The following is a 270,851-nucleotide window of genomic DNA, read 5'->3' as shown; positions in this document are numbered from 1 at the left end:
CCTTCTTCCAACGTTCTGGAAGGCAATGGAACCAATCACGGTAGAGTTTGCTGGGCTGTGAAGCGAAGAAGGTATCAAGTGCATTTTGCACCTCCACTAGGGGCTTGAACTGGCGTCCTCTAAGATAATTGTCCAAGGAACAGAACAGGTGATAATCGGACGGTGCACTGTTCGGGGAGTATGGCGGATGCAACAGTTTTTTGCCATCCAAGGCGTAGAATGATGTCTCGGTTCATCATTGCCAGTGAGGCATAGCGTTGTCTTGTAAGAGGAGGAAATCTTTGTCATTTAGAAGTGCTGGCTCCAGAGTTTTGAGTTTTTCTTGAACGCGGCTCAACTGCTGACAGTACACACATGCATTGATGCCCTGACCAGCTGGTAGCAGTTCTAGATGCACGATGCCACGAGTAGTCCACCAAACACACAGGACGACCTTCCTCTGGTACAGTGCTGGTTTTGGCTGTTTTGGAAACGGTTCATGGGATGCAACCAATGATTACGCCGCCATGAAGCTTCGGACAGGACCTACTTCTCACCACATGTCAACACTCTGTCCAGAAATGGCTCCTTCCTCAGACGAAACAGCAAAGAAACACAGATGTCTGCTCGCGTTGTCTTCTGGCCCGGAGTCAAATCATGCAGGACCCATCAACCCAACTTGTACTGCATCCCAAGTTGATGGAGGTGCTGCCGAATGGTTTCTCCACTCACTCTGAATTGTAGTCCCAGTTCCTGGCATGTTTCCTTAAGGCCTGGAATATCTTTCACCCCACTGCAGCGGTGTTCGACCCGTTTGAACTCGTACAGCATACACGCCCTTATGATGCTGTGTGGATGTATCATGTTCACTCTGTCCTTACGCAAGTTCCCGGTGTAACTGAACTGCTACAACCAGGTAGTATGTTGGGTATACTCACACCAACAACTGGCATTCGCTTTATCTCCATTCGCATTTAACTTACGGTGTGAGAGCCAATTGAACCTCTACAAAAAGCGACATAACTTTCTTGGTTACCTTTATAATATAGAGAGGTTTGCCCATAACTACCTTTTAACCCATAAATCAATGAAGCACAGAAACAAGTAAGCATCACTAAACCTGATTGGGCTCTCTCTTTTGTGCCATTAATTTCGCTCAAAGCATTAGATTCTCCGTATGTGAACCTGCAGTGTTTATTGTGTTTATTTTTACTTTAATCTTTACTTTAACGTTGAAAATGGTTACATGCCCAGCTTAGAAAGCACTGTTTATTACTTTCAGTAGGACTCGGCTGCTAACCTCGTTCAGGCTCACACTTACTGGGGATCGCATTATTCAATGAGGATTGAACTCACTACAGCCTCTTCTGAGCTCGCTCTCACTAATTTCTCTGGGAGTTTCTCACTCGGGCTCACTACACTCAGTGGAGCTCGAAGTTACTACTCCCAACTGAGCTCCAGCTCACTGCAATCAATGAGTCTCTTGGTCATTACTCTGAGTGGATCTTACACTCCTCACTTGTGCTCACGCTCAAATTGGTTTGGGTTTCCGGTCATTTACTTTGAATGAAGTTCGAAATGAAATGAAATGAAAACTTTGAGTTTTACGTCCCACGATTATGCCGGGTAGGCTAAAGGAGACGGTGATGATGAGAAATGAATAAAGTGAGAGGAAACGGGAGAACCCCGAGGAAACCCACGCTCACGGTGTTTGTCCACAAAGTTCATGTGGCAGGAGCAGAGTTTGAACCCGGGACCTCATGCACTAGAGGTGAACGCTCTACCACTGAGCCACCGCGGTCCCTGAATGAAGTTCGAGTCCGTCACATTCATTGCAGCTCGGACTCCTCAACCTGAGACGGATTAACCTACTCGGAATCACTGCCTTCAACTGGCGTTGGGATCACTATCATCAGTTGGAGTTGCTTTCACTTGAGCTCGCGCTTAATGATTTCGTTCGAGCTTGGAGTCATTATCTTCAATGGAGCTCAAACTCATTATTTTCAGTGGGATTGGGACTCACTCGGGATCGGGATTACTAACCTTAATTGGCTTCACGATCAGGGTCACATCAAATTGTTTGGTTAATAGTAAAGAAACAAAACGTAAGATGTTGCAATTTTTAACTTTATATTGTGATAAATTGGTTATAAGTTTGGTCAACAAACATGGCGAAGTAGGCGTAATAAAGCTGTGATGTGTGCTTTCATGATTTTGTAGTACACGCAGATCCTCTATTTTATAAAATCCTTGGTATGAACAATCGAAATTTAAATATTATAGAATACCTCTTTCCAGGGGCGTACACAGGGAGTGGATCTTGGGGGTCCGGACCCCCAAGAAATCCCAATTTTTTAAAAATGTAGTCTACTTTTAGGGGTAATTTTAGAAATGTTCATATAATTTAGCTTCAAATTGAATTTGGACCCTGACGAAACGCTTTAGACTCCTCCCGAAATAAATTCCTGCGTACGTCCCTGCCTCTTTCCTATATTTGCAATAGAGGTAGAATTGTCGAAAACGTAGAGACACGTACTACGTTACTTTTAATTCAGAGTTTAAATACCGAATTCCTCATATCAAACCTGAGAAAATCTTCGCACTTCGCAGTTTTTCAATATAGAGTCGAAATTCGGAATATTGTCTTCTTTTCATCATTTAACAGTGGACTTTTTGAAAAATGCTTAAAATATGTAATCAGTTATTGTTAATGGTAAAAATGGTGTGTTTGTGTGCATTATTTATTTGCGGGAAACATAAAATCATATTGGAAAAATTCATGGCTACGGACGGGGAATTTCTCTTTATGAGCTCCTAACACTGCCTGTCACAGTAAATAGCAAACATTTTAGTCCAGTTTCACTCGTGTAGGCGAAGAATGTAAATAAACTTTATGCGGTAGTAGTGAAAGTTTTTGAAAACTTGAGATGAGTTATTTAGTGAACTGATTAGACAGCAACAATAAAGTGATGAAGCTATCATAGCCTGGGTTCTGTCCGCCCCTCCCCCCATTTTTACCTTTTAGATCCGCCACTGAAGAAGAATATGCTCATCTCTAATATCAAGCTTTAAATTAATTGGAAATCCCTAGTAATAATACTATGTTCTCCTTTAAAAACAATTAAAATATTGATCTGTCAATAATGACCCTATCTTCGTCAGAAGCGTTATTTCCAGTATTTTCGCTGGGCAAATATTAAGGAGTGTCCTAGATACTCCTCCAAAATTTTGAAAGGCGATCATCAATGTACCCATGCCTTATGAAAGGAAATTGGCCTGATAGAATCATACAAGATTAGAATACCTCATCAGAAAGGGTAACATAGGTCAAAAATCTCAAAGTTTTCAGTTTTTGGCAATGTCTTATTCCTCCCAAATTTTAAGATGGAAGCCTCAAAATTTATACTCCTGAAAGGGAACTACACAAATCTTCAAACTGGTAGAGGTCCTACATGTAATTCTAGGTGTGAGTCAAGGTACCCATGATGATCCTATGAACCCCTGGATAGTTAGTTCTATGCACTCCTGGTCATGGGCTCTGATCAGCAATAGAGGAGCTACAAAAGTTCGGTCAAGTGTGACAATTACTATTACAGACCTTTTTTGTCAGAGTAAATGCTGCTTTCTCACTGAGCTCCCTCGTGGCTAAGCGGTTAGCGTACGCGCCTTTGGCGTGAGAGACCCGGGTTCGATTCACTTGGCGGAGGCTGGGTTCGAACCCGGGACCCCAAGCACCAGAGGTGAACTCTCTACCACTGAGCCACCGCGGCCCCAAGCAGATAGATTTGAGCCGCTGCGTTTATATATAAGAATATTTTTAAATCAAGGAATACTTATAGAAATATTAAATGTAATGCGGAGTGGATATTTAAATGGATCACTGCAACCTTTCACAACATAGGCTAAGGAGGAATGTTATCAGGACCACAAGATGCTTTTGGTTTCAACGCTAGTATAGAGTTTTCTATTTCTTCGAGTTTTATTTCATTTTAGTAAAAGTTCTTTAATATCTTACATTCGGTTAGGTGTGGACGGTTCCTGGAAACGGAAACCGCGTTTTCGGTTTGTTACTTAAATTGGTTTGGAAAGGTTAACCGAAACCGAACCGATTCGTCTCTAAACCGAACCGTTCCCAAACCGAACCGATCCGTCTCTAAACCGAACTGTTCTCAAACCGAACCGAACCGTCCAGACTGAACCGAAACCGAACCGAACAGTCATACAAATTGTTAAATTTCTGGTAGTTTTAGTACTCATAAAATGTATTACTGTAATATTTCCATTGTGCGACTCTTCACACTAGAACATAATTTAGTACTATTAAATTAAAGTAGTTCCCAATTACTTCGGTCGGTTATCATGTGTATATGGTCCTCATAATAAAATATCAGTAGATAAGAAACGATTCAATCTTTACTCAAAAATATTTATCTTTGTTTCCCTTGTATTATAATATAGCACCACGATATATTTTTTCATAGTACAGTAACATTTGCCATGATGAATATTTACAAGTTATATAGTATCACTTAACATTTATAATTTTGAATACTTATGGATATCTTGAGTTCTCTCGGATTTCAGGTAAGGGCAAAGTCGATTCACTGAACTATTGAATACAATTGTATACGATATTTATCTCAAGACTGAGACACTTCATCCTTTCTAATTCTAGTATTTATCTTCTACATCAAAATTCTTTCCACTATGACTTTTATTTCTATCTTCCCTTTCTTAATTAACTTTCCCACATAAGAACTTTTAGCCCCAGACATTTTTTTTACATAGATTCCATATTCATTGCACAGTACAGTAAAACCTATAAACTTGGCCACCTCTCTAAGTTGGCCATTTGCTTATCTTGTCCTGGTTCGTCTTGAACCTGCATTTTCCCATAAGACATTCGTTACTTATTACTCTGTAAGTTAGCCACCTGTCTATCTTGGAAGTTGGCCGCATTAAAGCAATATTTATCTTATGTTGATAACGATAAATTTACCTGCGTATCTTGGCCATGCAAATAGGTTATGTTATGATTATTATTTTTTTTAACTCTTTCGTATTCCCGTGTGAGAGCCAAATGTTCTGTATTTGTTACTGGAGACAGAGAAGCATAGATTCCCACGATTTGTTCTTGGAGGTCAATGGCCAGAATACTACCCTGACAAAGGGGTGTTAAAGGAAGATACAAATAAGAAAAAGCACGTATAGGAATCCAGGAAATGGTTGTACGTATTTGTTTACCCTGTCTGTTTTGGTAAAACTATTAGCTATATCGGCTTCTTTCATCAGTGGGGACCTTCAGTAATTCCGAAAATATTCTCAAGTTTAAAGCTAACCATTTCAATTGTCATTTATTGGCACGTGACTGCTTTTCGAAAGGTAGCGGAGGTTTTGAGATTTGAATTCCCTGAAGACTTTCTCAAAACGTCTTTCGCTCCAAGGGAAACACTTGTAGCTCATTATGAAGGGGTAGTTACTACAAAATTAGAATGTTCATATGTGCAAAAAAGAATAAAAGGCATACGTCTAGAATGAACCACAATGAATAAATTTGTTATTAATAACAGATCTGCTACTTTTCGAAAGGTATCTACAGAAAATATTTGTCACTGCCGAAAAAAAATCATATAAACTGCACTGAATTTATAACTTTGCTTTTCTTGTTCTCAATCTGAATAACTCAGTGTGCTACAATACCAATTTCAATAAACTGCGTACATGTGTTTCTATTTTATAGTTGTTTGTGTGATTGTGTTTTCCATCCGAATAATTCAGTGTACCAGACTAGTTTTCAGGAAGAAAAAGGTGCATATATTAAATATACTGTAGTATTCTTTCTAGTATTGTATATTGTTACGATTACTCAATATACATTATTTAAAAGTAGATGTCGTGGTATTGCTTATTAAAATTTTACAATCAAATAATACTAGAAATTCTATTCTAAAAATACACCAATGACACTTATTTTCTGTAAGTTGACCACCTGTCTAAGTTGGCCACTTTTCAATAGAGCGGATGGTGGCCAATATAGGATTCACTGTAATATACACAAATTATTCAGAAAACAAATATTAGGACTGTATAAATCTACGTCATATAATACAGTAGTTTATATCAAGGACATACAATAAACAATATAAAGCATTGTCGCTTAAAATTTTTGTTTAGGTTATAGGGGAAAAAAGATAACATTTAAAAACATGGATTTTTCAAAGAACAAAACTATAGTTTAAAAATAATAGTATACTTATACACTCCAGCAACTACCAATGGCTAATGAACTTTTGGGAAAGACTAGCATATGATCAGGGTGTCTACTGAGTTTCATTTTCAAAATTCCAGTAATTAATTTAGTATAACGATTAGCAAAATTCCTGTACCTAATACAATGAGTTTTTGAAAGTACTTTCGGAATAATCACACTCTTGATGATTTCAGGTTTGTAACTGTTTGACCATCAAAACAATATTTTATTTTTAATAAATTTTGTTAACCTTGATTCTTTTTAAAATACAATGAATTTTTAACAATTTTTAAAGGGCCTCCCAACTCCCCTCACAGCCCTTCACTCTACCCATTGCTTTAAATGTCTAATTACAAAACTTATACAACTTATGCTTTGGAAAAATTTACAATCTCAATGGATACAAAATTGTTTCTAAGACTACTAACATAATTACAAAAAGTATTGTTAACAAATTACCAGTTTTACGATTTTTCCAGTATGTGGATTAAAATTCCAGTGTATTTCCAGTATCAAAATTAAATTCCAGTAAAATTCAAGCATTTCCAGTATTTCCAAAATCGGTAGACACCCTGATGATACACAGTTTATGCGTTCTTCGGAACAAAGTCCTTGTTCATTGATAAGAAAATTAATTGATCCGTGTGCTGAGCGAGAGAGACATTCTATGGTCACTAACAACGTTAGATCCCATACTAAACACTCGTTCACTGGGAACACTTGTAGTTTCCGCCGAAAGGTATTTTCTTGCTAACTTTGCCATTTCTGGAAGCTCGTTACTATATCGGTGCCACCACTCTAATGGGTTTGATTCAAAATCACAACGTGGTAGTCTGTAGTATTGTTTTCCTCTGCTGCACTTACACATTTTCTATGAAGAAAAGCGGCAAAACCTTTTTTTAGCTATTTTTCCAGGTGGGCATGAATCTTCGGATGTTAGGACATCTACTGTAGTTGGTGTTGTTAACATTAATTCTTCCTGAACTAACGACTTTATTTTGATCTCATCCTCACTATTAAAAAAGAAACTTTTAAATCGAGGATCCAGGAAGCAGCACTTTTGAATCAAGTTCTTGGTTGGCTCTCGTAGATATCTCTGTTGAAGTGGACACATGATTTGCTTCTGTACTTCCTTTACTACATCTTCTACTGCTCTATCTAAAAGAGGGTAGTCATTTTAATAATATTCGCAGAAAACCTCTGTACTTATATTGAATGTTTGTATATGTTCGGTGCCATTTTCTTCTACGGTACCTTGGATTTCTTCAGAGCCTTGATTTTCTTCGGTACTTTTGTTTCCTTTGCTGTTTTCGTCTTCTTCGATGAACTGCATGTCTTCCTTCAGTTGACACAACAAAGGCCATATACCCGAGGCTGTGACGTGCTTTTCGGAAGACATTGCCTCACTCATTTCTCGCAATGGCTTCAAAGCTTCTGTTAACCTTTCAGCCAATTTGATATATCTCAAGTCTAAAATTAGATTTGTGTGCCTCTGACACGAGACAGCACACCCTTCTGCTCGTTGAATACCTCTACTCGTGGCAAACAAGACCACCACCGTGTTGGTGTAGTCGAAGGTAGTAGGCGTTTACTCACTCCCTGATTGTCCTGCTCTTTACGAATTTCTCGTCTAAGCTTCATGTTATAGTGGCTGACTGTTCTGATTTTATTTCGAGTACTAAAGAGATGTTTAACAGGCGAAAGTTCTAAAGCTTTTGAAGCGCCAATATTGATAGCATGTCCAAAGAAATTTATATGTGGCAACTTCATCTGTTCCACAGCTTTCAAAATATTCGCAGCGTTATTCGTCGTAATAGCTGCTATCATTTCACTCCTTATGCTACATTCGGTAAGGGACAATTCCAACGCTGTTTGCAAATTGTTAGCCGTGTGTTCCGTATCGAGACAACTGCACTGTAAACAAAATTTTTGAAAATGCCTCTGGTCATTTACATAATGCACGGTGAAAGCTAGGAAAGACTGTTGAGCTTGTGAAGTCCAGCAATCTGTTGTTAGACTTACGTACTGGGCGTCAGTTAATGCTTGCTTCACTGCGTCCTTTGTATAAGCATATAATGCAGGAATTTTTGTTTCAGCAAAATATTTTCTACCTGGTACTTCAAAGCTAGGTGCCAAGACAGACATGAAATGTTTAAAACCACGCTTCTCCACTGCTGCATACGGCTCCATATCCACTGCCAACCAGTACGCTATGGCCTGCTTAATCTTTTCGTTCATTCTCTGAGATGGAGAGATGAACGTTTCCAAAGTCAACTGCTGATTCTTGTTAGACTGTGACATAGAAATGAAACAAAATGGAATAGTTTAGCTCAATACCTACAACTCTGCATTCAATTATTAAATAGAGAAGAAAGACTAAATAGTAGAGTAAATGGAGGATAGTTGAGTTCACTCCATAAACAAAAAGCTGTTCTAGAGCCGGATTTACATTTGATGAGGCCCTAAGCTATTGAAAGTAATCGAGCCCTTTATGTGTCCAGCTATCCTTTGTCTATGATAAATTGTCTGCACTGCGATGTGGAGCTACATGTTACATGTAGCCATTCGACGAGTGGGCACCCTATATGCAAAAATGAGCAAACTAGTTATATTTTTTGGGAGCAGGTTAGCAGGAGGGACCTCATTACTTACATCATAGATGCCTACACAGCAAAAAATAACTGTTGATGAATGTAAGTTTTATAACTTTTTTGATCCTATAGTTTGGAAATGTACATCCACTTTTTCCTTAAGTTTTAGGGCCGTCAAGAGAGTGGGCCCTAAGCCATTGTTTGTTTAGCTGATACGTAAATCCGTCACTGGCAGTGGACTCGTATTTGTTTATTATATAGGCTGACTCAAATTAATCTGTAGATTGAGATATCTAAAGAATAATAGAGAAAGAAAAATCAAACCCTTTATCAAGGAAATGTGGATAGAGGGGGGGGGGAGCTTATCGTGCATAATGTAACAACAAGGATTATTAGTGTTCCCAAGCCAATATACACTGTATAGTTTTATTTTGGAAACGGTACTAGGTCCGCTTATTACATATTCTGAAACTGCATGTAAAAAGAAAGGCTATGAAAGAAAAAATCACATTCCTGCCAGCGTTACAAATGAAGAACGATATAGTAACCAAAACATCCGAAATTCCCGGGCTCCTATTATTACAACAGTAACAATGAAAGTAAAAGAGACGGGGAAAGCACAAGTAGAGAACCACTATGGTGACAAATTAGGAAAAAGTCCCAATATAAGCGTCATGCCATCATCATGCCGTTTACAGGAATTTGATACCTCAAGCCGTTCAGGAGATATAAAAATCATGTGGAGTTTGCAATACTGCCTAATAAAATTCACACATTATATGAAAAATGAAGAATATCGATTTAACTACTTGAAGTTAACATATATATTCACAATATTGACATTCAAATTTACATTTCTGGATATATTTTGCACTAAATACTTCGTACACATTTACTTACATAGGTAACATGAAAGTAAAATGTTAAAAGTGAGGTTACACTTGATAAATGGGTTTTGCTTTAGGCCTATTCGGCTAGTTTTACTTCCCCATCAACAGCTATGCTATATGAGACGTGAAACTACAATTTAACGTGGGATCCGAACCACTTGTTTCCCAGTTTTGAATTGAAGCCGGAACCCTTGATCAGAAGGCGAGGAGCTTATTTATTCATCCACCTGTGACACTTTTGATAAATAGGTGTTTTAGACAAATGAAAAGGAAAAACACTTAATTAAGGGTATCAGGCATCCCAACTTCGTCTTGACAGTCTTTTCATTTTAACCCTTTTCTGATTATCAAAAAATATACCGACAATGTCGCATATTCCCGTATGCAGAAGGATATTTTGTAAAAATTACCTGAGACATCTCTAATTAACCTAGGATCATGGTTTGCACATCATTCTCTTCAGAATAGAACTGCCTTTCACGTGGTACCATTCACATGTCTCCATCATGTATCTAAGGCGGGAAAATCCCGAAAAAAGGGATTTTTTGGTAAAAATATCCCTTTTTCAGCTTTTTGCCCCTCTGGATAACCCCTGTTTTAACGCAGAAATCTGAAAAAAAAATCTGGTAAATACTACTTGGTAGACTAAATGTTTGTGCAAAATTTCATTCTTCTACGTGAAAAAATAAGCCCGCCAAAAAATCATGAACATAGGCTTAATAAAAGAAAAAATATATTTTAGAATGATGAAGTCATCACCTCCTATGTCTTGACGCAGGAAGGTGTGAAACCGTAGGTAAGGTCTACTACAATGCCTCTGGACCTGAAAAAAAAACGGAAGAAAAAACTCAAATAGGAGAGTTATAACGCAATGTACCATGAAATACCCGTATGGTACAAATTGTACCATAAGTACCCCAAAGGGTTATCCCTTGAGGAATCCTGGCTTTTTGGGCTATTTTTTAGACTTTCGGTCAAGCAGCTACTGCATCGTCACTATTTATCCTAGGATCATGGTTCACACCTCATTCTCTTTAGAATGCAGCTGGCTTTCAAATGGTATCACTTGCATGCCCATACCATATACCAGGAGAGGGAAAATTGCTGTCGAAAGGAAAATTTTGTGGGATTTTTTTTGAAATTTTGGGCCCCTCAGGAGCAACCCTGTGTGAACGTAGAGACCTCAAAAAAATCTGATAAATAGTCCTTGGCGGACTACATGTGTGTACCAAATTTCAAGTTTCTATCTTGAATAGTAAGGGCGGGAGAAATTTCATCAAGAATCCCCACAATGCCCCAAATTACCGCAAAACACCAAGTTCTCAGGGAAAAAATTTCCTGAGACATCCCTAAATACCCTACGGTTATGTTTCGCCCATCATTCTCTTCAGAATAGAACTGCCTTTTAGACCGTATGACTCACGTGTCTCCATCATGTATGTAAGGCGGGAAAATCCAGAAGAAAGGGATTTTTTTGATCTAAAAATCCCTTTTTTAAACATTTGCCCCCCTGTTTTAACGCAGAACTAAAAAAAATCTGGTAAATACTACTGGGTGGACTCAATGTTTGTGCAAAATTTCAATCTTCAACGTGCAAAAATAAGCCCGCAAAAAAATATACCGACCATGTCCCATTTTTCCCTATACAGAAGTATATTTTGATCAAAAATTCCCTGAGACATCCCTAATTACCCTAGGATAATAATTCGACCGTCATTCTCTTCAGAATGAAACTGCCTTTCAGACGGTATGACTCACGTGTCTCCATCATGTGTGAGGCGGGAAAATCCTGAAAAACGGGATTTTTTGGGTAAAAATATCCCTTTTTCAACCCATTGCCCCTCTGGATCCCCCCTGTTTTAACGCAGAAATCGGAAAAAAATCTGGTAAATACTACTCGGTGGACTGAATGTTTGTGGAAAATTTCAATCTTCTACGTGAAAAAATAAGCCCGCCAAAAATAATGAACATAGGCTTCATAAGGGAAAATATATATTTCAAAATTATGACGTCATCACCTCCTATGTCTGGACGCAGAACGGTCTGAAACCATACCTAATGTCTTCTACAATGCCTCTGGACTTGAAAAAAAAAAACAAAAAACAAAAAAACGGACGAAAAAGCTCAAATAGAAGAGAAATAACGCAAGTACCATGAAAAACCCGCATGGTACAAATTGTACCATAGGATCCTCGCGACACTTTTGATAAATAGGTGTTTTAGACAAATGAAAAAGAAAAACACTTAATTAAGGGTATCAGGCATCCCAACTTCTTTGGGACAGTCTTTTCATTTTAACTCATTCCTGATTATATTTAGTCAGGACTCAGATGTCTATATATAAATAATATGGAATACTTTTCTATAGGACAAAAATTAAAAACAGTAGTTGATTTTTACTCGGGGTTGATAGCTAAAACGTACAGTAGTGCTTTCTCAACATCAGATACGAGCGAATTGATGTACGAATTTAGAGTTGACATGATTCTGTTTATTAGAAAAGCTTCCCTCCCTGTAAAGGTCAGCGACTTGCTTTCCCCTTCTGCAGTGGTAAGTGGGGGAGGTAAGAGAGTTTCCTATCAGATTGCCTGAAATTGACTTTACTGTTGGCCATGAAACGCTTGAAATTTCAAATCTTGTCTCGAATTTAGAAACATATTTCTTTTCTCACTCGAGACATTGCGCTTCTTCATGTCTGTGTCGATAGGGTATGCGAGTCAGGAATGGGATACCCGAGTTCATTTCTTGGCGGTGGCTCATGTTTCAGATCCAATGTTGGACTGGGACCACAGGGTCCTGGAGGGAAGAGCAGTTTAGGGGCCCCACGGTAGGAGTCGTGTACATCTCAAAATTAAGGCATCATCCATTTGCCAGAGTTCTGACCCGGTGTCCCAAAAACGTTTGCTGGAACGCTAAAATGTCCCATGTTTGATTTATGGAATACAAACTACAGAGTCAACAGTTGTTAATGAGGTGAGTCAACAAACAACAAACATGATAGCTCATTGTTTCTCCAACAAAGTCATTTAATTTCTACTATTTTCAGGTGACCGACAAACAATACAGACAATAACAATTTTAGTTCAACGAATTTAACGTTTAGTTGTACTATCAACATAACCTAAATATAGATTTTACGTTAAACAACCTTAAATATGTTGGGGGCCGCGGTGGCTCAGTGATAGAGCGTTAACCTCTGGTACTTGGGGTCTTAGGTTCGATCCCAGCCCCCGCCAAGTGAACTTTGTGGTGGACAAACACCGTGTGTGTGAGTTTTCTCGGGATTCTGCCGTTTCCTCCCACTTTATTCATTCCACCATTTCATTTATTATTCATCATCAGCGTCTCCTTTAGCCTAACCGGCATAACCGTGGGACGTAAAACTAAGATTTCAGTTCATTTTCTTTAAATATGTATTTGCATATGCAATATTCAAAATGTGTAATTATCCTAGCCATACTGGTAATATAAATTTTATTTGGAAGACCAATCGGAAAACGACCATTAGGAAGACCTAGGCGCAGATGGGAGGACAATATTAAGATGGATCTCGCCGAGATAGGAATACAAAGTAGAAAGTGGATCCAATTGGCTAAGGATAGAAGTCAGTGGAGAGCTTTTGTGAACGCAGCATTGAACCCCCGGGTTCCATAGGCCATAGAGTGAGTTAGTTAGTTACTGTAATGTAGAAATGGAACTCCATTCTGTCTGCTTTATTGTAAATTCAGGCTATAATGATCATCATAAGAACGAGAAATGACAGATGTGCGAAGTTTTCAAAATGCTATTTGTGTTGTACATTGCAGTAATATTCTGAAACGAGCCCGTAAGGTATTGGTAGCCTTCTGGATATAGTGAGATCTACAGTTATCTATGTGATGCCTCTGGGAATACTCAGTGACGTGCATCTGATGTAGGTCTGAATTTCGTGGTTCTTTTCGTTATGTTGTAGATACTTACATAAGGATTAATATATATATATAAATGAAGTTGAGGGTGGGGCCCCACCCATGATTGGGCCCTTCGGAGAATTCATGACTGAGAAGTCAAATTGTTTAAGAGTGTAAATTATTTACAATTATTTAAATAGCAGTGTCACTTTGTGTATCATCAATAGTACTCGCCCAATCGTCACAGCCATGACCCACCAGACTCGGTGACCCGAAGTAGCACGTTACGAAGACTGACTTGTGTCCCATTAGCAGGGACATACACAGGGGTGGGTCCTGGAGGTCCGGAACCCCCATCCCCGGAAATTTCGACTTTTATATAAATTTAGCCTAAATTCAGGGGTAATTTTAAAAATTTTAATATAAAATACCCTCATATTGAGTTTGAAACCGTTCCGAAATAAACTTCGGCGTACGCTACTGACCATTAGGACCCAGAAACCATTTCATTTTGTCATATACAAACTGTAGAAAAGCACACGTCAGATAATGCAATTCAGATGATTATGATTCTCCCTCCCTGTATTTGTCTGTGCTAAAACTCTCTCTCTTTCATTCTTCTGTGTTGTCTTCCCTCAGATCTACTGGTTATCGCGCGTGCCATTTGGTAAAAGTAGTCCAAGCCGAAGATTTTAGTTTTGCCCATGAAATAAAACAAACAAACAAAAGTGTTGTCTCGATCCGAGACGAATATCGAGACGAGAAGTAAATTTTTAAACTCGAGATGAGACCACAAATTTCATTACTCTTCTGCAGAACACTAGTTCATCCATCACTTAGATCTAAAACGTTATTTTAAATGTACAGTACATGATTTAAGAAAAGTAAATTGGTAAATTTCATTGTACGATCACAATGTAAAGTATTTCTCAAAGTTAAAAATATACATGCAACTAATTATATAATATAACCCAGTAAGTAATATTGTTTAAATGCTCTTACATAACACTCCCCGTCAACTTCTTGCGGTGCAGAAGGATTCTGATAACTTGCAATGAAGGATTCTGATAACTTGCACAGAAGGATTCAGATAACTTGCAATGAAGGATTCTGATAACTTGCAATGAAGGATTCTGATAACTTGTAATGAAGGATTCTGATAACTTGCAATGAAGGATTCTGATAACTTGCAATGAAAATAAGAGAAACAGTACGTTTATTTAAATTTACAAAACGAGACAAAAAATATTTTGAGACAAGCAGGAAATGCTTTTCAAGAATTGATACAACACAAGGAAGAAAACTTTGACTTTCACGTCTCACGAATATGCTGTTTAGGCTAAAGCAGACGATAAATCGCGGTGGCTCAGTGGTAGAGCTCAGTGCTTCACCTCTGGTGCATGTATTTCTTGGTTAGATCCGAGCTCACGCTAAGTGAGCTTTGTGGTGGACAAAGACCGAGTGCGTGGGTTTTCCCGGGGTTCTCCTGTATCCTCCCACTTTCTTTATTTCATCGTTTCATTCATTTCTAATTATCATATCGCCTTTAGCCTAGCCGGCAGAAACGTGGGATGTAAAACTGAAAGATTTCATTTCATTTCACTTAAAGCAAACGATGATTGGAGCAAGTGAATGACGATGGAAGAATTGGTGGAATGAGAAAGTGGGAGGAAACGGGAGAACCCCACGAAAACCCACGGACGCCATGTGGTCCATCACAAACATACTTGGCCGGATACCCAACCACGGACTTCACGCACTCGAAGCAAGCGCTCTACCACTTACTGCTTTCCAGTATGGGAATAGTAGCAAGTATAAAATTATATACACTGCACCGAATACTTCAGAAACAGTTCGTTGATTTAGAAGTCACATATCGGCAATCCAACACGTAAATGTTTGACTTCATGAAAAGGAAATCATTAGCCAAGAAGAGGACATCAATAACTTAGAAGAGGACATCATCAATAAGTTAAAATGTTGCAGTAAAACTGTAGAGTTGATATCATACCAAGTCAGTACGGGTAATCGATTCCTACAAGAGAGACCCCACACGTAATTGATGCGAACATTAAGTCGTCCGTGTCGTCACTCCAGATGATGACAAAACCCCGAATCACTAGAAAGTACATTTTTGGTTACATGGTTAGCGTGCGCGACTTTGCAGAGGGGGGTGGGGCACAGTTTCATTCACAGTGGGACTTCATCTAGTTAGGATCCAACGTGAAGCTATAAGTTAACGTCTCATATAAGCTTAACCTAAGTGCTGAAGTGATAGCTTGTCTAATATCGAATATTGTGTTCTGTTGGATAGAGTAGTGCAAACTAAATATTGTGAGCCTAAGTTATTATTTTTCACATCTTCTGTTTTAGAACTGCCCAATGGATATATTACCATTGTTTCTTTCAGATAATTTTGGTTGACATTGTAGGACGATAACACATATTTAGAGAGATTTAGAGTGGGAAGCAACAATATGATTTCCTCCTGTACATCTTATCACCGTTATCTACTACTGAATACTTGCAACACCAGAACAAAGGAAGTTAAACTTCCTTCTTCATGCAGTACTTTAAAATTCTATGTACATATTCCTCATGTACCGTAGACTGACGATAACATGGAGTTCTACGAATTGTGACCCATAAAAGAGGATACGGAGTGAGCATTTACATACTTCTACTGAAATAGGACATGCAGCGCCGTAATTTAGATTTTTTCTGGGTTGCAAGCATATTTGGGCTCGTAGAAAAAGTTGTTTCAATCTCCCGGAAAATTCGAAAATAAGCCCCTTCTTTCCATCTTACTCTTGCTCTTTGTCAGCCCCCCGGAGCCTGTGGACCCTCCGGCACGGCGAAGTTCTGCCGGGTCGTTAGTTACGACCCTGGCCCACTCGTACATGACAAATTAATTAAGGGGACAATATTGACAAATCTCAAAGCGATACGAAAAAATATTGTTTCTAGGGACCCTACTAGTAGACATTTTTTTATTGAAATGGGCCCACGACTCATTTTTGATTTATTTACCTTCTGTGTGCTGTTTTGTTTGTGTAATGTAGTGAATCTGTTTGATGCTTCATTTATAATTTCATGTTTTTATCGTATATGGAGTCAGAAAATTTTCTCTTAAAGTGGGACCCCCTCGAACCCCCACGGAAATCCTGTGGATGTCTTGGGAGCAAATTCGGATAATCCCGGGATGTCCCGTCGTCCGTTGCGGGCTTAGTCTCGTACATCTCGTGGACGTAGTTGTGCTATGTGGATATGTTATGTAATGGCTCTCATTGTTCAACTATGGGAAAGGAATTATTTGTTCATAATTATTTCATAGTGTGTACAGTAACGGGATTATATAAATTAAGAGGAATTTGTGAGATCTTTGATAAATGTGCAGAAAGAAATTTGTTATCTGTATTTCACTTTTGATCAGCTGTGAAAAATGAAAAATGTACGGTAATTGGTGTATTACGGTCTCTCACAAGTGCAAAGAAATATGGTAGCTTTAAAAGGAATTTGTTTAAAGTCAAAACTAGAAAATTAGGCCTATCTACCTACGAATTAATATTTGCAGCTATAGCTGTAGCCATAGAGAAATGAATAATCTAGGCATTCATTATTCTATGCGAAAGCTTAACATTTTAATTCATATGCCATTAAAATTTGTCTTTTACGTGCAAATAGTTGCATTACTGAAAGTCTAATTATCACAATTAAGCTACATAAACAATGTAGTATTTAGGCACAAATGTCTTTAGAGCATTATTAAAGAAACTATTTGGTTACTTTCCCTCTGCATGCTGAGAAAAACGTAAATATGTTTATTATTTGTGTAACATTTTTATATTCAACTTGTAAAATCACTAAATTGTATATTTACCAAGTAAATTATTACATCAGCTCACAAATATATTCACCGCAACAAAATATCAAGGATATCCTTTTTAAAATATTATTAGGTCATTTTACGAGAAACCGCCATGTTAAGCGCAAGTATACCAACGTAGTGTACACTCATGTCCAAAATTATTGTCGCATGTCTATAAATATGTTGTTGTAGGAATAAAATTTGATAACGAATGCACTCGGTTTTTGTCATGTGTATAATCGGCAAAGACATGTATGTGGCAAATTTCATGTCAAAAGAGCAGTAAATAAGAACAATAAAACAAAAATAAAACTTTATTGTACATTTAGCAACATTTTGTTTTACTCATTCTAATTTTCGTATTCATAATTCTTTTCTTATGAAATTTACCACAAATATACATTTCCCGATTATACACATAGTATCAGTATTAAAAGCATCCTGCAAAATCATTATCAAATTATATTCTTACAAGAAGACAGTTATAGATATGCAACAATCATTTTGGTCATGAGCAAGAGCGTCCATGTTGTAGTTTCCAAGGGGGGGGGGGGGCAAGTATAAGCGACGTTTCAAATATAGTTTCAAATTTTGCTGTAACTAATGTAAAAATTCTATTGGGTTTTCGATATTCTGAAGTATAATTTCTTCTATGGGGAGAGCACCCCACCTTGCCCCCTTGATGGGCGCCTTGGACATGAGCGTACATCCCCGCACACTACGCACTCACAGGCTTGTGAACTTGGACCTCTTGACGCACACTAGGTGACGTCAGTTCCGGAAATAAGCGTACTTCGATTGTGCAGTTGTATCTTTTGGACACGGCCAATCTGAGCCGTAGAGTACCCCCGTTTCCTCTCACTATATTATTTCATAAGTTCTTCCATCATCACTGTGCTTCTGACCCCCACCCATAAGGTAAGTCTTATAATGGATCTGATGCCCTTAAACTGTAGGCTACGTCTTATATAGTTTTGGTGTTTAATTAAAACAATAATAGTAATAGGTCTAATACTATAATATTATTGTAGAATTAATTCTAAAAGTAAGAACTATGATTTTTATAACTGAAACCATGGCATCAAGTTATTTCATTCGTATGAAATATACTGTCTTATACAGAGTCGTTTAGAAGTATGATTAGCGTCATACTAAAGGCCTGACTACTGCAGGGAGCATATGTTAGTCGAACTCTTTAGTAGGATAATCACGCGTCAGAACGACTCTGCATAAAGCCGATTATTTTTTGTAAGTATCTATCAGATGGGAAGAGCTTGAAGCGGATTCATTTTGTTCAACATTTCTTTGAACATATCAATTTTCTGTCCGTCACTTAAACTTTAGCATTGTTGTATGATGTACTTATTCATTTGCTTTCTCATTGTCATTAGTGTTTCTTAATAATTGTAATCAGCACGATGGGTCAGTGGTGCAGCGCTTACCTCTGGTATGAGAGGGGATCCCTGGTTCAATTCCACACCAAGTAAGCTTTTGGTAGAAAATATCGTTTCCTAGGTTGAGATCCATGATTAAATTCCACACCAAGTAAGTTTGTGGTAGACAATATCATTTCCTCGGTTGAGATCAATGATTAAATTCCACACCAAGTAAGTTTGTGGTAGACAATATTGTGTCCTAGGTTGAGATCCATGATTAAATTCCGCGTCAAGAAAGTTTGTGGTAGACAATATCGTGTCCTAGGTTGAGATCCATGATTAAATTCCGCATCAAGTAAATTTGTGGTAGACAATATGATGCAAACTTACTTGATGCGGAATTTAATCATGGATCTCAACCTAGGACACTATATTGTCTACCACAAATTTACTTGGTGTGGACTTCTATGACAATGTGGACTTCTAAAAAGCTATGACTTCAACACTTAGGTTATATGAGATATTAACTTATAGCTCCACGTTGGATCCTAACTAGATGAACTCCCACTGTGAATGGAACTGTGTTCCCCACTGCAAAGTCGCGCACGCTAACCATGTAATCAAAAATGTACTTTCTAGTGATTTAGGGTTTTGTCATCATCTAAAGTGACGACATGGATGACTTAATGTTCGCGTCAATTACGTGTGAGATCTCTCTTGTAGGAATCGATCACCCGTACTGACTTGGTATTATATCAATTCTACAGTTTTACTGCAACATTTTCACGTAGTAATGATTTCCTTTTCATGAAGTCGAACATTTACGTGTTGGATTGCTGATATGTGATTTCTAAATCAACGAACTGTGTCTGAAGTATTCGCTACAGTGTATATAATTTTATACTTGTTTTGCCTACTATTCCCATACTGAAAAGCAGTAAGTGGTAGAGCGCTTGCTTCGAGTGCGTGGAGTCCGTGGTTGGATCTCCGGCTAAGTATGTTTGTGATGGACCACATGGTGTCCGTGGATTTTCTCGGAGTATTCCTGTTTCCTCGCACTTTCTCATTCCACCAATTCTTCCATCGTCATTCACATCGTTTGCTTTAAGTGAAATGAAATGAAATCTTTCAGTTTTACGTCCCACGGTTATGCCGGCTAGGCTAAAGGAAATATGATAATGAGAAATGAATGAAATAAAGAAAGTGGGAGGATACAGGAGAACTCCGGAGAAACTCACGCACTCGGTCTTTGTCCACCACAAAGCTCACTTAGCGCGAGCTCGGATCTAACCAAGAACCCCATGCACCAGAGGTGAACACTCTACCACTGAGCCACCGCGCCCTGTCGTCTCCTTTAGTCTAAAGAACATAATTGTGGGACATTAAAGTCAAAGTTTTCTTCCTTGTGTTGTATCAATTCTTGAAAAGCATTTCCCGCTTTCTCAAAATATTTTTTCCCTCGTTTTGTAAGTTTAAATAAACCATTTATAAACGTACTGTCTCTCTTATTTTCATTACAAGTTATCAAAATCCTTCATTGCAAGTTATCAGAATCCTTCATTGCAAGTTATCAGAATCCTTCATTGCAAGTTATCAGAAACCTTCATTCCAAGTTATCAGAATCCTTCTGCACCTCAAGAAGTTGACGCGGTGCGTTATGTAAGAGCGTTTAAACAATATTACTTACTGGATTATATTATGTAATGAGTTGCACGTATATTTTTAACTTTGAGAAATACTTTAAATTGTGATCGTACAATGAAATTTCCCAATTCACTTTTCTTAAATCATGCACACTCATGTCCAAAATTATTGTCGCATGTCTATAAATATGTTGTTCTAGGAATATAATTTGATAACGAATTTGCCCAGTATTTCTTACAACATTAGTATGTGTATAGTCGGCAAAGACATGTATGTGGCAAATTTTATGTCAAAAGAGCAGTAAATAAGAACAATAAAACGAAAATAAAATTTGTTTGTCCATTTAGCAACATTTTATTTTTCTCATTATAATTTTTGTATTTATAATTCTTTTCCTATGAAATTTACCACAAATATACATTTCCAGATTATACACATACTATCAGTATTAAAAATACCCTGCAAATTCATTATCCATTGGTATATTACGGTCTCTCACAAGTGCAAAGAAATATGGTAGCTTTAAAAGGAATTTGTTTAAAGTCAAAACTAGAAAATTAGGCCTATCTACCTACGAAATAACATTTGCGGCTATAGCTGTAGCCATAGTGAAATGAATAATCTAAGCGTTTATTATTCTATGCGAAAGCTTAACATTTTAATTCATATGCCATTAAAATTTGTCATTTACGTGCAAATAGCTGCATTACTGATAGTCTAATTATAACAATTAAACTACATAAACCATGTAATATTTAAACACAAATATCTTTATAGCATTATTAAAGAAACTATTTGGTTGTTTTCCCTTTGCATTCTGAGAACAACGTAAATATGTTTATTATTTGTGTAACATTTTTATATTCCACTTGTAAAATCACTAATTTCTATATTTATCAAGTAAATTATTAGATCAGCCGACAAATATATTCACTACAACAATATATTAAGAATATACTTTTTTAAAATTTTATTAGGTCATTTTACGAGAAACCGCCATGTTAAGCGCACAAGTCTACTAACGAAGTGTGCACTCATGTCCAAAATTATTGTCGCATGTCTATAAATATGTTGTTGTAGGAATAAAATTTGATAACGAATTCACTTGGTATTTGTCACAATTTTAGTATGCGTATAATCGGCAAAGACATGTATGTGGTAGGGAAGGAAGGACTTTGTGTCAACAATAAAGCAGATATCGCTGCTATGGCGGACCCTGTGCGTAACACAATTCGTCAAGTTCTTTTCGTCTATGAAATACAGCTACCAGGAGAGGCTTTGCTGGTAAAATTTACCTAGATTTAAGGATCGTCTGACACTTCTACATCAGCTCAGGATAAAAGAAAATGCATGGAAGTTTAAGTTAAGCAACAGTCAAGTTGTAACATGGGTTGCCTTGAGCCTTAGTTCAAATCCGTGTGAGACGTGCTGAATTTTTGAAGTGACTAACATCGATATATTTAATTTTTCATCAAGTAAATTTGAGAAGCAAGAGAAAAATTTGCGTTGTAATGCGATTGCGAGGTTGGGAAGACACGATATTTAATCGACTGTGTTGCTTCAGTCATTAATGAGTAGTGCGTAGTTTGCAACACTTAACAGTAAAAAGGTACTTCTTTTGCGCAGTAATACTATATTGATGAATATGGATGTAGGAAAGAGCAAAAGGAGCATGAATATAAGAAACATTTCTGATTAATAGTGAGTAGTGAAGGCCAGAAATGAAACAGGGGTAATTGTAGGTAAGGTATATGAATATAAGAACCGGTAAATAGTCAGTCAGTCAGTCATTGTCGTGGCTGTTGTTTGAGTGGTGAAGTGGGTGAAGTGACGGGCTTGATCCCTTGCCTTCGATGTTTGTTGCGGCGTGGTTTGTTTTGAGTGTGGTAACTGTTCCTCGGGGCTACAACTGTCGCTGGCTCCGTGCTGGTCATCTAGGGTGTTCAGAGGCGAGGGAGGCATCCTGTACAAATGTCTTCTTGGTTCTTGGTGGCGATGTTCTCAACGTGTGGGTATGCAGAATTTCTGACCTGGCGCCAGAAGGAAGCTGATTGTTGTTATCTGACCTCATGCAGCGTCGCCAAGTTGAGATCTTCATGAAGTTGAACCACCCTGGTGTCCCACGAGTGTCTGGTGATGCTCTCGCAGTTTTGTTCTGAACTACTTGCAGCTGGCGGAGATGTGTGTGTGCTACGTGGCCCCAGGCTGGGCGGGCATAGAGCAGTACCGATCTGATGCACATCTTGTAGACGTGAAGCTTGGTTTCATGGGTGATTTGGGGGCTCAGGAAGAGCGGAAGGATGGCTCGGAAGCGTTGTTTTGCCTTCTTCGCTGCCATGGAGAGGTAGGGGATGAAGGAAAGTTTCTTGTCGAGGATGACTCCGAGTACTTTGCTTGGGGACTGAGTGGGGGGTTGGTTCCTTGAAGGGAGAGGTGGATGGGTCTCTCCTCCCTATTTTTTGTAAACTCCACCAGGGTGGTCTTGTTGGGTTTTATCTTGATGCGCCAATACCGTGTCCAGTTTTCCAACATATGTATGTGTCGCTGCAAATAGACTTCTGCATACCGGTGATTCAGATGGCTGGCAAACAGTGCGGTGTCATCGGCATATGTGACAGTTTTCGTGTTGGCGGTCTGAGGGATTCGCTGGTATATACGTTGTAGACAATGGGGGAGAGGCAAGAACCCTGCGGAACTCCCGCTTGAATACTTCTTGACGTGGTGGTATGGCCTGCATGGTGTACATGGAAACTCCTGTTTTGCAGATAATTGTGTAACAGTTTCACGAGGTATGTTGGGAAACTCGCTTGCATGAGTTTATGAATGAGACCTACGTGCCACACTTTGTCAAAGGAATTTTCTATGTCCAAGAAAAGGCCTAATGTGTATCCACGTTCGTTAAATCTGAAAGTGATGTCATCTACCAGTCGCACTAGTTGGACTGCCGTGCCGTGTCCTGGTCGAAAACCAAATTGATACGTCGGGAAGATGTCCTGCAGCCGCCGTTGGATGACCGTTTCAACAAGTTTGCTGAGGTGAGATAACAAACTGATAGGGCGGTTGTTTTTTAGTTCTGATCTGTTCCCCAGCGTCTTAGGGATGAGAATTACTCTTGCGTCCTTCCAGGCTGGAGAGAAGTGGCCTGTGTTGAAGATGGCGTTGATCAAACGGCAAAGGAGCACATTGACTTTCCTTGGTGCCTGTTTGAGCACTTGGGGTGGGATGCGATCCGGTCCAGGGGAACGGTGGGTCGGGAGATGCTTTAAAATTAGTTCCACTACTCTTGGGCGTACCAGTGCGGGGTGGTTCAGCAGTCGAAGGTGATTGGCAGTGTGGATGGAGTGCTGAGCTGGTTCCAGCGTCTCGGAGTCAGATTGTATATCATTCGGTTGAAAAGCACCTTCCAGGTAGTCCGCAAAGATGGTAGCTTGCTCTTCCGGTTTGTACACCAATCCTGGTGACCTCTGAGGGTTTGCGCATGTGGTTGGCCTGTTGGTCGGGCAAGTGTTCTGACTAGTCGCCAAAAGTCACGTGAAGGTTTGTCGATCTCCTATAGGGTGTTATTTCACTTCTGCATACGCCTGCGTAGCAGCCTCTTCTTTATTCTTGTGGAAAGGGAGTTTCATTCACGCTTGTATTCTGGGTGCCATGTTCGCTGCCAAAGTTTTTGTGCTGTTCGTTTGAGGTGGATGAGTGCCGATGCGCGGGCCTCTGCCGGGTCTGGTTGCTGCTGGTGAGATGGATTGTTGCTGGTCACATCCATCGAAGTGAAGATGTTGGAGGTTAAGGATGCTACTGCTGCGTTGATGTCTTTAGGGGTGCGTAAAGAGAGACGAGAGTCCACCAACGCTGCCAGAAGGTCCGTGTATTGCTGCCAGTTGGTCTGTCGCAGTGTAGCTAGTCGCCTTGCAGGAACATGTGTGCAGAGGGCCACTGTTAGCTTGATTGGGAGCTGAGTTCCGGAATGGTAATGGGGCCGTCCGTCAAGGCGATGTTTGCGCTAAGCACCATGTGCAAGATACGAGCTGTCCGCCATTTTGGGGAAAGTGCGTGAGTTCCGTGGGCGCGGAAGGCAGAAAGTCGACGCCACGGAGTGCCTGATAGGGAATGCGGCCATTTCGGTTGGAGGTTCTTGAATTCCAGTGTGGGTATTTGCTCGGTGTCCCAGCCTCCTGAGAAGAGTGAGGTCTGGCGGGTGAAGAGGCCCATTATGAGGTTTTAGGCGGAGATCAGCTGCAGTGGGCCGTCCGGGGAGTGGACCGTGACTCCTATTGTTTCAAGTGAGGTTAGTGCCGGCGTGGGGAGAGGGTCGTGGGCAATGTGCGACTTTATGAGAATGGCCATAAAGCCCATGGATCCTTGACGGTCTGAACGGTATGTTGTATAGTGCCTGACAGTAAATTGCTTGTCGGGCTTCAGGTGAGTTTCGCTGATGAGGGCCACGTCTATTCTTTCTCGGGTGAGGAAATCCTGTAGTTCCTCACAGTGGTCGGCTATGCCGGCAGCGTTCCAGCACGCCACTATCAGATTGCGGGTAATAGCAAATTTATTGCGTCCCATCATCCAAAAGTTCTGCGGCTACTTCCAGCACAGTAGTCATTTTGGTGATGGGATCTGTGGCTGCAACTATCTTTCTTAAACCTTTCTTCAGCTCCTCGATGATGGATGTGAGATTCAGTTCCTTGATGAGGTCTAGAAGTTCTTTGATAGAAGCTGCTAGCGAGGGTTCGCTGGCTGGATTGGTTTCTGCAGGTGGAGGCGTGGTCTGTTGGCTAGTACGGGAGTTCTTGGCCGCGGCATCAGTGGGTCGCACTGATTGAGTTTTTTTCGAATCTTAGCACTGTCACTGGTTGCACTATCACTAGTTTTACTGTCACTGTTCTTATGTGGTTGCTGCGGGCCTGTTTGGGATGGTTGGGAGGTGGTCTTGTTGGCGGGTGTGGACTTGGCTTTGGGGGCCATTGAAGGCCTGGAATCAGTTTGAGGTTTCTTGTTGGGTGCTGCAGCAGGTTGTTCTGTGCAGGTGTTGGACTCTTGTTGGTTGACTCCTCTTCTGCTCTTAGCCGTTTTGATATATTCACATCCTTGGTAGTTGGCAGGGTGATTGCCTCCGCAGTTGACACACGACGCTGGCTATTCACGGGGGCATTCCGTCGTATGGTGCTGGCCGCTGCATTTTACACACCGGGCGTCCGCTCGGCACGTCAGTTGGGAGTGACCGAGGCGCTGTCAGCGGAAGCACTGTAAGATGTCAGCGCCTTTGTAGAGCTCAACTTCCACCCTATAGCACAGGATATAGCGGAGGTCATAGATTATTTCCGCCTCCTTTGACTTAGTGAGATGCACTAGAAAGAGCGGGAAGCGAGGGCGCTGCCCTGTGCTGTCAGGTCTGCCTTGAAGCTGGGACACCGAGATGACCTGGAATTCTTGGTCCACTGGATCTTCGTAAATGTCCTTGGGTTCAGAGTCTATGGGAAGCTTGCGTATGACCACTTTCATTGGTCGAGATGCTTTTGGAAGTTCCGTGGAATAGGAGTAGCCTTGGGTGGAGCAAAAGGCGTCCAGTTTCACGAAGTCGCGCGGTGTAGTGCATTGAAACTTGACATAGTCGCGACGCTGCTCCAGTTTGGGAAGGGCAGATAGGGTCTTGACTATGGATTTCACGAAGGCAAACCTGTTGGTGATGTTATAGATGTAGATCGGGGGGATCTTCTTGGCTGCTGCTACCGGTGGGGGCGCTGTCGACGTGGAGGATGCATTTTCATCACTCTGGGCATTGATACTCAGGGAAGAAAACATGTTTCTAAACTGCATCAGGGAAGAGATGGGGCCCTCTGTTGGAGGTCGCGCCGTCTTTGTGGGATATTGAAATCCAGGGGAAGATCTGTGGACTGGTCTGTTGCGTCTTCCATGTCCACCACCACCACCAGGTCGTCGATGTTCAGTATCGAGAGGTCCACTGGGGAGCTGGAACTGCGGTTGCTAGTAGAAGAGGATTCTTCAGGGTGGACGCTATGGTAACTTTTTGTGCGGTGGGATCAACTGTAGCATACAGCTTCGTTTGTGGAGGCTCTCTTCTAGCACTTCTTGGCTACACTTATCTAGCTTGTTAGCGGGGAGGGGCACTCACTGGCGGGGGCCGGTGCCGAATGTTGTGTATCGCAGGCCCTTGAACTTCTTTTTAATTTCCTTTGTCTGGCCCGGGGGGTGCTTTCCTGCACATGTTAGGTGTCGTGGACATTATATGCACTGGTAGAATGTATATTGGTTCAGAATAAGACCGCGTAGTGACGGGTCTAAGTGATTCTTAAAGAGACCTGAACAGTACTGTATTGATATCGTCGGTAGTAATTTCTTGGTTTCTATTATTCTAGCACTGATAACGAGTGTATTAGACCTGCTCGGACAGGCAGAATGTGTCTTTTCCCCTTGCATTCCTGCGGCAATACAATCAGTCTTTATGCATAGGGAGATCACTATCTTTTGATGATCAAGCATCCATTTTGGTCTAACGCACCCTACCGGGTGCTCGTAGTGCACTATACACAGAAATACCGTGGAATCTGCTTGTACATGAGAGGGCAAGAGCTGGCTCAGCCAGTCAGGTGAAGGCGCTTTCGTTTTCGTCCGCGCTCGTTGATCACTACGTTTGAGCGTCAGTGAGTGGCGCGGGTGTGGGGAGTGCTTTGTCCCTTGTTGCATGCAGGATACGACATGCACATACGACCAACTGAATATTAACTATGCACTCCACTGCACTATCATAGCACTGTGTACTGAGCTAGAGTTAGCAAATGGTTCCAGTAATGTTTATGTTGGTAGGGAAAAGTTTATTTTTCCTTGCGGAAAACACGATTTTAAAGGAAATGAAAAAACGAACGACTTGGCTAGTTTACACTAACATCCGGGTATGGTAAATAGTAAGACAACGCAACAAACAGATTAATTTGGGTCTCTTCTAGGACCGCCATTTCAGGCAGTATAGCCTAAAATTGGCAAATTAAATACTTCCCTATATTTTCCCGTTTGTTTTACAATCTATAGATCGGTATAGTGAAACTGCACCCTATGTTCTATGGTACATTTTCACTTCGCTCTCGGATTCACCTTGAACGTTACTTCTTCAAGTGTATAGTATAGATTACCATTATGGAATGGATTGCTCATTGGACATCTATCTGGAACATTGACATTAGGAATCTGAGAAGAGAGATGTGAATGATTCAGTGAATTCAAATCCTTTATCAGTGATGCCAATTGAAGGGATATTTCTCTTGGCGCAGGGAAATTTTGGGTAAATTTTGGAGAAAAGGGAAAAAGGGAAATTGCTTGTAATCTCTCAATATTGCAGGGAAATTTGAACTTCTCTTCAATCATTTATAGATTGAATGTATTTACGTATCTGATTAATCTCATTAAAATTCAGTATAAATTCAACGTCGTATCTATTCCAAACATAATCCGTTGCACATATTTCATATAAATTCTCACAAGTTATCTTGTTGTGCATTCGTTAATATTTATCAACATTATACATCGATCAACATATTCAGTTAAATTCGAAACATTACAACAATGCTTATTTAAAATCTTTTATCAAAATTAATCTTCCCATTGTTGAATTAAATGCAATGCAATAAGATGAAATATTTCTCAATTAAATTATCACTCCAACTATTATAACAGTTTGGTTTCCCCAATCAGAAGATGTTTTTCCCAACCAGAAAGTTGATGGTGAAGAGGATTAATCGATGTAAGGGAAGAAAATCTGGGTGTCGTGAATGTAAATATGTACATATGGGCGAATACTGGGTCATTAGTGTGTGTGTGTTTGTGTAAGTTTACAAATTTTCTGGTAACTGTGCGCACAGAATTATAAATTCTTAAGAATTCCGCATCTTTAAACTTTGATTTAGTTTGTATAGTGCTTACGAACATTCCTCGTGTATAGCCAAAGACAGTAGCAGCTAGAGTTTTCTTTGTAACTGTTCGTATTCGTTTCAGTAAATATGGGAGTGCTGTTCTTAAGTAAGTACATACCAAATATATACTTAATATTTTCTTTGTACCTCAGGTTACATTATTATTAAAATCTATCATGATATCTAGGATAAAAATTAAATTTACATAATATTTATTTCATATTCTTTATGATTTATTTAGGTTGTCCGTCCTGACCGAGGTATTTATAGGGTTTTTCCTCAGTCACACCAGGCAAATGCAGAGATTGCACCTTTAACATAGGTCCTAGCCTACACTTTTCCATATTCTTCCCCCTCCTCTATCGGGACGCCTTAGATACCTAAACAACAAATCAAGTTCAAATTCTGCGTAAACTCAAAGGAAGGCTGTCAGGTATCTGCTTGTGTGTGGTTATAAGATTGGGATGAGAGGGTGGAAGCGAAAATGATTAAAAATACGTTTACTAAATACAGTACTTGAACGGTTTGGATGAAGGGAAATTTTGTGCGGAAAAGGGAAATTCTGAAGCTTGTGAAGGGAAAACGGCTCTGAAGGAATTGGCAACACTGTAGCTGTTCTTAACTATTACCAACAAGAAAAAGAAAGCGCAGTTGTATAGTTTTTAAAATTTATCATGATTTTATACTAGTACGTCTATACTTGTTTCCAATATTGTGTAGAAATACTTTGGCGGCGAATAACCTAGCACAATATATGACACTTGTTTTTCCAGACTATAATATAACGTTACCAGTGATAAATCTATACAAGGGCTATAATAGAACTGAAATAAATATATATTGAAGACGTCTACGTAACGTAGGCTATAAATTTCTTCGGTGGATGTAGAAAACAAATATCGTACGATTTTTTCATACGTTGTACACATTTAAAAAAAAAAAGCATTTAGAATATCAACCTGTGCCAGCTCATCAGCACAAATTATATACAGGTTGTAATGAACTAATATACCTTCAAACTGTAAGAAGTGATTCCTCACACAAAAATAAGAGAAAAAGCACCTATGGGCCTTTGCCAAAAGTGCATAGTTACAGAGCTAGGGATGTCCAAAATCGCCAAAAAGCCTAATTTCAAGAGGTCCTATTTCGAATTCCAGAGAGTGTGGGTGCTCGTTCTTACCAGAGTAAAGAAAGCCATGCATGCATAATCCAGAATTGCATATTTCGTGAATAGTCAATAGATGTAGAGGATATTCCGTACGGGGTGTAATTCTCAGATATGTTTTCAAGGGACCGCGCCAAGGTTGGACGACGACAAGCCTGGACACTTTTTGTGTCCAGGCTTGTCGTCAGCGACCCAAAATGAGATATGTCAAAGCATCTCGGGGTCGATCCCGACAAGCCTGGACACCTTCAGGAATGTGTCCAGGCTTGTCGTTGGCCAACCTTGTCGTCAGCGACCCAAAATGAGATGTGTCCAGGCTTGTCGGGATCGACCACGACAAGCTTGGACACCCCAGGAATGTGTCCAGGCTTGTCGTCAACGACCCAATTTGAAATGTCTGTTCCAACAAACTCTACCAGTTAAGGCGTTTCGAGTTCATACATACATGCCCTTCAATATAGAGTTGCATGGCTCGCATCTATATCGCTATTGGCTGATTCTCGCCAGTCAGCTACTGCCCTCTACTAGAGGATTTTCGAATTATTTTAAATTTATTTATCTTTTATTAAAAGAGATTACTATTATTTACAAAATTTTCGTTTTACTTAAATAATTATTAAATGGGATGTGTGCCCTTGTACATAAAATTTTCGCCGAACTGAGCTGGCGCCGATACGGTGTAGTCGAAACATAGCGGCCCCAAAGCCCGATGGCTTGAATAGGTTTGAACCCTCATGTCTGTGGTACTTCTTACGATTTTTATGAATATCACGGTGGTACAAAAATAACACTGCAGTATAATCTGAGAGAACAGTTGCCCTTGTACACCCGTACAAGTGAATAAACAGTTGTATTTGTCACATCTACGTGCTTTGAACGCATCAAATCGGCCCATTGGAATGTGTCCAGACTTGTCGTTGGCCAACCTTGTCGTCAGGGACCAAAATCGATCCCGACAAGCCTGGACACCTCAGGAATGTGTCCAGGCTTGTCGTTGGCCAACCTTGTCGTTAGCGACCCAAAATTAGATGTGTCCATGTTTGTCGGGATCGACCACGACAAGCTTGGACACCCCAGGAATGTGTCCAGGCTTGTCGTCGTCCAACCTTGTCGTCAACGACCCAAAATGAGATGTATCCAGGCTTGTGGGGATCGACCACGACAAGCTTGGACACCACAGGAATTCGTTCGAGTCTGGCGCAAGAGGATAAATTGAGAAGTGTCCAAGCTTGTCGTCGTCCAACCTTGTCGGGAGCGACCAAAATTAAGTATCCAGGCTTGTCGTCGTCCAACCTTGTCTGCGTCCCGTTTTCAATAGAGTTTTCAGGAATGCCCTTACTTCAAGAAGGGTCCAAAGAGGCAGGAGGTAAACCTTGACAACAATGGATATCCAATGCTTCGGAGGGAAGGCAGAAGTTTTAGGAACTGACAGTTGGATGTTTCTTTGTGTTCGGAATGTATTTCGTCACGGTATATTTCACGATTTCTTCACTTATAAGCGTGGAAGGAAACATCACACCATGCTTTTTCCCGATTACGGGAAACCATAGTGTTGACGATCCCGAACACCTTGGAAATCGCGCCAAAGGATTGTGTGTTCACTGCTATCAAGGCCTATCGTTTCCCTACTTTGGACCAATCATAAAGTCAGAGCATATCTCAAAATTCGGTTGATGGCTTGTCTGGGAATTTTACCCTGCAGGAAATAATCTGTACACCCGTTGAACATTAATGGTATATGAACTTTTGAATTGCGTATCCATGACTTCCTTTATGCTGATGAGGACCACCATCCATAGTCTCTCGAATTCGAAATAAAGAATCTTGAAATTTGGCTTTCTCAAGCTTTTCGACAAGCCTAGCTCTAAAACTATACACTTTTTTGCCATAATTCCATATGAACTTTTTCTCTTATTTTGATGTGAGGAATCACTTCTTAAAGTTCGTTGGTATAGTTCACTAACACCTTGTAGAAACCCCTCGCACAGAAGCCCAAACCAATGTATGCTAGGTTGGCACTAAAAGTCACGCATGTAAGCAACATTGCAACACCGAAGAAGGATACATTATAATGCAGCGTCAGTTAATAACTATCATTCTACTAACATTTACAATTCCCTCAATATACTTCCTCTAAATTGAGGTTCATTCCATCATAACGCCCACTTTGTAAAAATAAATAAGTTTCTATTACTAAAAATGCGTCTAAATAACAAGTTCTACCCACATTTTTTGTATCTTATACTATAACCCAACCACCACATTGGCCAATTCTTCTACTTTTTGTTGATTTTTTTTTTTTTTATATCAGCAGAGCTTATAATTTAACTCCTTACTTTTTTGATGAATTCCAAAATAATTACGTACAGATTGATTATGCTTGTGAAGTGACAAGTGATGATAACGGATTTTTATTCGGAAAACATACACGAATCTCTACTAGTTCGCGTAAGCAAGAACATTGTCTATTTTCATTTCAGAAAAAAAAAAACTTGTGCCTGGGCTTGAAAGCATATACTAGCCTGTGTTCAGCAAGTATTATTCCTATTCGGATTCAAGGTAAGACGAAGCTTGTGATGCCACTGGTTATTTGCAGAGAGAGTAATCGTGAAGTGATAGTTACAAAGTAGAATATTTTAGCGAAAAATTGCCAACATTCAGCCCTACATGGTACGTACGAACTAAAATTAATTAAAATCTTTATTAGATGTTTTTTGATGCGACTAGTCATTTTAACTGTAAAATTAGCATTTTTGTGAGGACATCTCGTAAAACAGAAGCGGTTAGTCTTATGTAGCGTAGATAGTCAAGATTCACAAAAGTCAAACATACTAAATAATTTTACCAAATGTTTAAAATTGGTAATTTTGCATGCGACTTCGACTGTGTTTCAATGAATGATTACACTTGAAAAAACAACTGCTTAAAATATTTTTAGTTTTGCATGTGCGCCTTTTTCTCAAGTATGCTTCAAGTGAATTAGAGCATAGAATATAGTGTAGAATAATTTAAAATAAGTCATGATTTCATTCTTCTTCTTTTTTTAAATCGTTTGAACACTTCGGAAAACAACCGGAGAGAGAGCTTAACGTAGGATTCATACCACGAAAGTTTCTAGGTAGAAATAAACCTGTGTGTCCTGGGGCGAATGCGGTTACACCGATCTTATCATCAAGAGGCAACTCGTCAAGTTTTTCGAGACCCTTTAATACATATTTCTCAAACCTTCATCTGTGTGGTAATGATTCAATGTTCTTTCTGCAATAACTAAATTTAAATCACGGTCTTTTCTAATATTCTTTCTACGTTGATATCTACATTACATGCTTCTTGCCTACAAAAAAAAAAAAAAAAAAAATGTAATTTAAGTATTACGATTACTAATTTAGTTGGTGACTGTCGTTAAGTTTTTCACGACCTTTGACATTCAAAGATTGGAAACCTTCATTCGCGAATCAAGAATATAGAATATAGCGTGCAGAGGATTACGCAGTGGAAGCGTATAACGAAAGAAGAAGAATTATATGCAAGAGAGTATGTGTTATCAAATACTACAAAGTTATCGGTGTCATCTAGAATTTTTTATTCGGGCTTGCTTTCGGTATTTAAATATAGTCTGTGTTATATACCTTTCTTAATAGAGATAGATATGAAAGAGATTAAGAAGAATAGGAACGGTTCAGTATGATACAATAGATTTAAACTAACTTTTAAAAGAATGCAAAATAAATTTAAAACAGCGAAATGAGTCGAATACTGCAGAGTGTTAACTCACGTGCATGTACATGGAAGCGAATTTTTTGTTTAAACATAAACTACCAGATACAAGCCATGTTTTCATAATGTACTGTACAAGCATAGCATGTGGAAATGAAATCAAACATTCGGGTATATTCCATCACAGTATATTCCAATTTTCTAACAATTCGAGTCAGTGCTTGAAATCGACTACAATACGTGCTTCAACGCAACAAGCAAAATAAAGTGTTAATTTGTATCCTTCCTACTTAAATCGTCCTTAGTATATAAGGAAGTATATAAGTTTCTTTTTATTTAACTTTCTTTCGTTAAATGTAATACTTTATAATGCTTAGTAATAGTTTTACCTCTTTTCAGAATTGCTTGTTTCTTTCGCACGCTGAATGGTGAAGGTAAACAATAAAAAAGGTTGCTGAGTGGAGTGTTGATTGTTTCAACATGGCTTCTATTAAAGTTGAAACGAAAATAGAAAATGAGTCTGTTGAGGAATGCAATTATGAATTGGAACAAAATCCACTTTCAGTATCTTCTATATCGTATTTGGGCTTTAAGGAAGAAGAAGCAAAAGGAACTAGTAGAAAAGAGAAGATTAATTTATCTGTGTTGAAAGATACTTCGGTGTCTAACTTGCAAGTCACTTTAGACGGTATTGTGCAGGGTAAAATTTCAGACTGGAAACTAAGTGCAAAACCAGTATGTTTAATCAAACGTTTGTCAATTCGTAAGTCATGTGTAAATGCTGGACGATCTGAAAATAACTTGAAGCCTAAATTAGGTAATTTTGCAAGCATTATGAAAGAGCTAGGAAATCACATGTCTCGCATTAAAGGAAAAGAGACCGAAGAAAACTTTCAGGAGAGTGACTGTGTAGAAAAAAGTAGCAAATCGGAGAAACTCAGGTACGTTTACCTGTATCCATTTCTTTAGAGTTATATTTCAATTATTTTTGAACGAAGTGCATATTCTTAAGCATTCTTGGTTTGTTTATTTGATTAGACTATTGGAGTTTCAGGTACTCTAAAAAGTGAAAAAACACAACTTTGTATTTGGCGTAAGACATCTTACTATGCACTTAAGAATGATTCATTACACCAGTTTCCAAATAATATAATGAAACTTTCTAGATTGTATAGTGAAATGGGAAAACTGACAAAGTTTGTCTAATCATCTCTATGATCTGATTATGAACTTTCGGTAGGGTAGTTGTTCCTTTACACAATGAGAATTAGATTCAGTTAGAATGCCAATACTTGATTCTGTGCGAATCCTTTATTCAACTTCGTCTACTAACGCCCTCAATGTTCCTAGGTAGTTTCTTGCTCATTTAATGCAGTCAAGGAGCTAAAGTGCCAAACACTGGCACTTTTTAGAGATGCATTACAACTGTTCCCAGGTGTGAGTTCTTCGATCTAATTTTTAAGGATGGTGTTTGCTGGTATGGGATGGCACTGGATAGTTGTTTTGTTCTAGGTCATGACGTTAGCTAATTGTCTTAACTATTACTTTACAATCACAACGCCTCTTAGGGGCTAAAACAAATTCAGATCGTGTTCGGAAACAACTTCCAACCTTCTTGTTGGTGATTCCTAGCACTAAAGTAAGACGAAAAAGTCTGGACTGGCTGCAGAAACACCTTCTCTCGGCACTGTAGAAATTCAAAAATTTATCGAGAAATGCATAAACCATCCATAATTGGAAAACAGGATACGGATCGACGTTGCATAAAAAGAGACAGTTACATTATTTTAGTTGTAGATATTATTAACGAGGAATTGAATATTCCGCTGCGTGGTGTAAGAAGAGCGTCCGAAAAATTAGGACATGTCGTGGTATACTGTATAAAATCAAAACCAAACCTTAAGTCAAAAAGATAATCCAATCCGTGAGACGTCATGTTGATCGCAAATCATGAATGAGAATGGATCTTCACACTATAGGAGGTCAACACCTAGATGGTGAGTCCTCTGAGATAAAATCACAGGACTTCGGAAACTGATTTCTTACACGAAGAAGTGAAGAAAATTACAGATGGGCTCACAAATGTGTCAGTTCGCAGCTTAGAAAAAGTAACTGAGAAATTGAGATTGAAAGAACAATAAGTCGGGAACAATCTGTCTCATCAAGGTCGGGTAGGAAGGTTACTTATTTTTTCCCTCTCACATTCCATGAATACCCAACATATAACCTAAAAGGGGAATGGATATTTATGAAGTCTCCTACAAATGTCACAACAGTTGATATTGTTTCTAATAAAAAAATTACTACTAATGTGATTAAATAGGGTAAAATTATTGAAGATAAGCATTAATGATACATCGATGAGAAGTATCAATGTAACAAGTATTACACTAGTGTGCATTTTTTTTTTTTTTTTTTTTTTTTGAGAAGGGACTGAAATTACGTGCTCGTGTACTAGTTTTTGATGCTGATTCTAAATGTGACTTTCGTTTTTCTTGTCACTTTAGAATTTTTTTTTTTTTTCACAGAAAGAGGAGGCATATTATTATAGTTTTAAATATTTAAGGATAAATATTTCCGAATTTCATTTATACCAGATCAGAGTTTATTCTAAATACATGTACACAATTGTATAAAAAATTCTATAAAATATCGGATTACTAGCAGTGCTAATCTAGAACTTTAAACAGACAGTGCTTCATTAATGTTCAGCCTTTATTCCATAGTTTCTACAATTTTAATTACCTAACCACACAAACGTAATTTCAGACGGTTTTTTTTTATAGAACAGTAACTAAAGGTTATGTATTTTATTTATTTATTTATTTATTTATTTCATTTTCCGCCGTAAGAACTTAGCGTTCATGGCTTCGTCAAGAGATACAGTTACTATTACAATTAATAATAATAATAATTACAAGAGAAACGCTACAATTAATAATACAGTTATTTAAAAAAATAATATATAATAATACAATATATATAATAATAATACAAAATACATACGTAACAATAAAGCTAAAAGTGTATTTTTAGAGAAAATATAAATTGTACCTTATTTTATATATTTCAAAATTCAAATAAATCGTAATATTTATATTACAAAGAAAGATCACACTGAAGATATTCATCTAAACCATAGAAAAGATGTTCAAGTAACAGTAACTTGAGCTGTCTTTTAAACTGCAAGCTTGGCATTCGTTTGATACGATCTGGTAATTTATTATAAAGTTTTATTCCTATGTGGTGTAACGAATTTTGAGTTCTTGTTAGACGGAAATTTTGTATATGAATATGATTGGTTGTTCTTGTGTTGTATTGGTGTAGGTCCGAATTGAGTTGAAAGTTTCTTTTATTCATATGTATGAATGATGTTGTTTCGAGAATGTATATACACGGCAATGGTAATATTTTAAGTTTCTGAAACAGTGGTCTACTTGGTGTATGAAACGGAACTGATAACATTATTCGTAACATTTTCTTCTGCATTGTAAATACTTTCTTTGCATAACAGGTATTACCCCAGAAAATGATTCCATATGATAGAATTGATTGGATCAATCCGAAATAAATTGTTTTCAATGTTTCTGTAGTTAGAATCTTACTAACTTTACGTATAAGATATATTTTCGCGCTTAGTTTTCTCAACAAATCATTCACGTGATCATCCCATGTTAACTTAGAGTCTAATTTTAACCCTAAAAATTTACAAGTGTCAGATATCCGCATGAGTTCCCCGTCTATACGTATTTGATGTATATTTAGAGAGTTCAGTTTTCCTTCATTGAAACTCATTATAGTTGTTTTCGCTGTATTTAAGTTAAGTTGGTTTGCTTTTATCCATTCTGCAATTTTATCTGTCGTGTTCTTAAATATGAATTCCTCGGAGCAAATGTTATTTGGAATTTCAACTAAAATGTTTGTATCATCCGCAAAAAGTACGCTTTTGTTTGGAAGTATATAATCGGGAAGATCGTTAATGTATATTAGGAAAAGTATAGAACCTAATATTGATCCTTGTGGAACTCCGTGCCTAATGTGTCTTACCTCTGACTTGGTTGGACCTATTTCTACATATTGCATGCGGTTAGTCAAATAGGATTGGAACCATAAATTAGCATGACCTCTAATGCCATAAGTACGCAATTTATTTAATAAAATTTTGTGATTAACAAGGTCAAAGGCTTTTGTGAGATCCAGAAAAATTCCATATATTTTATTTCTTCTCTCTCTCGCTTTATATATATCACTTAGAAAAGAAACTACAGCATTGTTAATAGATTTGCACTTCGTAAACCCGAATTGGCTCTTCGTGAAGATATTATTCTTTTCCAAAAAGGGCACCAATCTGTTATACATAACTTTTTCTAAAATTTTGGAGAAAATAGATAGAATAAAGATAGGACGATAATTTCCTGGGTCAGTAGTTGATCCTTTTTTGTGTATAGGTCTTATTTTTGCAAGTTTAAGATCTGGAAATGTTCCCGTTTGAAGGGAGGAATTACATATATCAGTCAACGGTATAAGAAAATATTCGGCTCACATTTTAAGCAAATAATAAGGAATGTCGTCGGGCCCAGAAGATCTTTTCGTCTTCATGTTTTTAATAATCGATCTTATTTCTAACTCTGTGGTAGGTATTAAGTATATAGAAACAGAATTACTAGATAATTTTATGTTGTTTGTCTTTTCAGACTCAGAATTTGAGTATGTTTTCGCAACGTTGGCAAAAAAGTCATTAAGTAGGTTTGCAATATGGTGTTTATTGGTTATTTCTTGGCCATGGTGTATTATTTTTTTAATTCCTATTTTTTGCGGTTTTGATGCGGTTGATTGTTCGTTTACTACTTGCCATAGTGTTTTGTTCTTGTTATCAGATTTAGATATCCTATTTGACGTGTGCATTTTCTTTGCTTCTTTTATTACTCCTCTAAGAATACTTCTATATTTATTAAAATATTCTTTTAGTTTCCTATTATTCGTCCTTTTCACAATTGTGTGTAGTTGTTTCTTTCTCATGCAGGAATTAATTATGCCTCGTGTTATCCAGTTGCATCTAGTTTTTTGAGAATATACCTTTATCTTCTTAAGTGGAAAGGCTATTTCGAAATAGTGCCTAACAGTATTAATGAACTGTCTGTATTTATTGTTTACGTCATTTTCTAGTAATGTGTCCGTCCAGTCTTCCTTGCTAAGAAGATATTGAAAGTACTTAACGTTCGTTTCATGAAAGTTCCTTGCCCAGTTACATTCTTTCCTATCAATTTTCCAATCTTGGGGTTGAAGTGTTATGTTTATTTGAACTGCATTATGGTCGGAGAGCGATGTGTTAAGATTATAAGTTTTAAAAGATGTAGTTTCATTATCTATTATAATTTGATCTATACAAGATTCTGAGTTTTCTGTAATGCGGGTTGGGGTGATTATAGTGTGTTGTAGGCCGAAGGATTGCAAAGTGTTTGATAATAATGTTAGGTGATTTGATGGTGTCAGGAAATCAATTTTTAGGTCGCCACATAATACGATTGGTTTACTTTCTTTCTTAACTAGAGTTAGCAGTTGTTCTAATTTTTCAATAAAACGGGGAAAGGAGCTGTCAGGTGTTCTATACATGACTATTATAATGAACCTATGTCCTGATTTTTCGATTTCTATTACCGCATGCTCAAATGTCTGTTCCTCATTTAGATACATGCTGTTGGTTTTCACTTTATACTTTAATATTTTTCTCACAAACATTAAAGCACCACCGCATCTACTGAAGGTCCGGCAAAATCCACCAACCGTGAGTACTACACAACGAAAGGTAAAGCAGGCAGGGTTCCATTATTTTTTTTCTTTCTTGATTTCCTTGTGGGTTCGTCAAGATATAGACTGTCCCTATTTAGCATTCAAAAGTAGTCCGCAGTCAGTTGCGTTCCACCTACCCTGATACCTTTTCTCCATCTACTTGATACCCGAAAGAAAATATTCATCTTGCTTCTGACTGTAATGTTGATGTCCGGAAAAAGAATAGGCATGTTGATGTAGGAAGTGAAATTTTACACTGGTGTTACAATTCAACCTCCTGAGGTTTTCGAAATTTCTGTCAACAATATCTCTATAATTTGAGTTTCTCTTATCTCCAATAATGTGTTAAGTAACAAGTCTTAAAGCTATGGAAGTATCTTTTTCTACTTCATTCATTCGTTCTTCAAAGTTTTCATCCTATATTAGTTTATTGATCTAAGGGCAAACAAAATCTCCATCTTTCGATTTTTGGAGGAAAATTTTCGAAAATGCTACATAAACATGGCCTATCTCTTGGCAAAACCTTTATAAACTAGTTCTTTAAGCTCAATTCGATGTGTCTTAGTGGAAACAGAACGCTTTCAGGGTCTAGAAGTGGTAAAAGTAGGATGTTTTCCACACACAAAAAAATCCGCTCTGCTCAAACCTCACAGCCTTTCCTTTTTCCTTGACTGTCCAAATCACATTAAAAGTAAAATATTTTCGTAAACGCAGCTGTGTCGTACAAAAATTCCTAGTCATCACACATACGTTTTAAGTTACCACATATAAATCGCTTGCATTGCTTATACGTAATTGTCATTTGATGAAAGTAAATTTATGATAAACGTGTTTTTCATATGAACTGAATAGGCAACAGCAGTGGACCCATGCACATTGCCGTTATGAAATAACATTTCTTTAAGACCCTTCTTTGACAATTCTATAAAAATTCTACACTGAATAGGATTATGGTTAATAAATTAATGTGGATTAAAACGTTTACGTCATTACTGTAAAGATTTGTTATTTGAGAATAAAGTAGCTTGTTCTTTATCTTGTGTGCGTTACCACTATAATTGGGCTCGTGGCTTAAAAAACTTATACCTTATGCCGGGAGCAGAGCAGTTGTGCAGATTTCTTAGGCAAACTGAAATCATATATTCGATCGTAAAATTCACATTGAAAAAACCGTTATGGGTTATAGTTGTATTCAGGCTGGTATTCAGAATCAGTATTGTTTCCGGCACATGTATCACGTTTACTGTCACCATCTTCCGAAACAGCTGGAGGAAGAAGAACAGGCAAGTCTTCATTATTCGAAAATAGCCTAACGAGTGAAGAATTGCTTCGGTACACAGTTGGGTTTTATTTTTGGAACTTTTATTATTTTTAACTAATTGAAGGTAACAGCCACAAAAGTGGTATTTAGGCTCCCTCTATAAGATAGGAATTGCAAATGGCATGCACGTTCGTTTTAATTGGTCCACAATCTTAATTTGTCAAAAATAATTACCAACTTTCTTATCGTGGCAACCAAGTTTCATTTTGAAACAAGGATGTATGCTGTTTTCAAGAAGTCTGTTACATTGTTGTTTGCTTCAGCACCATAATTTTAACAAATGTAAGGAGGTAGTTATTTTGTTAAAACACTTGCTTGCAAACGCTATGCACTCTGCAGTTTAGAGATAAAAAGATAACAGCAACACTGGTTGGATGCGTTTCATATAAACAAGATTTCCAAGATCACGTAACATCAATCAGTAGCAATAGTGCTGCCAGCGTAATTGCTCAGAGATCTCTTTGGAGAAATTTTTTCTTCCATAATAAGTAAGTTATTTAATGGTATAGCCATAACTTTTTCAAAGTTGAAATTGTAATACGCTTCGGCGCATTAGAGGAACAATAAGAACAGTTTTGATGTTAGCAACAAATCGTGAGTAAACGTCACGTATTAGTTCTGAAGAATTTGTTACTTTGTAGAGGGAACGGTGTTTCAGATGTAACGTCTGGTGCATTAATTTCCTGTTTAGGACCCGTGTGTTTAGAATTCGTGTGGGTGTTATTCGAGTTCCTCCGTTTCCTCCCACATTTACATTCTAGCAACCCTTATGTAGTAATTCACTTTCATCAGTCGTGTACCTTATTTTTAAATAATGGAAACAAGCATGTTGTAACGAAACTGATTAAAGGATAAGACAAATAAATTTGAATGTGCGATGTTTAAAATAATGAAATACGAATCTGAAAACCCGCAGAACAATCTTCGTTCGGATTAAATAAGTATCATTTCATGTATGTGTGTTTCGACGTAGTGGTAAAAGTATTGCGAAGTGCATTGTAGGATTCTCAAGTCATAAATTTTGGTCTGAAAAAGACGTTCGCGTATACCAAGAATCTGTTCCATCTCTCGAAGAATTAGTGGCTCTCATCACTGCGTGCTCTGATATTGCAGACGGCCCAATATATATTGAATAGAGTCCGGCGATTCTTAATTCCCTGGTAAGAACTCTGTTATGGTTCGTGAAGAATATTTACTCAAATTTCACATAGTCATACTTACTTTTATTTAGAGTATACTAGACTTCTTGCACTTATTTTATACTGATTGCTTTGAAAATAGATCATTATAGCAATATTGGACTATCATTGTTTGATTTCTTGGCTAATGCAAACGACACGTGCATTGTTTGGTCGTTTCCTACACATTGTTTCATCGGGTTTGTGTAATTGTACCTTTTTACGTGGTTTCATCTAGGCTATGCAGTATTTTTGCTTTTTGATGTAAAGTAATTCGGCATTGTAGCTCATAAAATAAAGTTTAGATACAGCAGTTTGCTTTACCATAATATTATTTGGGTTGGTGCGTTTGAAATGACTAATTACTCGGTGTGTAGATAAACTACCACACGTAAGGCAACGAATGGATGGACCGATGTTACACGTACGAATTCCCCTTCTGAAATGTTAAGAAAACTGGTTAAGGTGCAAAGTAACTCAGGAAACCGTTGGTTGTAGAGAAATATAAAGTAAAATTGTACCGTGGTTGCTGGTCTGTTTTTTTAGGAGCTAAAATTGGCATAATTTGCATATATGGTGTCGTAGTGAATGGTAATTGAACACCATGATGACTGACCAACAGTACGTTCCTCTTGAGCTCCTCAAGAACATGAAAGTAGTCTTGGGGAAGTTTGGCATATTGTATACCACTGCTTTTCAGCATCTTTTGTAAGCGAAAAGGTAACACAATTGGAAGCAGTTCCTTACCATCTGTGTCACATGAGCTACACCGATCAATAAAGATTGTGTTGAGAATGCACGGTTTTCTGAATGTACATAATGACTGGTCATTATTCCTGGTCATCAGGTCGTCATTTCGAATGACCAAAGCGATAGGCTAGAACAGTCAGAGCAGAGAGCAGAGCGTAAATAGTCAGAAAAGTGGCTGTTGGTTATGACTGTATCAGGGTTCGATCCTTGTACGTCCCTGATCGGGAAGACATATTACTGTATGTGGCTCGTGTCCTGCAGTTCCCCATGAGGGCTTAGGCATTTACAACAGTCCGGGATTCGATCCTCTAGGTTTTGGACGTTTCTTTTGGACTTCAATAACAATTCGGACTTTCTACCAAAGCCTACCATATAACCACTGGACAACACGGTTCAGAGTTCGGGTCAGAACATTCTGGGTAATTGACATAAAAGCTGATTCTAATCGTGTTCTCAATGCCAATACAATTTAATAATGCGAAAATTATTATGTTGCATAGGCATTAAATATTTATGATGGAAAGAAAAGTAAATTAAAATCTCTTAAACGATAAAATATAAATTTATACCATGATATGCGAAATTTTGCTTTCCACTTTAATTAAGAACACTGAAACTGCACAATCACATATTAGGCTACATTACATTTTGGAACTTTGATTTAAATAATTGAATATGATAATGCAATTTTATACTTGGCCCAATTATTCCTATTACAATCGCGGAAGACGCGGTAGTCGCGGGTTACCGGTTGAACTTCACTACATCGTTAGTTTCCGCAATTTCGCACTGTGACTCTTCACTCACTTTGATGCTGAAGAGATAATCTTTAGCGGTTCCAGAGGGATGTCCTCAAGGTTGGAGGGATGAATTTCTCTACTTTCCATTTTATCTTCTTTCAGGTGTTCTTGAAGTTTCTTCATTGTGCTGCTACTCCTTGTCGTCAAGACCGCTTTACAAGCAACAATTATGAACAAATACTTTAAGATTTCAATTTTTCTTTTTGAGGCAACATCTTCATTGTCGTCAGCGCACCATATATTTAGTATACATTCATATTGATTTTTAGATATTCCATGCAGTTGTCACACCAGAAACAATCGTCAGTCTGACTTGGCTATTCTCCCCGCCTCTCCGCGTTTCTACCCAACAGAGAAGCTTGCGATGCAAACTGTTAATGTCAGAGCTAAAAATAACTATGACAACGTATAGGCAGGAATTTTTGGAGACAAAGGTTGATCCCTGCACCTAATTTTAGCACCTTATTTGGAGAAACGAGAGAGTGTCCTAAGATTTGCGTCGCAGACGCGACACACACACACATATGCATATTCGTCTGTTCCTGAGAGAAAAATTCTTAACAGTGCTTTTAAATGAGGTTCACTTAAAAAGTTTAAATTTTCTTCATTAATATTCGATGAGCTGCACCATATGGTTACATGGTGATCAATGAAGAATACGTTTCCCAAAACCACCACTTCATTCCCAGAAGATATTGATGTTGCTGTGGACATTCCAGTGGCGAACTCACTGAGTCAAGCAATGGTGACTAATGTTATTCTTTTGAAGATTTCAAAAGTTTTCTTCTATTTAATGATAATTTTTGGGCCCTTTATTTTATATCCACTAATAGATTAGTGAAATTTAGGGTTAAACGTAATTGTTAATCCTTTTAAACCAACCTTTATACGGCTCTTTGTTTTCTAGTTATTGCCTTTTCAACATCATTCACTCTAATTTCCGTTGGCTCAAATTAAGAATTGGCGCGTTTGTGCACCACTAATGGCGGCCTATTAATTTTTTCTATAAGGAATCATTTCCTGCTTTTTTTTCTCCCAGCACTCATTTGTATATGCTGAATTCTACACGCATAGACTCATTTTCATCCAAGATTTGCATCCTGAATGATCTCATGAATGAGGACCATTTTCCTCACTTAAATAAATACTTTTTGGAAAACCCAAATATTCCGAATTTCTTTAACACCTTTCCACCCCATCTGCACCACACACAATTGTACAGTCCGCAGCAAAAGACCTGCAACATGAGCATGTAAGATTATTGTGAAACGACGAAGTATTTTGCTCCAAAATAAATGTGCAGGGGAGGACGGCGAGGTTTCTCCTGGCGTGATTTGTGCCACTTAGACGTTATGTTGATTCCGTGCGTTAGGCGTAATTTCACAATATACTTAAATGCTCATGTTGCAGGTTTTTTGGTGCAAACTGTATATTAAAGATATCTACAAACTAGAAAGAATGAATGTTAATTTTTATACTACTTCGATCCGGTATCCCGTTCTACAATTATGTCTCCTTTGCATTTTCCCAAGAATATTTTGATGGTCATTGAGCCAACAGCAAGCATTTGTGCATCAAAATTGGTCTATATGTTTTGTCTTAGTATAGTTTCATTAATTCCTCTGATAATTTTTTGATGCAGTTTACAAAGACACTATATAATGTTAAGCAGTACGATTTTTTTTTTTTTTATGAATGTTTACATTTTCGAAGTTTATATTTTGTTCGCACTCCAAGAGCAAGAAAAGACGTTTATCGTTAATATACAGTGAAAGTCGTTGGAACTAAAGCAAACACATGAATACATTCTTAGCAGAATTCAGCTTACCTTAGAAGCATAGAGTTGTTCATATATTTGTCTGCTTTAAATGTGTCCCGATTACTATTACCTAATTGATTGTACGTGCGAATGTTCATATTCTTGTGTGTGCAGAGTTCTGCTGACTTTATATATTCGAGTAAAACCCTGCTTCCTTCAATTACCTTGATCGAAATTCGGAAAAGCAATAATACAATATGTCTCCGTAAAATCATTAAACTTAAGGCAATCTTGCAAAACAAAAATAATAATAATAATTATAATAATAATAGTAAAATAAAATAAAAATAAATAAATAAGTAAATTTGTTTCGGAAATTTAACTGATTTGTTTGCATCCGTAATCCTGTTTCTTTCTGAAGCGTATTCGAAAATGAACATGCATCCTACGTGAGTTTTTCGTTACTGGTTTAGTTTCGCAGAAAATCGAATATTTTTCCTAGAAAAAGTACAGGTTGCATAAGAACATGTGTAATTTATCTAAAATTGCACTTTTAATACTTAAACTAATAAACAAAGAACGCTGAAGTTTTAGGTCATGGAAATACTGGAAGGTGCGTTGTTCCTCATACCCACCCTGGTACCACTTTTGGTAGAGTGTTGTGGATATTAATGGTGTATTGTCTTCCGACACTACATTGTTTCAGAAAAAAATGAATGCTTTTCACTATCTGATACCGTTTTCAATGTATGGCGATAAACGTTAAGACTAAACATGCATATTTTAACCCAATCCGGTTTGAATGGAGACTTAATTGAGATGGAACTTATGATACTGTCTCGGCAAGCAACATTTGAGGTGGTATATGCTTCTGAAAGTATCCGAACTGCCCGCAACGCGGTGCGATAATCAGTCGGCCGTGCGCGTGAGCGGCTCCAGGTAGGAGTCAAGACCATAATCTGGAAAACAAGGCCTCGCTCACTTACCTGCGAGCAATGGTTGAGGTGCTATCGTTCATGCTGCGTACACCGAAATAACGTCGCGTCAAGAATTTGTATATGACGGCCTTGGTGACAATGGAGTGCACTTCGGTAGAGCGCTACACTGTAAATTTGTGTATTAAAAAATGCTATGAAGACCTTGCCCTTGCTACGGGATACTTACAGCGAGGAAGTAATATCTTGCATGCAAGTTTACATTTGGCACACGGCGTTCAAGGAAAGACGAGAGGTGGTCCAGGACGTTCAACGCTCAGGGAGAACGTCCACATTAGAAACGGAGGAACACGTGGCCCGTGTGAAAGCTCTTTTAGACAGATATTCGCCTTTTAAGTCTCCAGGTGATTGCAGAGGAGGTGGAACTTGCGAAAACTCAAGTTTTTGAAATTGTTACTTAATTTTTGAACCTGCGAGAAACTGTGCAAAAATGGTTTCGAAACTTTCGACGAACAATCAAATGTAGTGTCGTATTCAAATTTCCCGCAAAATAGTGGACGGTGGCAAAACATCTCCAGAGCGATAATCGGGGATGAAACTTAGCTATTCCAGTACGACCCTGGTAGCAAAAGACAGCATTCGGAGTAGCACATCCCAACATATTCTCGTCAGAAAGTTCCAGAATGCCGAAATCAAGCTGAAGACAATGCTCGTTTTCTTCTTCGACGCGAAAGGGTCATTCGCAAATTTTGTACCTGCTAGGACCACCGTGAATGCAGTTTTTTTTACAAAACAAAGCTTCAGCGCGTCCGTTGTGACATCGCCGAGAGATGGGTGTCTCACAGTGCTGTTGGTAGGTGAGTTACTTGCTAAGGTACGAGTGGTCACTGTCTCGTTTCCCTACAGCCGAGACTTGACACCAGCAGAGTTCTTGTTTCCAATTGTAAAAAGAGTTTAAGCCGCTACGACCGCAGTATTAAAAATTGTGTCCGTTATGCAGTTCCAGGACTGTTAGGAAGAGTGAAAAATTCGCTGTACTTGTTGTATGGAGGGTCAAGTTGCATACATTGAAGAATAGTGACAACAGTTATAATTGTCATCAATAAATCGTTTGGAAATAAATAATTTCGGATACTTTCAGGACGGACCCTGTTTTATACGGTTTATTAAAAACCATGTGTTTTCTCGTAGTATTGAAAATGTAAATTAACATTTTCCAGCTGCAATGTTGATTCCCGTAAAACTCTGTAACATATAGCGATAAACAATCTTTGGAAATTGATTTAGCGTCTCTACGAAATATATTACCACGTGCAGCAATTTATGGAAGTCGATGAAGGTTAAAATTTATTAGTAACTCTGGTTCCAATGCTAATTTGCATAAAGCAGAAACGAAAAAAGATATGAAGTTCTTTTCTTGCAGTCCATTCAGCGTCCGATGTGTCCATCCATCCACTTTTTTTTTAAACCTCTGTTCAAATCTAAAGTGCCGATAATCAATCATTTCCGATTTCAACATTTATCGCTGTAGAAGAAGAACAGTAATAGTGACAAGTGATTTTCAACAGTTGACTGAGCGTTTGAAGTGAACATACCACCACAACAAACTACGCTCTTCCAAAATCGGAAGTAGTTGAAATTTACTACTATTTCCGTTTCAATATTTATTTCCATTGTTCAAAGAAAATTCGAAATGCGATTTTGTGACAGATTCAGCGTCCAAATGGTAAGTTTTCTATCATCTTTTACCTATCTGTTTAAACCAGAAGCGGTGAACATTAATTGTTTGGTTAATACAATTAACCGCATTACAAGCAGGAGTAAAAATGAGATGAACGCAGTGGACAATATATCCCCACTTCCAAAATACATATATGGCGTCCCCATAGATCTTTGACCATCGTAAGTTCCTTAGAAAATTACGATGGGCAAAGATAGGCATAGGAGATGGTGTGACATCATGCGCCACCTACCTTTTCAGATCCACTTTTACCCCTGATTACAAATTAAATGGAAGTAGATAACTATACACATTTTACCTCTGAAGTTATTTTTGTATTGCAGCAGAAAGTGATATACTGTAGATCAATTAGAAGTTCCGGCTTCAATATTATTTTCAATAGAGTAAAAACAATTAAGATAGCGTGTAATGGATTATTAATATGAAGTCAGCATTTGAAGAAGAGGGTATATCTTTGATCTTATTCTTCTATTCGAACCTATAGTTATAAATATACTACTTTAAGTCTGAATGTTGCATTGGCGTAGTTTGAGAGTTTACTATAGTTTCATGCAGTGAAATCAAAGTCGCTTACTGATGTTCAATATTAGTGTCTTCCATAATAGAAGCAATAAAGAATTGAGAAATTTCAATAAGCAATATTCAGTAATGGTAGGTCACTTATAACTATTAATTGCACCCCAAGCCGCGTGGCAGGGAACATTAAAATGATTCGAGTGAACTCAGCTGCGAAATTCAATTACTCCTTAACTTTCAGACTTTTGATTTGGTCGTCTGTTTTACTAATCGCTTATTTGACTGGCAGTCATTGTTTACTCGGCTGTTGTTTTAGCAGTTGATTATGTCCTTAAAGTGTGTAAATGACAGGCATATAAAGCCCTCCCGATGAGGATAGAACCATGAAGATATGAAAATATACCCCCTCCGATTTTTTCCAGGGAGCGAGGAGAAAGTCGTTACCCAGAATTTAATATAAGGACCTTCTTTCAAATATGTGATACAGTAACATCAAGTAACAATGCAGTATACACGCTTGTTGTCATCGCTTTTATTTGCTGACTTAAGTTGTAATTTTTAATTACCAATTTTAATTAATCTAGAATTATTACCACAGATTACAGAAGTTATGACCACTGACGACAACTTGAAACAAGCATCTGCGTCATATATTCATTCACTCCTATAAAAAAATATGAATATAAATGTTCTTGAACGACAGGATTATAATTTTATATCTATCTTGTCAGTGTTATGGGTGGTGAAGAAAAAATGCGTAAAGATCTAATAGCAGATCAAAGCTAATATGATCTGCTATAGAAGCAGATGAGACCATTTAATAATTTTGGACCTCTGTATACTGTAATTATTTATTGTTATTTTCTATATTTTTTGGAAAGACTATAGTGCTATTGCGCAGAAACAACATTGATACAATCCACAACATATAAAGTATAAGCAACCATCCAGAATATTTATTTATATCAATATGTTCTATTCGTGTAGGGAAAGCATAGGAAGGAGCAAATCTTCAAATGAGATGACTGATTTACCAACTTCCCTGTTAGTGAGTGTAAATGAAAACGCATGTTCAAGTGAAGAAAATTGTACGAACCTACCTCTCAGAAAGAATTTAGGATCATCTAAGGTAGCGAATGAATATCAAAATTCATTTTCCTCTGAGGTATGTAGGAAGTCTTCTACTAAATTGAGATCACAGATCCTCATCCACACAAAGGAAAAACCATATTCCTGTGTAAAATGTTCCTTGTCCTTTCGCTACAAATGTGATTTGAAAACACATAGTCGAGTTCATAGTAATGAAAGACCATATCTCTGTAAGGTATGCAGAAAATCATTTCGTCGTAATAGTCATTTAATAAATCACTTCTTAATTCATACAAATGAAAAACCATATTCTTGCAAACATTGCTTTCTATCCTTTCGCCAGTTAAGCAGTTTAAACAAACATATCCTAATTCATACAGGTGTCAAGCCGTATTCGTGTAATATATGTTGTTTATCCTTTCGTGAGAAGGGCACTTTGAATAAACACCTGCTAATACATACAGGTGAAAAACAATATTCTTGTGATGCATGTGGCAAAAGTTTCCGCCATAAGAGTACTATTAGGTTACATATATCAGTTCATACCACAGAAAATCGAGAGTATTCGTGCGAGAAATGTGGTAAGGCATTTCTCAGTAAGAACAGTTTGAGAAAACATATATATAACCATACAAAAGAAAAGACGATTTTTTGCAATCTGTGTGGCGGTTCTTTCCGTAACAAGAGTAATTTGAAAATGCACCTACTGTTTCACACTGGCGAAAGGCCCTATTCATGTGAGAACTGTGGATTAAAGTTTCATTTGAAGGCTTCATTAAAAAACCATATGTCGATTCATACTGGAGAAAAACCATTTGAATGTGGCCATTGCTACAAAACATTTCGTGAAAAGTATGCCCTTATGGAACACGTGTCTATTCATACTAGTGAAAAACGTTGGTCTTGTGAGATATGTAGTAAGAATTTTTCTCAGAAAACTGCGTTGAATGCACACAAGAAAATACATTGTAGTAAAGGGTCGTATACATGTGATTTATGTGGTAGTTCTTTTCGTTACAAAGGAAGTTTAAATGTACACATGCGAACTCATACCGGAGAAAAACCCTTTTCTTGTGACATATGTGGTTATGCTGCTCGTCGCAAGTATCACTTAAAAACTCATATGTTAATCCATACGAATGATAAACCTTATATATGTAATCAGTGTTGTACAATGTTTCGTTATATTGGAAATTTAAAAAACCACATGCGAACTCATACCGGAGAAAAACCCTATTCTTGTGACATATGTGGTATTTCTTTTCGTCGCAAACATCACTTAGAAGGTCATATGCTAATCCATACGAATGAAAAATCTTATAAATGTAAACAGTGTTGTACAACCTTTTGCCATAAAGCTGCCATGACTGAACACTTAAAAGTACATAGTAATAAATGAATGTATTATTGTGATGTACGAATTCATGTTGTATGTCACGACAGAGAACCGCAGTTTTTCATCGACGGGATTATAGATGAGCATATCATGTAGTAACCTTAATTTAATTTTTTAATATTTATTTTACTCTGAGACAAATACTACGAAAAAATATTATCTCACTCAGAAGTACATCTATATTCGCGACAGATCGCAAGAGTATAGCAGAACGTTTCTGCTAGGTAATGTTTTCTTTTGTTTCTAATTATTTTTATTCGGGTGATGAAGCGGAGATACCAGATATATTAAGTCCTTAAGGTTTAAGAGAAGAAGCAGAAATATAGGCTTATTGTGTTCGAGGTAGTCAGTTCAGTTTCAAAAATATATATTAAACTATTATATCATAAAACAATCCACAAATAATCAATACTTTGAATCACTATATTAGTTGATATGAAACTAGGAACTTTTGTTCATAGTATCTGTAACAATGATTATATGAATTTCTTTTTGAAAGGTCAACTAGCCACAAAGGACGCCTAACGATCTCCATCGAAGCCTAGCTTAGCATTTCATTGTTTCCTTGTTCGTCTATTAAAAGACTATGTTTATTTCACAAAATCAATTAGCTACAGCATGTCTTTTAGCGGAGAAAAGAACAAGAAATTCGAAAAGAGCGGACAAAAAATGATTATTGTCTCAATTTGCTAATTTCAGTCCTAGCAAATTATATTGTAGCACTAGTTCTCAAGCATTAAAATGTATCCAAATCAAATATATCCAATAAAAAACGAACATGTCCTCTTTTTTTGGGTTTTGCTTATTTCGGTGGGGTGGGTAATGATTCACGATAGGATTGCAATTAAAAATGAATGGAGCCATACAAAGATGCGAAAAAAATATTTCTCAGATTTAGCGTGTACAACGTTATAACACACTGGCGTCGTTAGCTTTTTAAATCGAGATCGAATGAATCAAAATCCTCTTTCCGACAAAAGTTATATATACAAAGTACAATAGTTTCTTAAAATATATTTGATTAAAATCTAAGGGGACGCGTCCCTCGGTCCCCGTTAACAACACTCATGAATAACATCAAAACCACACCGTTCGATTGCCAACATCGAAAACATTACCATTGTTTTGGAGATTTTAAAGCATGAATTTGTCCTGTTATCAGTGCGACAACAGCAACTATCTTTTTGCAGTGTCTTCATGGTTGTAGTATTATCAGTTCTAGCGTTTTGTTCTAGTTAGTGTCACAGTTTGAAATATATGAAGCGAACTGGAGTCTGAGCCAAGACTCATGTGTATTACATAGTAACATACACTCAAAAGGATGAACATAATATAGAAGTTGTAACTTCATGTCATTTCTCAAGTGTTGACGTCATATAGTGGCTACCGCGAGAACCCGCACAATTTTAGAATCATATGTTTATTCGGTAGAATATGGTTGGAATTTGTGCCAAAGAAATTACTCAGAATTAAAGCTTCAAGAAAACAGATTGTGAAAAATTATTTCAAACATATTGTAGTCATTCTGTTTTTGTACAATGACATATGTCGGTGATATCCTTTTGCATAATGACATATCAACGTAGTGTGATGGAAGCCCTTTACAGTCGTAGCAAAATTCGTTGCTCGAAAAAGCAAAAGAATCGAGATTTTAAAGGTAAATTATAAATAAAAAGAATTCTATAGATGACGCCTTATATCCACTTGACTCCTATTATTATAATGACGTATTTCTACTACTATAGCCTTATAACAGCTTAGAACAGTACTAGAGAAGATAATGTACTAATATAAATATATCGTTTCAAACTGGTTTTGGTTGGTGCAGTATTTTCCACTTCCATGTTTTAATATTGTAATATCTCTGTTATGTATGCTGTATAAAAAGATCATGTTTACTTTAGTTCAGATTACATTTATACTGTTATAGTCTATGTGTATTGATTATTTTGTTAAAATACACGTGTAGTATAGGAAATTTTATACTTAATGAATTTTTAGTGTCAGTACGAAACATGTAGATGTATCAGAATGTACTTTAAGGTTAATATACAATAACAATAAATATGATATTTTATTGACAGTTTAAACAAATAATTTCACTAACAACATGATAGCCGTTATAAGTTTATTACTTAATACATGTATTGAGTAATACTAGTATAAAGCATATTTTCTAATGACGTTTTAAAAGTTCCAAACTGATGGTCGTTAATATCTTATTGAACTATTAGTTCATTTTAACATTGCTTAGAGTACTGTTCAATGAAATGAAGGTTAAAATATTAGTAGCTTCTATTCCACCTTCTGATTATGTTAAAGAAAATGATGGAATCTACTTATTGTATTTGTTTCCACAGTACACACAACAAATCAAGTTCAAAAATAGCACTTGCATCGCTGATATTAAATTGCTCTAATCCAAATGTCCAGCAACCACAGTTCACTTTAATATCTTATGTAAATAAGGCGCTCAACATATGTGGACTGAATATAAAATCCGTGCTAAGTGCCGAAATGAAAATATTGGGTAAACACGTGAAATGCTACTTCAGAACTAACGGGACATATAGGCACGCGCATTTTCTGGGGAATATTTCAACTGCTTCCACAGTGAATACTAGATAGCTGGTGTTTCATTGAATAGTGTTACGCATATAGGCCACATTTTTACATTAAACCGAACTTTTTCATTTTGGGCACTTAGCACGGATTTTATATTCAATCTACATACGTGGTGCGAAAATATTCTGAACTTTCACGTCGCTCGCGTAGCTACTATGTTCCAAACACACAGAATTGGACAGACGAGTTCTATAATACAATCACAATATACTTGTCTTGACGATTAATATGAACAAATATATAAAGAAAAAATATGGATATAAATTTCTGTATACAAGTGCAGTAACTAACTCTGTAGCCTATGAAACCCGAAGATCCAATGTTGCGTTCCCGAAAGCTCTCCATTAACTTCTGTCATTAGCCAACTGGATCCAGTTTCTATTTTTATTCCTATTTCTGAAAGATCTACCCATTAGAGGTCATTGTCCACATATCTTGGCGGTTGTTATTCATGTCCTAATTAAATACGATTTTTTTTTTTTTTTTTTTTTTACATTTCACAGCAAGTACTTGGTCTCGTTGATCGTAATGTGTCGCTTTCATGGCCTGAGTTTCAATTGTTTGCATGTAAGCAAATGTCGAATCAAGGAGGAAGGAACAGTGGGTGATATGCAGCTCTTGAACAAGATTAATCTACAAGTGAGTTCTTGCTCGTAATTCGTATGCATAAAAAGAACGAATAGAAATGAGATTGTTTTCACTGTGACATTCAATTCCCTGTCATGTGAACTTGGCTTTGATGACGTTTCATATAGAATATACGTAGTGAAGGCGAGAATCCGTTATTTTCTTTAACTCAGAAATTCACAGGTAAGCAGCGAGTGAAAACAAGTTATAAAATTAAAACATAGCTTTATTTATCCACCACAAAAGCACAATTTTAGTTTTCTGTTGGAGTAGAGATTAATTACGGCTACTTTCTTTTGAATATTCCAGCAATGTAAAACAGTCACAACCAATTTCACAGCACTATACAGTCGCAACTCTATCTCACGTTTCAGAAGCCAATTACTGCTGGACTATCCTCAATTATCCACTGGGTTTAAATAAAAAAAATTAATAATATGTTCCGTTAGCCAGTCACCTTTTACTATTACTCAAGCGCTCTCAGGTATCGATCATTTTTATGTATCTCCCCCTCTCACTTTCCAAGTTGCGGGGCTAAATATTTATTTAAACGTCATAGAAAGTATCACTCTTCATCTTAGCGACCCCAAAAACTATGGATTTGGCACTAATATCAGTCATTTTCTAAGATTTTATATATATTCCCCCCTCCTCCACCATGTTGGGGGCATTAGATTGGAAGTGTCACTGTTCATCTCAGCGACCCCAGAAACTATGGATTCGATACTGATATTGGTCATTTTCGATCATTTTTATACATCCCTTCCCCATGTTGTGGGGCTGAACTTGGATGTAAACGGGATAGGAAGTGTCACTGTTCAAGTCAACGACATGGAAAGCTACGGATTTGACACTGATATTGGTCATTTTCTATCATTTCTTATGTATATTCCCCCAAGTTACGGGGCTGAATTTAAATTTAAGCAGCATCGGCAGTGTCACTGTTCTTCTCATCGTCCCCGAAAACTATAAATTCGAGATTAAAATCGGTTATTTTCGATCATTTTCAAATATCTCTCCGTCCGCGGTTTTTCGGGTTTCCGGGTATTAAGCAGCTGGCTATCTCTGTTTCCCGAAAACATATAGGCCTAGAAGAGGTTAAAGAAAGGGAGTCAAATTTTACAATAACCAGAAAAAAATTGAGTACCTCCAAAATTATAGTAAATAGAAAACTGATCAAGTGCAATCTTGTTCCTCATAAAAATTTACGTCTTATCACACAGAGAGGGTATACTAGAAATGGGAAGTGAGCGGGCAACAGTGACCCTAAGGTAGTGTCCATTTTGAATTGCTAAAGAACAAGAAGTGGTTCTTTCTTACATCATCATTTATTTATTTATTTTTTATTTATTGCATTTTATCATTGAGAGTGCAACGTGATAGGTTTTGCCATTGTACGCACTGAGCTGTTTTTCCAGCTGTTCCAACTTTCGTTATCTGCAACAAACTTTGTACAGTACTTACAACTCATCTTCTCATTATTCAGAACCTAACCTATGGTTTCCAGTACATCCCCAAGAAAATAGTGTGCCATCCATTGTAAATTTTGTTTTTCAAATCTATATACACCTTTATAGTCATACACATCATAGTCTTTCAAACTTTGTACACTTTTCTTCTTGGCTGCACATCCATAAATTTAACCATTTCGATCCACTCTCACATCGTGTGAGACAAGTGAGACTGGTACTGAGGTGGTTCACGAAATTCGTAGATTAATCTCAACTAGTTGAGATTGTACGCAACTTTATGCATACGAAAAGTGAGAAATCACAGTATGATTCATAAGTCCCGAGCATTTACTCAGGTAACTGAGATTATACTCAAATGACGTCACGTTGTTTCGCTTTTTATGCATACAACCTTGAGATTAATCTCAAAATCTTGAACAAAGAGTATGATCTAGCTTTTATGCATATCACCGAATGGATATTTACAAAAGGTAAGTTAATATAATTTCACCTTGAATTTCGTTGAACTTGATTCACATTATTTTTTACATTCTAATAAAATGAGTCTTCATTTTTATATAAACAGAAAATACTTTATAGTAATTTTGTAGCACTCGCTTATTTACTATTGCCCACATATGTTCCCACGCTTTGTCCCCACTAACTCTGCCAATATGCTATATGTTTTTCCTTATCTCGATGTCTGGGATTACCTCCCGATGTTTGTTACATCAATTAAGTTAGAGAGAGAGATTTCGCATCCGTAACAGAAACTTCGGGAGATGAATCTACAGGTAAACCAAGAAAAAATGTATGAACATTAGATGAATGCGACTTTGTTTGACCACTAGAGGCATCTGAGATGTGACCTTCCGAGGCGCCATTTTCCGATGTCGTGAGAACGGAGAAAAACAGGAATGTCGGGTCAAAATATATCACATTAAACCCCATCCGAAGAAGACAATTATGCACAAGTGATGGCACAACAGTGGCGGCGCTAGAGTGAGCCACAAAGAAAGCTGGAACATACATGTGGAATGCATACACTTCCGACTATCCCTCTGTGCAACTCCTGCATAGGTAGCGAGTGCAAAATAAACAAAATGCTGAGAAGAATGGGCAGTGTAGAGTGGGAAGTATGTTGTTAATCCCTTTACTGTTTGTAACAAACCTCTTAATTGGTGTTTGTACTTCGAATCGTTATGTTTTGAGCCCCGACTTACTATAAACTTCCCTTCACTGAAGATGACTTGGAGATAGAGCATGATAATAGAATACGTATTCCAACAGTAATGTTAAATGAATTGAAGGAGTGGATTCCAAAAGAGTCTAAGTCATGTTTTGTCAATTTTGAGATATTGGTTCTAATTATTAAGTTCCATTTTAGCATCTCCGTTTATTGAACTGGATTTCGTGCCAAAACTCCGTAAATCAAATTAATTGTAGGCAAAAGAAAACAGTGTTGTTTTCCAAAATGTCCTTAGTCAACAGTATTCTCTGAAGTTGTTTTGAAACTCATGGCTAAAAACACTTATAGAAACCCTTGCTATATCGCTACCTTATCTTACGAAAAGTAGGCAATTACAATTTTCTTTTATGTAGATGACTTTTCTTTCACAGAAATAGAATGACGGAAACACAAAAACTTCGTCTCCCGAAGAATTTACTTTTTTTGACTTAGGCACTTTTGGAATTGAGCTCTTCAATTGTCGTACACATCTCGCTTTCCCAATTGTATTTTTAAAGTGTTCATATGTATTCAACCAAATGCAGATCGCGTAAGCGACACTAGAGCTACGAGAAAACTTCCTGCGGGGTCACGTAAAGTATCTCGCTTATGCACGCCCCATGCATGATGTTGCAAAACTTCAACAACGTGTATGTGCTGCATTTGACACATTACGTCAAACTCCAGGTGTATTGCCAGCTGCCAAAGAGTCCTTGCGCCATTGTGTCAATGTCTGTAAATTGAATACCGACGAGGGGGACATATTAAATACTTGCTGTAGGAGGACAGTCTGGATACTACCGTAAGAGAACTGTGTGAGAAAGCTAAGAAAAAATGTATTGGTGTGTGTGTGCTGATAATGATTCAGCACTTCGGTGTTGAATTTTGAATATTAGCCTCGTCCTCATATTTTTTATTTCATATTTTAATTGCGCATCAACGTTAATAAAAAACCTATGGTGTGCGTGACATTCTGTTAATTATCTGCATAATTAATAACTAACGTTTTAGTAAAACTTATTAATATTTTTATAATAAATCCCAAAGTAAAATTTTACCATGCCATTTCCATTAAAAAAATGAATGAGGACGAGATACCAATCTCCCGGACAAAACATTCCGCGAAATAGCAATTACGAAGAAGGACGTAACAGTACCGCAATCCAGTAATATCACCAAATATTTCAATGTGACATGGGCAAAATCTATAATAAATTCACCATGAGGAACCTACGAGGTAAACATCTTACTTATTCGGCACATGCTGCGACGTAGCTATTTATTCCTAGAAGATTTCGGAACGATAGGACTTACGTTTCGCAACGGCAAGTGTGCACGTGCAGAATAAAACAAGGACATTAAAGTCGTCGGAACGTTCACTTTTATTCTACGAACTGAAAATATTTGGGGCAATGTATTGTTAATACTACTTGTAACATTTCAGGTACGTTTATTCTTATTAATTCAAGGCACTTGGAATATTTATAACTTTGTTCTGTTTTCATAAAGCATGACTCCAATAATGAATAAGTGTGATCTCGATGTAACAAGTATAAGAGTGTGAATGATGCACTCATTTATACTCATGTTAACGTTTTAGGTCTTCTCACAGTTGGGACATTCCGAACTTGGACCGTGGACGGTAAGGTGAAGTGCGTTAACGGAGTCGTTGGGTGATCAACTTAGAGAAGGGTACCTTCCAAATCCTCAGGTCACAGAGTGCAAGGCTGTATTGCTTGAATTGTGCATAATCTAGGGGAGTTGCCGAATGGTGGTCTATTCCGGGACACGCGAAGCGGTACTGTCATAGACTATCGAAACAACTAGTAAGTTCCATTCCTATTTCATGAATAGAGAACGAATTTCTTAACAACTCCCCCTTCCTTGTTTTTAACGAATATTTAGGTCGAAAATATTGTGTGTGCTTTACTTACACCAAGTTTTCTGCATTTACCAAGTACTATGATGTTCTACATTAAGCTATAAAAAGAGAACTGAGTATTTCAAACAGCAAACTCTGAGCTGTGTTGGGAAGTCTCGTTATTTTTTCTTTTCACTTCCCCTACCATTAGGTCGACTGCGCTGTTGTCAAACCTACAATTTTAAGGGACTTAGAAAATTCGGGCATGCAATTATGTTTTGGAGAAGTGTACAAACAAGGAAAATTGCGTACTATTGCTATATTAGCTATTTCAAAATTCGGTTTTATAACACTATATTTATTAGTGATATCTCCAGAGGATTCTTTAAAATGTATATTCTTAACTTATTATTTTATTATTATTTTATGCTATTTAAAGACTACTCATAAATCTATGTTTACTTACAATATGTTTTATGCGAGTAAATATGAAGAAAAAAACATTTGCTATAGAAAGTCCACATACCTTTACACCGCTAAACAGTTTAAATTTATAAGTAAGTGATTTTCTAAACTTGACCCAGTACTAATATATTATAATCATATTAAGTTTTTACATCTTGTAAACAAATTAGGTTGGTAACTGACAGAAAACATACGTTGTCTCGAAAAAATCTGTAAGGTTGCCAGTGTATGAGATGGCATATATACATACAGAATGTTGATTTGAGTTGAGTTGATTTTGAGTTTAACGTTTCGTTCAGCAGCGAGGCTATATGAGACGTGGACCTACTGATTAACGCGGAATCCGAACCACATGAGCTCCCGCCGGGAATCGAACCCGGGTTTCCCATGCCATAGGCACGTACGCTAACCGCTCAGCCACGAAGGAAATTAGAATGTTGATTTGAAGTACACTGTGCGTTGTTAGTGTGCTCTTACTGTGTACTATTAAATCTCTAATTTAAGAACATAGGCTATTTCGAACAATATACGGTGTTACAAAATTTCACCAACAAAGCTAGGTACATGAATACACACGTAAAGGAAGCAAACAAATCCTAATTAGCACAGGATCGGAAACACCGGTACTAATGAAGTATCCTGAGAACCAATTCTAATTTTGATATGTAAACATTTCATTTTAAAAGTATGTGTATTTACGACTACAGAGATTTTTTTTATTCAACATCTGATTCTTTCTCAGAGAGAGAAATTCGAATCAGAGACAGCAAACACCCGACATCTATTACTGACGGTGGTTCGGGGTGTATTGATAGCATTTCACATCTCTACAGAATATTTAGATTACTTTACAAACAGGTTCCTTTTCATTATTTATAAATTAGTACTTTGCTACTATCTAGTGCAGATGGAAATGGAAATTTTAAAAAATCATATGAATTAGTTATATAAAGTGCAGTCAACGAATTTCATTTTTTTTTAACTTCCAAACTATTTAAAACCTAGATTAAATTATAATAAAGTTATCAGTCATATGGTTTTATAAATTAGAAAATAAAGGAATTAGAAAATTAAATATTGTGAAGCAAAATTTTGTACAAAGTGGTGAAACATTGGTAATAAAATAGAACCCCCGTACTACGACGATAACAATCCCAAGGACAAAGCACTCAATGTGTGTTTGTGACTTCTGCATATTTGTCTGCATGTGCTGGAAATACCTCTACAATCAACTGATAGTAACGTTATTGAGCGCTTATTGGTTTATTTGCAAAACCTTTGAGAAAATCATACTATTAAAACAAAGGAATACTTGGAATCAACACTTAAGACTAAATGGGCAAAAATTGATCCTTCCTTTTGCATGAAACTTGCACGATTCATGAACGAAAGATTGCTAACAAAATATTGAATATAATTATGTAATGGCATCCTAAAATTTTGCTACATATTAAGTGTCCGATTTTTTTGGCGTGGATTTACGCTATTTTTATATTTTGAATTTTGTATAGTCATGAATTTGAGTTTTCTTATTGATGTTTCTATTTCTCATTAATCATAGTAAATAATATAGGGTAATTAAAATATATTTTTGTTCTCTGAAGCGTACTCTTGGAATGTTTATTCTCTCTTGGAATGTTTAAGTACCGTAAGAAGGGGTTACTTTGCACAAGATTTAAGCAATTTTAAAGAAAATCGCATGTAACTTACTAACGTAATTATTTAGAACACTGTATTTTAAACATATAATAGCTAGATATATATAAGGAAAACATTAGTGCAAGTTAATTAGTAAGCACTGAATCATACCATAGTTATTGAAATATAAACTTTGGTGCAAAGTAGTCATATACGAGGGATTATTTCGCACAACTCAAAAAAGTATGTTTAACACGCGAAGATAACATTTCTCTGCAATGTTTTCCCTTCAGTGTTTATACATTTTACTTTCTACACAAAACTATCTCCAGTCTATAAATATTGATATTAGGATGATGGTACCAGTATCAGTACTTAGTACCGGCACAGGAGTTGAGTTTATTTTGAGTTTAACGTCCTGTTCAGCAGCGATGCTATATGAGATATCGGCAGAGGAACCACATTCTGTTAGTTTAGGACATGTCTCACAAAAATGGCAATTCAAGAACAGAAAAAAATCTTCATGAACTGATTTGCCTTGACTATTCCTTATGTCCAAGAATACTATCCCAACCGTAATCAGTGGAAGATTTACGGACTTTGTGACTTTCAGGCTGAAGCACACCTAAATTGCATGATTTCAAATTTAACAAAATCTAATGTTAGTCATTCCTATGCGTATAAGCTGCAAGCACCCCAAAAAGTATAGTTGTTTCTCAAAAAACGAAGCCTTTGTGAGTGAAGCCCCTCTCAAACTACTTTTCTGGATCCGCCACTGTTCATAATTTATTTTCCAACAAGAAATTCATTCCAGCATCTACCTAAATAGGAAATATACAAAAAAAAGTTAGAATGCAGGAGGTTCCAGTAGTATTAATTTCCTATCTAAGTGGTATTTTGAACCGGTGCAAAGTAAATCCGAGTACGGGCTGAAACCGCCTTCTCCCAGTTTTACTTTTTCTATGACCAAAATGTTCGACATTTCATTTTCAAAAATTGTATCAAAGCAGGGGTGTAGCCAAGAAGGGGCCCATCGGGGCCAGCCCCCCAAATGGTTTCCTGCCCCCCCCCAAATGACCAGCTTTTAAACATCATAGTAAAATTATCTCGCTTCATTCATTTAAAAGTAACAAAGTTTATTGACAATTAATAATTTTTGGTAAAATAGTATGGAGAAATATTGTTTCTCCATACCGATGGAAAAATAGTATAGTATCTCTTCCTTATACCGATCGAAAAATAGGATATTTATTGTGACAGCAGATTACACAATTTACTGCGCTTTATATTTGACAGTTTGAAGATAAACATCTTACCAAGATACTACAAATACAGCCATAAAACAAAGGTACTAAACTGATTTGTAAGTACAGTATATTTTTATATGCTTTAACAAGTGTTTTAAAAGACATAGAGGATAGAGAATTTGGTGAGAAACAATGCTTTTATTCAATTTGGATTTAATTCGCTCTCCCTTTTATTTCTACTCCGGTGCAATAAAATAATTGTTCTTTTTTAGTCACGAATAATAAATAAATATATTGGCAGGAAACCGCAAAGAAATTAAGTGAAATTTCAAAGAAAATCAATCTTGTGTACGTAGGTTCTGTATACAAGGTCTTAAATTTAAATATAAAGGTAACCAAGAAAAGTTTTGTTGTTTTTTCTCCCACCACCTTCGAACATCGATATGTCACCTAACCTGGAAGATCAAAAATAGTCCCCATCAGCATCGACGACCTTCTGAAAACGTTCTGGAAGGCCATGGAATCAATCGCGGTAGAACGTGGTGGGCCGTGAAACGAAGAAAGTATCAAGTGCATTTTGGACTTTTACTAGGGATTTGAACTGGCGTCCTCTAATGTGATTGTCCAAAAAATGTAACAGGTTATAATCGGACGGTGCAATACCCGGGAAATATAGTGGTTGCAATATTGTTCCCATCCAAAGCGAAAAATGGTGTCCTGAGTCATCCTAGCCACGTGGGACTTCGCGTTGTCCCGTAAATGAGGACTCATTTGCAATTCAGAAGTGATGGCTCCAGAGTTTTGAGTTTTTGTTGAGCACAGCTCAACTGCTGATACTACACAGTTGCATTGATACTCTGACCAGCTGGTAGCAGTTCCCGATGCACCAAACACACAGAAGGACCTTCTGATACAGTGCTGGTTTCGGCTGTTTTGAAATCGGTTCATGGGATGCTAACCAATGATGACGGCGCCGTGGAGCTTCGTATAGGACACACTTTTTATCACATGTCAACGCCCTGTCCAGAAATGGCTCCGAAACAGTAAATAAACACAGGCGACTGCCGCGTTGCCTTCTGGCCCGGATTCAAAATATAAGAGACCCACCGACCCAACTTGTAGTGCTTCACAAGTTGATGTATGTGCTGCCGAATGGTTTCTCCACACACTGAATTGTAGTCCCAGTTCCTCTTTGTACATGTGTTGGTCTTCTGGCACGTGGTGTTTTCGGGTGTTTCGTCATCGTCCTTAAACTTGTTAAACCATCGCTGCAATGTCCGCGTCATCACGACACCCTCACCAAAGGCCTGGCATATTTTCTGTCCCGCTACAGCGGCGTTTGACCTCCATTTGAACTCGTTCAGCATACATGCTCTTATGACGCTCTGTGGATGTTCCCTCTGTCTTTACGCAAGTTCACGGTGTGTCTGAATTGCCACAACCAGGTAGTATGTTGGATATACCCACACCAACAACTGACGTTCGCCTTATCTCCACTCGCATTCAACTCACGGTGTGAGGTCCAATTGAACACAGACCTCCACGAAAAGGGACAGAACTTTCTTGGTTATCTTTATAGTTATGCACAAAAGTATAGCATTTGGTCCCGGGCAGTAGTTCTTGATTAAGCATAATAAAAACTATCTTGAATATAATTTATGGATAATAATAATAATAATAATAATAATAATAATAATAATAATAATAATAATAATAATAATAATAATAATAACAATAATAATAATAATAAGCTAAAATAGTGTTTTTAGTTTTCCAGAACCAAAATTTTCCTTTCTTTCAGGCCTCAAAAACGCTAGCAGCAACACATTTTTCTTTTTGGCTTTGTACATTGTGTCTGGCCCCCCTTCAAAAACGACGGGCCCCCCTACACAAACCTGCTGGCTACACCCCTGTATCAAAGTTAAATTATACACAGTAGTATTCTACGAAACTGACTTAACTTTGATGGGAATTCTTGTACGTGATATCTTCCATTGTGACTGCTTCCCATACCTTTAAAACAATTAATCCTCCAGGTAATTAGAACAGAGTTAACCACCAACATTGTAGCTAAAATACAGTTAGATGTTCTATTTTACGGTGGCACTTGAAACTTCAACTTTACATGGTTTCCCCGACAGAGGACTGTCAAACTCATATTTTACGATATGTATATGTCGGAATTCTTTATTGCGCCATTGTAGACATTGTCTCCTTTCCATGCTAGCTGTATTTACTTTGTGCAACATAGACTTATTATTATAATTCTCAACTTCAGCCTTTCTGAATTTTTGGCACTTTAACAGTGTGTAAATTTTCATTCAGTGTTTCTTTAATTATAGCAAGGACCCATTTTAGCAAGACTTCAAATCAGGCCCGTATCCAGGGGGGTCTAGGAGGGGCCGCCCCCCCTCAATTTTTGCTGGCCCCCTAAAACTTTTACAGTAGGCTTGCAAAAGAACTATAATATGGTGATGAACTATCATATGGTTGGATCGGGCCCCCCCTAACTTCAGCCGGGCCCCCCAAAGATTTTGGGCTGGCTACGGGCCTGCTTCAAATTATTAACACCCAAGCTGTAAAAAATAATTGTATTTTTTTTTTCAGCTAAGTCGATGGAATAATTTTTATACGGTGTATATTATTAAAGCGCTTTATCCCACTAACTGTCCTCAGATCTTAAAGTCAAAAAAATGTGGGAAGTGGTTGTATTCTCTTAGGTCTTGATGAATTGCTCCGTATGTTATTCCAGTGATTATGAAAAATTTTCAACACAATGAATTGTGTAATATTCATTTCACATAATGTGCGAAGCGAAGTATTCCTTGGTTTCGAGTGAAAATTTGGCATACAACTTCGAACTGTTCCTGATTTTTATATTTTTACATGCTTTTAGAAAGACATATTGATATTTTAACACATATGTATACGTTACCTAATTGATGAGAAAATGCCGTAAAGAGTCGGCTACATGTGCGGAGGAGCATCAGACAAATCGGTGCGCGCCATAGACGCGTTAGTATTTCATTTAGTTCATTGTTGTCTTGAGACATATGCTTAAAAAAATGTAAACTATTTTTGTTTTTAAAAAATGCAATAATGTTTAGGTGTGTGAGAATAATCTGCTGGGAAGATCACTACGTGTTTTCCATTCTTTCCGCTGAAAGATATTAAATGTATGCGTCTTGCAACTAAAACACACCGTTAGGAGAAAGAACTAAAGCGACAAGTACTTTGGAGTATTGGATGAAGGAGTCTAACACGATGAGATGCATTCTATGTATCTCGCTCCCACAGCCAGAAAGTAAATTAAAGGAAAAGGAAATACAGTGCTCTTGTTCAGCTGTTTATTTTTCGTAACTCATCAAAGAAGGCAAGTTCTGAATACACAAAAGAACTGAATTTGTGCTTTTCTTAAAATTACCAACAAAGTTTCCTGTTTAAAGGGTTCAGTAAATAGCTCCAGAACTTAGAATACGATATTATTTTTAAAAAGTCAAAATAGTAAAGGGAGGGTTGAGTTGCTTTTTAAAGCGCAGTAAAAACCGAGTTACTTGAAGGGAAGGTTCATAAGTTCTATTCTATGAAATAGAGTAAATTGGACGTTCAACAGGGGACATAAAAATTTTGAGTTTTATTGATAATTAATTTCCTAGATTGAATAATCATTAAATAAGTAAGTCAGTTTTGTTCAAAAGGCGTTTAATGAACATTATTGAATGAGAATGAAACTCGGAATCTTTGATGGTTCTAGGTTCGCTTCTTTAAAAAAAAAAAAAAAAAAAAACGTTAATTAGTAGTATATTATCAGCAAATTAGCTTAAGAAAGTTTCGGTTGAATTTAGTTGTGTTGCGTCTAAAGAAGATAAATTTGGTAGAAATTACGTAGTGTAGTGTAAGAAAGATGTAATAATTATTGTTTGAATTGAGGAACTCTAGTCTCTATCGAAAAGAAGGTTTTAAATTCAGTTTTGGTAGAAGGAGACAGTGGTGAAATTGTAGTCTTTAATAGGAATTTAAAGTGGAAGTAATTACGATTGATTGGTTACACGAACGGCTGTTAATATTTAGGTCAAGTACATTTATAATAACTGTGGTCATTATGGTTTTAGAAAATATCTGGTAAATTCATTATCTGAATTCTTTGGTTGTAGCGTAGTGTAAGATTTTTGTGGTAATTGCGCCAACATTTATCCACAATTATGAAAGTGAATAGTAAAATTAGAAAACTTCCATTCTGAGATTTTCTTTTATTAATTGGATGATTCCTAAAGAACTAATATAACCGCTACCAGGTTATAGAAGTATTTTTGTGGACACTGTATATTTCGTAATGACAGTGATTATTATTTTCAATTTATACTTTGTTCTGCGACGTAAATAAGTTCTTTCTTCGATGGAAATTGCTTCCTTCCCACACAATTGGACAAAGAAGTCTTTCATCGTTTTCTCCTATATATATTTAAAACATTACTTTTGGTGAGAACATTTCAGTTAGTGACGAACCATTTCAGTGTTTCTCTCTGACTTATTATTATGCACAGTATATATTCTGCAGTTATTTGGAACTGAATTAAGTGCTTTCTTTAATCGCTTATGGAAATATTTCAGTAGTTGAGAGAAATACTGGCTGACCAGATGTTCAAGTGGCCAAAGTGGCACCAACTACGTTGGTTTTGCAGCTCGTTATCTGTACTTTCTCACACCCGAGTTATCGCAGTATCTCGTCCATCACAGCCAGTAGACTAAAATTAACATAAATTATTTTCTGTATTCCGTTTGCATGTGCATACAGGTGCTTTAACTGAGTGATTTTTGGAATGAACTGCCAACAATTTTTAGTAAACCATTGCAGTCCGTACCTTGAGCTTTGGTGCTCAGGGAGTTTGACTCCGGTATTGTACGCAGCCACCACACACGTTGCGTCGGGAACCAAGTATGATTTTGTGTTAAGGGGCACAAGCTATTAGCCGGTGAAGGACGTTTTCTTACGGCTAGCCCCCAACTAGTGAAGTCCCAGGTCCGCAGACCTTGTGCGTACATGTCAATTATATACGCGTCCTCCAACATCAGCATTCTACCTTTTTTAATTTGCTGAAGACTCAATTTTACGCTTCAAGATTGTTTGGCGCAGCAACTGGATTCCTCGTGGGATTATCCAGAAAACTTTTCCCCCAGTGCTAATCCCCAAGTGCGTCAATGGTGTGGGAGGCATTTGCAGTGAAATCTGAATTATAATCTTATATATATAAAGGGCTACAGTGCATTAGAAAGGCAAAGTGTGATTTTAGTGATGCAAATTATTATGCATATTCTGTGTTCAGTGTTGTGTTCATTCCTCTTCGCTATTTTTTTTATATCATAGTATTTTAATAAATAAGTATAGTGTAATCCAGTGTGTTTTCGTTGTTTGTGTGAGTGATGTTTGCGTGCGTTATAGTCTGGATGACCGTCTGATCGTCCGTGAGGTTTTCGAGACGAGACACCCGAACCTCTAGGTGCCTAATGTTCGTCTAATCATTGAGACCAACGAGCGATTTGGAAACAATTTGTAACCCTTCTTGAAGAGGTCCTTCATCGTCCTATCCAGGTAAGTTCAGGTACCAGGAAAATACTTATTGGTAGGACCATGAACCACGAACAGCGACTCGAACACGGAGTGGTTAAACTAAAATACACTTTTCTACGTTCTCAAGTTTCTCTAACTGCTTGTTTAAGAAACTTATTATTCATAAATTTTGTTAGTGAAATTACTTGTTAATAAAATTGCGTACGTTGTTAGTACTCATTGCCTTATTTATATTTAACAATTAACTTAGTGAAGTAATTTTGTTTAATGAAGTGTCAATTTATTATTTAAGTATAGTTAATCAGTATCTATATAGTTTGCTTTCTTTTAAAAAATATATAGAGAGAAAAATATTGTTTGTTAACGTTAAAACAATTTTTAACTATATTAAGTATTTAAAATTTTACTTTAATCTGCTTTAATCATTTCCCAGCTCAAACAATCGTCCAATATTAAATATAATTTAATATATTTTTGAATGTGAGAGTAGAAGTAGTAGATTTTTGTTCTACTTTTATTTTGCATGTTTTAGTTGTTAGAGGATACATTGTGTACGCTTCCTAAAATTAGCTCTTCTGTTTCAATGATAATTCCTTTTATAAGCCGAATGCATTGGAAACGTTGTTGACAATTAAGATGAGAATACATGTAAAAATAGGTTCTTCTAACTTCACATATATCTGTTGCATCCTATGAATTTAGTTATAGTGTATATATTTTATTATACACTAGTTTATTTTATTTACTGTACATAATTGTGTAAACTATAGTTGTCTTGTTCTTACAAATGTCGTATTATTGAAAAAAATATGGTTTGTTTACGTCACTGTATAGTGTTGTAGCTTTGTCTCAAAAATATTTTCCCTGCTAAGAAAAGTATAAAAATAATCTCAAATCTCTTGAGATTGGTATTTTCTCAAATCTTAGATTATTCTCGAATAACTGAAGGCAGAATTGAATCCAGGATTGAAAATTATAGTAAAAGTTTTTGGTATTATTATTGAAAGTAATATTTCGAGAATTTCTGTTAAATTTATATAATGTAAATGATTTAATCTCGATACAATAGTAATAGTAATAATAATGCACAAATTTGGGTTTTACGATTTTGTCTAGGTGGTGAATTGAGGGGTAAAAAAATTTTTGAATAAAATTTAGAAATGTAACGTAAGTTATTATTAACCAACATTGTTGCTTAATTCCATAAGATAATTTCTACTGAAACTAAACGATTGTTAAAGTATACAAAATGTTATTGGAGATTTCGAGGAGTCAGTGAAGTTCTAGGATATCATCAGAAAATGTGTTTATAAATAACTCTAGATAATTACCAGCTATTATTCCTAAACAGTAGATAATATTGCATTTATAAGTTTTATTATTGTTATTGTTTGCACATAATTTATTGATTAGATTGTATGATCTCTCCTCAATTAATGATGCCTATTTATATACGTCATAACGAGGAAGTACATAATTTATATGGTTTACCCAACATTGTTAGGGTCGTCAAGTCTAGGAGGCTCAGGTGGGCAGGTCATGTAGCTAGAATGGAAGAAAGTAGAAACGCTTTCAAAGTCTTGACTGGAAGACCAATCATAAAACGACCATTAGGAAGACCTAGGCGCAGATGGGAGGACAATATTAAGATGGATCTCGCAGAGATTGGAATACAAAGTAGAAACTGGAAACAGTTAGATAAGGATAGAAGTCAGTGGAGAGCTTTTGTGAACGCGGCATTGAACCTCCGGGTTCCATAGGCCATAGAGTTAGTTATTATTTTTAATACTATAATGTTTTTGACAATGTAAGGAGAAAGATACTATTAAGATGGAAGCAGAGTGTCATTATATATACAGTGCATGAGCTTAGATGGAATGGGGTACTATATAGTTATTGGAATGAATAAAAATAATCCGTTGTTAGGTTCTCAGGATAATTCTGTTTCTGCTGAGAGCTGGAACCGAGGGTGGATTATGAGAGTAACTGTATGTTTTGCAAGTGTTATCTGTGTTCGTTCTTGTTTTGTATCTAGTATCTAAAACCGACAAAACGTTATTAGACACAATAGTACGATCATTACTTCGTTTAGTGAAAGTAGCTAATCCAATAAGATTGTTTGAAGTATTGATATATGATATATTGGTATATGTTATATTTGTTTGCACAAGTATCGCCTGTGTTGTATTCAAGTAATAGTATTTGTTTTCGTGAGTGATCTTACTAAAAAGCAGCATAGCAGTTTCTAATAGTTGACATCATTTATTACAGGTTTTAATTTCTGTGAGTTGTTTATTTCTCTGGTGCTAGCGGTCTCGGGTTCAAACCCCGCTCCCGCCATGTAAACTTTGTGGTGGACAAATACCGTGTGCGTGCGTTTTCTCGGGGTTCTCCCGTTTCCTCCCAATTTCTTCATTCCACCATTTCATTCATCTTTCATCCTCACCGTCTCCTTTAGCCTAACCGTCATAACCGTGGGACGTAAAACTCAAAAATTTCATTTCATTTTTCATGTTTATTTCTGTCAGAGATATTTTCGTAATTGCATTCGAGAAACGATATACTTATCATGCAGTAATGAATAAGTTAAAGGAGATTACTTCCAAAGAACAAACTTTTCATTGTAATGCAGATATAGAAACTGAATCCATTAGATGTGATATATCCCGCTTAAATAGATCTACTATTATTTGAGGTTTTAAAAATTGATCGCTGTATAATATGGGCGATAATATACACTGAAATGCAATTTCCAGATATTGATTTATCGTTTGCAGAGTTTATTTCATTGTGGTATGAATTTACTATTCCAAGAATCAATATTGCATCTTGATAGAAAAGGAAAAACGGTAATTAATGATAAGAAAGTTTCTAGATTTAAGTTTCTACGATTAATATCCATTTAAGTCCTATGCTTTCATTGAAACCTAAATTGGTATATTTATCCATTTTCGGTTTCAGTATTCGTTCCACATTTAATAATTGATACACCATAAGAGATAGCGAAAGTCTTAAAAGTGGATTGCTCTGTTCAAAGTTCCGTTACCGTACTTTTGTGATGTGAAACCGAAAGTAATAAGTATAAGAAAGTGTCATTTCAATAGTGAGTATTCAAAAAATTAAATCATCAACATACACTAACAAGTTCTTTTCTCAAATAAATAAATTTTACCAAAAACAAATTTAATATTAAATATTTCACCGCTACTGGTTTCTATGGCAGATAAAAAAAAATGTCAAAACGGTAAGAAATAACGAGAAATTATTTCTGGTTATATTATACCTGCAGTAAATTCCATTTCATTTTTATGTATGCGATTGTAAGAGTTCTTTATGTAAAGAAAGAAAGAATATTAAAAATGGACACTTCCGATCAGTTGATTAGTCATTTAATCTCGAAATTGGAAACATCTTACTGGCTGAATGTCAGGCAAGGCCAAGTTTTTCGTTTGTTCAAAAACTGATTTTACTTACATCTATCATGTTAAGCGTTGTAAGAGCCACCGAACTGTTTTCGTCATACTTTTGACATAGGTAACTGAAGAATAGGAATGAAAAATTTGTACTAGTGAAAAATGGGAATTTATTTAAGAGAAGCGTTTTCCCTTCGTGGAATATGGTTCGGATCGCAGGATAGTCTCCTACTACGAAGGTTGTATGGATCTATAAATGTAAAAGTCTGGTGAGATTTTTGTAAAACTGAACAGTGACTTATCATCCAGCAAGAATTGTATGTCTAAATTTTATATTTCTCTTCTATTTCGAACACCTGAAATTCAATTCGGTGAGTGGTATCCCATTGCGATCACTGATATATTATATAGTACGTTTCTTGGTATTTAAAATCGTTTTGAAACTGAACCTAATTAATTACTGTAAAATTCTGTTAACATTAAAATCTCAGAATTTAATGTTGTTAGTTGAAGCTAAATATTGCTATTTAATGGAAATTTCCATACAACCAATTGAATGCTAGCAATGGTTAAATATGCTATGTTGTTTATTATTGTTATATTTGTTAATATATGCACATACAAATATATAGTCAACGTTAATTGTGTATTTCATGTTTTCAAAATTATATAATAAATTGTTCTTGTTAGAAATTCGTCGAATATTATTCGAAGTTATAATATATGCCCATAATTCAGCATCAAAGGAAAGAAATCGAACCTTTCCGTAAGTGACAGTGTACCTTTATTATAGGACTGCCGTTACACCTTGAAGCCAGAGTTGAAGTATATCACTATTGGCTACAATGTTAGATTTCAAAAGTAGAAATACACTTAGTTCCACGATGTGAAGCGACATTTACTTCTTTTAAATAGCTAGAGTCAGACTTCCAAGCATAAACTTCATACTATCCGCATTTCTTTACTGAAATTAATAGATTTTACACTGTCTGTTTCAATATAAAATCCAACTGAACATAAAGTGTAAGGGATTTTTATATATATATCTATTCACCGTTGAGGAACAAATCTTATCTCCGTCTTCATTACTCGATAAAAATTTGAAGTAGTAGAATTAACCATTTCCTACGTCATAATAGGATCCCCACAGTGCACCATAGATAAAGAAAGTAACAGTAAGAATTTCTCCAATGGGTAGTAAGGTCACTAGAGTTCAGGAAGAAAATAACAAGGAAGAATATTACATCTAGATTTAAGGAAATGGAAGCATACATTCCACTTATGTTCGTTACATAATTTATTACTTTAGTGGTGCAGCTTTGGAAGAACATTTCTCATGAAATTCAAGGACAAGCAGATCCTTGACATTCGATAAGCAGGCAGACAGACCAGCAAGGAGGAGAAACAAGTTGGCTGCTTTTCGTGACCCCTGGAAAATATTCAATGATAAACCAGGAACACTTTTCGAACCATTCAGTGATGGTACGATAAATGAGAAAATTCTTCAGTTTGAAGGGTGAGGCCCATTCCGATATTTCATGAAGATGAAGCACAAGGGAAAATATGAGTCAGAAATTTAGCTTCTCTGCGACTCCCTGACTGCTTACATTCTAAACAGTGAAGTGTACACAGGAAAGAAAACTGGTGGCCAGAGAAACGTAAATTAGGCCTGCAATGTTATTTTCAGAGGGATCAAACTAATACAGAAAACTTCGTGAAACATTATATGTCACAATTCTTTCGCTCATCACATTTTGGTAGAACTGGCAGAATGAATCTGATAACTGTTGGTCAAATATTCAGATAATTTTCTACTACAATAATAATAATAATAATAAATTAACAAACTTATTACACCAGCAAAAATATAGCCTGCCCTTTATGTTTTTTTTTTTTTTTAAATGACTTAATTGAGGTCAAATAGACCTGAAGGACGAATATCTGCAGATTTAAATGACCATAGGAAGATTAACCAATACCCTTTCACACACACACGCAGCCGCAGTTGCTTTATGGATACAATGAGATCATTGCTTCAATTTTGTTATCTTTAATTGTAGTACCTGACATCTTTCAATTGAACAGAGTGTTGTTACCAATACCTTAAGTCAACTATATTAAATCCAGAATCTTTTGTACACACACGGAAATTATATACGTTGCTAACTACAACACAGCTTATGTAGTTAACATGTTGTCTTCTCTATATAGCAGAAAAAAGGAATTCCGATTGTAACCTGAACTCTCCTCGTATATGTATTCCACAATCTCAGGAGGGGCAGATGGCCTCCTGCCCTCCCGAAATGACGCCCTGCTATCGTACTGTAAGGTTAAAAAAACTTGCCAGACCTTGTATGGCATTGAACTCGTATGTCCAATATCCGCAAGATGTCAGCAAGAGGTTGGTTTGTGTTACGTTCCATTTGCAACCCTGTATGTCAGTTGTATTCCCTCAGCATATTGTTCAACTACATCGGGATCACTGAGTGGTATGATCAAAATGGCCAAGTATCAAATTGAAGAACTAGCGGTTATAGTTTTCGCAGTGGTGCCCACCCCCCTCATGTCCATGACGCACCCCCCCTCAATTGTCTATTCGTAGGTGTTCTTCCATGAAAAAATATCTTTTCGATTAATTTTTACACCCCCTCAAACATATTTAGATTTTTACCCCCCCCCAAATATTTCAATGACGCAGTTTGCGTCATAGCCCCCCCTTATGGGCACCCCTGGTTTTCGTATGGCGAAGCTGGTGGATGTGGGCAAGCGGCACCCAGATTGTATCAAGAAAGATATCCCGCGAAACAAACACCTCATCATTCGATGTTTGCGAAAATCCTTGCGCGGCTACGCCTAACTGGGTCTTTGCTACCGAATTTGGACGACACCGGTGTTCTGCGGATTCTGATTTGAAAGAGGATGTACTAGAAGCAGTAGCACAAGAGTCTTTGCGCGAGTTCGAAGAACAAATCATGTCACTGTATCATGACAAATATTACGAGAATAACAGTATCATTTACTTAAAGTACAGCCTCTCTCAGGCAATGATTACGGTCCATGTGTGGACTTTTGTGAGTGGTTTCATCGAATGTGTGGGCATAAAGGCGGATTTTCATGCCCGCGTTAGAACGGAAGCATCACATGTAGCGTATTCACCGTAAATTATTTTCGTTTTCATACATCCGTGCGTGTATTGCGCCAAATTACTACTCCCTAGCTAATGCGCATGCGTAAAATGGAAAGTTTGCGACTTCCGCCATGTTAGTCAGTGAATACAATAGTGTACGCGCGCTACTTCCGTCAGAATTGAACAAATTTCTACTCTGACGCGAGTGTAGCGCGCCATCTCCGATGCGTGATTTCATTGGCTGTTTAGCACAATCGCTCGCAACTCACGGAGGTAAAGGACACATGAAAATCCGCCTTACTCCTGTATTTCCAACGCGCATACTTTTTATTGTGTTGAATAGCTGGATTAGTTATGTATGCGACGAAGAACCTCCGCACTCCATAATCCATGTCGGTCACCAAAGACGTTCATAGTGAATATCTGGACTGGTATTTTGGGAGATCATCTCATTGACCCATATCTTTTACCAGCTAAATTAAATGGACAGTTCTATCGTTATTTCTTGGCAAACGTTTTACTGGAACTCTTGGAGGCTCCGTTAGAACTTCGTTAGTACATTTGGTTACAACATGACGCAGCCCTGTCCCATTTGACACATGACGTGCGGGAATACCTAACTTATGTGTAACCAGGCAAGGATAAGGGTGAGTTGGTCCTTTCAGATGCCCTGCTTGTTCATGGATCTAAACCCATTAGACTTTTTCTGTGAAGGCATATGAAAGCCCTGGTCTACGAAACGGGAACCGGTCAAAACCCCCACACTCAAGAAATGTCAAAACGCCCACACAAACGGTCATAACCCCCACACAAATGGACAAATCTCCCAAACGCACGAACGGTCAAAACCCCCACACTTAAGATATGTCAAAACGCCCACACGATCGGTCATAACCCCCACACAAATGGACAAATCTCCCAAATACACGAACGGTCATAACCCCCACAGCCAAAACCCCCACACTGGTAGTCGGTCATAACCTCCAACGGTCATAACGCCCACACAAATGGACAAAACAGCCACACATAGCAACGGTCACAATCCCCACATAAATGGACAAAACCCCCACACAAATGGACAAAACTCCCACATGCAGAAATAGTCACAACTGCCACACAAATGGACAAAACCCCCACACAATCGGACAAATCTCCCACACTCTGAAGTGATCCTGGTTGCATGTATTGCCCTTGTACTTTTTAATAACATTTTTTATTCCAATTAAACTGATGTTGCAACTATTCTTCTTGGGCGTCATAAAGAGCCGCAACAAAGACGTGGAATGACGAACATTTCAGTGTGGGGGATTTGTCCGATTTTGTGGGGGTTTTGTCCATTTGTGTGGCAGTTGTGACAATTTCTGCATGTGGGGGTTTTGACCATTTGTGTGGGAGTTCTGTCCATTTATGTGGGGATTATGACCGTTGCTATGTGTGGCTGTTTTGTCCATTTGTGTGGGGGTTATGACCGATTGTGTGGGCGTTTTGACATTTCTTGAGTGTGGGGGTTTTGGCTGTGGAGGTTTTGACCGTTCGTGCGTTTGGGAGATTTGTCCATTTGTGTGGGGGTTATGACCGATCGTGTGGGCGTTTTGACATTTCTTGAGTGTGGGGGTTTTGACCGTTCGTGCGTTTGGGAGATTTGTCCATTTGTGTGGGGGTTATGACCGTTTGTGTGGGTGTTTTGACATTTCTTGAGTGTGGGGGTTTTGACCTAGACCCTACGAAACACATGCACTGTTTGAAGAAGAGCTAGTTGTAAGAATTGTTACCGCTAGCCATAGCACCAGGGAAGCACCACATATATTGACACGTATTGGAGACTCAGTGTATCGCTATTGCAATCCCTGTATTGACGTCAAAGGACGGAGTTTTGAGCAGCTTCTCTAGAAATGCGTATAAAGCTATTTCTTGAATATGTGATGATGTCCTCATTTAATTGCTATCCTTATTTGTTGTTATACAATCAAGCGCATTTACACCATGACTCCTATCTGGCCTCTAAATCGATATCCCATTAATGCATTCCGTCATGACTGAGGTTTTGCATACTTTGAACAAACCCTTACGTCTGAGCATGCATGGTAATCCTCTATACCTTCTGCGGAATGGCTTTCACACCATCCCACATTGCTGACATGCATTTTAATAGCTTACATATGACCTCATCTATGTTTATGATTATAGACTGCCAAATCCATGGTTCAAGTTCAAAATAAAACTTACTCGTTTTTTCTCTACCGTTTCAGGGCCTGCTCTAGATGCAGGTAGTTCTCTTACTGTACTCGTTATGTTACAGTCTTATGACCTTTCTCAGTAGCGATGCCATTATAAAAAAGGTTATGACTTACTGTTGGCCTTGAACCTCTTTTAACGCCTAGGAATCGAATCCGAGATCTCTTGATTACAAGACGGCGCGTGATATTATTCATCCGTTGTGGTCAATGTGAGTGCACCCATAAGCAATAAGTTTTCAATTTATTTTCACTTTGTTTCCGCTGTCCCTGTGATAATCTCATGTGATCATACATGAAAGAAGGAAAGGTGAAAAGGAGGGGAATTACTTTCAGTGTGCTCTTCCATGACAGTGTAAATGCTGGTTTTGATCATCCCTGATCTATTCAATCACACTCTCGCCGTTGCGACTGCCAGGCAATACCATGTGTCATCTTCCCTATTACTATCTACCACGTGACCCACATGCCCAAGGAACTTTTCATGTTGGCCACCGACATGTGCAGCTGTCTTCCCAGGAGAATACATAAGTTTCCTCGTGGTTCTCCTATTACCTAGCTTATTTTCATTCCTCAATTCATATTTAATCATCCACCTGCTTTTGCCTTGAATTACCAAATATCTGGAAAATTATTGGTTGAATTAAGTTTTGATTAAGGTGTTGGTGCTAAAAATTGGCACTACTATATACCTGACAATCCATATAGCTTGCTCTTATCTAATGAACTATATGCTAGGAACATTCTGAAAACAACCAGGATATTAGTATTGAAATTGACGTTCCTCAAACTATTCTGTAGTGATCGCAATCCGATGATACGTTATATTATCCTGCTCGAATATGGGACTTACCATGGTGCTCAGCCTGGAGATATGGGTGCAGATGATCAGCTTACAGTTTGTGATACTCTTCATCATTTAAAATATACTTGATGAAAGGTATGGACCGAAGGAATTTCAGAAGATCGCTCCCCTGACGACACTATCCGCTAGGCTTGTTGAACTCCCAGGTGCAACACAGATACTGATACCATTGTTTCATTCATCCATAGTCCAATGATGCCTTGCTTTTAGCGTACCAGCTGTACTTATCGATGCAGCTTTGTCGTATATACTTGGTTGGTCTACGTGTATGATAACCCAGTCGATGCAAGGTACATCGCAACGTCATTGTTGAAATGGGTTGTATTGACTCACTCTTGTAGTAGTGGGTTAACTGTTTCACTGTCTCATTTGTGCTGAGATACCATACGTACTCTTGTCGCTTACCTTTTGTACCCACTGCACGTTACTGGCTGAAATATAATCGTCTCGCATATGTGAGACAATCACTCAACAAATCCTGGCACACCCTTGACACTGTTATCCTTGAACATACTGCAACTACGACTGTTACAACCCTTTGTGTCACCATAATTTACCCTTAGCCATTCACATCACCTTATTCTGCTATGACGGGGTGTCTACTGTGTTCGATAGCGGTACCAATCTTCTTTGGTACTTACGTAGCAGTCGCGAGAGATGACGTAGGAGCCACGTGTTATCGACCTTTCCAGAAACATGTAGGTGTCCCTAATGCAATGATGGTTTAGTCCTAGAGATTGCAATGTATAAGGAAGCTGCTATGAGGAAAAGTGCTCAAATTCCTTTCTCTGTACGACTACAAGCAGTAATACCTAACAAGTGAATTCAATATTGCAAAATTAATACTAAAATAATATTGCTCTCCACAATATTTGTTTATTATTGTCAATTTCAATACAGTATAAACAAACTCTCATATGATTTCAAAGGTATAAATAATTATTTTGCGATCCTTTTTTTTCAATTTTAGTTTGTTTTCTGTCTTATCAACTCCAAAACATGATTTGGCACTAAAAGAAGTTACACATGAAACAACAGCCATATTCTATAGAGAAATTATCTTACTATCTGGATAAAGAATAGCATGCTTGTTCTCTTGATGACTAGATTAAGAAGGAGTACCATCAGGAACTTGTTTTTTATATGCTCAAAAGCTGTTAACGTCTTTCAGGGTAAACAAATTAACGAATAAGTATTAACTCCATTATCTACAGATTCAGTATTCATCATCATCTTGATTTTAAAAAAACACGAACAAACATTAAACTCACGAGAAAGTTCATTTTTTTGACATAAGAGCTTAGTATTTTTAAACACACCTGAAAAACCTATACACTTTCTTCTCAATTTTAACCTCATAATACATTCACTCATCTTTATAACCGAAATTCGTACTTTTAATCCAAATTGAATACATACATACAGGACATGCATGCATTTATACAGTGGTTCACACTCACGCTCCCGAACTACCAGAAAAATATACATAAGTTTAATATAACAAAAATAGTTCACATTTTTTCGACACTAATTATTATTCTTATTATTGCTGTTGTTGATCAAATGCAACATTAACAACGTCTCAACTCTTCATGAAAACTAGTCATTAAAAAATACATCTTTAGTTAGACATGATATATTTCATTGTTCGATCAGATTTCAACAAATTATTCAAGTTATTTTAATATCTATATATATTTAAAGTACTGCCATGAAAACAGCCAAACGAAGTCGTTTATAAGACCAAAACAAATATTTTTCAATATCTCAATCTGAATTATTTGTGAAATCTGGAAACATAAACCACACATACGCTTATATGCTTTCATGTATATATAAAAACAAGCACTAAAAGTTATTAAATCATTCATGGCACACTAAATAGGAAAATCTGTATGTTAGAAAATCAAATACACAGTTACATGGTAGATCATTCCCATCACCATTAACAGATGGGTGGTGAAAATATCAGTCTTACTTCTTGCCTTTTTTGTCTTGCTTCGATCGTGCGGGAGGAGTAGGTTTGCCTTGAGGAGAAGACTTTTCACTTCCTTTTGCGCCACTCCCTGGCTGACCGTGCCCACCTTTGGCCTGAGATTGCTTTGAAGGTGTTGCTTGGCCTCCCGAGGCTTGAGGCGTTGAAGGAGGTGTCTGAGATTTACTAGGTATTTCCGATGGAGCAGCCGCTTGAAGTGGTGTCGGTGACGGAAGACTTGGTGCCTCTTTGGGCACTGCAGGTGGTGAACGGGCAGGAGCTGCTTGGGGTGCTGCAGGCGATGGAGAAGCTGGAGTCCCCTGGGCTGGTGCAGGTGGTGGAGGAGCTGCAACTGCTTGGGGTGGCGCAGGTGAAGGAGGAGCTGCAACTGCTTGAGGTGGCGCAGGTGATGGAGGAGCTGGTGCCGCCTGAGGTGGCGCAGGTGATGGAGGAGCTGGTGCCGCCTGAGGTGGCGCAGGTGATGGAGGAGCTGGTGCCGCCTGAGGTGGCGCAGGTGATGGAGGAGCTGGTGCCGCCTGAGGTGGCGCAGGTGATGGAGGAGCTGGTGCCGCCTGAGGTGACGCAGGTGATGGAGGAGCTGGTGCCGCCTGAGGTGACGCAGGTGATGGAGGAGCTGGTGCCGCCTGAGGTGGCGCAGGTGATGGAGGAGCTGGTGCCGCCTGAGGTGGCGCAGGTGATGGAGGAGCTGGTGCCGCCTGAGGTGGCGCAGGTGATGGAGGAGCTGGTGCTGCTTGGGGTGGCGCAGGTGATGGAGGAGCTGGTGCTGCTTGGGGTGGCGCAGGTGATGGAGGAGCTGGTGCTGCTTGGGGTGGCGCAGGTGATGGAGGAGCTGGTGCTGCTTGGGGTGGCGCAGGTGATGGAGGAGCTGGTGCTGCTTGGGGTGGCGCAGGTGATGGAGGAGCTGGTGCTGCTTGGGGTGGCGCAGGTGATGGAGGAGCTGGTGCTGCTTGGGGTGGCGCAGGTGATGGAGGAGCTGGTGCTGCTTGGGGTGGCGCAGGTGATGGAGGAGCTGGTGCTGCTTGGGGTGGCGCAGGTGATGGAGGAGCTGGGGCCGCTTGGGGTGGCGCAGGTGATGGAGGAGCTGGGGCCGCTTGGGGTGGCGCAGGTGATGGAGGAGCTGGGGCCGCTTGGAGTGGCGCAGGTGATGGAGGAGCTGGGGCCGCTTGGGGTAGTGCAGGTGATGGAGGAGCTGGGGCCGCTTGGGGTGGTGCAGGTGAAGAAGGAACTGGTGCCACTTGGGGTGGTGCAGGTGCTGGAGGAGCTGGTGCCACTTGGGGTGGTGCAGGTGAAGAAGGAACTGGTGCCTCTTGAGGCGGTGGTTGAGCAGTTACAGATGGAGCGGGAGCTGAAGAGGATACAGTTTGTACGGTAGGAACAGCAGGAGCTTCTGTAGTTGATGGGAGTGAGGTAGCTGATTCTGCTTGGGAAACAGGAACAGCAGATACTGTTTCACCTTTCAGAATGCTAGAATCTGGAGTTACTGTTGGTGTCTGGGACGGTTCAGTACTTTCCTCTGCAGGTTCAGTTTTCACTTCTTCCTTCTCCTTGGACTTTTCCGTTAGACTTAATGTTTCTTGAATTTTCTTCCATATATTGTCGAAAGAATCTTTTCCGAGATAATCCATTTGACCGCGTTCCCACGATTCTTTGCGAAGTTGATCTTCTAAAGCCAATTGCTCTTCACTTTTGGGAGCACCAAGAGTCATTTTGGAGTATGCTCCTGCTAACCCAGCCTAAAAGAAAAGAAGCATTATTTTAAACACAAATACTACCTAAGATTTAGTGATGAAGGTACAAAATAAATATATATAACTAAATAAAACAGAGTACACTAGTAATGTTACTCTAGTAATGAATAAAAATACACTAGTAATATTGCTCTTAGAATAATCATGTCTCTGTAAGTTACCTTAGTATGTTAAAATGATTTTGGAAAAATGAGTTTGTTATATACATAAAAGATCAGTCTGTCTTGTAGATTTTGCTTTCTGTGTACCACACTGCGAACCAAATTTAAATTTGCACCGCAATTTGCGTTTTGTATCGCATTTTCGGCAGCGAACTATTATTACTGTTCTTTTTGTTCTTTTTCGTAGACAATATTTTTTTTTAAAAAAAAGTGTACCAAACTAATGTGATAACGCAAAGCAAAGTAGGGGATAAACTCATATTTTTAAAATGTTGCAACTTTGACATTCTACAAGTCGCCTAAGCTGAAAGCTTTTTACTAAGTTTTGAATCCGTAATGATTTCAAGGAATTAGGAATCACACAGTGCGCGAAATGAATCATTTCTACAAACCAGAACAGCTTAATTTCACACAGATGTTAGTTTCCTAACTCGTAGTGAATCGCTACTTGGATTCAGTTAGTTTTTAATGCTTCAGGTCTTGGATTTCAAGACACCATTATTTTGCTTTCTTTATAAATCTAATAAAGTCTCCAAAAACTGATATGGTGTTCCCGTCGTCAGCTTCACAATTTCTAGTAATTTTGCATGTGGTTCGCAGTAGATTGTATTCTTGAGAATCTAACACACCTACAGGAAACGTCGGGTTTCCGCAGGGATCAATCACTGAGATTTAACTGTAGATAAGATCGAAAAAAAAAATTGTGCTGTCATGAAGAAAAGACAATAACATACTGTTTTCTGCTACAACAAAAATTTCAGGAATGATGGGGGGAAAAAAAATTGTGATCTTGGCCAATAATTAGTTTTACACGATCTCTAACGACTGTTTCCAGGAAACTATCTGTGACAGTTTGGGTACACTATATGTAATTCTGCAGATATAAGACCTATACGAAAAGATTTGATTGAAATATATTGGATCTTTTAATCCAAAAATTGCTCAGTTCGGGGAAAAAAAAAATCATAGATGCATCGATGTTGCGATACAATTTTTCATTTCTATTGCATTTGTAGGATCTTGAGCCGCAAACTGCGATGCGATACAGCTGAAATAAAGCTCTCATTATTATTATTATACATATAATCAGCATCTCGTAAAGATAAAGAAAATTATGAGATATACACAAAAGAAGTTCCTTTTTGACTGGTCAAGCATATATCGTTTATTCGATTTGAAAACAAATACTGCATATCTCCAATCAGGAAAGTATGCGTATTATACAGTAATAAGAATAGTATAGTTCATTCTATTTTTATGCGAAATGAAATAGCATAGAATGCTAGAAATTGTTGCTTCAAATAAATTATTTACGCTAAAGGCAAACTAAAATACGCATGTAAAGAAGTTTTCTTTCTTGCGTGTGATTAAAATCAAACACAGATAAAAACAGAGTACAAACAATTTTGGTTGATCTGATCATACAGTAATTTATTGAGTGAAATACATAATGAGGTGTCTCCCCCATGTGGTAAATAACGCTATGGCCTACGGAACCTGAAGTACAATGCTGAATTCACAAAAGCTCTCCACTGAATTCTGTCCTTAGCCAACTGAATCCAGTTTTCACTTTGTATTTCAATTTCTAAATATTTATTTATTTAGAGTTCCCATGTAAAACTTTGAAAGTCATCCTAGGTTCTTCCATTCTGGCTACATGACCTGCCCACCTAAGCCTCTTAGATTGAAGACCATAACAATGTTAAGTAAACCGTACAAATTATGCAGTTCGTCGTTCTGGAGTTTCCGCCATTATTCATCCCTGTCCCTCTTGGGTCCGAATATTTGCCTCAGGAGTCTATTCTCAAATACTTTGTTTGCATTCTTCCCTCAAAGTAAGCGACCACGTTTTGCAACCATAATAATCGTTCTATAACCTCTGGAGTCCTGGCACTAAGCAGTCCACTTTTTTTTTTTTTTTTTTTTTTTTTTTTTTTTTAAGTATTGTTTGAAGTATGATGATTGTTGATGCCATCTAATAAACAAGATTAGTAATAAGCACACATAGAAGGTATACAAAAGTTACAAAGCAGTTTCTAACACGATGCAAGCTTGAGAATAGAAGCAAGAAAATAAAAACCAGGGGTGCACATGTGTGCACCTATGGACTGAATAGGATATATTTTAAGCTTCACATTCCTCGACAGAATTCCCGAAGTACTAACAAGAATATATATGTTGTCTGCTTTGAGCGACGATGAAGGTAATACATCAATACGATCTAGATTGGCTGGAATTTATCTTTTGAACATTTACAACCTTACATTATCGACTGAACTGCTATATATAAAAGCAACATCATATTGCTGAACTGTTTTCAAAGAATCAAGTCATATTTCTTGATCATCATCAACCTTGTAACAACAACAATAGAATAAAGTAATCTTTATTCAACATTATGCCCGATTATTTAGTGAGTTCAATATTTTAACATCTCTCTCTCTCTCTCTCTTTTTCTCTCTGGATGGCGAAGATAGGGTGTTTCAACGAAACGCGAAAAACTTTTAAAAAAAAATAAAATGTGTGTGGAGTTCGCATTCAGAATTAATAAACGGGGAGAGTTGCTGAAGTGTAATTTAAGGGCAAACAATTTCTAGTGAAAACGATAGTAAAGTTTATTGTTAAGGGTTTAGTCTGTATTTAGTGTTTCGATACTTGAGTTTTAGTAGAAGCAACACTAGAAAGTAAGGCGGAAGATGGCGTCATAATCGGTAAGAATAAGAGCTTTACGTTTCATTGTTTAATAATTTTTACTTATTACAATTTATTACTTTAGACAATTTTATGTTTAGTACAATCTCCAGGGTTCCTAGTCTCTTTTGTCAAAAAAAAAAAAAATTCCAGGACAAATCACCAATTTTCCAGAATTTCGACACAGGAAGGTATACCACGATTGCAACTGTAGGTTCAAAACTTACAATAATGAAATGAAACGTAAAGTACCTTATGCAGTGAATATTAATGGAAATGCAGTGTTAATACGCAATAATTAAATACACAAAGCGGAGCGTAATGTGCTGTTTTTTTTGTTTTGTTTTTTTTTGCCTCCCAACTCCCCTTATAGCCATTCGATCCACCCACATCCAGCATGTATTTTCATTCTTTCTATATGACATTTTAATTGTGCACCGAACAAATTTACAAACGACAAAGATCTATTTTTCGTATATAGCATCTTCATTGCGTGACACCGTACTCGTGGGTTTTCTCGGGGTTCTCCCGTTTCCTCCCACTTTCTTCATTCCACCATTTCATTCATTTCTCATCATCACCGTCTTCTTTAGCCTAACCGGCATAACCGTGGGACGTAAAACTTAAAGATTTCATTTCATTTCATTGCGTGACAGTGTGACAGAAATAATTAGGGGAAAAAGGAATTATATTACAACTTTTTCAACTAAGTATGGAGTTGTATGATTTCCTCATCTATAAACATAATCTCTTATTTAGCGAAGTTGTTCGACGGATAGCATTTGACTGTCAATAAAGTAATGCAAGACTTCTGCTCTGTTTTATGTGCAAGCTGGTTTGCTTCAGTCTCCAAAGCTTCACTTGTTTCCATCAATTTCCTTTTCTTTCTCTGCAGCTGCTGTACATTTTCACTTATTTCTTTCCTCTTGCTCTGCACTTGACTTTCTCTTTCAACAGTCCTTATTTTCTCCAGCTCTGCCATATAGCGCTGCCTTGCATGGAACGCATGATGCAGCATTTCTTTCGTGATGTTGATTGAAGTAAGGTCTTATGGAAAATGTTATCATACACCAATCTATGGAGGATTGATACTAGTACAAAGCACAGTTTCTGGAGGATAGTGCTAGTGAAGACAGCAATCAAGAATGGGTTGACAGACTAGTGGATGAAAGAAGAAGAGAGAAGTTATCCCAGCCAACCTCTCTGTTGGAAGAAAGAAAGCCCAACCAACCACCCACACATGCAGGATCATGTGAAATTATTATTCAGCACAACAACAGGAATAACAAACAAAAATAGCAATCAATTAAAATATTCATTATAATTACGAAAATCTGACATTCAGTATTTCTGTAAATTCCAAGGACAGAAATGCATTTTCAACATTTCCAGGATGTTTTCAGGACAAAATCAATTCAAGCACATTTCCAGGATTTCCACGGCGAGTGGGAACCCTGAATCTTAAATATATGTTTTACAATTTAAATATGCTTCGTGCCGCTTTTCCTCTCTTACTGCATTAAAAAAAAAAAAAAAAAAAAAAAAAAAAAAAAAAAAAGTAGGAAACAAAAATACTTGTAACAGGCTAATCGTCCATTTTGGACGCGCCATTTTGGTATTACAAATTCTTAACTAATAACAATTTGTAGTGATATAGCGGGCTTAACTACTTGAATTGTGGCTTATGGTATTTATTCCTCGTAAGAGGAATCAAGACAAGACAAGCAACACTAGAAAAGTTGTTCAATTAAAGTAATGGGGCAAGTAAGCCCAACAAGTATATAGTGCGAGAATTACTGAAGATACTAAGGTATCATTGTATTTTATAATTGTAGTGGTAAGTGATTACTAATAAAAAGGACTGAAGTCTGATTAGGCATAAGACTCTGTTTTATTAATTAAATGAATTATATTTATTCATTTATTAAATTTAACAAATTATGACAGAAGTACATATAACTATGGATCACTTCACAATACACCAAATATTTGGTTTTGTTATTAAAATAGTGTATGTTTCTGTAAGTAATTTTTATTTATGACTGGAATAAGTAATTTTTATTTATTTATTTTAGATTAACTTTTCCTTGATATCTGCAAGAAACAATAAATATTCGTACATATAACACACACGGTTTAATAAATTCTGTGATCCCAAACCATACAAATCTACAGTTAAGAGCCTGCTATACTAAAAATAATACAAAATTTACCATTTCTCTTTTGCTTGTTTATTCATAAATGAAAGGAGATAATAAAATGCAACGTACTACAATCATAGATAATCTTATTCTACAACAGCAAATATGAACCTGAAGAATTTTCAGTGTTGTCATCCATAGAAATTACAGTGTAGCCAGAATAACATTTCCCCCCAAAACCAAGCTACTAGAGGAACAAACTCAACTGCATTTGATTACGTATCATGTTTTGGTATCCTGTGAACTACTTTTTATATATTATTTAATCTTAATAACTGCATGTTAAAACTTTTTATTACAAAGTAAATACAACTATTATTTTTTAAAAAAAAGTAGTTTACAGGATACAAAAACACAATACGTAATCAAAATGCCGTTGAGTTCGTTCCTCTACTCGTTGCCTTAACTTAATTTTTTGGGAAATGGTTATTCTGGCAACACTGTAATTTCTACAGCTAGCAACACTGAAAATTCTTCAAGTTCGTATTTTCTGTTGTACAATAGCATTATCTATGATTGTGGTAAGTTGCATTCCATTATCTCCTTTCACTTATGAATAAACAAGCAAAACAAAAATGGTAAATTTTGTATTATTTTTAGTGTGTCCAGCTTTTAATGCTTTTTCTTACTGAGAAAAAACTGTTATTCAGTAACCCAAGAATTGTTTGGAAGCTACTTAGTACATATATTGCAATTTTAAGTGGCTCAATAATTCAAAGATCTGTGCTCAAAATATATTTTATACACTACTTAACTATTACAAGAACTTTAATTTTGTAGTTGCACAGTTAATTATTTGTTAAACGTAACTTCAAAGACTGTTGTACTGTAGGTACAGGCGTAGCTATGGAGCGCTGTGCACACCCTAATAAAGAGTTTGCTTTGTCCTAATTTCTTTCTTACATTGTCATGCATTCTAATATGCTGTTATCTGTAATTCTTCAATTCACTGAAGAATGAATCTGATTTTAATACGCTTAGTAAAATGAATAAGTGAGAGTTATATAGAGAGTGGGTTTGCTCTAATTACCTTTGTTCACAAACGTAGGAAATTTATGCTTTATCTTTATACACGTCCGTATGAAAAGTTGCTTTTTAATTATCTTTGTTCACATCCGCATCAAAAGTTCTCCTTTAGCTTCTTTGTGCACACCTATATGAGAATTTCTTTAACAATCTTTGTGCATATCTATATGGAAAGCTATGTTTTAATTATCTCTGTACACATTCACATGAAAAGTTCTCCTTTAACTACCTTTGTGCACACCTAAATGGAAAGTTATGTTTTTAATTATCTTTGTACACATCTATATGAAGTTATTTAACTACCTTCATGTATACGCATAAGAAAACTACGCTTTATCTTTTTGCACACTCATATGAAAAGTTCTCCTTTAACTATTTTCATGCATGCCTGTATGAAGTATACTTTAATTATCTTTGTGCACATACACACAAAAAGTTCTTTAACTATTTTTGTGCACACCCACATGAAAAGTTCTTTAACTATCTTTGAGCATACCCATATGAAAAATTTTCCTTTAACTACCTTTGTGCAAACCCATATGAAAAAATTCTGTTTTAATTATCAATGTGTACACCTATACAAAAAGTTCTGCTTTAATTATCTTTGTGCACACCCATATGGAAAGTTATGCTTTAACTACATTTGTGCATGGTACATGAAAAACTTTGGCTAGCACTGCAACCATGGGTAAAGTGCAAACCGCGATTATAAGTGCTCTAGTTTGCGAAATGGTTGGATCGACTAAATGGCAATGCTCAACTTGAAAACTGGATTTTTCAAAATGGAATTCAGACTATACCAAATAAATGCAAAAAAGTGATTATATAAAAGATTATATATATAAAAGAAAGACGAGCATTTAGACAAATGAAAAGTTCAAAAAAAGAAGAAAAAAGAAAATGCCTATGTCTCAAATATCTGAAGTATGATACTTTTTGAGAGAAAAAATATATGAAAGCGTCCATTTTTCAACAAAAAAAAAAAAAGGTCTTGCAAAACTTTCGTTATATCTAACTAACTAACTAACTAACTCTATGGCCTATGGAACCCGGAGGTTCAATCCCGCGTTCACAAAAGCTCTCCACTGACTTGTATCCTTAGCTAACTGCATCCAGTTTCTACGTTGTATTCCAGATATTGTATTCGTGGAATACAACGTAGAATTCGTTATATCTCGTATATCAAATGCCTCACTAACAAACTAAATACATATTCTTGTAGAGGATGTTTTGGGCTTTTCGGACCATGTAAGTAATATATGAAATAATGCATGGTGGTCATTTAAGTTTTGATAGGCACCAGTTGAGTAACTATCAAAGATAATTGCACCAAATTTTGTCACGTGAAACATAACATCCAAAGCATTTTATTATAGCCCCCAGTATTCTTTAGTCTTCAATCCTATGATGGTGTTTTACAATAGCCCCATTGCTGTTTTAAAATAGCCTCAAATGTAGGGGCTAGTTTGAAAAACACATTTTTTCGAGGAAAACTAATTGTGATAATGCAAAGCATTTGAGTTATTTTCAAAGATGTTTGTGTAACATATATAATGGTATTCTTTTTTCATGTTTCTAACCAAGCAGTTTTTGCTGTATACTCAGAAGTAAGATTTTTCGCTTCAGTTACCCCACTTGACTCTATATAACAACTGTCGTTTATTTGGTGGTGACTATTAAATGTCTTTTTCTTCTAAATACTTGCCACAAACACTTCGGATTAGTGAAATGCAACAAACACTAATCTATAACAAAAAATACTTTATTAAGCAAGAAGTGTTTCCTTAGTTATTTTACACACAATAAAGACATAAGTAGTTTTGAAAGGCAACCTATTTCACCTTGTTTTCCCGTAAATTGTTCGATTACCAATGAAATTAACTGGAAATGGCTGCTCTCATGAATGCTTATTTAAGTTCTCAACGACCACCAACTAATAATGAAATGTTGATCCTCTTTTAGTATTAGTATTCTTGGTCTACCCGAATATTAATCAGGAAATCCTACAAATTTTCCATATAAATGTTGATCGAATTTACTGTATCTTCTGAAATACAACCAAAAGGCAATGAAGATATGAATTAAGTTTTGGGATAAGTGCTAATCAAACAAAATACGAGACTACGCTAACAGTATTAAGGAAATTCCGAATCTTTTTGTATATCTGCTGATGGAAGAGACAGCTTCAGACTTGCATCTAAATAGCATTGAAAGCAGCTATGCTTTTATATCTGCAGATGAAAGTAACAGCTTCCGACTTGTATCTAAATAGCATTGAAAGCAGCTATGCTTTTACATCTGCAGTTGAAAGTAACAGCTTCCGACTTGCATCTAAAGAGCATTGAAAGCAGCTATGCTTTTATATCTGCAGATGAAAGTGACAGCTTCAGACTTGTATCTAAATAGCATTGAAAGCAGCTATGCTTTTACATCTGCAGTTGAAAGTAACAGCTTCCGACTTGCATCTAAAGAGCATTGAAAGCAGCTATGCTTTTATATCTGCAGATGAAAGTGACAGCTTCAGACTTGCATCTAAATAGCACTGTGAAATCAGCTATGCTTTTAGGTCAAAAGTAACTTCTGTATTCTACTCAAGACAATATTGAGAGGAAAACTTTGAAATTTCTTTGTGTTAAAAAATGATTCCTCAAATAGTTGAACCTATTATTGGAGTTGGATCAACATTGTTGGTGGTCATTGTTGAGAATCATGGATTCAATCTACATGGTTTCTGCAGAGAACAATTTACGAGAAAAGATAAATTTTTGTTTCTACAATTATGTACGGTACTATTCTGATTAAGAAGTTACTTACATCGTTTTCGGATTTAATATCCTCAAATCCGTCCCACTTGTCTTCTGATGCATTCTGATGAACCGGAATAACCTCACAAGCAGTAGTCTCACTGTTAGCGGGGTTTCTATTCTCATAGTTGCGCACACTATTCATGCTAACATCAGCAGCGTTAGAAGTTGCAGGAGTTGAGTTATGGACGGGAAACGATGATTGCTGGGGTGAATGAAAAGAATTATGTCCAGGCTCAGTTGAGGAAGAGTATTGAGCAGGATTTGAGCTATGTACAGATGGCGGCGGTGCTGAATTATGCACTGAATGTGTCCAATGAGGAGCAGGTGCCGAATTATGCGCATGTGAAGACTCATGGTGATGGTGATGCACTACAGGGTTCGGATTATGTGGTTGGGGTGGTGGTACATATGTATTGTCAGAGAAAGATGGCTTGTGAAAGTCTTCATGAGTAGCAGTTGGCGATGGTGGATGGTGATAATACGATACAGGCTGTGAAGGTGGATTATGCTGTGGTGGAGTCCATGTATTGTGTTGTGGTGGAGTCCATGTATTGTGTTGTTGTGGTGGTGGGTTCCAAGTATTATGTTGCTGCTGTTCCTGATGGTAATAATGTTGCTGTTGGATTCTGATAGGCTCGTGTTGCTGTTTGTATGGTCCACCTGTATCAGCGAACCAAACAACACGATACTCACGGGCAGAAGGTTCGTGTGCAGAAGATCCGTGTGACCAAGGTTTGTCAGAGTGATATGTTGATGTATTGTTATGGTAATTGTGATGTTCATGGTGAGTATTGTGATGATGATGGGATGAATCATTATGATGGTGATTACTGTGATTATGCCAATTGTCACTTTGATGAAAATGATGATTATGGTTCTGGTGTTGGTGAGTTTGGTTTTGGTGTTTGTGTCTGTCAAAGAGGTTAATAAGGTAAGCAATTGTTGAGGATTCTACTTGGGATGGTCTGTGTCCCTGAGAGCATGCAAATAAAGAAAAAAAAGCGTTGTTTAGTGCTCATTCTCTAGTGCAAAATAATAATAAAAGCCACACAAGGTAAACAAAAGAAAAAAGTGGTTAGCAAAATATACAAATAGTGCAAAAAAACAAACTATCACACAAGCTGTTACTCTAACTAAATCAAAATACAATTAACACTACAAAATTATTGTCCATCAGCAAAATTGGAATGCACAGATTCTATTTAAAAATAGCCTAGCTGAATAAGTATATCTGAATTAATTACACAAAGGAATTATAGAAGGCATATCAACAAGTTGGAATGGGCAATTTCCTTATCTAAAGAAACTAAGAAAGTGCATTTCTAGAGACAGTTTCGATGTTAAGCTATCATTATTCTCAGTACAGAGTGGAAAACTACGTTACACAAAAAACTACTGTATATTGTAAAGAATTTCTGGCGATAGACAAGTCCTAATGTCTAACGGAATTTTGTGTTAAAAATATTGAAGAAGAAAGAACATTGTACAAATATTAATTTCTTATTTTGTTATAGATATCAGGACTACTCTAATGCCAAAAATTCTTCACAATGTACCTTTTGCTGCAGCGTAGTTTTCCACTGATTGCAGTGAGGACAATGTTAGCTAAACCGGCACCACAACTAGCATCGATTTTGTATTAACATCGAAATTGCTTCGGATATAAGCTTTCTACGATTCTTTAGATAAGGTGGTCGCTTTTAAATAATCTTATTTTTTAACATTATCAATACAGTTGTTCTTCGGTTTGGGAATGTTACAGTTAACAATATATTGAAAACTGTATATACATTGATTTTTTAAGTAGTACCGAGGCTGTTATGAGTTTCAAATACACTTTTGAAACTATTTTATACTGGAAACAATAAATAAAACATGGGAAGGACTTTTTGTGAGGAAAGACTGTTAGGACTGTTCATATTATATATATATATATATATATATATATATATATATATATATATATATATATATATATGAACGAACAAATCCTATCATTTCCTTAGGGAAACGGAAGAAAACTACAGTGAAACATTTCTTCAACGGATCCTTTATTAAACGGAAATATTTCACGGTCCGGTGAACTTACTGGCGAAAATCGTGTTAAATTCCCTTAATTACACAAAAACTGTACTACGCGGGCAACGGAAATCAAAATGAGCCTCTTAACAGTAAATTTCAAGTTTCGGAATGCAGCGTTCAGAAAGTTTTCAGGATACTATAAGAGGTTAGACATATTTCTGACAAAACAGATAGTGGTATGCAAACCGAAGCAGACAACTGATATAGTTATCTGCCCTAGTTGAGAAATATACAGAAAGTCTTAAAGGAAAACAGAAGGTCGAGAAAGAAGAGAAATAAGGCATTGAGTTGGAAGAAGAGTGTAGGTTAAAGACTTACCAAAATTCTGTCAAAACTTTAAAGTAACTGTAACATTTATCTTACGTTGAAATGTCACTGATATCTTTAGTGTGGTTTCTCAGGCTAAAGTCTCAGAAAGTTGCACAGAAAGCGAGGTGCACAGAATACCCTCCTTCACTATTGGAAAACTTCAGTTACGTGTGTACAATATTTTTTCTGTTCATTACAAGTTTTGCGTGCATTAATTCGTAGTAGAAGTAAGTACTATAAAATGACTGACGTACGTACAGCATATTTTATCTCAGTATGTCCATTATATGGATGCACATTTTTTTCCCCCATAGGTTTACTTTCATTAACGGGAAACCTATCTTTAATGGAAATTTATGCGAGTCCCGTTCGATTCCGCTGAAGACAGGTTTTACTGTACTAGAAAACAAATGTCGTAGTGGCCAACCACGAAATTCGAGCCCGCTATCTCCGGATTGCAAAGTGAAAAGTTAATTCGATAAGTGAAATAATATATTTTATACTTATTGCACACAACTACTCAGGGAAACAAATTTTTAATTAGATTAAAAGAATAAAGGTACTCAGAAAAAACAACTTTCAGGGATTATTTTGAATTATATGAACAGAATGTCAGAATACAATATACAAATTTCCGATTTTAGTTAAAGTGAACATTCATTGGATGAATTCTGAATTCCCAGCTATGTATCAAACTATAGCCAACGAAGAATACGTAATATGTTAGCAAAGTGATATTGTGTTCTTCATTCCATTCACAAAACCATTTTAACCTGAACTTAGCTACTATTCTACTAGCGTAAATTATCCACTTCGCGGAGTTAAAATAACAAAAATTACTAATATGTTCCGTTAATTAGTCACTTTTTACTATTACTGAAGCGCTCTGATATCGATCTCCCCTCCCTTAAGCTGCAGGGCTGAATTTGGATTTAAACACCATCGGAAGTGTCACCGTTCATCTCAGCGACCAAGAAAACTAAGCACTGATATCGGTCATTTTTATATATGTTCTCACTTTCCTAAATTGCACCCTCAAAGTGAAATGATGATAATCATCCCAGGCTAGAACCTCATCTATGTTGAAAATTTGATCGAGATCGGTTGGGTGGTTCAAGAGTTATTAAGTCACAAACAGTCACTTTCAGAAAGATATATAACAGTAGATCGGACAGTAAAGAGAAACATACCAGATTCTTAATTGTAAGAAAGAAATGAAGTGTAAATAAATGTATGCACTTATTGTAAAGAAAAATATGTATATAATTGAAAAACATTGAAAGAAAAGAAACTTACTACTAGAAATAAAATTTAGGGAATAGATATTGAACAATACGGATTTTTTTTTTAATTTTCCAAAATATAAAGAAAATAGGTATTTAGTTAGCCACGTTGAGGGTTTGTGTATATATATTTCACGTCGTCTCAAAACGTCAACATACAGCGAGGGGTATACAGTCGACAAACCATCTTCAGTAAAACATTGCTGTATGATGTCCGTAGTTACAGGAAACTGGAAGTCCTTTCTCCAAACTGGGGCGTATATCAGTCAATGTGTATCACACAAGCCACACAGAAAAAAAAAAAGAAAGGAAAGAAACAAAGGAAGAAAGAAAGAAAAGGTTGTTCACGCCCAGTTATCGTGCTTGGTACGAAGTTAGAATTTTCAATCCAAAGTGCACATCCTTTCGTACAACCATCTGCAATTATATATACGTATAAAGTTCAATGACATTTCCTCGGTGTTTTACTTCTTCGACCGAGATTTTGCACTGAATCGATGAGGACGATCACGATCTCCAGCGCCTGCTTTACGGATGAAGCTATTTTTCCACACCAGTAGGGAAATCAAGTGGCTTAATGTGTAAACGATGGGTTCTGAAAATTCTCATAATAAATTGAGGATTTAATTTACACTATTGCTTTATCATTTCGAGGAAAAAAACCTTCGTAGCTATCTTACTTTTTATCTTATATTTTAATAGTTAACTTGGTTAACTTGATTTGAGTGTAGTTTCTTCCGAGTTCTCTAATATGATAGAAAGCACAATTATAAACCATACAACTAACATGTCACCATCCTGAACAGTACTAACGTCCAAATCCAGTTACTTATTTATCGTGTCTCAACGACAATTTCTGCAGAGTTTAGTGTTTTTTCGTGGCAACTCTCATCAAGTATGAAGAGTATCGCAGAATATAAGAATTTCTTCTCACAATGCAAAATCACGCTCAAGAAAATGAAATGAAATTTGTGAGTTTTACGTCCCACGATTATGCCGGTTAGGCTAAAGGAGACGGTGATAATGAGAGATGAATGAAATGGTGGAATGAATAAAGTGGGAGGAAACGGGGGAACCCCGAGAAAACCCACCCACACGGTGTTTGTCCACCACAAAGTTCACTTGGCGGGAGCAGGGTTTGAACCCGAAACCCCAAGCACCAGAGGTGAACGCTCTACCACTGAGCCACCGCGGCCCCTAATCACGCTCAAGAATTCTAACTGTCATTCTAGTTACAGATTCCTGTAGGTCTTGAATTTTTTGAGTTCAAAGCTTTCGACTCTCCCCTGGAGTCTTGGTCACGGAAGTTAATGAAGTTGTATTTTTCTTCATCAAGGAATAAAAATGGAACGGACTTACCAAAGGAAGAGGTGTGTTGTGCGGAAACACGTTGTCAAGTATGTCAGTGATCACCAGATGATAATGCAAATTGATAAATTGCAGTTGGTAATCCAAGGCAATTTTTACCATTAAGAGTCTTCATCTCGGCGAAAATAAAATACCGCTAAATTTACAGTAATTATGTGATATCTTCAAATAGATAAAAGATAATTGAAATATGGAACAAGAGCGCCCTAGACAATATTATTTTGCGTGAGGTACCGTTATCACAAGTCACCTAGGGGCTTTCCGTTTTCAGCTGTTTAGAAACGCGAAAATAAATGCAGATTTTCAAAATGGCTCGAAATCGAAAGCAGATAAGTGAGTCGTGATAATGGTATCTCATGTAAAATAATATTGTCTAGGGCGCTCTTGTTCCACATTTCGATTATCTTTTATCTATTTGAAGATATCACATAATTACTGTAAAATTAGCGGTATTTTAATTTCGCCGGGATGAAGACTCTTAAGATGTATTAGGTATTTTTCATATCATGTTTAAATTCCCTAGCAGAGCCAGCCGTAGGCAATTAGCCGCCCAATGCAATGACATCATTTAGTCGCCAACCCCTCTTCTTCAGAAACAACATATCTTAAAAGCCACGATTTTACCCCCATCATGAACAACGAAAGGGAGCGAAATAACAGACACTACTCAGAAAGGCCTAAGCACTACAAACACAATTTCGTTGTGTCTTGTTTTTATTCTTTAAATAACAATCTATTATATTAGTGAAAGATAAAGTAAACACCCCTGCAGAGGAAAGATGGTAATCCTTTTTGTAGAATTCAATATCGAGCTTTAATCTCAATATATCAGTTTGCAATTTCAGTGCAACTAACTCTTTTATCTTTATTTTTTGATTTTCTTTCCACACCTATTTAAATAATGATTAAAAAAATGTTTCCACCCTTAATGATGAGGAACTGGTTTGTAACGAAGACAAGACTAGTTTTCATATCAAAACTGTGATAACTATCCAAATGGAACACGTATTCGCTACTTCTTACAGAGAATTAACTTGTTCTATTTGACCACAATCAAGCAATTCATACTGAGATTTGTGTGACCATGTGCTTTAGCACTGTTCATGTGACCTTAAACTAAGGCGATCTACACGTCATTTATGAATGTACTATTCAAATACAAAGCCAGTTTAATAAAATAAATTTAACTACGATCATCATGAAGTCTGTTTCCGACAAGAAATATTTAATTTAAATAATACAGTTATGACAGATTTTTCCCACTTTCAGAAACTTGCCTCCTCTTGCAAATGCACGTATTGCACATATGGTAGAGCCGGCCCTGATAAAAAAAAAATAATCTTAATGGTGTAAGAAGATTATTTGGAGTGATTATATAGGTAACGTTTCGAAAATAATTTAGGGTAATACTGGGTAGTAAGTTAATTATCCCAAAAAATTTCCTAGGATTAGCGGGTTAGCTATTTAACTACTTGTCAACAAATAATGTCAACTATTTCACCACTGTGCTACAAATAGTAAGACAAATACTTTACCGATCTACTATAAAGTAAGTCAATTACTCCACGCGTTCATAGAAATTTTATTCCATTACTCCCCTAAAAACAGAAAGCGAACTACTTCACTACTCTCTTGAAAATGACGAGTCAAGTAGTCCATCATTCTCCTAAAAATAGGAAATAAATTATTCCACCGTTCTCATGCAAAGCAAGTCAACTATTCCATCGCTCCAGGGGCGGATTCAGTCCCCCCCTAGAAGAAGAAACGTTTATTTTATATATATAAATAAAACCATCCCAAAGTTTGGAGCCCTTAAAAGTAGCAGTATGACAACCCTCCCCCCAGAAGTCGGATCTGGATCCGCCCCTGCATCGCTCCCTTACGAATAGCAAAAAAACTCTTCCACCGCTCCCTTACGAATAGCAAATTCCTACTCCAACAATCTTCTACAGATACTACGTAAACTATTTTAGTGCTCTCTCATAAATAGTACGTCGATTACTGCACCATTCTCCCTTCAATAAGAATTCGATTCTTCCGCCGCTCTCTACGAATAGCAAGCACATTCTATTAGTCTCCTTTGAACAAGTTAGCTATTTCTTGCATTTTCCTGCAAATAATGTACTAACTATTCCACAGATCTTCTATAAATAGGAAATTACTATTCACTCAGTATTCGGCTAGTTGCCTACGAATAGCACATGAAATATTATCTTGTTTCTTATGTGAATATTCTACTGCTCTTCTACAAACATCAAGTGTAGTCGCTCGTTCTTTATTATAATTAGCTACTACAATTAGCAAACAAGCTACTCCATCACATTGACACTCGTTGAAAATTGCTAGGAAACACACTTTCAGCAACATTATATATGATGTATGCGTTTTTTTTTTTTTTTTTTTTAACGGTGAGGACAGGAAGTAATCTATATATGAGTACCGATATTATGCCATCTTTATTGATCAAATATGGCACGAATTCGCCATCTTGGAATGAAACTGCACGTGAAAAACAAACAAATGAAGAGCACTATGGAGTGATGACATAAATTGTTAGTGGTCACTGGTCATATATACAGAGGGGCTCTAAGTAAAGGTGTATGACCACCTCGGGCATCAATGCATGCTGGACGTCTGTTTCCCATGCTGTCCATGAAGTATTTCATGAGTTCCGGAGATATGTTGTTCCATTTCATACTGAAGGCAGTTTTTTTTTTTTTTTTTTTTTTTTTTTTTTTAGCTTCTGAAGGGTCAAAGGCAAGGGCGCCGATCCTGGGGGGCCGCTCCCCCAAAGCTCATGTGGACCACCTATTGTATTTATGAATATAAAATATTTAACAATTTGAATGCAATTTGTCTTAAAACCCTGATATTATATATATATATATATATATATATATATATATATATATATATATATATATATATATATATATACAGTGAAACCTGTCTATGTTGGCCACCGTCGGTTCCATTGAAAAGTGGCCAACTTAGACAGGTGGCCAACTTACAGAAAATAAGTGATTGATGTAATTTTAGAATAGGATTTCTAGTATTACTTGATTGTCAAATTTTAATAAGCAATACCACGACAGCTACTATTAAATAAATATATAGAGTAATCATAACAATACACAGTACTAGAAAAAATACTACAGTATGTTTAATATGTGTGCCTTTTTCTTCCTGAAAACTAGTCTGGTACACTGAAATATTCGAACGGAAAACAATCACACAACCATAAAACCGAAACATATGTACGCAGTTTATTGAAATTGATATTGTAGCACATTGAGTTATTGAGATTGAAAACAAGAAAAGCAAAATTATAAATTCAATAATTTATATACAGTTTATATGATTTTTTTCGGCAGTGACAAATATTTTCTAGATAGCTCTCGAAAAGTAGCAAAGCAGTTACTAATAACAAATTTATTCATGGCGTTTCATTCTAGACGTATGTCTTATTCTTTTTTGCACATATGCACATTCTAATTTTGTAGTAACTACCTCTTGTTAATGAGCTACAAGTGTTTCCCTTGAAGCAAAAGATGTTTTGAGAAAATCTTAGCGGAATTCATATTTGGAAACCTCCGCTACCTTTCAACAAGCCGTCAGGTGCCAATAAATCACAATTGAGATGGTTAGCTTTAACCTTGAGAATTTTCCGGAATTACTGAAGCTCCCCACTGATGAAAGGAGCCGATATAGCTAATGGTTTTACCAAAACAGACACGGTAAACAAATATGTTCTACCATTTCCTGAATTCCTGTACGTGCGTTTTCTTATTCTCCACTTCCTTCACCACCCCTTTGTCAGGGTAATATTCTGGCCATTGACCTCCAAGAACAAATAATGGGAATCTATGCTTCTCTGTCTCCAGTAACAAATACAGAACATTTGGCTCTCATACGGGAATACAAAAGAGTTAAGAAAAATAACAAAACGTATTCGCGTGGCCAAGATACGCAGGTAAATTTATCATTATCATCATAAGGTAAACAATGCTTCATTGTGGCCAACTTCCAAGATAGACAGGTGGCCAACTTACAGAGTAATGAGTAATGAATGTCTTATGGGAAAATGTAGGTTCAAGACGAACTAGGCCAAGATAAGCAGGTGGCCAACTTAGAGAGGTGGCCAAGTTGACAGGTTTTACTGTATATATATATCTTCTGCATCTGAATGCGCCCCCCCCCCAAATCTACAGAGAAATCGGCGCCCCTGGTCAAAGGTGGTGGGTTTGCTGTGCAATCCGTAGTTCAAGAGTATTCCAACCATGCTCACTGATATTCTGGTCGGCGGAACATGTAGCTAGTACATGTGGTAGATATTCTCACACTCCAGGTTTTTTCTGACTAGGGCAGCTGTGTAGACGTGCATTGTCATTATGAACTATTGCAATATGGTGCACTACACTATGGAAAATACGCAATATCCAGTCAGAATCTCGTTGCAATACCATTCTCCGATGACAGATTCGGTTGCAAAAATACGGAGTGGCGTTCGTCCATTTCACGATTCCCCCCTGCCTATATCATAACATCAACCCACCATACTTCTCACATTAATAAAGGGTGTTTAGAGAATGGTAACGTGTTCCTCATTCCCGTCACACTGATTGGTACGCGGAATCACTGGATATAAAGAACCATGACTCATCTCAGAACATGACATTGGCCTAGTTCCTTCGTTCCTGTTGTGGTTTGGCCGTGCATCATCAAAAAAATAGACAAACACTACTGCACATTTCTGCGTTGGATCCATCACCGGAGAACCTGATAGTGTATATACGTCTTTTCCGTAATGTAGTAAGCCTAGACTTCGGGTTCAGGGAAACAAGACACGTTCAAACAGAACCGCCCAAGTTGAAGAGACCCGGGATCGTAAATATATCTACCGCATGGACTGGTCACCATGTTTCCCCGATGTATACACCATTGAATATGCCTGGGATACTCTTGGACTACGGGTTGCACAGCAAAAACCACCACTTTTGACCCTTCAGGACCTGAAAACTACCCTGAGGAAGAAATGGGACAACAAAACTTTGGAACTCAAATTCTCATAGGTAGCACGGTAAATAATAATAATAATAATAAAAAAGTGCAGCATGCATTGGTGCCCGAGATAATCATACACCTTAATGATTTGCTTAGAACTTCTCGGTAATCATGACAACTGACACTCCATACAATTACTCAATAGTATTCCCTATGTGATTGATTGGTTTCTCACGTTGTAACGTTAATTGTTCCGTTACATTCCCTGGTTCCAAATATACTGAATATTTATAAAGTACACGAGATTACAATGAATCACACAACACAGTTATGCACTTTTGGATATATATATTTTTCACATTAAAATAATATACATCCAATTCTAACAATATGGTTCTTCGTTCTATCTTTTTCTAGTTACCTTAACAAGATAAACAAGCTGCCATAGCAACGAAAATAAGAAATATATCGATATAATACAAAATATTTTAAATTATTTCTTTATATATTTTCTTCTTCTTAACCGCTTGTGCTGTTTTAAATAGCATTTTTGCCGTAAATAGAAACAATACTTAGAAGTACATACAAAATATACATTATCGTTGTAACGTCCTGTTTCCATACATGATGGTGAATTCCCGGCACATTTGGTCAATAAAGCTGGCACAATATCGATATTTATTTATTGATTACTGTGCCCTGAATGTATTAAAAAGAAAAAAAAATAGGGCTGAAAATATAGTTGTTCTCTAGCAATTGTCAAATATGCTGTTACAGGAAATGTTGCCACGATTTGAAGTCTCACAAGAATGGTACGATCTAACAGTGTATATCTAGTTATTCTTAAATATATTGTCATTGTAGGAAAAACAATTGCGTAATAATTCACTGATCTAGAGTATAGGATGGATATAAAGTTCTGTACAGTGAAGCAGTTGGTTATTCAAGTACTACAAGGCATCATGCAGTTATTACCTATCAAATTATAAGCAAGACAAACTATCATGCAGATTGAAGCATATTTCAGCCAATATACAATACAAACTCTTTTATTTAGAGTCTTAACATAAAATTGGACACTGTTCCGTTAATGTAATGTTACACTGTAAGCTTTGTTTTCAGAGAGTATATATATAGCTTATAAAACATGCTATCCACAGTTCAGACAATTACCTTTAACTGTGAATATCATCTAACTGATCACAACTGCTTAATAACAAGAAATGAGATTTTTTTTTTTCTAACTCGAAAAGACTATGTGCCAGTATTATACCAAGGAATCTATAACTTATTGCTTTGCACCGTAATAACCCGAAGAATCAAACTATTGAAGTGTGGAAGTATTGCAGCTATGATAAACTTAATTATCAGTATTCATTCATTTCTCTTACACAAGACGACGTCAAAAAGTAAAATGGACGAGAAAAGGTACATTTATTCTAATGATAGAAAACTGAAACATACATTATTTTTCTACATAATCTTCCTGCTCTGTAACGCACTTTATCCAATGTTTCACAAGTTTTTTTTGATTCCGTCGGAAAAGAAGTTTTTCGGTTGCACCGCATCAATGACTTCTGCATCTTTCGGGACCCACCTTGCACACACTTTCCGAAAATTGAGCCTGTCCTTTCAGATGGAATACGTTGAACCATGACTGATGTGTAAAGTATTTGCGATTCCGTCCACTGTGATTCGTCTGTTTTCTATCATCATACCCTCAACGACTTTCAATTTGTCCTCGCTCCATCCATTCATAGATCTTGCTTCGCGATAAACAGCTGTCACCATACTGTGCTTGCATTCGACGAATAATTTCCGCAGGTTTAACACCTTCCGCGAACAAAAAGTGAATCAATGCTCTAATTACATCCTTGGTGCAGATTGACAATGGAGCTGCCATGTTTAAAGGTCTGCTACACTCCAACGACTAACGCGGGAATAAGAGTGACACGTTGCATGTAAATGTTGCAGACGACACTAATTCAGCGCTGGATACTAGCAGTGTTACCAAACCCTAGTGCCAGAAATTGCAAGTCCCTTTACTTTTTGACTTCTCGTACACTTTTCTCCTCAAACTATTAGAACGTACTGTTGATTTCTAGAAAGGCACTTCCAAAATTGACATGTTAGAAAACTTTGAAGCGTTGTCAAGAATGAAATCGAAATAAAATTTTTCGAAGGCTGCAGCAATGATGGATGGACAAAGAAAATGTTCAGCTATGAAAGCAGAAGTTATTTGTATTACCTGTGTAGCATCTTCGCTAATACTTTGTTAACGAAAATTTGAAGTTAAAATAAAAAAATAAAAGAATATGAAGGGAATCAAAAAAAATCTTAATAGAGAAAAGTAAGCTTTTTCGTTTATAGGAACAGAGCTACCAGAAAGGTGTATAAAACAATGTGCGTACGTGTACAAGTATTACACTATATAGAGCAGAAATGTGATACCGACTAGAAGAGTAATGTTAAGCAAACATACACCTCCGTAAGGTGAGTATAGGAACAATTTAAAAAAAATGCTCATTAAGCTGAAAATTAATTATTTGGAAGAGTGATGAAAAGCAATACCTATGACAAAACACAAAAACCTTACCACAACCTCCTTCAAAACACTGTGAAAGGTAGCACAGAGTAACGAGTGAGAAAAATATTTCAATTAGCAGATTATGTTAAAGATAAGTTTCTCCATGTTGAGACTAAGATATTCATAAAAAGCCTGTAAAAGCACTGAACTTTTCACTTAGCGACGAATGATTTGAACTAATGGCAGATACTTCACGTAGTGTTATGTACAATACAGCTGCGTTCCACATGGTAGAAACACAGGAGACTTCCTGACTCGGGAGATTTACTATTGAAACCTAAGATGGTATATTTCTTCAACTTCTGGTTTTAGTAGAGATGTGAGTATGAATGTAAAACATGTTCCTGCGAGACAGAATCCACTTCAAGAAACCATATCTCGTTATTTATTATTGTTCTATGATGAACACTGAAACAAGAAATGATTTCTACCACTTGTGGTTCAAGTAGAGGATTGAAAGAGGAAATGCGAGGACTGATCAGAAAGTAAGGTGGCAAAGCCAGTCTGCACTGAAACGTCTATATATTATTTCATACAGCCAACAGATAGTACATATATTAGATTAGTTTTCAACAGTTTCCACATCGGCTAAGGCACTTGTCGCATTGTGAGAGGAGTTTGAAAATTCCCTCAAAGTCCTGTCCTTGCACCTTCAGCTATGTTGTCACGAATTGTTTCACCTCTTCTCAAGCGAAGCGACGGCTTCCTAGGTGCTCCTTCAAGTGCGGGAACAGGTGAAAGTTGCTTGGAGCGAGATATGAGTTGCAGGGATAGTGGTCGATGATGTCCGAGCAAAACTGCTTCAGCAGCGTGGTGGTCTTTTGCACTGTGTGCAGGTGCAGGTTGTCGGTAACGTTAGCTCTACCAACCACAAACTTTGACACCGTTCTGCGACATGCTGACGAAACATTACAGTTTCTCTGTAAACCTCTACCAAATGCCGGTGAATTGCAGCCGCGGTTACATATTTCGCCCACAGAAATCAAGTAACTGAGCGGACTTCGCGAGACCTGTTTTCAAAACCAGTCGCCATTTGTGTTTACCTGCAACTAGCGTCGTGGTGGTGGGTTGCTGAAACTGCACAGTTGCAAACTCCATGTAGTAAAATTACCACAGTCTTCATTCCTCTATAACAGACGAAACTCCAGGAATTTATTTATTTATTTATGACTTTTACGTGGCGAAGTTAAGGCTCTGCAGCCTTCTCTAAGCACTTAACCACGTGCATACATTTTTTTTTAAAAAAAAGGAATATCGGCTTAGTAACCTTAGTTTCTGAGCCTCCCTCGTAGAACCTATTCTTTGAACACGGAACCAAATATTATTCGTTATCTTTTGCTATTTTGGTTCCTGTCGAAAGATGGACAGGTATAGACATTCTATAACGTTTACCAACTTCTGCACAAAATAGTTCGGAAGTCTTGAACAGTTTTTCTCTAACCATTGTTACTTTGATTCCTGTCAGTAGACAGAAGGACGGACGGACATAGTTGTTGTAGAAGGCTTCCTGTGCTTATGCAGAGCATAAGACTGGATTTCTATTAAAATCTATAGAACATATTTTTCTTTCTTTAATTCCTAAAATAATTATGTACTATCACATATAATCTAATTTTTGCACACTCCTGAATGTACCATTACCAAGCTTTGTCAAAACTTTTTGCATGCTAATAAGCACAACCAAGCACTATGTCTAGCGAAAATACATACCTAATGCTGTAGTGAGAGGAATCACAAGCACCAGCTGCTAATTTTAAATGGCATTCCATTACTATACCAATACCCAACTAATTCCTTGGCTAAAATTTGGCCTCGAATATACCCATAAGGTTGGGGAATCGCAAAGGTTAAACAAATGTCATATAGATCAAACAAACGGTACTGCTAGAAATTAAATGTTTCAATGTTCGAATATTGCAACCTCTTTCTTTAATTTTTCTATGGATTTTTAACACTGCAAGGAATGTACTGTATTAGCTTAAATGCATTACAACAAGTTCGAATATATCACCTTAAGTTTTTGGTATGATTTTAAAGGGGAAAACAAAAATACCCAGCATCAAATATTAAATAATGGGAACTTTCACTTTAAAGCTTTTTAAGATTACGCATTACCATTCTTACAAATACCTAACAAGTTAATGGGGAAACATAAGAACAGTGCAATATTAATCTGGTATTAGTGTTGCGATGGACTTACTTTCGTCCTCTGAACAGCTCTGATGGAAGTTGAATACAGTTATATAACGTGTGTGAGAAAAGTAATGAGACTGGCAACACTGCGGGCGATCTGGCAACGTTGTGTCTACCGGCCTGTGCTAGACCGGTTTGTTTAATCATTCCACTTCCTCAGTCCGAGTTACAACTCCGTACAGCTAACACATTATTTTTGACAGCGTAATCAGTCAAGATGTGTTTTTGTTGTGTGTTACAGAAATGCAGCATCGGAATTTAGAGCAACGTTGTGCAATCAAGTTTTGTGTTAAACTTGGTGAATCTGCGAGTGTGACTTTTGAAAAGTTGAAATAAGCCTATGGGGAACATTGCTTATCAAGAGCACAAGTTTTCCGCTGGCACAAATCATTTTTGGAAGGCCAAGAACACGTTGAAGATGAACCTCGCTCAGGGAGACCTTCAACTTCAAAAACTGACGAAAAACGTTGAACGTGTGAGGCCTCTTGTGAGATCAGACAGTCGTTTAACAATAAGAATGCTTCAGGATGCTGCAAAGGCTCAGAAAAAGAGTGATTCGTGTGAGACCAGACATTGCAGCAGTGGATGCTTCATCATGACAACGCCCCGTATCACACGGCCATTTCCAACAGTGAGTTTTTGACTTCAAAACGGATTACTGTTGTTCCTCAATCCCCTATTCACCTGATTTGAGTCCTTGTGACTTCTTCCTTTTCCCGAAATTGAAACATGTTCTAAAAGGACGTCATTTTAGAATTCTGGAGAACATTCGACAGACTGTGACCAACACACCTCGTAGACGTCGCGAGTGGTATTACATGGAATATCGTATTATATCATTCCAAGCGCAGTACATCATTCAATTTCGTTAGAGAGGACGGAGACGAAAATAAGCGCCGGATTCGTGTCCAAAAGAGACCACAGATGTTCAATTATATTCAGGTCCGGGGATAGGCAGGCCATGAAAGGTGTTCGATTTCAACCTGATGTTCCTCAAATCACATCGCAACATTTCCAACTATGTGAATGGGCGCATCCTGGAACATGGCGATATTGCCCGGAAACAACACCTAGATCAGAAGACGCACATGGTCTCCTAAACTAGCGGCAATCACGGGAGTGAGGCGTTAGGTAAGCGTTACTATTGGACCTACTGAAAACTAGGATACTGGAGCTCAGAGCATCACAGAGACTAAGTTCTAAGGCTAGGAGGACACCACGGATACGATTGTTTGGGCGTAAACCACACGGCCCGCGGTACGAAATAATGCGAATGATGATTCATTCCAGCATATCACACGATCCTGTCATCAATGGTCTATGTTGCATGTTCGTGGGACCGCGCTAAAGTGTTATATGGTCCCTTAACAATGAACTCGTCCATGCAATCCGATACTGTATGTCCCTGTCGTGTAACATGTGGCAGATGTAATGGTAGACAAAGGGTCTGGAAGGTTCTACTAAAGTTCCTCCGTCACTTGAACAGCAGCAAAAACAGTTCTGAGTGACAATATGAGTTAATGGTCGGTGGGACATATCACTGAGGATTTTTCCGATCACTGTTCCTCTTTGCCGATTTGCTGATAGTTTTGTAGACCATTATGAGCATGGACACTGTTCCTTGCGACATTCTTGACATACATGCCATTTTCGTCAAGTTTTCACTATAAAGTACCGCACTATCAACAATCTAATCTCGTATTTTATCCCTAGTATATATTAGCTATTTCTAGAGATATGAAGAATTCTCCACGAATTCACATATTGTAAGGAAACCACGAGATTATTATAATGTCATATTAATGTTCCTAAAGCAAACATATTTCACATTACTACTTTAGTGGATCACCTAACATAATTCACAAAATTTCTAGGAAGCAACAAACTCTAAAATGTGTTAGTATATGATTTTTATTAATTAATCAATCCGACGGAGTACCGGTACTGCAAAATGGGCTGTGCACTTCATTTTTCCTGTTGGACAATAACTAGTCATTTAAAACTAAAGAAAAGTTTGAAACAATAGTACTTATGTGCTTTTAATATTACTAATATACAAAAACATTTAAAGTAAGCGTGCTGAAGTAAAGAAAAACACACCATAATACATATTTAACTAGATAAACTTTTCAATTTGATTAGTTTGTGTGTGTGTATTAAAAGAAACAAACCTTCATACATTTCCCCGTAGTATATGCTATCACCAATCCAACTATTGCAAGTATTTTCTGGTCACAAATTTATATTAGAAACTACCAGGTTGCCAATATCCCTTTCTAATGCTAACTAACGTTATAATTCATACGCTTTCTGTCCCAACGACAGATTTGTAAAGTTTGCCCAGAATCTCTTTATTCATGAGTCATTTGCATTGTCTTGCAGCCACGGTCATGCAAGCAATTTCTTATTATTAAATATGCTTTTATTTTCATATCGCTCTAAATGAGAAGCAGCAAAGCGTCAAATCTTGAAACCTAGCGGGCAAAGAAATGTCCCTATGACAGAACTATCTTTCACCGATTTTTTAAAAGTAATATTGCATATCTTTCAGAACGCAACAGGAAGTTGAACTGTAGTAACTAATAAACATATTACCTTACTGACGTTAAAAACGGAAAATATACTGCCATGTTTCCTGTCATCATCATCCCAAATTCTCTTAAATAATCTCGGTGCTGAAGAATGGCCAAGTTAAACTAATTAATCAAATCTGTCGTAGCCTTTTGTTAGTTCAAGAAAACGCATGCATAAAAGAAATAAATTAATATATACAAAGATATGAAGGTAAGTCAAAAGTTATTCATAATTTAGCTATAATTTTCCTTACATTGCTTATACTGACCCGTGTCCTCGTTTATTTTATTGTTATGCTGCTGTGGTCATGCTATGAAAGTTTGGTTCTAATTCATCCATTTGTCTTCCTTTTGTTGCAGACAGATCATGGCCGCTCCATTAGAAGTTTGCATCAAAGAACAGCAACGGAGCAGTGATCCAGTTTTTGTGGTCGGAAGGTATATCAGGGGGCCGCAATCCATCAGAGACTTTCAACACAATAAGGGAACAATGTCTTGTCGCAACGGAATGTCTACGAATGGATTGAAAAATTCAAAACTGGTCGCACAATTCTTACGCACGAGTAAGGAGCCGGACGAGCATCTATGGCTACAAATGATGTCAACATTGAGCGTGTAATGACATGTTTCTGTTAGACAGACGAGTGATTGTTGATGAAATGGCATATCGTCTGAAAATTAGTCATGGTCCTTGATACACCTTCCGACCACAAAAAGTGGATCACTGCTCGCTGTTCCTCTTTGGTGCAAACTTCTAATGGAGTGACCATGATCTATCTGCAACAAAAGGAAGACAAATGGAGGAGTTAGGATCAAACTTTTATAGCATGACCACAACAGGATAACAATAAAATAAACGAAGACAGATCGATATGAACAATGTAAGAGGAGTTATGTCAAAATTGCGGATAATTTTTGACTTATCCTCGAACAGAAAGTTAGTATATCATTTTCAATAATAACTGTGCTTGCATCCAAAAGTATAATTTAGCAGGAAAGAGGTTGATTTTACTTATTTCTATGGTATAAACAAATCTACCTGTGTATATATAATTTTTTCTCGAAGAGAACTGCATACTTCAGAACAATTCAATATATTGGCTTTATACAGTTCTAGGTGTTTCAATTTCTGTTCATAGTTAATTTTACAAAAGCACCTCTTTTAATATCTACCAAAGCTACAAGGGTTAGCTTAATGCTTGATTACCTAGGTAGTGTATCTGTCCCTGACTGAGCTTCATTGTGGACCAACAGATAGCGAAAACAAACAATGCAAAAAGCACAGATACTCTGCTCTTGATTTTACACTACTCAGCAACTTCTGTTTTTCTTGCTTTTATTAACAAGTGTTTTTGCGATCGTCTATGGGACTTGATCATATTTCGTGTAGCGAAAGTTCCTGATGGAAGCAAAATATGAAACAGTTGAAAGGAAATAGGTTTATCTTTTGGTGTACACAATTTTGAGATCCGAAACACTTTTTACGATACTAACTCAACTCTGCACCATGTCGTTGCTTGATGTTGCAGAAACTGGCCTTATTTCTGCAGTATGGATGCACTATGATGATATATGACGGAGATTTTTTTCTTGCTGTACATTTTTCAATTTATTTCAATCTACGAAGCTGACATTTTTATATTAATCCACGACATATGCCACCTACTATGTTAAATTCCTTTGTAACGTATTTTAATAGTCTAACGTGTACTCAATGGATCATCCGAAAGCCCAAATAATGAATCTTTCCCAAAACGTGTCATACACAAATGACAAGTTTCCGTAGATAACACTTAACCAAGAAGGGAAATTTTGCATTTTTCAAAAGATAAAAATCGTACAACAAACAGCTTTTATTATTGTTGTGCACAATATTACCATCAATTCAAAATTAAAAGGGCTTATCTAGTTGCAATGATGTGAACAGACTTTGGGGGAGATGGCTATAATTCAGCTCAAATATAAGAGAGATTGTGTAGATTCTCTATTCCAAAAGCAAATTGTCCTAAAATCAATGGAACATAGTCAAGAGAGAAGGAAACATTAACATTAAAGTCAATGGATAATCAATGAAAAACACGTAATTCCTCCACTTATTTCAAAACCCAAAAGAGGGAGATGGCTGAAATTCGGCTTAAATGTACAACAGACTATGCAGATTCTATATTTAAAAGCAAATTGTCCTAAAATGGATTAAACATAGCCAAAAGAGAACGAAACATTAACATTAAAGTCCATGGAAAATCGATGGAAAACATAATTCCTCCACTTATCTCACAAACTATAATAAGGAGATGGCTAATTGAAAGCTTATTGCAAACACACAGTGAAGAGCTTAAAAACTATGTATACCACGTAAGGCAAATATGGATAGAACATTGTCAAAGTAAAACTGTTTTAGTAAAATCAATAATAATGACAAAGTATATGCATCTTCTTTGAATTACCCAGGGTGCTTCATACAAAGGTTACGTGCTTGAAATATTTCACCTCTGGATTTGGAATCTCCAGACCCGATTTAACACACAACGCGACTTCGACCTGATCACGTGACACAGTCTAGTCCTTATGGCAACTTTAGAACCTTAATTTCTACTTTCAAATAAGTTTGTTCATGTTCTTTGCTGAGAATAGATGTTTGAAATTTGACTATCTCGAAACCTTTTATCAGAGATAAGGATGCATCATGTATATAACAGGTACTAATTCAACTTTGACTATCTATATTATATATTTTTCCAATTTGTTCCAATTATAGGCGATTGCGCATCACCAATGTTTGTAAGTACATATATTTTCTTGTTTCGCCAAATGTGATATTCCACATCATATTGAAAAGTCTGAGCATGACGAATTAAGTACTGGTAAGTATACGTTTTCTACGAGCTACAGATAGGTGTAAATTTTTGAAAAGGAAATTACCTTCCTACTTCCTAGAACAAGATTAAGTACTTTTCACCAAGAGAAAGATTAGTATTTGAAGAAACTAAAATCCTAAGAGCGTCTTGATATATACATCTCCGAATAACCACACTAAATTCTCAAGTAGAAAGAAGTTTAAGTTAAAGTCAAACATGTTTAATTTAAAACTATGGAAGTCCTTAGGAACTTACAGTGTTTAGGTAAAGTTTAAAATAAGAAACAGAATCGCACAGTGGGAAAAGTACTCGAGCGCTTGCGTTTATTTCTGGTTGTGTTACGATTAGGACAAATATATTTATTATCTAATACAATAGTTTAATATAATCTTTCTCAGTTACCATAAACAAATAAAAAATTGAACTATTTTGATTCATTTTACAATATTTAAAGGTTATTACTCTAACAAACTGAAAATTGAAAGAACTAATCCTGTATGAGGGAACAGACTTTCATTTTACAGACAGGACCAGTGGTTAAGCAGTGTGTCACTATCGAAAGATTTAGTTACAGTAGGGTCCTTAAAACTCGCCACTCGATAACCCAGTAGTCCGCATAACTCGGCCACTTGCTGGCAGGGCGAAAAAACTCTGCGCGCAGATCCCACAACGTCATTGCCGGGTATTTTTCTGAGGGCTGCCTTATCAGTTAAACTACTGTATAGTATATATTTATTAATTTTCATTTTCATGTATAGTAAAGGCCTTTATAAAGTACGTACTTTTTCTTTGTTTAAAGGTAATTGGACACTTTATTCTCTGTCGTATTCTCAAGTAACTAATACATACAAGTACAGTACTGTATTTTCTGAGGAAACACTTATTCTTTTTTTAAACCCCATTCCCGATAACCAGGCATTTTCACAAACTCGGCCATCCTTCGGTCTACGTTAGACCGAGTTTTCGGGACTCTATTGTACTACGAAACATTTCGTAAGATAATGTCCTAAATGTCTTCGACTAATACGTAACTTCTGCACGAATTTTCCATGGAAGACAACTAACAACGTTAAAAAAACATGCTGTTCAGTTGATATTAAAACGGAAACACATCAGGCGATTCAATAACGTAATCGGAAATAAAACTCACGTTCTGTTGGACGCGATGAGCCAGAATTGATCGTTTTATCTCTGATCTTCAAATTTTGAGTTGGTGATATTCAACTGTCAGATTCCATATGCTGAAAGATACCCTATTGTGACCACATTATGGTGAAAAAGATATCCTTCTACTGTCTGAACGCATTATGGTGAAAAAGATACCCTTCAACTGTCAAATCGCATAATGGTGAAAAAGATAGCCATCAATCCTCAGATCGCATATATGGTGAAAAAGATACCCTAAGAAACAAGAAAATCACGAATTTTACGTATGCTGCATTACAACCTCACTATATTTTCACAGCATGGACTGGGTTAGACAAGCTATCAAGCAAATACAAAAGGGTTCATACAGAAATTCCGGTTATGATTTCCCTGACTTTCGATGACTTAGTAAGTGAATTTCCTTGAACCAAGACACCGCAATACTATCATTTATGATTAGCCTACAGGAGAAAAAAAGCTTAATCTTAACATCGCCTAACCGTTTAACACACTCCTTTTTCTATTTGATTTTTTAAATACAGTATAAGCTTACTTTCTTAGTATAAATACTTATTTTAAGTCAATTAAAAACCTAGTGCCAAATAATAATTATATACTAATATAGTAACTTTGATATTATCATCTTCTGAATACATTTATGAACATAAGCGAAAAATATCAAAACTTGGCCTGAAACTTGCTTCTTTATCTAAAATTATCAAACCTAAATTTAACAGCAGCATTTGATTTATTTTATTTTATTTATTTATTATTATTATTTAATTTGTTCATTTTCCTTCAAAGCTTGAAGTTTTAACAACTTTCAGTGTTCTTTAAACTTCTTTGCTTTTAAAGGTGATTTTTTTTCAGTCTTTTTCTTATGGTTTTGAATCTGTCTTGATTTCTAGAGATGGTCCTCAAATCTTCCGTAAGCAAAAAACAAAATCCCTGACTTCTTTGAAATATAGTAATTTCCGGAGTTTTGATATATTTTGAAGCATTTAGCGGATTCATTTCAACTTTGACTTTCTAGGTCAATGTGAACCTTACCTAACGATGTTACAAAAGAACTAAGTGCTTTACCCTTCGAACATTGTGAACACGAATGAACACATTATACGCAGTTAGGTTTGTGGCAACAACATATCGTTTTCACATAATCATGCATGATGCTGATTCTGTTTAGTGATCAACTGAACAGCAGTAGCATATATTTAATAAAACATTTTTCAATTTCCTTTGGAGAAAAAAAAAATATACAGAAGTTTTGTAGTATTTAGAACGAAGTACTTTAATGAATTACAACGGAAACTGAACTGAAATGAGACAGGGAAAACAAGAAATCTGTAGAAAGGTGTGTTTCTCAATGTTTAAACTTTGTAAATATAGAACAACACAAGAAAGTAACCAAGCCCGCATATTGTTCTTACCAGCAAAGGGTGGAAAAATGTATGTGATCCGTTCTGGATTAAAACTGTAGTATAGCATACATACCCAACTTTGATCCTCGACTGTTCATCCGTAAGCAGCAAAGGAGAAAAGGAAATCACATTTAAAATTTCAAATTTTATTCTTCACCTTTCACATAAATGTGTGTACCTGAATTACTTTAGTTTTGAACAAGAAAAAGTATACCATTCTGCAAAACACAAATCATTCACTATACAAAAGAATTCATTACTTTAGTGATAAAAGGAATTATTTCATTACTTCAGTGATAAAAGAAATTCGTTACTTTAGTTATAAAATATTCGTTACTTCGGTAATAAGAGGAATTCATTCATTACTCTAGTAATAAGAGGAATTCATTCATTACTCTAGTAATAAGAGGAATTTAATCATTACTCTAGTAATAAGAGGAATTCATTCATTACTTTAGTAATAAGAGGAATTCATTCATTACTTTAGTAATAAGAGGAAAACATGAAATGAAATCTTTGAGTTTTACGTCCCACTGTTATGCCGGTTAGGCTAAAGGAGACGGTGATGAGTAGTGAATGAAATGGTGGAATGAAGAAAGTGAAAGGAAACGGGAGAACCCCGAGAAAACCCACGCACACGGTGTTTGTCCACCACAGAGTTCACTTGGCGGGGCCTGGGATAGAACCCGGGACCCCAAGCACCAAAGGTGAACGCTCTACCACTGAGCCACCACGGCATTAAAATAGTTATTATGCGTTGTTCATATGTACTTGCAACAGTTGGGCCATATTTCTACCTGAACTCTACAAAAAGTATAGCAATGGAATCGAAGAATTACTGCCCTTCCTTGCTTACCGTCTACTGGGTCAGTAATTGCTTAGAACTCAGTATTACGGATTCTTAAATTCTACATACCTCCCTTTTGTTTTTTAAAAAACTAAATAAATGAAGTGCATGACTTAGTCTTGTTTGTCTCGATTTCGGGAGTTTGCGTTGTTAATAAGGGATGGAAATTCTTTAGGACCTTTGACAAGACTAAGACAGGTAGATTTCTCACACAAAGCAGGCCCTGGGTCTTTTGGTCAAAAACTTGGCTGTTATTGTGAATCAGCCCGAAGTCTTCGCTACTCAAAAATCATCATCAAATCAATTCGAAATTGGTGCCGTTGGTTCGAAAAATTAAATCGATAAAATTTATTGTGTGGGTATCATTTTTTAAAGAGGCGTTGAAGTAGTGCTTTAAACTCTTTCAATAGGTGCAAAGGGATAAACTGACACGTTGTACGTTGTGAAACTTCTCAATTGTTTCTGCGACTCTATTAATGACTGTTTCAACTTCTCAATAATGGTAATCTCTCATATCTCACTGGTGTCCGTTATTCGGAACTGACTGTATCAAAATTTTCTAAACAGTTCAGATTAGCGTAACATGTCTGTCTAGAAGTCAAGATGCCACTCTCTTCACAAAACACGAAAATGGGAGTTTTCGAATGAGTTTCCACTGAAATAAACTATCAAAATAATTCTACGGAAATTTGGATAAAATACGAATACTACTGTTTCACAACCACAATTTACTCATGATTCAGGAGGAATGTCACAATTTGTGAGGTGATTCTAGATGTGAAAATAAACCGGAAACGTCCTATGAACATATGTCCGATTTTCGATCGTTACGGAACTGGGGCCGGTTGAAGACTACACACATCCATGAATGATTATAAACACTAGTTTAAATATTACTTACCGAAAATGCTGTGGAAATGTAGGCGTTGTGGTGGACAGAGTAATGGTGGGACAGATGATCTCCTCCATCCTACAAGAGATGTGGGGGTTCAACAGATGGCAGCACTGACGTCGCATCGAAACAACAGCTGCAAGGGTACCTAGTGTGTAATTGTGGATTGGATTAAGTGAGTAGTCATGAGGCCGTGTGCATGTCGTGCTTGAATGTTGTTTAATTGAGGAAGTCTATTGTGTCCGTGAATACTAACATGCCGCATACGTTCACTCATGCAGAATACGCAGACATGTTTGTGTATGGGTACTGTACTGGCAGTGCCCGTGCGGCTGTGACAATACCAGAGACGTTCCCTTGTACGACGAAACCCTTGTGTCAGGGTATTTCCCAGAGTTTTTCGAACATTACATGAATCCGGAACACTACGCAGTGTACACGTGACATCAGAACATGAAGCTGTTCCGTCAGTTTGAGGAAAGGGAAGACATTATTGCCACAAACGAGAGTGTGGTGTACGTTACATTCCTAGGGCTTGCACCCATTCCATGTGCAGCCCATGCTACATCTGAATCCAGATGACAGTAAGCAGACAACAATTTTGTAAATGGTAGGCTACACACAGAGACGTCGTGCAATTCACTTTATTCACAGATGAGGCTACATTTACACGCAAAGTATCATGAACGTCCGCAATTCTCATACATGGGCGATGGAGAACTCACGTGCCACTACGGAAAAAAGATTCCAAGTTAGGGTCTCAGTGAACGTCTAATATGGTATGATTGATGACCAGGTGATAGGGCCTATGTTCCTGCCAAATGACATGACAGCCGCAGCATACGCTCAAATCCTGATAGAAGATCAACCTGTACCTTTGGAAGACATGACATTAGAGCATCAACGGCAAATGTACCTGCAATATCATGGAGTACCGATTTACTGTACCAGACAAGTATATCCCAGTATCTGAATAACATAATTCCTCAATGGTGGATTGGTCGTGGCGGGCACATTAACTGGCCTCCCAGATTACCCGACCTAACCCCATTATACTTCTGTTTATGGGGCTGGTTAAAGAGGAATGTGTACGCTACGAAGATGGATACACGTAAAGAACTTGTTGCTCGCATCACCGACTGTTGCCCGCATTAAAGCCCGCCGAGATGATATTCGATGTTCAACACAACACACCCTCTAATGCGTTGAAAAGTGCATTGAGATGGGTGGGGGACGTTTGGAACACCTCTTGTAGGATGGATCAGTCATCTGTCTCAGCGCTGTTCTGTCCACCACAGCGTCTACACAGCATTTCGGTAATTAATATTCACCACTTGTCTTTATAATCATTCATGGATGTGTATAATCTTCAACTCGCTCCAGTTCCGTAACGATCGAAATTGGACAATGTTCATAGGGCTTTTTCGGTTTATTTTCAGATGTAGAATCACCTCACAAATTATGTGACATTCCTCCTGAATCACCCTGTATGTTTAGCAGTTGAAAACTTTGAATATCTACTTGGAACTTCTATAGACACCTCATCTGGACGACAAGATGTAGTACAACTTAAAAATCCTTGTCGGTTTTCTCTCCAAGCTCTTCACAGACACTTCAATTTATTTTTGTAACTAAAATCCAGAATTTACAACCGGAATATTGAAGAAGCTAGTTATCCACATATGCAGGGTACAGTGAATTTTTTTCCCTCGTCAGTACATATAACAAAGATAGGATTAATTAGATACTTTTACTAGATATTAATCTTAAAAAAAAAAAAAAAAAAAAAAAAAAAGTTGAATAAGAAAATGCTAATAACACTATTCATATCATGCAGGTGTTCGCAAATAACACAAAAACTTTGCGAAACGAGTCCTTATATGAAAGCATAAAATACACTTTATTATATATATATATATATATATATATATATATATATATATATATATATACAAACAATAAAAAGGGTAATACAATAGTACCCACCGACAATCTGAAGAAAGTGATAATAGGCATGAATTTAAGCCAAACATATTTAGTGAACATGGATCGAAAGCAGCACGGTTTTACCGTGAGAGGCTTTAAGAAAACCGTGAAAGCGCTATCACGCCTAATATCTCACGAATGAGGAAAGATATTGCAGTTGGTCTAAAGTTTACACAGAAAGTCACACTCAGTAAATGGAATGAAGTATGGATGGAAACAAAGCGGTCGCTTCGATACGGAAATCTCTACAGCCGAGGAATACATATTTGGACTTTCCACTTGTCTATAGGAATCTCTATTGTGCGGCAACAACCTCGCTTCTATCTACATATCATTGCATATATATATATGCATAGGGTTTCACTTTGTGTAATATTTTGACCCGGCAGCGATATTTTTCCAGCGTCTGTAAGATATTTGATCCATATTTTCTTTTTCTTTCTTTTTTAATTTCATGCCTATTATGACCAGCTTCAGTTTGTCGGTGTATTATCGTACCACTCTGTACAAATATGATCAGCATGAATGCATAAATGCCTCAAATTCTGAGTTACAGCCTGACGAAAATTGGTCGAAGCGATATGGAAAGAATTGTAAACTCGAGAACGAAATGGGTCGGGTAAACTTTTTTTTTTTAAGCTTAGTTTTAATTATTGCAGCACCACTGGAATAATTAAGAGTCTGGTATTGAGCGTAACGCCTTACGGATCAGAGACGAGGACATTGAGAAAAGCTTAAATATCCACGCTGGAAGCATTTGAAATGTAGTGTTGGCGCAGAATGCTGCATAGATCATGGACAGAAAGGAAAAGGAATGAAGATGTACTAAAAGAAGCTAATGAAGGACAACAGATCATGAAGATAATAGGAAAAAGAAGAAACAGCATGCTTGGTATCTTATTCGACACTCCGGTTGGATCACTGTGCTGATACAGGGAAGGGCAGAAGGAAAACCAGGAAGAGGAAGACCAAGGATAGAATGCCTAGATGCAGTTACGAAGAAGACACCTTGTATAAAACCTGATAAAGTATAAAACAGCTCTCCCAAGGGAGAGAAAAGTTTTAAAATTTCCCTGTTGCCCACCAACTTATGGTTGAGGAAAGAAAGAAAGAAAGAAAGAAGTGGAATGTATGTCAGTTTTCAGTTTCTGATCTATGTTTTGTTTCTAGAAGACAAATTTCGTTCTATGTTTCAGGACTAACCCCTTTACGCCCCTATTCCACATTTATTAATACATTAATGAAATGTAGGCTCGAAATAAGCGCTAAGTTATTTCACCCGATATTCTGTTCTCGAGCTATTATCATTAATTTTATTGTCCCGGCAAATTTTTGGTAACCTTATAGCTCTAAAATGGTGCATTTGTGCATTTATATTTGTCTATATTTCTTTTAATGTTTTCTTGTGAAGATTCACTTCCAAATTCTTTGTTATGTCATTTGCGAACACTCTGCACTTATAACAAGAAATCTGTGCATTGTCCAGCATGACAAACAAACTAAGATTAACGTTTTCTACAAAAATCTATACATTGCATTATACAAAGCTTTAAGTAGTACTATTAAAATTACAAATAAGGGCAAAATAGCTGTTTTAAAACACATTCATTAGAAGAAAAAAACTAATATTTACAGCTAAATATCACACATTATGTTATTTTTGTAACTAATGTTGTGTTTACTTCAACTAATGTATTACACACACACAAACTACAAAGAACATTCATGAATCGTTACAGACTTACCATTTCAGGCGACAAGTACGGATGGATGTCTGAGCAGAAAACATCCCACCAATACTGAAGAAAATGGCGGAGATGATCTTCGCCTGCGGGTGGCCGAACTTGCCTTGTTTCGCTGTCGAAGTACTGCATCCACGGCTTGGACGATCCAATGAAATGAACTATTTTGATGTTCTGGCCAAATCTATTGCAAGAAGTAGGAATTATTACTGACTATTTATTTACGCAACTTTATACTGCAGCAAAGTAACTTTGTAATTACTTACAGAGTGTAAAATTTACTTTCTATATTCCGTAGTCGGAGTAGGAGGATAAGAGCATGATAACACTTGGATCTTAACTTGTAAGTAAATTATAAACAGAGGAAAAAGGAAGAATTTATAGTTTTAAAATTTTTATCTTGGTGAAGTTAAACATTCCGATCTACATTGCTGGCTATTACACAGATGTATTCCTACCAACTCATTAATTTTAAAATGTAAAATCAAACCTGTCTATTGCCATGTGCTTTACGTAAGTGAAAATAGTATTAATTTTATGACACAAAAAGTTAAAAGATATACAACTGGACAGCAAGTTCATGTGATTCTTGATTACTATTATATTAATAATTATAACAATTACTACTAAACAATTATTACTGTTATTAGTACTATTATTAGTTAACTATTATTTAAAGATTGAGACGCCCAAGAATGTTTCCAGTGCTTGTGTTGTACATTAAATCCTATAGATTTTTAATTTTGTGCCTTAGCATTTGAAGAGAGTTTTTGTAAACATCTTTCCACTTAATTTTCAATCAAACCTTTCCAACACCAGCTCTTGAATTACGAACTTACGAGAATAGAACCTACAGGGTGTGATTAAATAGTACGGTGAATGTAGTTACACAGTGCCATGTATCGATGTTTTATGCATTTCAACTAGTGAGCTCGGTAGTCTAAACCTTTGGTACAGTCTGCAGCAAAAAAACCTGCAACATGAGCATGTAAGTTTATTGTGAAACTACGCCTAACAGCCCACGGAATCAACATAACATCTAGTGGCACGAATCACGCCAGGAAAACTTCAGCGTCCTCCCTTGCACACTTATTTTGGAGCAAAAGACTTTGTCGTTTCACAATAAACTTACATGCTCATGTTGCAGGTTTCTTTGCTGCGGACTGTACAGTCAGTGTCGAGTTCGGACGAGTTGTGTCTTCGAACGAATTGGCTTCCAGAGGCAGAAAAAAAAATGAAATGAAATCTTTAGTTTTACGTCCCATGGTTATGCCGGTTAGGCTAAAGGAGACTGTGATGATGAGAAAGGAATGGAATGGTGGAATGAAGAAAGTGAGAGGAAACGGTAAAACCCCGAGAAAACACACGGTATTTGTCCACCACAAAGTCCATACGGCACGAGCTGGGATCGAACCAGGGACCCCAAGCACCGGAGGTGAACGCTCTACTACTGAGCCACCACGCCCCCCTCCAGAGGCAGAAAAGTAGGGACATGTTAAGAGTGTTTGTCACGCGCCAACATTAAGTTTTGTTCTAGGCTGAAAAAAAAAGCCAAAGCAGCTCACGAAATGTCCAAATCAGTGTATGTCGATTAAGCTGTTTACAAGTGGTATGAACGATTTAAAAGAGGCACGGAGTCGGTTGAAACAATCAACGATCGAGATATCCTTCGCCGAGAAAAACAGATGAAAACGTGCAAAAAGTGGTGCAAATGATTCGTTCGAACAAGTGAGTGACTATTCAAGAGCTTTCCGAAGAACTAAAACATTCCGTATGGGTCAGTGAAAAGCATTTTAATTGCCGATTAAATGGGCAAATAGCTTCCTTCTTCACCACAAAAACACGTCTTGCCACCCTTGCTTTAGCTGAAAAATATATATTTATTCCTGTCTGTCCACATTCGTTTTGCTTTCCAGATATAACACCATACAACAACTGGCTCTTCCCAAAAATTAAAGCCGTGCTTAAAGAAAAAAGTTTCGACATCATTTCTGAGAGGGCCGCGACAGAACAACTGAACGCCCTTCCACAAATGCTTCCAGACATGGATTCAACGGTGGGATAAGTGAATTGCTAGCCAAGGACAGTACTTTGAAGGAGATTAAATCAAATTGCACGTAAGCTTATTGCTTTGTTTCTAATAAAATTCCATGTAAGCTTATTGCTTTGTTTCTAATAAAATTCCATGTAAGCTTATTGCTTTGTTTCTAATAAAATTCCATGTAAGCTTATTGCTTTGTTTCTAATAAAATTCCATGTAAGCTTATTGCATTGTTTCTAATAAAATTCCATGTAAACTTATTGCTTTGTTTCTAATAAAATTCCATGTAAGCTTATTGCTTTGTTTCTAATAAAATTCCATGTAAGCTTATTGCTTTGTTTCTAATAAAATTCCATGTAAGCTTATTATTTTGTTCCTAATAAAATTTGTCGTATTTTTGATAAAACCTCGTATATTATATTGTATCTATTGGCACGCTATTATTTCTGGCTTTCTTAATCATAGCTGTTTTCTCCTTGATTCAATTAACTCTACAATACTTCACGATGATGGGTAAGTAATATAAATGGGAACTCGTCCACTAACGACTAACACAAAGTTCTATCTTCGAGTCCTGAAACACTTTTGCATTATAAACGCTGACTATTCACACTTCCCTACACAAAGGAAATTAAAAAGATACAGCAATCCAAAATAGGAACAGGGATATTTTTAAGTATCCCTTTAAATCTACACAAATCAAACTTGTACTATTAATACATTTGTGTTATAGTTTCGGCCATGTATAATTTGCTTCAGACAAATTATATGACGAAACCAGTGATATACTATTAATGATAAATATACAGGGCCGGATTTAAGGGAGTGCATAGGTGCACGTGCACCCTCCTTTCGTTGTAAATATACATTACCTAAAGTGAAAAGCTAGCAGCGAGTTTTGCAAAATCAATAGTTTCTGTCAATTTTCTGAAGGTTGAAGGAAGAGGATTCATCGAGAGCAGACACTGAGCATTTCCAGGGCAACTCCTAATTCACACTATAGATGCCTAAAGGCATTTAAAAAACTCAAATTTAATTCAAATATATTGGCTGTTATTTGGTGCACCTCCTCAGAAAATCCTGGATCCGACCCTGTAAATATACATTAATGAAAGGACGAAACAACAGATTTAAACTTATTTTTGCGGTACGAATTCAATAACACACACACACAATGAAAAAGTGAATGAATGGACCAAGACTCGAACCCGGGATCTCCGGGATACCATACCGATGCGTTAACCACTACGCCACCAGTCCGCTTCCCACAACAGCTACACTCTCTCCCAATGCTGAAGTGTGTGCTCTCTATTCAGATCACATGGCTTGCACCACAGCCTAGCTGCTGTGCTTTGACAATCCCGTGTTCAGGAGTGAGAGCAAGTGTGGCAGTTCTGCAAAGTGGACTGGGTGGCGTACTGGTTAACGCATCGGCACGATATACTGGAGATCCCGGGTTTGAGTGTCAATCAAGTCATATTCACTTTTTCACTCTGTGTGTGTTACTAATGATAAATGTTTGCTTTGGCTAAATGTTATTTTTAGTTAAGGTACGCATATTTCCAAAGCTAGGATTAGGATTTAGATTTCTGGGCTTTCGGCAGCTAAGGCCATTTAGCCCGTCACGATTTGAGGGATGACGTCCCTCGGCGAGCACACTATCCGCGGAAAGGAAAGGAAGAAAGGATTGGAGAAGGAAGTAAGTGGCCTGGGACCTGTAAGTTAGGTACCACTCCGACATTTGCCTGGTGTGAATGAGGAAAACCCAGGAAAACCTCATTCAGCGTGGTTGGCCTGGAAGAGCGTTTTACGCTTTTTCGGCCGAGTGATCCCAATGGGAATCGAACTCGGGACCGCTCGCACCAAAGCTAGCTTTAAAGAAATTAACAACTCCACATTACATGAATTCTCTTAAGAAGTATAAATAAATTACGCACGATTTGTATGGAAGTAGCTATTCTTTCATTTGAAGATTATTATGAAGGGTGATCAGAAAATAAGGTTACAAAGCCTGCAGTGAAACGTGTATATACTTAATTTCATAAGCCAAATGAAAAAATGAAATCTAAGTTTTACGTCCCACGGTTAGGCCGGTTAGGCTAAAGGAGACGGTGATTATGAGAAATGAATGAAATGGTGGAATGAAGAAAGTGGGAGGAAACGGGAGAACCACGAGAAAACCCACGAGCACATTCATAAGCCAATGTAGCCAACAGATAGTATATATATATATTAGGTTATTTTTCGTTATATTAGTGTCCATATTGGTTGAGGCACTTGTCGCATCGTGAGATAAGTTTGAAGATTCCCTCCTAGTACGAATCCTGTCCCTGCGTGTTCAGCCACGATTTCACGAAGTGTTTCACCTCGTCTCAAGCGAAGTACGACATTCGTAAACTGTCATTAGATGCCGTAGCACGGTCCTTCTGTTGTCCTGAATCATCTCCACGCGAGCTGTGTTCAAATCTGTTGATTCCTTGCTGGGTCGCCACCACGCTGCTCGTTGGTGACGTTTTCTCTACCAGCCACAAACTTTCGACATCACTCTACGACATGCTGACAAAACATTACAATGTTTCCGCAAACCTCTACCAGTTGCCGGTGAATTTCTGCCGCTGTTACGTGTTTCGCTCACAGAAATCGAATAACTGAGCGGACTTCTTCGCGAAACTAGTTTTCCCAATGAGTCGCCATTTGTGTTTACCTATAACTGACGCCGTATGGTTGAAACTCTGCAGAGTTGCCAACTCCATGTATTAAAATCCTCATTCCTCTGTAACAGACGAAACTCCAGAAACATCGCTCCTTGTAACCTTAATTTTTGATCCTTCCTCGTATTAATTTCTATATATAAAACTTTATAAATAGAATTTAAAAGAAAAAATCTTACTGTTTGTAGGCCGGAATATAGGAGTAGACGGCGCTGGAAACCATGTTATAAATGAATGGCAAATGTTTGCTGATGTCTTTTGTAGCCCAGTCAGAGAAGAAAAGGTTGAGCAGCCCCTGGTCTCCACCTGTGGAAAGGAAAAACAGTCTCAGTCTTTTATGCCGTATCATTAGAAATATCTCACTAGATGAACAAGAAAAAATAAAAATAAAAATATCAGTTAGTAGTCTTTCGAACTACGAAAGTGTTTCTGGTAGTTGTGCATTTACAAAAGACTTATATGATATTAAGGTAACAAAACCTAATCTAGTCCTTTATCTATTCGCATTATCAAAGTGAAAGATGCGTATTAACGACATCCAACGATGCGTAATTTGTTTAGTTTAAAGAGAAATATTAGCACATGGACGTCCGCAGGGGGTGGGTTCCGGGGGTCCTCCCCCACGAAATTTTGACTTTTGTATAAATTTAGCCTAATTTTAGGAATTTTAATGTAAAATACCGTCATGTTGAGTTTGGACTCCCCGAAATAAATTTCTGCGTACGCTACTGTATCAGCAAAATATATATTACACTAATCTTAATACAGGGTTAGCATAAATGATTCATTCGTTTTGAAAAGGATATATTTTCGAAAGTATTACACCTACACACATGAAAAATACATGAAAAGAACCGAAAACTCACAAAGTTTGTATTGTGTATTCTAGGGGGCAGTACGATGGGGGTACAAGACGGGGCACCCCCTTATTGCACATCCCACATCGCTGGATTGGGCGTATTGGTGAGAATGACCTAGCTTTGTTCCCCTGCCAGATCTCCTCATTTAACGCCCTGCGACTTCTTTCTGTGGGGGTACGTTAAGGACCTTGTTTACGTACCGCGATCTTTAGTCGAGCTCAAAGAACGCATCACTACTGCAATGCAGAATATTGACAAGACTATGCTACAAAATGTATGGAATGAGCTCGAGTATTGTCTGGACGTGTGTCGTCTCACCAAAGGGGCACATATTGGACATTTACAGAGGGTGTATAAACTTTATGAGTTTGTGGTTATTTTCATACACATATTCCATTTGTGTACGTGTACTACTTTTGAATATAGCCTTTTCAAAACGAATGGATCATTTATGCTAACCCTGTATTGTATTGAGTACAAGAGGCACCTCATCAAATAACATTTTCCTAATGTTATAAAAAACTTAAATCATGTACACTCGTGTTCAAAATTATTGTCGCATACCTATAACAGTCTTCTTGTAATATAATAATTTGATAATGATTTTGTAGGGTACCGGTACTTTTAATACTAATACTATATGTATCATCGGGAAATGTATATTTGTGGTAAATTTCATAGGAAAAGAATTATAAATACGAAAATTAAAAAAGAGTAAAACAAAATGTTGCTAAATGGACAAGAAAGTTTTATTTTCGTTTTATTGTTCTTGTTTACTGCTCTTTTGACATGAAATTTGCCACATACATGTCTTTGCCGATTATACACATACTAACGTTATAAGAAATACCTGGCGAATTCGTTATCAAATTATATTCCTTTAACAACATATGTATAGACATGCGACAATTTTGGACATGAGTGTACATTAAAAAAAAAAAAAGTTATTTCTTAAACTTAGTTTTAGCCTGTCATATACATTAAATGGAATTTTATAATATCACATTCTAGAAAGTTTAACTCTAATTATGTCAATGAAGAGGTAAAGGCGCTCGCTCATTCGCAGTGGGCCGTGGTGGAGTAAGATTGTGAACTTTCATGATTTCCAGCACATTCCGACTATCACAATAGTCTTCATGTCCGTATTGAGAAAGGCCCTTTCTTTTTGGAGTACCTTGTTCTCCTTAGAGAAAGGATATTAAGGAGGAAGAATATATATTCCTACAGGAAAAGCCGAGGCTTGTCCCGTTTCCTAAATGGACGACTAACGACGTGCTATGGCGTCCGGTAGTGTACATGGTACCTCAACATGAAAATCTGAACGTTTGTTGAGGTAAGCACGGTTGGGATTCGGAAGTCCTAGAATTTTAGAGGATCACAAAAATGGGTTGGTCTCTGTCGGGTTGTGGTCACACCAAGAGGTGGGTCGTACCTTGGGTGCAGTGATACCAAGGAAAACATTAAATTTCTATTAATGTTCGGGACGCTAGTATCCTTACTCACTAGGGAAGTTTCTTCCACCAGTAGGTATGCTTGCGATATTGAAATGAAATCTTCAAGTTTTGCGTCCCACTGTTATGTAGGCTACGTTAAAGGAGACGGTGAAGATGAAAAATGAATGAAATGGTGCAAAGAAGGAAGTGGGAGGAAACGGAAGAACCCTGAGAAAACCCACGCACGCGGTGCTTGTCCACCACGAAGTTCACTTGACATGAGCTCGGATCTCACCCAGAACCCCACACAACAGAGGTGAACGCTCTACCAGTGAACTTGCAATAGCTAGTATTGGTTTCAGTCCTTTGGAAAATGGGTCTATCCCATTTTCCTACTTGTATAAATTTTCGTTATGCTCTGCACACTTCCACTTTAAGGGAGTAACTATTGCAAGTCTGAGCAAATACGAGTGGGGTTAGCGAGCTACGTACCGGCCATCAAAGAACCAATCAACAGGGCGAGAGGTGAAGTAGAAACTTCCTCAAACATTCTTCAGGTTCCTTAGGTAAATATTTACGGAGGTTTTGTAAAGCCCTGAGCCACTTCAGAACAAAGATAATACAACAGGAAATTAATTCTAACCTCACCAGAGACCAAACCCAGGCCGTCTGGACGCTTTAATGACTACGTCTCCACAATTCTCATTATGTGACTAATCATCCAATCTAATGCCTTACCCCAAATAGATAATAGATAGATATAGATATATATACTTAACATCTTGAAATCAAACTATAGTGCAAAATATTTGAAAACACAATACCCGTACTGCTACATACTACTAACCATTTTGATAATGGCCAAACGATATCTACTAGTGATATTGCCACCCGACTGGGTTTAGCAGCTATGCTTCTTCATCAACGGATCCACACAGTAACTATAAGCATTTGAAGATCATGTTTCATAAACTGATCACTGGAATTACCATTCGAAGATATCAGTCGGTCGAAAAGTCCAACGTGGCTTACAAAAATGCCTTACCCCAACCATGTCTCTAATCTACTCTGACAAGTACCGTTTAACAGATAGGTTCCATTTTTTCTCTTTAGAATAGATTAGGTTTATTAATCATTTTGTAGACCATATTGCATACACGTTTACACAAAATGGTATGAAACTCGTCCGTATATAAAATAGATACAATATTTGGAACAAATACAATGCTCTTCTTTTAACCCATTTGTGAATTACTAATTTAATTACTGTACGTATGTGTATATTTGTATTTATCATCTGATATATATATAGTGAAACCTGTCTTTAGCGGAATCGAGCGGGACTTGCAAAAATTTCCGTTAATGTCAGGTTTCCGCTTAGTGGAGGTAGACCTTTCTTTCCTTTCTTTCTTTCTTTCTTTCTTTTTTTTTAATACATGCTTATAAAGAGGCATACTGAGAAAATATATTGCTGTATGTACATTGTTCGATTACAGTACTTCTTTCTTCTACGAATAAATACACGAAAAATTAAAATTAATACAAAATATACTATGCACACGTTTTATTTATTTTTCTAATAGCCAAGCAGGGTTTTCTGTGTACATTGCTGCTTGACTTTCCGCATACACTTTAGCCTGAGAAATTATATTAAGTGAATCAGAATCATTTTTCCGTAAGGTAAATTTTTGCAGTTCCTTTAAATTTCTGAGAGCATTTTGATATGTATTTATTCTACTCGGTATCGTATTCCTCTTCTTCCTCTATCTCGTTTTCTTCTTTCCGACATTCCGTATGATTCTTGATTAAGTTGCGGGGATTAAGGACAATGTGTGGGGGTGAATATGAGTAGTGGTTGGGGAAGGTCGACACTGTCCAGAAATATTTAACAAATGAACGAACATTTTATCGCAGACAGTGTAATGTATATGTCTCACAGAATGTCTAAACGCTGTAGTCCGGAACTCAGAATTTTCCGTTAAATGTTTATTTTTCTTTCCGTTGTCCGCGTAACACAGTGTCCGCTTAATGAAGGGACTTTTAGACGTTTTGTTCTCCAAAATTCATGGGACCGTGAAATATTTCCGTTTAAGACAGTTTTCCGTTTAATAAAGGGTCCGTTGAAGACAGGTTTTACTGTATATATATATATATATATATATATATATATATATATATATATATATATACAATAGATTTAATTATTTTTTTAAATTTAACCGTGAGCTGCTTAGATATTCATCTACTGTATAGAATCTGTTTCTTGATAGCAGTTGTCGCACTGAGTTGACGAAGAAGCCTTTTCATTAGTATTTTTTATGTACCCAGGTAGCTTATTATACAGTTTTACACCCATATAGATATGTGATTTTCTGTATGTAGGTGTTCTATGATACACAGTAGATAAGTTCTTTACCACGCGTAAGATAGTTGTGAGTATCACCCTCTCTTTTAATAGTATCCAAATGAGATCCGAAGTAATTTTGAGAAATTCAAAGAGAGAACGGTCATGATGTTCAATGATTAAAATAATTTCTTAAAGCTGGTCCTTTCTGTTGCATATAACAAACTAGAGAATTTGCAAAAAAAAAAAAAAATTTACTAAGCCCATTTGATGTAATTCAGAAACTAAAGGCGTGTAGACTATACTATTTCAGTGCCTAGTAAACTCGTGAAGGCCTACCACCAAGCAAAGTTTAGTCAACGCCAGTTAAGATTCATTGATACCGTACGACAAAATAAATAAATAAATAAAAAATTAAAAAAAAAATTACATGAAGGGTGAAAATGATGAAACAACGCCTCTTACCATCGAAGCTCCCCGTGGCAACAGCAAAATTAAGAAGTGCTTGGTAGGTGTCATCTGATGGACGGAATACAAACACCCCTGAGTTAAAGCAGTCGGGCCATCCGGCGTCAGGGGCAGCCGACAGTTCCTCTCGGTCGAAAAGTTCATCGCAAGGTTGGATTACCTGTAAATCAAACAATAGATAATATTTAAGTTCGACTACCTATTAAGGAAACAATCAATAAAATTAAAGAAGGCTGGATCCCAAAGTATGTATGAAGTATTGTATTGTATTACATTGATAATAATATTCATATTTATGTGCCAGTTCATAGCTTACAATATGAGGATTTTTCCCAATTAAGCTTTACAGTTGTTATATATGGATAGATTCTCTATATGTTATCAGTAGGGTAAGTTTCAACAGAGTAATAACTTTTTTCTAACAATAATTGTAACAAAGTATTTCTGAATACTTGTTTTTCGTTAATGTCCTTATACTTTGTCGGTAATTTGTTGTACAATTCATATAAACAGTTTTGCTAAAATTTGCATAGTTCTGCTCGATGATATGTGTTAATATACATAATTTAATATTTTAGACTCTGAATACTTACTTTTACTTATCTAAACTACACCAGGGTGTCCTATAAGTTTCCTGCCATGTCAGACCATAAACTTTGGGCAACTCTGAAAACATTAATGGTTAACAGGAACAGCCAATATACCAATGTAAAGAGGAACTATTCTACTAGTACATATCCATTAATGGCAGTTTTCAGTCTCATGACAAATGGTCTTCTGATCTGAAATACGGAGCGGCAAAGAACACTGATTCGTGAGCTCCTGATGTACGAGTGTCAACTGGGACACAGTCAATGAAGTAGCACGAAACGTCAGTGCGGCGAAAGGAGAACCTGCAGTGAATTATGACACAGCAAAATTCTGATTCAAAAAAATTCAAAGCGGATAACTAGGATCTGTCTCAAAACATCATGCAGGCAGACCCCCACCATCAACATGAAGGATGTACACCAAGCTGTGGAGACGAATCCGTGCACCAGGACCCATATGTTGGCTGCCGAGGTGAATAGCTCAAAATCAACCGTACTAAGGACATTGGATCCCCGTCGGCAAGGTGCAGACCAGGGTTTGAAAAACCCGGGTATTTTTTTTTAAAAAAAACAACCCACCTGGACCCATATGGGTTATTTCGGGTATTTTCGGGTTTAATTGCGCTTTTCCGGATTTTTTTTCGAAATATTTCAATGTCTTGGTGTAAAAATGTTAAAATGTGATTTATATTTCAAGATTGTCATTGTCGCAACTTGCAACAGTTTTCTGTTCACAACTGTTTTGAAAAAAACGGCCGCCATTTTGAAAATTTACATTGGATCGGCGAGAAAATCTATACAGCAAATTTAGAATGTTTCTTGCTTCTACTCCCAAATTTCAACTTAGAAGTCCGAAAATTGCATCCTGGAGCGTGGATACCCGCAAATTGAAAAGTGGCCGCCATTCTGAAATTTTACGTTGGTGTGCTGCTAAAATCTATATCGGAAATTTAGTGCGTCTCGTGCCTGTACCCTGATAATTTAAACTTAAAAGACCGAAAGTTGTACCTTGTAATATGTATGTGGTACAGGTAGACAAACGAACGAATGTACATCGTGTCATCCCAGGAGCCTTAGTAACGTTCGTCATATATGAATACCAAATATAACAATTTAAAACAAAGATATAATTCATGTATTATAAAATAAACGTTTCAAATGTCTTATACTACGAATATTTTCCAGCGTAAAATAAATGGTTTTATTGTTGAAGTTACTTCCGATACTTTGCGCGTTCAACTACGGGAATTTCCCGAGCACTTCTTTCACGACGGGTTTTCCCTGAAAATGCAGCTTCCTTTACTGTACATCGACACTTCCACTAGTACGAAAGTTTAAATTCAGCACTTGAAATAGTAATGTTACATAGTCTTCGGAACTCCGAGCATTAAGTTTCTTAAATTTGACAAGAATTTTTACGCTATTGCTGGTGTTGATTCTACAGAATACTTATTTGAAGAGTAGCAACAAATGACTGAACTAAACTACTGTTGTTGGAAAATCAAAAAATTTAACTGAAGAATACTTGTGTTACCATCAAATGTATGAAATAATACTAATAGTTTTCCTAATATATTTACTGGTAATACAGGCACCTATGGCCTTAAATTCGTTAAATGTATGAGAGATAACGTCCCCCGGCGTCGCCGAGCACACTATTCACAAAAAGTATTTTCTTAAATATAACATTGCATATTTTACTTCAAATAGGCTATAAACACAATTCATACATTAGTTTGTTCTGTAATTATCTCAAGTTAAGGTAAGCTTTTTTATTCATTCAGTGCATTCAGAACTTTATGTAGGTCTAACGTTGAATGATGATGTATACTTTTAACATGAAAGCACCTAATTCGCCCAAGGAAAGTCCAAAATCTGTGATCACTTTAGTTGTACCAAAAATATACTAACAAAAAGCTCAAAACCCCAGGTGGGTTTTAAAGTGTTTTTTTTTTTTTTTTTTTTTTTTTTTCAGATTGGTTCAACCCGAAAAAAAACCTGCCGGGTTTTTTCGGGCTGGGCCCACTTGGGAAAACCCTGGTGCAGACGCTGTCGAATCGTCCACGCTCTCATTGCTGAGCAAGGACAACTAAGCGCAAAAGTGTACAAACCAATGTTCAACAATCCTATGCATCCCACGTTTCATTAATCAATGGCTGGACCCAGGTCACAACGCAGCACCTGTGATGAAATTGAGGCAGTTTGAACACAAAATCATGCTTAGTGTATAGTAGAATTTTGAAGAGCTCGTGCATGGAAACTTGTTTCTCATTATTGTGATGTGAACGCTGAACTGTACCGTTAGCAACTAGAACGAATGTAACGAGCTGTATCAAAAACATACCCACATCTAATCAATCGCAAGTGTTTGTTCGTGCAGTAAATCAAAGCTGCCTGCCATAGGTCTTGTGTCACAAAAGAAAAATTCCGCAGCTTGAAAGGTATTGTTACAACATCCAGCCTACAGTCTTGTCTTAGCACCTTCAGATTAGCACTTGTTCTGTGGAATGGGGCAAGTTTTTCGTGATAAAATATTCGCGAAGTAGGATGATGTGAGGCGTGGGGCGCAAATGTTTTTCGATTCGAGCTCCAATGAGTGGTATGCATACGAAATCCGCAATTTGGCGAAAAGATTGGTATTCATTATAGAGCACAATGATGTGTATTTTGCAGAATAAACTCTCTTCTACACAGTTCACTTGTGATTTCATTTTCTGCATCCTGTTTGGCGGGAACTTATGGGACAACCCGGTACTATGTACTATGGATCCACAAATACATGTAATCTTAGCGCTGAAAAGCTAAGTTAAAGATCGCAATAATAAATCAAGAATTGTACGTGCACGTTTTGTTTGCGTCTTTGACTCCTGCACTCAAGAATACTTAAGCTACCAATCATTCTATGTTGTTTTCTAGGGTCTGAGTTAAAGGTGCTGGTTAGGGTTGGATCCAGGATTTTCTGAGGGGGTGCACCAATAACTGCCAATCACATTGAAACTCTTGAAAGTGACATGTGACAATATTCCTTACCCTTGACAACAGTGGTACATAGAACGGGGAGGGGGTATTTTGAAGAGGGTCACAAAGATATACAGGGAAAAAATGTTCTCTCCTCCTGGCTTCTGAATTCTTTCCTACTTGACAAATGTTATATTGTTTTGATTGGTGAATCCTTTTCCTTCAACTTTTAGAAAATCGACTTAAACTATTGCTTTCGCAAAGCTCTGATTTTTTTTTAAGTCCCAAACGAAACATGATAGCAGAAAGTTTCGGAAAGTCTTCCTATTTTCACTGCTAGCTTCTCATTTTAGATAGTGTATATTTACAACGAATGTAGGTGCACTTCCCTAAATCCGACGCTGATACTGGTGTCCCAAGTCTTTCCACCTCGCAGTGAAACCGCCATAAAAGACATCCTGTCCCTGCCTGTTTCTGTCCATATCTGAACCTTGACGATGTCAATCATCTTCAGTCTCAGTGTGGTAATGGTAGAGCAACTACCATAATATTTTTCTTCGTCTGGCTCCTACCTCTAAAGACTTGTCCGGCATAGGAAGCCCTCTGATAGCGAAGCTACTTCCGACATAGCTCTTGGGATCATTAGAGCACGCAAGCCTCCCCTCCCCCCACGGAAAGGTGGAGATATTATCGACACTCTACCTAAAAGATTTATAATGAAAAGAAACAAATAAAAAAAAGCAGAGGATCGTGAACTTACAATTAAGTTCTTTATTAGCTTTGTTTATATTGTTTGTAATTCTCTTCATATTAGTAGCAATGAATAAATATTTTCAAAAATATTCATGAGAGTATCAAGACTATTACTAATTAAAATACAAATCAAAATTAGACTTTATGATTATGTAACACAAATTATATCGAACAAAAGTACAAACTCCAAATGGATTCTTCTTACTGCATTTCACCGGTTATCTAATAACATGAGATAAGCCCCTGTGTAGCTTTTTTTTTTTTTTTTTTTTTTAATTAATGGAAGAGTACTAACCAGAAGTACATTGATCGTCAGGAGGAAACCGCCACATTAAAATATTTCCATAAACAAAAAAAAGGAACAGCGAGAAGTTTTTAACATTAATCCCTATTCTGTTCTATTCTGTCATTTTTCTGGTCGTGGATAAAATGGATTGATTGATTTTTTTTGAGTTTAACGTTCCGTTCAGTAGCAAAGCTATATGAGACGTGGACCTACTGATTAACATGAAATCCGAACCACATGAGCTCCCGCCAAGAATCGAACCCGGGTCTCTCACGCTAAAGGTGCGTACGCTAACTGCTTAGTCACGAAGGAGCTCTGATTGTGGATAAGATTACGCTTTTCTGACAAATAAGAATCATTATACAAAACTATGACCATTTAGCAGCTGCAATGACAAAGATACAAGAAATATCAATAATATGGTGGAATATAGTGAATTCTGATCCAGCAGTTTCAACGGATTTTATTACAGGCATCATTCCATCTTCCAAATTTTGTGATGTTCAATATTCATTCAAGAAGACGCGTAAGTCCAAAATTGGACACAATTTATAACTGCTTGTCAAAATATTGAAATAAGTGATACGCTAAAGACGGCTAAAGCAGCGTTTTTACTGATCTGGAGAAATCTATTTCCCTGACTTTTTCCTGACTTTCCCGGATCTTTGGCAGGAAATTCCCTGACTTTCATGACAGATGTCGGATAACATTGACATGTAAATAAGGAATAATATTTATATATGAGAACATTTATTCTATTGACACAAATAATAATCAATTGCTCAAACGTACATTCCATTTACCTCACATAAAGAGGTATTATAATAGTTGGCTAAGCTGAAATGCGTGTACAATTAATGTTAGAAAAAATATATATTTTATAAAATTTCCCTGATTTCCAGTCTTTTCTCTGAATTTCCCTAAGCTGCATCATTTTTCCTGAGTTTATTTCCCTCACTTCCCTAACAAAACTTACCTCTTTTTAAAAGGTATTTTCGAAATAAATTTTTAAAAGACGAACAAAATAATCAGAACTATTTTCGGGAAATGAAAATTTCAATTTCCGTTGTCAAAGTAAGGAAGGGTTCTAGATTATTTGCTCTGAATATGAAAGCAACTTCCACTGTGGGCTCGAACTTGATTTTCATATTGTTTATGACAGTATAATAACTCCATGTCAATACAAAAATAAATACACAAGAATTTTAGGAATGGTCCAAAAAATGGATCAAAAGATTGAGATCTTCCCCAATAATTAGTTTTTGGTTCAGGGGCCACAAAATTTTTGAACGGTCCCTAAATCAGGTTTCCCGATTTTGTACGTAATAAGCACATCTTACTGAGTTAAGTGATAGTTTGGGTTTGGCTGCACTATATGTAGTTTTCCAGATATAAAGCGCACAAGAAAATTTTTCATTGAAATATATTGGATCTTTCGATCGAAAAAAAACTACAGGAATTTACACTCTTTTTGAATCTATTTCAATCTATTAGTCTCTCCCAAATTAGCTCATATGTTTAGTTTCGCTTCATCCTAGATAAACTCATTTACTTACACTGCGTCCTACATTACATTACTTGCTTCTTACATGAACTAATTATCTCTCATAAATAAGTTATTTGTTTTCTCTATAAGTGTTAGTACATTAACTAACTCTATGGAACCCAAAAATTCAATGCCACCTTCACAAATCTCGCCACTGACTTCTAGCTTTAGCCAATTGGATCCAGTTTCTACTTTATATTTTTATTTCTGCGAGATCCATCTTAATACTGTCTTCTCATCAGCGCCTAGGTCTTCCTAATAGTCGTTTTCCAATTGGTGTTCCAGTTACGACTTTGAAAGCGTTCCTACTTTCTTCCATTCAGGCTATATGACCTGCCCACCTGAGCCTCCTAGACTTTATGATCCTAACAGTATTTGGCAAACTGTACAACTTAGCAGTTCTTCGTTAATGAAGTTTTCGCCATTCCGCATTCATGTTTCTCTTGGGTCCGAACATTCGTCTAAGTATTTTATTCTCAAATACATTCAGTCTGCGTTCTTCCCTCAGAGTAAGCGACTACGTTTCGCAAACATGCATCACAACAGGCATGATTACCGTTTTATATATTTTAAGCTTCAAAAGAGCCCTGAAATTTTCTTCCAGTTTCCCCAATAAGATTGTATCGTTATTGATTAAGAAAACCCTAATTGGTACCTGTTTAACTTCAAGACTTACATAAAGCCAGCTGCTCGTTTGATTTCTGCTAATAAATATCTTACTCTTAAATACTAAATTATGTTTGTTGAACGGTCACAGCCAGTAATACCATTCTGACAACACTTTCTATTTCACAACATTTATTAATTACCCCTATGGTACATAATCTCGTTACAATTTTTCAACTTACATTCAACTCTTCACCAGCAACTTCAAAATCTAGTTTCGTTCACAATTACCATGGCCTTTTCCCTAATTAATATGTTCCAATAACTATTAATAACTGTTTTTCCCGATCCAAAATCCTTCATATGTCTTTTAAACAATTTATATGACCACATCGACTTCGCGTTTTTTGCCACTAAATTCTTGATCAATTAGTTAAACCTTAAGGCCACATACAGTATCCAACGTAGATGACTTTTGTTCTGTTTGGCTCATACTTAGTTGCATTATAGACTAACCAATGTAGCGATTTTTGCCCTTGATTTGCTATTTGTTTTCTTATACATGTTTGGAAAATGGGAGGAGGAAACAACCTTCATTCAACGGATCTCTTGAAGAATTTTACGATACACATCTTCCACTTTTACACAGAGCTTTTTTGTTTACAGATAATCACCAGCGCCATCTACTGAAGTAACATATTACCGGAAAGCTGGATATCTGCTCAACAAAACGAGATGGCAACCATTAGGACCGATTAACGGAGTGTCAAGTTATAGCAAGAAACGTGAGTGTATCTGATGCCACCTCGTCACAAAAACACTATGGAGCACAGAGTCAATATTGTAAATTTTGTTTCAAGCTAGGTAAAACATTTACACAAACATTGGAAATGATGAAATAGGTGTGTGGTGATGAGTGTTTATCTCGTACACGTGTGTTCGAGTGGTATACGCGATTCCGGGACGATCGGGAGTCCTTGGAGGACGACCCAAACCCAGGTAAACCGGAAAACAAAAATCACGATGAGCTGGTGGAAGAAATGTGTGAAATGATCGCCCACGATGAGAATTCGACTGTGAGATGGATGGCGGAGGAATTACATACGACGAAAGACTGAATCACGAGATTGTGACAAAGGATTTAAAGAAACGAAATGCACAATGTCACAGAACCGTCCCAGTTCGTGACTTTTTGGCTAAAAAACAAATCTGTATGCTTCCACATCCTACACATTTGCCTGATGTATCGCCGTATGACTATTTCGTATTCCTAAAATTAAAGTTAGCCATGAAATGTGTCACAGCCTCACACACATCGCCATCTTCCTCTTCTTCAAACGATGAGGGAAACTGTAGACTATTTTATTTTGGGGTTCAGGATGTCGATTTCCAGATCCTCCTGATGTGGTTTCCTGAATGTATAAGGTATCCTGTAAAATACTATTCTATTGCCTGGATAATCAGACTGTAGATTGCGTAAGTTCAATATAACATAGCTTCAACACATTAGTGAGCATACACAAAACTGTGGATGACGGATATACAGTAATATAGCTCCAATCATATGAGAAGTACACACACGTGTATGAAGGCATCTAAAAGGCAACACTGATAACACAGGGGACATTTATACTTGGGGCCACAGACATGATTAATGAAAAGGATTCCAAACGCCAGATTCACATATAAAAGGTTCGGCATATTTCTCGCTCGAACTATTAATCAACAAGGCGGCTTCCTTCCATAAAATCACCGTGACGATGTAAACTATACTTCCACCTTGTTAGTTGCAGATGCAAATTTATAAACAATTCCTGTACTTAGCTCATATATGGTATTTAGTATAATACAATATAATCTCGACGTCATCATACTCACGTTCTAGTAAATTACATAATAGTTAAAAGAATTGTTGATAAATCATTCATTACAGACAAATACAATGATGGCATAAAACTAGAGCATATCGTTAGGTGAGGTTTTAGCAGTTGGGGGGCCCTGGACTTAATTTACTCGAACATAATTTCCCTTATGTTCATCTTCGAGCTATATTTTATCTTTTAATAATAATATTTAATTTCACTGAAAATGTTTAATTGCCTTTAATTAACTTACAACTTAGTTGTATCGTCATAAGATCAACAAATCACTAGAACAGTATCACTTAATTCATAACTAACTATTTATCATGACAAGACAATCTCTATATCTTGTTCTACTTCTTTTAAATCAACAACTTTTCTTCTTCTTTTACACTAATTAGATTTCGAATGTATATCTTTCCAGAATGATTACATATATAATGTGTTATACATTTTAAATTACAATAAATAATGATTTACTAAAATCTTATTAAAATTATTCGGAATATTTAACTCTAATTGAGTAGCGAATAACCTCTGACAAAAAAAATATTAACATTTTGTATTGTCGTATCTCCGGGACGGAGCCACTCAAGGAGATGTCAGAGTTTATTTCTCTGTACGGAACAAATTTAAAATTCGGTCCGTTACAAATGAACATTTTAGGACAACGTTACACACGTCCAGTCTGCCGTGACGAGGGTCATTGAGGAGATTCCGAAAAAGAACAGTCAAAACTAGCATTAGTTGAACGTGCCCAGCAGTGTATTCATGTGGAAGGGATGTATTTTGAATTAAAAAAGCTACAGCTGGTAAATTACCTATTTTTTTAAAATTTATGTAGAAAGTTCCGTTATTTTTCCCACATATTGTGTATTTCCTCCTACAATAATAGTTACATTGTTGGATTTTTAGCACATACTTTAAAAAAAAATAGAGTATATTTAAAAGAGTTACTTGTTAATACCTTAGTGTTGATTTAATAAAAGCAGGAATGTCAATACAAAAGTAGATCATAAAAATATTTGGCGATGCTTTCGCAGGTGGTTTTTTGACGGCTTTTATAAATGGTAAAGTTGATTATTTTTAAACCTTTAGCTTTAAAAAAAAAAGTTTGGAATATTTCCAGTATATACACGCTCTCGTTGTGATGATAACTTACTAAAGTATCCGCATCCAAGAATACACATTTTGAGAACTGTGTGAGGCGCCAACAATGAAGCTTTGTGAAGGTGATGCCTAGCTCTGGCCTCGAAAGGAGAGCCAAATTTGCAGTGTCCCTGGAATCCAATACGTTTACTTCCTGCACTAAATCAAACACTCCGGATAATTGGTTCCTGCAAAGATAAACGTATTATTACAGTCTACTTACCCTAGTGAACAGTATACTTTAAGTAAATTAAAAGTGAACGAAGGGATTTATAAACTCTAGATTAGTTTGTAAACAAAAGTGTATAGCAACAACGGACGCCTAATAAAATGCTATTACATAATCTAAAACTTCAAGGACTTTTTCAACATATGTACTTATCCAGTGTATGAAACACACCGTAATACTTCAAATTCGAGTGACATTCATCTTAAGGGGAACACAATGACTGAAGTCTTTTTTCTTTTCCACAACAATACAGTAGACTCCCGAGTATCCGGCTCGTGACTATCCGGCTTAGTATTATTTTATTGTAATTAAATGAGGAAGACAAGGCGTTGAATTGGCAACATTGCCAATGCATTGGAAGCGGGCGTCTGCTACGATCCTCCTACGTGTCGTGTGCATAATACAAGTTGTGACAGGAAAAGAGCAGCGTTCTGCTCCTTGTTCATAGTTTCGTCAGTGTGTAATGGACCTAGTGTTGGAAAATTTCATGAAAAATTCAAACTTGAAAAGTTCGCGCGAAAGTTCGCCGAAAGTTCGGCTCATTTTTTAAAATTGTTCATTAAGAAAATCCCTGTAAAATTACAAACATATTGGTATATAACATGGCTATATTAAAAATCGAAGTAAATTTATTTATTTTTTTTCTCTTTCTAATAGTACATAATTTTCACATTTTTTCAAAAGAAGTTACGGAGCGTTACAAGCATGTATTTCAAATTCCAAGCTTATATCATAAAACAGTATGTTTTCGGCAGTAACCTTTAATTTTACATGATGCTGACAACCGAAAACTTAAATTTGACTTGCATATCAAAGAAGTTTATATCATAAGAGATAAAGCAAAAACGTTAAAGGAAAAACTTAGCAAATTTAGTGTTTTATGAAGTAAACTGCTAAGTTTGCATCAGAAAAGTTGAATTTTACATAATAAAACACAAAACTTGAAATTTCCATTACAAAATACATAGTTTACGAGATAAACCTTGAATTTTACATCATGAAACGCAAAGTTGACATGCACAAAACAAAGTTTGCATAATAAAACAATTTGCAACACACTTGAATTTCATATCATAATTCACTAAGTTTGCATCATATAACACAAAGTTAACAACATAAAATTCGAATATAATCATTAAATAGCCTTTTATCCATAATTTATATATTTTAATTTACTCCCAAGGCTTTATTAGCTACAACCAAAATAAAATAAGTTGCGTTACGTTTCAGAAGCTTATTGCTTCATCAAATAATCTTATACAAAATGTAAAATGTTTAAAAACGTTTATCTTCTTTGTACAAAAGCAACAGTAAAAATTAACGTTTTCAAAACAATAATACATGACAATTTGACCGAAAAATCAGATAAATAATTCAATAGATCTGGGTAAACGAAGTTATTATTAAGTAAAATATATAACTTTTAGAATATAATCTTAAATTTCAACACTACATTTGGGTAATTACACATAGGCTATACAAACGAAAAACAGTTACATTAAAAAGAAAAGAAAATCTTATGATAATTGTAAATGCACAAATCAGTCCCATTATTTGATTTAAAAACACTTATAACAATTACTTTCATTGTACTTCTTTCTTTTTGTTCTTTTTCCTCTTCCTAATATTCTTTCCCATTCCACATTTATTATCAATCGACAGTTCCAATTCATCACTCTATCACCTTTTTCTTTAATCCTTCTTGCTTCTTTCCATTTCCTTATAAGCTCTCTACTTTCTTGTTCAAGAATAATAGCTCCTTCCCAATCAATTTCATGTCCTGTTTCTACAATATGTTCAAAAATTGCATTCATGCCTCTTTTTAATCTTACATTATCTTTGTACTCCTTCACTTCAAATATGTGAAACAGGACATGAAATTGATTGGTCACGGTCATTCGAGTCAGAAGTGGATGCACTGGTAAGTTCTGCTTCTTCTTCCTTTGAATGCACTCAAACATCTGATACAGCACCAGGGTTCTCTTTATCCTTTCTGCCTTGTCCTTGAAGTGCTAGGTACAGCAGGTTAAAGATCTGCAGTTACCGGAACAGACTTTACATACTTTACGCTCGCTGGGGTTTTTTAATTTATTTATTTATTTATTTATTTATTTATTTTTTACTATTCGAAGATTTTTCCCGACTGGCATTAACCTCGCAGTCCTTTTCATGGTAAGCCGGTTTCTTTTTTTGGTTTTGAGTGAAAATCTTTTCCAATTCCTCTCAAAAGCTGCTGCTGTGGCAGGAGTACTCAATTTTTGTAGCCATTTTTGATAAAGGACGTGTACCACAGAGGCCTTTCCACCAGATGATGGAGATCATTGTTTCTGCAGCAGACCACAGAAGTTCTCGGCTCCATAGTTCATCCTTTGCCAAATATGATCCCAGATCTGCAATCACTTGATTCCTGTCAATGCCAAATGCCTCGCAGATTGAAACAATCTGGTCCATAGCTCTCATTCGCTGTTTCTTCAATTAAGTCGCTACCATGGGACTTAGGGTCCAAAACATGAGCAGCATACTGGATATTGTGTGAGCAGAAATCAATTCTCTTCTGAACGCTTTTGTGTAGTTTATCTTGTTCAGTTTCTGAGAATGGAGATTTTACAGTTTCAGAGAAATGCATCTTTAATTTTTTGAAGAGTGTTGGAACTTCAGAAAGTCTTGGTGTGTCACTTTCCAATCTTTCAATGGCTGTAGTGATTGGTTTTATTAGTTTTGAAACTTCTGCACTTTAACCCAGAAAACTTCCATCATCCAAGAGGTTTTTCCTGACGTCAAAAGGAACTTCCCCATGCTGAACCACTCGGTCATCAACAATGGCAGCGTGCAGACAGAATTTAAGATCCAATAAAATTTCAAGACACCTAACAGTAGACGACCAGCGACTTTTTACAGGCATTTGTTGACTATGATTCATCTTCTTTGTATGTTGTATTTCTTTCAGGGTCTGAAGAGGTATGTGATGGTTCTTGAAATATTTCGTTTGTAAACACTTCGCCAATATACTCAGCTGTGTGGCTTTCAGTTTTCGATTCAATTGCCTTTAAAAATGCAGGTTCTGCTGTAGTATACATAATGTTTATTAAAGGGTTTCCTTCAATGTCGGTACACCCATCTGACATGAGTGTCACACAATCGGCTTGTTTGATTTTCTCGCTTACAACTTCTTGAACGCGCTAATACTCGGAGTCAAGAAGTGGTGTTGATAAGAGATATCTTGTAGGCACATGAAAGGAAGGACGTAGAGCTTTTAAAAAAATCAAGCCAATAAACATCTTCAGCTATGCTCAGTGGTGAATTTGACGCATAAACGGCACGAGCAAAAAGGTGGTTCAGCTTGTCTTGCTCCTCTGCAGACATATTATCACAAAACGATGAAACAGTAGGTTGCCTATATAGATTGCGATTTTGTGGTACTGGTACTTGACTTTGGCTGTCACTGTCCTCAAAAGAACTAGTAGGGGTTGTTGATGTGGGGATTATCACTTTAGAAGACACTGATTCTGGGTTGATTTGTCTGAAAGAAAATAGGCTACTTTGATGAGTTGAAGCAACACTAACAGATAGTTCCGAAACTTCACGTTCTTGGCTTGGTCTGGAGGTTCTTGGTATTTGTGCAGTATTGCCCAAAAGTTGTTTCTGAGCTAAGTTTGGGCTGGCTGTTTTCCCTGCTTGTTCTTTCAGGTGCACTGGTGCTATTCTGCATTCTGTTAAGTGGTTCTTCAAGCGAGTTGCATTGCAGGAGTAAACTTTATTGCAATATTTACAGGATGCAACATCTCTGGAGTCCTTCATTTTTGTAAAATGACGCCAGACATTATGCTTCTTATTTGGCATCTTGCTTACTTGGTGTTGACAGCCTATGAGGAAAGATTTTCATAATGTTACTTGTTACATCAATAAATTATTTGCCGATTTTTAATACTAGTGTCGTTGCCATTACAATGTCATCATAGTTCCTCTGTAAAATATTTTAAGACAGTCCCATATATCAGGAAATTTTGTAAAATGTCATCTTTATCAGTGTCAAAAATTATTTTTGACATGAATAATCTCTTATATGCATTTTTACATGGAGATTAGCAAGCATGGTCTTAAATAAATTCACATTTATATTATTATTATTATTAACAACGACAATAATAATAATAATAATAATAATAATAATAATAATAATAATAATAATAATAATAATAATAATAATAATAATAATAATAATAATAATAATAATGAGAAATTTAAGAATTTTGGTACAGAATATTAAGCATACACAATCGGACAGTCGCTCAAATTTTATAACTGACAGTTGTTTTAACGCGCAGTGTCTTCTCCACTGACTAGAAACGATATCGTGAGAGACTAGCGGAAAGATACGTAGAAAACAGAAATTTTGACTTGGATGAGTTAGTTCCGAAAACTATTCTTTCTGTTCAGGTTTTCTATTGAAAATACCTATTTTTACAAAAATAGTGGAGTACGTTGTTTTTCTTTTCATCAGACAGAAAACTGAAAGAGAGAAACAAACCAATTGGAAAATAAAGAATTTCCCTTCCGCTTTCGGAGAACATATTTCGGTTTCTCCGGTGACAAAAAAGATTACTAGTAATAGAGCGCCAATAGACAAAAATGAAACAAACACATATCGCGTCTGATGTCGGTAGCCAAGTGCGAAATGTAATAAATTTGACTCATACAGTAGACATCTTTAGCTCAATATTAACTGCCAGTCAAAAATCTGAGCGACCATGCTATCCATGTGGGGCCATTACGTGTATACCCATGGAACATTTTGAACAAGGGAAGGTACTTTTATGCTTTCCGGGGAGGGGAATTACCTTGAACAAGGCCATGGCAGATTTCTTCCTAAAACCTTGTCCTTCTCGTATTCCGAACTTTGCCAATCAATTTTAACTGAAAATAATGAACCCCAAACGGTGGTTGAGTGAACTAAGGTTCTGGGCCGCCGTTCAAAGGTTTACGGGTTAGAGTGCCGCAATGGGCGTGGATGTTTCTGTTTGTCTATGTGATCGTTCAACATTGCGTGTTGATAAGAAATCAGTAAATCAGTGGAAATTAAGTTTTAAAAAAATGATTCAATGGTAAACGTTGCTTTCTCAATAGCAAGGTCACGGCCTCAAATTACTGTGGCGACCATCCTGACTGAAGTTTCCCTGGCTTCCCTGTGTCACACCAGGAAAATGCTCTGATGGTACCTTGAATAAGACCAGGACCGATTTCTTCCTAAACCCTTGTATCTCCCGTGTCCAGTACTATACGAAAGTACCTTAAGGAATATTTTTAATTCAACGTTGAAGTTAACTAAAAATAATGAAGCCGAACAGGCGGTATAGCGAACCAATTCTTTGTATCGCCGTCGAAAGGATTTGGGCTTCGAAGCTCGCAATGGACATGGATGTTTGTGTTTGTCTATATCATAAAAAAATGCGTCTTCATCAGAAATCTGTAAATCAGGGAAAATTAAGTTTTATTAATTGTGGTTGAGTGGTAGAACGTTGGCTTCGCAATAGGAAGATCCGGGGTTCAAACCACGGTGGTTACCAATTTACCATCTTGACCGAGGTTTTTTCTTGTTTGCCTCTGTTATACCAGCTTTTCTAGATGTTGTGAGTTTGCAACTAAAATAATAACAAATAATAATAAATATTTAACTTACCTTAATAACTGGACTGGAGCACAAAAATATACGCGTTATTCACTCAACACATCACTCTGGACAAATTAACAATTTTATTTAAAATTTTTTCTTTGTGGAAAGCACTGATTCAGTTATAATAATGTGTTTTACGTGTTTATCCATATCATGTATAATGTCAATGTGTGTCAGTCCATCTTGTATCATTATGGTGCAAATAACTATACTGTATAACACATAGCTAGCTCACAGTCATCACACAATGTTGATACTAAGTTATTATAAAAATGAGTGTCGCTAATTAGTAGGGGAGACCGGGTATGGTTGTAACACGTTTTGGTTGTAACAAAGCGAGTAGTTTCTACGCTAATCACTAGATGTGGTTCATGTTCCTGTCAAAACACAAGCCCTTGATGCACGTTCGGTCACTGTTTTTGTGTGAGGTAACGCGTGTTCGTCTTAAAGTTATCGCGGTTTTGGTGTTTTTCGGGCACTTAAGTAAATTTTCTATATCCCTGAAAATATGTAATATTACAATATGTGTGCGAAACATTTAGATAATTTGAGTAAAATATTAAAAAGAATACTAATGAGTATTTGTTTACGTACTGAAACCAAATACAGAATCTACACAATTTTGCAAGTACTCTGGCAAAGATGGCTACCGCAGTATGAGGTTGGTTGTAACAAAAAAAAAAAAAAAAAAAAAAAAAAAATGGGTCTGGTTGTAACGCTGTTACAACCAGCCCCCACAGAGTAAAACAATGCATATGTAATTAAATTTGTATTATTTACTTGAAAATTGTTTACCTAAATAGAGATTCTGTTACATGAACATTGTTCCCCCCCTCTCTCTCTCTTTCGTTCTTTGAAAAGTATTTCATTTCTCTTATAAAAGTTATGTAGGTACTTAACGACACAACAGCATAATGTTTGCTAGGTATCCGCTGCTATAAAGGATACTGGTTTTACCTTTCTATTGAAGCAGATGTAATTTTAATCTGTAATAGTGAAATATATGGTTCATCTTGTCATCTGACGAAGACAGTGATAACGCTATTTGCCTAGTTTGATGTGAATTACTTTCCAAAAGTGCACCAAGAGAAAAATGGATTCAATGTAATTTTTGTCATGGATGGTCTCATGTTGTCTGCACCACGGTGACGGTGTGCATACAAATGTCACAACTGTGATTCAAATGATTCAATGTAGGTAAAAGTAGACTAGGTAGCTGAAAGTGTAAATTTGAGTGTCGAAGTGCATAGGGTACTAGAGCAGCTGTAGATGTCGAAATGTAGATGTGCATAGGGTCTAGTACTATGTTTCTAACAAATGATCATCTACTTTCTAACAAATGATCTGTTGACATTTTTAAGTTAAAAGAAATATGTCAAGGTTAGTTCTGGTTTCATTTCTTTAGGTAAACCTTATATGTAAAAGACAAAATATACCTAAATATATCATACAATTCTGTTTATTCATCAAAGTATTAACTATATTATTGTATGTATATTGTAAACTGTAGACCTAGCTATCCATTTGCTGCTAAGATATATTTCCAATGTGAAGAGAGAGAGTTATATATATACATGTAAAAAAGCACAGTACTTTCATTAGTCATACAGTTCTCTAACGTATTCTATGTCACTCTCTGAACCTATAACAGAGGAACATATTAAATATCGATCTTATAATCTAATTTTGTGTTAATATTGTAATATATGTAATAGCAATGTATCCACTTACCAAAGATACAATGCGTTACAACGAACCCCAATCACTGTTACAACCAACCTCAACGTCGGGGTTGGTTGTAACATTTGGATAGCCTTTGTTTTTCCACTATATCTCAGCAAATACTTTATATTATCTGATATTTGCTAGGTATTTTGAGAGAAGAATGTCCAAACTTCCGATCACGTGCAAAAATTCGTATTTTTCTTCAATTGAAGTCTAGTTATGGATAAAAATGTAAAAAGTGTTACAACCATACCCGGTCTCCCCTAAATAAAAAAAGCGAAAGTTCGGGAAAAGTTGCTTATGAAAAGTTCGGAAACGAACTTTCGAAAACGAAAGTTCGCCTGAAAAGTTCGTTCATTTACATCTCTAAATGGACCTCAATACAGTACGCTTGCCACTGGTCCTGGTTGTAACTGTACATTACGTACAGTGCTGTATTCGTAAATTGTTCTTGGGGTATGCTTAATGTTCATAAAGAAATGAGTTCATACAGCGGTGTAACTAAGGGCTCGGGGGGACACCCCGCAGACTACGTGGAGTGGGGCCCCTTCTATACGTCCTACTTCACGATTTGGGGCCCCATGGTGGCTTGAGGCCCCCCCACAATGCGGGGTCTGCGGGGCCCTTCTTTGCGCCCCTGAGTTCATACAACTTCCGCCTATCAGGCCTGCCCTTCTGCCACATTAGCCCGGATATTCGGAAGTCTACGGTATTTGATTTTTCTTCTTCCTCAACAGTGGTAATTTATGAATATTACGTAAACTTGATCGATATTTACGGTCGTATACCTTTTCAAATATGTTATACAAGATCCATTCAATAAACCGGAAAAGTTTTACATACAAGAATTTTAGGAAACCAAATATGGATCAAAAGATTACGATCTTCACAAATAATTAGTTTTTGGATAAGGGGTCATCAAATTTTTCAACGGTCCCTAAATCGAGCTTTCGTATTTTCTACGGAATAAGTACATCATACTGAGTTAACTGATAGTTTGGCTTTGGCTACACTATATGTAGTTCTCCAGATATAAAGCCTACAAGAACATTTTTGATTGAAATGTATTGGATCTTTTAATCCTAAAATACAAAACTTCGACCAAGCGTATGCTTCTTTATTATTTTTTGGTGGTTGTCCTAGAACTATTACGAAATGGGCCTGGCACGCCTGCGTCGCGAATGGAATGCTGGAAATCAGTGAAACAAAATGGTGGCACCCTTGCTGGTTTGCACCAACATGGAGTGGCGGAGTGTTATTAGATTTGTTATCTGAAGGGCTGAAATTAATCGAAATTTACCGTCGGATGGCAGTACAATATAGTGAAAATTGAGTCAATCAAGTGTACGAGTGAGGAGACAAGTTTCTAATGGGAAGTAACAAGTGTTGAAGATTCGCCATGCTCATGACGCTCTGTTTGTGCATTCACGGAGAACAACAAAATTGGGAGAGTTGAGTCGATATGGGAAAACAGGCCAATTACAGTGAGTGGTACTGCAGCAAAGATGAATATTCGTGTCGAATCAGATGAACAGTATGGTGAGCTAATTTTGATTGGTTTGAACCCTTCAGCTAACAGAAATCTAATGACACTTCGCTGCTCCACGTAGATGCAAACCTGCAAGAGTGCCGCCATCTTGTTTCACTGATTCTCAGCATCCCTTTCGCGAGGCAGGAGTATTCGTGAGGCCCATCTCAATAGTTCTAGGCAGCGGCGCAATTCTGTCTTCAACATTGGGGGGGACAGTTTTTTTTTTACGCGATACTCCAAATATTTGTGAAGTTGAAAAACAATGCTGTGGCGGATCAGGAAGCAGAGTTGTTTTCAACATTGGGAAGCAGGCAGATTTTATGCTTATTCGGGTGAACATTAATTTCATCTCGCTTTCCTTTGTGGCAATCGTATACAAATCATCACATCCCCCCCCCAAAAAAAAAAACATTTCAAATCTGATTATTGGGGGGACAATACCCCCAGTTCCAAGATTGGAGGGGACATGTCCCCCTCATCCCCGGGATTTGCACCAGTGGTTCTAGGACAACAATAAAAAATAACAAAGAAGCACAAACTCTGTCAAACTTTTGTATTTTTTATACAACTTTTCCGGATATTTACTGATAGACCTTGTAGTTTGCTCTTATTTTACTGTATAAAAATTCCGATATGTATCCATTTAATGGAAACACCTTTAAACAAGTAGAATTTGCAAGATTAATGTGGTGTTGGACCACCTTTCACCTTCAGAACAGCTTTAATGCGATGTGACATGAAGTCATAAAGGTCGTGACTGGTATCAAGTGGAAAATCACACGATTTCGCGAACAGTGTACCACACGGTTCCGTTAGGGAAGAGGAACATGGAAATCTTTGTGCGATTCGTGTCTCCTGAATTATGTTCAGGTGCGGGGATTCGGGGAAACAGGGGAGGTGTAAAACCCATTCCGATGTTCCTCAAAACATGTCGTAACCATGTCAATAGATGCATTATACTGGAATAAGGCGTCATTGCCCGCAGAGTTTATCAAGTCTATAGGATGCACATTGTCCCCTAAAATGGCGACATATAGGGAGTGATGCGACCCATACGTGTCAGTGAAAACACTGATATTGCGGGCTACAGCATTACAAAGCTGACGTGATGTTTAAAGGTTTGAGCGGAGAAACTGCGAATCAAACGCACATAAAAAGACGGCCAGTCGTTTAAATTAAAGCGAACGATGAGTCATCCGATCATTACATGTTTTCAGTCATCAGTTCATGTTACATGTTCCCGACACTATTGACTTTGTGCTAAAGCGTTATGGTCTCACTCAACGATTTCCCCATGCATCTGGACCCCGTGTATCCATTCCTGTGACTCGCAGCAGACTATTATTGTCCATCCAGGCTGAGAGATGCTGCTAGAGTTTCCGCATCACTGGCACAACATTCATTTTAATGATCAGTACGAAATCCATTTTAATGATCGGTACGACATCCATTTTAATGATCGGTACGACATCCATTTTAATGATCGATACAACATCCATTTTAATGTTCAATCTTCAATCTTTAATGGCGATGTTTTCTTTTTCGAAGTTCGGGCCTGGGCCCATACCTTCCATGTGAGTTTTGTTGGCGGTGTGTTTGTAGGTGTATCTGTTCTTCAGGGCTCCAACTGTCGCTAGCCCTTGGTTTCCTCAGTTTGATTTTGTTGCTTGTTGTGGTCGTGGCATGCGGTATGCTCTTCGAGGTGGTTCATTTTAATGATCGACACAACATCCATTTTAATGATCGCCCCGACATCCATTTTAATAATAGGCCCGATATCCATTTTAATCAGCAGAATCTATTACTGAGCCTTTTCTCCCTTGCATTATTGTTCTTCGATGATATGATTTGAATTTCCCGTCAATTTTGTAGGCCTTCATCACCTTGAACACTGTCTCTTGTGGCATATTCTACACTTACCAGTTTAGTCACTTTTCTTATTGCAATTATCTCAGTCGTTATTCTTTAACATAGTCAATTCGTTAACGAATAACGGGTAACGGCGTCTTTAAGGGTGGCTATCTATATCCCTTTCTCTACTACTGAAACAAAAGTAGTAGAAGTTATGCTTCTCGACGTTAGATGGCACCAAACGTCCTCTAGTGGGTGACATCTACTGGACGAGATTAAAACCCGTGGGCAACCCTTTTTTACGGTTCACCCAAGTTATTCGTATTTTAGCTTCTCATTCGAGTGGATTGTTCTTAAGGTCGTCGTCAGAATCATTTAAGAGCCAGTTAATTTAAGTATGAAGGTCTCAAACCGTAAAAATGTGCTTTGTAATTAGACGCATTTCTTGTTTCATATACGCTTGTGATATTTGCAAAAATAAACGAATTTGTTATTAAAATCTAACATGCTTATGCATTCGTGATTATCTGTAATGTCAATTCGCAACAAATTTCACAAGTAATGCATACTTTCATTATCCGCGTATGATATAATCTGAGGAATTTGTCACATTTTTTTAGCATAAAAATAACTATATACTACATTATATTAGCTTCTGCTAACTCGTTGTTCAGGGTTATTTTGATAAAAAAAGCTATCTGGGAGTTTGTCCTTTAAACAAGCAGGTTATCACTGAATCATTACCATATCTGTTTGTCCCTGACCTCTATTGGAATATTATTTCACGAGTAACTTATTTCTACAACAGTTAAATACTTCAATTTGTCAACGCTTGTTATAGAAGGATATATTTCTGTTATAAATTGAGCAGTTTATTAGCGGGTTATAATTAATTACTTTTTAATGATCCTATGATGTACTCAAAAGCATTTCAGATTCTTCCTCTAGCGGCCTTTAGGGTAAAACCAGATGTGCTTCCCAAGTTCCGTTTTCCTCATCCCAAGCCCGTATTTAGGTAAGTGCTATTCTGTGTTCGAGCACAGGGCGGCAGAATTTAGGGGACGCCAAAATTTTTGGATTTTTTAAATGAAATGAAATCTGTAATTTTTACATCCCATGAATTTGCCGGCGAGGCTAAAGGAGACTGATGATGAATGAAATGGTGGAATGAAGAAAGTGGGAGGAAACGGGAAAACCCCGAAAAAAAAAAACATGTGCGCGGCGTTTGCCAGCACAAAGCTCACTTTGAGCGAGCTGGGACCGAACTAAGGACTCCATGCAGCAGAGGTGAACACTCCACTACTGAGCAACCATGGCCCTCAGAATTTTTTAAAGATTCCCAATAAAGTAATATTTAAAATTAGCAAACCCGCACAGTCCCCCGCAAACGCGAAAAAATATGTTAATGTGTTTAATTATCTCTAATTACGGTAGTTACTATTGTGCTGCCAAAATGTCTTGAGCCGTGGCAAAAATGCGAACTAAAGCTCACACACCCACACGTTGAGCCAATAAGGGTTCAGGTATTGCTAAGTGAGAGAAAGCGAGTGGGATTCCTTCAGCCGATAGCAGCGCTTGCAACAAAAGATTAGGGATCAGGTCAATGTGGTATATCTATAATTAGCTAGCTTATCTGATTACTTTTAAAAAGTCATCCTCTCCCATCCCCACTCGAAGGGTTGAGGATGAAGTTGAACATCATGAAAACTGATACCATTAAACTCAGCGAGTTCGAAAACTATCAATTCAACACTTATATCTGTCGTTTTCGATCACTCACTTTTAAAACCATGCTCCCCCCCTGGGGAGTGGAGTATGACCTTAAAGTTGATTTGGATTAAAACTATCACAATTCATCTCAGTGACCCCAAAAACTGAGTTCAACTCTAATATTGGTCGTTTTCGGGAAAGGGCGGCAAATTTTGTGCAGGGGGCGGCATCTTATTTAGAGCACAGGGGCGCACAATATATAAATATGTGCCTGCCTCATCCACTCTCCTCGTCCATAGTGCATCGTGCTATTTCTTATGTGAAAATATTTCAGTCTTCCCGAGATACACGAGGGCTGTTTTTCAACTTCCACTGTCACCACAGACGGATGACGTAAGATGATGAAACTGGACACGAGAGATCTGTACGTTGGACAACGTCCTCCCCCAACCGATGAAGTTAATACAATAAGTAACAAAAGTAGAAACATACGTCGGAATGTCTACGTCATATATACAGGAATATATCGATTATGGCTGTTATTGTTGAAATAAGAATAATTGTAATGCAATCCGCGATAACTGATTAATGCGTGTAAAATATGGGCGATTATTGGCAAGAGTTTTTTTTTTTTTTTAATGTATTAATGAATTTTATATATGAAGTAGAGAAGAGGAAGAAGAAAACGTGTAGTGGACCGATTTTATACAATCGTGCAGTAACTAATAGATCATGAAAGGACCAAGGATCTTATAAAATAGAGGATCTGCCCTTACAACAAAATCGAAGCCATACGTCACAGTTTCGCCACCCCTACTCTGCCCACTCCGCCCAATAGGATCGCAATCTTTTGAGCCAACAATCATGGCGGAAACGAAAGTAGCCAATCAGACGATGGCAGAAATGAGAGTAGCCAATTAGACGTGCCGATGCTCGGTTGGTTTTTGGCTTCACCGATTTAATAGGATGAAGATACATATGGGCAGATCCTCTATAAAACCCTTGGAAAGGACCCATGGAATTTTCTAACTTACAGAAACTAACGTGTCAGGGATTGCCGAGTACTAAGACTAAGATAACTCGAAAATAAGAACAGAAAATATTATAGTAGTATTTATTACCTCATTGCTTGTGTGACTCCAGGGGTTATCATTACAACCAGCTTTCTCGTTGTGCCTACTCGACGTAAGGATTGTGCCAGCACCAAAGCTCCTAGCGAATACGAGTCGTTGGTTGCTAACGTTACCCATGCCTGGTCTGGAACTGAAAGAGAAAAAAAAAAAAAATTAAAAACATATTTAATAAAACAAATTATTGATTTTACTTATGAGCTTTCATATAATTGTAGAACAGGCCTTCTGGTATTCCCAATATTGGAAATTGGTTCGTTTAATTTTAAAATAGCAACGAAAACCTTAACTGAAAAAAAAAAAAAATAATAATAAATTACGCTGAATAAAATGATATATACAGACGCAGTTCGTGTCTACGAAGAGCGTCTAATAAGTTATCTACCTAGACAGGAACGAATACAGATAGAACTGGTTCTCACTGTTTATCGATGTAGTCCCCATGGAACCATTTCCATTTTGTGGGCAGCGAAGAAATCCCAGAAGTCTGTCATGACCTGCAAACCACTGGGAAATAGCCTCTTGGACCTCGTTATCCAACGAAAAGTGTTGTCCACCAAGGGCGCCGATCCTGAGGGGGCGAGGGGACCCGGGCCCCCCAAACCTCATGTGGGCCCCCGTATTGTATTTATGAATATACAATATTTTGCATAATTTGAATGCAATTTGTCTTAAACTCCTCATATATACCGTATACCTTCTGCATCTGAATGCCCCCCCCCCTTCCAAAAAAATAGAGAAATCGGCGCCCTTGTTGTCCACGCAGGTGTTTCTTCAGGTCTTGGAAAAGGAAATGGTCATTAGAGGCCATGTCTGGCCTGTAGAGAGCACGATTCAACACTTGGAAACGACAGTTAACAATGACAGACTGAATCTGTTCGCGGCGTCACACAAACATTTGTTACACGGCGTAACACAAACATTTGTTACACGGCGTAAAACAAACATTTGTTACACGGCGTAACACAAACACTCTGCTCACAGTCATTCCGATGCTCCGACTAACTTCAAATTGCGCAGCAGGGTTCTCCACGGTAGCCTTGGCGTGCGCGTCAGGTGTACGCCTCCCCCCCCTTTCCTCTCTCCGTAGATAACTTATTGGATGATCCTCGTATAACGAGGGAAGTCACACCAGTAAAAATTAAAGGATTTTTTTCTGTTTGAAACTAAAGACAGCTTTCTTAACGTACTGTGTTATATACAACAATTAATACATTATATGTACCGTGTCCTGCGAAAACGAACTAAGCGCCACTTTCATACTTTTAAGAAAATTACGTTTAAAGGTTTATGTCCAGCATTAATGTAGCCGTAATCAAAAGTGAAATTATGTTTCTTTTTCTGGAAAGGTGTTGATTTTCCTCTCTTTTCGAGTGTGCAAAACGTTCTAATGCTTATCAGGAACCAATCGTCGCATTTACGTGGATTTTCAAAATTTGGCGCTTAGTTCACTTTTGCATAACACGAGTTTCAAACAATAGAAGTTTAATTTTTACAGTGTTACTTGTTCACAAGCTGCCTCTGGTAAGCGTAAAACCTCACCCGCGATCTGAGAAATACTAGTTAGTAAATTTAACACTGAAATATACACTCATCACATTAAGCTATTTATTGTTACATAAGTAAGATAATAGGTTGTCTTGGTTAACGAGCTTTGCCAAAAATTATGGTTAGCGTATAACCTTAATTTCTGTGCGAATAAAATAATGTTCGATTTTTCTTATAGTGATATAGTTGATACGAGATCAAGCTTAATAAAATGACACGCTTGAGGGTAATTTCCCATGCGTAGGTTTCGAAAGAATCGAAAGCTTAACAAAATGGCATGCTTGAGGGTAATTTCCCTCGTGTAGATTTCGAGAAGATCGACAGCTTAAAATACACGCTTGAGGGTAATTTCCCATACGGCTGTTTCAAGAAAATTTTAACAAAATGACACACTTGAGGTTAATCTCCTATGCACAGGTTTCGAAAAATCGAAAGCTTAACTAAATGACACGCCTGAGGGTAATTTCCCACGCGTACGTTTCTACAAAATCGAAACCTTAACAAAATGACATGCCTGAGGGTAATTTCTCGTGCATAGGTTTCGAGAAAAGCGAAAACTTAAAATGACACGCTTGAGGGTCGTATGTTTCGAGAAAATTGAAGAAAACTAATATTTATGGCGCAAAATGTACGCTCTTTGTTGTCAATAATACCTGTTAGGCCGGAATGGATTGTTTATATATTTGACTTATGTATACAGGGTGTCTCAAAGTCCCCTGAGATAGTGTAACTCTTGTTATCAGAGTTACAACAAAATGTAAGAGGGAAAATCATTTCCAAAGTGAAGGTTTTTTTTTTTTTTTTTTTTTTTTTTAAATCGAACGAGCCGTTTGGGCTGTACACTCTTTATGTTCCCATTGTTAAATGAAAATACAACGCTGCCATTTACCTGGACTCACAACATAATTAAATGAAGTTACTGTCCTTTACACTAACATGTCGATGGCAAGCACCCATTTCAAAGACAGTAACTTCATTCACTTATGTTGTGGGTCCAGGTAAATGGCAACGTTGGAGTTTCATTTAAGATTGGGCGCATAAAGAGTGTATAGCCCAAACGGTTCGTTCGATTAAAAAGAAAAAAGAAAAAGAAAAAATCCTTCACTTTAGATTGAAAACATCATATTGGGAAACTGTTTTCCCTCTTATATTTTGTTGTAACTCTGATAACAGTGAGCTCCTTCGTGGCTAAACTGTTAGCGTACGCGCCTTTGGCGTGGGAGACCCGGGTTCGAATCCCGGCGGGGGCTCATGTGGTTCGGATTTCACGTTAATCAGTAGGCCCCGTCTCAAATAGCTCACTGCTGAAAGGGGCGATAAACACAAAGTCAACTCAACTCTGATAAAAGTTACCATATGTCAGGGGACTTTTGAGACATCCTGTATGTAAGGACTGTTAACAAGCAAACTGTTGTTTCGAGTCTTTTTAGGGGTGACACACAGAGTACTTGTAATTTATTTTAATCTTATCGAAAAGTATGAAGATAGAAAGTGCAGAAACAAAACCAATTATATTCTCAACTTTATTTCTAGTCAATAATATAGCTAACGTTGTGTAAAGTTGTATAATGCACTTCTTTTTGCCTTGCAAAATAAGGCCTAATATGGAATGCATCTTACACAATGATACAAAGATTTTTAGTTATTTCAATTTCATTAAGTTTTCCCGATTCTGCATTATTTCATGTCTTTCCTGTTTCTTACGGTCTGTAACAGCATTCCTGCTAGGCATAGTAAAGTGACTCAGTAAATACAGTTTCGATACAATTGTTCTATTTTACGCTTCACAGTATGCATGCATTTCTCTGGACGCGCATGTTCTTTGTACGTTCCCAATTGCGTGTCCGATTCTACATTTAGTCAAGCATTGTTATTTCGTCTGCATAGATTTCTTGCTAAAATGTCAATTTGTATTTAAAGAAGACCTTAATATGCACTAAAAATATTTTTTCCCCAAAACTGAATATAGAAATAATGCGCATCTTATACGGAAGCAAATGTAGTATTTTGTAAATATTTCAGCAATTTAACTCACTCAGTTTATGGCCTATGGAACCCCGAGGTTCAATTCACAAAACCTTTCTATTGACTTCTATCCTCAGCCAACTGGATCCAGTTTCTACTCTGTGTTCCTATTTCTGCGAGATTCATCTTAACATTTCCCTCCTATCTGCTCCTAGGTCTTCCTAATGGTCTTTTCCGATTCGATTTGCAGTCCAAATTGAAAGCGTTGCTACTTTCTTTTATTCTGGATACATGACCTGCTACCTGAGTCTCCTTGACTTGGTGACCCTAACAATGTTTGCTACACGGTACAAATTATGCAGTTCTTCGTTATGAAGTTTCCGCTATTCCCCATTCCTGCTCCTCTTGGATCCGAATACGCGTTTCAGGATTTTATTCTCAAATACAGTCAATCTGCATTCTTCCCTCAGAGTAAGCGACCATGTTTCGCAACCATACACTACAGCAGGCATAATTATAGTTTTATATATTTTAAGCTTCAAATTCCTCGACAGAATTCGCGAGACGACAAATTTCTGGTTCGCTGATATAGGGAAGAGCGGAAAGCTGCGTTGAACAATAATACAAGACGTAGGGAAGAAAAAGTATACAGAAACGAAGTCTGGCTCAGAATACAAAAGAATGCAAGGCTGTGTCAAACCAATCGAACAACTCATGACACTGGTAGGAAGTGTAGATCTCAAACTGAGGAAGAACTAAGACAACCCGAAACCTCGACTGATTTTATGTTTTGTATTTTACAGAAAATTACACATATAAACTATTACGTCAGTTTTTGATTTCTGAAGCTTCCTAAATGAAAAATCAACATTTTTGTTTTAAAGATATAATACAAATGCCATATTTGTCATGTCAATCAAGAAGAATGTCATATTTGTAATAGCCTCAGTACTCAAAAAGAGAGACCAAACGTTCAGTAACCATCACTTAACTTACAGATTACTGTAATTCTTCCTGACTATTACTTGTACTTCCGAGCTTTTGACTTTCCTCTTGTCACGGAGAATTAAAATAAGAGGAGAAATAAGATCAAGAAATAAAATGGAACGAACTTATGAAGGAAAAAGCGGTGCTGGAACACACTTTGTCCAACTCAACGATCAAAATGTCAAATAGCTGTGATGTAAGTCGCAATATGACAGTCAATTTGCGCCCTCTCTTGTTCTTTAGTGGAAGGTTGCCGGCGCGTGTTGGAATTTTTGCTGCAACGCCAATGCTGTGCGAATTTTGTAATTACTGCTTTACATTCGCCACTGAACTATTCCTTATCTAAATTTAATTTTGGTTTCCTCAAATGATTATTAAATGTTTAAATACGAGTTTCTCTACTTCATTTTTTAGCTCTTAAGCGAGTTTGGCTACGAATTTCCTTGGCCAAATTTCCACCCACTCCCCCCAAAATAAAAGAATACTTCCTTAACAGGAGATTGTATGATTAATCCTATTTGCCCTGTCTAAATTTCAAGTTCCTAGCTTATGTGGTTTAGCGTGGACGTTGATCATTAGGACCTCTTCTCTTTTATATGTGTTTTCCTCTATTAACTCTTTTCCTTGCAGAAAGTGAAAAGCATATGCATATTAAGAGAGAGGGAGAGAGAGTGAGAGTGTGAGTGTGAGTGTGTGTGTGTGTGTGTGTGTGTGTGTGTGTTTAACTTGACGCGTTACTCTGGAAGCATATTCCAATGCATCTACAATTAATGAATGTTAAATAAATAGATAATACATTGTTCAAGCCTTCGGAATTATAGTACCTATGTACTAAAGTAGTTATCTTCATTATTCGATTAAAAATTAACAATAAAGCTTTTTGCTTCGTTTAAGCATAGAGGCATTATAGAACACGTTACGTATAGTTTCACACCTTTCTGCGTCGAGACAGTATGATGACGTCGTAATTAAAAAAAAAAAATTATTATGCCTTTTTTTTATTTATTTATTTATTTTTGGCGAGTTTCCTTTCGCAACTAGAAGATTGAAATTTTGCACAAATATTCAGTACGCCGATTAGTATTTTCCAGATTTTCAGATTTCTGCGTTAACACAGGGAGTGTTCAGAGGGGCAAAAATGTAAAACTTGTACGGGATTTTCCTGCCTCAGATACACGACGGAGATATGTGAATGGTACCCGTTTGAAAGGTTGTTCTATTTTGAAGAGAATGAGGTACAAAATATGACTCTAGGATAAATAGAGATGTCCAAAGACCGGGATCTCAGGTTATATATATAAACCTGAGATCCCGGTCTTTTGAGGTACTAATCTGGGGCACTGTGGGACTGATTGGTAATTTTTTTACCCGTTTACTATTCAACATAGAAGCTTGAAATTTTGTACACACATTTAGGACATCCCTTAATATCTTTTCAGTTGATTTTAAAATACACGAGATAACACAGAGGGGTCCAGTGGGGCTCAAAATTTGAAAAATTCCGATTCTCAGCCTCTGGGACACGATAGAGAAATGTGAATGGTACTGCCTCAAAGACTGTTCTATTCTGAAGAGAATGAGGTACAACTATGATCCTAGGATAAATAGGGATGATGCTGTACCCGCTTGACAAAGTCTAGAATTTACCTTTAAAAAGCCATAATTTAAAAGGGTTAATCATTTCATGGACGTTTATTGCTCCCTTGACCTACAGTAGAAATACGCAGTATCCTTTAGCGTAAGCATCTTTGGCCGGGATTCATTATCATGGCTAATATGGTTCGGATCCTATGTTAAGTTGTAGGTCCACATCTTAATAGCCTCGCTGCTGAAAGGGACGCTAAACTCGAATCAAACCAAACCAATATACTCTTCTTTATTCAACTTAGCTTCTATATAGATGATGCATTCAGCCGTGCATTACCATACGATACGTATAAAATATTTTCTTTGCACTTTTTTTTCCATTTTGTATTTTTTCACTCATTGTAGTATGCAATGAAGTCAAAGCATGAGCATGTGTTCTGGCATGTAAAGAAAAGTTCTGAAATTCCAGCTGTTACGAAAGCGAATTCATCATCATCTTGGATTCCACACAGTTAATAGTCCGTTAAACAAACTGATAAGAATGTACGAAACAATGATCAAAGATCACTCAAACACATCAAAACCTAATTTTTTTTAAAAAAAAAGAAGGAAGAGATTATAAGAATCTGTAGTTGTCTTTCACTTCCAACACTCGACAATCAGGCTCTAAACATTCTGATGGCACACGAACAACATCACGCAAGAATTCAAGGCATCGGTTTTCCGTTAACGAGAATGTAACGATATACAATTGGCAAGTATTCGCATTTTTTTTTTTTTTTTTTTTTTTTAGAAAATCACATGTTAAAAGGAATAGATGTTATTCCACTATTGGATCTTTCGACGTTTATCCATCATGTCATGGGAGTGATCAGTATGTACACACACAAAACGACAAATGATACGGATGCAACGACTCATAACCAGACCTTGATCCTGTAATACTTAGTATATAAATGAAGACATACTTAGTATATACTTACCGTTAGTAATACATAAAGACTATTATCTTCAATAAAATATGTGGTATTTCTTGAATTTTTTAAAAATATTTTTTTATATACAATAATTCTTTACTTGTTTTCTTTTCCCAAACACTATTTGAAGGTTGTTTGGATAAGTAGAAAATTACTGAATAGTAACTATAGAGTGGTCGAAAAGTATGGAAACCCAAACCCCTAGTAAGTGAAACGCTGCAAAATATAATCAAAATAATAATGTAGGTTGAGAATAGATACGAGGAAAATGTTTCAGGACATATAACAATGCCTGCCATCCAAGGGTAAAAGTGGATCTGAAAAGGTAGGGAGACGCAAGACCTCATGCCGTCCCCCGTGCCTATCTTTCCCCATTGTGTTTTTTTTTTTTTTTTTTTGGTTGGAAATGGAGGGGCGCCAGACTTTTTCGAAATGGTAGCACAACGTCTTCCCGCGTCCTCCTTACTTTTACCCCTGCTGCCATCTTGATTTTAACGCAATAAAATTAAATCTTTCAGTTTTACTTCCCACGATTATGCCGGCTACGCTAAAGGAGACGATCATGGGCGGCGATTAGGGGGAAGCAAAGAGGGCAGTTGCCCCCGCACTTTTTTTTGAAGTAAGCCATTAATGTATATAGTTTCATTTAGAAAAGTAAAGTTTTTGTATGTATTTATTGGTTCATAGAAAAAATTGTGCCATATATTTGCCGTTCCGTGAGTAGGTATTGGTTGTCTTCCCGTGGAGTAAAGAAAACTACAGGAATTGCGTTTTAATTGCCACAGAAAATAACCCCAAAATTAACCTATTGGAGCACAACAATTTCAGCATACTCTCACATTTTACAAGAGCTCGATATGTTAGTCAGCCGCTTTGAAACTAATTCAGAGAGCATTTCGCGAAAGAAAAAAAGTCTTTTACAAGTTATTTTTTAATTGCACAAAAATTGACAGTTCCTAAAATGTCTTCTTTGTAAAGGGAAAAAAGCGTAATAAAAAACAACTATCTTTTCCATTGTTTTGTAGTGCAATATATGAGTGAAGTGGTGTGTTAGTGGTATACGAGTGCATATACAATTAAATTTAGTGAATTCAACACAATTCTAGGTTTTAGTGTTATTTTGTATAACTGGAGTATGGAGTGATTCTAAGTATTATTGTGTTTTGATGTGCTCTAAGAAAGTGAAAACTGACCTAATGGCAACGAGCATGTTTCGGAAAGTTGCAAAAGCAAATATTTCTTTAAATGCCGTAGCATATGGTTGTAGTATTTACTGTCTTTCATTTTCTAAGAGTAATAACATACATTTAATAGCATGTGTAATTAAAAATTAAGTTGTCCATTAATCCCTGTTTCAATATGCCTTTTGCAAAACAAGCATCATTATTTATTACTATGATTAATATTATCCTTTCTATTTATTTGTTTTGCAAATTTGTTATTCAATAATCTGATATCTCAGTTTTCCAGACAGAATTTTAAGATGTTCATGAGCAAGGAATCAAATCTTTTCTTACACTTTTGTTGTTTACGAGTACAAAGGGCTACTACCTACTGGCGTTGCTCCTGTTAATTTACTTAATAAAATATGAAATACGGAATACGATATGGAAATATGGAATACGATATACGAAAAATATAGTATCCTATTAATTATACAACCTTTCGTCAAACAAAATATTAGAAACAAGCAGGAAAACTAACATTTATATGCAAATATTCAGATCATGCCTTGCCCCCTCACTTTTAAAGTCCAACCGCCGCCACTGGAGACGATAAGAAATTAGTGAATTGGTGGAATGAAGAAAGTGGGAGGAAACGGGAAAACCCTGAGAAGACCCACGCACACGGTGTTCGTCCACTTGGCGCGATTTGGGATCGAACCAAGGACCCCCATAGGTAAACGCTCTACTACTGAGCCACCGTGGCCCCAATTTAACGCAATAGTCTTAAATGGAAACCTTAGCATGTGGTATGACATTTTAATAGTAAATTTTCGTAGAAATTGAACTGTATTATTATGTTTGCTCTAGTGCTAAGCGTTACAAAGTTATGACTATTTCATTGATGTGTCCTTAACAAAAGAGGTTACTCATACGACTAGGAGCACACATTGTTACAGGACGTGTTCAATGTGTTCCTCATTCCAATTAATTGTCCGATGTATCCGGAGTTCCCAGTCACGCAAAACCTTACTCAAACTGTCGATTCTAATGTTGGAACATGCGTTCATAATTCGTTCCTTGAGATGCTCAACATTCTTAAACTATCCCTGCACAAACAAGACTTCACAAGTCAAACAGGTAGTAGTCTACTGGCATCAGATGAGGGAAACAGGGGGGCTATTCCACAGCACCTCGCCGACCAATCCACCTCTAGGAAACTGCTGATAAAGGTACCCACGGGCAAAGGAACCGTAATGAGGTGGAACATCAACGTGCCGGAAAAACAATAATCCATCCTCCGACAGTAGTGGTGGCAAGATGTCATCTAACATGCGCCGATAACCCATCGCTGTTAGGGTTCTGTTCATGAAGAATGTCCTCCATACGCTATCGCCTTTGCCGAGAATATCTGCGGATGCCTTAAACCAATCCAGATTACTATAGCTCATTCTGTTGATCTTGCCCTACTTGTAAAAATTTGCCTTATCAGTAAACAATACGTCAGAGGTACATGTGTGTGTGGGGGGGGGGTATCGTAGCTGGTCCGTGGCCCACTAAGAAAATTCCAGAGGACGATTTTGTATCATCATCTATAAGGTGTTGGTGAAGTTGCAACTTATAAGGGTGCCACTTATTTATTGACATAATTCAAGTGCAATTAACACCACTTTCACAGGCTACATTACATGTACTTCTCTTGGAACTTTTACTGAATATTTCCTCGTCTGTTGCCGTGAGTAGTCGAGCACTGCTGGGTCGATCTGCCACAGATCCGGTATCTTGCAATTTTTCAGCACTTTGAACACAATACCATTGCTGATGGGAGTCCTTTCCGATTGACGGCGATTAAAATTACTGCTCTTGAAATCAGCACGATCTCATTGCGACTTCCAAATAATGTATCCAAACTCTTCTCTCTATTATGAAACATGGCGTCGGCAGCAATTGTCTAGTATTTTGGCCAGTGACTACGCTTTCATGATACATTACTGATTGTGATTATGTAGACACCGTAAGAATCATATTCTTTCACATGCTCTTTCTGAGTAAGGACCATATATTCTAAGATGGCAATGCGCCAACTCTCAGTATAACAGCTGTTATGGCGAGGTTTCATTATCATTAGGGTGAACTACAATACATTGCTTGGTCCACCCATCCTCCAGACCTGAACGTTTTTGAACTCCTATGATCAGTCCTAGATATTTGGACCCTAGAATAGATATCCATATTGACAGAAAGTGCTGTAATATAGTAAGAATGGTCTGGAGATCAGTCATATACCCTGATTACACGAAAAATCTGCTTTCCTGCATGCTAACGGATGTATTAACTCTAGGAACTTCAGGTTATTTTACGTAATCGGACGTCTCATGGTGGGATCGTCCTCGATCCCAGTTAGTAATATTTTTATATAGCTAACGGTAAAGGAGTTATTTTAAATTTTCTAGCTCATAAGCGTACATCTCGACTCTCGTACATAAAACACGTGAGATTTATTTCGTTCTCTCTTCAGAAAGCCACAGTATTCTTTGTTAAGTACTATAATTCATATAAACAGACTCAGCTGTGCTAACAATACAGTATTGTTGCCTGGTTGATCAGTATCCTCAGATACATAATGGATTTAATCCGGATATGTGAGAGATAAAATTACCTGCTCTATTCTGACAATAGAATACAGGGTGTCTACTAAAATTCCAAACTGAAATTTCGTGACTTTTTCGTGATCTTTTCTTTACCAAATCATAAAATTTTCTAACATTTTGAAGAGCGAATTAGGCCAAATTTTCATCCATGCGATAAAAACGTGCTTTGCTTGTGATTTGGTAGCGTCTAAACCCAACTATAGACATTTTTGGTGGTGAATTTTCACGTTTTATAGAACAAAATTTTCCAATCTGTACTTACATTTGTACAGTTAAAAAAAAAAAAAAATCGTGACCCAAAAGCTAAATTTCGTGACTTTTTCGTGACTTTCGTGACCGATAGACACCCTGCAATAGTCGGTTGGGCAACTATCTTGTTGCTCTGGTTAAATGCATTGAGTGATATAGAAGTCCGCTCACTGAGGCGACGAAGACAGAAGACGCCGAGTTGTCGGCAAAGCAGGGCAAACATCTCGGCGACGGAAGAGCTGCGCAACAACTGAAAATGCATTGTCATATCGGAGTCCGCTCACTTTGGTTGCCACCACGCAGGGAGACAAAAAAAAAATAATGTTTTCTACTAGTTTTTCTCGCATAATAGTTCGTTCGGTATGCAGTGCGTGAAAAGAAGTGTGCATGGAAACTAAAATGTCTCTAATGTGCAATGAGGACAATGAAAAATTAATTGAAGAAACAGAGAAACGACCAACGTTATATTTAAAGAAAAAAAAAAAAAAAGTTTGCAAGAACATTCAGATATAAATTTAAAGAAATTGAGGAAGGAAGTGTGTTTCGCTATTTTAAGAAATTGAAATGAGCTTCGAGGGGATAATTACCTAAATCTCTATAAGACAGGTAAAATTTTTCCTTCAGCAATCTCTCACTGTACATAGGATGCACCTAGTATTTCATTTTTTTTCTTTCTTAAGTTATCATTAGCATACAATTAATAGCATATTTTTCGAAGTCCATCCTACTGTGTCCAATCCTGCCAAATTGTGATATCAAATGTGCGTCAACTTTTCTGTTGCCATCACTAGTAAGCGAGGAAGTGGCAACAAAACTGTTTTGTCTCCGTCAAGTTGCTGGCTGTTGGCGACAGCGACGAGATAGTTGCGCAACTGTTTTATCGCCAGCAGTGAGCGGTAGGCCTAAATCAAATGATTTCAGGTAAGGCGCCCTAATGACAAATAACTACAGAAAAAAGAACAATTGGTTAATAATATTTTTTTTAGTTTTTGTTTAAAAAAAACTATCTTGTGGGTTCGAGGAGCCCCTTCCAACCTTGGATTCCTAGGATTAACCCAATTTTTTTTCAGACATTTCCAATAGTTTAATAATTATCTTGGCGAAACAAGCCGCATGCATTTGTTCTATTTTGACGAGTTCAAGAACTATATCTGATAGGTATGTTTTCTTCATATCAGTATTTCTTTTCCAATTAGAGCTAATCCAGAGAAAAGGAAATATAAATAGGTTTCAGTTGAACTAAATTAAGGACCGTAACCTAGAAGAAGGTCATCTTAGTTGTTAACGCCTAGAGGTCAGAAGGTGAGCGTGTGACTTCATGCTTTGACTTCGTTGATAAATGAATGAATTAGTATCAAAGGTTGGAGTTATAGTTTCTGTTGATGTTTTATAATTACTACATAAGAAGTATTTACCATTAATCTCATTTTACAAATTATCCTCTGTTATGGACGCGACTAACATTCATGTCTTTGGGAGTATGCTATAGATCTTGTATTCTTAACGGGAGTGAAGCCAGTTGTGTATGGAGAGGCCGAGTTCTAATCTCAATTGGGTCATTAATCTATACAGGGTGTTTCAAAAAAATGAAACTAAATGAAATCTTAAGTTTTATGTCCCACGGTTATGCCGGTTAGGCTAAAGGAGACTGTGATGGTGAGAGATGAGTGAAATGATGGAATGAAGAAAGTGGGAGGAAACGCGAGAGCCCCTAGAAAACCAAACCAAACGAGCATGGTGTTTGTCCACAAAGTCCAGACGTCGCGAGCTGGGATCGAACCAGGGACCCTAAGCACCGGAGGTGAACGCTCTACTACTGAGCCACCGCGACCCCAGGGTGTTTCAAAACACCGACAACGTTTGGGAGGTAATTCCTGACAACCTGGGTGCACAAATTCTTCCTTTCGGAGTTATAAGGTGGCGAAAACTTGAAAAAATGAACTTTGAATGTTAATAGCTGAAAAAGTATGGGAACTACTGTAATCGGGTCAAGACTTCACTTAGAAATTAGTAGGCCTATGTGCCCTATCCAAATATGCAAGTTTCACAATCGTGTGGTACTTCCGCAACAATTTTTATAGAGGTAGTTGGTGAGTGCTTTAAATTATATGCCCGTAGCCAAACAATTTTTAATTTTTACCAAATACAGGATATGAGTAGCTGCAGGGGCGGATCCAGGACCGACTTCTGGGGGGGGGGCGGTGGGTTGTCATACTGCTACTTTTAAGGGCTCCAAACTTTGGGATGGGTTATATATATATATCATAAGAAAGTTTCCTCTTCTGGGGGGGGGGCGATTGCCCCGATCGCCCCCCTGGATCGGCCCCTGAGTAGCTGTACATGTAAAATTTTTATTTCAACGCAGTAAAGAGGGTAATCAACGCTAGAATCCTGCGAAATGGGAGGGATTTTGGTTTATAGACATCCAAACTATGCTATACACAAGCATCGGAAGTCTTGCAGAAGGGCTATCCATGCCTGTCCGTTTTGACAATAGGCATTAGATCAATCGGGTAAGATATCGAGAATAGTTTTTTTTTAATCGATTCAGCGTTCCAAGAATAGGATCCATCTCATATGTTAACCATCTATTTAATCCGGAAGTGTAAATGAACCATTTCCGGTTTCAACAATGATAGCCATAGCAACAAGCAAGTTCTTTTTAATCAATTCACACTCTGCTGAAAACATACGATGCTCTATCTACTAAGCTGTTAAGAATATGGGATGAGAATAAATGTTACAAATACAAAGACCATAGTGATTGGAACGAAGCAGTCAGTGTCAAACAGACATAGATGGGGAGAAAATAGAATAGGTGACTAGTTTTCGATACGGGTAGTATTATTAATAATGATATGAAATGTGAATGTGAAATAAAAGCAAGGATAGGAATGGCGAAAAAGGCCTTTAGGAAAAAGAAAATACTATTTTTGGGGATCTTGAATAAAGAGTTGAGAAAGACTCATAAAATGCTTCGTGTGGAGTATTGTACTGTATGGGTCAGAAACATGGACATTACGCAAAAATAATGAAAAGCGACTGGAAGCTTTCGAAATGTGGGTTTGGAGAAGAATGGAGAGAATTGGCAGGGTCGAGCGGAGAACGAATGAGAGGGTGTTAGAAATGGTGAAGGAGAAAAGAAAAATTTTAGATTTTATTGAGAAGAGGATGAGAAACTGGTTGGAACATTGACTAAGAATGAGGGACGTGCTAGAGAGTATGGTGGCAGGAAAGAGATGGAGGGGGCGAAGGAGATTACAAATGATGGACGGTATCAAAAGAGGAAAATCGTAAGTGAAGAAGTAGTTAACGGAAGACCCTGTCGCATGGAAACTTCTCCGTTGTGGCAAGTGACCTGCCAATAATGGCAGAATACCTATGATGATGATGATGATGATGATGATGTCTAAGAACAGAAGTAGAAATTTAACTAGTACTTTTAGTTTCAACATTGAAAGCAACAGACCACGAACGGCAAGAAATAGTTGTCTTTTGTAATCAATTTAACGTTGCAAGAATAGGTTTTTCTTCCTCGGTTAGCTCTATGCAAATTAATTTCCGATTTCAACTTGACCGTAAAATAGAATAACGTAATATAGCGGCAAGCAGCTTTATCGGCATCTTAAGAAAATACACTATCTTCACACATCTCTCTGTACTGAAACTGGATATGGTAGAAACTTACTAGTTCCGGTTGGAGTATTGCTGTCTATGGACCAAAAACATTAGGACATAGCGGGCGTTAGGACGCTGAAACGATTTCAGTAAGCACCTTGTTGGCAACTGTTACCCGTTTTCCCTCTTACGGAGATCAAAATTGACACCGGAAGTAGAAGTTAATTTCTAAAACTCCCGGTTTTATTAGAAAGATACGACGTTCCCTTGAGGTGCTGAATAGATTCTGAAAACGCTTGATGTTATATGCTGCATGTTTTATTCTATGGCGATAGAATTTGAAACCAGAAGGTAATTCTCTACGACTTTCTGTTTGAGTAAAGGGGTTAATGGACGAGATAGAACCTATTCTCGGGACGTTGAATCAATTCCAGAAAACTACTCGATGCGTCTTTGAGATTTTGCTCTGATACCTGTTGACAAATATACAGATGAACCTAGCCATTTTATAAGATTTTTGATACTTATGATTGGCACAGTTTGGAAGTCTAAAAATAGAGAACGAGACAGAAAGAAAATGGGGCGAAGAAAGAACGAGATGAAGACAGTACAATTAAAATTAAAGAAGCGTAAAATAAAGAGAATCGATGAAGGGCAGCTGAAGTGAACGTTTTTATCACGCATCCAACCAAGACGTAGGGCGTGCCTAACTCTGAAAAGCTTAGGGTGTTGCAGTGCATTGTAACCAAAATAATACGAGCAGCTTCTTCCTCACTTTCCTGCTACACACAATATTGCCAGACACTTTACTCAAAAGTTATCATACGATTAATTCAAAAAATACTAGGATGTCGTGCTACACCCTAAACAACCACGTAATAAATGACTTTTCTTCACATTAAACATTATTAGTTACCGCTTCCTTGAGCTTCATTTATCTACAATGGAAGGGCAACACCTAAAAAGTATTGAGCGGAAACTGGAACTGAACCGGAGCTGAGCTAAGAAGGATTAGTCCACTACGCTTTAAAAGAGCATTCTAATACAAATAGCAGTGTCACGTGTACACCCTGTGAAGAAGTTTCGTTTATACGGTGACATTTTCTCAGTTAAGGGGGCAGACTACTAAATATTTTTCAAAAGCTAACAATTTTTCTTCTGCCAGTTTTTCGTAAGTGAAAAAGAGATAATGAAATGTAACTTACCTCAGTAATAGATAATATTTATTCTACACCCGAAAATACTAATCGAACGAATTTTCAGTGTTGCCATCCATACAAATTAGTGTGACCAGAATTTGAATTAGCCAAAAATTTAGGTTATGGCAGCGACTTGAAAAATGAACTCAACGGCAATTGATGAATTATCATGCTGTCGGTTCCTTGTTAATTACTTTTTAAATAATATTTGTATTGTAATTCTACTGTTTATTAAAAATTATTTATTTTGTACTCTTTATTACAAAATAAATACAAATATCATTTAAAAAGGAAGTTAACAAGGAACAGAGACAGCATTATAAGTCATCAGTCGCCGTTGAGTTCATTTTTCTAGTCGTTGCCATAACTTAGATTTTTGGGTAATTCAAATTCTAGTCTCACTGTAATTTCTATGGATGGAAACACTGAAAATTCTTCCGATTCGTATTTTCGGGTGTAGAATAGCATTATCTATTATTGAGGTAAGTTACATTTCATTATATCTTTTCATTTACGAAAATCTGGCAAAAGAATAGTTGATAGCTTTTGAAAAATATTTAGTAATCTGCCCCCTTAATATTGAAACCGGAACTGACAATACACCTATGTGCCATTTCCAGTTTTGATACCAAAGGAGATGGAACATGTTTTTGGGACACCTGACCGGTCGTAGCAAACCGGTTCTCGCTTTCTATTGCTCTCTTTACGCGATCAACGTTAGAAGAGAAAGTAATTGATTTCTGCCATTTCTGCTTTTAACAGGGGTTTAAGAGAGAACGCGGTACCTATGCTTAGAATGCAGAATCTATTCCAAAAACCGCGTCTTTGGTCTACAGAGACTAATGTTGAAACCAAAATCCCAAGAGACAGAATTCTTCAAAATCGAGACACGACAGAATAATAATTTAGAATTTGTGCCTCAACTTAATTTAACCAGCTTTTTTTTTTTTTTTTTTTTTTTTTTTTTTGTTTTGAACTAAAGATCTTTTCATGTAGGCGATTATGCAGATCAAGTATATCTAGATACATAGTACTTATTGAGGTCGTGCCTTAAGCATAGGAGACCCGGGTTCGATTCCCGAAAGGAGTTCATGTGGTTCACGTTAAGCTGTAGATTCACGTCTCATAGATCTTCACTGCTGAAAGGGACGCTACACTTAAGATCAAATTAAATTATTGATGTCGTTAAAATTAGAACCGTCAAAGACTAAAAACGCTATACCCAAGTTTCATATTTCAAATATATTGACACGATATAAAGAAACGAAGAATTGATTCTGTAAATAATGGACTTCACTATATTTGAAAACTCAGATCATACTCAAAATGGTCATTTATGGCTTTAATTATGTAGGCTAAATTTATATCGGTTCTATTATAGGAGAATATTTAAAGCTCAAAAGTGTTTTCCAAACGGAGAATGAGATGTTAGCGAAATTCTATACCTAAAACAAAAATGGGTATGCATTTGTTTCTTGGTTTCTATACCTAAACAAATATGGGTCTGTATCTGTTTCTTAGTTTATGATACTTTTGTCTCGTCTGTCAGTTTGCCCCCACCATACAATACACATGGCAAAATATGTAACTTTCATGAACTTGGTAACGTGGATAGGCAACCAACATTATTTTCGTGAAACGTTAGGTTACATAACTTACACTTGCTGCCCACTAATAAAATGCCAGTTCGAAAACCAATAAAAATGGTCAGCCCTGGACTGAACTCGGGACTCAAATAGTGGATGTTGTAAAGATACATTTTTTTGAATGTTTAGTCTGCTGTAGGAAAACTAAGATGAAAATGAAATGGAATCTCAGTTTAATGTCCCACTATTATGCCCCTTTAGACTAAGGAAGACTATGATTAAGGCAAATGAACGATGGAAGAATTTATGAAATGAGAAAGTGGAAGGAAACGGGAATACCCCGAGAAAGCTCACGAAATACGGTGTTGTCCACTACAAATTTACTTAGCAATACGCTCTGCCACAGCCACCGTGCCTCCGAAAACTAAGATGATTTTTTTTTAATTTTAAAGAAACATACAAAGTAAAAAAAAAAAAAAAGCGAAAATTTCCGTTTTTCAAAAATGCTAGTTTTGAGAAAAAACCATCCCAGAAAAGCCATTTTTGTTTTTAAGTCTCTACTTCCGGTTTAATGTGTTGAGCATGCATCACCCAATTTCCCGTATAGCCTTCGGTTACCTATGCATCTTCGAGGGATCGACACTAAAAAGTTTACTAGGTGTTCTCATGAGTGTGCCTAATATTTTGCTTACGTTACGCGAAATATCGTAACTGTACACAGCGGCGCAAATCTGTTTTCAATATTGGTGGTGGTGGTAGTGGGGGGAGGTAAGACCATTCCCTTTTTTAAAAAAAAAACTATGTTCAAAGTATTTATGAAATTGCAAAACAATGCTGTACAGGATCAGGGGAGCAGAGTTGTATTCAACATTGGGAGGCGGGCAGATTTGAAGCTTGTTCTGGGGAAACATCAATTTCATATAACTTTCCTTTGTAGCAATCGGACACAAATCATTTCTCCTCAAGAAACACATTTCAAATCGAAATATTGGGGAGATAATGCCCCAAGTTACAAGATTAGAGGGGACATGTCCCCCTCAACCCCCGGGATTTGCGCGTAAGTGAGTGTACATATATGATTTCAATAATTAAGATTGATAAAAAAAAAAAAGTAAAACTGATTTACACCTAGGATCGTGTACTGGCATTCATAAGTGTTTCCTCTTATTCCGTTTGACCGTTACTACACGCGATAACTCTCGTACGAAAGTTATATTTTTACTTGCCCCTTGCAATAGATCGCTAGAGTGATATCTCGGCCGAAATCGTTAATGCAGTCAATCTGCAAACATATTTACGAGTGAGTACAACGGTGGCTATCCACATTCCATTTCAAATCTAACTTTCCCTAGCTTATGCAACCTGCACAGTAGCAAAGAAATGTTGGTTGCCTATAATCAAAGGATATGTGCTTGTTATCGCAAAATTATCTCCGAATATGTTATATAAGGAATCGCGTGATTTTCTCTATTTTTTTCTTTTTTTCCCATTAAATGAGGAAAACATGTCCTTTCAAAAAGGTGGGTGGCCAGTTTTTAGAACAAGACTGCACATTCAAAATGATTGCAAATTATTGTATTGTTTTAAGATTTACTGTAAATCTTTTCTCTCTTGGCAACCTTGACTGGAGACAGCCCAAACAATGCATTGTATGTGGTGGCAATCGCGGATAGTTTTAAAATAACTCCATTCCCCTCATGCCGAGAGGAAGTTCTTTTTCTTCAGATTTTTTTTTCTCTTACTTTCGTCTGAGACACCAGCAACGTGGTTCAACAAGAACTAGACAAAGCTAATTTATTTTATCTAAAACAAGTCTTCAATCTTTTTTCTTTTCTTATTTATTGTATTGGCAGTTGAGGGAATCTTGCAATGGCCTAAACCAGTGGTTCTCAAACTTGTTGTTATCGCGACCCACATTAAATAATAAAGAATTTTGTGGCCCACTTACTTTTATTCAAATGCACATTGACATTTTACGTAATGACGATGTGTTTCAAAACAATTAAATTTTGTAAATGATATCTCTAATTCCAGTTCCTTCAATAACAGTTCGTACGAGTGATTAACATGGAATTTATTGGAGATGATGTGAATATCCCGAACGACAAACGCTACAAAGTAGAGCTCGATGCTTAAATTTTAATAAATCAAAATTTAGTTCGTTTCTTTTGAGTCTGTCGTAAATACCTCACTTTCAAACTAAATTGTAATGTAAATTTATGAATGTAGTGGCCCTGTCGGTACGAGAATATCAGTCGGTGACGATCGAGCAAGTGCAATGTAAATTTCTCAGTATCATATGAAATTGTACACATGCGCAAAAAGGATTAAAGTGTTCCCATAGAAAGATAGCACAGAGCTAACACTACTCCCGACCAATGCCCTACCCCGTGAAAGATTTTTGACTCACCCACTCTCTTTCCGCCCTAACCCAATATCTCTACTGACTGTATAATAGGGTAGGGCTCTGAGTAACCACTTAATTTTCACCTCATTGTTTTCTGAATAGTACTTCAGAATATATAATTCTGCATCAAAATAAAATTTTCACAATTGAAAAGAAAAGAACTTCTCGCGACCCACCAACGGATCGCGACCCACACTTTGAGAAACACTGACCTAAACAATTTTCTGTTACAACTACTGCGATAAATTAAACAAGATATGATACGAAGGGGCTTGAGTTCGGTTTTCTTCTGTAGGACTACTCCAGGTTCATGAAACACATTTCCACGCTGCAATGACATTTGAAATAATGCAGCTGACGAAAATATTTACGTTCACGGCGGGAACGGATGTGATTTGGATCTCACGTCTCATATAGCCTCGCTGTAGAACGGGAACGCCTAATCCCACACTTAAATCAGCGGTGCACCCATGGGAGGTCCACCAGGACCGGACCGTTCTAAATTTCGTAACTCGACTAACATTTGTAGTTTTTTCTTAACAGAACTATACTTGTTTAACAGCGAAATGCTTGATGTAGGTCGAAAATTGACTTCACACCTTATCTGTAGTCTTTTCTTCCAAAAATAATCTAATTCTATCGTTTTTTCTAGAAATATAGGTAGCAGTAATTAACAATTACTTATCGTCTTTTTTTTAGGATGCTGAATAAGGCAGGTTCCATATTGGATGCCCAGCGTAAATGCTTTCGACCCCTCCCAGCAAACATTTCTAGGAATGCGCCTGGCAAACAGTATTTTGATATTCAGAATTTTCGCTACGTTTCTTCACATCCAAACCCTACTAAACTTATATAATCAATTTGATGTTATATTGGGTATCTGACAGAACGCATTATCACCGCTTCTTCCAAAACTTCAGCAGACTTCTTACATAAGCATTTGGTGGAAGGAAACCTCGCACTAATAATCGAATTAGTTTGCTTCTTGAAGTTCAGCATCCCATATTAGCACCACAGCTACGGGAAACTTGTATTTACAGTCTAAGGTAAAATACCAACCACCGTAATGTTTCTAATTTTTAATATTCTCTCACTGGGAATCGAATCTGGAACCACGCACACCAAAGTCATGTCGTAAAGTTATCACGAATCTCAATTTCTGAGAAAATGTCTCGACGTGAATCTGTGGCTCTTTAAATTGCCCCAACTTCAAATTCTAATAATAATGTCACCAACTTCATCATAACAGTAAACTCGGGACAGTTTAAAGTTCCGATAGAGAGTCGTCGAGACGCGGAAAAAGGTCCCTATAAGCAGGACGGGTGGTAACCTTACATCACCTCAACCTCTTCCCACTAACGACAAACCTCCAGAAACTGTCGTTGTATTTTGCTTTGGAAAGGTGTTAATCACAAGTCCCGCATGTTAACCACTACAGGCGGGCACGATGGCTGAGTGGTACAGTGCTTACGTGAGTTCTTGGTTCGACCCCTGGCCAAGTAAGTTTGTGGTGGACAACATCGATTCCGTGGGTTTCCTCAGGGTACTCCCGTTTCCTTCCACATTCTCATTCCACCAAATCTTCCATCGTCATTCACTTGCCTTAATTATTGGTCTCGTTTAGTGTAAAGGGCATAGACGTGAGAAAAACTCAAATATTTCATTTTGTAACCACTACATCAGCGTAGAGAGAAAATCGAACATGGAAAACACTACGTTAAACTTGTGATCGTCCCATTCTGCTGTCAAAAATACCTAGTATCCAAAATCGCATGTGTCATTATGAAGAAACATGTTTACCATAATTTCGTTATGAATAAAAGAGAATTAATTACACGTATGTCTTTTTTTCAAAGATCACGCATAGGGATGCGCACGAGACAAGATTTGTGGCTGTCTCGTCTCGAAAATGTGCTGTAAAAGTGATGTCTCGACTCGAAAAATGTATATTTCTCTATTGGAAAAGCCATGTCTCGACTCGTCTCGTGCGCATTCCTAATCACGCACTGACAGAAAAATAATTTTATAGTTCTAATACAGTAAAACCTGTCTTCAACGGACCCTTTATTACACGGAAAATTGTCTTAAACGGAAATATTTCACGGTCCCATGAATTTTGGAGAACAAAACGTGTAAAACTCCCTTCATTAAGCGGAAACTGTGTTACGCGGACAACGAAAAGAAAAATAAACATTTAACGGAAAATTCTGAGTTCCGGACTACAGCGTTTAAAATATGTTTAGACATTCTGTGAGACATATACATTACACTGTCTGCGATAAAATGTTCGTCCTTTTGTTAAATATTTCTGGACAGTGTTGACCTTCCCCAACCACTACTCATATTGACTCCCACAAATTGTCCTTAATCCCAGCAACTTAATCAAAAATCATACGGAATGTCGAAAAGAAGAAAACGAGATAGAGGAAGAAGAGGAATACGATACCGAGTTCCAAGAAGAGTGTAGAATAAATACATAAAGATTCTCTCAGAAGTTTAAAGGAACTGCAAAAATTTGCCTTACGAAAAAATGATTCTGATTCACTTAGTATAATTTCTCAGTCTAAAGTTTATGCGGAAACTCAAGCAGCCAAGCAGCAATGTACACAGAAAACCCTGCTTGGCTATTAGAAAAATAAAGAAAACGTGTGCATAGCATATTTTGTATTCATTTTATTTTTATTTATTTTTTTACTTTATTTTATTTTTTATTTTTTTGTATTTATTCGTAGAAGAAAGAAGTACTGTAATCGAACAATGTACGTACAGCAATATATTTTCCCAGTATGCCCCTTTATAAGCATGTATTTTTTTTTTTTAAGAAAGGAAAGGTCTACCTTCACTAAGCGGAAACCTGACTTTAACGGAAATTTTTGCAAGTCCCGCTCGATTCCGCTAAAGACAGGTTTCACTGTATAAGGATTTCACTCAAATATGGAGATCTACAAGGTTACCGCCAAAGTATTTATTTTGTATTTTATCATTTTTCTCCCTCTCCTGTATTACACTTTGTGCTGCTAACGAAATGAGACAAGACTGGAAATAAAGTTTTCCCGTGTCGTCTGGTAAATTTTGTAAACGTCCCGATTCTCGACGAATTGTTTTTCGTGTTATTTCAATTCTTTCAAAACCTTTACCATTTTAATTTACGTACAAAATGTATGACGATTTTTTTTCTTAATTTCATCAGCATCCTTCCGCGTAACGAGAAGTCCACGAAGGAAATGAAATTTTTGAGTTTTACGTCCCATGTTTATGCCGTTTAGGCTAAAGGAGACTGTGATGATTAGTAATGAATGAAATGGTGGAATGAAGAAAGTGGGAGGAAACAGAAGCCCGAGGAAACCCACGCCCACGGTGTTTGTCCACCACAAAGTTTACTTGGCGGGGGTTGGGATCGAACCCGGGACCCCAAGCACCAGAGATGAACGCTCTACTACTGACAAGGGACATCACCCAATTGTCCGGCTCCGATTTCAATGAAATTTTTATTGCTGATAGAGGACATGTATTCATTACTTGTGATGAAAGAAATTTTTGCCATGGTGCAAGTTTTCTATTTTTTAATAATTTTTAAAGGTTGTGATGTGGTTAATAGAGATTACTGCAGAAGTCCTTTACTACTCTGCGTAAACGAAGTGTTAATGAAAGAACAACCATGTAGATACGTATAGGGCATAGGGGGAAGTCGTATGGTATGTATGACCTTGACGGCAGCCATTTTGAAATCCGCCATTTTGAATTAAGGTCAAGATCTTTAAATGGGAATAGGGTAATATGATACATAATTTCAGGCTAGAATTTAATCAGGAAGACAATGGTGAAGTTAGTTTTAAGATGCGCCCATTTGGGGAAAAGTTACAGGCATATTAATTGTTTATACTTACTATGTGTGTAAGTACCTTACCTCCGGTTCTAACCCGCGCATTAATGATAATAAGTGGATAAAGGTTTCGGTAATACATATTATGCCTAGAGGGAAGTGATACGACAAGGGTATCATTGACGGCAGCCATCTTAAAATCCGCCATTTTGAATTAAAGTGAAGTTTTGAAAAATGAAAACCATAGCATGTGGCACCTAATTTTAATAGTAAATTTTCCCCAAAAGTCAATGGTACGCTTATTTCTGTTCTATAGTTAACTAGTATGAATTTATGACTCTTCTAATGAGCATGAAACGTCCATTATTCGATCTTTCAAATTGGCAACACTCCTAATTTTCACCGCATGTTTTAGATTCCAACTGGTACTTTGCAATTGTTACCATGGCTCCTGTTTTCTAAATTTATTAGATTTTTTTAAGAGTTGCGATTTGTCAGTTCATGAATAGTGTTGGGATAAGCATCCAGCAATCTTTCTGAATTTTGAAAACTTGCCATGTAATTATTAATTTCCTAGTCAATGTAATTATTTATTTCCTATACCTGCCCTTCAAAAACTCGTTTACTGACATGAATCATCACACAACGAAAGAACTCCAACTTTGCATTCAGGTAATACTGAAGACGTAGCTTGTAATGGACAGTAGATGAGACGAGAAATCAAATGAAAATTCACTTCAAAAAAAAAAAAAAAAAAAAGAAAAAGAAAAAAGAAAAGAAAAAGAAAAAAGAAAAGAAAAGAAAAAGGAAAGAACGAAAAAAGAGAAATAGGCCTATGATTTTGGTGTAAATCAATGGTCTTTTGTTTTTTATTTATTTGTTTATTGTATATTTATTTATTTTCTATGGCAATATTTTAGCTAGTCAGACAAAAAAGTCATTCGTTTTCTAGCGATTGTTGCCGATGGTTTATGTTTGTAAGATTTATAATCCGTATTGATCGGGAACTCGATTAAATTACACCTCTTTATAAACAAGTTACCTGTTTTCATATTATGTTCACGGTAGAAACAGTGTGTTGGGAACAGTCATATTATGTCTCTTTGATATTTTCTATCATTGCTGCTGTTCCTTTAAAGTTGTATTTATTTTTAAAAAATACTGTTTATCGTTTGCGCAACATGTAGGCCACATTTCATGATAATTTTGAGCTCGTGTAACACCAATCTGTTATAATTTTATTTGTATTTCTTTACGTCACATATGTCCATAGGTTCCTCATGTACTTTGGGTTAAAATAAATGATTACACTGACTACGAAATTAATAATTACATGGCAAGTCTTCAAAATTCAGAAAGATTGCTGGATGCTTATCCCAACACTATTCATGAACTGACAAATCGAAACTCTTAAAAAAATCTAATAAATTTAGAAAACATGAGCCATGGCAACAATTGCAAAGTGCCAGTTGGAATCTTAAAACATGCGGTGAAAATTAGGAGTGTTGCCAATTTGAAGGATCGAATAATGGACGTTTCGTGCTCATTAGAAGAGTCATAAATTCATACTAGTTAACTATAGAACAAAAATAAGCATACCATTGGTTTCTAGAGAAAATTTACTATTAAAATTAGGTGCCACATGCTATGGTATTCTTTTTTCAAAACTTCACTTTAATTCAAAATGGCGAATTTCAAGACGGCTGCCGTCAATGATACCCTTGTCGTATCACTTCCATCTAGGCATAATATGTATTACCGAAACCTTTATCCACTTATTATCATTAATACGCGGATTAGAAGCGGAGGTAAGGGACTTACGCATATAGTAAGTATAAACAATTAATATGCCTGTAACTTTTCCCCAAATGGGCGCATCTTAAAACTAACTTCACCATTGTCTTCCTGATTAAATTCTAGCCTGAAATTATGTATCATATTACCCTATTCCCATTTAAAGATCTTGACCTTAATTCAAAATGGCGGATTTCAAGATGGCTGCCGTCAAGGTCATACGTACCGTACGACTTCCCCTATGCCCTATACGTATCTACATAGTTGTTCTTTCATTAACACTTCGTTTACGAAGGGTAGTAAAGGACTTCTGCAGTAATCTCTATTAACCACATCACAACCTTTAAAAATTATTAAAAAATAGAAAACTTGCACCATGGCAAAAATTTCTTTCATCACAAGTAATGAATACATGTCCTCTATCAGCAATAAAAATTTCATTGAAATCGGAGCCGGACAATTGGGTGATGTCCCTTGTGAGCCACTGCGGCCCCAAAGTCCGCGAAGTGTGTAACATAACAACATTACACGTGTAATGACTTCCATACCTTTAAACGTTGATAAATATTCGTCATTGTGTTCATAGAATCGCTGTATCAATTTCTGATTAGTATACAATGAATCAGTGGCGGATCTATGCCAAGGCCGGGGAGTCTAGGCCCCCCAGTTTTTTTTAATGACAAAAATAATTTAAGCTATTATTTGTATATTTTTGAAAATTTATAGTAAACTCATGATATACCAATCATAATCTGAGTTCTGGCTACCCTCCCCCAGTTTTTACCTTGTAGATCCGCCACTGAGTAAAACAGAGTTTGAGATTTAGTGCTTGGAAGAACTGGTGTAGCGGACGGGACTTGTAAAAATTCTCGTCTCGAAAACATGACGAGAACTCTCTCAAATTCGAGACGGGGCAAGAAATTTCTTGCTTCATGGGCAACACTATCAATGCCAGATTGTCTGCCAGCTCTTTCTCCCTCCAGTCAGTGAGAAGGCGAGCAACAAGCTGTGACGTCCTAGAGCACTCAGTTGGAAAAACTGTTCTTAGGGCTAAAAGTGTGGAGAACGCGAGGGTACGTCGTTCCACCACTTTCAAAAATATCTGTGGCGTCCCTCCATTTCCTAAAAGTACAACGAATAACGATAGGCACGGGGGACAGTGTGACGTCATGTCCACCAACCCTTGCACCAACCTTTCAGGTCCACTTTTATCCCTAACTTTTCTACGTTGTTTCCACTTTATTTGGGTACCTATATACTTGTTGATCACCCTATATGTTGAGTTGTTGAGTTGAGTTTAGTGTCCCTTTCAGCAGCGAGGCTATATGAGACGGGACCTACTGATTAACGTGGAATCCGAACCACACGAGCTCCCGCCGGAAATCGAACCCGGGACTCCCACGTCAACGGTGCGTACACTAACCGCTTAGCCACGAAGGGTGTTACACCGGATGAAAATATTAAGTCCACCGGATGGACTTTTTCTAGAGAAAACAAGTTGAAGTACTGAACATGATAAGTAGTCATTTTCGTAAGTTTATTCATTAGTTCCGTCATAGTACGCATCGCTTATAACTTCTTGTCTACGCCAAGAGACTTGGTTTTTCAAATTCCAACAGTTGGACTCTCAACTTTCTATTTCACTTGCGAGAGTGAAACAAATCTGCGCAGCAAGCTGTTCAGTGCCAAATTCGTTCAGTTCCAATAACAACAGAGTGATCCCTGCAACCCCACATCAACTACCTCCTTCCTTTGCCACCAAAATACATCGTTACTATTATCATGCGACGCGAGGATCGCCATCTGCTGCTACGTCTCAAGAATTCCTCAAAGTCGTCAAGAAAATCATTCAACCGTCAAGATATATTTAGAACTCGTGTAGGTGGGTTTTGCACGAGTTTTATTGCAAAATTTAAATTATCAACAGAACCTTTCATTTTTAATGACGTAACAAGTTTAACAGTTTTAGAAATCTATTACAATAGATAGCAAAGGTCAGGTCACTCGCTGAGATATTGACAACTACACAGTGCTGGCCATTATAAACGAAAATTAACTGCTCGCAAAAATGAAATGAAAATTAAATTTCTTGTCCCATGATTATGTTCTTTCACCTGACGTACACGGATGGTTAATGATTTGAAATAATGTACGTATGTGCAAGTGTCGAAGGAAACAGGAGAAACTCGAAAAAAATACAGAAACTATATTGTACACTACAAACTCTCATTGTCTGGTATTGAACCAAAGACCTTTCTCATTAGACATGAGTGCTCTGAGTCACAGTATTCCTCCAACAGCTCACAAATGGATAGGGCGTTGATCCCGTTCAGGCACACTAGAAATAACAGCGTACGTAAAATAGGAGGCCCGGGCTCCTCCAAAGCTCATGTAGGCCCCTCTATGGTATTTATGAATATACAATATTTGGCATAATTTGAATGCAATTTGTTTTAAAATTCTCATATATATAACTTCTCCATCTGAATGGGCCCCCCTAAATTTTCAGAGAAATCGGCGCCCTTGCTCATACCTCTTTTCTTCACAGAGGAGGAAAATATGAAATATTGCAGTTTAACATCCCACGTGTATGTCCTGTAGACTACGGAAGACGGATAATGAAGGTAAATGAATGAAGGAATAATTGGTGGAGTGGAGAGGCGAGAGCGCCCCCCCCCAAAAAAAAAAACACTGACATGATATTGTCCACCACAAACTTACTTCGGCATGAATCGAACCAGGGACCCTACGCACCAGAAGTACGCGCTTTACCACCGACACCTGCTCCCATCCTTTACGGATAAGGATTCTCTCATTCTCCCAGTAATTCGAATAATTTGATAATTGTCCATATAGTGTTTACATTTATAACTATTTATAATATTATAAAGTTCTTCTCGGGCAATCAGCCAGGTGAAAACTGGTGGATAGGCCAACGTTTCGAGAGCTGTCATCGTTCTCGTCATCAGGGCAATTATGTAGAGATCAGCGGATATAAGTAATATATACTCTGGGCTGGAGAAAATGCTGGTTCCTGATTGGCTGGTTCAATCTGAAAAACTGGAGCTGTGATTGGCTGGCTAAGTTCCGTAGTCCGTAGTTCCGTAGTTTATAATATATTAGTGTAATATATACAATTACTGGCAAAAGCTGTGAGAAGTGGCGCCCGTGTAACGTTGTCACTTACGCTCTCGCCTTTGATACGAGGGATTCTGGGTTCCATTCCTGGTGGAGACACTCGGTCGGAAGGATGTAACAGCTTTTTCAGCCCAACCATCCTCACTGACGTTTTCCTGAGTTTTTTTTTTTCATTCAGACCAGGCAAATAACATGATGGTACCTAACAAAGGTCTCAGACCGTTTCCTTCTTTCCTTCTCCATTCGTTTGTTCCTCTCCAATTCTCCGGACAGTGTGACCACCGAGGAACATCTTCCGTCATGTGTGTGACGGGCTAACATGGCCATGCAAGCCGAAAGCCCAGAAATCTAATTGTTACCTTAATAAGATGAGAAATTAACTTTCTGTAAAATACACCTCTCATTTTATGAACAAAGGTTAGTCATTTCGCATTAGTTTCCGTTACTCAGATGATTCACTGTATACATCGGTGAGGAATCTATGCAAAATCTAAAATAACTCTCCTGAGGGAGTAGAATCACTATAACCTCTGACTTGGGCTTATGCAATGAACATTCATGTTAAACTTTGGCGGAAAGCGCTTCTATAAGCCAAGTTCTGTTTTATGCAAACGATAGAAACCAAGATGCTAATTTGATACCCTTTATGAAATTTTACGTGTGTAGCCTGTTTCCGGCGGAATACCTATCCAAAGAAGAAAGATTGCTGACGCTCACAGCTTCCAGTTGACGCATGATTGCCTATAGCATAGATGACAACTTGTCATCTAATAAACTCAAATCAAAACACCAGCCGCTTCTGAGCTCACACCATGGCTAATAATAATTTGGGCAGCACAAGCAATGCCTGTGATTTACAGTTCCAAAACGCTTAACCAGGCAATATATCTTGTTCAATCATTTGGAGCTAGCAACAAAATTCCAAGGGCGTGGCAAGGATCTCTGATCATTACCATGTGTGTATGTGTTACAGGAAACAGTTGGGTTGGAAAATTCATATCTCAAAGGCTTTTGGCACAAATTCCATATTATTCAAAGCAATAAGCTATTTTAGAAATAAGGCTGTGGTGTGTAAGAAAAGTAGCAGTTAGTTGTATCGAAAGAGAACCCTTGTATTAATATCAATAGTGTTTAAAAAAAAATAAATATTACAAAAATACACGTTTGAACATGAGTTATTCAATCTTCTTCGAATATTTGTCATTCAAATAACAACTTTACTTTCCTCGAATACTTACTAATGAAACTATAGTTTTCTCGAATGTTCGTTATTGAATCAATATTTTCCTCAAACATTCACTATTCAAATATCCTGCTCGAATTCCGTTCCTAATAAAAAATGTCGGACATTTATTATTTCAAACAATTATCGAAGTCTATAAAGATATGATCATAAAATTTCGTTAAACAAAAAATATTTTTTGTGTAGAATACTTGTCACCCAAGCACCATCCTCTTCAAATATCCATTATTCGAACATCCTTCATCAATGAGACGAATAGAACGATATAGGGTGAATACATTCTTATACGCAGTTCGATATACAGGGTGGTATATCTAGGTAACTCCACCGACAAACTTTGGGAGGCGATTCCTTATACGAAATGAAAGAAAAAAGTTCTAATAAACATGGACCGAAAAATGAATCCTTTCCGAGTTATGATCCATTGAAAATTCGAAAAATCGTTTATCAAAACTCCCTAACTTAGAAACTATAGGATCTATCCCAAACGGTTTAAGGAATTACACAGGAACTAGTATGTTCTCTATCTAAATATCCATGTTTTACCATCCTCCGTTATCGGTGAAAAGAAATGTGAAAAGGAAGTTGAAGTATAGGGATGCTCCTTTAAGTACTGATGGTGCGTTCGTTTCGTTGGTACCAGTGAATTCTGAAACATCCATATTTAGGTAGAGCGTATATCAGTTCCTGTGTAATTCTTTAAACCGCTTGAGATAGGCTCTATAGTTTTTAAGCTAGAATGTTTTGAAACATGAAATTTCGAATTTTCGGTTGTTCATAACTCTGAAAGGAGACGTTTTTTGACCCATGTTTATCAGAACTTTTTCTTTCATTTCGTACAAGGAACCGCCTCCAAAAGTTTTCAGTTAAATACCACCCTGTATATCGACCTGCGTATGAGAATGTATTCACCCTATATCGTTATATTCATCTCACTGAGATGTATGTTTTTAAATATCGATACTCTGTATTGTATATGTTGTTCCCTAAAATTCACGACAGTAGTAGTGAGGATGGTAAGGCCTTGGGAATAACCAATTGGCACACGCTACAGAAGAGTCGAATCTCCTACACACAGAGTGTATATGCTATTGGCAAAAACAACAACGGCTTAAACCGAGCAGCGGAAACCTTACATCAAGATCAATTAACGCCACTGACAAGATGGATTTAATGGTTGGAGAAGATTCTCTTGATGGCAGAGGCTTTGCCGTCTGGGAAAATCGAACCTTTGTACATCACATGAGGAGAATAACATACGAATTGGCACAAACAACGCTCATGTGTTGTTTATAAGTGCATGTTCTCACAGAATAACATGTTTTAAACACAAATTTTAGGATATCTCGAATCTTCGTGTGTAAAACCGTACAAAATTAGCTATCTAATACCTAAGTCATTCAGTAAGCCTTTAATCAATCCCAATCATAGGAAAAGGAAACTCTTTAAAAGGTCTAATCACTGCAAAATTAAAATAACGCTAATTTTACAGTAATTATGTGATATCTTCAAATAGATAAAACAATCAAAACGTAGAGCAAGAGCGCCCTAGACAATAGACCCTATTATTTTGCATGAGGTACCATTATCACGAGTCACCTAATAAGTTTCCGTTTGAAGTCATTTAGAACATGAAAATAAATACCAATCTTATAAATGGCTGGAAATCGAAAGCAGATAAATAAGTCGTGTTAACGGTATCTCATGTAAAATAACAGGTATATTGTCTAGCGAGCTCTTGTTCCACTTTTCGATTATCTTTTATCTATTTCAAGGCATCAGATAATTACTGTAAAATTAGCGGTATTTCGCCGTGATAGGGCCTCTTAAGGTGAGTCTGAAGGGATGACTATGTCCAATAGATGGCAGCACGTGTCCCTTATTTTTCCAGTGATTTTTGTAACGAACGACATTATTCAAATTAATTAAAATTCAAGATGTGAATATTCAAGTTTTGACCACGGACAAGGTGAACAGATTATCAGAAAAACTTGTGCACTTCCGCTTATCAATTCAATTCGATTTTGGGCAATATTCTAACATCGAAGTTTTGGATTTGACTGACTTACCAGACCAATTCCATTTCAAATCGTCCAGGCAAACCACAATTGGTCCCCATCATAGTCTCAGATTTAGTTCATTTTTTAAAATAAGAAACTACATACAAAATTATTAGACCCATATTTTTTCTTTTTGCTGAAAAAAATTTTTTCTTCGATATACAGCCTTCCAAAATGGCCGCCCTCCTCTCGGATTGCTCGAAAAACTGAAAAACATGTCAAATTAAAACTTTTATTGTAGAGAAACGAGTGTACTTAGTAACATAATCGCAATAGCAGGAAGAGTATAAAGTTGTATGTTTCGTTGGAGGGTCAAAATCTGTCTATTGGTCCAATAGGAATCGCGCAATTCACTCGCAATGTTGCCAACTTTGATGAAATTTTTCCTAAATTCAAACATTTTTTTTCTGTCTTCAAGAGCAATATCAACCATCTGCTTCTAGCATCGAAATCTACTCCATAAGGTCTCTTGAAAATGTAAAGGACTTACGTTTCTGATTATTACATCCCACGTTATAGCATGATGAAAAGCTGAAAATTTCATTAAGACGCCATGTTTGGACGCCATTTTCTCAAAAAACTCACCTTTTAAAAATCTGAATTTTTTACATGTATTGGAGAAGTACCTAATTATTTAATATCCGTTAACCGTTCATGCGGCTACAGCCCCTAACATTCGCAATTAATTATTGAAATTTCGATTTTTGTACTTGCAATGTAAATATTTCCAATGGGCATTTAGGTCCTATACAGAAGGCGATTTTAAAGGGAGTATGAAAATTTTGAGAGATGAATCCTGACATCAAATCCAATAGAAAAGTTCCTATAAACATGAGTCGAATTCCGCTTAGTTTTCGAGTTACAGGGTTTCCAACTCGGGACCCAAAATCGGTTCGGGACAATAGAAAATAATATATATATTTCGCGTTAAATCAGAAACTATGTGTTAAAGCTTTGATAAAGTTCAGAAAGTTGATTTGTATCAATATGATAATTTTTACGTGCATTGCAATTCAGTTGGCAGTGTTGCCAACTTGCTAGAATTTTTATTTTTTTTCTTTTCAAATGACACTACGTGGATTTTATTTGATATTTGGTATTCATTAATAATTGCAAACATCACACGAAGCACAATTTTCCCTCACATCACCACAGTTTTCGAAAACATGTATTTCATTAAAAGGTTTTATCTCGTGCGTTATTGATAGTTTGTGTGGTTCGGTGTCGTGAACATCGTCCTAGTGTTCTCTGGAACCATGAAAATTGTTTTCACTGGTAACATGACATTGTAGTGCACTAGTTACAGTGTTTGTGTGAATAACAATGGGGAAGTTTTACACAGAAAAATCCGATCTCCGTACAGCGGTATATTGTACAAATATATGGTATTCTCTTGCTTACTATAGAAATCATTTTTTCTCAGTGTATTACAGAAAGGACCGTATTAACTGGGTTGATAATTCTAAAAGGCGTAAGATAATTGTGTAGAGAAAGAATTCTTGACAAACATTTTGTCTTGCGGTAAAATATATGTATTGCGTGCAGCGCGTCTGCCAAAACGTAGTATTAGGAGAGGATGATTATTCGTGTAAAGGGTGCTTTGAATATTTACCGTGAACAACGTGAATGTGTGTGATATATTGGTGATCACGAAAGAAGATTTAAATATGAAATTATGCACCAGCAAGATAAAGAATTTGTTCCTCTGAATGTAGATTTGGAAACCATTAACGAGACAGTTAACATGCTAAACATGAATGTGCCCCCATTAAAACGGCCGTTATCGGTGACACCTAGACTACGGTGAAGGATTCACATCTCAAAATTTTTCATACTGCCTTTCAAATCGCCTTGTGTACAAGACAGAAATAATAATCCTCCCCTAATAGTAAGTTTGGGCTGACACGCAGTACGCAATCCATATATTTTACAGCAAGATAAATTTTTTTGTTTAGAATTCTTTCTGCGCACAATCATCTTACGGCTTTTAGCATAATCAACACATTTAATACGGTCCTTACTGCAATAGGACTTCCCCATTGTTATTCACACAAGTGCACTACAATGCCATGCTACCAGTGTAAACAATTTTCATGGTTCCAGGGAACACTAGGACGATGTTCACGACACCGAATCTCACAAACTATCAATAACGCACGAGATAAAACCTTTTAATGAAATACATGTTTTCGAAAACTGTGGTGATGTGAGGGAAGATTGTGCTTCGTGTGATGTTTGCAATTATTAATGAATACCAAATATCAAATAAAATCCACGTAGTGTCATTTGAAAAGAAAAAAAAAAAGAAAAATTCTAGCAAGTTGGCAACACTGCCAACTGAATTGCAATGCACGTAAAAATTATCATATTGATACAAATCAACTTTCTGAACTTTATCAAAGCTTTAACACATAGTTTCTGATTTAACGCGAAATATATATATTATTTTCTATTGTCCCGAACCGATTTTGGGTCCCGAGTTGGAAACCCTGTAACTCGAAAACTAAGCGGAATTCGACTCATGTTTATAGGAACTTTTCTATTGGATTTGATGTCAGGATTCATCTCTCAAAATTTTCATACTCCCTTTAAAATCGCCTTCTGTATAGGACCTAAATGCCCATTGGAAATATTTACATTGCAAGTACAAAAATCGAAATTTCAATAATTAATTGCGAATGTTAGGGGCTGTAGCCGCATGAACGGTTAACGGATATTAAATAATTAGGTACTTCTCCAATACATGTAAAAAAATTCAGATTTTTAAAAGGTGGGTTTTTTGAGAAAATGGCGTCCAAACATGGCGTCTTAATGAAATTTTCAGCTTTTCATCATGCTATAACGTGGGATGTAATAATCAGAAACGTAAGTCCTTTACATTTTCAAGAGACCTTATGGAGTAGATTTCGATGCTAGAAGCAGATGGTTGATATTGCTCTTGAGGACAGAAAAAAAAATGTTTGAAGTTAAGAAAAAAATCATCAAAGTTGGCAACATTGCGAGTGAATTGCGCGATTCCTATTGGACCAATAGACAGATTTTGACCCTCCAACGAAACATACAACTTTATACTCTTCCTGCTATTGCGATTATGTTACTAAGTACACTCGTTTCTCTACAATAAAAGTTTTAATTTGACATTTTTTTCCTGTTTTCGAGCAATCCGAGAGGAGGGCGGCCATTTTGGAAGGCTGTATATCGAAGAAAAAATTTTTTTCAGCAAAAAGAAAAAATATGGGTCTAATAATTTTGTATGTAGTTTCTTATTTTAAAAAATGAACTAAATCTGAGACATTCGTGTGGACCACCCTGGACGATTTGAAATGGAATCACTCACCACTAATATTGTCTCTCCCTACAAAATACATTAGAAAGAGGGGAAATGTACTGCCATATGTTGGTGAGTAGTGCTTCTTTAAACTCTCACGTTTTGTAGTTTAATTCGTATATATTCAAGCAAGAGACATTTCCAATTTTAAAATTTAGTATCTCACCAAACATTAGTACTAATTAAGTAAAACTTTACCATTCATTCGTACCCATTATGCACGACCCACTACGCGCCGACTGAAAAACGAGTTCCTCTCTGTATTAATACACGCCTGTGATATTTGGATAAAATATTATGTATGACTGCATTAAATGTGATATTGTGAAAGGAAGAAGACATAATGAACGTCAAGCAATGTGAATCTCTAAAGAGTCTTCACCACAGGGAACTTAAACTACCGTTAATTTTAGAGTTTTTTCTATAATATCTTCAAAACAAGTAAAAATATTTGAAAAGCAAAGACGTAGTGTACTAGACAATATTATTTTGCATGTAATACCGTTATCACAACTCCTCTATTTGGTTTCGATTTGCAGCTGACGATAGATTTCGCATTTTATGCGGGTTGTATAAATAGCTTCACCCCGAAAACAGGTGAGTTGTGGTAAAGATATCACATGCAAAATCATATAGTCTAGTGCACTACCTTTTTGCTTTTCGATTATTTCTATTTTGAAGATATTGCAGAAAAACTAAAATTTGACCCCGTGGCTTCCCGTAGCATAGTCACTAATGATACCGGGTTCGATTCGCGGTGGGAATACTCGGTCAAAAGAATGTAAAAGCTTTTTCAAAGCAGTCATTCTGACAGATTTTCGTCATTCGCATCGGAAACAATGGTATCTAACAACGTTCGCAGGTCGATTCCTTCCCTTTCAATTTTTTTCTCCTAAATTCTCCAGGCAGTGTGATTGCAGAGCAACATAATCCCTCATACGTGACGGTCAGGCCCTATCCAGGGGGGTCTAGGGGGCCGCCCCCCTAAATTTTGGATGCCCCCTAAAATTTTCACGGTAGGCTTGCAAATAAACTATATGGTTGGATCGTCCCCCCCCCCCCCTAAATTTTTGGGCTGGCTACCGGCCTGATGACTGTATAACATGGCCGTAGATGCTGAAAGCCCAGAATTCTAATCGTAATTAAATATGACCTAAACACCATGGTAGACCTAATGGTGGATCTGATCTGATTTTTATTACATAAGTAAGGTAGAGTATTTGTCACGGTCCATATTACGAACAATTCCAAAATTCCAATTCAATTATGTTTATGGTTGTAACTTATTTAGTCAGAACTAGTGGTCTAGTCCCGTAATCCAGTTGTTGTGGAGGCTAAATAGTCTGTGGAGAACGGCCCTGGCCTACGCTGCGAGGTTTATCTTGCATGACGGCCTGTGCATTCGCCAACCACATGGCCATCGTTCGGACCGTCCTTTATAACCTTCCTCTTGTATGATTACGTATATATATATATATATATATATATATATATATAAAACAAGCTCACAAATAACTGATCTTCAGTAGAAAAATTGGGTGAAATTCGAAGACAATTAATTCAAAGTTTTAAAGTTGAGGAAAAGAAATGAAAAAAAAAAAAAAAAAATAAATACATTTTTATTCTAGAATGGTAACAAGGCTACCCGTCCTTTTAAAATTTGTTTGGTTTCGAGCATTCTTTAAGACTAGCGAAATGTATAGCTACGGGTTCTGTATTTTTTCTGTACGTGTCAAAAAGGAAAAAAGAAAAAAAATAGTTTTACACCCGAGAATTATGCACTTTAGGCTACAGGTTAATGAAAGGGAATGATTATGAAAGAATGGGTGGAGTGCGGATGTGGGAGAATTACCAAAAAAAATACACGAACAGAATGTTGTATGTCACAAACTCTCATGAACTGGGATCAAATCACAGAGTGCTCACAACAGACTACCACTGACACACCGGGTCCCTCATTATATCAAAAAGGATTATAAAATTGGTGGATGAAAAGGAAAATAAAAAGTAACAAGATAACAATGAAGTATGTACTGGCAACATGTCTACTTGCGAAGACATTTTCTCTAATTGTTCAAAGTAGATGTGAACTTTCAATGTCGTTCCAGCTAGTTATGAGAGCTAATCAACAGGAAACAATGCTTTAGATTCTCGATAACGCTATCCCTGCATCTAACTGCGAAAATTATAACACAATCTTTATTAAATGATTCATAGTCCACAGGTTGATATTGAAAAATCCAGCAAACTCCGGGCCTAAGGAGTGATTTATATTGGCTGTAGGAGTTTAAAGGTTAGGCTACGATACACTCCGTCACCGGACTCCTGGTTCGATTTTAGACAGAAACGTGTTAGGTAATTAGTGACTTATCTTTAAGACAATATAAGTAGTCTTCCGAACAGCCGCTTTAAGTCTTTGGAATTTATGGTTATTATAATTGCGCTGAAGCTGAATCAGAGGTTTTTTTTTTTTTTTTTTTTTTTTTAGAAAAAATAAACAACTTCTTAGAAAATTACAAAAAAAAAAAAACTTTTTAATAAAATGCCTAAGTTTTCTTTCAAAATAAGTTTTGGTTTACTATTTAAACAGCGGTTTGGCTTTTGTATCTAAACGCTGGTGTGGCTTTGCTATCAAGAAACAGGTCTTGCTCTCAAGGATCTTATAAAATAGAGGATCTGCCCTTACGACAAAATCCTGAAGCCATACGTCACAGTTTCGCCACCCCTACTCTGCCCACTCCGCCCAATAGCATCGCAATGTTTTGAGCCAACAATCATGGCGGAAACGAAAGTAGCCAATCAGACGATGGCAGAAACGATAGTAGCCAATCAGACGTGCCGATGCTCAATTGTTTTTTGGCTTCATCGATTTAATAGGATGAAGATACATATGGGCAGATCCTCTATTTATAACATCCTTGCCTTGCTCTACTATCAAAAAACAAGTTTTAATCTGCTATCAAAAAACAGGTTTTGGTTTACTATCTAAACACCGGAGTGGATTTACTATCTAAACACTGGATGTGGCTTTACCATCAAAAAAGTCTTGGTCTATCCAAAAAAAAAAAAAAAAAAAAAAACTATCTTGGTCTACTATCAAAAAACAGGTTATGGTTTACTACTTTTAAAAAATCAGGTTTTGTTTTACAATAAAAAAGCAGGTCTGTTTACTGTCAAAGAAAGGACAGTTCCGGTAAAAACGCAAGCTGTAGGTGCTGTTCTTCATAGCCTTGCTGTTGCACAGTACAAAGACGGTAAGGACAAACGAACTTAATGCTATCCATATGTAATCTAAATAATTGAAGCGAATCTACTAACACAAAAAATGGGTTTAAACCACACAGACAATATCTTTTTAATGGTTCTCGCAAACCCTGATCTCAACCTGACAGAACTTAAAAGGACGTGCACTTGATGTCGAACCTTCCTCACGACAATCTAACTTTTGCAGCCGTAACTCAAACGATAGAACCATTATCGTAAGTCAGACACTGTATAACCGTAAGCATAAAGAAAGATGAGAAACAGACAGCGAATTTTCTTTCCTAACAAGTATTCGGTTGAATGGCGTCTCGATGTTCCAAGAAGGGAGTCTTCAACTAAATTTAACTCTAAAAGGGAGACGAAAAGAAACCCAAACAGAGACAACGCGATTATAAAGCATCCAATGATGTCGCAGAACTTAAGAAGTATTTTCAGAACAGCGGAGGAAACCCAGACACTGAAGGAAGCGATAAAAACTGTGAAAGGGGAAGATAAATAGATTGGTGAGTCTTCGGGAAGCATATCATCTGCCTCCAACAGCTTCGAATACCTCTGCTGTACTCCTCAGTTAATGAAGCAATCACAAATAGTAAAAAGAGAATTTGAGACCAAAACAGTCATTTTTAACAAAGAGTTGAACATGCTTCAGTAAATGAGTTGTGTGTCTCGGTGTTAACAACATAGAAACAGATATAATAGCACTCCCCGCTGGTCTAGTCTTTGGTGCTTGTGGTCCAGCGTTCGATTCCCGGTGAGAACATAATTTCGCAATAATTGATTTATATTTAACCATTCGTCTCCTATACAGTATATATATATATGCACTTCCTTTTGGAGTTATAGACTGTCGAAAACATGAAAAAAAATGAACTTTAAAAGGCTCATAGCTCCAAAACTATGGGATCTACCGTAGTGGGGTCTAGACTTCACTTCGGAACTTCTGTGTGTCCTATCCAAATATCCATATTTTACAATCCCGCGATACTTTCGCAACGATTTTTATATGCCCGTAGCCAAACTTCCTTTATAAAAATTGTTGCGTCAGTACCTTAGGATTTTGAAACAGATTTTTGGATAGGGCACATATTAGTTCCTACGTGAAGTCTTCACCCGACTACGGTAGGTCCCATAGTTTTGGAGATATGGATCTTCAAAGTTCATTTTTTCATGTTTTCGGCAGCCTATAACTGCGAAATCAGATTTTTGTACCCAAGGTGGTCTATACTTTGTCTTATACTGGTGTCAGGAATCACCTCCCAAACGTTGACGGTGTTTTGAAACACCCTATATATATTAAGTGTTCCATCTCGATTCTGATCTCTATTAATTCAATCACCATGTTTTCAACTGGGATCGCTATAGAGTAAAAATGGTAATAAACAGTTGTTTTCTGAAATTAAGGGTCTCAAGAATATATTTTACTTCCGTCCATAACTCTCTACTAAAACCGGAAATGATTAAAATTAACTACATCTTCCGGTTTCAGTAATACTCAACATACAGTAAAAACTATAAGAGATAATGGGAAATAGCTTTCTGAAAATGATTTAGAGTATTAAGATTTGTTACTATCTTCTCTCATAAGCCCAGTGGCGTAACTAAAGGCTTGGAGGCGGAAAGCAGGGGACAGCACGGAGCGGGGCCCCTTCTCTACGTCCCACTTCACGATTTGGGGCCCTGGTGGCTTGAGGCCCTCCCGCAATGCGGGGTTTGCGGGGCCCTTATTTACGCCCCTGTTCAAAGTAGAAGTGGCGGAAATGAACTGCTTCCAGTTTACTGATCATCATCATAGATTTAAAATAATAATGCACAGCAAGAAGTGGTTTTCTCTAATTAACTAAGCGTCCCAAAAATGCAGTTCACCTCTAAAATGAAATGAAACGCTCCACTTTAACTTCCCACGATTATGACCTTTAGGCTATGATTAAAAAAAAAAAAAAAAAAATGAAATGAAATCTGAGTTTTAAGTAATGCTTCACGGTTATGCCGGCTAGACTAAAGGAGGCTGTGAAGATGAGAAATGAATGAAATGGTGGAATGAAGAAAGTGGGAGGAAACGGAAAACCCCGAGAAAACCCACGAGCACGATGTTTGTCCACCACAAAGTCCACACGGCGCGAGCTGGGATCGAACCAAGGACCCCAAGCACCGGAGGTGAACGCTCTACCACTGAGCCACCACTATGAATGAAGGAGTAACTTGTAGAATGAGGATGTGAGAGGAAACGGAAGTACCGAGAAAACGCAAACACCATGCTGTTGACCAGAAACTTACTTGGAAGGGAATCGAACCAGGGACCATACGCACTAGAGGTAAGGGCTGTTACTATTGGACCACCACGCCCCCCCCCCCCAATACAAGTAATTAAGAAATTACGGAGAATCGTAATGAACAGAACTTTCCTTTTTGTGGAAACTAATCTCTCTCGTCACTTATGGCAAAATACTGATTATCATCATTATTATGTATTGTGAGTATGCTAAATTTATCTTCATTTTTCTACAGACCAGAAGATTGTGATGCACCTTGTTTATTGCCGCTGTTCCAACAACCAAGTAAGGAACCTTGAGGATATAAATAGTAAAATAGAAGCCGTCTGCAGAGACAAGAAGCACGAGATATATTTTATTGTATTCCAAGGCCGACTCCTTAGGTCTCTAGCACGCGCGTACAAAAAAATCAACACACTAAAAGTTGAGCATGCGGAAACAGCTTCAGCAAAACGAAGTGACCTATCTCACAAACTGCGACTCTTCGTCACACACCACGGGAAAGCTGAATAACATTTGCATTCTAATAACTGAATAGAAATTCGTAACTTTAATGTTATAAATGACTGTGAGAAATATATTAAACACTGTAAAATCGATCATTATCATAAGTATTCTGCCTCGCTGACAGGTTATGTAAAAAGCCTCCTTGCTCTACGATCTTCCGCTAACCTCTTCGTCCTCACGTACGATTTCTCTGTTTTGATATCGTCCATTAATTGTAGTCTCCTTCGCCCTCTCCCTCTCTTTCCTGCCACCATACTCTCTAGTACGTCCCTCATGATACAGTTCCTACTTAACCAATGCCCCACCCAGGTTCTCTTTCTCTTTAAATAATATCTAAAATTGTTCTTTTCTCCCCCCCCACTATTTCTAACATCCTCTCATTTGTGTTCTGCTTGACCCAGCTAATTCTCTCCACACAAGGATGAGATTTGAGCACGTTGGCACGTACGTTTTGAGGAAGTTAACGTTCAGCCAATTTTTTAAAAGATAGTTTACAGAAAAACTGGCAAAATGCACATTATTATTCCACTTAGTAATGAAAGCATTAATGCACATTGTAATGAACAATTTAACGTAATGCTAGCATTTGAGTTTGTAGGGAAAAATAGGACGGAGCGATGTGAAAGTGAAAATTTCCGTAAGCCTGTATTTTGTTCTGTTGCAGACATTCAACACATTTCCGTAAGTCTGCGCCAAACTTCTTTTTCTCAATCATAGATTGGGGTGAGCAACATTTTTAACACTTTTCCTTATTTTCAATCATATTTCTCCCTCTCTGATTGGTTTTCTCCCCTACTTCTCGTAACATATCCTCATCAGGACGACATAGGATTGGTTTTCTCATTTCTTCTCTACACGAACATTTGGAAACGAGTCACTTTTCCGTCGGTTATGAGTAGTGTCTGTTTCTGTCCCATAGAACACAATGTTCACGCTAAACCTTTCATGAGTTTTTTTTTTTTTTTTTTTTTTTTTTTTTTTTTTTTTTTTATCAAAGCCCTAAATCAATATGCGAGTAATATCTGGAATGTTCTCTTCCCTTGGTTTATAATCTAAAGCTGAATATTACTTGCGATTTGCTTAACTCGATACATTTGGTAACAGCCGCGTGGATAAATGAAAGAATTGCTATTTTAAAGTTCATAGCTAGAATAACGTTCGATGTAGAACGCTAGAAATACCTGACACAGGATTTGATATAGTGTGTATTCTTATCACGTTATTCTTCGTGGCTGAGATGCTAGAGATCCATGGATTTCCATCGATAGATCAAGGAACCATGTGCTTAGTGGCAGATAGTTGTTCCTTGGCGCTTCGTGTTAGGAAGTTTATTCGACATGGATCCAGGTCAGATTTCCGCTGAAGAAACAAAATATTTGGTCATTTCTCAAACCAGTATCTGAAAGCAAGTGAGTCGCTTCTCTGAATTAAGTGCAAATGAACTCTGACCTAGAGTATTTAGAATAATAGCGATAGCATTCGATGTGCTAACCACACATTACAGTTCAAAGCAGAGGTTTCTTTTGTTAATTAATTTCAGCTTAACATCCTATATCATCATCAAAGCTATATGAGAACCTCTTCGGACGTCGTGTGTCGTATACGACACACAAAATTAGCACTATTTTTGCTGATAGAACGATAAAATGGCACTTACGACACACGTATTTTATTTGTCTTCCTTGTCGCCAGAGTAGGAGCTACACTTGATAGTTTGACAATTGAAGAACGCTTTTCGTTGGTCCTAGGTAGTGTTTATGGAGAGGAAGACAATATCGCAGAAACCGAAAAATGACACGATTACGTAAGTATTCTACTACTTTATTTTTTTTATTTTTATTTTTTTATTTATTTATTTATTTATTTTTGTAATGCATGTTAATTTATCTTGTTAAAGCCTTGGGGATAAATATGCAGTTAATATCATATTTTACTCTTCTATTGTATGGGGGAAAACTGAGACCTTTTGTCATATCATGTGTCGTATGCGACGCTATGAAACCAACCATTACAAAATATGATTATTAATAATCTAGAGCAGCGTTTCCCAACCGCTGTGCCGCGGCACACTGGTATGCCGTGAATGGGCCGCTGGTGTGCCGCGAGGAAATCGAAACAAATTATTAATTCTACAGCAATCAAATTGCAAGGCAAAGGAAAAAAGATGTATTTCACATTACTATGAACCTCTATAATGAATCTACAACTTTAAGTTTCATATCGTGTTACTTTTCTGTACATTTTTAATGTTGAAAAAAAGTATTTGTTATCATTGTTATGACTATTATTGCTTCTTTATTGCTGCAGACTATTTCGTAACTTGAAATTTTAAAATATCATTCAATCTTTTCGACAGACCAAACATGCATACAAATTACCTACATTTGTGTTTTAAAACTAAAAGACATTTGTTTGTTTGTTCGTTATCTAGTGATCTTTCTTCTTAGTGAAAGGTTGGATACAGTTTTCGAAAAAGAAAGCTTAGTTTTAAAAATCTGAGTCCAATATTTCATTATAATTGTTTTCTATTTTTAAATTAGAATCAAAAATAAGCATAATGATTTACAACGGGGAAAAACCAGTGATCGAGCTTCCTTCTCTGTGAGGAGATCAGTAATCACAGAAAAAAATACCACGGTATTTTATATTTACAAATAATATCTATGAGTGTGCCGCAAGTTGAAAAAGGTTGGGAAACGCTGATCTAGAGATATCTCATGTTTTCAATCTTTTCACTTGGGTTTTATGAACATATGACAATGTTTTAGGTTTCGAATATTATTGTTGTACTGCAGGAAAAAAAAAATGAAATCTTTGAGTTTTACGTCTCACGCTTATGCTGGCTGGACTAAAGGAGACGATGATGGGAAATGAATGAAAAATTGGTGGAATGAAGAAAGCGAAAAGAAACTGGAGAACCCCGAGGAAACCCACGCACACGGTATTTGTCTACAACAAAGTTCACTTGGCGTGAGCTGGGACCGAACCAGGGACCCCATGCACCAGAGGTGAACACTACCACTGAACCACCGCGGCTCTGTTGTTGTATTGCATAGATTTATTAAGTGTATAATACACATAGGCGTATGTAGAGGGCAGACAGGGGGGACAGACCACTACTAGAACATAATGTCTCACTTTTTATTAGTAGAGTTCCAATTGTGTACTGTATCATGAGTTCTGGCTTTATGTCACACGTGATTGTGACTACTTCGTAAAAAAAAAAAAAAAAAAAAAAAAAAAAAAAAAAAAAAAAAAAAAACCTACATGTATGGAACGAAAGAATTACGAAAATATGAAAGACAAAACTATTTTGTTCTACTAGTGACACTGAAGAATCTAAAACCGAGAATTAAACGTACGATCAAACCACATGACCTCCCAGGAGTCAATATCGGGTCTTCCGCACCAAAGGCACTAATCACTACTCATGTTTATATTTGATAAGGTGTCACCATCAAAAATCGGTTTATTTCTACGTATTTCTCAGCATTATCGACATCTATGGCCCTAAACTAGTCGCATATGAGGGATGACATCCCTAGGTAATAATACTATTCGAGAAGGGAGAATAAAGGATGCGGCCTACCACTTGTATGTTAGGCGCAATCCTAGCATTTAGCTGATGTGAATGAAGAAAAACCTCGCAGAATGGCTGCCCTGAGAAAGTCGCTGCTGTTTTTTTTTTTCCGGAAATCGAAACTGAGACCGCTTGCACCAACGGTGAGAACGTTACCGACTAACGCTACGCGCGGCGATGCATCGAAAATCGAACCCAGGACCATGTGAGTTAAGTAGTGAGCCATGAAGAGACATAGGAAGTAATTTGTGTAATGTATCACCCAGTTTCAATCCGTACGCCGCTGATTGTTGTTTCGACCCCCAACTTATAACAATCGAGAAGAACTTATAGTCTTCACTCACGTTGTGTATGATGTCGCTAAACCTCACTGAATCACCCAGCGAAGACAGAATTGAGCCTTCGCCAATTCTAGTAACGGCGACGACCTTGAAGGCGTGTCTATTACGTCAATAGGCTATGATACGAAAATCTACTCGAGAAGCACAGTATATTAAGTACTGCGTCATTGGAAACACATACAGTACATAAGAATATCTGCTGTAACATTGCACCAGCCAAGGCGAATAAAAATACATTTGTGCCTCATCTAATGTCGCATTCTAAATTTGTATGCACGTTCTTCTGGTCCTTGTGAGCAGATGGATCAAAGAACTAACACCTTCTGGGAAACAAGTTGATCAAAATCTAATTCTTTGATCACCGCAAACAAACGCTGACTTAACGACTTCTGGTCCAATTCAAGCAAAACAAGGCTTAATGTATGGACAAAGGAGTCTGTAGCACAGAAGATTTGGTTTACTAGCAAGGCGATATGCCGAACTGAAATGGAAACATTGCCAGAATTTTTGAGAAGTCAAAGAGTACACACGCTAAAATGACCTGTTGGGTACTGCATTTGTTATCGAAATGTACTGTAAAGATTTTGTCTTTTAGCGTAGAGCTAAAAGATGGTATATGGGAGTTTGGACTTGATTACCTTTTATTATAAAAGTTTATATATTATAGTAATAAATATTCGGGATTTTTTTAAAAAAAGAAATCCCAGAATTGGGGCGGAGGCTTGATGTTTATAAGCAAATGAATGACTAATATTTAGTTCTTATTAAAAAAAAAAAAAAAAAAAAATCTGAAAATGGTGGTAGTGGTAGGAATTTTCGGCCACTTGAAGATGAAATCCACGAAATTCCGAGGAGTCGTGCAGTTAATGTAAAACTGTTTTTGAAAAAGTGCCCTAACAAAGAAGATATTTCTCTCACTTGAAGTAGTCCTATATGACGTTTGACCAACTTCAGGGCAGAAATTTAGTAAAGTAGAAAAACATTTAAATTTACAAACGTATGTATAATTTGAAATGGTTTTATTTTTAGTAACTGAAAAAAATATTTCTTGTAACAACTGTGAGTTCCATTTTATTACAACACATTTCAATTTTTAGGCGTCGCGGATCCCCTGGCTAGGTCCCACGTGCCCCACTTTGAGAACTACTGCTTTAGATAATATTTTGCATGAGGTACTGCTATCACGAGTCACCTTGTGGTCATTTGGAAATGAGAAAATAAATTTCGATTTTCTAAACGGCTGGAAATCGGAAGCACATAAGTGAGTCGTGGTAACGGTATCTCATGTAAAATTTTGTCCAGCGAGCTCTTGTTCCATTTTTCGATTATCACATAGTTACTGTAAAATTAGCGGTATTTTAATTTCGCCGAGATGGGGCTCTCTTAACGATCAGGCATCTTAGGGAGTATAGGATATTATTTTTAATGGCCAGGCATTTTCAAAGAGGAGCTCAAGGAGGGAGAGTATTGTCTTAGAGACAATACTCCAATGAGATGAACCTTGCACTATTGTCTTAAACTGCCATCATTCACTGAAGATCTTCGCCTTGTTCTCGTTATCACCTAAGGTTGGATCAAGCATGTAATGAACTATAGGAGTGATGAACAAACGATAATACGTGCTCTAGGACAAAGTAAGAACTATACATGCGAACAATTTTCCTCCGACCTATCAATGAGGTAGCTGTTCGCAAAATTTGCGTAAGCCGTACATTTTCTGAATCTATTTTCTATTTCACATATCCTGCTTCTAGTTTCATATGTCTACGCCAATTGGGGGTAATGTAAAACTGTGACAGGGCTCTGCAACTGATACGGAACCTGATCTTGGAATCATCAATACATATTAGAATATATAACAATGTTGCTGCTATTATAGTTTCCGTTTTATGACGATCAATACTGAAACCGAAAGTGGCACAGTAATAGTTATTTCCGGTTTCGTTAGGATTTTGTTAAGGCTAAATCCATATAAAAATAAATCTCAGTGCAGCGGTTCAGTATTTGAGCTCCTATATCTGGCGTATGGGTTCTCTGCTTCGATCCTAGTTGGCGCCAATTGGGCTTTATGGTGGGCAAACACCGTGTGCATGGCTTTTCTCGGATTCTCCTGTATCATTAGAATGGTGTCCTTTCGTTTATCATTAGAATGGTGTCCTTTCGTTTCGGAAAATTGAAATCTTTTAGGTTTCATGTTCCACGGTTAGGCTAAAGGAAACGCTAATAATGAGAAATGAATAAAATGGTGGAACGAAAAAATTAGGAGGAAACGGGAGAACCTCGAGAAAACCCACGCACACAGTGTTTGTCCACCACAAAGCTCACTTGGTGCAAGCTGGGATCGAACCAAGGACCACATAGACCAGAAGTGAACGCTCTACCACTAAGCCACCACGGCCCCCCTTTAGTTTCGGTGAATAAATATAGGACGTTAAAAGAAAAAAAAATGATACCAGCTGACAGACATAGCTGTCCTATCCCACACTTATAGTTCGGATGTGTAAAATTATGTTTATAAACCTGATGACGGACTACCCTCCTTTGAAAGAATGATTACAACCTAATGGGAGCTATTCTCAATTAGCTCCTAAGATAAAGTGTGGCATGAAACGTTCTGCTGATGGGCCGTTGGCCAACATTCCGTATCCCCCTTCTCGTCTCGCCTTGGCGTTCCTCTGATGAAAGGGAAAGTCAACGAAGCTTGTGACATTTCTCAAATACCACTTCGGTCACAACCTACCATTGACGTTCCCTTAAACCTCTAGTATCAGTAACTTCTAAAGATATTTTACAACCATGTTGTTACTAATCTATCTAAACCCCTGGCACAACAGCCCTTGTGAGGTCAGGAACTACCATCTAAGCTTGTGATCTTTGGGATGGGAACGGAAACGGGGCAATTGGGACTTTTGTCCAGTTCTCGCTTCTCACCTGGAGACTCAGATCTAGAAGCGCTCCTTATATCATCTCTGCAGAAAGCTACAGTTGATTAATAACGTCTACTACTACTAGAGCTAGAATATTCATTTCCCTGATTCTAAGTGTAACATTTCTTAATCAAGATAATGTTTTGAGTATTTCAAATAAATTTCCATGCTTATTCTTTCCATATTGAAAAATACAGTCGTTTTAGAAGATATACACTATAAAAAATTTAACGAAATACTGTTTAGGCTTAGCATCTTTCATGCTAAGAACAATTTTTACATCCCTTATAAGAAAATAATGCAGCTTATCTTTTCTGTAATTTTCATACGTTTATATCCTAATAGCACTTGTAGTTATCTTTCAGTGCACTGTACTGGTACATACACTAGCACAGCAAGCAAGAAATAAAATTGTAAATTTAGTAAATAGACAGAGAGACAATCTTGTTGTAGCAATCTTACACTCACTCCCTATGGCTAAGATTATGTTTTGTCTTTTATCAGGGTCTGATTCATCCAGGTCAACTTCGTGACCCGTTTCATCATTGGTGGTCAAGACATTGGCTTCTCTCGCTGTTAATGCTGGCTTTCTAGACCGGAATTCGTTACTCATTTCAGCTCCCCAAACGTCCTCATGACACTGGGTGGAGGCTCCAACGTCAACGGCATCTGGTAAGTGAGTACGAACGGTCACCCAACTTCGCTCTGACCAGACCCATCATTGAGACTTCGAGAAACTGTATTCTACTGCAGCTCGAGCGTTGGTATTAATTCATGCACTTCATTCAAACCTACCCTTGTTTAATATGAATTACTGGTACACATATGAAATCCAATTATGTGGTCTCTCTGGGGGGGGGGGGGGGTTAAATTGAGGCCATACAACAGGAAGCACGTACATGTCATTCTCAACCTACAACAAGGAGTCAGCGAGTTACGTTATACGATAGTCTAAGCTGTCGTACAAACAACCAAGAGTTCCAGAGTTCGATTCCGGTCCGGTCCCTCAATTGGTTTCATTTTAGTCGAGTGATTGATGAGCCAAAATTTGAGGCCGTCCCTACTAGAAAACATGTATCAATGGTGTATCGTCTCGAAAAGTGTACGTTTCTATTGGAAGAGCCATGTATCGTCTGATATCTTTGCACAAATTTCTATCTCTTCACGTCTCGTGGGATCTTTACATTAGGGTAATTGTTTTAGCATAGAGAATACATAAGACCGGATCCTCTCGAAGCGGTGTGCAACTATTCTAGGTTTTATTTCAAGTTTTGGGATTGGTCCGTAAGTGCTATCCGGCGAATATTGGATTTTTTTTTACATTTATAGATCCTGACCACCTGTTTCCACAACTTTCTTTTTCCTTCATTGGGGTAATTCAGGGTAAGATGACCAATGGGGCAGATGACAAATCGTTCTCATTTACACAGCAATAGCCCAATTTCAGTATAACTCGATACGCGAAAAGTTTTTGTTACAATAGTCAACTGTTGCGTACAAGCCTACTGTAAAACAAATAATAAATAAATAAATAAACTCAAAATTTTTCAACATTTTACCTTTTAAAACTGTCAGTTATTTTCTGGCTGAAGAGAGAGGTAAGCAGAAGTGCGAAGTTTCTGGAAGTGATTGCTGAAAATTAATTCTTTGCAGTGTTTCTTTCAGAAACAATGTTCCGGGGGGCACACTTGGTATTCCGGGAGGCACTGCTGATACTATTCTATTTATTACTATATTATATTAGTATTATTATGGTCTTCTCAGGGGGACACTCTCAGTGCTCCGGGGGGGAGTGCCCCCCCCAAAAAAAAACAGGTCTGCAAAAAACACTGATTGTTCGAGGTAACAGAATATTGTATTATATGTAGTAATACATTATATAACTTTTCTCTTTCCTGCTTTTGTCATGTATTAATACAATGTGACCTTTACATTTATGAGAGATTGCGAATATATCGGCAATTTTAAATTTTAGTTATATTTTGTACTACGTGGTGTATAGGGTGGTCCAAAATACACTTACTACAATTAAAAGACATCCACCATATACAGTATATGCAGAAAGTAAATGATAGCATTGTGGTCAATATTTGTTGGAACTTCATTTGTAAGAGTTGAAAGAAGCTTTCTTTATAAGGAAATGTTTCGATTTCGCTAAATTGAACAAATTACGGTGATACGCTAAGATGAAATACGACCTATCCAACAAATATTCATAAATGTTAAATTTGTGGCCAAATTTAAACCGGCTTAATGGAGATGACAATTAAATCTTCTAGGGTGCTTCAAAGCGAAAATAATATATTATATAAATACTCGCATACTGGTAAGCTTTTAAAAGGTGTTAGACTATACTGTATATTCGCTATAGGGTATAGAGGAGTCTAATTTGTAATTAATGATGACTGGTTTGGATTTAAGTATACTTTAGAAAATTCACTTTATAAAGAAAATTGATGCCTAGCATTTGGTGTAATTATGAGCATATTTCAAGCAAAGGGCCAAGCGAAATTGTTTGTCTTAAATGAAAGTAATGAAATCAATTTCAGATTCAGAAACCTCCAGAAAGTGAAGTCAGTAAATGCTAGCAGTAAACGTAGACCTAAGTGTCGACCTGAGAACTTTTCGAATCAGCTGATTCTCAGAAAATGATGTTTCATCCAGTACCGGCTCGAGCTCTAAGAAAATCTTTGTATTCGATGACCAGTCCAATAATGTTGAGCTCGTGGATCTTACTACATTGGCTGTGGTGAACACTATGAAAACGCAAAGAAGAAAGACAATTGGATACAGTGTGTTCGTTGTAAATAGTGGCTCCACGAAATCTGCAGTACATTCATTGTTTGTTTGCGTTGTGGGAAAGTGACAACAAGCAAAAAATAAAGGATTGCTTTGCTGACAGAAGTATGTGCCTGTAAAGCTTATTTCTATTTGAATCATTGTCCATGCCCTCCTAATCTTCATAGCTAGACTTCCTAAATAATACGGTATATTATTTGCAAAACTTAAACTGTGCAATTGCTCTTATGTTTGTATTGTATTCCTTCTTTCCAAAGTAAATATCCACATTTATAACCTTAAAACCTTGATACTCAATGTCAGATATTTTTGAAAATGTGACAGCTGCTACATATGATGGATTTTTTCCATCGAAAACGCATTTTATTATAAAAAGTATATCTTCTATAGCAGTGGTCACCAAACTAATAAAGCTTCTTAGCTATCGTACCATTTTTAAATCCTACTGTGAGCTACCAACCAAAAGAACTACCAATTTTTGTTTTTAAAAAAATCTTACACGTTTTTATTGCCTATAAACTTACATTTTTAGTAAATACGAAATCAAACTAGGAGGGTCATTTCAGAAGGAGGGGGGGGGGAAGAGCACCACCGAAATAAGATTTTCACATTTTGTTACTAATATATAATAGACCATGGTGGAAAGTAGTCTTTCCACCATGTAATAGACGATTGAAGCACACGTTCCTCAAACTATTGGGGGGCAATTTTCTTCTCCTATCCCCCTAAATGACTCCTGAATCAAATTATCCAAGTTAGGAAATATACACACGACAAACACTTGTCAGGATCTACTGAAAATGGTTCCGGTACAAAACCTCGCGGACCTAAACCTCGCGTCCCACTTTGACGGGAAGGTGGAGGGAAAGGGGGAGACATATAGAAATACATAAAAATTAAATTGGCTGCGTTTGTGACTTAATAACTCTTGAACCACCCGACCTGTCTCGATCAAATTTTCAATATAGATGGAGTTTGAGCCTGGGATAGTTTTTATTTCACGTTGACGGTGACCTTAGGAAATTCTAACAAAATCGAATAATATTTATGAAAGTATGAAATAATATGTGAGTTTTTACGTCCCACGATTATGCCCTGTAGGTTAAAGGAGACGTAGATGATCAGAATGAAGGAAATGATGGAATGAAGAAAGTGATAAAAAACGCGAATACCCCAAGAAAGCCCACACACACGATGTTCTGTATATTATTATTATTATTATTATTATTATTATTATTATTATTATTATTATTTGTAATATGGAATTGCATATTAAGAAATTCATTGGGTAAATTTTAAGGAAAGGTTTCATTCCGTAAATTTTTGGCCAAGCGAGATTTTGGATCACCGGATTTTGCGCGGCGAGGTTTCGTCACGTGAGGGTTTGGGCGGTCAGGTTTCGGTCGCGAGATTTTGTCCATATCTCTCTGAAAATGTCTCCCCCTGATCTACTAGTAGCTCGCGATCGACGGTTTGGCGAGCACTGTTCTAGAACACACACAATATTTTTCACCAGATTTATTTTTAAATTCTTCGTGATTCAAGGCTTTGAAAAAAAAAAAAAAAAAATTGATCTCACCTTGATTTGACCTATTTATGTTCTCAATGTAAAATGGCTGCATATAACTAAAATATTTTTCAATTTTTAACCGATTCATTGCGATTGAGAGGTACGAAGAATCAGTTAAAATATGCAAACTAGATTTTTGTTTTAATCCAAACTTGTTCAAGAGAAACAAATCTTGTCCGTGATTCTACGCATTTGAATCTCTTCCAAGCAGGAAACGAAAACAACAGATTGCAGAGATGCAAATTCTCGTTTAAAATGAATTCAACATGGTGCACAGGCAACGGGCAGAAAATGTACTGAAACCGAAGCAAACATAACGACTCCCACCTTGTCGGGTCAAAAGCCAAGATTTTCGTTTATTATTGTCCTGGTGATGACAGGATATAGCAGACCCACGCAAAAACAAAAACTTTGCCAGGATTCAAAAGAACAAGGGAACAAGCTGCCGTGTTCTCAACGTATTTCCTCTCACAAGAAGAAAGAAATGATTCATTGACAAATTTATACGCTTAACCTAATTTACAGGTCGCCAAATCGATTAAAAAGGATTATACCTGGACCAGCATTTGAATACATACATACATTATATATATATATATATATATATATATATATATATATATATATATATATATATATATATATATATATAATGTATACACGAGGGATGATCAGAAAAAATAGTTACACATCATAAAACTTTTACGTTAGTCACTGTAACTTAACGAAAATTTATTTGTAGATTAATAACATTACTGTCATGGTGAAACTTTATGACTCATTTCACTACTGCTACCCGGTCCGGCAAAAAAATTGAGTTTTTGAAATAATAGGAAGAAAAAGAACACTTTTTCCTAAATACTATGCAACATGGCGCATTCTAGGATAAAGTGAAAGTGATTGACAATCTTATCTTAATTCTCATTTAAGCAACATCCATTGGCATTTAAAAAACCGTTTAAATGTAAAAATAAATGAATAAATAAATCTAAACTATATGGAATTTCGGTTCCATTGTGTCTACTGTAAAATACAGTTAAAATTGGTTTCAGTTCAACGTTAGATTGAAAAGGTACCGATTTATTTCCCTCCCTTCTTGAATATATATATATATATATATATATATATATATATATATATATATATATATATATATATATATATATATATATATATATCTATAAAGTTCTGAAAGACGAATCATAAACAAGAATTAAAAGTACAAACAATTATATTTGTAAATCAATTTTATCGCAGTGGTTGCAAACGCATTTATTTTCTTAAATATATACTTCTGTTATTAGATTTAACAGGGTGTCTACTAAAATTCCAAAATGAAATTTCGTGACATTTTTTTTGTGACCTTTTCTTTCCTAAACCATAAAATTTAGTAACATTTTCAAGAGCGGATTTGGGTGCGAATTGGGCCGAATTTTCACGCATGCGATAGAAGCGTGCTTTGCCTGCGATTTGGTAGCGTCTAAAGCCGACCATAGACATTTTTGGTGGTGAATTTTGACGTTTTATAGATAAAATTTTCCAGTTTATACAATTTTCCAGTTGTACAGATAAAAAAATGCGTGACCCAAAAGCTAAATTTCATGACTTTTTCTCGACTTTCATGATAGTTTTCTGATTTCATAACTTTCGAGACCGATAGACACCCTGTTTCCATTTGTTTACTACAGGCAAAACTGGTCGTTATAAAAGCAAAAACCTATCCTAAATAGAAAACTGAACAGATTTTGAATAGAACATGTTTCTAGAAACCGGTAACCGTAAAAACCCGTTTCTGAGGCCACCACTAATGTTTACCCTGTTAATGCAATCACGCTTCGCCACTAGCTTACCCTGTTGGTGCAGTCATACTTCGCCACTGAAAATGACAAAATCATAGGGGGAAACTGCGAACGCGTAGAGCTACAGACTATTTTTTTTTCAAAGGGGAGCAGCGATACTGCTCACCGGGAACAAAATTATCCAGCAAGAGGGAAGTGGTCTGGTAACAAAAGCATGCTGCCAGCGTAGAGCATTGGATGAGGAAAAGCTTGAGCAGCACAAATATGGAATGGCTTGGCTGGAGTTTACAATTCGATGAAGAAGAGAAAAGACGCGACGCCAACGCAACGCAACAGAGAAATTGGCACAAAGGCAAAATACCTTCCCCATGACGATTAGACGACGTTACAGTCTCCATGTGCATACATACACATGGATGATATACATGTACGCAGGCACGAACCATGTAATTTATGAGGTTCTGCCACAAAACTTATTTTAAAGCTCTTGTTATTAAAAGCTGCATTCTAGACACACATTTCTCCTGTCAAGACCAGAGGCGGCTCTTTACGGAAATCACACACTTCGGAATTATGTACGTATATCGGTAAAACATCAGGGAAGAAAGTTTACCTTATATTCTTGTATACAGTTTTCTTATCTGCAAAAAGATTTCTTTTAGCGATAAAACTTATGTTCTTAATGACGCAACGTCCCTCAAGAGCCGCCACTGGCCAAGATCTTAAAATTTTGTAATTTTTATATTAGAAAGAGACGAATCAACCGATTTTTCTTTACAACACAGCACACACTCAATAGTTGAGAAATCAACCGAAATTCAGCAATTTTGAAAGTGTGTCAGTAGAGCGGGAATTGAAGCAGTCTCCCCAGTATAAGAAAAAAAAAAAAGTAATATGACATGTATTTGTATCTAGGTACACTCATGTCCAAAATAATTGTCGCATATCTACAACTGTCTTCTTGTAAGAATATAATTTGATAATGATTTTGCAGGGTACTTTTAATACTGATACTATTGTATAATCGCTAAATGTATATTTGTGGTAAATTTCATAGCAAAAGAATTATAAATACGAAAATTAGAATGAGTAAAATAAAATGTTGCTAAATGGACAAGAAAATTTTATTTTTGTTTTATTGTTCTTATTTACTGCTCTTTTGACACGAAATTTGCCACATTCATGTCCTTGTCGATTATACACATACTAACATTATAAGAAATACCGGGGCGAAGTCGTTATCAAATTGTATTCCTAGAACAACATACTTATAGATATGCGACAATAATTTTAGACATGAGTGTACATTTCGTTAATAAAACTATACTTGTTTAGCACAGAAATGATTAGTATAGAATAAACATTTGATCTTACATTTCATCTCAACTGAACTTCGTGGTGGATAAACACTGAGTGCGTGGGTTTTCTCTGGGTTCTCCCATTTCCTCCCACTTTCTTCATTCAACCATTTCATTCATTGATCATCATCAGAGTCTCCTTTAGCCTAGACGGCATAGCCGTGGGGACGTAAAAGTCAAAAATTTCATTTTCATTTTTGTTTCTTTTCTTAGAAAAACAATTATCTTTTTTGTGATATAAAGATGACAGTACTTAATTATTACTTATTGTCCTTCAGGGAGGCAGAATAATAATGGTTCAGTACCAGGTCTGTAGCCAGCCCAAAAAAGTAGGGGGGGCCCAGTAGAAATTAGGGGGGCCGATCTAACCATAGTATAGTTCATCACCATATTATAGTTCATTTGCAAGCCTACAGTGAAAATTTTAGGGGGGCAAGTAAAAATTTAGGGGGGCCCGGCCCACCCTAGCCCCCCGTGGATACGGGCCTGTTCAGTACTACATAGTCGTAATGTATTGTAATGTTGCCCTCCCCCCAAACTGTGAACCACTTCAAACAAAAATTTCTAGAAGCGCGCCTGCTTCCAAGCATAGGCTATTTAACGAAAGCAAAAGATGTCTGTACTTGTTTAGAAAATAGCAAAAATACAGCAGAAAAGATACAAACCAAAATCATAAGGCTACTCTGTGCCAAAGAAGAATTCGCATATCATTATGAAACTTTTTTCTTATTTTAGAGAGAAAAAAAAAAGAGTAGTGGAAATCCTACGTCAGTGATGTCAACTGGTGTAGTGGCCTGGCGACTCGAAAAGATTGTAAATATAATTCAAGGTCAACAACAACAGGACAAGGTCACTTCATAAGCAAATATCTTCCAAGACTTGCTCAACAAACAAGATTTTTTTTTGAAAGTTAACAGACAAAAACCACCTTCAATTTGAAATTAGTATTTGATCGGGCTGTAGAAGTTTTCTTTAACTGTACGCCCTGCAGCAGCGTTAATACAAGCCACACACACGTAGCAAGCAAACAAGCAACAGCATAATGTGATCATCCACGAGACCTACAGTATGTATATCTTATCAGTTTAAAAACATTGCAAAACATTCTCTGATAATAAATCGGAAGTTGGTCGAGGGATTATATAATGTATCCTTTCCACGATTATTGAGTCTCAAACAGAATTCCATAAAGTTAACGCGATATTTGTGCGAGTCATTCTATAGATTTTGAAAATTCAGGCACTGATTATTTGTTCCCTTCAAGAAAAAGAAAAAAATACGAAACGCGGGAAAATATTTTCGGAGGCAGGATACCTAACCTATACCTTCCTGGCTGCAAGTATCTTTCGCAACAGGTTTGTAGCTTTTCTTTCACGAGATAAGATAGTGCTTCCGACAATTTGTGAATGACGATTAATTTTACTGATATACCATGATACCACGGCATACTTTTGTTAAGTGGAGGTACGGCAGCACAATGGTAAAATGCTCACCTTAGTTGAGTAGGATCTCTTGCTCTATCGTAGGGGATGTGAGCAAGGGCGCCGATCCTGGGGGGCCCGGGCCCCTCAAAACTCATGTGGGGCCCCCTAGTGTATTTATGAATATACAATATATGGTATAATTTGAATGCAATTTGTCTTAACATCCTCATATATATACCTTCTGCGTCTTATCGCCCCCCCCCCCAAATTTACAGAAAAATCGGCTCCCCTGGATGTGAGGTCGAATTGAAATAATTGGTGAAATCAGGATGTAGAAGGAAACGGGAATACCCTGTAAAAAAAACCCACAGACACGATATTGTTCACCAAAAACTTACTGCTCCGGGAAGCGAACCAGGGACCTCACGCACCAGAAGCAAGCGCTCCACCACTGAGACACCGTGCACCTCCATATGTGAGTTGGAGATGAACATCATGTCCGCAATTTTCCCTATTCCTCTTACATCCTCATTCTACCAACTCGCTGAATCGTTCAGTAGCCTAAAGAACATACTGTAGGTGTGTGATGTAAATTTTAAAATAATAATTTCATTATTTGCAAGTTCAGGCTACAAAGTCCTCTTACATCTATTTTCCCATGCCTATAACTTCAAATATTGTATTTTGAAATGAAATGAAGTTTTACGTCGCACGTTTATCCCGGCTAGAATAAAGAACACTGCGATTATGAGAATGAATGAAATGGTAGAATGTAGAAAGTGGGAGGAAACGGGAGAATCCTGAGAAAACCCACGCATACTGTTCGTCTACCACAAACCTCACTTGGCGCGAGCTCGGATTGAACCAAGAACCCCATGCACCACAGGTGAATGCTCTACCACGGAGCCACCGCGATCCAAATATGATAGTTCTACTTATTTTAACCCTTTCAGACCCAATTAACATACAGTTTATCGTTCTCTTGCCCATTTTCAAAATGGAATGCTGTAATATGAGAACATTTGGTACTTTAGCTGGATACCACGGCGCCGAGGGGGCCCGCCCCCCCAAAGCTCATGTGAGCCTCTATTGTATTTATTAATGTACAATATTTGGCATAATTTGTCTTAAAATCTTTATATTATATATATATATATATATATATATATATATATATATATATATATATATATATATATATATATATATATATATATATACCTACCTTCTGCATCTGAATGCCCTTCCCCCCCAATTTACAGAGAAATCTGCGCCCTTAGCTGGATACTATCATAATTTTTTATAAATTGGCATCTGGTGGTTTCGTATTTAATTCTCAGAAATAGACATTTCTTTAAAAGATGAAAAAAAAAAGTCTGAATGGGCTTATCAAGTTGTGATACAGTCAAGTTAGCAATGGATTATATCTATTATATTATATCTATAATATCTATTATATATATAGATATAATATAATCTATAGGCTATCTATTAGCATATAATCTATATCCAGTGGCGTATTTAGGGGGGTGGCTTCCGGGCTTAAGCGCCCCCCGAAATCTTACTTAGTATAGCAAAGTAAATGAAATACCTTGCAGAATTTTCACATTTCCAAGCAAAGCCCCCCCGAAAGTTAGCAAAGCCCCTCCCGAAACAAAATCGTAAATACGCCACTGTCTATATCTATATATGCATTATATCTATTAGCAATACATAAGAAAAAGAAAATCAGACCACAGTCTGTTAAGCCCCATATTTTCAATGTATTACTTCAGCATTCGCAAGCTAGAACTAATCAGCACTGTGGCAAAATACAGAATGGCTAGGTCAGAATTCGAAGCTGGGTGCAACCAAGGGCGCCGATTTCCGATGCAACGACATTGCGCAAATTTTTCTAAAGATTAGATCGTTGATAATCTAAGTAATTTATGTCTTATTAACGAGGAGCAGAAAGTGCTGAAATTGCGCAAATTTCCGCCGCGACGTTGCCAACAACAGGATTTAAGGAATTGTGTGAAATTTTGCATCGAAATGAAATGTATAAAGCTATTCCTTTATGAGATATATTTTATTGCATTCTAATATTTACAAAGCAACATACTTATTTACAGAAAATTTCATTTTACAGTTTGAATGCTTGAAATTTAAATCCTACAGCTTTTAAAAATGTCATACGTGCCTTCTCATAGTTTCTCTGCGAATTCCTGAACTCAGCATACTTCCTCATGACAAACTCGCTCCTTTTGACTTCTGCTGGTCTTTGGGCCTTTGAAATTCCTTTTAATATGGACGTTATTTTCATGGCAGTTTCCGTTTGGATCTCTAACAAAGCAGAAATCACCGTATGAATATCAGGAGCAGGGAAGTAAAATTGACTATTATAATGTCTGTGAAAAGCTTCTGGTCCATTTGTCGTCCGACGCATCGTGGATGGTATAGACGCCCACATGACAGGTGGATACCTAAAATTAATAAAATAAAAAGATCCTTAGTTCATGCACACAATTATTGACAATTTATATAAAACACTAAAACATTTATAACACTAGATTCAAGAAATATTTATAGTCTTGGTCCGTAATTTGTTTACAACTATCAAAACCTGCATTTTAATCTACGTCTTACATGAAGACAGAAGAAAATTTCACTATAATTAAGTTGCATTGAGAGAAAATACCATATCAGCACAACCATTAATGTTGTGTTCAAACTAGGACAACAGTTTTTGCAGTATTAAGAGTTATTGAAGCATGTGCTACTATAGATGAAATTCAAAAGGAAGCTACTTACTTGCAACCGTCTTCTATGTAGTTTTCTAGGACGTAATCGGAAAATTTATGCCCTGTATCATCCGGCGTCATTGATATTAGTTGAGTAAAGGCATCTGATACTTCTGTTGGATGTAAATATGGCAACCCAAAAAATGCCTTTATCCATGAACCTGTAAGAAAAGCAATAATAATAATAATAATAATAATAATAATAATAATAATAATAATAATAATAATAATAATAATTTGTTAGAATAAGCAAGCATTGGGAAAGTAGTGAAATTGATGGATCTTACTGTTGGCTTTATAATTTCTTCATTTCGTACATTATTAGAACAGCAGTTTATTTGCTTTTAAGAATGGTGACTGAATTAAGATTCTTCAGTCAAACAGAATAAGATTCTATTTTCAACTGTATTCTGTATTAATATATAACAAAACAAAGTCCACATGGTATTATTAAATTAATAATAAAGAATAATAGACCATAATAATATCAATAATACCTAGTTCAGATTTTGGATCCATATATGCTTGTCGCAGATCATTGTCGGCTTGAATCCTCCGCCACCATGTTTGTCCCAAATGGAATCTGCAGCCACGAATGTCACAATTTGGAAACACATTCTTGATGGCTTCGTGAGCAGCTGTTTCAAAATCAACGTAAATGATTTTCAAGTCGAATCTACTGTCTAAGTTTCTTATCTTCCACATGGCCACATACGTATTCTTGTCTTTCTTCGGCAAAAATGCAAAACATAGAGGTAGATAATATCCATTTTTATATGCATGTATTGTATATAACTGTGTGAAATGCTTAGGAGCATAAGTGAAAGTTCCATCTGCAAATACTTCTAACCCGCTGAACTCACACAGAAAACTGAAAAGAAAATAAGATTAGTGTCAGAAAAGAAAATAGTAAACAAGACTGTAGTGTCATATCGTTAGGTGAAATGCTATGTTACGATATATTTTGTGAGAATCAAAAAAAAAAAAAAAAAACTATTTTACTATAATTTGGAAATAAGACGGAAAAAGGAACTTTTCTGTTCAAGCAACTACTTCCTATTCTACTTCTTGATGCTGTAAATGAAACTCATTTCAAAGTTAATGGTTATAAATGAAATTATACTTACTCGATATTTTTCTTACACGTGAAAAGAATTATATTAGCTTCATCATCAACAAAGATGAATCTTTCTCCGTCAATTGCTATATCATCCTGCTTCTGAACCATTTGCTGTATAGCCTCTACGGTGTTTCTGGGTAGACGAGGAGTCACCTTTCTTCGATTTTTATAAATAACGTCTCGGCATCTTTTAATTTCTTTATGATCAAGTGTGTCATGATGTTCCAATTTTGAAACTTCCTGCCTTATAATTTTATTTGGCTTCTCGTTCAATTGTTCAGTGGCTCGTCGCTTACAATTCTCTCTAAGAAAATGCCGTTGAACACCATCTTCATCTTCACAATGATTATGAATATCTTTCCTTTCTAAAACTTCACTTGTATTTTCATCCATTGTTATACTAGCATTACAGCTTTTCTTAGTACATCTGAAAGAAAGGAAATAATAATTAAATCGTATCACGTGTTCTAAACTTACTATTTAAAGAAAAATGTATTCACTATTTCACTGGCAAAAATGTTATATCTTCCATCACCTTTTAACAAAGTATAGGTCCAATTGACTGACATAAATACTAATGCAGGCTTACTTATTCACTTACGAAAGTATAGGACAAATTGCCTGGCATAAATATTAAAATAGGGACTAGACACATATTTTAACAAAATATAGACCCAACTGACTGACATGGATATTAATGTAACTTTCCATTACTTAACAAAGTATAGAAGCAACTGAATGGCATAAATATTAATATAGGTTACATCACTTAACAAAATATAGGTCCAACTTCCCGACATTAATACTAATAGTGTGTTACATCTTTTAACAAAGTATATATGGATCCTATTGACTAGCATAAATACTAATATAGGCTTACAGAACTTACTAAAATATAGGTCAAGCTGACTACTGAAAATACTAATGTAGGCTTTGCATAACTTAGCAAGCTATAGGCTTATATACATGCAAAAATTATGTACTACATTAACTTACCTCCAATTTGAGCCTTTTTTTCCTTGGCGAAAGAAACGATACTTAAAGCCTCCCATTAATACACAAGGTACACCTTTTTCTGTTTTCGTCAATGTAAACTCCATTCTGAAAGTTTCACTTATGTTTCTCCAGTTTATTGCTTCCTGTTTATATTACCCTCCTCACTAAAACTTGCGATTAATTCTCGATCCTGATTGGCTCGTTGTGATTCTCGTTCCTCATTGGCTTGTTCTATTATTGGTTTATTATATCCGCAATTCGTTCGGGGTTTTAACAGAACCTGAGGAGGTCTGACATACAGTTGCTGGTGACATTTGGGAGAGTGCACAACGGAGAAGAATAAGCTTTGCAGAGAAGAATTGCTGAGATGCATTGCTTTCCTGAAGAAGGTGTTCCAACCACAACCAACATAGATAACATCAGAGATGCATTAAAACAGCAAAACGTACAGTTCACGAACCTCATTCGTGTCCAAACAAAGGAGGGACCAGCACCCATCTTGAGAATGTTTTCAACATTTGCTCTGGCCATATACGTTGAACACGCTTTGCCGACAGTCGGCTAACGGAAACGCTTTGTTATCTCTCTGGGAGTGAAGCAAATACACAGTAATTAAAGAACTGAGGCCCTTTTCAGGCCCACAAACCAATTTCAGGTCCAAAACCTTTCTAATGTACACTGTCCGGTAAATATCTTCAGGATAAAACAGTTGAGAATGCTCTAAGAGCATTGCCAGAACGAACTTTAAAAGAATGGAGAGATCTAGCGGGAAGGATAGCTGTAATTGTTCCTAGATGTAAAGGTAAATCTTTTTATCCGCACCCTCTTCTCTTTCTCGCAAAAATTAACAAAATATCATCTCTTTATGACTTATAGTTCTCGAGATATGACTGCTTAAATATCTAGAAATTCGAACTTTTTTAGTCAGTATCACGGGAACGGTAAGTCATAGAGAGATGATATCAGTGTTAATCCCTAATAGAACATTAAACATTTTCGTACTGATATTAATTGATGGCCAGTTGCACAGTGGCCACCGGTTACTATTTGCTACCAAAATATTTACCACCCTTTTAGATATTGACCAACACCAATATGACCTCTCTATGACTTACGGTTCCTCAAATAATGCTCCTTAAATCTCTGGAAATCGGCCATTTTTGGCCAATATCATGGGAACGGTAATTCATAGAGAGACGATATTGGTCTTAATCAATACCTAAGAGGATGGTAAACACTTTGGTAGCAATATTAATTGGTGGCCATTGGCCAAACCAGAACTCTTTAAGTTCGTTGAAAACCGCGGCGAGACACAACATTCGACATGCTGCTTTAGAATTCTAACTGCATGTAGGAGGTACACGTAGATATAAGTTGCTGCATCACTCAAGGGGGCGAGCTTTCTTGCCAAGGGGCCCTATTTATCTCTAATACACTGACCACTCATTCTTGTAACAATTTATACGATAATACCTAGGTAATATATAACAAATGTTTCTCACAGCACCTAAGAACAACTAAGACGCAAATGCAAATCTAAGTATCATTTATAGAAAGGTGAAAGGATAGTTATTAAGATATGTGGTAGACACACCTGAAATATGTATACAAGTGCTTGTTTCTGATTGGCCAAAACTGGAAGATATAGACAAATCTTTATTTCTGATTGGTCGAACGTCTGTTCACGATATTTCAAGAGAACTTCTAGAAATATTTATATATATTGTTTATTTTATATATGTTTGTTTTCCTTACAGTATTTCAAAACTATTTGCTTTCAATAACTATATTCTTACAGTTTTAATCTTACAGTTAGATATGATACGGAAAATGAATGACTGGGACACATTCCCCAGTCACCCTCTCTAACGACGCCATTGCACACATATAATATAGATGACTGAAAATGCTATTGTTATCCATTACTTTGTATTTTTTTTTTTTTTTTTTTGTTAAAACGACTTGCATTTTGGTGACTGTTTTTATTAGTCGATATACTTATGGTAATGATGGCAACGTTGCACAAGATTTTTTTCGCAATTTCCAATTTTGTTGCCTGCTCAGTAAGGCTTTATCTGTGTCAACAGATAAGCGTGGGAAAATTTGCGCAATGTCGGTGCACCCCCGATTTCTCTGTAAATTGAAGGGGGGGGACATTCAGATGCAGAAGGTATATATATATATATATATATATATATACAGTGAAACCTCCCTTAACGGACACCTCTCAATAACGGACACCTCTATAATACGGACAGAGTTTTTTGTCCCGGGAAAATTATATGTTCCCTTACGGAACAAAATTCTCCCTTTAACGGACACTCTTAGATACGGACGCGGACAGTCCTTTCTTCCCTCAAACGTTTCACTAACCTCTTCATAACGGACAGGAATTTTTCTCGGTTCTGTGATATATTACAGGAGACAGAAAAAGTTTTCCCCACAAGCGTATCTATCATGAGTCTAGACCTGGTGAACCATCAAACAGAACAGCTTCAAGTTGAACTTGAAATTCTTGTTTGTTTATGCCCGCAATAAACTGCTTTCTGATGGAAATTCTAGAAAGCCTTCACTAAGTAATAACACTCATGCAGGGTCAGTCGTAAGGCGAAGAATTCTATGTAAAAGATCTTCCCTTCCCTAACAAATTTAGGCCTTTTTCATTTAGGCCTTGCATCTTTCCCGACAATTTCTTAAATAACAAAATATTGTTTGTTTTACAATAACATTTTCAACGAGCAATGCATCCTCTCTTACTTTTTTTTTTTTTTTTTTTTTGAAAAGCAACATTTTTCTTTTACTGATGATACTGTAACCAGTCTGCGTTTGGGGTTTTCCCGGCTTCCTTTTCACCTTCACTAAGAGGATATTCTTTGTGATTGGGACTGAGTTAATAAACATATGCACTTCTAATAACTTGCCTTTTCATCCATTCTGCCAAAAAACGAATATATTAACACATTTCCCAGTAATAATAATATTTAACAGAAATGAATTTCTTCTTCATCCCACTCGGTAACTCAAATACGTACTAAATAGAGTATTTTCATATTGAATTTTACGTATTTACGCTCATACATAATGCATTTACTGTATATTACTGCATACAATTACCATTGTGAGAAATTAAATTTCTGTAACCTCTCTGTAACGGACACCTCAATAGCGGACAAAAATTCATATCCCATTGGTGTCCGTTATTCAGAGATTTCACTGTATATATATATATATATATATATATATATATATATATATATATATATATATATATATATATATATGAGTATTTTAAGACAAATTGCATTGAAATGAAACCAAATATTGTATATTCATAAATACAATAGGGGAACCACATGAGCTTTGAGGGGCCGGGTCCCCGGCCCCCCAGGGTTCGGCGCCCTTGGGTGCAACGGATTGTAATAGAAATACTAATGAAAGTGATCTATGCAACTAAAATATTGTGAAAGAATCTTACAACTTAGCGATGATGTGTAAATAACGCAATACAAAATCCCTTCATTACAAGCCTGTGTTTATAAATTTTGTTGCGATGAAATATGTATACGAGATTTAAAACCATTGAAAGTTCATAGAACCGGGCGATAATTGAAGAGAATGTGTGATCAGGTGTGCATCTAACAGTGTGTTTATTCATTTACATCCACGCCTTCAGTCGACTGCAACCTTGGACTTGCAGTCGTGAATCTCAATGCGATTGTAGAAACGGCGCAGTATTACTGTACGCAACAAACACGTGCTACTGGTCTATGCAACGCGGTAATTTACTGTGACTAAAACGGAACTTAATCAACGATAGTGCAGTTGTACTGCAAGTCAAAAGAAAGAAAAAACTCATTCCTACACTGCAACATTCTTTAAGAATGGACTGAGTCAAACCTTCGAGTGACTACAAAAAAATTAATGATGTTTAACGGATTATTATTATTATTATTATTATTATTATTATTAGCCTTCGCATCAAGAGTGAATTTCGTGCATTTGCTGTTAATAATATTTCCTGAATTTCGCACAGCTGGGGGACATCACCCCGCAACCCCACGCTTACGCAGCCTACAGCCTCGCACCTTTTAAGTCTACAAGTCTATCAAATTGCAAGATTATTTTCCTCTTTCAACGATTTTTTGTATCCGAAGAAAACGCCCATTTAAACAACATGGGAAAGTTCATTTCCCCCTTATAACCCCTTAAAAACTAAAAATATAACGAAATGTAGAAGCATACTCAATTTCAAGTTTTTATTCCAAGTACTTAAAACATGCGATTGTAAGTTCACAAAGAAAAGGCCCATTTAAATAACATGGCCAATTTCTTCATCTCCCCTTTAGACCACCTAAAAATTAAAAATATTCACTCTTGGCAATCTTTCTGTGGGTTGGTCCCAGAAAGCTACAATCATGCCAAATTTCAACTTTCACATCAACCGGAAGTACCCGCTATTTTATCACAATTTGTGTAGTTGTATATATATTGTTAGGATTTATTTATCAGCATTTTCTGTTTGTTCGTTTTATTTGTCTTTAGAATATCGGAGTTTCTGCTGTTTTTTTTTTTTTTATTTAGGGTCATTTGAGTTTTGTCACTCTTCAAATGAAAGTAGCATTCAGTCAGTCTTTACATGCTTGGGAAGAATACGATTGTTTTATTTCATATATATTAAGAGGGTCGTGATAGTTCAATGGTAGAGTATTTACCTAACGTGGGTCCCTGGTTCGATTACAGCTCACTCGAAGTGAGATTTATGGTAGGCAAACATCGTGCGAATCGGCAGAAGTTCATTCATGTGGTTCGAAAGATGTAGGTTCTACATAGCCTTGCTGCTGAACGGGAAGTTATACTTAACGGGATGATCTACCTTTTCTCGGCACAAAAAAGTTTATATTAGACCTTATGGGGAGAACATGGCTACCGAATTTCCTCAGTTTCTAAGGAACTAGGTATCTCTAATGGGAAAGAAATTTTTTGCAGCATTCTACAGAAGTTTATTAACAGGTTGAAATACTTAAATTGTATATTTGTCTGCTAGTTTAGCAGAAATAAATTATTAAAAAATAAATAAATTAGTTTCTTTTTATACAAATTATAATATGTCTAACTTTGGGACCAATTATGGTAGAAAGATCAACTTTTTTTTTGTTTTATTCCTTGAGAAGAAACCACTCTAATAGTTTTAATCACAACCATATCTGATACGCCAATTAAAAATAGTATTTTAATATAAGTATTAAAGTCCACCTGCCAAGAAGTTTGACGAGGGTAAGTCATCCGCGCCCACCCTTTTCTTTTGTTTTCGTCCCGAGAGATATGAAGGGACCGTTTTCACAGCAGGTGTCAATGCGAATGTAAACATCCTGTCCTCACGTTCAATAGCCCAAGTTCGGCCACTTTCTCTCTTTTCTCTCTCTCTCTTCCGAGGAGAGAGAAAATGGTGATCAATTATTTCTGATAGCGAGATGATAGACAAGCATTCTAAAATGCCTTCGAATTCCAAAAATGTATCGACCATAACTTTACCATCTGGTTATTTTCAGGAGGCAAAAGTTATATTATTATTATTATTATTATTATTTGGAGTAGAGTGCAAAGCCACGAAGATACAAATGGCTCCATTGGCTAAACATACACATAGCTGCCCCCATTCAGAACATCCCTTTGTGCGTTAGAAAACATGCTATAACAATGCGCCCCTCGCAAAAATCTAATTCAACTCATATTGACCTCAGTAGCGCTTACTAATAGCGTAAATGCTATAAATCAGGCATTTGCAAGTAGGAACAGGGATGAAGACACAAGTGGTTCGTATCCTACGTTAAACTGTAGGTCCCACCCATAGGACGTCATCATTCTGAAAGTATGTTCTTTTCTGCGTATCCTGCTTCTTGTTTCAACTCTTTAGGATAAATCGAGACTAACTGACAGTGCGTAGTGTTAGCGGGGTAAGCGCGGAAAACGAAAAAGTCAAAGAAAACAGGACTTTGCTCCCTTGTCCCCATATAACAATGCACAGTATGGACACCGTTCCAAATGGGTCTTATAGGAGCTATCATGGCAACATTTTTGTATAAGACAATTGGTGTGTGTCGTCTGCATGGTTGTCTGGGGACAAAAAAGGGCAAACATGTTTTTCAATAAATAAATAAATAAAAGAAAACGTGCATTTTTCAATTCCCATATACTCGTCCTAAGAAGGCGCTTAGCGCAACGAGCCTAAACTTTAAATGCTTTGAAAGTTTGTTCATTTTTGCGTATTCTGCTTCTTGTTTCAACTCCCTAGGACAGTGATGATTTCAGGGGTGATTCTCCCAAGAGCTACGAAATTCACCCTCGGGTGCTTGAGATCTTCGCAGAAATTTCTGTGGAGCACGCAATTTTTAGTCGCTTTCCCCCCTGTGCGTGGTGCCTCCGGAGGAAATGATCTGAAATTAACACTGCTATAGGACAATTGGGGATTGGCTTACAGTGCTTAGTCTTAGCGAAGTAAGCACGAGAAACCAGAAATATCACAAAAACAGGGCTTTTGCTCCGCTGTTCCCCCTTGAAAATGCACGGTTTACATACAATACAGGTTGGATCTAACAGGGCTATTTAGAGAACGTCTTATAGAGCATTTGGTGTGCAGTGTTGTCTGCGGACAAGGAAGCAAAACCGTGTTTTTCATTAAAAAATGGAGTATTTTAAATTTCCCTCGATCTCTCAGGAGACGCTTCTTCAATGAGACCGTATTCTGCCTCTTTCTCCCATTCTCTAGGCTCTAGGCCAATTAGGACTGACAGTCATTTGAATAAGTCCATTACTTGGTTGGCTAGTAATTAGCCATCATATTGGCTGCCATATTGGATTTAAACAAATGTTCTCTCATGTTACCATGTAAAATATGTCTTGTCGTGATGAAAGCTACCAGAAAAAGTAGGTTTCGTTTAGTCCTGAGGAAGTACGCTACATCCTAGAGTAATGCGTGCATATACGCATTTGTAACTTTGTACAGGTAATCGTTAGACTACAGTGTTGCCAGGTTGTAAGATTTCTAAGTGGTAATAAACAATGCCATATTTAAATTCATCGGCCTCAGAAACCTATAGTTTGACACCAAAATTATCTTTCTAAGTGCCTTGGTTCACGATCTCTCTCTTTATATATATATATATATATATATATATATATATATATATATATAGAGAGAGAGAGAGAGAGAGAGAGAGAGAGAGAGAGAGAGAGAGAGAGAGAGAGAGAGAGAGAGAGAGATTTACGTAGGGCGGCCATATTGGAAAATGGCGGCTACCAAGAAAACACCTCAAATTTGAAATATATTCCCAAGACATTATTTAAAAAAAACTTAGGGGACATTTTTTTACGGACACCTATATATAGGGGCCAGGACTTTACATTGTCGGAATCCTGTGGGGGTACCCCTCTGCCCCCCTTTCCTTCGCCACTACTGTATGCTATAATATTTGTCCGGAAGGGAAAAAAATTCCCAAAATAACAGCGTTTTCTGATATATACTGTTCTTCCCGCGCACTCTAGAATGCATCTTGATGAACTTCCAGAGGTAACGTGGAAAAGAGGATACTCCACACCACATCTTTTAGTATGGAACCATTGAGGGAGACAAACTCTATAAAGCTAACAGTATTTGGCAGCTGACAGGTAATCTCAGAAACTGGTCGAGAACCTGTTTCATTCAGACATCCACCCCCTTCCCCCTCCATTTCACCAACCCCCGCCCTTTCCTCGGCCAAGCTTAGAGTGGGGCGTGACTTACCCTCGTCAAACTTTGACAGGTGGACTTTAATACTTATATTAAAATACTATTTTTTAATTGGCTTATCAGATATGGTTGTGATTAAAACTATTAGAGTCGTTTCTTCTCAAGGAATAAAACAAAAAAAAGTTGATCTTTCTACCATAATTGGTTCCAAAGTTAGACATATTATAATTTGTATAAAAAGAAACGAATTTATTTATTTTTTAATAATTTATTTCTGCTAAACTAACAGACAAATATACAATTTAAGTATTTCAACCCGTTAATAAACTTCTGTAGAATGCTGCAAAATTTTTCTTTCCCATTAGATACACCTAGTTCCTTAGAAACTGAGGAAATTCGGTAGCCATGTTCTCCCCATAAGGTCTAATATAAAAATGTTTGTGCCGAGAAAAGGTAGATCATCCCGTTAAATCCTATCAAATCGAACTTTAAGAACTACGTTATAGTGTGAAACGTATGTAGATATCGTTTTTCTTTATCTTCAAAAGCTTACATTATGCATTCTGTATGCATAGCTTTGCATGAGAATTGCAAGAGCACTCAAGGTGAAGGATTTCCACTTATTATTCTATATGGATGACCTATCATGTGTTAACTGGACTTATTTCTAGCAACCAAAGTTTGAAGGTTTTATTATTTCATTTACATTTTATAGACTTATACGGATGAGACGTCCTCAAGACGCTTTACACACACCAACGATTAGATATACATGCTCGGATACATTTACATTTCTATTTCCTCTACATAATAATAGTACTATCTGTAAATAATAAGACAGCAGTGTCTCCATGAATTTTTCTAAATAACAACTATTATTAGTGACAAATAAGATGCTCGGAGATGCTGGCGTCGTCAGTGATCCAAGGCTGTGACGAGAGTGAGTTTTAAGTTAAGTGTCAGGTTGTCTAAAAAAGCATTGAGGCTTTTGAGGTTATAACTATGAAGATACTTTGATTTGCAAATAACGTGATGGAAACGCATAATGCATTATATTGTTCGACGATCTGCCAAAGACACAGCAACCTCGTCACTATAGAACTTGATGCGATCAAAACAATGGGACACTGGTTTTCACAGATATCTTTTGAAATTAAGAACATAATCCAGGGTGTTTATTAGAGGCACAAAGAAACGACAGTCTGAGAGTGCCTGGTCCAAGATATATAGTGGATGCATTAAAATCTCCGAGCAAAGTTTTCTCAATTTTTGACGCATTGTTAAAAATGTATGCGGCCTGGTGTTGTCAGTGCGATATACGAAACCCTTTCTATTAACCAGTTCTTGCCGTTCATTTCAAATTGCTGGGTGAACTCGCCGGAATTCGTGAAAATACAGATCTGACTATTGTTCTATCTGGTAGTTGAGTTTATTTCATTTTGAGTTTAACGTCCTGTTCAGCAGCGAGGCTATATGTAACGTGGAACTACTGATTAACGTTGAATCCGAACCACGTGAGCTCCCGCCGGAAATCGAGCCCGGGTCTCCCACGCCAAAGGCGAGTACGCTAACCGCTTAGCCACGAATGAGCTCCCTATCTGCTAGCAGTTTATAATGCGTGATGCAGTTTCTATCACACACAACTTTTTTTTTTTTTCGCGACTTTTCACTTTTCATTAGTGGACATCAAACGCTTCAGAGAAGGTTCGAGGTTCGTTATCTTCTCTGGATTCGCATGAAGATATTTGATAAACTAAATGTTTTCGTATCAAACCATGTGGTACCCAAACATTGAGCTTCTGCTGTAGCCAACTTTTCCCAAATGCTTTAACACTGTTTAGTTATAGACATGTACAGTCACGTCCAAAATTATTATTGCATGTCTATAAATATGTTGTAGGAATATACTTTGATAACGAATTCGCCCGGTATTTCTTATAATGTTAGTATGTGTATAATCGGCAAAGGCATGTATGTGGCAAATTTCATAAAAGAACAGTAAATAAAAACAATAAAACGAAAATAAAACTTTGTCCATTCAGCAATATTTTTTTTACTCATTCTAAATTTTCGCATTTATAATTCTTTTCCTATGAAATTTACCACAAATATACATTTCATTATTATACACATAGTATCAGTATTAAAAGCACCCTGCAAAATCATTATCGAATTATATTCTTATAAGAAGACAAGAGATATGCGACAATCATTTTGAACATGAGTGTACGTCGTTAATAATCCCGGTTTTGCCCGACCTTTGGCGGAATATCATCCAATTTTGCTGTGATTGTTCGCCCACTCCGATGAACCTTTTAGACATCAAAATTTCCAGAACGAAAACTACTAATTTTTTAAAAACATATCTCGGCTACAAACACCACAAACTTCTTCACAGGCCTACACAGGTAAACCAAATGAAATGACTGCGCTACATAGTTAAGCTCCAATTCCAAATGGGATGTTATCATATCGCTTTCATTATAGTACATATCCTAAAGGGGAATGGGGGTCCGAATTTTTGCGAAAAATTGAGTATCTCACAAGTGGGTCACGGTAGGCGGTGGGCCAGAGTGAGTCACGATGGGTCGCGGGTTAAGTTTTCATTGACCCATGCCATCTCTGCTATCATCCACGGGCAACCCTACCCGTAGGCATGAGCGCTCCCCTAGCTCACGAAAACAAATTTCTTAAAATTTTCTTAATACCTACAAATAAAAAATATCAAACGTAACATAGAAACCAGGGAGATGCTCCGCTAGAAAATTTTCTTCGGGTGCCCATGCCAGCAGGGAAACCCTGTCGCGTTAAAATCAGGTAAACGCCAATGCAACAAAATACGGTAATAGACGTTATACCAAAGAGAATGTAAACGTGATACTCTGGACTTTTCCTTGAATGGTTCTGCTTCGTAAAATTTACTTCTCAGTTCCAGCTGTTTGAAAGAAGCAAATTAATAGACAACGAAGAATGTCTAATTACAGAATAAGAGTGAATCAATTAAAGCTATTAAAATTGCTCAATTACCATGTAAAGAAACGAAACTAAACGTTTGGTTGAGAAAAGTCTTTCAACAAGAAAAAAAAATGTATAAATAAAATGTAGTAGAAATATTTGGTGAAAACATATGAAGTAAACGGATTGAGCAAAATGTATAGAAAACTTAACACGAAAATCGACATCAAAATATAATGACTTGGGATCAAACCTACGTCCTTCAGGCCAGAAGAAAGAAATATCTCTGGCTTTTAGTAAGAAAACCGGATCAAGTCGATCGTGAAAGCCCCAAATGCATTTTCATTTTATCGAAAAAGAAAAAAATGAAAGAGTTAAAAGTAGCAAATACAATAAACATAGCAGTTTGATCTAACTTCCTTCTTTTCCACACACTTTTGTCATATCGAGGGAAACTGGCGGAATTTGTTGTGTCAAAATACTAAATCGTAAAAGGCAGAATCTGTGACCTCGCCGCAAGGTTTTTATAACACCTAACGGTACTTGTCTCGACTGTGCTACAGGAAAACTACGCACACGCCCAGTCGTGATCTTATACAACCCTCCAACTTGGAAACGTAACTCTTCCCTCAAAGGCAAGTAAGATAGTCCCAGCTTAGAAAAATAAAATAAATAATAATAATAATAATAAAACAGCTTCCTCTTTCACACTTTGCCATTGATTTCTGAAATTCTAGGTTTCTTTGACGATACGGGTGCACTATTTCTTGTATTTTAAGTAAGAGCTTGGATGCAATTGTAAATCAGTGCTACAGTATTGACAATATCAACCTTGAAATTCAATTTTAATCCTTGAAGAAAAAGTGTGACGATCTGCTTCTCACACTCACTCAACTTGAAATGGGAGTTACACTTACTTTTTTTTTTTTTTTCTTCAGAGTTGATAAAATCTATAGAAACATTTATACAAGTACCAGTGGCGTATTTACGATTTTGTTTCGGGGTAGGGCTTTGCTAACTTTTGAGGGGTCTGACTGAAAATGTGAAAATTCTGCAAGATATTTCGTATACTTTACTACAGTAAGTAAGATTTCGGGGGAGGCTTAAGCCCGGAAGCCCCCCCTCTCTAAATACGCCACTGACAAGTACTAAAGAAAAGTTACATACACTTTGTAACTGCCAGGACAGCGGTCCTCCCACTGCAAAAATAATCAACATGTAGGCCTATGTATAGGTAGCGTTTTCACAGTATACACTAGGGATGGTCAATTCCAAAATTTTTACTTTCTAGAAAGTAAAATTAGAAAAAATCGGGAATTTAAAAAATTCCGAATTCAGAAAATTCAGGATTTCGGGAAAATTCTGGAATATTTCCTATTTTTAGATTTTTTCAGATTTCGGAATTTTTCCTAAATGTGGAAAATGAAATTTCTGATTCCAATTTTCCGGAATATCTTTGTCATTCCTAGTATATACCAAGGGAAGGAGTTTGGAGTTGGCTTTGCGTGGCCATGCCAATCGATTTTTATTAGAGTTAACACTTAATAATGGCGTGATATAGGCTATTCTTAATACTGGAACCGGAAGTGGTATTCAATTTCCACTTTTAGTAGAAAGATTTCTGATGGAATGTATTACTTGGACGCTTAACTGACTGCAGAAAACTGCTTCTATCTATTACGGTGTTTGCTCTTTAGTGCAGGGAGTAATCTACACCCCCCCAACACCCCTCCAAATTTCTTTACATACACCCCTGAATGGAAAAGGAATACTCCCCCAAATCCAATTGTATCAATCAATATCATATAGGTTATTTATTACATCAAGTTAAAAACGGTTTAGCGTTTAGGAAAGAAGGCAACATTCTTATTTATTTATTTCACTTCAAAATACGAAGCGACCTCGTTCCCATGTACGGCTTCGAGAACCACATGACATTGTTTCGGACGGTGTTTCGATCGAAACAATTGACGAAACAGACCTGCTCATACCTACCTTCCTGGGCTCCGCGGTCGTTTCCGAGAAAAGAGATTGATGGACAGATGCAGATGACTGAAAGTGGTAACGTCTTGAGCGGTCATTCACCTACCTCCTCCTCAATAAGGAAAAATGTGACAATATAGTAATAAGACTTTACCAGATTCAGTTGGTAAGTGCTACTCTGCAACAGGCTCGCAACCAGAGGGGGCTAGGGAGGGCCTGGCCCTCCCTTAATTTTTAATGCCTCCTTCAGACCTCAATACAAAATGCACAATTTAGATATTTGTAAGAGAATTTGAATTTTTAATGACTTGGCCCCTCCTAACATATTCATGGCCTCCCAAAGCTCTTTGGCTGGTTTCGAGCCTGCTCTGCAAGTGGTGTATCAACGGACGGACGTTAGAAGGGTGTAGTCAAAACGTTTTTTAGAAATGAAGAGATCGATCGAAATAAGAATTATATATATTTTAGACTGAGTGTAGTTATGCAGGAACGCATTTGGCGCTAGCTTAATTTTTTGTAAAGTATATTTTTATTCACGTTCATTGAGTGGAACAGAGCTCATAGCGAGTCACTTTTTTAACTAAAATTTACTTTTTTTCAAAGTTGGTCACTAAAAGTTACTTTTTTGAGAAGTAAAGTGACTTTTTTGTATGATTTATGTTTTGCATTGGCAGTTTTCTAAGAAAAATATAAAAACAAATGAAAAAGGCAGAAACTTGATACTCATTACTCTTCTGAAAGCTTCAGTACTTGCTGCCACATGTGAAACAGTCAGCTTTATACTCACTTCAGCTTTTATTCTTTCTAAAGCACAGTGGACGGTTGGTGGATGCTTAAGCTCTCAAGGTGGGGTTGAGAACCCTTATGTGTTTATTCTTTCTTCTATCATAATAATCTTTTAGTTTTCTCTCGTAATAGTTAACGCTCTGTTCAACGTTCTGTGTGTGTGTGTGTGTCTGTGTGGTTCATCATGTTCGTCTTGTGTTATGCTTCTTGTATGTTGTTCTTAAGAGTAGGTGATGAATTTGAATATTTCACGTTTTTGAGAATTCTTAATGCGAAGTTAAATATAATGTCTGGGATGAAGAAATTCGAAAATAGGCCAGAACTGGTTCCACTTACTCAGAAGCTTTTTACATCTGCTACGCCTGCTTACCGTAACTACAAAGCTTACTTTGAAAACCTAAGAAAGGAGGAAGCTCAAAAAGAAATAAAGAAGAAACAAAACAACAAAGAGAGTGAGATGATGGAGAAACCGACAAAGGAAAAAAGGGGCATGATGAGATTTTGGTCACTTTTACGTGTGCTTTTGGCCATTTTTGGTCACTTTTCAACTATTTACAAGAGAAAAGAACACTATGAGCCCTGGGATTATTAAAATTAGGGTATATTAAAAAAGACAAAACAGAAAGATACGAAATATTTGTAAATTGAAAAACTGGATTTCTGGAAAACAACTAAATCAATGAATAATTTTTTTATGAAAGATATTCAGAGCCAATAACGTAGCCAGGAAAGGGCAGGAATGGAGATTAAGAGATCAAATAATATTACAACAATTAACGTTAACAACAGGGTGGGTGAATAAATTGAAATAATAGCAGAATTTTGCAAAATAATTATAATAATTCGTATGTAATCAATTCACGTGTAATTACTGGGTAAAATAGTGGAGGTTAATTCCTAATACAGTGAAACCTCTCTTAACGGGCATCTCTCAATAGTGGACATCATCATAAGAGGACAAACTCTTATTCTTCCATTCCATAAATATGTGTGCTGTGGTGTTATGGGAGAGAATCCTTCCTTTTAGGGACACCTCTCATTTACGGACAAATAATCGTGTTCTACCGATGTCCGTTTTTAGAGGATTCACTGTATTACTTAGTTTCATAATAAATGCTCAAATGCGTGATTTACTTTATTGAACCTACCACTGCGAAGAGTTATTATTATTATTATTATTATTATTATTATTATTATTAGTAGTAGTAGTAGTAGTAGTAGTAGTAGTAGTAGTAGTAGTAGTAGTAGAAGTAGTAGTAGTAGTAGTGGTAGTAGAAGTAGTAGTAGTAGTAGTAGTAGTAGTATTGCAATAGTTGCGTAACAGAATATACTGTTTTCTTGTTTGAGTTTGTTTTAAAATTATATCACTATTCTGAGAGCACACACCCCCAGGTAAAAATTTCTGGCGTACTTACTGCTTTAGTGTACAGTTTTTAAACCAGAAGTGGTTCATCTCTGCCATTTACGGTGGATGGATCAGCTCCCATAAACAAACCTTTCCTAACTTCTGATAGCGATGGTGGTCCATCAAAGTAGTTCTCGAGATCTCAATTATCTCTCGGATCGATGGACACTGGCGCAAATCCCGGGGGACATGTCCCCTCCAATCTTGGAACTGTCCTCCCAATAATCCAATTTGAAATCTGTTTCTTGGGGGGAATGTGATTTATGTCCGATTGCCACAAAGGAAAAAGTAAGATGAAATTGATGTTCCCCAAGAATAAGTCTCAAATCTGCCCGCCTCTCAATGTTGAAGACAACTTTGCTCCCTGATTCTCCACAGGATTGTTTTTCAACTCGATTCCAATAAGAGGTGCTTGTTACGGAGCAGCAGGGCCGTACAGTGGAAAATCAACGCTCGGGGCGAGAGTATACGACGGCGCCCCCACACATATATTCCAAGCAGCTTTTCCTCTTTTCTTCCGAAATTTTCGCCCCCCTTATTTCGGCGCCCCGCTCGCCCCCCCCACGGCACGGCCCTGCGGGGCAGTATTTAAATACCCCAAAGTTATCTTTGATTATCCCGCAAAGAATCTAAAACTCTCACAGTAATCCAGTTTCCGCGACATAACCTGATATCGCTAACTTCACACGATGCCCTTGAGAGGTCTCAGTTTCCTGAATAGAAGCTAATGTATGTGGTATGTAGAGTGTGGGTTTCCATCCCCCGTGTATTGGAACTTCTTGAAGCAAAATGTTCCGAAACAACCAAGAAAGCAATAAGCCACTCATAGAAAATTGCCTTCTGATAGTGAGCAACATTCTTTAGTAGTAAAGTCAATACAACACCTGTTTTCACTTGAATGCACGTCTGATACAGCTGCTGTAATTTCAAACACCATTTGTGTTATGACGAAAACATGAACGGAAACCTTGTGATCACTTATCGCAGCGAACGTGACTTTATCCCTCTGTGTATGTGTGTCAGTGGGTTGAGGGAACTCTTCGCACCGGGATGCTTTAGCATACAGAGGTGCTTGGATTAGTAACTATGCTGGATATTTGCCTCACTCTCTTTTTTTATTCTTTTTTTTTATTTATTTATTTATTTTATTTTATTTTATTTTTTTTTTTTTTTTTACATACTTCAGAATACATTTTATTGTACTAGAAAATTTTCTATTGCGGTGTTTTCTGCGTTACAGAGTATAATTTACTTCTTCTGTTTCGTGTAATCTGACGTACAAGCATGTAACGAACGACAAAATATTGTGTAGCCGCGACCGAGTACTGGTTTTGTTACTGACAACAATGTGGGCGTTTTAACCACTGAGTTCCCACAAACAGGATTTCGGGCGTAGGCTGCCCCTATGAAATTATGTAAGGGGATAATTTTTAAGCGAAAATGGTACTACGCTCAAATTGGAGAGTTACGACAATACAATCGAAATTCATCAAAACATAAAATTTACTCCATGTATTAGAACAGAAAGAGCAACTCCAACACGTTCACAATTTACTAATTACGCGAAAATAGATTTGAAATCACAGAGTTCGCGTATTAAGGACTATCCATAATTATTAAACTCTTTAAGATTAGGAATACTCAGTGGCGTATTTAAGGAGGTTTTCCGGGCTTAAGCCCCCCCCGAAATTGTATTTACTATTAAAGTAAATGAAATATCTTGCAAATTTTCACATTTCTAAGAACAAAGTTAGCCAAGCCCCCCCCCCCCCGAAACAAAATCGTAAATAAGCCACCGGGAATACTGCTAAAAAGTAGTTCCCCCACCAATTACATATCAATTACTGTAATTCCCAAAGTTCTGACTATAGTCCGTTTCACGGGCGCACTCATGAGTGTGGTCGACCGCAGTGCTACTCAACTTTCTTTTTTTCTAGCGACACAGTTCGCCACCCAATTGTGTACCCTTGAACCTCCTTTTTTTTATTTTTTTTTATTATAAATTGAAGTTAAATTATTAAACTTAATACACATGTTATGTTGATTAAAAAGGTGGACAAATAGAGACCCAACAATAGGACAATCAGTGTGCCAATCAAGAGAGTATTTACAGGGGAATAAAGTGCACATCCCAAAAAATTAACATGGGAAATTTCAACATTTTCTTCAGCTATAATCATTCAATAAATATTGGAAATACGCTTATCTTAGGATTACGTACCCCCAGAAACCTCTTGACGTACCACGGTTGAATAGCACCGGTCTACCGGTTCCGGACCCCCCCCCAAAAAAAAAAACTTTTTAACTCAACATACACTTCTACACTTTCTCAACAAAACTACATTCGATTAACTGAGAAATGATTGATATAGCATGAGCATTTGATATTGAATCTGTGCGCTTTCTCTTATAAAAGCAATCTAATTCTATATATATATACGAGGGTCATTGCAAAAGTCATGACAACTATTATTTTTCGAAAATGGTAACGAATAAAAATTCTGAAATATGCAAATGAAAGGTTAGTTTATATGTAAACATTACACGTAGAGAGATGGATGAACATATGCAATACTAGCCTATAAAGATATAGCACGAGAAAAAGGACTTTTTTTTGTCATTTTAAATGTGTTTTATTACTGTTAATTGCAATAGTACACAATAGTACAGAGCAGGAACACGTACCTGAGACATCTTAGAATCTTAACCATCTTGTGGATTTTTGGATGACTCCTGATGCCATAGAATGCACATAGTTTGTAATGTACTATTCTGTACTGTTGGAATTGACAATAAAACACTTTTGAAACTACATTTTTTTTCACCTTTCTTCTCGTGTTATATCTTTATGCTGGTGAGTGTGTTCATCCATCTCTCCACATGTAATGTTTACAAATGAACTAACCTTCCATTTGCATATTTCAGAATTTTTTTAATTCTTCACCATTTTTTTTTAAATAGTTACCATGCCTTTTGCAATGGCCCTAGTCTTTTCAGGTGTAGAATAATACCTGTGGATTCCTCCTAACAAAAAATTTCTGGGTATGCTCCTGGTCACTTTATTCACCAAGTGCGAAGAACGCTCTGCTTTCTAGGATTTCATGTCCAGCCTCGTACAGAGCTTCGAAGAGATCACGAAAAGAGAACTCCCACTCCCACATTTAAGAATATTCTGGTTTATGGGAACAACTATTACTTGCATATCAGAAATTCTGATTACATGGATTGACATCAGAACATTAGGTCTAATGAACTTTTTTCTGCGTCCATGAATCTCCAATATAGATATGTATATTCGTTTATAAACAGTACCTAAAAGTCAAGGTCAGCGGCGCACCCACGTCGGGGTCCACTCAGTCCGGATCCCTTTAAAAAAATATATACTTTTTTAAAATACACTTATTTAGCAGAGAAGGTGTTGGTGTTGTCTACAAATTATGGTCTTACTCTTTATTTTTACTTTTATTCCCTCTATAAATACATTCTAGTTCTATCATTTTCTGAGAATACAAGTGGCAGGATTTACCAATTACTTTCGTGTTTTCAGATGTAAAACAATACAGTTCAAACTACATAGACGTAGTGAACTGTGCAGTATTGGACCCCTTCCCTAAGAAAAAAAAAATGAGTACATGCCTGGTCAAGATTCTACCGTGGAAAATTCAAAAAAATAGCCGGATCAGCGTGTCATCTCGACATTTACCTAGTACAAAATGCACAAGTAACACTAGTCTCTGGAGGTATCAAGAACAGCAAAAACGACTAGTGTCGTGAGAGAACTGACGTTGGTAAAAATTGAACTCTTATCCGCTCAAAAATGAAATGAAATCTAAGTTTTACGTCCCACACTTATGCTGATTAGGCTAAAGGAGACGGTGGTGATAAATGAATGCAATGATGGAATGAAGAAAATGGGAGGAAACGGCAGAACCCCGAGAAAACCCACGCACACTGTCCACCACAATGCTCACTTATCGCTAGCTGGGATTCAACCAAGGACCCCACGCACCTGAGGTGAACGCCCTACCACTGAGCCAACGCGGCCCGCTCAAACTAAGAGAAAAATATATCTAATGTACAAATTATCGTATGCAGTAATCAGTACATCAGATAATTTTTTCCCCTCTTACTTTGTAGCTTAGATAAATTATTACCAATGCGACTTCCCTCGCAAGCCGCCTCTGAAGCACACAATAGGGAATTCCAAGACAAGATTGTAAAAGTATATTTATGAAAACGATCCAAGGCACGTCTTCCTTTATTCCATTCTGGTTTCCGTGTATTATGGAATAGCCAGACGCAACGTTTTTGGACTAGTGACATTCAGAAAAAGAGGAAAAACTTCTGCAAACTCTCTTAATCATATTGATCCTGATGTTATTTCCAGTTAATTCTATTCTATAGTGTATTTCGTGACCCAGACACTGTATCAGCATTATTGAAATATGAGGATTAAAAAGAAAATCAGCAGGAAACTAAAATTCTAGAAGAAAAAAATTTTGAAAAAAAAAAAAAAAAAAGATTTGGACAGCAGACGATATTTTCGAAAACTATCCAATGAAAACTACCGCTCACTAAAGTAACATTTACCGCTGAACTTCGTATTAACCAATATACATTACATACTTCAATTACACGAATATATTCTCCTCACAATGAAATTTAGTTTGGCTCAATTATACTAATGACTTTAAGTCAGAAATCGCCGTCTCTATCAAAAAATACAGGGGTCGCCAGAAGGTCAATTTTCGGGTTATCCCTTCGAAACCTACAATGAAATCAGTGTAAATGAACACACATAATAGACTACATTACAACAATGAATGCACACAAATATATTTAAAATTTGCAACTTACCGGTCATGTTGGCACTGAAGTTTTATTTCTACAAGACGTATTTCGTTGCAACCGCTAGCACTTCAAACTCCGTTCATCACACCACTGATAATATCCCTCTGCGCCGACCGCCTACAGGCAACTACTTCAGTTACCTATAAAACCCGAACTGCGAAATGTAATAGAAACGGAACGTTACCTATTTCTCCATTTTTCAACTAATTATACCATTTACTTTTTTTTCTTTTCCACAGCAGGGAATGTTTTTATCTGACGTAATATTATGTGGATAGCTATCGTATGACAGCGAACACGATACAATATTAAAACTTCCTCTTTATGCAACTTGCCTAATGGCCCTCAGATACATAATGAAACCATTGACTCATTCCGTAGTCTTCACAAAATTTGCACATCGTATCGTAACGCGAATATATATATCGGTCTTATGCAGTCATTTTGACGTATGAATACCGTTATACTAAAGGCCTGACCACTGCAGGAAACATATTTTAGTAGAACTCTAGTAATGCACTAATTACGCGTCAGAGCGATTCTGCATAAGGCTCTATAAGTGCTACGCCGAATATCCCAATCCAACGGGCACACACAGTAACGATTTTTATAGACGCAGCGCAACTTTGCGATTTTGTTTTAGCTTTCATACTAACGTTTAATATTTTTTGCAATGCCTTGCTGTTTGTCCAATTTTGCTGAAATTGAAACTCTCGAAGCAAACGTTTCGTTGTGTTGACGCGAACCACTAACAAAATCCTCCTCTGAAAAGGAGTCGTATTATGCAAATTATTTTCTACTATATTTGGTCACTATCTTAAGCAGGTATATTCCAAACGTAATTACACTTATAATATAAACTTTAATTACAGTGCTTGAAGGCGGTTACGTATGAAATTACAAAAATGAAGAAATGCATTTAACAAAATATATCTGGATCTAATTTAGGCCTACAAATTACTCTTCTGAGGAATTATTAATACTATATTCAATTTTACGTATATTGATCACTGAACTGTATAATTTGAGGTGGCTTTCGAAGATAATATTATCAGTCATTTGATGAGTGCGATACAGTACAATCAGAAATTAAACATTTTTACGAGTTTTCATTTGGAACACAGGGCTCATTATGTATTAGGCGTTGTAGCACACAAAATTTTAGCGAAAAATAGTACGGAATGATCTCGCCATTTTTAATTCTGTTATGACCTGTCTACTTCTCAAAACTGTAATGGTCATGGAGTTAATGTGGTGGGAATAAGAGAAGAAAAGGAAGGAAAAAAGTGTATGGATTATCGCAGTGTAACTCGTAAAAGCGGAATTTGCGAAAGTCGAGAGTAATTTTTTTATATACATATATATGAAAGGAGGAGATCCTTGTCAAAAACAAGCATGTGATATACAAAAATGCCTTAAAAGTAAGTAAAGGATATAGTATACGAGAGTGCCTCATCATTTAGCGAGGACTCACGAAGTGCAGTCTTTTAAGGATTATTCATTGAGGATATAGGAACTTGAAAATGAGGTAAAAATGCGACTTTCATTTAATTACTGAGTAATATAAAATAAAATGTACGTCGGTTTGCGTTGCGTTTCGTTGTGTTTTATGGTATGCGAAGAATAATAATGTGCCCTTGTACGTAGTGTATGAGTATATGTGGGGGATTTGAAACACATATCGCATGTCACGTGCACGTGGATGCTTCTTACTACTTCTAAATGTAATAAAATCATTTTTATACGTAGTGCAACAGTAGGAAGTATCCACGCGCACAGATCATGAGGCACTGTTGTATACTATTACCGACTAGTAAGGTTTCAGGTGCAGATAGAAAATACGAACCCATACATACATTAATCGTTTATTACTTCTTTTGCAGTAAATCGACTCTCTGTACTTTGAGCAATTATTTTTCATGTGTGGATTTATATTGTTAGGTTAGAATTCACTTTTGGAGGGCTTAAGTGTTCATATGGCATAAAAACCATTGTCCAACAAACACTAACCAACTTTGCTAAGTTGTAACTAAAAACCATGAATTGATGTAATCGAGTGAGGCCAGGAGAGAAGAGTTCGGTCCACACGGTAGTGCATCTTTTGGGAGGAGGCGCGTCAGCGACTGTGGGTATACACATAAACGAGTATAGCGGAGGCACTGGACAGTGTTCGAGAACACAGGTCCCCTTCCATTTAGCTATAATATAGACAGAAAACAAGGCATTAGTGTTGTATCGCCGGACCAATTTGAAAGTCTGTATTTGGTTACAATTGGTTGGATTACATTAAGTTAAGTTAGATTACGTGACAGTAGTCGTGTAGTATTATTATACGGATGCATAGTATAAATAAGAGTATTCCATAATAGTAGTAATAGGGATAGGAGTAGGAGTAAGTAGTAGTAGGAGGAGTTGTAGTGGTAGTAATAGTAGTAGTAGGAACGGGTTGGAAGACCTGCAGGGGTTGGTTGGGTTTTGTTCTCAATATGAAATTGGCAAATTAAAGACTTGCCCAAATTTTTCCGTGCATTGTACAATCTATGGATCTGTATAAGAAAACAAGTGTACCTCTCCGCGAAATAGTTCATCTGCTTCCACATGCAGTGCCGCTTACAGCATCAACAACAGCCAACAAATACAACCATTTTCTTAACTTTTACTATTCCCCTTACCTGACTTTCACTCATTCTTCCTTACAAACTTAAATAAATTCTCCAGTTGACCCGGCAAATTTCTTAAAATTAGTCCGGCGATACAGCACTTAACCCGAAAACAACGTGCCCTGCGGGGCTCTAACCCGTTTTCATTCGCTGACGCTCGCTCGGCAATACTATGTGATTTAAATATTAAACTTTGATACAGAAAGGAAGCTACCTAGCTACTAAACTATATGGGGAGACCTGAGTTCTAGAACCTTCCCGAAGCGCTGCATAAGACATGAAAACAGTTTATTATGAACGTGAAAAGTGCGACCTGAATGCTTTCATTGCTTCGATAATGCTGTTCTAAAATAACGTAACACATTACTTACGTAAATTTCACAAATATGTGATTCCCTTAATTCTCTGCCATTTCTATGGTTTCGCATCATGAGTTATCGCATTGCTTTCAGGTATTCAACTTCACTTTGGATAGACAAAATCCGAAGTGTTAGTCCTGTTATCATATGCCCATGCCATTTCATTTTTTGTTCCTTCATTTGCTGTCACAAGATTATATATAAACATTATTTTTATTTAGTTAGGTGGTAACGGTTCCATGCTGCAGACTGCATTATTTCCAAAGGCTGCAAGTTGATATTAAAGAAATCACGGGTAGAAGGCCAATTATATATATATATATATATAGTGTTTCAAAACAACACACAACGTTTGGGAGGTGATTCCTGACACCAAGATAAGACAAAAAGTATAGACCAACCTGGGTGCACAAATGCTTCCTTTGGGAGTTATAGATTGCCGAAAACAAAAAAAAAAAAAAAAAAAAAATTAAATTAAATTAAAAAAAAATAAAAATAAAAATAAAATAAAATAAAAATAAAAAAATAACTTTAAAAATCCATATCTCCAAAACTTGGGAGCCTACTGTAGTCGGGTCGGGTCAAGACTTCACGTAGGAACTAATATGTGCGCTATCCAAAACTACGTGTTTCGGATTCCTAAGGTACTCACGAAACAGTTTTTATACAGGGAGTTTGACTACAGGCATATAATCTGAAGTGCTCACCAACTCCCTCTATAAAAATTGTTGCAGCAGTATGGCAGGATTTTGAAACTTGGATATTAGGTTAGGGCTCATACTAGTACCTCAGCGAAGTCTTGACCCGACAACGGTAGATTCCATAGTTTTGTAGCTATGGACCTTTAGAGTTTTTTTTTCGGGAAACTATAACTCCAAAAGGAATCATTTGTGCTCCCAAGTTAGTCTGTTCTTTTTGTCTTATTTTGGTGTCAGGAATTACCTCCCAAACGTCGGTGTTCTTATGAAATACCCTATATTTATATATATCATACATGTGTTGCTGATATATGTATAATAAATGATAACAGTGTCAAGGCATTAACAAATAGAGCTGTAAAAGTGGTAAAAGAATAGGTATGGGTACACATTCAGAATATGATAGCTATTAACACGTTCACTACCATGTATATCACCGATTGACAGCGGCCTTACTTCGCGGAGCCCTATGCATCATATGTGATTCACAGGCTTTGTATTGCATTGTTTTGTTTGAATCCGTGTAATCACCGGTGATGCACAAGCACGTAAGTTTAAATGCTTAAATATTTTTTTACAGTCTCAGAAAGACGTTTGGTATCCTTGGTTTCCGACTTGTGGAAGTTTTTTTTTTTTTTCCTACAAATTGTTTGATCATTTTGATATATATTTTCCTCCAATAAAAATGACCCGACAGTTCAGTTTACTCGATTTCGCTGTTAACATGCCCGGTTCTCGGTTAACATGCCCGAGCTTTGTCCAAACAGTTTGCAAATTGATTCAGAAGCGTTATTTTATCCGTGTCTAGACGCCAATTGCGTAGTGATGTATAATTCGAGTGCTAGCATACAATGACAACAAATGTTAGGAAAATTAAAATCAAACTAGGTATATAGTATTCGCTTTAACTAGGTGTTCTTGCACGCAGAGATTTATGTTGTATTCCCTTGAACATGTGAGGCCAAAGAGCGAAAACAGATGAACAACAGTGAAGAATGTTATAGGGTGGACAGATTAAAAAAGGAAATTACTCTGTTTGCCAGACTGGAATAATTTCATAATTTACCTAGATGTAGTCACTGTTATGCCAGTGTTCATGCCTAGGTCGCGCCGTGGATTTCATTGGTCTCCAGCCAAAATTTTTGTGAGGGACCCCGACATGACTAGTTTGTGGCAAAAATGTAAGATATAATAACTCATCGTTAAATTTGACGATACGATGACCAGTCTTTACGAGGGGCGTCCACTAGGTTATGTACCTAGACAGTAAGGGGGGGGGGGGAGGCGGAGCATATTGACACGCCTGACACGCACGCCAAGGCCACTGTGGGGAACCCCACTGCGCAATTTGAGGTCAGTCGGAGTAACGCAGGGCCATGGGCAGTGTGTGTGACGCCGCGAACAATGAATTTGCAGAAGTTGGAGCACCGCTCGCTCATCAAGTTTCTCACTAAAGAATGGAAGGGACCAAAGGAGATCCACGAGCGACTGGTGAAAGCGTACCGAGACCTGAAGAAACACCTGCGGGGATAACGAGGTCCAACAGACTGTTTCCTAGTGGTTTGCAGGTCATGACAAAGACTCTATTTTCTCTCTGGGATTTCTTCACTGTCCACAATGTGGCGACGGTGCCTAGACCTGTATGGGGACTACATCAAAAACAGTGATCACCAGGCAAACCTATCTGCATTCCTTCATGTCTAGGTAGATAACTTACTGGATGCCCCTCGTACAATCGATTATCGATACGTCTTGTAAAATTGGTGTCAACAATTATAGAGTTGTAATATCTTTATCTTTTTCGCTTTATATTCCACCATTTTAAATTTCAAACCTTAAACAGCTTCTGTGGAAAATTATCGCTGGCCAAGTTGGATATACATATAACCGCCACCACAGGCAGTTGAGCGGGAATGTTGTAGTTGAAAAATGAGATTGTGAATGAAGAAAGGAAAAATTCCATCTTTCGGAGTTGCCCCTATCCTGCTTTACGGGTAGCTTGTTCAATCTATCCACTGAAGCCATCTATTCGAAAATTATGAAACTATTTTACAAAATTTCAAAAATCTTTGCAGATGAAAACTTAAGTGTGAGCTTTAAGAATAGGTACAAATTATACTATGTAACTACAAGTCAAAAACGGGACACAACTTTTTTTTTTTTAAATAACAATAATATCTATGTTGTGTCTCTTTTGCCATCTGCTGGGGATATCATACAGCATTAAAATAACACGTTAAAAGTGGGACTTTGGATCACTTAAAGATATTAGTGCAGAGGTGGGAGCTACGGGTTGCAGCAATCATGTCAGAGAAACGACTAGTACACTGCGTTTTCCGAGTGGTTACGGAAAACAAGATTTGGTGAAAGGGTTATTTAATAGTTTGAAATTAGAAGGAATCAGTTTCAACTGAGATATATAATTTATTAGAACAAATAATTCAACAGACAACATATATATATAACAACTAACAAACCGATTCCTTTGTGAAATTGCTCCGCAATCACAGTTAAATGTCGGAAGGCGAAAATTAGCTTTTATCTCACAACTCATTAAATTTCAAATAATTTAGATTAACTTTGATGTTGCGTTTAGTTTCAAAATATCACTTCGAAATATTCTACTAAATCTAACATTGATAATTACATGTACTTTAAATCTAATAGGAGTCGGGGCCATTCCTAAGTGGGTGACCAATACTAACCTTAACTTTCACGAAAAATACAAAAATTAAATAAAAAAAAAGGTTTTAAATTTTGAATTAGTGATAATTAATCACTCACTCACAATGCTCCCGGTTCCTTATACAAACCACTAATACACTTCTTTTAACTTCTCATCTTCACGACACAATTCCGAAACAATTTCACTGTTAACTATGTAAATTACATGTTGACTGGAAAACTTACCTTGTATAAATGCAAGGTTTGATAGGTCAATTTCCCAAACGTAAGTTCGTAGGTGGCAGCACTATAAACTATAGCAGCAATGTTCATCAATGTTCCCAACTCTAATCGGAATCACAATCTCTTATTACTTTTTTTTTTCATTATGCTTCAAGTTGGAAACCTGGAATGTCAGTACATGCCATAAAAGCGATTATTATAATGTGTACGATTCACATTCGCTAGATATGCGTGTACAGTCAGCGACAAAAGTTGTTTCCATTTGATGAAATTAGTTTCATAAAATTTTAAGAATGAAAGGACAGTTTGAGTACAGTTTTCAGTAAATTAAAAAGAATAGAATTTTTTGTACGATCCACCCATACTACCGTTATTCCCAATATAAATTTTACCAAACGGAAAGAACTTTTGTCCTTGACTGTACAAGAGGATTCTTTTCGTGTCTTATCAGGAAATGTAAAGTCCGAAACAAATGGAGGGAGGTTTGGAAGCTGTTAGATATTACGTACCTGTGTTTGGATGCACTTCCCGCGTACATTTGTCGCCTTTTTCTTACTATATTAAGAAATTTCACTACCTGCATGAAATATACATCATTTCTTATAATAATTGTAGGAAATGATCAATTTTGGAATGGAATGGACTGGGTTGCGTAGTGGTTCAGAATGTTTGACCACTATAAAGCCCGCTAGAGGGACCCCCGTGTTCCAGAGGTGAAAGCTCTACCACTGAGCCACCACGACCCCTTTCCCTATTTCATACTACATTTTCATTCCACCAATATCTCGTAGTAGGTCTAATTGACTTTCATTAATTAATTATCCACCTCCTTTAGTGTGTAGGTCATGTACGAGGGACGTTACTTTTAACATCATTGACTTTATGTTTGAAATACATTCGCTGAGTTTTCGATTTTTTTTTTTTTTTTAATTTTCCTAGAGCATATGACCTCGTACATAAAAAATAGAAACTAAGCGAGGTAAAGATAGAAACGAAAAGGCAACGGAAATATGCGAGACAACATAAGCCCTAAGAAAACCCATGCACGAGGTGTTTTTAGATAAGAAATTGTACAAATCCTCCCAACTGTTAATTAATGTATGTATACCTTTTGTCTTTCCAGTTCATAATTACCAAGTGTCCGCGTGTAAGGACTTCTTTGAGGCTATGAAAAAATGCTGTGAAAAGTGGGGCGATCTATCAGGCTGCTGTTCAGGATTTAAAAAGGAACAGGAATTGGAGGAAGCGAAAAAGACGAAATAAAAATATAACCATGTAAGTAGTGTATTATTATAAAAAGTGTTTACCGTTTACTTGTACAGATACAGAAAGTTCGTAGGATTCCATTTATTGTCAAACATTCTTGCCTTTCCTACGGAAGATAAAGGATTTGAATGCAATCACATTGGTTTGCAGTAGGGATGGCCACAAAGTTCCGGTTCCGGCGGGGAACCGGTTCTCGGAGATCCGGTTTTCAGAACCGATTCTGGAACCGGTTCCGGACCTGGATCCGAAAACCCGGTTCCAGAACCGGATCTTGGGAACCGGTTCCAGACCTGGATCCAAAAACCCGGTTCCAGAACCGGATCTTAGGAACCGGTTCCAGACCTGAATCCGAAAACCCGGTTCCAGAACCGGATCTTAAGAACCGGTTCCAGATCTGGATCTGAAAACCCGGTTCCAGAACCGGATCTTAGGGACCGGTTCCAGACCTGGATCCGCAAGCGTCCAAAGACCCGTAAAGGAGGCACAAAGTTCACCTTCAAAAATAATGCAAAGAGGACCATGCGCTTGTGCCTTTCCCGCCCAGACCCGCTTGTGCCCCCAGAAAAAAATTTTGGTCCACCAGTGGGTGTTTAGCCAAATGAGTTGGCCAGTTTGCCTGTTTAGCCAATGAGTTTGCCAGTTACCCAGTTTATTTAGCCAAATGAGACAAGCTGCCGCCGCCTGGGGGCCTGCCTGTCGCTTCCACCATTTCATCTAGCATACTGTTCACAGCTTGCCAGCAGCTCGCGTTTAGGTAGGGATGGTAACAAAGTTTCGGTTCCAGCGAAACAGGTTCCGCGAGGAACCGGTTCTGTTTTCAGAACCGGTTCCAGACCTGGATCCGAAGAACCGGTTCCAGACCTGGATCCGAAGAACCGGTTCCAGACCTGGATCCGAAGAACCGGTTCCAGACCTGGATCCGAAGAACCGGTTCTAGATCTGGATCCGAAGAACCGGTTCCAGACCTGGATCCGAAAAACCGGTTCCGGAACCGGATCCGTTCAGACCCGAAAACCGGTTCCGCCAAGAACCGGTTCTGGCCATCCCTAGTTTGCAGTTCAATCCTTACATCATACGGTAGGCAGTTACGATTATTAATGACGATTAACGAGGTTCTTAATTAGGGGCAAAGTAGCCTAGCGGTAAGAACGTTCAACTCACGTCCATGTGGTCCTGGTTTCGATTCCCAGCCGATTCAACCAAATTTTCGGCGTCCACCCAGCGTCGTGAGGCAAACTGGGGAGTCAGTAGGTCTAGAAAGCTCCCGATATGGCGGTTAGTGATAGGGCGACCCAGCGCGTTGATCGCGTGCTGTCGCTAGGCTGGACGTAGAGATGGCGTTGAAACGGCTCAGGCCCTCAAATGGCTGTTACGCCAAGTGGGGGGAGGGGATGGGGGAGTACTTAAGTACTTTGCATATGTAAACTTATGCTTTTAGTTACTGCTATAATATTCAAAGTACTATTAACTGTACTCAGGGCTTATAGCGAGTCACTTTTTTTTAACTAAAAGTTACTTTTTTTCAAGTTGGTCACTAAAAGTTACTTTTTTTCAAATGTGTCACTAAAAGTTACTTTTTTTCAAGTTGGTCACTAAAAGTTACTTTTTTTTTCAAGTTGGTCACTAAAAGTTACTTTTTTTCAAGTTGGTCACTAAAAGTTACTTTTTTTTTCAAATGTGTCACTAAAAGTTACTTTTTTTTTCAAGTTGGTCACTAAAAGTTACTTTTTTTTCAATTTGGTCACTAAAAGTTACTTTTTTTTCAACTTGGTCACTAAAAGTTACTTTTTTTCAAGTTGGTCACTAAAAGTTACTTTTTTTTTTTCAAGTGGGTCACTAAAAGTTACTTTTTTTCAAGTTGATCACTAAAAGTTACTTTTTTTTCAAATGTGTCACTAAAAGTTACTTTTTTTTTTCAAGTTGGTCACTAAAAGTTACTTTTTTTCAAATGTGTCACTAACAGTTACTTTTTTTCAAGTTGGTCACTAAAAGTTACTTTTTTTTTCAAATTTGTCACTAAAAGTTACTTTTTTTTTTCAAGTTGGTCACTAAAAGTTACTTTTTTTTCAAATTTGTCACTAAAAGTTACTTTTTTTTCAAGTTGGTCACTAGAAGTTACTTTTTTTTCAAGTTGGTCACTAAAAGTTACTTTTTTTTCAAATTTGTCACTAAAAGTTACTTTTTTTCAAGTTGGTCACTAAAAGTTACTTTTTTTTCAAATTTGTCACTAAAAGTTATTTTTTTTCAAGTTGGTCACTAAAAGTTACTTTTTTTCAAGTTGGTCACTAAAAGTTACTTTTTTTCAAGTTGGTCACTAAAAGTTACTTTTTTTTTCAAATTTGTCACTAAAAGTTACTTTTTTCAAGTTGGTCACTAAAAGTTACTTTTTTTTTTAAATTTGTCACTAAAAGTTACTTTTTTTCAAGTTGGTCACTAAAAGTTACTTTTTTTCAAGTTGGTCACTAAAAGTTACTTTTTTTTTAAATTTGTCACTAAAAGTTACTTTTTTTTCAAGTTGGTCACTAAAAGTTACTTTTTTTTTCAAATTTGTCACTAAAAGTTACTTTGTTTTGGGGAGATAAAGTGACTTTTTCGTGTGATTTATGTTTTGGATTGGCAGTTTTCTAAGAAATATATAAAAATAAATGGAAAAAAGGCAGAAACTTGTTAATCGTTACTCTTTTGAAACCTTCAGTACTTGCTGCCACATGTGAAACAGTCAGCTTTATTCTCACACGGTGTCTATCGGTCACGAAAGTCACGAATGTCACGAAATCAGAAAATGGTCATGAAAGTCACGAAGAAGTCAAGAAATTTAGCGTTTGGGTCACGATTTTCTTTTTAACTGTGCAAATCTAAGTACAGATTGGAAAATTTTGTTCCATAAAACATAAAAATTCACCAACTAAAATGTCTATGGTCGGTTTTAGATGCTACCAAATCGCAAGCAATGTACGTTTCTATAGCATGGATGAAAATTCGGCCTAATTCGCACCCAAATTCGCTTTTGAAAATGTTAGGAAATTTTATGATTTGGTAAAGAAAACGTCACGAAAAGTCACGAAATTTCATTTTGGAATTTTAGTAGACACCCTGTCTCACTTCAGCTTTTATTCTTTCTAAAGCACAGTGGATAGTTGGGGTTGAGAACCCTTCTGTGTCTATTCTTTCTTCTATCATAATAGTCTTTTAGTTTTCTCTCGTAATAGTTAACGCTCCGCTCAACGTTGTGTGTCTGTGGTTCATCATGTTCGTCTTGTGTTATGTTTATTGTATGTTCTTCATAAGAGTAGGTGATAAATTTGAATATTTCATGGCTTTGAGAACTCTCAATGCAAAGTTAAATATAATGTCTGGGATGAAGAAATTCGGAAATAGGCCAGAACTGGTTCTACTCACTCAGAAGCTTCTTACATCTGCTAAGTCTGCTTACCGTAACTACAGAGCATACTTAGAAAACCTAAGAAAGGAGGAAGCTCATAAAGAAGCAAAGAAGAAAAGATGAAACAAAACAACAAACAGAGAGGTGATGGAGAGATTGACAAAGGAAAAAACGGTCATGATGAGATTTTGGTCACTTTTTCGTGTGCTTTTAGTCCCTTTTTGGTGACTTTTTCGTAATTTTTTGGTCACTTTTCAACTATTTACAAGAGACCAGACCTCTATGAGCCCTTGTACAGTTTCGGTATTCCCCAACACCTTCCTCAACAGGTCTCGGTAAGCGCAACTCATCTGATTTTATAGAATTTTATCTTGTATTATTTTCTGTGCACCAATACAATTCTTCTGAAAAGAAGCACGTGAGATCGTGAAAGGCTGAAACTGTTAATAACGCTCGCACATCTGCCATACCAAAAGACAGACTGTGCCGTTCAGTTATAGTGAAGAAGCGAGAGTAATGCGTATCGAAGAGTGAGCGAAGCGAGAACGTATCGAAGCGTTCGCCAAATGTAATTCTACTTCTCCAGGCGAAGGAGCGTAATTAAGAGATGAAGAAACTGCTTTTTTTCTTCATAAAAGCAGGATTTAAAAAAAAAGAGGAAATTTTCGCTTTCTTGACATTTTGTGACTTTCTAGATCAATTCCAATTGTTTCCTTGTAGGTGATTCTGTACTGTTTATCTGTCCGCTAAAATTGAAATATTAAAGAAAGGCTAACATTTTTTTCAGGCAGAAAAGTGGAGAAAAAGAAACTTATTTTTTCTTTAAAAAAAATCAGTTTCTTTCCTGAGCCCTTGTGTCTCTATGCATAATACAGCCGCAATTCTTCGTCAAATGACAAAGGAATACATTGGAAACTTTCTATAAGTGATTGCTGCGTACACAAATGCTACAGTGGTGCATGGGGTTCCGGGTTCAAACCCTGCTCCCGCCAAATGAACTTTGTGGTGGACGAACACCATGTGCGTGGGTTTCCTCGAGGCTCTCCCGTTTCCTCCCACTTTCTTCATTCCACCATTTCATTCATTTCTCATCATCACCGTCTCCTTTAGCCTAGCGGGTATAACCGTGGAACGTAAAAATCAAAAATTTCATTTCATTTTTACAAATGCTACAAACAGCTTACAGAAAGATCTACCGTCATACACGACGATAGTAGCCAAGGAGGGAAATCTGTGGCAAAAGATGACGTAAAGAACGCGTGAATCATGTGGTTCGTGAAAGGGATAGAATGTGATTTCTGAACAGTCTGATGTTGAAATTTCAGGGAGCTCAGCAGCTGCATGAACAAACCAAATTACATGACGTAGTTCACACTTGGCGGGTGCTTCGATTGCAGTCGATACGGTTTCACGTTCACTCACTACTCCACAGTGAGCTAAATGTATTCATTGGAGATCACACATCGACTATAGCAGAACACAGACTATTCCGTTCAGTCAGTGTGTAGTAACAAGCATGAAAACCTATCGAGTACAATCGAAGTGTCTGCCAAGTATACAATTGCGGTAGAATTATATCATAGTTCATACTTGGCGGGCGCTTCGATTACAGTCGATATGTTTTCACGCTTGCTACTCCACAGTGATTGAATAGGAGACTTGTATGGTATGAGGGATGTGTCACCTCCAGGGAACAGATTAAGCTTATCTGCGTTTCGCCTTCTCACGTGGTCCTTCTCTGACAGCGTATAAGTCGTCATATAAATCTTCTGGATAAGTTTCTCATATCACAATTTTCAGCACAGCACTTACATAAGAAAAGGATTCTAATCCAAATAATTTATATCATCATATAACAAATCGTTTTCATCCATTGTGTTTTAACGCTAAAGTAAATAGAATCCTGGCTGGTGTAGTCAATTAAAACAATCCTCTTTTCAGGAATGAGAGAAAAAAAAATAAATGAAAATTATTAAGCTGAAGTCGCTAATTATAACAACACCATCTCAGGGTATTGAAAAAAAAAAAATCAAGGTTATATTAGACTTAATGTTCAGGTTGCGTTAGCTTTAGCAAAAGAGAAGGAAGACAATACAATAAAGTTATTATCTATCATCAGAAGATTTCCAAATTCTTGTTTTGTGGCCAACCAAGAAATAAGAGTTAACATTGTCCAGCTTAATTAGTATATATAAAGCAAATAAGCAATTAGAACCGTCTAAGTTCAAGTTTATGAATTGCATTTGAAATCATAAAGTCAAATTCTCAAGACTAGTTTATTTGTGCCATTAGTTAACGATTACATTATAACAGATTAAAAAAAAAAAATTTTGTGTCATTAAACATTTGCCTCCATCATGGTATCTCAAAGATACTTTATCAACATCTTATATGGAAATATGTTATCGTAGTGGTTTAACATATTCATATTATCAAACATGATTCTCAACATTGATACATATAGGAAATTCTTAATACTAAAACAAAATTGGCGATCCATCCTCTCTACTTCTATATTTCTAAATAAACATCTTAATTGAGCGTTCATTCTTTATAGTATCCCTGTCGTATATCAAATGAAATACAAACATAGGCCATATCATTACTACTACAACGTCATTCTTTTAACTTAAAGTGAATAAGTAGCATTATTACTTCACGTTAGCCTATTCATCACTTTCATAATACATATAACGTGGAAAACACTGCTATCAATGAAGAATGAAATATTTACAAATGTATAGTGAGTGAAAGAGAGAAAAAAAAAAATCTACTCGACAGGTTCAAATATTAAAACGCCTTTCCAACTATTATTATTTTAACTTATTATTGTTTCTGTTCATAATCAGTTAAGCTTGAAGAGGGATGGATACGCGTAAGGAATCATATTCTAATTGGGTGAAGCAAGTTGAGACATATTCCAACGTTATTAGTTTCGATGAGGCAAAATATATGTTTAATGGATTGGATAGGCACGTAATTATAATCATGGCACGTTCAAAGTAAACATCTACCTACAGAAGAAAGAAAAAAAAAAACGTTGCACGAAGTGATAGTTTTAGAAATAATGATATTAAATCCAAAGGTATGTCCAAATAAAATTTCACCGGATCAGCACAGACCGATATCAACATCAAAGAATACGTTAATTTTCTCTTAAATTTTTCCTAACCTACAATACTAAATATATGTTGCGAAAACAATGTGACAAGACACATGAAAGAGAATTTTAAATTACGAGTATATTACGAGATACTATGAAAAGGGCACATCACTAAATAATAAAACACGTTCAAAGTACAATTTTTCCGATTTCACACATATTGCGCATGTAGAAATGTATTACAAATCAATATTAAAGAGCACACGATGAAATATGGAAAGCGCACATACAAAATATATTACGAAATAATATCAAAAGGACACACGGCAAAATATGGAAAACACGTTCAAAGTACAATTATTACCGGCTCTACACTTACGATATACTTTTCCCTAACCTACACAAATATATTTTAAAAAGGACACAGTAGTATATATAAATGAAGACACTCCCAAAGAAATTTCATCATCATTAACACTTATCAATGACATACGTTACGGAGCATTTAATATTCTAACATAAACCGTCAAGTTATCACAAGTGCGTTCAAAGTGAAGTTCACCCCGGCAAAACAAAATATATCACATGGCAAAACAAAAGGCACATATTAGATTTGAAATCACAGACAAAATTAAATTCTCTAACCTAACCAAAATATTATGGGACACATCTTCTTTAAATTCAAATTTAACCTACCTACAGACACATATTAGATTCGAAAGCACGGACAAAATTTAATTTCCTAACCTAGCCGACATAAATATTATGGTTCACACATTTAAGTTTGACCTAACCTAACCTACAGCAAATATTTCACAAAACAAAACACCATTATGGGACATAATGTATCAATGTATTTAGACTAAGCCTACCTAACCTAAACATTCAAAAAAAAACAAGAATCTCAAAGTATATTACTATGGAGGAGTGCGTGCAAAGTAAAATTTATCATGTCAATACACAAAATTTTCAGGTTCACGTATCAAGTACATAAGATTTAATACTTCGATCATACATGCTTATGGCATGCAATTATAAGTACATGAGTGGACTATGACAATGAGCTTGGAAGACGCGTAACGCTTTTCGATTTAACTACACATAGTGATCTTGAAGCACTTCATGACTGAACAAGAAAAACAGAGAAAAGATATTACCAGTTAGGAAGGTTCCACAGGTTATGCAAGTCCAATCTTTCAGTTCAATAGGCAGGTTTCGTATACCCACTTCTTAAACTCCAAAAATTGATGCCACTGGATCACCAGTTCGATACCCTACAGTCGTAGGAGACCGTCCGTGTGGCCCATTGTCGTCAACTTTGAAACTACATCCCCTTTCCATCACTCTATCTCATCCGTAATGGCGGAGATGGTATTTGGCGGCCTTCGGCCTAAAGGTATTTAAATTAATTTTGAAGTCAGGCTCCTCGATTTTCTTTTCCTTTTCGTTCTACTTATTCAGGTTGACCAAAATATTAAAAATTTAGACAAGGTTGACTTCCAGAACTGTTTTAGCTATCAAATTTTCCGAAATTTAAAGGAGCCTAACTCAGACCGCCTTCTATATTCTTTACATCATGGTGATGAACTACGTCACCTTAGTCGCGTCACCAGACCTTAATAAGCGCGGTTTTAATATTACATAATCGACTACGAACTAAAATAAATTTATATGTCTTCTGTTACTATACAAAACCCTATTCAAATAAGCAGTCATTCTATCTATTAAATGACATTTCCTAATTATCGGAAATAACCACATAACATAAATTTCAAACTCACCTAACCACGTCTTGAAAATAATTCCCGTTGTTATGACGACCGCTGTTCTCACTGTTTAAGCGGGTCGCCATTTGTAGAATAGATGCCCGCATAGCGATTCAAACGCCCTCTTGTAGTGATAGCCAGAATGAGTAACAAATGAACATCAGAATGAACAACAAATGAACATCAGAGCGCATAACCAATAAACGATGGGTAGTATTACAACTGAATAACTGACGGAATTATATAAGGTAAAGTAAAAGTATAACTTAAATTTCACTATATAAGCTATAAATGGAATTATTACAGTAACGCGAACAGTTGCAGAAAAGACAGTTCGAAATTTTGGTGGTAAATTATTGGTGTGTTTGCGTATTTCATATAAAACTAATCACCCTTTGCACCATTCATTTCATTGGCAACGAAACATTAGAAACATTAGGGCGCAGTATTACAATACAATAACCAACTTTAACGCTGCGTAAACCACCGGTAAACATTAAAATACGGGAACCAACTTAAACAGAAATGTAACCGGTAATCGGTCGGTTACAAAACCAAAAAAAAAACCGGATTTAAAACAAAAAAACTGTTTTTTAGTTTTTTTTTTCAATAAAAACCATGGTTTTTGCCAACCCTGGTTTTCAGTAAATTAAAAAGAATGTAATTTTCTGTACGTTCTAGTCATACAACCGTTATTTCCAATATAAATTTTACCAAACGGAAAGAACTTTTGTCGTTGACTGTACAAGAGGATTCTTTTCGAGTCCTATCAGGAAAGGTAAGGGCCGAAACAAATGGAGGGAGGTTTGGAAGCTGTTAGATTATTACGTACCTGTGTTTGGATGCACTTCCCGCGTACATTTATCGCCTTTTTCTTACTATATTGAGAAATTTCACCACCTGCCTCAATCATAGATCATTTCTTGTAATAATTGTAGGAAATGATCAATTTTGGAATGGAGTGGACTAGGTTGCGTAGTGATTCAGAATGTTTGACCACCATAAAGTCCACTAGGCGGGCCCCCGTGTTCCAGAGGTGAGCGCTCTACCACGCCCCCCTTCCCTATTTCATGCCACACTTTCATTCCACCAATTATCTCGTAGTAGGTCTAATTGACTTTCATAAATCATCCACCTCCTTTAGTGTGAAGGTCATGTACGAGGGACGTTACTTTTAACAGCATTGACTTTGTAACAGACCGACTCTCGGTTGTTTACATTGGGTCCGTATTGTAATGTTTACCGGTTGAAGTCGAAGTTGGTTCCCGCATAATATTACTGTGCCCAGTTTTGTTACGTGTAAGTTTACACTAATCTAATGTTAATTCGTTTTGTATTGTTAGTACAAAGGATGGCACAAAAGAATACATGTACTCAATCTTGATATGAGATACGCACGTAAACACATCCGGAAATTTAATCTAACATTTTGAGTGTTTTTCTTTAAATCTAGTTCTTACCGATTCACTTCAAACCATGTAACCGTTCCTTTACAGTCCATACAGTATTTTAGAACAATTAATATAAGTAAAACCAAGTGATACTAAAAATTCTACTCAAAATATTTACCCACTGTTTTTTTGCTTGTGCTTAGGCTGTTGTTTATGTCATGGCGGATTTTCTGGTTATTGCCGCAAGAGGGCGTTCGAATCGCTATACGTGAAACTAACAGTTTCAAATATGGCGGTTTAGGAGTAATCATAATTCTCTCGTTGCTATAGTGAAAAATAAACAAGTGCCTGAAGAAATTAACGACTCTTTATAAATTATTAGATAGAATTTGTGGTAAGTTAGATATTAAAAATAGATATAGAGATTCATGATTTTTACGGTTAGATTCTTGTATCGATATGTATTTATGGTAAAACTGTGATAATTATAGTCGAAGATATAATATTAAAAAACCGCGTTTATCGAGGCCTGGCTACGAGTGTATGATGACGCAGTGAATTGGTAGTTTTCAGTATATAAGAACGATGGTCTAGGTTAGCTCCTTAAAAATTTAGAAATTTCGCAACTAAAAGTGCAAATTCGACCTGCAACCTAGTTAAAATTATGATTTAGGATAACCTGCGATATTATCTGGAGGAAATAGATACTGAGGAATCTGACCGAAGTCAAAATTCAGTAAAACCTTTGTTCGGACAAAGACCATCGAGTGTTACCTCCGCCATCATTAGGAATCTAAAATGATGGATCAGGAGGTATAAATGGTTGAGATTAATCTCGTCGATTTGTGGAACGACATCCTACTATGGTAGTATGTGGAGCCAACAATCCGGGGATATTAGTGTCAACTCTTCACTTAAACAGGTTGGATAATCTAGCCGAACCTGAGGATTAAACAGGGACTCTGACCAAACTGGGTAACATCATTTCTTATTTTTATAAACAGTATAGAAAAGTTCAACAAATGGCATCTTTAAGAATTAGTATGTGTAACTAAATTAAAGGGGCGTTACGCGTCTCTGTTGTATGTATAATTGAATTACTAAATCTTATGTGTGTCTCTACGTGAATTTGAAAATGTGTATGTTGATATTAGGGTAATACTTTACTTTATATGCACCTTTCGATAACAATGTACCTTGAGAATTTTAAATGTCTAGGTTAGATAGGGTTATGTTAAACACCTTGCTGAATTATATGTCATAATGATGTTTTATTTCGTGAAATATTTGTTGTAGGTTAGGTTAGGTCTAAATTGTAAATGTGTGATCCATAGTATTTATGTAGGTTAGGTTAGGAGATATTTTTTTTTTGTGTATCCGTGTTTCGAAATTTGATATGTGCCTCTTATATATTGCAATGGGATATATGTTATTTTGTACGCACCCATGAATATTTCGTATCCGAGAGTTTAAGTGTTTCGTACTCCTTGTCATTTGATTTAATATTGCTCCGTGATGTATATCAAACTGTAAACATTATGATGAAATTTCTTTGAGAGTGCCCTAATATATTAATGTGTCCCTTTTAAATCGTATTTGTAATACATGCGTGTAGGTTAGATAAGATTTCCATTTCTTACGTGTAGAGCCGGTAACAATTGTAAGTTGAGCATGCTTTTCTATATTTTGTCGTGTGTCCCTCTGATATTAATTTGTGATGTATTTTGTATACGTGATTGCCATATTTTGTTGTGCTCTGTGATACTACCTTGTGATACATTTTCATTTAGTAAAATTTCCAGTTTCATACGTGTAGAGGCGGTAAAATTGTATTTTGAACGTGTGTTTTATATTCTGTCGTGTGTCCCTTTGATATTACTTTGTGACGTATGTCGATATGCTCAGTACGTATAAAATCAGTAAATTATATTTTGAACGTGCCTTTTAATATGTTGTCATGTGCCCTTTCATAGTGTACCTCCGGATTTAATATTATTAGTTCTAGAATTACCATTTCGTGCGATATTGTTTGTTATAGTATTCTGAACGTGCCATTATTGCAGTTGCGTGTCTGCTTGTCGAACATATATTTTGCCTCATCGAAACCGATAACATTGAAATATGTCTCAACTTGCTTCGCTCTTATGCGTATCCATCTCTCTTTAAGTTAATTAGTTGTGAACAAAAGTAATAATAAGTTAAAATGATAATAGTTTTTTTTTTTTTTTTTTTTTAAAAATCAAAGGCGTTCTAAGACTTGAACCCTGTCGAGTAGATATAGAATTTTTTTTCTTTCTTTTCCTTTCGCTCGCTACACATTTGTAAATATATCATTGTTCATTAATAGTAGGTTTTTTTTTCATTAAATGTATTATGCGAATGATGCATAGGCTAGCGTAGAATAATGATGCTTCTTAGCTACTTTTAAATTAAAATGAAGTTGTAGTAGTGATGATACGGCCTATGTTTGGTAATTTATTCGATGAATGACAGGGATAGTATAAAGAACGAACGCCCAATTAAAAATGTGTTTGAAAACATATAAGTGAAGAGGATGGATCGCCAATTGTTTGAGTGATAATGAGTTTTATATGTATCAATGAGATATGTTTGAGAATCATGTTTGAATCTGAATATGTTAAACCACTGTGATGACATAATTTCATAAAAATGTTGATAAAGTATCCTTAAGATACCACGATAGAGGCAAATATTTAATGACAATTTTTTTTTTTTTATCTGTTATATTGTACTTAACGAATGGCACGAATAAACCAGTTATGAAAATTTAACTTTATGATTTCGAATACAATCTATAAACTTGAACTTAGACAATTTTAATTGCTAAATTTTTTTTTATAATATACTAATTAAGTTGAACAATGTTGACTCTTATTCTTGGTTGGCCGCAAAACAAGAATTTGGAAATCTTCTGATGATAAATAATAACTTTATTGTTGTGTCTTCCTTCTCTTTTGCTAAAGCTAATGCAACTTGAACATTTAAGTCTAATATAACCTTGATTTTTTTTTTCAATACCCTGAGATGGTGTTGTTATAAGTGGCTACACCAGCCAGGATTCTATTTACTTTAGCGTTAAGACACAATGATTAAAAACGATTTGTTATAACTTTATGTTTGAAATACATTCGCTGAGTTTTCGAGTTTTCTTCTTTTTTTTTTTTTAATTTTCCTAGAGCATATGACCTTGTACATAAAAAAATAGAAAGTAAGCGTGGAAAAAAATAGAAACGAAAAGGCAAGGAAAATATGCGAGACAACATAAACCCTAAAAAAAACATGCACGAGGTGGTTTTAGAACAGAAATTGTACAAATCTTCCCAACTGTTAATTAATATATGTATCATTTGTCTTTCCAGTTCATAATTACCAAGTGTCCGCGTGTAAGGATTTCTTTGAGGCTATGAAAAAATGCTGTGAAAAGTGGGGCGATCTATCAGGCTGCTGTTCAGGATTTAAAAAAGAACAGGAATTGGAGGAAGCGCAAAAGACGAAATAAAAATATAACCATGTAAGTAGTTTATTATTATAAAAGTGTTTACCGTTTACTTGTACAGATACAGAAAGTTCGTAGGATTCCATTTATTGTCAAACATTCTTGCCTTTCCTACGGAAGATAAAGGATTTGAATGCAATCACATGTGGTTTGCAGTAGGGATGGCCACAAAGTTCCGGTTCCGGCGGGGAACCGGTTCTCGGAGATCCGGTTTTCAGAACCGGTTCCGGACCTGGATCCGAAAACCCGGTTCCAGAACCGGATCTTGGGAACCGGTTCCAGACCTGGATCCAAAAACCCGGTTCCAGAACCGGATCTTAGGAACCGGTTCCAGACCTGGATCCGAAAACCCGGTTCCAGAACCGGATCTTAAGAACCGGTTCCAGATCTGGATCTGAAAACCCGGTTCCAGAACCGGATCTTAGGGACCGGTTCCAGACCTGGATCCGCAAGCGTCCAAAGACCCGTAAAGGAGGCACAAAGTTCACCTTCAAAAATAATGCAAAGAGGACCATGCGCTTGTGCCTTTCCCGCCCAGACCCGCTTGTGCCCCCAGAAAAAAATTTTGGTCCACCAGTGGGTGTTTAGCCAAATGAGTTGGCCAGTTTGCCTGTTTAGCCAATGAGTTTGCCAGTTACCCAGTTTATTTAGCCAAATGAGACAAGCTGCCGCCGCCTGGGGGCCTGCCTGTCGCTTCCACCATTTCATCTAGCATACTGTTCACAGCTTGCCAGCAGCTCGCGTTTAGGTAGGGATGGTAACAAAGTTTCGGTTCCAGCGAAACAGGTTCCGCGAGGAAACGGTTCTGTTTTCAGAACCGGTTCCAGACCTGGATCCGAAGAACCGGTTCCAGACCTGGATCCGAAGAACCGGTTCCAGACCTGGATCCGAAGAACCGGTTCCAGACCTGGATCCGAAGAACCGGTTCCAGACCTGGATCCGAAGAACCGGTTCTAGATCTGGATCCGAAGAACCGGTTCCAGACCTGGATCCGAAAAACCGGTTCCGGAACCGGATCCGTTCAGACCCGAAAACCGGTTCCGCCAAGAACCGGTTCTGGCCATCCCTAGTTTGCAGTTCAATCCTTACATCATACGGTAGGCAGTTACGATTATTAATGACGATTAACGAGGTTCTTAATTAGGGGCAAAGTAGCCTAGCGGTAAGAACGTTCAACTCACGTCCATGTGGTCCTGGTTTCGATTCCCAGCCGATTCAACCAAATTTTCGGCGTCCACCCAGCGTCGTGAGGCAAACTGGGGAGTCAGTAGGTCTAGAAAGCTCCCGATATGGCGGTTAGTGATAGGGCGACCCAGCGCGTTGATCGCGTGCTGTCGCTAGGCTGGACGTAGAGATGGCGTTGAAACGGCTCAGGCCCTCAAATGGCTGTTACGCCAAGTGGGGGGAGGGGATGGGGGAGTACTTAAGTACTTTGCATATGTAAACTTATGCTTTTAGTTACTGCTATAATATTCAAAGTACTATTAACTGTACTCAGGGCTTATAGCGAGTCACTTTTTTTTAACTAAAAGTTACTTTTTTTCAAGTTGGTCACTAAAAGTTACTTTTTTTCAAATGTGTCACTAAAAGTTACTTTTTTTTTCAAGTTGGTCACTAAAAGTTACTTTTTTTTTCAAATTTGTCACTAAAAGTTACTTTTTCTTCAAGTTGGTCACTAAAAGTTACTTTTTTTTCAAGTTGGTCACTAAAAGTTACTTTTTTTTCAAGTTGGTCACTAAAAGTTACTTTTTTTTCAAGTTGGTCACTAAAAGTTACTTTTTTTTCAAGTTGGTCACTAAAAGTTACTTTTTTTCAAGTTGGTCACTAAAAGTTACTTTTTTTTTCAAGTTGGTCACTAAAAGTTACTTTTTTTCAAGTTGGTCACTAAAAGTTACTTTTTTTCAAGTTGGTCACTAAAAGTTACTTTTTTTCAAGTTGGTCACTAAAAGTTACTTTTTTCAATTGTTTCACTAAAAGTTACTTTTTTTCAAGTTGGTCACTAAAAGTTACTTTTTTTTCAAGTTGGTCACTAAAAGTTACTTTTTTTTCAAGTTGGTCACTAAAAGTTACTTTTTTTCAAGTTGGTCACTAAAAGTTACTTTTTTTCAATTGTGTCACTAAAAGTTACTTTTTTTCAAGTTGGTCACTAAAAGTTACTTTTTTTTCAAGTTGGTCACTAAAAGTTACTTTATTTCAAGTTGGTCACTAAAAGTTACTTTTTTTCAAGTTGGTCACTAAAAGTTACTTTTTTCAATTGTTTCACTAAAAGTTACTTTTTTCAAGTTGGTCACTAAAAGTTACTTTTTTTCAAGTTGGTCACTAAAAGTTACTTTTTTTCAAGTTGGTCACTAAAAGTTACTTTTTTTCAATTGTGTCACTAAAAGTTAATTTTTTTCAAGTTGGTCACTAAAAGTTACTTTTTTTTCAAGTTGGTCACTAAAAGTTACTTTTTTTCAAGTTGGTCACTAAAAGTTACTTTTTTTCAAGTTGGTCACTAAAAGTTACTTTTTTTTTCAAATTTGTCACTAAAAGTTACTTTTTTCAAGTTGGTCACTAAAAGTTACTTTTTTTTCAAGTTGGTCACTAAAAGTTACTTTTTTTCAAGTTGGTCACTAAAAGTTATTTTTTTTTTCAAATTTGTCACTAAAAGTTACTTTTTTTTGTGAGCTAAAGCGACTTTTTCGTGTGATTTATGTTTTCGATTGGCAGTTTTCTAAGAAAAATATAAAAATAAATGGAAAAAAGGCAGAAACTTGTTAATCGTTACTCTTTTGAAAACTTCAGTACTTGCTGCCACATGTGAAACAGTCAGCTTTATTCTCACACGGTGTCTATCGGTCACGAATGTCACGAAATTAGAAAATGGTCATGAAAGTCACGAAGAAGTCAAGAAATTTTAGCGTTTGGGTCACGATTTTCTTTTTAACAGTGCAAATCTAAGTACAGATTGGAAAATTTTGTTCTATAAAACGTAAAAATTCACCAACTAAAATGTCTATGGTCGGTTTTAGATGCTACCAAATCGCAAGCAAAGTACGTTTCTATAGCATGGATGAAAATTCGGCCTAATTCGCACCCGAATTCGCTATTGAAAATGTTAGGAAATTTTATGATTTGGTAAAGAAAACGTCACGAAAAGGCACGAAATTTCATTTTGGAATTTTAATAGACACCCTGTCTCACTTCAGCTTTTATTCTTTCTAAAGCACAGTGGATAGTTGGGGTTGAGAACCCTTCTGTGTCTATTCTTTCTTCTATCATAATAGTCTTTTAGTTTTCTCTCGTAATAGTTAACGCTCCGCTCAACGTTGTGTGTGTGTGTGGTTCATCATGTTCGTCTTGTGTTATGCTTATTGTATGTTCTTTATAAGAGTAGGTGATAAATTTGGATATTTCATGGCTTTGAGAACTCTCAATGCTAAGTTAAATATAATGTCTGGGATGAAGAAATTCGGAAATAGGCCAGAACTGATTCTACTTACTCAGAAGCTTCTTACATCTGCTAAGTCTGCTTACCGTAACTACAAAGCATACTTAGAAAACCTAAGAAAGGAGGAAGCTCAGAAAGAAGAAGTAAAAAAGAAAAGATGAAACAAAACAACAAACAAAGAGAGAGATGATGGGGAGATTGACAAAGGAAAAATAAAGGTCATTATGAGATTTTGGCCACTTTTTCGTGTGCTTTTAGTCGCTTTTTGGTCACTTTTCAACTATTTACAAGAGACCAGACCACTATGAGCCCTGGTACAGTTTCGGTATTCCCCAACACCTTCCTCAACAGGTCTCGGTAAGCGGAACTTATCTGACTTTATAGAATTTTATCTTGTATTATTTTCTGTGCACAAATACAATTCTTCTGCAAAGAAGCACGTGGGATTGTGAAAGTCTGAAACTGTTAATATCGGTCGCACATCTTCCATACCAAAAGACAGACTGTCCCGTTCAATTATTGCGAAGAAGCAAGAGTGATGGAAACGTATCGAAGCGTCCGCCAAGTGTAATTCTACTTCTCCACGCGAAGGGGCGTAATTAAGAAATGAGAAAAAAAGTTTTTTTTTTTTTTCATAAAAGCAGGGTTCACAAAAGAGGAAATTTTCGCTTTTTTGACATTTTGTGACTTTCTTGATCAATTCCAATTGTTTCCTTGTAGTTGATTCTGTACTGTTTGTCTAGAATGTACTGTTTATCTGTCCACTAAAATTGAAATATTAAAGAAAGCCTTAAATTTTTTTCAGGCAGAAAAGTGGCGAAGAAGAAACTTATTTTTTCTTAAAAAAAAATTCAGTTTTCTTTCGTGAGCCCTTGCATCTCTGGGCATAATACAGCCGCAATTCATCGTCAAATGAGGGGGCTCAGTGGTAGAGCGTTCACCTCCGGTGCTTGGGGTCCCTGGTTCGATCCCAGCTCGCGCCGTGTAGACTGTGGTGGACAAACACCGTGATCGTGGATTTTCTCGGGGTTCTTTCGTTTCCTCCCACTTTCTTCATTCCACCATTTCACTCATCTCTCATCATCATCGTCTCCTTTAGCCTAAACGGCATAATCGTGGGACGTAAAACTTAAAGATTTCATTTCATTTCATTTTCATCGTCAAATGACAAAGGAATACAATGGAAACTTCCTATAAGTGATTGCTGCGTGCACAAATGCTACAGTGATGCATGGGGTCCCGGGTTCAAACCCTGCTCCCGCCAAGTGAACTTTTTGGTGGACGAATACCATGTGCGTGGGTTTCCTCGGGGTTCTCCCGTTTCCTCCCACTTTCTTCATTCCACCATTTCATTTCTCATCATCACCGTCTCCTTTAGCCTAGCAGGTATAATCGTGGAACGTAAAACTCAACAATTTCATTTCATTTTTACAAATGCTACAAACAGCTTAAAGAAAGATCTACCGTCATACACGACGGTAGTAGCCAAGGGCGGAAATCTGTGGCAGAAGATGATGTAAAGGACGCTTGAATCATGTGGTTCGTGAAAGGAGTAGAATGTGATTTCTGAACAGCCTGATGTTGAAATTTCAGGGAACTCAGCAGCTGCATGAACAAATCAAATTACATGACATAGTTCACACTTGGCGGGTGCTTCGATTGCAGTCGATACGGTTTCACGTTCACTCACTACTCCACAGTGATTGAATACGAGCCAAATGTATTCATTGGAGATCACACATCGACTATACCAGAACTCAGACTATTCCGTTCAATCATTGTCCAGTAGCAAGCATGAAAACCTATCGAGTACAAATGAATTGTCCGCCAAGTATACAATTGCAGTAGAATTATATCATAGTTCACACTTGGCGGGCGCTTCGTTTGTACTCGATATGTTTTCACAAACTCGATATGCTTGCTACTCCACAGTGATTGAATAGGAGACTTGTATGGTATGATGGATGTGTCACCTCCAGGGAACAGATTGAGCTTATCTGCGTTTCGCCTTCTCACGTGGTCCTTCTCTGACAGCGTATAAGTCATCATATGAATTTTCTGGATAAGTTTTTCATATCACAATTTTCTGCACAGCACTTACATAAGAAAAGGATTCTAATCCACATAATTTATATCACCATATTAAGTTTTTTTCTTTCTTCTTTCATCATCGCCCACACGAAATAGTGCAACATAAAATTGTAAGAAATATTGTAAGAAATAATATGAGTTGCGTGTAAGTTTCGCAGATCTGTTGAGGAATGTATGAGGGAACACAGCTTGTATAATCGTCGTGCTTGTTGTGCTGTATGATTGGGAAACATGGTTCTCAGAGAAGAAAGCAGACTGAAAGTATTTAAGAATAAAATCCTGAGACGAATATTCGGACCCAAGAGGAATGGGAATGGGGAATGGCGGAAACTTCATAACGAGGAACTGCATAATTTATATGGTTTACCAAACATCGTTACGGTCGTCAAGCCCAGGAGGCTCAGGTGAGTAGGTCATGTAGCCAGAATGAAAGAAAGTAGAAACACTTTCAAAACTTTAACTGGAAATCGAATCGGGAAACGACCATTAGGAAGGCCTAGGCGCAGATGGGAGGACACTATTAAGATGGATCTCGCAGAAATAGAAATACGAAGTAGAAACTGGATCCAGTTGGCTAAGGATAGAAGTCACTGGAGAGCTTTTGTGAACGCGACATTGAACCTTCAGTTTTCATAGGTCAGTTTTCATAGGTCATAGAGTTAGTAAGTTAGTATCTTCAATACCTGTGAAATATATTTCAATGAAACTTCGCAGATACACAGGGTGGTAATGAACTGTATCGATAAACTGTCAGAAATCATTCTTCACATCAAAAGAAAGAAAAAAATATAATATAGACCTGTGGGAAAAAGTGCTAAGGCTGTCCAAAATCATGGCAACACTGCAACACGAGGTTATTTCGAAGACGAGGCACTATGGAGTTTCGGTCTATATCGCCATAAAGGAAATCATACACCATCCAAAAATGCATATTTTAGTAATGTGAAGTGGATGTGCAAGAAGGATTCCCTATAGCGCATACTTCCCAGAAATGCTTGGATCCACATGTGAGTTCAAGGTAGACAGAAATAAGTAATTAGCACGGAATGCGTCGGCGGGAAGTCAAAAATGTTAGAGACCGTAACCTTCGGCAGCTTCTCATGTTCGAAATAACGTCTACTGTGATGTATCTTTTTCATGCTTTGGATGCCCCTAGCTTCGAAACTATGCTCTTTTTCCTTACATGAATTTTGTTCGTTATTTTTGTGTAAGGAATCACGTCTTACAATTTCTCGATATAGTTCACGATCACCCCGTGTATCCTAGAACATGTAGTATTTTTCGTAGTATCTTTCGTGCAGGTACTTCACCTTGGGGTTGTATAGGGGTGCCAAAATGTAATATCAAAATATTTTACCGGTTGTTACGAAAGTATGGATTATTGAAACACACATATGGTATCATTCAAAAGGCTGTATCATTCTAAAGACCCAACGTCAGGAGCTTCTTACTTTTTTTTAAATAATGCAGTAGTAGTAGTAGTAGTAGTAGTAGTAGTAGTAGTAGTACTACTACTACTACTACTACTACTACTACTACTACTACTACTACTCCTCCTCCTCCTCCTCGGAACCCGTAGATCTTCGTAATGGTCATTTTCTGATTGGACTTCCAATTAAGACTGAAAGTATTCCTACTTGCCTCCATTCTGGCTATATAATCTGTCCACTCGAGCCACCTGCACTTGATGACTCTAACAATATTTGGTAAATGGTATAAATTATGCATAACTCGAGAATTACTGTATGTATACTCATGTCCAAAATGATTATCGCATATCTATAACTGTCTTCTTGTAAGAATAGAATACAATAATGATTTTGCAGGGTACTTTTAATACTGAGAGTATGCGTATAATCGGGAAATGTGTATTTGTGGTACATTTCATAGGAAAAGAATTATGCATACAAAAATTAGAATGAGTAAAACAAAATGTTGTAAAATAGACAAGAAAGTTTTATTTTCATTTGATTGTTCTTATTTACTGCTCTTTTGACATGAAATTTTCCACAGACACATCTTTGCCGATTATACACATACTAACATTATAAGAAATGTCGGGCGAATTCGATATCAAATTATATTCCTACAACAACATATTTATAAAAATGCGACAATAATTTTGGACATGTTTTTCTAGATATCTTTTATACAAGTACGCAACATTCAGCAGAGTCCCCGTAATATAAAAAAAAGAAGTTTAAAAAAAAAGCTTTTAAAAATATCTTTAGAAACAAAAAAAATAAATTTTGAGGAACCGTGAAAGGTATTTTAACTTCAAGTTTTACAGAACAGATTTAAGTCAAAAATTCAAATGCTACGGAAGGAAAAAAAATGAGTTAGGTTTGTTTGTTTGTTATAGATACTCAGAGATAGGCTAAATTGTAACATATGCCGTTTACTTGTTTATGAATATATATGCAGAATGCCGAGATAGTAAAGATGTCGCTACCATAATAATTGTTTACTATTTTTCATAATCGTATTCCAAATACAGGGAGTTTGATTTATTGGCTACTTGAATTAATTCTCGCTGTTTGTTGGACTAAAAACACATGTTTATTCCAATAGAATCATACAAGATAATTTTGTCTTTTGGCAGCTACAACCTTTTTCCTTTTCGGGTAACAAATGGATTCCGCGATTTAAATTTAAAAAAAAAAAAAGTTTCAGGTGATCCAATCATGGGTCTAATTTTGCAGGATATATCCATCTCTGGTTCTTTTCGTATGGTCCTGTTTTACGATGATTATCATCATATTAATTAGCTTAAATTTTCATTAATTACTTGTTTCAGTTGACAGTCCTATTTATAAGAAAAAAATATCTGTCTGTGATCAACACTGATACCTGGAATGTTATACAACCAGCCTAAGAAATGTGTGATGTTGGCTGTAGAAACACAAGAGGCAATATAAGAATTCTTTATAATAAATAAGGAACATCTCCGTGTGTCACGCTAATTCTTAATAGTAAACCGTCACGCTAGTAGATGTCGCGAGGTGCGCTATCACTAGTAGATGTCGCTATCTGCTGGATTGTAGTGTATAACGAAATCCTTTTAAATAATTTCTTATGAAACTTGGGGTGCTTGTGGGCACACTCAATAAATAAATAAATAAATAAATAAATAAACTGTCCCTGAATAATTGTCAATATAGTTCAGGAGCATTCCGTGTCCATATATTATTTTTCGGGACATCTTTTGTGCAGGTACTTTACCGCGGAGCTGCGATAGGGGTGCCAAAATGTAAAATTAGGAAACTTTACCGGGGAATATCCTCGATAATATTTTCCTCAATTTATCACGAATTTGCAGAACTTGGGATGGTTGTGGGCAAAGACAATAAATAAATAAATAAATAAAAATTATAGACTGAAAGTGGAATCCGTGCTAAGTGCCCAAAATGGAGAAGTTCCAGTTAATGTGGGCTGTGTGCCTAACACTGCTTAGTTAAAATCGAGCTATCTAGTATTCACTGTGGAAATAGTTGAAATAATCGCCAAAAGAATGCGGGTGGGCGTATGTGCCATCAGTTCTGAAGTAAAAATCTGGCCTTTTTGTCAACATTTTCATTTTCGTACTTAGCACGGATTTTATAGTGAGTCTGCAATTGTCTTTGAATAATTTCGTATGGAACTTGGGGTGGTTGCAAGCAAACATAGTAATAAAATTTGTTGAACTTTTAATTAAGCTTGATTTTAAACTATACCATACAGCAGGGCGAAGGTTTCGGTTCAACAGCTATTGTATAACAATGAAGGATAATTTTAGATTAAAAAAAAAAAAAACCAAGAAATGTGTTAATGGGATAGCAAGAAAATAAGTTGTACAACTAAACTTTTACTATTACATTCTAAATAGGTTTCCTTCGTTCGCACTTACAGTTGAACGAACCTTGAAGCAGTTCTCTGTATAACCCCCAAAAGAAGACATTACCCCATTTTCCTAATAACTCGCCAGGACCATTTTAGAGCTCAAAAAGAGAACATGCCTTATTTGAAAAAAAAAAAAAAAGAAGAAGAAGAAGAAGAAAATAAATAAAAGAAATAGACAGATATTATGAGGGGCACTCATAAAGTTCTCGGGTGGGGGCGCGGTGGCTCAGTGGTAGAGCGTTCACCTCCGGTGTTTGAGGTCCCTGGTTCGATCCCAGCTCGCGCCGTGTGGACTTTGTGGTGGACAAACACCGTGCTCGTGGGGCTTTCTCGGGGTTCTCCCGTTTCCTCCCGCTTTCTTCATTCCACTATTTCACTCTCACCATCACCGTCTCCTTTAGCCTAATCGGCATAACCGGGGGACGTAAAACTTAAAGATTTCATTTCGTTTTTCATTTTAAAGTTCTCGGAATGTTGTTGTTTTGGTTTTTGTACAATACAGTCCTAAGGTTGCCTAATTATGAAGGTGACAAGTGTGAACACATCTTAACAGGCATTGTACGAATAGTGTAGCTGAACGGAGGAGTGTGTATTGTTCAGTTAACACAATTTCACAGATCGAGCAACATGCAAACATCAAATTTACTCGAAAATTGGAGAAAATCATTCAGAGAGTTCGATAGCCTTAAAAACAGTTTAGCCCCATCGGATGTTTGGATCTTTCCAAAGTCAAAACTGAAGCTTTTCCGTTTCGCCAATGTAGAAGAGAGCAAAACCAACGCGGCGGCTGAATTTCCGAAAATACCAAAAAGAGGCCTTTCGTCGGTGTTTCCACCAATCACAGGAGTGAGTATATGTGCTCTGAAGATGCCTGCAATTAAGTAAATATATACTTATATTGTAATAGAAAACTACAACATAATTCCGAGAACTTTTTGATTCCCTTCATATTACGCAAATAAAAAAACTTCTATAAAATGCTGTGTCTGTTGTTCGTGCTGAGTAGTAGTGATCGTAATATTAAAAGTTATTTATTTTGTTTCTCTCTAGCCTATCACCATGAAGAAGCCGCCTCCACCAAAGTATTTGAAGAAACGAAGCTGGATACAACGCAACCCTCGCCTGTTCAGTGGAATTTTTACAACCACATGTCTTTTGGTATTCTTCAGTCGACCGTTGTATGATGCCTTTCTAAGACCTGCCGACGAAGTTCCTGTCATTCAAAGAAAGAATTAAAGTGTTAGAACACTAACCTTATTGTCCTAGTAAATAGCTACTGAATAATATTCATTAACAATTGTGAAATGTGTTACTACTAATCATGGATTCTGTGAACAAGGCAAGAACACGCTTACGGAAATATCCATTATTCTTAGCTGAATGTAGCGAAGTTGCTGCATTGTATGCTAAGTGTGTCCTTGCTCAAGATAACATTAAAAAGGGAGATTGTGCAAAAGAGTTTGAAGTATTAAAGACCTGTGTACAAAACGCTGCCAAAAAACATGGAACTCGTTTGTAGTTCACTGTGATATCAATGACAGATTAAAAAAAAAAAAAGTCACAATGCAAATCAGCACTCACCTGCAAATTGCATTCTTTGTACGCGTTTTGTTCGTTTTGTACGGTGAATACCAGGATCAGACTATGATTGTAAAATACACCGATGTTGACTATCAGGTATTTGTAGACGCTTCCAGGCATATTACTCAAGGATCGTCACCTTACAACCGTCACACATATCGCTATACCCCTTTGATTGCGCTTTTGCTTACGCCATGCATAACAGTTCATCACTTGTATGGGAAATTTTTGTTCTCCCTTTTGGATGTCTTGGTCGGTTATTTGATCTATTCCCTTGTTAAAATGGATTCACATACCGAGAGGACGGCTAAATATTGTGCATTTTTTTGGCTTTACAATCCTCTACCAATCGTAGTATCTACACGAGGCAATGCAGAATCCATTATAAGTGCTTTAGTTTTATCGACAATTTTCTTCTTTAAGAGAAGATTATTTATTTTGGCTGGTATTGTTCTGGCATTAGCCATTCATTTCAAACTATATCCCATAGTATTTAGCCTTCCTTTATTTCTGGCTTTAGGAAAACAAATTAGTTTTAAAGGACTTTTTGAGATCAATAAAAGTAGAATGCGCTTAGTCCTATCCACCCTATGTACCTTATTATTGGTATCAGGTGCGTGTTACTATGCATATGGTTTCAAATATCTTCAAGAGAGCTATTTGTACCATATAACTAGACGAGACACCCGCCATAATTTTTCTTTGTATTTTTACTTACTTTATTTAGGTCTTGATTCGCCATCAAAAATTTTAGATGCATTACTGTTTCTGCCACAAGTTATCTTACTGCTCGGATTTTCAGTTGCGTATGCTAACAATCGCGATTTGACTTTTTGTCTGTTCGCCCAAACGTTTATATTTGTAACGTACAACAAAGTGTGCACTTCGCAATACTTTCTGTGGTACTTGTCCATTCTGCCGACATGTTTTCCGAAGCTTTCTTTAACGTTAATTGACGGTGTCTCGATGCTGGTCATTTGGCTTTTTGCCCAGTGTTCATGGCTTTTCCCGGCATATTTCTTGGAATTTGAAGGCAAAAATACGTTCTTGTATATCTGGTTAGAAGGAATTGCCTTTTTCTGTGCCAATGTTGGCATTCTGGCGAAACTAGTCAGAAAGTATAATAAAAATAAGGTGCTAGTAACGAATGTACACTCTGTACAAGATGGTAAAAAGAAGAATTAGTAATTTATAGATAAAAATAAAACTGATAATCTTTGTATAAACTTTAAACCGTAATAGTTGAATTCCAAAGATAGTGAAGAGTTGTATTGTTGTTTTTAGATTGTACGTAGAAGTTTCTCGAAATATCTATGCAAGTAAATATTTAAGAATGAAATAATTGTTTTTTTGATTTGTATGTCCCTCTTAAGGAAGAAGTATCAGAAATTATGTGTAGATGACTTTGTAAAAGTAAGTCGTACTCTGTAAAATTGAAAAGTATTAAATGCTATTCAGGGCACACCCTCTCGGGGAGTCTACCAGATCTGGACCCACCCCAAAACTTCGTAACTTAAGATACATTTGTACACATTTTTAATAAAATTATACTTATTAGCAGAGAAGTGACTGTAGCCTGAAGATTTGATCTTATACTGTATCTGTGTTTTCTTATAAAAACTATAATATTGTCACGGACGCTTATCGATATCATCGTTAAACTTGTCCGTGATTGTACTTTTAGTTCAATATTCTTCAAAGGACATTCAACGAACAGCGAAAGGAAATGATGGATATTTCAAAACTAAATTGTGATTCATTAATGAATTCTTTATCTGTAAAACTGCTATCTAATTCCGTCTTTGAAATCGTTGCCAAGCACTGAAGTCAGCTAGCTTTCACAATTCAACATGTAATATCCATGCATTGACAAATATGATGACAGAAGTGAATTTCAGAGGTTCACGTCTTTACGTATTTCACCACGAGTACAGGAAGTTCCATAACCTCGTCTCGAGTCGAGTAACAAAACTACTGGGCTTTTCGAAAGTAGCTTCGAAGACCTATCAGGAGGAACACCTTGTTACTAGTGTGGATCATCTAGACGACATCAATAAGAAAAGGTATGTACCTGTACCTGTTTCATATTTGTCAATGCCTAGTCATGAGTCAGTGCTTGGGAAGTTTCAAATAGACACTACTGATCAAAATTACACACATTAAAAACATTCCCCACAGATCCTATTCTTTTATTTCAACCGAAATGATTAATCACGAATTTATTGGTGTACAAACTTATCGATGTCTAGATTTTTAAGAAAGTTTTGGTTTGCTATGACACCTCTTGCATACGTCCCGTTCTATGTAGATCATAGATAACTCATAGCATAACCGCAATAATTCTATTTTTTTTTTTTTTTCTGAGAATATTGGTGTCAGTACTTAGCAATTACTTATCTTTTCCTATGCAGAATAACACCTTACTACTTACTTACTTTTAAGCCTTTTTCCCAGTTAGTTGGGATCGCTGTCTTCCACCTGTTTCTATCTTGTATCATATCCGCTGTGTCACCACATTGCACCATATCATTCTTAATACAATCTCCTTACTTGTTTGGCCGGCTTCACGTTCGCTTCCCATTCAATCCCATAGCATTCACTCGGTGAGCTACGTATTCCAAATGTCTTCTTCTTACATGCCCAAACCATCGCAGTCTACTTTCTTCCAATCCTTTTTATGAAACACCGGTTTAATATTACGTAGACGTAGTGTCTTGTAGTATTGAAGCCCCCTCGGAAATTTTGAATCCCTCCCAAGAAATGTTCCTGGGTGTGCACCTGATGCTATTATTATTTCTTCGTATAATTAGTAAATGCTGTTTTAGCCCAAATATAATACGACCCTAAGTTTCTGAAGTGATTTTGATGAAAAAACACAATACCCAGCAATAAAATATTACATTTTGAAAATCTTAATTGTAGAAAGGAAACATATATGTGTGTGTGTGTCATGGTATCCTGGAATGATATATACCGTTGCTTATGAGATTCGTAATGTTTGTTCGAGAAAGACGAGGAACACAGTGAGAATCTTCATAATAAATGGCATCTCTGTGTACGTCAATTGCCTGCCTGATGCTAGTACGTGTCGCTACTGCTACTAGGATTGTAGTCTGACGAATTTCTTGAATAATTGCGTTAAGTAAAAAAGGCCATCGCAGAAAACTTTCTCTCCAATTCCCTCAACTAAATCATGTTGTGTTCCAGTTATTAATGAAACATTTTCTTCTGCAATACAAACAAAATTTTAAGACTTTCCGGAAATTTTTTACCCAAACAAAACAGCTCTAAAAATATCTACTTTCTGCAGATCTTTCCATTAAAGAAAAAAAAGAACTAGGAATTTATTCGTCAAGACTAATCAACGCAACATTATGGAGTTACTTATGAAATATGAAGAGAATAGCGTTTAGTTTTTGAGAAAATAGTCCAAAAACAGTTACCCCTAAGAATAAACTACCTCTTGTACACCTTGTCTCAAAAAGGTTGAGCGCATTCTTTATTGGTGTTTTGAGGCAAAAATTTTCTAAGTCCAGCTTCGGGTATCTTCGGGAAAAAGTAAGCCAGGTTCGAACCTCCAAGCCAGCCTTTGCAATCGGGAAAAAGTTTGCAGATGTGTTTTTCTTCTTTTAAATATAATGAGACTTGTTACCAAGTGTTTAAAAAAGCAACATTGATTGAAATACTTAATGATACAATATTTCGAAACCTTGCACATGCTTGTTTGTCATTTAGCTCTCTATACGTAATGGAGCATTTAAATACGTTAAAGAATCTTTCCATATGTAAAAGAATGCTCAAAGTTAAGAAATAGAACATAATTATCGCCTGAGTACTAAAATAAAAGTCAAAGTAGAACAGAAACAGCGTTTGTCATGGATATGAATGTCATAATTATCTTGAGATCCGTTATACATCGCTAGAAGCTTAGCTCTAGAAGTCCTTGTGTTAGCTCATTGGTAAGCTGTCGGATTTCAAATCATAAGGTTGTGAGTTCGAATCCCATCTGGGTCAATACTTTTTTTAAAATTATATTTTCCGCAATGCATGAAAAATTATATAAAATAATTACATTAAAATACATAAGTTGTTTATATATAACATAATAATTGCAGAACATAGTAATTATTATGTTTAAAATATAACATCTGAGATAATTTTCACAGTAGGTCGTTATTATATATGAGAATGTTAAATGCAAGTTAGGAAAATCGTTTAATAGCAATAAATAAGTTATGTAGTGTATTTATTTGCAGCTATTTGTCATACAGATTTAACTTCTCAATATTCTCATTACAGTATGTTATTTATATTCGTGAAATACAGTATATTCCTACGGATATAGAAAGTGTATAAACAGAGTATCCAAAGTCGTATCCTGCTTCAAGACACATAGCTTTTCCCGATCCCCTTAACGTCACGGGAAGAAACACAAATTCTCTTTAGAACGGAATGTCGTTACTTAGAGTCTCATTGGAATACGTTGAATATGCTTTTGTGTATTCATCTCTCTCTCTCTCTCTCTCTCTCTTTCGCTTTGTTTATGTGTGTGTGTGTGTGTGTGTTGCGGAATATCCCAAGTTGAATACAACTTTTGCAAAGTATATGAGCATCATTGTCATCGAATACCAGAAATTGAAAGTCGTGTTTCTTCAGGTTAGGTTTGCGTGTTCATGTTAGCTCACTGGTAGAGTACGGACTTGCCACTGAAGAGGTCTTGAGTTCAAAGCCTACAGCTAATTATCATTCTTTTATTAGTAGGATTGCACAGAAATCGGATACAAGGAGTGGTTTACTTCTAGAAATATTTTCAGAAGCGTTTAGGTAGCCCTGAAAAGGGCTGTTTTCGGGAGTTAAGGCGGGGACATTAATATTGTGTCCAAGACCCTTCTGAATTTATTACACGCTCCATTCTTCTGGGCATGGAATCTATTACATGGGTGACAAATCTATCTCCTTCCCCTACCTCCAGCCATGCTTCGGAAACAAGATGCCACAGGTCATCCTGAGTTCTTGGTGGATCTGCCTCAGGCCAACTTTCCCTTAGAGTAAGCTTCACTTCTGCTCACATATTTTCCATGAGATTGAGGTCTGCTCCACGAGGCGGCCAGTCGATTAAATCAATCTCAGGGTGCCCTGCGAACCATTCCTGAACCACACGGGAATTAGGTATTGGCGACTGGTATTGCTGGAACTGAATTACACCATCAGGCTGAAACAGATGGCACCATGATATTACTGATAATGTCTAAGTACTGAGCATTGTCTAGATGTCCTTCAATTCTATGAAGCTGTCCTGCTCCGCGACTGGAAATCCAACCCCAACATAAAATAGATACATGGCCAATGCGATTGCAAGCAGCCACATATCCATGGTCATATCGGGTGCCTCATGGACGATACACAAAACGGCGTCCCTCCTTTGATGTTGTGAATATGGATTCATCTGAGAAAACTACGTTTTCCCAATTGAGACCCACATTCGCCTGTGCAAACGCGAGACGGTAAATTTTGTGGTCGTCTGAGAGTTTTTCCTTCACGGCAGCAACACGGCCACGTAACCCAGCATGACGAAGCCTTCGCAGAGCTGTATGCTTTTTACCAGGAAAGAGAGAAACTTCCCTTAGCTGTCTAGACGTCCTTAGTGGGTCTAACCGGGCTTCGTTTACTAATCTCGCATCTTGGGCTTCGGTTGACACATGCGGACGACCAGGAGATCGTAAATTATCAGTCTGACCTGTAGCACCATATTTCCGAATCCATTG

General features: G+C 36.9%; 6 protein-coding genes across 12 annotated transcripts; 3 read left to right on the top strand and 3 right to left on the bottom strand.

The window, feature by feature from the left end:
• Positions 1-7,705: 7,705 nt before the first annotated feature.
• LOC145683221 (zinc finger BED domain-containing protein 4-like) lies at positions 7,706-8,530 on the bottom strand. Its single transcript, XM_081754588.1, has one exon. The coding sequence runs from the start codon at positions 8,528-8,530 to the stop codon at positions 7,706-7,708; it is 825 nt and encodes a 274-aa protein (XP_081610714.1).
• A 20,497-nt stretch (positions 8,531-29,027) lies between these two features.
• On the top strand, positions 29,028-52,666 carry LOC145684434 (uncharacterized). Of its 5 annotated transcripts, none has more exons than XM_081756811.1 (4): positions 29,034-29,713; positions 29,752-32,134; positions 33,692-34,233; positions 49,070-52,666. In XM_081756811.1, exons 3-4 carry the CDS (start codon positions 33,773-33,775, stop codon positions 50,568-50,570), a joined length of 1,962 nt encoding a protein of 653 aa, XP_081612937.1. In that variant the 5' UTR covers positions 29,034-29,713; positions 29,752-32,134; positions 33,692-33,772; the 3' UTR covers positions 50,571-52,666. The 5 variants fall into 5 exon arrangements, with proteins under 5 accessions (XP_081612941.1, XP_081612937.1, XP_081612936.1 ...); XM_081756814.1 differs by having other exon boundaries at positions 29,055-29,098; positions 32,056-32,134; XM_081756813.1 differs by having other exon boundaries at positions 29,060-29,098; positions 32,056-32,245.
• A 25,107-nt stretch (positions 52,667-77,773) lies between these two features.
• LOC145684433 (uncharacterized) lies at positions 77,774-233,220 on the bottom strand. Of its 3 annotated transcripts, none has more exons than XM_081756806.1 (8): positions 233,063-233,220; positions 151,284-151,425; positions 137,459-137,633; positions 127,693-127,855; positions 122,770-122,896; positions 117,842-118,022; positions 89,555-90,520; positions 77,774-80,646 (listed from the first exon to the last, which is right to left on the bottom strand). In XM_081756806.1, the coding sequence occupies exons 1-8, from the start codon at positions 233,067-233,069 to the stop codon at positions 78,892-78,894; spliced, it is 3,516 nt and encodes a 1,171-aa protein (XP_081612932.1). In that variant the 5' UTR covers positions 233,070-233,220; the 3' UTR covers positions 77,774-78,891. The 3 variants fall into 3 exon arrangements, with proteins under 3 accessions (XP_081612932.1, XP_081612934.1, XP_081612935.1); XM_081756808.1 differs by having other exon boundaries at positions 89,555-89,749; XM_081756809.1 differs by lacking the exon at positions 89,555-90,520.
• LOC145683569 (uncharacterized) lies at positions 211,235-212,445 on the bottom strand. Its single transcript, XM_081754918.1, has 2 exons — positions 211,732-212,445; positions 211,235-211,395 (listed from the first exon to the last, which is right to left on the bottom strand). Exons 1-2 carry the CDS (start codon positions 211,937-211,939, stop codon positions 211,241-211,243), a joined length of 363 nt encoding a protein of 120 aa, XP_081611044.1. The 5' UTR covers positions 211,940-212,445; the 3' UTR covers positions 211,235-211,240.
• A 975-nt stretch (positions 233,221-234,195) lies between the features above and the next one.
• Positions 234,196-254,120, top strand: LOC145684432 (cx9C motif-containing protein 4). The gene is made up of 3 exons (XM_081756805.1): positions 234,196-234,477; positions 240,804-240,955; positions 253,969-254,120. The coding sequence occupies exons 1-2, from the start codon at positions 234,420-234,422 to the stop codon at positions 240,941-240,943; spliced, it is 198 nt and encodes a 65-aa protein (XP_081612931.1). The 5' UTR covers positions 234,196-234,419; the 3' UTR covers positions 240,944-240,955; positions 253,969-254,120.
• A 10,807-nt stretch (positions 254,121-264,927) lies between these two features.
• Positions 264,928-266,428, top strand: PIG-M (Phosphatidylinositol glycan anchor biosynthesis class M). The gene has a single exon (XM_081756804.1). It carries the CDS (start codon positions 265,069-265,071, stop codon positions 266,269-266,271), a length of 1,203 nt encoding a protein of 400 aa, XP_081612930.1. The 5' UTR covers positions 264,928-265,068; the 3' UTR covers positions 266,272-266,428.
• Positions 266,429-270,851: the final 4,423 nt, after the last annotated feature.

The sequence above is a fragment of the Thermobia domestica genome, chromosome 4 (genome assembly GCF_964235325.1).
Source record: "Thermobia domestica chromosome 4, izTheDome1.hap1.1, whole genome shotgun sequence".
In the NCBI taxonomy this organism is placed as follows: Eukaryota; Metazoa; Arthropoda; class Insecta; order Zygentoma; family Lepismatidae; genus Thermobia; species Thermobia domestica.
Note: the sequence above shows the minus strand (reverse complement) of the source record. Positions and strands in the feature narration are given on the sequence as shown.

Bases quoted from the DNA above. Each gene is read 5' to 3' on its own strand.
- LOC145683569 (XM_081754918.1), bottom strand. From the start codon at position 211,939: ATGTGGAAGATAAGAAACTTAGACAGTAGATTCGACTTGAAAATCATT. The intron at 211,396-211,731 runs GTATTATTGATA...CTTTTCTTACAG, and splicing joins GGATCCAAAATCTGAACTAG to GTTCATGGATAAAGGCATTT.
- LOC145684434 (XM_081756815.1), top strand. From the start codon at position 33,773: ATGGCTTCTATTAAAGTTGAAACGAAAATAGAAAATGAGTCTGTTGAG. The intron at 34,234-49,069 runs GTACGTTTACCT...CTATTCGTGTAG, and splicing joins AGCAAATCGGAGAAACTCAG to GGAAAGCATAGGAAGGAGCA.
- LOC145684432 (XM_081756805.1), top strand. From the start codon at position 234,420: ATGAAAGGAGGAGATCCTTGTCAAAAACAAGCATGTGATATACAAAAA. The intron at 234,478-240,803 runs GTAAGTAAAGGA...TTGTCTTTCCAG, and splicing joins TATACAAAAATGCCTTAAAA to TTCATAATTACCAAGTGTCC.
- LOC145684433 (XM_081756806.1), bottom strand. The intron at 137,634-151,283 runs GTAATAAATACT...TTATCTTTGCAG, and splicing joins GGAGTCACACAAGCAATGAG to GAACCAATTATCCGGAGTGT. The intron at 127,856-137,458 runs GTAAGTTATCAT...TTTGATTTACAG, and splicing joins TCTTGGATGCGGATACTTTA to GTAATCCAACCTTGCGATGA.
- LOC145683221 (XM_081754588.1), bottom strand. From the start codon at position 8,530: ATGTCACAGTCTAACAAGAATCAGCAGTTGACTTTGGAAACGTTCATC.
- PIG-M (XM_081756804.1), top strand. From the start codon at position 265,069: ATGCAAATCAGCACTCACCTGCAAATTGCATTCTTTGTACGCGTTTTG.